This window comes from Python bivittatus, unplaced genomic scaffold (genome assembly GCF_059951505.1).
Source record: "Python bivittatus isolate LINGU-HERP-01145 unplaced genomic scaffold, Pbiv_v1 ctg000070_np1212, whole genome shotgun sequence".
NCBI lineage: Eukaryota > Metazoa > Chordata > Lepidosauria > Squamata > Pythonidae > Python > Python bivittatus.
Window position 1 is genome coordinate 31,914,718 of NW_028277034.1, and position 233,835 is coordinate 32,148,552.

General features: G+C 36.5%; 3 protein-coding genes across 7 annotated transcripts in view; 1 reads left to right on the plus strand and 2 right to left on the minus strand.

Annotated features, from left to right (window-relative positions):
• IL21 (interleukin 21) overlaps nucleotides 1-4,312 on the plus strand; it is a 6,172-nt gene extending 1,860 nt beyond the window's left edge. Inside the window, exons 3-5 of the mRNA XM_088133262.1 lie at nucleotides 1,069-1,224; nucleotides 2,434-2,511; nucleotides 2,613-4,312. Of these exons, the coding sequence (XP_087989388.1) occupies nucleotides 1,069-1,224; nucleotides 2,434-2,511; nucleotides 2,613-2,639 (261 nt within the window). The 3' untranslated portion in view covers nucleotides 2,640-4,312. The remainder of the gene's footprint in view (nucleotides 1-1,068; nucleotides 1,225-2,433; nucleotides 2,512-2,612) is intronic.
• Nucleotides 4,313-42,356: 38,044 nt separating this feature from the next.
• On the minus strand, nucleotides 42,357-59,369 carry ADAD1 (adenosine deaminase domain containing 1). Of its 2 annotated transcripts, none has more exons than XM_088133263.1 (11): nucleotides 59,165-59,369; nucleotides 54,832-55,014; nucleotides 52,868-53,035; nucleotides 51,797-51,883; nucleotides 50,527-50,652; nucleotides 50,314-50,437; nucleotides 49,999-50,169; nucleotides 46,850-47,076; nucleotides 45,998-46,235; nucleotides 45,682-45,814; nucleotides 42,357-42,976 (listed from the first exon to the last, which is right to left on the minus strand). In XM_088133263.1, the coding sequence occupies exons 1-11, from the start codon at nucleotides 59,367-59,369 to the stop codon at nucleotides 42,863-42,865; spliced, it is 1,776 nt and encodes a 591-aa protein (XP_087989389.1). In that variant the 3' UTR covers nucleotides 42,357-42,862. The 2 variants fall into 2 exon arrangements, with proteins under 2 accessions (XP_087989389.1, XP_087989390.1); XM_088133264.1 differs by having other exon boundaries at nucleotides 50,314-50,433; nucleotides 50,523-50,652; nucleotides 59,159-59,369.
• A 1,108-nt stretch (nucleotides 59,370-60,477) lies between these two features.
• Nucleotides 60,478-201,277, minus strand: BLTP1 (bridge-like lipid transfer protein family member 1). 4 transcript variants are annotated; one of them, XM_088132884.1, is made up of 89 exons: nucleotides 201,182-201,277; nucleotides 196,318-196,390; nucleotides 194,352-194,436; nucleotides 192,848-192,974; nucleotides 191,732-191,848; nucleotides 189,239-189,317; nucleotides 187,913-187,977; nucleotides 185,119-185,305; nucleotides 182,051-182,132; nucleotides 181,567-181,760; nucleotides 178,487-178,566; nucleotides 176,599-176,749; nucleotides 173,773-173,929; nucleotides 172,870-172,948; nucleotides 171,278-171,369; nucleotides 170,416-170,533; nucleotides 167,378-167,533; nucleotides 165,185-165,282; nucleotides 163,289-163,467; nucleotides 163,046-163,152; nucleotides 160,542-160,744; nucleotides 159,832-160,059; nucleotides 158,582-158,719; nucleotides 157,817-157,993; nucleotides 155,919-156,047; nucleotides 153,964-154,083; nucleotides 152,840-153,120; nucleotides 151,696-151,946; nucleotides 151,056-151,311; nucleotides 149,554-150,397; nucleotides 139,837-139,907; nucleotides 138,183-138,356; nucleotides 136,782-136,902; nucleotides 136,059-136,202; nucleotides 135,141-135,268; nucleotides 134,602-134,804; nucleotides 130,444-130,641; nucleotides 130,142-130,353; nucleotides 129,669-129,820; nucleotides 127,037-127,187; nucleotides 125,902-126,054; nucleotides 122,855-123,095; nucleotides 119,741-119,889; nucleotides 119,177-119,396; nucleotides 118,008-118,166; nucleotides 116,980-117,155; nucleotides 115,760-115,935; nucleotides 114,407-115,113; nucleotides 112,224-112,469; nucleotides 111,472-111,565; nucleotides 109,842-109,892; nucleotides 107,553-107,759; nucleotides 107,180-107,418; nucleotides 105,871-106,115; nucleotides 105,227-105,332; nucleotides 104,080-104,177; nucleotides 103,677-103,862; nucleotides 102,744-102,912; nucleotides 101,164-101,375; nucleotides 99,758-99,956; nucleotides 99,353-99,412; nucleotides 98,182-98,408; nucleotides 97,166-97,366; nucleotides 96,844-96,974; nucleotides 95,179-95,302; nucleotides 94,532-94,641; nucleotides 93,411-93,501; nucleotides 92,180-92,242; nucleotides 88,516-88,760; nucleotides 87,226-87,441; nucleotides 84,748-84,928; nucleotides 82,099-82,273; nucleotides 81,662-81,823; nucleotides 81,437-81,576; nucleotides 79,676-79,856; nucleotides 78,638-78,832; nucleotides 78,026-78,205; nucleotides 76,335-76,472; nucleotides 75,704-75,958; nucleotides 74,519-74,669; nucleotides 73,875-74,032; nucleotides 73,308-73,500; nucleotides 69,576-69,793; nucleotides 68,340-68,591; nucleotides 67,762-67,965; nucleotides 65,710-65,904; nucleotides 64,840-64,974; nucleotides 62,741-62,906; nucleotides 60,478-61,158 (listed from the first exon to the last, which is right to left on the minus strand). In XM_088132884.1, exons 4-89 carry the CDS (start codon nucleotides 192,942-192,944, stop codon nucleotides 60,942-60,944), a joined length of 15,216 nt encoding a protein of 5,071 aa, XP_087989010.1. In that variant the 5' UTR covers nucleotides 192,945-192,974; nucleotides 194,352-194,436; nucleotides 196,318-196,390; nucleotides 201,182-201,277; the 3' UTR covers nucleotides 60,478-60,941. The 4 variants fall into 4 exon arrangements, with proteins under 4 accessions (XP_087989010.1, XP_087989011.1, XP_087989014.1 ...); XM_088132885.1 differs by lacking the exon at nucleotides 97,166-97,366; XM_088132888.1 differs by lacking the exons at nucleotides 92,180-92,242; nucleotides 97,166-97,366 and having other exon boundaries at nucleotides 75,704-75,955.
• Between the last annotated feature and the right edge of the window lie 32,558 nt (nucleotides 201,278-233,835).

Sequence of the window (233,835 nt, forward strand, 5' to 3'; positions counted from 1 at the left end):
GGACCACAACAATTATATAACTCAACTACATAAATTTACAAGTGCTGAGTCAGTTTTTAGCCCATATAAATCTAACTGGTGGATGATTATATAGGTGAAGATTTACATGATAAATACACAACTGTTCATATATCTCAGAAGTAACTAAAATGTTCTCAGTTTTATCTGGAAAACTGAATATCTTGACCTAATTTTTCTTACCCCAAATAAATTAAATTGATTATAATATAGCATGTGAGAGAAGAATTAATTTAAGTACTGATATACTGCCCCTAGAGTTTAAAAAATTTAAATTGGTAGAGTTTCTTAACTTCTTTATCCCAGCTGAAAATAGGAAACAGAAACTGATACTGGATGCTTTAAAGAGCAGCGGACAGATACTATATTTGTGGTCCTGTGCACTGTGAAGCACCTTTTCTGAATTTCTAAAGAACTGCACAACTGTACTAGATATTAAGCTTTATACTTTTACAATATTCAGTGATAATAAGGAAACTTTGGGATCTTGTGTTTTATGAACTGTCTATTTCTTGAAGACAGAGTTTTAATTTTTATTTGAATGCTAAATGCTTTGTCCTAGCGCACCAGAATATTATTTATTAAATATAAACACTACGTATTAAGTGACATGAGTATGCCAACTAAAACATCAGGAGAGGAAGAAGTCCGGGGGCACTGCAAAGCAGATTGCAAGTTTTAAAGAGTGATAGTAGTGAGAAAGACTTTTGGACTTCTTAGATGCTGGATTATAGAGACATGTGTCCAATTCAGCAGAACTCTCATTTATTTTGAATGATTTCTTTCAATTATAGTTGATCAGAGACAAATCTGGAAATGTTAAATCTTAACCATATCTTTCAAACATCAGAAGAAGAAAAATAATATCTCTGAGTGTTGAATAATCACTTCTTACTATGAATAGCAATAGTCACATTTCCTCAAAGGATTTGAAAGCTGCCTCAATGGCAGCACAGAACGTACACAAAGTTGCTTGTGCTGGTTATTCAAAATTATATTGTTCAAAAAGATCATGCGTTACAACACTGATCTATGTGGTTTTTGTTCCAGGATCATTGTGTGTTGTCTGCCTTCAAGTGCTTTGTAAATGAATCCTTACTTTTAAAGCCAGCACATGGTAAAAATGAAAAACTTTTCAGTACCACTCTTTCTCGCATCCATTCTTCTCAGCGTAATGTTGAGCGTATCCTCGAACCCTCTGTCCAGGTATGGTTTATATTTACAATATATTTTGTAATTAATTGGTTAACATTTGCACAGGCAACAAATATACCAATAGAAGAGAATATATATAACTCAGGGTTGAATTGCAGAGTCCTTGAGGTTCTGAGCTTGGTTGTTTTTTTGTCACCCTCACCTTGGGGGTAGTGATGTTCCACAGGGTGGGAGCTATCGCAGAAAAGGCTTTCTTCCTAGGTCCCACCCAGCGACACTCCCTAGCTGGCAGGACCTGCAACATGCCTCTCCTGATGGGATGGTAGATGTAACTGGGGAGAAGCAGTCCTTCAAATATCAGTTCAGTATTGTTTGGTGTGGCACAAGAGGTTATAGTTGAAAGCCTCTAAAACGCCTCTAAGACTTTTTCTGGATACCACCCTTCAGAGAGCCTGGCCGAAGGCAATTAGTATTGCTGAAGCAAAAGGAAAATATCTAGAGTATTTTCATGCAATAGAATAATCTTATGAAGCTGCTGAGAACTATGTTATAATTTTATAAGCATCTCTGGTATTAAGCATATTTTCAGCATCCTGTACAAGTCCTATTAACTGAAGTGATTTTCATAAACATCTTTCAAATGCTAAAACACAGTAATAATGCTGGTATTATGAGAAATTTACTTTCTAAAAATATTCCAGGGCCAATTGTTTATTGCTGAGTACTGTATCTAAGATTGTGAATTAAGATTATAAATGTTTTCATTCTCACAACTTGACAGCAGAATCTACTCCAACTATTCCCATGAATATTTTAGTTTATTGAAGCATCGATTTCATGTAAAAGAAAAGGCGATTTGCTGTAGGTCTTTGACATATCTAGTCATGCTTTCATTTGTCCTAGAAATTTGCCATTGTTTCTGTTTTTAATGTCAGATTTTGATTCTGGAACTTCTAATAGCCATTTGACTCTCTGACTGAGAAGGGCTTCTACATCACAGGCTGATAGCTACAGAAAGATATATAATATTTTATAAAGATTAACACTAAGACAAGGATGTCACATAGTTGAGGTTACAAAACAATGAATAAATTACATTTAAATGCAACTATTTATTTATGGTTGCATTTGCCAATTGTAATATAACAACTATGATGTATTATTTTCGTAAATCTGTAAAAATGTTGTGTTCCATCAGTTATATTGATTTATGTTCCCCAAAACTGTGAATAACATTATGACATTTTCTTTGATTTCTAGAACTGTTATTCTTGTGTGGATTACCCAAAGCAATCAGAAAAAGTTTTTTTGCGTGACTTTAAATCATTGCTACAAAGGGTAATAATGATTTATTTTTATTCTTACTGGCATTTTCTCTCACAGTTTCTATGTGACTATTTTGTCATGGTGTTTTAACATTTTAAACCTTTTTTTTACAGCTCTATCAAACTGCTTATGAAACATGAAGGCAAAAGAACATCTATTACTTAAAACTTCATTATAATACAACAATTGTTCTTCCAGGTGGGGGTAGGGTTTTTTTTGTTTTTAATTATATGAGTAGAATATATCGGGATTTTCCACATCAGTGTGAAAACATTGCAGCTGCTTAATAAGAAGAGAGATACTTCATGCATACTCTCAATGAAGCACCTTTTTTTTTAAGGACCTAACAAGTAAATGAAAATGATCATAAAAACTGAAACTATTTGGATCCATTGAAAAGAAATTCAGTTTCCATGTATATTTTAAAACTTGGATTAATTTGTCATTCTACAAAGTAAGATGCGCTATTTCATTTTTAAAAGGTATTAAATGTATTCATTCAATACCTTGAACAATAAGCTACACAGGTATTGTCTAATGTTGTAGAGGAAAGTCTAATATTGTGTCTTGTATTGGAACTCACCTATAAAATTGATCAGTTTTTTGTACAAAGAGTTGCTTAAGTTTCTATTAATAATATTAATAGATAAGGTATGTGAAGAATAATTCAAATTTATTTTTGTCTTTCCCTTGCAGTAGCTTTCCACCTTAAGTGGGTATACTGGGCACATATGTGCATGTTCACACTGCAGTTTCCTATGTATCCCTTTAGATCAAAAGCTACTATATTTCTACACACGGCTAGCACTAATTAAATAACCATAGAGACATATATTTCATATGTTTTTTTCTCAGTTTAAAAGTAACATAAACCAAATCCCCTCCAGATGAAAATCCTTTCCTTCATAGTTATCCCGTGTTGCTCTTCCTGAGGCTAACATGCTTTCCCACTAAAATATTAAAATAAAACCATAGACTATATCAGTTTTTAACACAACAGATTTTGATTCTTAAAGAATATTAATCTTTTTCCATTTTATAGACCACATTAATAGTAAAGCTTGTCATACAGAAATTACTGGAGCAAGCAACCTTCCCAGCTGCATCTCACCATTTATTTATTTACTACAGAGCAAGACCCTGTAGGAAGTCTGAATAAACAAGGTTATGCTCTAAGTCAAGGTTTATACTCAGCTTTCTCCCCAAGTGTTTGCCATTACCATCATACATTCGGCTTAATGCTATGATTTTTTTTTTTAATGAGACCGTTTTGTGAAAACTGTGTATATGTCAAGAGTATGCCTAAATGAAATTGTTGAAAGAATCTACCAAAATGTATAGTTTCAATCTACCAAGTACAGTAATATAAACTCAGACTTACCGCCTTTTTCAGCCATAGAGAAAGGCTTTCTTCTTTCAGCCTTTAGCAGTGCTACGTTCATCAGGCACAAATGGAAGCTAACAAGACAGCAAGACTGGATCAAGTCCAATTCATCTTAGACCAGTTTTGTTCAAACTTGGCCAGTTTAAGATGGGTGGACTTCAACTCCCAGAATTCCCCAGCCAGCCATGTTTGAACAACACTGTCTTAGACTGTCCTTTAATATCTATTTGCTGAGAACAGGTTGCAGAAGACAGGAAAGCTATGAAGATTTGCACTGTGGCAAATAATGGAAAAATAATTTACTCCTAGGGAGGATTAAGTATTTGTTTGTGATAACAATAATAAATTATCAGCAGATATTTCAATATAGGTTAGCGTGAGTTGAATGCTGCCTGCACACTTATGTCCTTCTAACTATTTAATTTAATATTTATTACCCTTGTGAAATCCTGGAATATTGTTTATTTATATGCCAGTTGATCAAATGTATTTAAAATTTGAAAATATTAAATAATATTCAAAGATATGACTTATTTCTTGTAGTATGTACTCTTTTACAAAACTATCACTTCAAAGCAACTTGTTTATCATAAAACCTTGGAACTCCTATTCTGTATATTATATTACATCCAGAAACTGCTATTTTGTGATGTTTCACTTAAAGAAGTCAGTTTCCCTTGAACTGATATTGAATCCTGGTATTTCCATGGATATGTCCATGTTTTCTCCCTTGGCAATGATGGTTTGCCATTTCCTTCTTCCAAGATGCTTTTTTGCTAACTTCTGAGATCAGCCCAAGGACTTAAGATTTCCTGGCAGTCTTTCATGCTAATTTACTGGCTTTGACTCAGTTTAGCTGTTTCAAGATCAGCCACAGTTGACTAGGTGCTGCCATCTGCTGTGATATTAAAAAACAAAACACCTAAGCTATAAATACAGTGTGGGTGGGGTACTGATTTATACAAATTCCTTAAAGTGCAATACTCAAAACATCTAATTCTGTAATATTAGTCCAATTTACTAGACAACCCGTGAGCCATTGGGTCATTGTTTCAGAGATATTTCCTTACCTAAATAGAGAAACAGAATGACCAAGGGCAAAAAATCAGTGGGAGTGTGAGGACGTATGACTTGTGGCCAGCTTCCCCATTGACTTTGCTTGTGGAAAACTGGCAGGGAGCATAAAAAATCCCTCCCTCCCTCCCTCCCTCCTATAATATAGGCTTGGGCCATTTGCCCTCCCCTCACGACCCTCAGGAGAGACCTGGTGAAGCCACCGCCACCTCCGCCACCTCCTCCTCCTCCTCAACTGACCCGTGGAACTGCCTGCCACTTTGCTGGAGGGAGGTAGAACAAAAGGAACCTCAGACAGTGAGGAATACTGCAACCCCACTCCCCATTCCAGTGTCCCCAAGGGCCCCTCTCTCAAGGGAGGAAGAGGGTTCACCCAACAACTGCCAGAGCCCCCCAGCCAGCCCTACCTTGCCAGCAGGCATCCAAGTTGCTCCCTCACCCTTCCCTCAATGCCCACCACCATTAAGAGATTTCAAATTTCTGCTTCATTTCCAAAGCAGCCAATCACCACTCGCCCGTTGGGCCTTGCCACCAGCTGATTGGGCACAGAGGACAGAGGGAGGTGGGAAAGAGGTTGGGGATATGCCCATGATGATCACGTGACCTGGGCTGACCACAGTGGCATAGCAGCACAACAGTGCTGAAGTGGCCACAAATTTGTGGCCTCCTTTCTGGGGTGCCCCAGGGTTCAGTACTCCCTCTACTCCTTTTTAACATCTACATGAAACCACTGGGTGAGATCATCCACCACCATGGGATGAGATATCATCAATATGCAGATGATACTCAGTTATACATCTCCATCCCAGGTGAGGTGAGTGATGCCATGAACACCCTTTCACGGTGCCTGGAGGCTGTGGGGTCTGGATGGGGTGCAACAGGTTTCAGCTGAACCCTGGTAAGATGGAGTGGCTATGGATTGGAGGCCCCTTCGTACCCAAGGTTTTACCATCTTTGATTCTGGATAGGGTTGCACTGCCCCGGGCAGATCCGGTGCATAATCTGGGAGTCATCCTGGACTCATGACTCCTGCTTGAGGAGCAGGTGGCAGTCATGGCCAAGAGGGTCTTTGCCCACCTTCATGTGGTATGCCAGTTGCACCCTTTCCTGGATCAGGAGGCTCTCCGATCAGTCATTCACACCTTGGTCATCTCTCAGCTAAATTATTGCAATGCACTCTACATGGGGCTACCTTTGAAGAGCATCTGGAAGCTACAGCTGGTTCAAAATGCAGCTGCGCAGACAATCTTGGGTGCCCCAAGAACGGCACATATAACACCTTTACTGCACGAGATGCATTGGGTCCCAGTCTGCTTCTGGGTCCAATTCGAAGTGTTGGTTATTACCTTTAAAGTCCTACATGGCATGGGTCCAGGTAACCTGAGGGACCGTCTCATCCCCATTACATCAACCTGTCTCACCCGGTCAGGCAGAGAGGGCATGTTGCAGACCCCGTCAGCAAGAGAATGTGAGCTGGCGGGGCCCAGGAGGAGAGCCTTCTCTGCTGTTGCCCCCACCCTTTGGAATATTCTCCCCCCCCCCCAAGACAGCAGGCCCCTACCCTCCCAGCTTTCTGGAAAGGATTAAAGACCTGGCTCTGCCAGCTTGCATGGGGTAATAACAATCTTACCCAATCCTTGGGGTGGTGGGCACCTTGATGATTCTCCCTGAGCGACTGCCAACTTTATATCTATTCCTGGATCTATTTATTTTCTATTTATTGAGAGTATTGTATATTGTAATTTTAATCGATTTTAACTGTTTTGTAAACCACCCAGAGTTGTTTCAATGAGATGGGCAGTTACAAATTCAATAAATAAATTAATTTTCCAGATTTCAATCCCACATGAGTAATGAGTCCTGGATTTTTGACACATTCTTTAAGTTAGCCCATTTGAGGTACCCTGGTTCAAAAATTGTTGCCCTATGACGCATGGTTTTGCTCAACTGAAGGTTACAGACAAACACTGAGAGTTTTAGTAGTACATAGATAGTACTTGACTGATCTCAAATTTGGCTAAGAAATCAGAAGTATAACACCTTTAAAACCCTTCAATCATTTTATTTATGTTTCTTAGTCTGGAAACACTATTTACCCATCATCAAGAATTGAAAGAGTAAGAACAATTCTCTCTTCCACTATTCTAGTTATACATCAGAACCTGAATGGATATTGGAAGTCACCTTCTACTGGATTACCAGATCTTAGCTGCAAAACTTCAGATGACCAATAGACAGCAGAAAGAGAACAGAAAATACTCTTTGCTAACATCTAGTATTATCTGGATTTTGCAGATGGGACCTGGTAGCCCTATTTAACATAGTCCTGAACCTGACACTGAATGAGAACAGTTAATAATGTGTTAGCCTAAAATATGGTTGGTTCATTCATGGATTGGTATGCTGTATGAACACAGCCAATATAGGGCTGTGTGGTGGTGTTTACACATAACACACTAACCTATGATTAATGTTACCATGGTTTACTAATTTATTCCTTGCTTGGGTTTGTACAACACACTGAACCATCATTTAATTCAACTGGCTGAGTTCATATACCAGCAAACCATATTTTAACCCACCACGCTGTACAAACCCAACTAGTGTAAACAAAAGTGAACCAATATAGTGGTCAAGTGTTGGATGATGACCAAGGAGATCTATCCTCAGCCAATCCAACCTACTTTACAAAATATTGTTGTGAAGAAAAATAGAAGAGGGAAGCACTGATGTATGGCCCCTAAACAAAGATAGCATACAAGTTAAATTCATATATACACAAGAGTTTTCCATGAAGGCTGCATTAGTTTCCTGAAGAAAAAGTGAACATAAAACTTAAATAGTAAAACAACAAATGAGTTCTTGAGTTATACAGAAAAAGAGGAAGATAGTTTCAAAACTGTAGGAAACATCTTTGGAGAATTACTTTTCAGGAGATTTGATCAGGGGAATGGAATTGGTACTGGCATGTCTGAGCTGTCTGTTCAATTTGCATATAAGTGAATTCAGGTTTCTTTTTTAGAACTGGATCTAGATTTTGAGGATGGACAGCGATAACAGTATTTTAAACCTTGATATGAGGAAAGATTTATGATAAATTGTATATTATTGATTCATAGAAGGAGTTACTATCCTGCTGCTGGCTAAAAATGTCATCAATAACATATTGCGTGTGTTATTTTAAAGATTAAACAATCATACTGGAAGATGTAGAATTAAATCCCTATCTTTTAATGAGTGATTTTTAGGCTATTATGCATAGGGAAAAGTTTCAATCTTACCCCATCACTCCATTTTTAGAAGTTAAATAGTTCATTTGAAACTGATATTTTTTTCTTTTCAGGCTGAGGAATGTGAATACAAATCAGTCAGTCCATGTGTTAAAATTGGGGAAGTGATACTGGGGCAGAGCTAAACCCACTTTTCTCAGTTCCATAGCTCCAATATTTGGGCTGGCCCCACCCCTTTCAAAATTCATAGGAAATCTGATCTCCCAACATATGATCCTAAATCAAGCAGTAAATTCTCTTAGAATCTGTCCATATTCATGAATTTTTTAATACAGTATGCCAAGTGATTCATACAATGAAAGGTTTTCTAAGCATTTACATACAGAATAAGGCCTCCTTCCTCCCTTCCAAGGCTGTCAAATGTATTCCAAACGTCCTGCTGATCTGGAGAAATTTGAAAACAACCCTTCCTTTCAAATACTTTACAAATCCTATGTGAGCAAAGACATTCCTGCTTGCATGGAGCGTAGGCAATAAAACCAAGGCAAAGCAGATCTAAATCCCAACACACTTCATATGGGCTTTATTGCTTGGTGCTCCCCTGGAGCATCATCTAATATGAGAATGAATGAATCTATAAAGAAAGGAAAAACAAATCATACCTCACTAATAACCCTCTTTCATGGGAGTGAATATGCTTGTGTATATGATGTTAGACAGGTTCACTGGATTACTGTGGGGCTAATATAAAGGAATTTCCATTGTTACCTACAATTAATTACTGAGCCAGTGTTTTGCTCTGCCAAGTACTAATATCACATGTATTATTTGGGGTTTGATAACTTTTTCTTATTTTTGAAAATGTAAGTGGAAATCAAATATTCTTTGGTTTTATGCCCCATATCAACATCAGTAGCTTTGGCTGTACTGGGATAACTCCAAATGCCTTAGCTGAGGAGAGTCAGAAAAAGAAGTACTGTAGTCCAGCCTATGCAAAGATTTATAGTCTTCATCAACTAAAAATCCACCTCATGTGTGAGGCCTGTGATTTTTTGTGCAAAGAAAGTAAAAAAGAAAAAAGAAAAAAACTTCTAGTCTAAAGCTCAGCAATGTCTGCATACCAAGCTCAAAATCAACTCAAGCAAATTCAGTGATGATGTCCATGAATTAAAGTTTTTTTTTTTCCAGAATTCAGCAAATACTCTTCTAAAATTAAAATCCAATATATTTTATTTACACCACAGTTTCACAATTAGCAGGGCAGGGTTGCACCCCAATCATAGCATAACTTTGTTCTCAGTCTGACTAGGCACTTTTTTAATAAGGCCTGAAACACAGTCATTTTCAAAGGCAGTAACATCTCATTCACTGAACAATTCTGTATGCCGCCTAGCAGTCTTCGTCAATTCCAAGTTGCTTCCATCAAAATCATTCCATTGCTGACTCAGGTAGAATACACTAAAAGCACGTGAATTGTCTTCCAGTTCATAGTTTTTCCCTACTATATTCACTATATAGTTCAATAAATAGATACGCTCTGATATCATAAGAGGCGCAAACATTATTAAAAATATCAATAAACATAGCACTCATTTAGTATTTATACAAATTATAAATGTTGATTGATGCATAAAAAAGTATGGTTGTTCTATCACTTCATGTCTCCAGAAAGCTGAACATGTACTTCACAACCTTATTTGATAATTCTTGCAAGACCAAGACATCACTTGATAAAACAAAACAAATGAACATACAAAAATAGCTTTTAAATCAGTTGACTATCTCCAATGTCAGTTCAAGATTTAAATGCTGGATTCCTAATTTTAAGTAAGTAACTATGAATATAGAGTAAACTGTTCATTGGTGAATAATGATTATAAAATATTTACTTCAGTGTTGGCAGAAAGGTTAAAAAAATCTTACAGGAATTTATTCATCATGACCAATGTGGATTTTTGCCTAAAAGACAATTAAAAGATAATGTCAGAATTGTGCTGGATATTATAGAATACCTAAAATATCATAATGAATGCCAGACAGCTCTTATTTTTTTGGATGCAAAGAAAGCTTTTGACAATTTGAACTGGATGTTTATGTTTAAAGTTTTGGAAAGCATGGACTTTGGAGAACATTTTATACAGGGAATTAAGTCAATTTATATGCCTCAAAAGGCTAGTATTATTGTGAATGAAGAATTAACTGAACCATGTCAGATACAAAAAGGAACAAGACAAGGTTGCCCTTTGTCGCTTTTGGTCTTTATTTTGGTTCTCGAAGTTTTTAATAGAGATATTAGAAGGGATGAACAAATAAAGGGCTTAAAGATCAAACAAGAGGTTTTTAAACTGAGGGCTTTTGCTGATGACTTAGTTTTGATACTACAGGATCCTCTGGAATCTGCCAAGTATCTGATGAAGAAACTGAAGGAATTTGGCTCATTGGTGAGTCTTAAAGTAAATAAACAAAAAACAAAAATGTTAATTAAAAATATGACCCTGCCTAATCAGGATCTGCTGATGAGTAAGACAGGCTTCAGGAGTGAAAAAAAGGTGAGATATCTGGGGGTGATTTTGTCAACCAAAAATAGTATGTTGTTCCAGAATAACTATGGTAAAATTTGGAATGAAATGAAAAAAGATTTGGTATGATGGAAACAATTACAATTGTCTCTCACGGGGAGAATTTCTGTGATTAAAATGAATGTTTTGCCTAGGATGTTGTTTCTTTTTCAGACTATACTGATTTTGACTACAGATTCACTGTTTAAACAGTGGCAGAGAGATATTTCCAAGTTTATTTGGCAAGGCAAAAAACCAAGAATTAAATATAAATTGTTACAAGATTTTGTATTTTATATATACAATATATTTTATATATACAAGATTTGTATTATATAAGATGTTACAAGGAACGAGGAGGTTTGGGACTGCCTAATTTAAAATTGTATTTTGATGCTTGTTGTTTGCTTTGGATGAAGGACTGGATAACCTTGGAGAATAAAAAATTATTACAACTTGAAGGTCATGAATTAAGATTTGGGTGGCATGTCTATTTGTGGTATGATAAAGTTAATAAGGATTTTAAAAATCACTATATTAGGAATGCTTTACTGCAGATCTGGAATAAATATAAGGCAAAATTGTCTCCTAATGTATCTTTGTGGTTATCATCTCAGGAAGCATTTGCCAGAAGAGAAAATGTGGGAGAAATGAAGTGGTTAAAATATAAAGACTTGTCAAATTTTGCAGAGGGTGAACCAAGTTTTGAACAAAGAACAGTTAAAGTTAGAAGGTTTTATATGTCATTGGTTTACTCATATGCAATTGTTTGAATGTTTCAAGCTGAATTGAAAAGAATAATAGATTTGTTAATGAAACAATTTATTTTGAGATTCAACTTTGTACAAATGATGAACATGTTATTGCTAAGATGTATGAGATGTTGTTATAGATGAATCTAGAAGAGGAACAAGTCAAGGAATGCATGATCAAATGGGCTAAAAACTTCGGATACAATATTATGTTGGAACAATGGGAAAATATGTGGAATAAAGGTTTGAAATTTATGTTGAACTATAATTTAAAAGAAAAATTTTATAAAATGATGTATCTTTCGTATTTAACTCCTGATAAGTTATCAAAAATGTACATATACTGGGGAGTATTGGGTCAGGGACTGGGGTTGTAACAAATGTTTGTTGGAAATGTTTGCAGAGTGAAGGAACCTTTTATCATCTTTGGTGGACCTGTGAAAAGGCTAAAAAAAATTGGGATCAGATATGTATTGCTATTCAAAAGATTATTAAAGTGAGCATTCAAAAAAACCCAGAACTGTTTTTATTGGGTTTGATGGAGAAAGGACTGGAAAAACAACATGGAACTTTGCTTTTGTATATGATCACAGCTGCAAGACTGTTATACGTGCAAAGATGGAAGGATCCACAAATACCTACAGTGGAAGAATTGATCATTAAATTAATGGATTTGGCTCAAATGGCAAAATTAACAGTGTTAATAAGAGATAATGCTGTTTCTAAATTTGCCTCCTTATGGCAACCCTTCTTAGATTATGTGCTTGTGTGGGGAAAAAATGAGGCTTTGATTGTGGGTTTTAATGATTAAAATCCAATTTTAGCAGCATCATTGAGTTGCTTGTGTTGATAGAAATAATGTGAATTTGGATTAATTAGTGGTAAGAGGTTAGTTTTTTAAAATTTGTATTTATATCTGTATTGGAGATAGTCGGAAGTCACTTTTTGTTTCAATTTTCTATCTATCCTCACTATTTTAGTTCTTTTAGCTCTATCTTCTCTCTTTGCTGTACTTTCTGTTTTGTATTTTAATTGTACTTTCTAATATAATAAAGTTCTTATTAAAAAATATATATAGAGTAAATTGTTGATCACTGTACTTTGGTGCAAAGATGAGAAAGAAATAGCAAATTAATACAAAGCATTACAGTATTAAGACTCAGTGATGCTGCTAACAATTGGATTAACATTCTCTTCCTCCCCCCAGAAATGTTTGTAAGTGCCTCCCCATCCGTATGTCTTTAAAAATCTGAAGTCTGCAGTTGCTGAGTAATTCCTTGATTATTGTGATGCAGAAACAGCCAAAGTGTAGTCATTGCTACAGTGCTTAGTCTGTTAAAAATTGTCACCCCTTTGGAAGTGCAAATTATATATTAACTTTTACTAGGAAGTTCTTGGCCTAAATTTGCTTCTTCACAACTGAGAACAAAATTTGCCCAGCCAGTAAATGTTAAAGCAGCAGCACATAAGTAATAACAAATATAGAAAATACACACTGCTGCACACTGCCCAATTCTTCCTGGAATCCCTCAGCCAATGGAAATGTTTCACCAAATCAGAGAAATGTCACTTATTGTTTGTTCTATATGGCCCAGATGACGCCCACAATGTATAGCTCTAATGAGCTATTATCAGAATTCAACAACAATCCTTGACATCAAATAAGGCTTATTAGGAAGATGTCATGAATCTCACTGATTCAAGTTACTGAAAGTTGATAGCCTCCTTGCCTCAAACAGAAGATTGTATACCCAGATGTGAAATCAGCTGCAGCAAAAACTGTGTTAATACCTTTTCTCTCATAACAGATTATTAATTTACTACAAATCAGATTCATCAAGGTTATATTTTTGCATTTTCAGTAATAATAATAATAGCTGCATAAAGGTTCTTTTTGAGGAAGCTATCCTTATTTTTTATAATAAAAAGAGGGAAAAATGAAAGAATGGATCCATGTTTATAAATTATTGGGATTATTTTTTTTAAAGGTTTCCTCTTGGGGAAACCTTTGCCACACACTAGAAGACTAAATCTTAAATTTCTAAAAGACAGACTTTCTTCAGAAGTTCTGTATCTCTGACATTAGCAACAAGCCAGGGATCTTAGCTTGGCCATAACATGAAATAAACCATAGATTGCATTTCTCTACGGTGTTTCAGCTGACTAGAGAAGCCAAATGGGTGTATATTGGAAAGCGTATAACAACACATATGAACATTCAAAATACACTAGAAGTTTTTTCAAACACAGTTTATCATATACAAACTGGCTTGCTATATTTTATCAGTAAGTATGGTTCAGTATGCCAACTTTCTCCATGACATCCCATTTTATTTATGAATGCAATGCCTGAATTGGATCATCCTAAATAGAAGCACAAGCTGATACACATGTTTAAGCATATCATCATCAGTTCAAGAGAAGAACTGGTCTAAAGTTACTGTAGCATTTCCACGTGTATTTAAAAGTAGAGACGTATATAATTGAAAGATTGTAACATCAACTGTACAGCATGATAAAGACACAGAAACCTTGGGAAAAATTCAACTCATTTACAAATAAGCATTCTTCCTGGTTTGGGTGACTGCAAATCCTCCTCATGCTTCATGAAGCTATGCTAATCCGGGACAAGCGATCACAGAATCTTCGGCATATATATTGTAGTGGTAGCAATTATACAGACATTAACAGTTCTCTAAAAGCAAATACGTTAAAAATTTACACTGGCCAAGATCCTCTGCATCAACAAGATAAAGAATTACTTTGTCTGTATGAAAAATAAGGGTGGGATACTTTCTTTGTACAATTCTCCAACTCAAGTAGCCTACATGTTGGGTACCAGAAAAGATGTCTTCTATAAGAAAAGGTATGTTGGGGCACTAGCCATGAGTGTAAAGGGAAGGATTCAGGATGCTAGAGAATAAAGATGGGCCATATTTTTCATGAAATATGTTACGAGCAAGTTAGAAAAAAGAAAAGGATTACCTGATAAAGGAACAGAGGAAGAGATGTTTGCAAAGTGTATTGTTATTAAAGAAGAACAAAATTTTACTTCTCTTGAATCCAAAAAGTCAAACTGTGATGGACTTGATATTCTGTGAATTAAGATGCTATTCTTGGAAGATGTTCTGAAAGCATTTCCATTCAGCTACTTAGGAAGCCCTTGTGGAAGACTTCTGAGAAGCCAACTGTCTCATCCTGAAAGGGGTTGTAGAATCAAATTCTGAAAGTTGTAAAGCAGAGGGAATTGAGATTTGAATGGCAGACTTATGCTTGATGGGTGTAAAGAAGTTTGGGTCAGTTTAGAAGGTAGTGATATTCCCACCGGAGAGATGGAGCAACAGGATGAACTCGTTGTGATGAGAATGCAGATAGTAAAGAAAGAAATAAGAAGGAAAAAAAACGTTAAGCAGGAAGATGATCAAATCTATGACAAATATACTTCTCCTGTGGTGGTTGAAAACAAACTGAAGGGGTTTAATGAGAGTTAAGCTTAGTCATGTGTATATGTAGGAGTAGGGGTGTCACCATATAAATCTGTAAGCATTCAAAGATTCCAAAATGGCCACTGCATAGGCACATAACCCAACTGCATAAGTCACAGAGCTATGGGTCTGGAGAAATGTTACTAGCATTATCCATACCTTATTAAGTCTTAGGAAATTATAAAAACAGAATTGTCCAAGAGGGATTTTGATGTGTGAATACAAATATCTAGATTTTTATTTCTTGTCATATTTGTCTTCTTATTGGAACATTTATTTTTATGTGATTTTTGTGATTTTAACTTTGAACTGTTTATTGTGATTATTCCATGGTCATTTTACTACAAATTATTGATTGTAAGCTAGTGAGAATCAATTGATTAAACAAACAAACAAACAAACTACATTGGTAATTACTTGAAACACTGAGATTAAGCCAACAGAAATGGGTTGATTTTGAAAACAGAGATTGTTATAAACACCATCTTTCATTATCCATCCTGATAAACACATAGAGCTACATACTGATTAAAAAGTAGAAACAACAACAACATTGTTCTGACAGACACCCTGGATTTACTGGGCTCTAAAAAGGAGCTCCAGTCAGACCCAACCATTCAACTGCCTAGAAGGGGTAAGTTTATTTATGGGCCCTGCCTATTAGCTCCAAGAAACGATGCCCTGCTGAGATGGAGAATGCCTTCTATACCACTTAGAAGAATATGAAATGTTCACATTTATTAGGAATTTTAAAAATCAGGTCAAATGAGCAGGAACAGCACAAGGTTTGAGATTGTAATATCAAAGTGCTCTTCCATATCCAGAAAAGCACTGCCATTTCTGGACATAATTTTTGGAGAAAAGACATCTAGAACTACAGTAGGAAAAAAGAAATTAAGGTAAGCATTACATCAGAAATAGGAAATATCCAGTCTGCGGAAGAATGACCATTACAAATGTGGGTGGACACTCTACCCTAATCTTTAATACTAATTTCAACTCTATGTTGCATCTGAAACAAGTAATGGACTATGCATGATTCTAATCTATCTCATAAATGATACTGTTCTGGAATTTCATGGCCATTAAAGCTATTGGGGGAACAATTGCAGTATGTTTTGCCCAATTTATACCATCTTATACATAACAGGATACAAATGAATTTCACAATAGTTCCTCCTGGAGCATACTTTTGCATATTTCACTGCCAGAGTTTCCATAGCTGAACATAGCATTTAACCTAGAATTAAAAAAAAAAACAATCTGCAATGGATCAGAGGGAAGTTGTATCCACTTTCCAAAATTATGAAGTGGCTGAGGAGTCTAGATCTAAGTTTTAAAAAATGCCTGGTCAATTAGAGAAGAAGCCTCTAATCTTCCAAAAGAGATTTACAGCTTTGTTTTTAGATTAGTGTAATTGCTTTTTCCAGCATGTATTGCAGTCATTTACAAGTTTGCATGTGTTAATTAATACATATTCACTGAACTAGTATTTCTTGTGAACTAGTGTTTCTCATTCATTTTTTATCCTCAGCAAAAACCTGCTCCCATCTTATTTATTAAAGGCTTCAAAACGAAAGGACTGAAACATAACTGGCCTAAGTATCTATCTTTAATTTCCAATCTGGCTAGGTTCCTGGGGGATAAGTAGTCTGAGAAAAAAGATCTCTGCAGCAGAAGCAGTGAGCTAGTAAGATAAAAGGAAAACCCCATACCTGCCACAATCAAGGAAATACTGTTTTCTGGGGAATCCCCTGTGTTCCATCCAATTTATGCATCATCGGTGGCACTAATGATAAGATACTGCTAAACCACGAAGAGATGTCTTGATTATTTATAGACATTATTAAGAATAGGAAAAAAGGTAGGTATGTTTCAGATTTCACCTGCATCTATTTATGTGGCCAGTTGTAACAGAGCAAATCTGGGAGGGGAAATACCTTATTATTTTATCTGATTATTCTCTTAAATTATGAAAACTGCACATTTTAATGCTAGGGTCTTCTCAAGGCACTTACAGACTTCAGTGTGTCTTTGGTGCTCCTAGACTCCCTGCCCTTAAACTTACTAATATTTTTTAATTTATGATTTTTGATAAAAATCAAAAATCATAAACTGGAAGCTGGCATGATGCAAGAAGGTAATGATTTCTTTTACAGACCACAAGATCTGATTTGAATCTAGGCTATTTACTAAGAAGGCTGGAATCTGTCCTATTTCCCCATGTCATTATTCTAAGCCAAAATCCCTGCTCCACCCCCTTCAGCTGCTGTAATGAAAATATGAGTGCCTTGGTCCCTGGGTTCAAGAACAATTTCAATTTGCAGAAATAGAAAAGGAGTAAGGTCTTTTCCATTAAATTACTTGGGTGAAAAGCTGGGTTTCAATCCTCTGGATTAATCCCCAGGGTCAGGTTCAACACTGAGCAGTGAATTTGCTTCTTTAATATTGCGCTCTCTGTTTATCTCCCACAGAGGACAACTTGGAATCCCAATGTAGAAGACTGAAGAGTAGTCTTTCTCATCTAAAGATGGTGAAAAACAGTAGTAATTCAGGCTAAGCAAGGGGAAGGCACTAAAAAAATGGTAAAACAGGCAAAGTTTATCAAGCTCACTCTAGGGAACTTCACAGACATAAAGCATGGCTGGGGAGTTCTGGAAGTTGAAATCCACACACCTTGAAGTTGCTGAGATCAAGAAACACTGACCAAAGTGTTGCTGCCTACAATCAAAACCCAGCACAATGCCCGTCTTCCTCATCTTGTTAAATTGAGGTTGCCAACTCTATCTAAAACCAATTCTGGAAATTTCCTGTTCACTGCCCAGTGTGCCTTTGGAAGATGGGTGGCCATATAAATATGTCAGGTTAAATAAATTATTATTATTACTGCTACTACTACTACTACTACTACTACTACTACTACACTGGATTTATCTCCGCCCATCTCCCCTAATGAGGGGACTGGGCGGCTTACATAGTACAATAGCTAACAATTACAGTTACAATCCTACTCTATTACAATTACAGCCCCACTCTATTGTGGCCAGCGGTCGCAAGGGAGTTAGCTCATCTTTCTCCACCAACAATCTTTTTCCGCCCATCGTGTCAGTCACGTCCAGTGTCCAGCATTTTTCTGCCGATTGGGTCCAGCACCAGTTCCAGCTTCCCCGGGCAAAACGCTGCCAGCGTTTCCTCCCACCGAAATGGGAGTACCTATTTATCTACTCGCAGATAGTATGCTTTTGAACTGCTAGGTTGGCAGAAGCTAGGGACGAGTGATGGGAGCTCACCCCGTCATGCAGAGCTGGGCTTGAACCGCTGGAGTGTCGACCATTTCTGGCCAGCAATCTCCAGCATCATTAAACCCATACACCACCACGTCCCCTGAGCTCCTACGCCACCGTGTCCCCTAAATACAGGTAGTTCTCACTTAGCAACCACATTTGCGACCAGGAACTCAGTAGTTAAGTGAAACAGTCACTAAGTGAAACCGCTATTGTGCTTATGATCTTAGTTCAGCTTTCCTTTGCTTTACAGACCTGAGAAGGTTGTAAATGTGAGGAGTGGTCATAAAGTTACTTTTCATCACTGTCATAACTGCAAATGGTCACTAAATGAAGCAGTCGCTAAATGTGGACCAACTGTAAATGAATTTCCCTGACTCAATAAATAGGGGATGTAGCACACCTGTGTATAATGACCTACTTATATAGACCCACCAAAAGCCACACTCAGAAAAAAGGCAGAGGTCTTCCAAAAGAAACAGTAAAGAAAAGAAAGGGGAGATGATGAAGGATGGAGGAGAGAAGGAGAATCCCTACATGGAGAAGGGAAGAAAAGAGAAAGGGAGAGTGAACAAACCTGGATGGAAATGAGGGGAAGAGACAGGGTAGGAAATAAAAGCAAGAAAAGCCCTCTCTAGACAAGAGTTTACTGAGACTTTGAGCAGCAATGTCTACAGTCATTGCTACATTTTGCTCATTACTTTGATTACAACCCCTTCTTTATTCTTAGGCGGCATTGTAATGACTCCCCTTCCAATTCACAAGGAATTATTATCTTCCTATTTTCTACATCTTCAATAATTAAAAGAGGAAAAACTGGTTCAGCTTGTTTTCTGGCTGGACTTGCACTCTTCATCTCCAAATGCCATTTGTACTGTGGGCAACTTAACCAACTGAATGGGCTGGTGAAATGGCCCACGACTTCCATGAATCTATTTGTTCCACAGCACATTCCAACAGTGACAGTAAAATGTAAGTTGCAGCTCCAATTAACTTGCAAAGAAATTTCTTCACAATTATGTACTTAGATTTCTTTGTTTTGTATGTGTTGCCAGTGTTGACTCCTGGCAACTGCCTGGACAAGTCCACGAAGTTTTCTTGGCAAGATTTTGGAAGTGGTTTGCCATTGCCTCCTTCCTAGGGCTGAGAGAGAGTGATTGGTCCAAGGTCACCCAGTTGGCTTTGTGCCTCAGGCAGGACTAGAACTCATGGTTTCCAGGTTTCTAGCCTGGTGCCTTAAACCACTACACTATGCTGGCTCTCTGAATTTCCTTACAAGAAAAGAAATCTGAAATTACCACTATCTGGTTATTGTAAGTTGTTCCCCTTAGCTTTGGGTGTTAAATTTCGGCACAGCCAGCTAAATGCCTAAAGAGGATGGGGGGGGGGGGAATCAGGCTGTTTCCACTGCTCAAATTCATCTAAACAGATGTGGAGAAGAGAGGGAGGGAGAAAAGCAGGACAAAACACAAGGAAAAGAACAGGCAAATGAGAATGCTGGGCAGCTAGGAATATGGCAGATCCAGCAATATAGTAGTGTGTATAGAGGCCAAGATGTTGGATGGGGAGCAGTGAGATCAGGAATCAAGTCCCCACTTGAATATGGAGCTGATTGGAATACTTTGGGTCAGGTATCTCTAACCCAACCTACTTGTATGAAGGACATGAAGCTCCTAGAAGCAGCATAGGTTATAGATTTTCCAGTACAGTAGTACTATTAGAACTATACCAAGATTCTGGTATCCATCTCAGTGTAACTCCAGCCAAATGAGATAACATACGTAGTATACACAATACATGTTGGCTGTTAACAACAAAATGGAAGGCAAATGAAATGGTGACTTAGGAGGAAAATAAACATCCTGAAGCAATCAGACAACCCAAAGAAATGGAGTAGCGAGGCAGCCCTGAGTGCAATGATGTCTCCTTTCACTAGATAATAATCATGGAGACAATAATTTGGGTCTGAGATATGTTAAAAATAATGAAATCCTGTCTTCTTCTGTCCTCTAAATTTAGAACATAGATTTGCGAACTGTACTTGCATGAAAAATATTTAGAGATACTAAACTGCCTCCTTCCCTTTTTCAGTGAATTTCGCCAACAAAAATCTTAGGCATACAAGCAAGGCCTGAAGTTCCTACCACTCCTCTATTGACTAGAAAACTGACAGCAATGGAAATATGGCAGAATTTGGTTATGCAAATCCATTGTGTAGTCCTCCTTTTTACAACATCTTGTAAAACTGGGTAACTGTAGTACAAAACAGCACTTTTGTACTGAGTGATTCACTGTCCAATATAAATTCAGAAGAAATATAAGACATGTCAAATATAAATCCCATTAAGTTTAATAAGATTTAGTCCATATATCGTCCTTAATCAGATCTACTATCTGCTTTTTAAAAGTAAAATGAAAAAATCCCAATTCCCAGGCTGCCCATCTGAATTAATCACAGTTTACACATTTTCACTCACTGGAGTCTGGTTAGAAGTACATGGAAATATATTTAGTAATACAAAGGAAAATTTTATTCAAATCAATTATTAAAATGAGTTTTTTTCTGTCTGATTCAAGTTAGAATTAAATGTATTCCTTTAAATTGACTGGGTTTACATTCAAATAGTGATGACAAATGATGAAGTAAACAAGTGACTACATTCAGATGGTATCTATCCACCTGAAAATTCCTTAAATGTCACAAATATACAATGACTCTGAAACCAGCCTCTGAATCAGGATTAGAAAGCACCCTATATAACACTGAATATTAAAAAGACAATGTTAAAATGTTGGAAAGCAAATATCTTGCTCAAAAATCTGTGGCCTTGGACAGGGAGAAAAAAAATGGAGCTATACAGTTGAAATGAAGTAAAGAAGAACACATCCAAGATGAGGGGGGAAGATTCATAATACTACATTTTCACATTGAATCTGTAAAAAATAACAATTGCCTCAATTTAAGCTCCAAATAACAATAAAACATAGCTGATTCAGAAACTGAACAAGTCAAATATTGTATGAGCAAATGGCTGCAGAACTTACATATAGTAATAGATATGCAGCAATGGGAATTTCAGTGGAAGAAGGATGCTAAATTTACCCTGAATACTAGAAGAAAATTGGTATAAGATGTGAGGCAATCTGGCTGAGGTTGGGCTCAAGGGAACAGTTGGGATTACTGCTGGTGTACCACTTCTGTGCTACCCAGCAGCTTCTCTGCCTGAGCTGCTGGATTCCATTCCTGGATTGGCAATAGAGTTCCCATGTCTGCTGGTCCTTGGGGATTTCAATCTGCCACCCAGTGATGTTGAGTCTGAGGTGGCTTAGAAGTTTGTGGCCTTCATGGCAATCATGGATCTATCCCAAGTCATTGATTGCCTAATGCATACTGGAGGCTACACGTTAAATCTGGTTTTTGTCTTGGGACAGTTGAGAGATGATCTGGCAGTGGAGGATATTAACATCAGTCCGTTGCCATGGACAGATCACTCCCTGGTTGCCTTTTGGCTCACTAGTGTCACCCCTTCCTGCAGGGAAACAGGGCCTCTTTGATTAGCCTGCCTCAGGCAATTAATGGACCCAGTGGAGTTCCAGAGGAAGCTTGGGGTTTTCCCTGAGGATCTGATGGGCAGTTTGGCTGAGGCTCTAGTCACTGCTTGGTGTGGGTGGGCAGTTGGGTCTTTGGACAGTATCACTCCTATGCGGTCTCTCCCTGTGCACTGATCCCAGGGTGCTCCTTGGTTTAACAAGCAGCTTTGGGAGATGAAGTGCCAGAATAGACACCTGGAGCACCATTGGAGGAAGACTTGCTTTGAAAGTCTGACTGGGCATGGGTAAGAGTCCATATTAGGGATTGACTTGTGGTGATAAGGGATGTGTGTGAAACATCAATATTTCTCCACCCTCATTGTGTCTGCTGATAGCCATCCAGTGGCCCTGTTTAGGGTGATCCAGTTCCTATTGGGTAGGAGACCCCCCGGAACATCTGCTGGGGCATTGTGAATATTATTCAGTCTATCTGGTGGATAAAGTCACTCAGATTCACTCCACCTTGGACACTGACTGCGCAGAGCAGGGTGAGGTCATCTGCCAGTTTGGAGTTTGGTATACTATCAGTATATTGATGATACCCAATTACATCTTTCAACTCTGGACGGGCCAAGCGAAGCTGTCGAGGTTCTGTCCCAGTACCTGCAGGTTGTGCAGGTTTGGTTGGGGAGGAACTATCTCCAGCTCAATCCTACCAAGACTGAGTGGCTGTGGGTGTTTGGACTACCCAGATCTGGGGATACTGTATTCCAACTTTGACCTTGGATGGGGTTGCCCTTGAAGACCACCTGGAAGCTTCAACTGGTCCAGAATGCAGTGGTGCTGGCAGTGATGGGCATGCCTCATATGCCCAAGTAACACCTCTGCTTCACAAGCTGCACTGGTTGCTAACTGCTACAAGGATACTATGTGATTTTTTTTTTTAATACTGGGAAAGATGTTTGATCCCTTCAATGGAAGAATTGCTAACCAAGTTGTGCAAGTATGTTTCCATGTCAAGAATAACTTTGTATCTTAAAAGGAAATCTGACACAGAAATGAACTCAAATTGGAAATTCCTAAACTGCAATTTAATACATGGATTTGTACTACATCCAAAATTTGGGCTTTTCTGTGCATAGAGTCTATATTTCAATTTTATAGGATTTCCAAACCAGAACAGACTTTTAGCAATATGAACAGAATTTATTGTAGCTTATAATCTTACTTGAAGATTTATACTGCCTTCACCATTGCTACTTATATTCATGATTTGCTTAGAGCTTAATAGTGATTTTCAGTCTTTTTAAATGTTATTATTCACAATTAACTAATGATATATTGGAAGAGTATAACCTCCATTACCTTTATTTATTACTTATTTATTCATTTGTATTTTATTTATTCATCTCTTTTTCCTGTTTCTTTTTGTTTGTTGTTGATATACAGTATCTTTAAAATGTTAAATTAAAAAAAGATATTTGGGGAAAATTCAAAAAAGTGTAGGCTGTTAAAATTAAAATCTAAGTGTATTGTTGAAAACCACTATTAAAGTTAAAATTCATCAGCATATAAAAGAACAAGTCTTATTCAGAATTGAAAGGCTGAATAATCATGAAGCATGGGGTAAGCATGGCAGTAGATGTTATATGTATGGAGTTTCCAAATGTTTTAATTAAATAATTCTCAAACTCCTAAGTACATTTATTAGTTGTTGGATAAAAAAATGAGTCCTCTTGTGATCCTCTTATTAATCATTGGATAAGAAGATGAGTCCTCTTGTAAGCAAACAGAAGGAATAGGAGGCTAACTTCTTCATGATATTATGAACAATAAGATAGAAGGACAATTGTCTTTCCCCCTCCCCCACTGAATTCAATAGGATGTAAAGTTCTGTGGAAATGGGTACATGACTGTGGTCTTAGAGTCAAAAAAGAAGGCTTTAAGAAGCTGTTTTCTTTACATATTCTTTCACATTAAAATGTTTCTACAAGCTAAATGCATGCCAACATAAATGTAGAGTGATACATATTTGGAGAAAACACTCTGCTCCTTAACTTTGGGTATACACAGGTGAAGTCGGAGGTCTAAGCAATGGACAGGAATTGATCTTGGAGTCATGGTTCAATGAATAGGGTAATCTAATATGTGGCAGTTGCAATATAGAAAAATCCATGCCAGAAATCATTAGGAAAAGAACTGAACTGTCAGTATGTTACTTTTAGACAAATCAGCTACTATGTACTGTTCTCATTCTTACAGCTGGAAAAGCTACAAGCAAAATTATCAGAGGTTGAAGCAGTCCCCCATAAGGAAACATTACATCAGTAGGAGCTTTTCAGTTTAGAAAGTAGAAATGACAGAAGTGCATAATATTCTGTGTGGTTGGAGAAAGCAGAGAAGGAAGTGGTTTTCTCTTTCTCATAATTTTAGGACCTGTGTCACCAATTGAAAGTGCATGGTGAGAGATGCAGGACAAAGCAAAAAAATGGTGAACTAATGGTAGAATGTGCTACCATTAGTTATAGTCAATAGTTGTAATAAATTCATGGAAGAGAAGGCTGTCAGGGATTACATGATACTCATTATTTTATGTTCAAAATAAAAGGCTGCCTATACACTAGGGTCACCAATCTAAAAACCTCTGAACTCAGTGAATTTTTGCTTTACTGTATTCTGAGAAGAAGGAATCTTAAATATGAACATCTCTGTTTGTTCTCTGGTCAACAATTTTTGGGGGCAGAAAGACATTTTGACAGAATAACTTATTTGGCAAGAAGTGAAGCAGTAGACAATGTCCAGATTTATATGCTAAGCTTTTAAATGCAGTTCACTGGAAATAGCGGTTAAAAAAAACCCAAACAAACTACCTTTATATAGGAAGCAATCTTTCTTCCTGTTATATTAAAAGGTTATGATTTTTAGAAGAACTTGTGTTTGCTTTTTCAACTTATTACAAATATTACATTAAAATTCTTGTGTATGGGAAAATAATGTACCCAGGGGATTCTTAAATAAATATGACATAATCCATTAAAAAATGAGACTGCTTTACAACTGAACAATGGCCTCCACCTACATGACTTATAGGGCTTATGAAGTGCATACCTCACTGCTAGAGTGCTTGTCCTGGTCTAGGCAGAGTGAGAAGGTGGGGGAAAAGCTTGAAGGGAAAAAGTATAGATAGTCAATCTGCAGGTTTCTGTTGCAAATTGCCTTTTTGTCTGCATTCCTTCAGAATAGAAATTCCAAAGTGTCATCAATGGAAGGAAAAAATTATTTCCCAGTCACAATTTGTAAAGGTGTAAAAACTTTTAAGTGTCACCTGGCCTTTCTTTCTTTCCAAAATTCACACTGTGCGTGTGTCTATATATATAGACACTTACATACATACACACATATCAACGAGCTCACTCAAACAATTGCCACAATGTATAACAAATTAAGTTTATGTTTTATTGTACTAATCTTAGCTTCTGTACATGGAATACCTTTAATCAATCAAGATGAACTAGATGCAATATTGGCTGATATCGACATACTTCTAACTATTTTGCCAGTAAGTGTATAAATTTATTACTTGTTACACTGTTTGTTTTGGTTATATGTTAAATCTATTTTACTTCTTTCACAGACTGATGGAGATAAATTATACACACCAAAGAATATAGAGGTAAGTGGAATATATGTATGTATGTTCTGCCTTTTGTGAATCAAATAATGGAGCTTTGTATTATGTGCATCTAAATCAAAATGATAGAGGCACAATGCCTCCAATTATTTAGGTACCTTAAAATCCCACTGATTTCAGTTGAAAAGTTAAATTTTACTGGATTAGGTTTCCCCATCCTACATATACTGAGTTTCCTATACAGTATTATTTTTAAGATATAAAAATATGTTGAGTGATGTGTCTTTTGTTAAGACAGTATTCCTTTTGTGTGATTTCATAACTTTTGCTCTCTTCTTTTGAAAACTGCCCTTTCTCTCCCATCCCAGCCTTTCTAGTAGTCTAGTATATGAAAGATAACATAAAAATAAAAATATATGACCATGTTCTGCTTTGCAAGTTAGTGTAGATATGTATAAACAAAATACCAAAAATGGTGTGACTTGAATTTCATGTACACAATTCTGTTTGAAAATCCTAGTTTTGTTTTGATGCATGATGTTAGCTAACACATGAAATATGCAGGTGGGACTGTCTAAAAGTAACTAATATTTTGAATGATAAATTTGAATACATATTGTATATCTCTTCTAATAGTGTGGCAATTTTAAGTTTCTGCCTTTACATGACATTTTCAACCAAGCTGTCAAGAGGGTTATTTCATGCCACTTTAATTACAAGGGAATGGCAATACTGAAGAGAATTGCTGGGGGAGGATGTGGTTTTATTTAGTCTCCTCACAGCCCTGTTGTTTTGTTATGCTGAGGAAGAGAGTATACAAGGAGAATTGGACTTGTGAACCCTTGCACAATCTCACTACCATCTGGAATAGTTTTTGGAAGAGGATGGTGGAAGGGAATGAGTGCCCCACTTGATTGCCTTATTTTTCCATCTGCTTTTTTTCAAGCTAAGAAGTGAAAGGAGGTGGAATGTGTTCTTGAGCCTCTCACTATTTTGTGTCATATCTATTAACTCATAAAAGCTACATTAAATTACAGACTGAATGACCTGGACAAGTAGGGTATAAAGGGATATGTCAAGCATTATGTTTCATTCAAGTCAAGAGATGTCTTTCATCCTGAGATATATCATGATCCTGAAATCAAAAGTATTTTATACTGGCAAATTTAAGCATGCAAGTCTCTTGAACTTTTAGCAGTAGTTACATATTCATCTATTTAATTGTTTATGTGCCATCAAGTTGTTTTCGTCTCTTAGCAACCACATAGATTTTCTCCATACTGATCTATCCTTAACCTATTCTTTCAAGTCTCCCAATGGTGCACTCATCGCCACTATAACTGAATCCATCCACCTTGCTGTTGGTTATCCTCATCTGCTCTTTCCTTCCACCTTTCCCAGCATTATAGCCTTTTCTAGAGAGCTGAGTCTTCATATAATGTGATGAAGTAGGTTAATTTCAGCCTGGCCATTTGGACCTTGAGTGAAAACTATGGGTTGATTTGTTTGATAACCCATCAGCTGTCCACAGTATTCTCAGGAGTCTTCTCCAACACCAAAGTTCAGAAGAGTATTGACACAAAGGTGTTAATACTCTTCTGCTTCTTTAAGGTCCAACTTTCACTTCCATAGAGTGTCACAGAGTATTCATCTTTTACTGTGGCCAAATAAGTTTGAAATGTGAATATGTACCTAAGATCAAATGATAAATTATACAATAATCGGATGTTTTAAATTGCTCTTTTGAGAGATGTTTTAAAGGTCCCCTTTTACTATTTATATTGCAGTCCCCTTTATTTGACCCCATTCATTTTACTCAGCAAGGAATTTATTCAGACTACCATCAATTTTGTTTCTTCAGATCAAATACCAAATTGACAAAGGCAAGCAATCTTTATGGTCCCTTTATAATTAACAAAATTTGTTGGTCACAAGGAATGAAAGCAATCCAAACAGCCAAAGTTCCACCGGTCACATGGCTGGGTTCGCATACACACTTCTTTAGACAGTCACTTAAACTTGTGAGGGCTTGAAAACAAAATGGGCTGTGGATTGGGATGAATTGCATGGTTTCTTATGTGGACTCTTAGGTTTTATTTTTTATATTGTTTGAAAAGAAGATAGGGTCTCAGATAAAGTAAGCTGAAGGTTTTACAAATAATAAAATGATATATCTGTACTTTCACACCAAAAAAGTGCAGATATATTTTCTGTTTCTTTCTGTCTTTTGGCTTTTTCGGAATTATTTTTCTTTGTGTTCCTTTTTACCTTCCTTTCCTGTTAAGTATTTCAAATGACAACCCACAGAAAGAAGCCCTTTGCAGATTTAATCAAGCTTCTCTCCAACTTTAGTTTAGAAGCAAACTCATTGATTTTTTTCTTAAATATTGCCACAATCTCTACCATGTGACTCTTCTTGAGACTTCACAGCTTAAGGCATGAAGGCTGGAAAAAGTAGGGGGCTCATTAACCCTATTTTTTCCTCAAAATTTAAGTCACTGTATGTTCAGGCAAACCTGAAGAAGGCTGGGTTACCAAGAGCTTCCTTGTATGAACCTAAACTTCACTTTAGGTCCCACTTTTTATAGTACTTTTGGGGGAAACTCATTGCTTTTTGTATGGCTCCTTTTCTCTTTGATCATTGCAGCCTATATATTTCCATGTATTCCTGCTGATCTTTAACAGCAGAAAGACATAAAGACCAAGGTAACTTTTACAAAAATCACCTATTACTTATGAAGCATGTCTTTTCCACCACTACTACCACTACCGCCAGCATAACCAAGTCAGCCATCTCGTGAGTAAAGTAACAGTTTGGGAAATGCAAACAGCTAGTATTGAAGTGTGTCCTTCCCAAAACTAAACTGAAATTTGGGAATGACATAGAATTTCTCCTTCATATATTACACAAGTTCCAATTCTATTGCATGATATTCAGAAAGGACACAGATTCAATAGGACTTATTCCCAAGTAAGTATGGACTAGAGGTAAAATCTCTGTAATGGCACATAAATAAATAAATACATCCATTCAACTTGAACAGGAATGAAAGGAAAGAAAAATCAGTAGGAAATATTTGATAAGAAATTATTTCTTAGATTGTTTGCAGTTAATGAATTTATATTGTTCATGCAAATCACGTTTTATTTTCTTTTGTAATATATGACACACTGCTTATTTAAGATGACCTGTGCAAGAATGGCCATAGAATGCTTTATGAACGAAATTAAAGTTTTAGAAGATGAAAATAAAGATAACACAAACATCACTGATATTATTCAACGTATCCAAAGAAATATCCATGCTGCTTGGGTAAGCATTTTTAAGCATTAAATATTTAAAAGCTAAAATTCATAAGTATTACCTACATCTTGAAAAATGACCCAACACAGGAACCCAAATGACTAGATTCTAATTCACATTATTCTTGTAAACTACTCATGAGATCTTAAGAGAATCACTTTTATGCAGTCCACAAAATAAAATTATATATTTTAATAAAATGTCATTTAAGACCACATAGGAAGCTACATTTTGATTGCTGCTCTCAGGAAGAATTTATACACTGAGCTCACCAATGAGATATTAACGGTTTATGCCAAAGAAATAATACATTTTGTTCTACAATTAAAACTGTCACTGGTAGCATAATCCTGCTGCATTTTGTATTAAGAACTGGTACTAAGATGAAAATTGACAAAGAAAAATGAGAGGGAATATGTCAAACTTGATACTGTTCTATAAAATCAAACTTGGGCTGCTGAATTCTTTCTCTTCTCAATACGTTAGGAACGATGTGTAGGAAAATACAAATAAGCTTCTCCATTTTCAGTCTGAACTCAATTATATTTATTTATGCAAATCTTGATTACAGATCAAACACACATCCTGTTGGGCAGATTGGCTTCAGAAACAAATTGTTCAGATTGACATACTTGCTATAGCTATTTTTTCTTACTTAATTTTATTGTTAACAATATAAAACATGTTTGTAACATGGCATGGAAACTCTTTTTCCCTCTCATTTTTCTTTGAGATGAAATGATTAATTACAACTTCATATATCTTTAATTGCAGAGAGAAGATCTACACAATGTTATCCAAGAGAATGAATGTCCTCGGTGTGAAACGTATGAAGCCCAGCATTCTGAAGTTTTCTTGAAACACCTGATTGAATTTCTGCAGTTTGCACTTTACCCTGGACTTTGAAGAACACTATACATTTCAATCAAAAATTCTACTTAATTATTTAAAATATACTTTGAATTATTTAAAATCTAATTTGTTGTTTTTGCTTTGCTTAATACAGCATAAAAGAGTATAGCAGAATTTAGCAGTTCAAATATTAGTTTAAGATTAGAGCTGACCTCTGTCCATAAAGATATATTTAATATATACGTATGTGGGAAAATGAGTAACATTTTTATCAACAATTCATAACTAGTTAAATTATCCTCGTCCAAGCTGCTGCCTTTCAAATATGGTGGACAACTCTCAGTCCTCATCTTAATTTCCAGACAGTGTCTGAAATTCACACAACAGTACTTCAGAAATTTTTATTCTTAGCAGATTTTTCTTACTATAACAATAGTAATATAAAGTGTAAAACTGAAAGGAAACAAAAATAAGAGCCCAAATCCCACAAATAATTTGCAAAACTCTTTTTCCCCATAATATATTTATCTTTCATTATTTCTATCCACAACTCTAACAAGTTAAATCCACAAATTAAAATTATTAGGTAGATATGAAATACAATAAATAATTCAGAAATAAAGAATCATTGCCATTGGGCTGAAATGAACAATAGCTGGAAGAGCTTTAGTTGAGCAAAGACTCTGTGACTGTTGTGGGCAGCTTGTAGGGCCTCCAGCAGCAGCGTTCAAGGACTAATATTTTTATCCCATTTATTAGACAATAAAATTCCTCAAACATTCTGAAACCTAAAAGTATAACTATTTTTTAAAAATAGTTTACAGAGGAAAGCTATGGAAAAGAATAACTGTTTCTTTTCAGTTAATTGTTCTGTATGAACAATCAGTTAATACATGTTGGTATTTCAAGTGTTGTTTCCATTTTCTTTGCAAGCCAGGTATCTAAGAAGTCCACTGAGAGTTCTAGAGACAGGGAACTTGATTAGGTCAGGAATAATACATTGACAGGCCATGGGCAGCATGGGGGTTCCTAAAAGCTTCATTGAAGGTAGCAGTGTTGTGGTTTCCATTTTAGCACTCTGGAAGATGAAGGTGAGCTCTTCTACTTTCATGTTACCTAAGCTTTACACTGATATGATAGCTGGGTCTTCAATGGTATTGTACATGCTGTTGAACCCTATGGTATTATATTCAATTATCTGCACCAATGGTTCCCTAATAATACAATCTGACCATTCACTGGCCAAACACATCTGATTCATATTATTGTCCTATTTCAGCCATTGGGCCATCAAAATGGAGGCAAATGAATTTGTCTTTCTCTCTTAGGCAATCAACATGTACTCAGAGAATGGGGCAAAAAGCAGTCTCATATTCCTGCTCACTATAGGAATCCAACTTATAGCAGCCCTGACAGATGGCTATCTAGCTTCCTCCTGGACATATCCAGTGAAGGAAAACCCACCAACTCTTTGGGTAATTGAGCTAGTGCCAAAATGTTCTATTAGTTAGAAATTTTCTTCTAACCTTCATTTGAAATCTGTCTTCATGTAATCCATTATTCTGTACCCTATATTTGGGAGGGAGGGAGGGAGGAGATCTTGACCTATGACTTCATTTTAGATATCTGAGAAATGTTTTCATATCCCCTCTCAATACTCTTCTTAAAGCTAAACATGCCCAGGATGCAAAAGATGAACAGATTGATTAGTTTTACAGTCATGTTCAGTCTGAAATCAACAGAATACACAAGCAACATGTGCTGCTTGTGGGTGAAATGGATGAGGTGGGAAACAGAAATGAAGCGGGAGAATGACTTATCAATTTCTGATTCCCATTCAAACAACCGAAGCAATGCCTATTTATATACACTATGTGCGTGTGTGTATATGTGTGTGTGTGTGTGCATGCACATATAAATCAAATTGGCATATTGTTGGTATAAGAAGGTGGAAGAGCTCTGTTATAACAGCAAAGTCATGGCCAGGAGCTGACTGTGGAACAGATTACAAACTGCTCATGTGCAAGATTAATGTCAAAGTGGAAGAACAAAGGCAACCAGTTTCTCTGATATGATCTTGAGCATATATCCACCATTTTAAAGGAAAACATCAGGCATTTCTTTGAAGCTCTGAACCTCATTGATAGAGAATCAGAGAAACTGTGGAATGAAATCAAAGCTGTTAAGGATGACCAAAGATCAATAGAATATCAAAGACCAAGAAACAGAAGAAAGCAATTTCAGAATAAATGGTGGGAAATGCAAAGAAGAGAAACCAAAGCCAAGAAATACAAAGAATTCAGGAAGGAACTTAACAAAGAATTTCAAAAAGTTACTAAAAGAGATAAGAAGCAATATTACAACAACAAAACCATAAAGACATCAAAGATGGAAATAGCCATTAAAAAACATGGAAAGTCTTCCAAAAGATTTCTGCATTCAGAAAGAGGTTCTAACCTCAAATTGTTATGCTAAATGGACATATAGTAACTGATTCAAGAAGAAAGATGGACGGAGTGTACTGAACTTCCATGCAGTAGATATGTCAACATCCAAAATGCCTTATTTACAAGAACCTCTAGTATCAGAAAATGAAGTTAGATCAGCATTCAGACCATTAACAAGTCAGAAGGCTACAGGAATTGATGTAATATCTACAGAAATACTGCAAGAGAAGAAGCAACAGTAAAGGTTCTAACCAAGCTATGCCAGCACATCTGGACAATATGGCCAACAGTTAATTTCTAGTCTTTGGATAATTCTTATTGTACAAATCTGAGTTGGTTCTAGTCTGTCTGAATCCTTCTTGCTGTCCAGAATAGTATTCAGGATAAGGAGTCTGAACAGAGCAGAATGAAAAGAAATAATTCATGTGATTTGGAAACTGTACTTGTACTGATGCAATATAAAATTGTGAGGGGGAGGGGGTGTTGCAGCAACATCACACTGGTGAGTACTGTTTGCAGTTAATTAGTATTCCATTTTTTTTACAAGTACTCTTACTAAGCAAGGTATTCCTTATATCCATTGTCCCAATGCCAATGGGTTATGAATCTTTCTCATCTTCATAGTATCTGAAGGTCCCTTATCTGAACTATCTGTGGGAGAATATCTAATAGGAGCTATCCCCTTGGTTTTTCATACAGTTTTATGAAGTGTTTGTACTTGTTTTATTATGTTGTTTGCTATTTTCTGAACAGCTTCCTCAAATACATTTTCTACCAATGGCTCTAAAGTTTCCCCACATACTGCTTTTGCTATTTTCTTTTTCTGCATTGCACAGAATAAAGACAAATAGGCTGTAGTTGAAACAGGAGCCATTAGAGGCAGTCGTAAAGTTGATGAAGTCGTCCCAAGCACTTTCGGAATGATACATGAAACTGCCAGGTGCTGTGGTGACGAGGATCTATGGTGAGGCTGATGACACTAAGATCAGCATTGGTTCAGTTGTTGAGGTACTTGCAGATGCATGATGGTAGGATGTACCAACTGCCTTGCATAATGCTGTACTGGGAGTCAAGGAAGCTGGTGGCTCCTACAGCCATTCCAAAGAGTATGCTGGTTTGATGTCAAGCAGGGTTGCGATGGAGGCTGTTACAGCTGTGAGTGCTGGTATGACAGTGGTGGATATGGAAGCTGAGGTGGAGACAATAGGTAAAGTGGAGCCAATGTGGATGTAGGGTTAATTGTTTAACAATTGTTTGTACCAGTGTTTCTCTGTGGGTGCAGAGACAAGTAATAGAAAGCAGCAAAGCACATAATTCCAAAACAACTTCAGGTTAAAAGGGGTGCCTGTTTGGGGATATTCTGCAAAGACTGAAAAAAAAAAGATAGGCTAATTTACATCAAGATAAATTTATGAGTGGATTGCCTACAGACGTAGACTTTGTATGGACAAGTATAATGAAATATGGGACTCATTTATACAAAATACAGTAGGTTTAAAAGAAACAAACACGATAGTCATATAGATTTATTAGAAATATATATGTACTTGAATAATATTTGTATTAGATAAGTATATATAGAATTGTAATTGTTTATTGTTATGACATATTAACATTTTTTCACTTTGTTGTATTTTTTTTCACTTTTTTGTTAAAGTACTTTTTATGTGTTTTGTTCTTCTTTTTGTAATCAAATTTTTGTTTAAAGTCTTTCATCTTGTGAAAACCATTGTATGCCCCCTCTTTCTTCATACTTATCTAGGGGGTCCTTGCAAGCTATGAATTTGAAATTCTTGCTTTTTTATCATTCCACTGCTTCCCACTTTTCAAATTGGGTAAATGTAAGTGGAGAGTCAGGGAGATGACCCTGAGAGAAATAGGCAAGAACTTTTACATAAGAAAACGGGCTGAAACATTCTCTAAGTCCTGGGAAGCATGATAGTATTCGGAAGAATGGCAATATCCACTGGGGTATAAGAGGGAAGGGAGGCAAAGCACAATCGGGCTTTCAAAATTCTATCTCAATAAAGTAAGGTTCTAATCTTCCTGTGGAGATGTTTTCTTGATCTGATCTACCTTGTAGGGCTGACAACATATCAGCTCCAACCCACCAACATTTTGAACAAATAACTTAAGTGCTTTAAATTGAATGTGCCAGTATATGAAAGTTGGAGATATCGACTGTCACCTGTTGATGCATGCCATGCCATTTCTGTAAATAAAGCACCAAGCTTGCCCCCCCCCCCACGTTTCTCCATAATATCTAAAGCTGGGGGCCCTTTTTGATAAGGGGATAAATCTGACAGAGGATTCCTGTCCCTTATTTTGAGTTAATACACTACGATCCACTGAGGGAAAGCGCAGTCTGCAATAAATGGTTAAAGGCACTTCAGAATGCTTACATTGCTTTTTAAACCCTGAAGTGTCTAGGTGTGCCTGGAGCAACTGAGAATCCACATAAAACAGCTTTTTATGAACAATCACTTAATTGTTGCAGCCTGTTGAGGAGCACCAACCAGTGTCTTCCCCTTGTTCTCTAAATACTGAAGAGTCTAAATGTTACTGAGAGGTTCAGAATAGGTAGCCATGGTCACCAGCAGAGTAACATACAAACATTCAGTCCTCCAGTGGAAACACAACACATATAATACACAAACTTCAACATACAAAAATACTTGCTAATAAATAAACCCTCCCCAAGAGACCGTCTTAATTTCTACATCATACTTCCCTTCCAGGTGCAGGGGATAATGAAGTAGAGAAGAGCTTGTAATGCACAATTGGTAATCTTCCTGAAGAATGGTGTCACAACATACCACACTTCCCAGTAAAAATGAATAAGCATCTTCCTCAACATGGGAAAAGAAAACTCAGTACAGCAAAATGACCAAAAGAAATAAAACCAAAAACCAATTCATCCCAATGGGGTTGCTTAAACAGAAACATGTAACTTACAACAAAAAAGACCCGCCCACACACAAAATCTAAATTAGTCAGGCCCTCCCTCTCTGCCTAATCTCTCCACTCTAAGAACTTTCATCTTGTTCACAATACCAATAAATTTGGCAGAAACAATGAACTTACCAATACAACTGGAGAGGATCCACTCATTTTGCTATACTTATCAGGAAGTCACTGAACCCTACGCCTCAAGGGGGGCAGGAGCCCAGAATATTTGGAGTGTATACAAGTTACAAACTTTGAAACTGAATCCATATGCAATACAATTTAGAAGTTAATGACATAGGCAGCGAAGGTAAAGAAATCAGGTGAGACCTCCATATTTTTAATGACTGGACATTGCAACGAAGTTTGTTCATCTAACTTCCTTGATATGGCAGGAACTGTTCTGATAAGAGTGTGCTAGGAGTCTTATTTTTCATCAAGCTGTCAGGTCTCCTTAGTAACCTGATATTTCCTCTTAGATCAAAAGGGGCCCTCTTTTGCCCTGTTTACCACTACTTACAGTACTCTAAACATTTATGGTTGCTTTGAAGCTACAACATGTTACAAAAGCAATTTTTCACTTGTATTCAGGGGTTTTCTCTCTGGTTGCTTTTTATTGCAGGTGGATCTATTTTAAACACTAGAAATTTCTTCCACAATTCCTCTCTGTATCTTGCCTTTTCCTTCTGTGATAGATTTTGTTTTTCTTTGTGCTTATAAACACCTCCAAATACAACCTACCAGTCTGAACAAAATCAGTGAGCTCTTGCTCATTTAACAATGAACCCATGGTTCAGTAGTCCACCTATCACCTCTTATCAAGAGATTCATGAACCATCACCTTAAGACTCCAAGGGCTGTTATGAGTTCCAAGAGCAATGCTCTGAACTAAAATTGTGCATACTGAATGTCAGTTCTTGAACTTCATGCTTCCTAAAATACTAAAATGAATTTGTGTGACCCATGGACAAAATGAATGATTTCATTGAGTTTAGGACTGGGTAAGAAATATATTACTTTAAAATTAATTTTTAATCTATATATCAAATAAAACAACGATAGACCTTACAACTTTATAAAGTTATTTCACCAAAAATAAGCAATAAATAAATAAAACACCCAGTGGAAATTAAAACCATATTTTAACAGGAAAGATAAGCTTGCTTATTTTTCCATAAATCCAGATTTCCATGGTTTTAATTTTGAAGATTGCCACTCTCATATATCAAAATTGGGGGGGGGGGAGAGGGAGTGGCTGGGAGAGTTTCTTTCCTTTAAAAACTTCTCTTAAACTCTTCCTAAGATACTGCAGCTTGCAAAACATGATCAGATTGTAAATTGCTTTTGGTGGTCTCTCTCCCACAGCAGCCACTGAAATAACATCCACTTTTCATTTCAGCAGTTATCCCTTCTCCCACTCCTGCAATTTTCTGCTCTCTGCTTCCACACAGACACTCTACCTTTCCTCTGTTTTGGTCCACAACAATTCCTTCTACAGAGTCAGGGTCACTTGACCCTGAACATGATCACTTCTCACCTGAAAGCGAATATGACATCAGAAAAACCACTCAGGTTTCATACAGGGTGCTGAAACTGTTACTTATGGGACCATCTCTCCCCATGCTGTTTACCCCATCCTATTAGATCTGGCAGAAGAGGCAGGCTCTGGGTTTCATCCATGAGGGGTGTCACCTATCGGGACCCAGGAGGAAAGCCTTTTCACTGACCCTGTGGAACATCATCCCCTCAAAAATCAGACTTGCGCCACCCCTACTGGCCTTTTTTGCAAGGCACTAAAAACTGGCTTTGCCGTTGAGCCTGGGGCCAATAGTATGGCTGAGCCCGTTTCATGGTTAATTTGAGTGTTTGTTAGTATTCTCAGCTGCTATTTTTAAATGTTATTTCTATTGTTTTTAATTGTTTTTATTCTATTTTAATTGTTAGCCATCCAGAATTATATGTATGAGATGGGCAGCCTATACATTTATAAAATAAATAAATACTGTTGTGATGCTTTGCATTCACACATTCTTGCATCAAAATAGGAACTCTCTAAAATCCTCATTTTCTGACCCCACCCAGCCACCCCACCCACCCATCCTGGGTAATAATTCACATTTTGAGAAACATTGTAGCCTGAATCAAGGAATCCCCAGTGTTCAGTTCTGATTAGGATGTGCAGGTAGGTCTCAGAGGGAGCCATGGATGCCAGCAGATTATCTTGCAGGATGACTTCAGAAACTCCATCCTGAGCATCAAACCCTGATGAACTTGTTTAGTGATCTAAGGTTCAAAATCTCTCTCCACTCTCTCCACTAATTATATAATGAAACGGGAGTTTCAAGAAAGTCAAATTGAAATACTTCACGTAATACATTTTGAAGCCAACTATCCTAGGATACAACTACAGTGACCACACATCTTTTATTATAAAGGACAGTCCTTCTTTTCAGAAAGCTGTCCTTTAGATTTAATTATTTTCTTGGTTTTGCTCTTGACTTTTCCTTTGTAAAGCAAACATATATATGTTATAATTGCTTTTTTAATCTTTATGAACCTCTTTCAGATTTGTCTCTTTTTCAGGTTTGTCCTTTATTTTTTTCAAGAAAATAGGATCACTGTAGATATAATGAACACCAACTGGGACATATTTAAATGGGATTAGAAAAAATAATAGATCATTTCTTATCAATTCATACATAGGTAGTCATAATAGTTATCTATATATGACTCCCTGGGAATCAGAGGCATTAGCAATAACAGTTCCAGAGCAGTAAGAGTGGAAAACAGTTTTTGCTGAGTTTTCCTTTTGAACTGCCCATAAACATCACATTTTTTTTCCTGCCACAAAACGTGCATAGCTGTTCCAGGTTGCTTCATTTAGAATGTCATAGGTGGGGAATATGGAGCTTAAGGAGACTGAATATATGGGGCATATATTCAGTGGTAGACAATGGAAGAGATAATGGGAAGTGTTGAGCTGGCCATTACAGGAGGGCAGCTTTAATTTCGTGCCAGTCCCCACTTCTGCCCCCTCACCTCCATCTTGAGTCTGGGTGTCAAGTTTATTGGTAGTTTTGGTCTCCAGCTGCTATTAGGTCAGTTCACATAAGCCACTTCTATTCACAATCTAGTAATAATTAAGCACACAAATCTGTCTTACATCACATAAACCAAGTTGGGTGAAGATGAAAACGTGGCCCTGTCCAAGATTTGCTCATCAGGTTACCAAATCCTGCAAAGCTGCAACTCTGTGGTCAGGATTTGTGTTGGAGTTGCCTAGGCTTTAATTTCTATCCTTCAAGTATGGGTTCTGGCTGGGCTTCAGATTTCATGGTTTCCATGGTCTTGTCCTATGTTAGATCTTGCCTGACACACACAAATGATCATGTACTAATTTTTGTGTTTACTTCAGGAATGGCAACATGATCTGAACTCAAAGGACATTGTCATCAGTCCACTGCTATAGTCATATCATATTATTTCATGCCCCTAGCTATTATTAGCTTGCTTGACCCCTGCAAAGGTCATATGCCAACTAAGCTGATTTGACCCAGGTGCCTAAGAGACAAAGAGTTTCCTAAGAGCATTTGGGGATTTTCCCAGTGATCAGATAGGCAGTCCTGTAGCACACCTGGCTGCTCTCTGGAGTTCAAACCTGATTAGAGCACAAGGCAAGCTTACCTCCAAGAAACATCTGCAGTCTCAGATCCCAGGGTCTCCTTAGTTGGTGGCCGGTTTGCTTCTGGGTCCAATTCAAGGTGTTGGTTATTACTTTTAAACCCTTCATGGCACAGGACCGCCCGCCCCGCTTGGTCTGGCAGAAGGGGCATGTTGTGGACTCCACCAGTCCAGGAATTCCAGCTGGCAGGGTCTAGGAAGAGGGCCTTTTCTGCCATGGCCCCCGTCCTGTGGAACAGCTTACCACCAGAGATGCGGGCTGCCTCCACTCTCCTGGCCCTCCAAAAAAGTGTGAAAACATGGCTATGCCCGATGGCCTGGAGGTCTGATGAAGGCTTGCATTGTTGGAATTGGCTGGTGGGATGATCGATACTGCTCCCCCCATCATCTTGAATTGTACAGAGTCTTTTTATATAGGATTGTTATTAATTTTAATATAGACATTTTTATTTATTTTACTGTTTTGGATTTTAATTGTGAGCTGCCCAGAGTTGCCCTTTGGGGGAGATGGGTGGCATATAAATTTAATAAATAAATAGTTCTCTAAAGAATACCAGAAAATGATTTTTTTTTAATCAGGTGATAAGAGTGACCAGAAGAAATGAAAGAGTGAATGCAACTATTATTGCACACCTATGTTGGGGAAGATTCTTGGGCAATGAGTGTGTAGGTACCCCTAGCTCTTTACTTCTATTATGTCCATAGACTTGTATACTGTGGGCCTTGCTTAGCGTTACTTGTATCCATTTGCCTGAAGATGGAAGATATCCCTGTTGACTGCTGTTGATAATTTTCTGATGCTATTTGCAGATAAAATTACTTGCATCCATTCAGACTTAGATGCCACTGGGGTAGTCTTATAACTTTGTTGCCAGCTTGCTGAGCAACTGGGATTCTTTTGAACCTGTAGAAACTGTGGCAGTGGATAGTATTCCCTGTGGCATGAGCTCTACCTGCTAGGGGTTGAGTTAATGCCCTGCCTGGCTTTTTTGAGTGGCTAGATCATGTGTGGGGTGTGGTTTTATCTGGAAGATGATGTTTCTTTGAGAGAGGGGGCGATATCATCAGCTTTGAAGAACATGTAGTATATCTCTGCCTAAACAAAGCATCTCTCAGTCCATTTGTACTGGACATTTTCTACCCAATTACCCATCTTCCTTTTTTGGGAAGGTGGTGGGGTTTCAACTGCAGAAAACGTTAGAAGAGATTATCTTTATCCTTTTCAGGCCTAGGATAGGACACAAAATTTTGGACAAGCTAGCTTATTGCCTTTGTCAGAACCTGAATAGATTGGAGTGCATCTCTTGGCAGTGTTCAATACCACTGATCATGGTATCCTTTTGGACAATCTGTGAAGATTGGGGATGGAAGGCATTGTTTTGCAGTGGTATAATTCCTATCTAAATGAAAACTACCAGTTGGCATGTAGGTAGGAAGAATAGTTGAGCTCTTCAGTTTTCAGTAAGGGGTCCCACAAGGCTTGGCTCTTTCCTCCATACTTTTAAGCATCTATATAAAATGATGGAAAAGATCATCTGCTGATTTGGAGTACCCTGATACACAATTTTATATTCCTATCCCTGAGCCAAGAATGCAGTGGAAGTCCTCATCCAATGATTGGAAGCTAGAAGGGACAGAATGTGTCCAATCAAACTCCAACTGACACCTTGTAAAAGAGTTACTGTCTGTAGCTGACTGATCTGGATCAACTTAGACCCTAAGTTGGCTCTGGATGAGTTTGTCCCTTGAAAAAGCAAGTCCCTAACTTGGGGTTCTCTGAACCTGCAGCTTCTGCTTGAGAAGATGGAAATCATAAATGGGCCTTTATTTTTCTTTGGCTGGTACACTACTTGAGGATCTTTTCAGATCAAAACATTCTTGCAACAGTGACTCATGCCCTTGTATGTAGAGAATACTTTACATGGAGCTTCCTCTGAAGCTATCGTAAACTGCAGTTGGTTCCAACTGCCAATAGGAGGTGATAGTTTCAGCAGTGTCACACCTATCTTGAGGTTGCTGCATTAGTTACTAGTAAGTTTCCTGGATCAATTCAAGGTGCTTGCTTTAAACCTTTTTAAGCCTACAAGGCTTGGCACTCTGTGTTCCAGGATTGTCTAATCAGAACCAACCCATCTGCATATCCATCTCAAGAAAAACTGTCTGGGTCTCCAACCCACATAATGTAAAAGGAGTGGAAACCCAAAGGTATGACCATTCCGTAATAGCCCTAAGTTATGAACTGTCTTTCCCCTGTGGCCCAGGGAGGCCCCACCTTGGTTTGATTACAATGGTTTCATACTAGGTTACCATTATAAATTAATGAAATACTTATTTCTTTTTATGATATTGTTATCTTTGTTTCCTTCTACTTTTGCATTTCAATAAATTACAGACTATTTATATTCTGTCTGGGTAAACTTAGTCCTAAACAAGTTTATACAAATGAACACCTTCTGTTAGGAATAAGTGCTTTTCTGTTAATATTTTTAATTAGGTTTATAGACATTAGATTTGGAGAAAGGAAATGCCAATTGCTTCTTTGGAATTCCTAGCAAATCTTGGGACTGAGTAATTTTTCAGCAAGATACATACAGAATACTTGCTTATGGAGATACAAGTTGAAATGCTTAATTTTATGATATGGAAGAATAATCCCTCCAAAGATCTGTTGCAATGCTACTCAAATGATTTGTTCCAGGGAGGGGAGAAATGACTCATTTTCTTATAAAAGGAAAAGCTAGACAATTCTTGATTCATAGCAGAAACCAGTTTTACTGGAAAATACTAATTCAGCAAAGAAATAAGCATTGAATATTGCTGATTTTATCATACATTTATTCCAATACACACAATGAAAGATAGTAAAAATACTTATACTCAAATCCCTGTGCTAAATTTAAACATAGGATGTCTAATCACCAAAAAATTAAAAAAAGTTTAAGACTGACTTTCAATGGTTTGGTTGCTTCATAAATGAAGGAAGAAATTTATGAGTGGTAATGGCTCTACAAGGTACATAAATTCTTTGCTTTATATTTATGTACAATTGCATGAACAATCTTTATGCATTCTCAGTAACCATCATGAAGATTCTTTATGAACTAAAGACAAATCCATGAGGTGAGTTATCCATGAGACCTGTTAGAAGATTTACTCCTTCAAATGCTTTTAACTGTTCCATAGCGCCTTTCTATAAAAAACACTTCAATGAAAATGTTTGGCTTGAAGGGCCAAACCAGACCCACCAAAATAGCTTAACTTCTAAGGGACTTAAGTATCTTTTGCTTGTAGCTTTGCACATTTTCTTCCTTGGCGCTATTTTCAAGCAAAAATACTTTATGTGTTTGGAGTTTCAAATGAGTGTTTCAGTGTATTAATGAACCACACAATTTTTTCTCCAGAATTAGACAAATCATACTTATTTTACTAGAAACACTTGTATCAGTATTCAAAACAGTATTAACGCCCATTTTCATCTAAAAGCTTTAAAAATAGCACTAGGAGTCAAATTACAAATTAAATATTTTCAGATACCCAATACAGTTTTTAAGTTGTTTCCATTAATAAGCCAAAGTATGCACAGTGTACCAGGTTTGAAAGATCTGCAACTTTACAGAATTACTTCCATAATACACAACAAACAGATCATGCACTTAGTTCAAAATGTATTTGTAGGCGTTTACTCCTGTAATGCAAGCATAATTTGTGTAATTTCCTGCAGACAAATTCAAGTCCCACAACTGAAAAGGGATATAAACCCACAAAGTTTCAAAATGATTAACAAGGTGAACTGTGGCTTTTAAAGCCAGAATTGCACATAACTTTTCAGAAAGCAAGCCAATAATACGTAGCTTGTTCTGCTATTACACAACATGGTACATATCAAAACAATAGTCAGCATGCTATATTCTCCCAAAGGAACTCCTCAAATTCAAAGTATTTGAGATAGCAATTAACTTTACATTTCAGCAAATATGTAGCACAAACTACTTCTCAGTTTTGATTCTTACACTGACAAAGAAATAAAAAGACCTGCATAAATTAACTAAATTGGTATATTTATTTTGCTTATGCTTAAGCACAATTCTTTTAGCTATCAGCTGACATTACTGGATAGCACTGATCTACAATTATTCACCAATTAAAAAAGTCTTCTCAGAGAAAAAGCTTATTTGAACAGGTTATAGAGCTGATATATTAACCTTTACATACTGAAATATTCAATGCGTGGAGACTTCACAATCCATGATCCGTAACCATGCTGCTCCAAGTAGGATTTCAGCAAGTACTTTGCTCCTTGGTAAGATTCTGCCATAATCTAAGTGAAAAAATAATAAATTAATACTAAGGGTTGGTAAGAAATTTCAACCAGAAGCCTTTTCAAGAAACACTCTCTACTTCTGATATTCTGATTTTAATCGGGGTAGTAGAGGACTGCAACTATTCCCTAGGTCTTATATTGTGGTTTTTATAGTTTTGAATTTTTTGTGTTGCATTTTGCTTTAAATGGAGTTAGAGAAGAAGACCTGTATGCTACTTGTCAGTTGTGACTAGAGCAGCCCATACGCCCTGCGTAAGGAAATGAATGAACAATCTCAATAGGGAACAGAAAGTAGTAGTAAGCAGGACTGGGACTGATTACTACTTGGATGGGAGATATCAGGAAATCCTAGGGTTGTAGACTGGCCTATAGTTGCTAAGAATGAAGCTGAACTTGAATTTTACTTTTTACTTTGCACAATTTTTTGATGTAGTGGTTTGGGTGAATAGGAGAGAGCCTGTGAAGACCGTACAAGCAATACTAATTGGTTTCTTTTTCTATCTTAGCTTGAATAAATAACTGGAATTAAACACCTAAAGTATGGGCTATCACAAAGTTTACCTTTAGATGTCAAAAGAGGTATATACAGTGGGTCAAAAAAGTATTTAGTCAGCCACCAATTGTGCAAGTTCTCCCCACTTAAAAAGATGAGAGGCCTGTAATTTTCATCATAGGTATACCTCAACTATGAGAGACAAAGTGGGACAAAAAATCCAGAAAATCACATTGTCTGATTTTTAAAGAATTTATTTGCAAATCATGGTGGAAAATAAGTATTTGGTCAATATCAAAAGTTCATCTCAATACTTTGTTAAATATCCTTTGTTGGCAATGACAGAGGTCAAACGTTTTCTGTAAGTCTTCACAAGGTTTTCACACACTGTTGCTGGTATTTTGGCCCATTCCTCCATGCAGATCTCCTCTAGAGCAGTGATGTTTTGGGGCTGTCACTGGGCAACACGGACTTTCAACTCCCTCCAAAGGTTTTCCATGGGGTTGAGATCTGGAGACTGGCTAGGCCACTCCAGGACCTTGAAATGCTTCTTACGAACCCACTCCTTCGTTGCCCGGGCGGTGTGTTTGGGATCATTGTCATGCTGAAGACCCAGCCACGTTTCCTCTTCAATGCCCTTGCTGATGGAAGGAGGTGTTCACTCAAAATCTCACGATACATGGGCCCATTCATTCTTTCCTTTACACGGATCAGTCGTCCTGGTCCCTTTGCCGGAAAACAGCCCCAAAGCATGATGTTTCCACCCCCACGCTTCACAGTAGGTATGGTGTTCTTTGGATGCAACTCAGCATTCTCTCTCCTCCAAACATGACAAGTTGAGTTTAGACCAAAACGTTCTACTTTGGTTTCATCTGACCATATGACATTCTCCCAATCCTCTTCTGGATCATCCAAATGCTCTCTAGCAAACTTCAGACAGGCCCAGACATGTACTGGCTTAAGCAGGGGGACACATCTGACACTGCAGGATTTGAGTCCCTGGCAGCATAGTGTGTTACTGATGGTAGCCTTTGTTACTTTGGTCCCAGCTCTCTGCAGGTCATTCACTAGGTCCCCCCGTGTGGTTCTGGGATTTTTGCTCACCGTTCTTGTGATCATTTTGACCCCACAGGGTGAGATCTTGCATGGAGCCCCAGATCGAGGGAGATTATCAATGGTCTTGTATGTCTTCCACTTTCTAATTATTGCTCCCACAGTTGATTTCTTCACACCAAGCTGCTTGCCTATTGCAGATCCAGTGTTCCCAGCCTGGTGCAGGTCTACAATTTTGTTTCTGGTGTCCTTCAACAGCTCTTTGGTCTTGGCCATAGTGGAGTTTGGAGTGTGACTGTTTGAGGTTGTGGACAGGTGTCTTTTATACTGATAACAAGGTCAAACAGGTGCCATTACTACAGGTAACGAGTGGAGGACAGAGAAGCCTCTTAAATAAGTAGTTACAGGTCTGTGAGAGCCAGACATCTTGCTTGTTTGTAGGTGACCAAATACTTATTTTCCACCATGATTTGCAAATAAATTCTTTAAAAATCAGACAATGTGATTTTCTGGATTTTTTTCCCCATTTTGTCTCTCATAGTTGAGGTATACCTATGATGAAAATTACAGGCCTCTCTCATCTTTTTAAGTGGGAGAACTTGCACAATTGCTGGCTGACTAAATACTTTTTTGCCCCACTGTATAATATTCATTTTCTTCTCCATTTTGTGACAGACCCAATTATATGTCCTATTATACAAAAACCACATACAATATGGAATGGCTTCTCTTTACATATCCTAAATTATTTCTCAAAGTCACAATGAAACAGAGAGAATGTTTTCCACACCCTCAACAGCCTTTCTTCTTTTGTAACAAGTGGAAAAAGAAACAAGGGATAGAAAAGATGGAGCAGAAATTCTGAAAACAGTTATTAATTTCAAGAAGAGTGGCTTGTTTTTGACAATATGATTCCTACTTACAGACTAGACAGTATCAGAAAGTCACCCTGTGAAGCTAGACAAGAAACTGAAGATCTGGTTTCCAAAACTAAGAACATCAATGCACATCTATTTGTCCAACTGATCTAGAATAATGGCTGTTTTCCTTGCTATACTTAATTACACCAACTTAGCTCTGAAGTCACCATGAATACAATTCTAAATTAGAAATCATGACACCTATACTAGAGCAGAGTTATATTACCAAATGTTACCTTTGCTTCATGGTAAGTTGTTGCTTTAAGTAAATCCTCTCTCTTTGATTCTTTAACTACTAAGTTAAAGCGACTTAACATTGCAGCTTTGCAAAGACGACTTGCCATTGAAATACCACTTTTGAAGGGTGAACTAATTTTGAAAAAAATAGCAACAATCAGCTTACTCCAAGAAAAATTACCACTGGTTATCTAAGTAAAAATTTAAACTATCATTAGATAATAAAGTTGAAAGTTATTTTGAAAGAAGTTCCTATCCAAAGAACAAGTATACTTGTTCATATTTTATTTCAATGTACTTTTTTGTAACACTGACCTTTCAATGATTTTTCCATTTAATCCATCTATCACCTCCAGTGATAAGTCTCCTTGTGACCAATTCACACTAAGAGATCTATGGTCCAAGTCAACCTGTACAGGGTATGCAGCAGTTACCAAACTAATATGAGGTCTGTTCACAAGGTAGAACATGGGAAGTTTTTTAGTAAGTGCATCATCTATGCGCTGTTTGATAGCTATTTCTAATCCTCTTGTATCATGGCAGTTCGCATCCCCTAAAAAACATTGAGATTCATCCACAAATATTAAGAAGAGGATCAAGAAATTCATCTGAAAATTTGTTCTACTGATACGTACAACTGTCACTGTAATCAAGCTGAACTCCTATCAAATAGTCCAATAAGTAGACATTTATATTTATGTAGAACACTAAAATTTAAAGACACAGAAAACCACATACTGGCAATTAAATATATGTTTATTATTTCAGTCCTGATTAAAGTGATCTAAATAGTAGATCGTGTTGGAGATGCACTATAGTTTGACTACAACTTTGTGCCCTATAGCTGTCTCTTTATAAACATGGATCTCTTATCCCATTCATTATCAAGCAAGAATCAATTAGGCCAAGGACCATATATGAGTACATGTTGAAACTTGTATACTTAAGTTTTAAAATGATGATTTCATAGGATTCCAGCACTGCATTTTTGTATACCTTGTTTAGAAAGTCAAACAATTTATTAAGAGTTTATTAACTGAAAATAAACGTTGTGACAATGTAGCTTTTAAACACAGAACAATTCAATGTATTTGTCCTACAATAAACTTCTCTCTCATAATACATCTTTACAATATTGCACTGCTGAATTAGAAGTAATTTACTTACCAAGAATTATCATGCTAACATAAACTGGCTGAATAAAGTGACTTAGTAAGGCTCCTTGAACACCCAACACTTCCCACCTTGTCAGTTTATCACTGGTAGACATGCTGCTTATTGTGGCAATTTCCGCAGGACAAAAAACTGTGAGATAAACCTTGCCTTCAACAACCACGTGAAGACAAAGTTCTTCATCAGCTTCAAATGCAGACACAGAGTTTGGATTGAGGCGTCTACAACAAAGGATATCGTTCAGTTCTTACACATCCCAAACAGATACATAATAGAGAAATAAAAATGATAGTTTTAACAGGATGATTAAGAATCAACCTGCAAAATACTGAAATAGAAGCTAGACTGAAAACAGCAAAATGCTAAAAGGCAACGAAAAGACAAGAGAAGACAAGATAAAGTAGAGCACTACTCCTCCTCTTTGGAGAAGAGGACATGTGAGCTGCGAAGAGCAGAGCATAAGCTCGAGCCAGTTACACAAAAGACACAAGAAATGTGTCTTAACTCTAAATGCATTTAACATCTCTTGCATAAGAGGAACTTCATCCCTAGGGTAATGTTGGAACTGGCTAAACTTCTGAGAAATCCTGGTAAACTAATGAAGTGCCAGTCTAATCTTTTTTTTTCATTTTTTAATTATGTAGCTCCCATAGTGGATTATAGGAATGCTGTACAAATACTTTACTACAGTCATAGACCAGCTAAAAATGCTTTTACTGTATATTGTTTTTTCTTGTTTTTAAATTTTTGCCTTTTTAAAATATTTGTTTAAATTGTTTGTAAGCTGCCCAGAATCATACGAGATGGGTAGCTATATAAATTTGAATTATTAAACAAACAGAATGCAAACTGTGGAACAACCAAGCAAAAACCACAGTAAAACCTAATAATTACCAAACTGATGTGGTCCAAGTATGATGTATTTCACAAATAGTGAAACAAAACTTAGCCATCTTAACATAAATTGTACTGATGAGATAGTGAAAACTGGAAATAAAATAGATCTGGGTAGCCTGGGAAACTGGCTAGATGTGGTGTTATTAGCTGCAATTGGGTATCTTTGTAATGGGAGCAATACAGAAGAATAGGAGTTAATGTTTTAGTAACTCCTTTCACTACAGGGGCAAAGCCTTTGTTCAAATGGGATACCCTATAATTTCCCCTCAAAATTGGCTATTGGGCATTACATCTTGCCAGAATTAGGGCTCTTCTGAATTTGGGAGCTGCTATTTAGCTTAGATATCTAGCTGGCTTGAAAGAAATTAAATGACTGCCCTAAAACATATATTTGGGTATGACAGCCAAGTCTGAGTTTCCAAATCCTTGGCACACTGTTGAAAGGCTGCCTCTGCACAATTGTATCCCATAATCAGGACTGCATTAAGCACAAAACTATAGGATTTCAGTTTCTCATACAAAGCCCTACCCTAAGATTCTATATGGATAATAAACCTTGATTTCAACAAAGCATTTGACAAGAATTCTACAACATTCTACCTGGCAGACTAGTTGAGTATGGACTGAATGCATAGTTAGCTTGAAAACTGTAATCAAAGTTCCTAATCAGACAGGAATAGGGTGCCAGGATTCAGACATGGATCTTCTATTCTTCATATTTTTTATGAATTGGATAAAAAACTGAGAAAAGGCTTATCAAACTTGTAGAAAATCCCAGTTATTCTCCCTCCCTTCCCCACGTACTCTCAAGGAAATAAAATTCAAAATTTCAGAGGCAGCTTTATAATTCAATGCAAGGTTACACTTCTCCACAGACATGGATGTAAAGGAAAAGCCCCCTTAACCTGTGATCAGGTATACTCTTATCCTTTTTTGCAGTCATGGTGCAATGGCAATATCACTAGCGAAGATGGAAACATGATTATTACTATAGGAAAGAACTCTTTTGCCACCTTGAAGACAAACTTCCCTGGATGGGGATGGAGAAGTGGAAACAGTAATTTCTGCTCCTTTTTTAATCTATGAGAGTAAAAATCACTGCTTGTCACACACACAAAAAAATAAGAATGATTTTTGGGTCCAAAATTTCCAGAAGTTTCCCTACTTTATTTGTAAAGAGGGAAGTATGGGAAAAGAAAGTAGGTGAGAAACATAGAGGAATCATGTCACCAGAATTTCCCCCCCAATTCCCATTTCCTGATTACTAGGAAGAAACTAAAAATGGTACTTTATTAAAAAAAAAAAATTCTGAAAGAACAGAATGTGGGATTTTTAGAGACCTCTGCCCAAACCATGGCTCCAATCAAAGACAAGTGGATAGTGTTTAGAAATAGTGGCAATTCCCCATCTTCCAAGCAAAGAAGCAGCTTCTGGAAGTAGCCTCCATCTTGTCTTTGAAAACTATCAATAATATGCACCAGTTCAGCTGCCACTACACACAAGCAAGGGCTAAAAATGTATAGGTATTTGGCCAACTGTTTAGCTATCTGACCTTTACATAATCATGTTAGTCAAGTTAAACTAGATAAATTGTTGGCTTTGATAGTTTTAAATATATATTTTACTGAAATAGGGATGTATCCTTTTGACAAAGAACAAAGCTGTTAATATACATTAATATATAAAAAATAAGTTGTAAAAAGGTACTTTTATTTTTCAGATTTGCAATATTTCTGCCAAAAGATGGTGCTCAATGTAATAAAATAATGAAAAGAACCGTTAAAATATCTACTTATTCCCCTCTTAAAAAATGGTCTTTCAATAATTCAGGAATGGCCTATGTAATATCCAGCACCACCCATATAATTTTGTTGTTCAATGCTGTAGATTAATTTGATGCAAAACAGATATTTTATTGTACAGCAAGAATACCAGCCAGCGTGGTGTAACAAGGTGTCGGACAAGGAGCAGAGAGACACAGATTCTAATCCACTCTCAGCCATGAGAAGCCACTGGATAGCTTTTGAACAGTCACCTCTCTCAGCCCAACCTACCTCACAGGGTGGTTTGGGGGGGCCAAAATAGGAGGAGAGAGCACTATCTATGTCACTTTGGGCTCATAAACATAACAAGAGATTTAAATTTTATAAAAGTCTCAGAAATACATAAATAGTAAAAAAAATATAAGGGAAATCATGTACTATATTTTTATAAATTCTGCTTTACCTTTAGAAAAAAATACTTACAGCTTGGACTTTATCTGAGCAGATCCTTTTGGCAATTGATTCATGTAGAGAAGTATTTTTACATTTGGTTTTAATGCAAGCAGGTTTGATGTTGGTTCAGTACAAAATATGGATTTATCCATCATAGCAGGATTTTTACTGTAGTAAAGTAAAAGCTGTCTATAAAAATACCTTTAAAGAAACAATAATTCAGATATTAGATATAAAGTCTTTAAAAAATTCATATTAAATGCAATTGAATTTCTATGCACATCAACACTACAAAACAATTACACAAATGTAATTAGGGGGGAAAATGCATCATTATACACTTACCTAAGTAGAGAGCGCCTTGCAGTAACAACTGCATGACTATCATGCAACACTCTTCCATCAGGATGACTGCATTGGCTATAGTTAAATTCACCTGTTCCAATAGCTACCACCTCATACTGTCTAGCTATGGGGGGAAAAAAAGTAATTTTTTGTGTTCAGGCTGAAAAGACTGCCAACCTCTCAACAGCTATTATTTGTGAGGACCATGCCTACCTCTTTCAATTATGAAAGCAGCTAATGAACTGCTACAACTCTGGTACTCTGGATACTTAGCCATCAAATTATCGAATGTTTCTCTGACAACTTGAGAAATTTTTCCATGTGCAAGATGCTGCCCCTCTAGTAAAATATTAAAAAAAAGAAAGCAAGATAGATATTTTAGCTATACTGATGTAACTGCTCAAGAAAAAAGAGAACATGAAAGTTTGCATTCTTCAGTGCATAAATAGGATAACTTGAGAGTGAAAATCATTTTCTTGAAATCTGTAGGACTCCAGCTACTTATCTTGATAATAGCAAAGTAAAATTGTACTTAGAACACACAACTAGTTACAGAAAATTTTACATATTATGAAGCCAGTGATCTTTATCTCTCTATCAAAGAATAATGGCCATTTTAGACATTTGAACTACAGGTGGTCCTCACTTAACAACCACTCCTTCAGTGACCAAATTTACAATGGTGCTGAAAAAGTGAGTTATAACTGCTCCTAGTACTTAAGTTGGTCACAGCATCCCCACAGTTATGTGATTGTAATTGGGTGCCTGGCTCACAATTATGACGTTGCAGGTTCCCACAGTCCATGATCGCTATTTGTGACCTTCTTGGATATATTATTGCTCCTTCTAGCTCCTAATGCAAATTTCCCTGCCAGAGTCACCAAAGCTGTCTGAGTCTCAAACCAGGAACCCATTTTATCCTTGAACCATATAATCATAGGGTTAGAAAGGACCCTGAAGGTCTAGACTAGCACCCTGCCCAGGACAGAAATCCTCAGACCATTCCTGACAAATGGCTGTCCAACTTTTGTTTGAAAACCTCCAGTGACGGGGTACCCATGATTCCAGGAGGCAGGCTGAAAAAAAAGTGGCAAATTGCAAACCAGACTTATTTCAACAAGAGGGGATCTAGAGAGGGTTTCTTAACTAGGTTTCATATAACCAATCTTAAGGCTAAATAATACAGTTCCTTCCTCTAGTGAAACATAACCTCTCTCTGTGCCCAATCAACCAGATCTTCCATGGCTATCTTAATTAACTATGAAGGGCAAGGGTCAAGTGAGCATTAAGTTGGTCTCACACTACCACACAGTCCTGGTCAGGTCCCTCAGATGCAGAAACTGAAATTTATCTACAACACAGACAAGCAGACATTTATCAGACTGGTAATTCAATGCTGTAACAGTTACATAACTTTATCAATAAAACTGATACACACCCAAATTAATTCATATAGTTTAAGAGAAAGACAGAACATTCCTACCATAATGAATCTTTGAAATATAGCCAGATTCAGTTGTTATTTGAGGTTCAGCTGCAAGTATGGTTTCAGCAAAGTTTCTGATAGGACCTGCAAACATAGTAGCAATTCTGAAGATAAAACCCTTTCCCACTAATAAGTTGAAATGCTATCCACTCATCCTTGAGTCACCCCACCCAAAAATCTATGCGGGTATGAAATTTTCTATCCTCATTGCTACTCCCTATCCTGACTATACTGACCCTGTTCCCAGTTAATTCAATCAAATGACTTCCTTCCAAGGTAACGGATAACAAAACCTAGGAGATTTTGGGGTTTTCTTGGATGGCAGCAGAATAAAGTGGAAATCAGCATTTTAACCTCATGTACTTAAGAGCAATTTAAGACAGCTTCACTCCTGGGCTATGGATGAGACAATGATAACATCATGTTGACAGAAGAAAAAATTGTTGCCAAGGTATGTTTGTGCCATGATTAGATGCCAGTGGAAAAAGACCCTTATAAATGAATGTCACATGTTGCTTAAGACAGCTGCTTCTGCATAGGGTTAGATCTAGGACTCCTTACAATTTGATATATATTTCTCTTCATCTAAACCTATATGCTAGGGAAATTGAGTGGGTTCTCCCGCATATTATGTTGTTTAAATAGTTTTTGTTTTTAATGTTTTCTTCTTTATTTTTGTTGGGGGGCTTTTTTTGGTTTGTTTTGTGTTTTTTAACTTAGTACACCACTCAGAGTCACATATGTGAGATAGGTAGCTATACAAATTTACCAAACAAACAAACAAACAATCTAAAGAAAATGCTACACACAATATTAAATCTATTAAAACTTCCTTATTTTACATTTGATAATGTAAAATAAAGTAAATATTGTGTCCAATAATGTAGAACCTGGCCCTCCAAAGATAGAAAAAAATATTACATCTACCTTTTTCTCCAGAACCCCTAGCACTAAGTTCCAAATATAAGGAATAACGCTTACTAGACAGTTTGGGTGATATTACTTCCATCATTCAAATTCCAATAGCGCAGAGACAATATTCACTTATGTATCACTGTAAAACTTTACCTGGGTTTTCCAGAGCTTTTGGTTCTGCCTCTTCCAACTGCAGAAGTTCATCAAGAGCAAGTTTTGCTGCATTTGACTTTGATTCCTTTTTGTTTTGGCCCAATCCAGTCTTATACTGAATGCCATCAACTACAGCACAAAAAGCAAAGTAAGGTCCCAAGAGATTTCCTTCAAAATGCAAAAAGGAAAGCAAACGTTTATATTTAGTTTTATAAAAATAAAGACATTTTACTAATCTCAAACTCCAGTATATCTAGATTTATGAAAAACTAAAACTAAAAATTATGATTCTGAAACACAACAGTGCTTCCATAATTTTCTGTCCTCATCCAAAATGCAACTATCCTGTCAATTGAAGTACATTTTGTTTAAATATTCCAAAGTAGACTGTTCAATTATTTGACACCACCAAGTAAAATCCTCTTCCTGATAAATGGGTGAAGTTAGCATCCTTTCACCAGTTCTTAGCATCATGTGTTACATCAGATTTCTAAATAAGGGAATAGAATATTAGATTTCAGCTAGACAAAGATAAGAGGCACCTCAACAATCATATTCAAGTGTGGTTTGGAAGCAATATCTTAGTAAAATACCAGAATAGCAGCAAAATCTGACTTATTTTCCAACAACTAAAATAAGCCTGTAGAACAAAGCTAAACTTGACAGATGGCATTTAGAACAGCCATTACAGTTCTCAGATATAGTATACCAGGATTTCTGAGTTTTGGAAAAGATTTGCTTTCAGAGTGACTTTCTTCAGCCTGACTCAGAAAATACATTAACAAGGGTTGGTTAACTCAAGAGTGCCTCAGTAGTAATTGGGGTCAATGGTTATTTTCTTTTGTTGGAAATTTAAGAAATGCAATACGTATTAAAACCTTGCAGAAGCTTAAGGCACCTCTCGTCTTCCCCTTACAAGTGGGCAGATTTTTCTCCATTTGGAGTGGTTAAGGCACTAGACTAGAAAGAAACTGGAAGACCATAATAATGAACATGTTATTACTAAAATATATAAACTTTTACTGAAGTTGGAAGCTGAAGATGAACAAGTTAAAGAACATATGATAAAATGGGTTAAGATCTTTGGGTATAATATACAAATGGAACAATGGGAGAATATGAGGATGAAAGGATTGAAATTTACATTGTGTTATAATCTTAAAGAGAATGTTTATAAAATGATGTATCATTGGTATTTGTCAGCAGAAAAATTATCTAAAATGTATAAAGGCACTTCAAATGTATGTTGGAAATGTGGTCCGCGGCCATTTTTCCGCCCTGCCGCATGGTCAGCGGCCGTTTTTCCGCCCCTGACGCATGGTCTACAGACACCGGAACGGATTAACGGTAATTACATTGAACCTTATGGGAAAATTTACTTCGACTTGCGACCAACTCGACTCGCGATCAGAGTCACGGAACGGATTAAGTTCATAAGTAGAGGTACCACTGTATTTTTTAAAAAAACAGAAACTGGAAGACCATGAGCTCTAGTCCTCCCTTATGTATGGCAGCTAACTGGATGACTTTGGGCCAGCCTTTAGCCCAGCCCACCTCGGAGTAGTAGTTGTGTGTATGGGGGGGAAAGAAACAGGAGCATACTGTACAACATTCTGAGTTGTACAAATAAAGATTGGATATAACTTTAATATAAATTTCTACCCTTGGAAAAGGGCCAAAAAGGGCCACAAATTGGAGCCATCATGACATCACTGGCTAACCTCCTTTTATGCTAATGCATAAGTTGCCCACCAGTGCGCCAAACAAGCTTTTTTTGGTTTGCTAGTTTCTTGTGCTACTGAGGAAAAACCATGAGACCTAACAAGCTGTATATTCTGATATGAAGTTTATTTACAATAAACTAGGGTTCCCTAGAACTATGGCTTATTTTTGTGATGTACATAATATATATTTCAACATCTGCCTATTAGAACAGTACAGATAACTTACAATTAAAAAAATACCTGTTGCCACAGTTTCCTTTAATTCAAGCTGTACACGCTGCATTTGTGCAAACTGATGCAAAGCTGAGACTGGGTTGATCTCCCCTCGTTTATATTTTGTAATAAATTCCTTTGGAATTTTCTTGGGAGGAAGTGAAGTAATTGGAACTATAGGCACTGTTTTAGAATACTGATAGTCATGACCTAAAGTGCATTGGTAAACAGCAGGAAAAAAAAACATGAATCACAGCATTTACTTGATCTGAAACATAGTAACTCCCTTCATTGTTGTTATTTACATTTCCTCTCTTCCAAAAATCCCTCTTTAGAATCAATTTATGTATGAGAATTTTTTCTGCTTTTATCTTATTTTATTCTCAATTCATCCTTTTAAAAGAGCCTATAGAAGGGAGGATGGAAGTTTTAAGTTATTAAAAATAGTATAAGGTTATCAAGACAAATACTATATGAGAAAATCAGTAACTAGTAAAGAAGTAGTTCAGATTATATAATTGTCTGTACAGCATAATGAAATCCTTGAGATATTCTGAAATATAAATGTATTAACCTGTATAATTGGAGCAACATCCAAAAACAATCAGGTAAGATGTCATCTAATTATACCAACCTAAACTAAGTCTCTGAAAGATCTGGCTTCACCATCTTCTGAAAGACAATCACTGTTGGAACAAGTCTCATCTCAAAAGGTAACAACACTGGATACTGGGTTCAAATATCACATTGATCCATTTGATTTAGTTTAGGTTAGCATGCTGTAAAACCCAGTCATTATACAATTTTATTTATTTATTAGGCTTATAGGTTGGTCCAGTCATTGCAGACTTTAAATGTACATACCAACTTCAATCAGATTAAAATATACGTATAGTAAAGACCAAAATACCTCAGGCAGTACAACAATTCATATAAGGCATACCCCTTCCAGAGGAGGAAGCTATCTTATCAATCTCAAAAGTTACGCTGGAAGAGGCAAGTCTTTATACAGTATATAAAGAAATTCAGAAGTGGGACATAGAAGCAATGCTGTTCAAAGATGTAGATGACAATTTAGACATACGTATTTGATAGTTTATAGCATAATTGGTTAACTGATCTATTGCCTAAGTGTGTTATACAATTTCAACCTATTATGGTTTATTCAATAAATCATGTTGAAACAAACCACAGCTTAGAGTGGTATATGAAATTATTGAACAGCGAAGACTTATTTTTGTTTACTGGAATTATTTAGAACATATGAATAAGCTGGTCAATGATAGGTTATAGAACAAGAAATTTCTTTTATTCCCCTGCAGTGACTTGTCAAAATAAAATATTTGTATCAAAATTTCAAAGATAATGGATTAAAGTTCAGGGAACAATTTATGGCTCTATATTAATCAATCTTTTAGTTTTAAAAAGTGAAGTGAAATATGCACAATACTGAAAGATGTAGCAAAATGTTTTTTAAAAGCAGTTGATAAATTAGCTAGACGATTAAATTAATTCTCATGTCTTGCTCAGCATTTAGTCATCTGACTGACAACAGCACTATTGTCTTTGTCAAATTTTGCATCCATAACTTAGAGGTTCATGGTAGACAAAGATCATAAAAAGCCTATTACTCCAGATAACCTGTCTGGTGATGATCCAGATGTACATAGTGTCCTCCTGGCAAAATACACTAAAAGAAATCTCTCCACTCAAATTTCTTAAAAACTGAGGATGTACCAACAACCTGAACTGGTCTGGCTGATAAGGCATGATAATGTTGCCACAAGGAGGAATTCTTGCTTCCCTCTGCTTCCATTACAGTCTGCAACCTAGTCTACAAGCAACTAGTAACTGATTAATAGAGTGTCCGGCAGAGGGAAGCAGCAGAAAAACACAAATATTAATCCTCTTCACTTTATTGCAGGAGCTTGGTAACTCAAGGAATAGTTTGGGAAATCCTGAATGCTGAGTCTAGGAAAAAGACTGGCAGAACATTTAAAGGTACAGTCATCAGCTGTGCTATCCACTTGAGCTCATCTTCACTTTCAAGACAGTCAAGCCTCATAAACATGTATTGATAAAATGCCAAAAGACCAAGAAAAATTAAATGGAACCTGGGGGACACTGTATTTTTAAGTACTTTCTGTGACCAAAACTACTACCAGAAAGAACACTACAATCTAATTCATCCATCTTATTGTTTTATCGCAGTCTGTTAGAAAAAAAGTTTGATAGTTCAAACAGTTACGCAAAACATTTGCCAAGCTGTATCACTGATTGATGTCAGATGGATAGGTCAATATTTGTAGAAATCTGTTAATAAATACTATGTTTGCAACATATGACATGAAAGCAACTGCTACCAAATCTAATAACCATACTGGTAAATATATATCCAAATTACCAACTGTACAGACTGAAAATGTAGATCTCACAACAGTACAAGCCCTTGTAACTAATGTGTAACATGAAAGTTGCATTGAAAATACTAAATGTAATTGCATAGGGCTGTCTATCTCATCATTTTCTAAAAGATCTTCTAAATGTGAATACAATAATAATAGCAAACTACTAGGTCATTGTGAAGCTATTCAGCAACCATTATACTGCTAATCAAACTTTGAAGAAATTCTGGGAAGAGAAGCATGGAAAAGAAAATATACTTTTACTGTCAGGAAAAAACAGGTGGAACAGAGTTACGTCTTTTCAGATCTTTCTGTGCTAAAATAACGACCAGCAGTGTGCTAAAACAGATGATTCTGTGTCCTACCAGCATTCAAAGTCATATTTTTCGCAGTACGTTTTGCATCCAAAGACAAGTAACATTCAATCCGCTTCTACCAATTTCAGTGGCCATCAAGAAAATTGGGGATATGATCTGTCTCTCAAATACTCTTGACATACCCAATTTCATTAAAAAACTAAGGTTTTGTCTTATCATCTGTACACTAAACCAAAGGAAATATAGTAAAGTAACTGTTTTCTGACAGATCTGAAATTTGTTCTCATCCAGTTCATCTGCCAGCACACCTTTTACATCCTAATCCGAGAGGACATCATTTATCAGGAGGAAATATCTACTGCTCTCAATAAAATTCTGGCTATATGTCCTGCACATCTGGAAACAGCTGTGATGAGACACTGCTGAGTACCACGCCAAAGAAAACATTTGTAGCACAGACTTAAAACTGGTCAGCGGCAGAGAACATATTGTCTTTTACATGGTAGAAGGGATACTGCAACACTTGACAGTTGCCACCACGATCCAAAGCATTCCATCAAGAACAATATCTTATGAAGAAAGCTATAAGGCTTTCAGCCCAATTAAGGTTTTTTAAAAAGCCAAAAACCATGAAATATACACATTGCCAAGTAAAAAAATCTCTTGCTTCAGGAGAACTGACCTAAAACAGAACAATTAGGAAATAGGCCCATGCAGTGTGAGAAATGATTCTTGCCCATAAATTCACCCTTAAGTAAAAAAGAGTGGCTGGAACAAGTCTGAAGACTCAAAGTGACTGTACAGATTTGATCTGACAATGAAATTGGAAGTATCCCAATACTGATCTCAGTAGAAATGAGAAAAATAGTGGATAGTTTTCCACTACTGTAGTTGTATACTGCAACTACATCTTGCTTTGCTCTCTACTACTGAACATTATTTCCAACATTCTAGTATTTTTCTCTTAATACCATGTTTTTGCTTTCCTTTAATGTTCTGTTCAAAGCTCATAAAATAGGATAGATTTAATTTTTTCACATTAAACATAGCTCCAATACTTGTTCAGTCTATAGACGCTAAGCTGAACATACCAATTAAAGCTATATTTATTTCCATTAAAAATGCAGGAAAGTCATTTCTACTGTAGGTTAACAGCTCTACAGCATTAATGTAAATCAAGTAATGCTAACAAAGAATGTCAATATACTATTTTTGCTATGGTTGCATAATTAAAGGTTGGAAAGGGATCACTTTTGCAAATTATTACTTTTCAAATCAGATGCTTCTGTAGAGCAAAGCTATCCAGTTTTGCAAAAATGTTATTAAAGGGATAAAAAATCAAGAATACTTTTAGTCATAACCAAGTTAGTCCATTACAGCAAAAGCAACCAGGTCCCATTGCATTTAAATACCAACACCTGTATTATGGTATTACCTTTCAGGGATGAGAATCCACCATCCAAAGACAGGATCAAGCACATATCCATTGTTTAATCATAGTCCTAGCTCAGATAAAAGACATTTCCTAGATTGTTGTCTATAGAAACTCATGCCTTAAATAGTACCAAACTCCTGATTCTTCAATGTTGCTAAACAACAACAACAACAACAGGGAAAGCCATCATTCAAAACAAATACCTGTAACAGGGGTCACCTTAGATGCCATGCTTGAGACACTGGACGTTTCTGGGATTAAAAACATTGGTTTAGCATTCTCCGCTTGCGGAAACAAACTACTGTGAGCGGAAGACTGGACTGGTTGGGGTGGCTGAGCAGGCAAGTTCTTCTTCAACATCTGAGCAAAACTTGGCACTCTTGAAACCTGAGGCCAGTCATTTGCCATTTTTTCCCACCTAAAACAAAGTCGAAACAAAGAGCATTACTGATCAGCACCGTATTCTGGAGTCAGTAAGGAGGCCTGCCGTGCGCCCTACACGCAGATGAGAGGGGAAGAGGGGCTGGCGGAGGAAACGTGCTGCCCTTCGGAAACGAAGGAGGCCGCTATCCCTCAGCCCACCCAACGAACTCCAACGGAGCCTCCGCCTTCAGGAGAAACCACACCAAGCCGAAAAGAAAGCGCGCGTCGCGCGTGACCGAACCTCGCGGGGGTTCTAGAATCCCACGCGGGAAAGGCCGACTCCGCCCGCCTCCAAGGGTGCCGGTCACGTGATTAACACTTCGCCTCCTCCGCCCGACTTTTTAACGGTTCCTGGGCGGCGGCTTGCTGGTTCGGGTGCCTTTTGGCGGCGAGGGTTGGGGGAAGAGAGGCAGGGGCACGTGCGCTCCTCTTGATTTGTTCGAAAGGAAAAAGTACGATCTAAACAGACCGTCGACTGCAGGAGTAAAGGTTGCCGTCAGCTTTATGAAGACAAAGGATTTCGGGGAGGTGGGGAACTGTGAAACGTCTTTATTCCGCGGCTGAATTGGTGGGAAAAAGCTACACCTGTTAGATCTAGCACGGCTTCGCTCAGCTGTGTCGCATTACCGAATCTGGCTGGCCTGATCGTAACTTTCCAGCCTCCTCCATACCGAAGGAGGAAGCCTTGCATTTTTAATTGTATCTCCATTTTTTTTTCTGAACATCACAGCTTTTGACTCAGCAGTTGTAAATATGTTATTAATTTATACTGAATTTAGAGGGGGGGACTGCAGTTCAGTTTAAACCTTTCCATTGAAGTCTTAAATGTGCGTGTCTAATCAAGGTACTCCAAAATAAATGAACGCTGTATAGTGATTTATATGGATAGTGATCTATTAAAAGAATTTCGTATTCTGGTGAGAGTAACGCAGTGAGTACAATACGAGGTCCTAAACGTCACCTGAAAGTAAATAATGCCATCAGTGATTGATCACATTGACAGTATCCAGTACTTTTCCCATCTATCCATGTAATAGTCAATACTAGTTACAAATGTCCCTTGTATAAAAAATATCAGATAAGCTCAGTTACATTTGATATTAATTTTTATTTCAAGTAGAACACACTTAAACTGATACAGCTCTATAGCAATCACAGTCCCATAAATTATATACATAAAGAATTTATACAATCTACACAGACAAGAAAAAGCTATTCATGGAATCACATAATCCAAAAGGGGTTTTCTGTGTTACAGCAAGATAAATTTACGAAAATTCACAGTTACTTTGTTGCTCAGAGATGCAGAATATTGCACATAATACAGTTGTAAATATAAAACAGTTGTTTTACAGTTTTCTTCACAACATTGGTCATGCAGTGCTAGACTGAACACAAAATGGCATCCTGTTCCACAATAAGTTATTCATAATATTGATCAAGTTTTAAATATAGCAGCAAAAATGCTGTTAGGTTCTTTCAGTGTAAATTGTTTTAAAGTTATGCAGTTGTAAAACAAAATTTTAAAAAGTCTCTGCCGTCCTAATTTTAGGATTTTTAGTGATCTTCCTTGTCTTTGCCTTTCTTTTCTTTTTCATCCTGTAATGCAGTGCCAAGTTTTTTTATGAGAACTGACAAGACTTTGTCCAGGGGGTCCATGACTCCACGCTGAAGCCACTTAGGAATAGTAGTTCTTGCATGATGGAAACCAAGCTTCTGAAGAATATAATCAACACCTACTGGATCAATCTTTCTTCCAGTCCAAGAGATTAATCTGTAAATTAAAATATTCTATCACTTTCGATATTTTTACCTTAATTAATTTTCTTCTACAGTTTAATGCTTTACTGTATCTTAATAGCCATAGGTTATAAAGGAGTTTTATAGGTCCAAAAGAAAGATCTTGCAACTCTCACTGTATCATTCCAGCCTTTCCCTTCCTCCCCTAGGCCATCCCTAATTATGTCCTAGCCCAGCATGTCCCCCCAGCCTGTTCGCCCCAGTAATCTTCATGCCATTGCCTTTGGCTCCCCTCCTCCCTCCCACATCCCTTTGCTCAGAAGTTGGTTTTGTACTGTGCATGAACCAAAACATCAAAACATCTTTCAGTTCTGGTGCAGGCCACCCAAAACCAGCTGTTTCATGCATGGAATGGTTGGCAATCCCTAATTTCAAAGTGTGCTGTGCCATCTTTTCTGGGTTTTATTGGTATATTCCAAGGAGTACTCTTCCTTTTCTTTTTTTTGGCTGACTGTGGAGATTACAGTCTGATCACATTTGCCAGTATCTAAGGTCAGAAGTAGGAACACAGTATCTGAGGAGACTATTATTTAAAAATTTAATTTGCTCTCAGTTCTGATTGAAAAGTATTTTTGTACTTCCTTAATAAATACTACTGTTGCTTTTAGGGAAAAGGAGTATTTTTCTTAAATACTCTGAACTATTGCATTGTTCCTCTTAGGTTGGGTTGCTAAAGACACTAGACTGCAATCTTATATAGTCCAAGGAAATAAACTTTGGTAGTAATACTGAATTGTATAAAATGGGGCGGGGGGGATGAATCAAATGAACAAATAGTGTAAAGGATTTTCCACTGTGACTGTCTTTTTCTGTATTTTAAGGGGAGGAGTACATTGATGGCTGCACTTATGGCTTTATGTCTTTGGGTTTGAAAATTTAAATACTAGAAGACAACCAGTCATAAGCAATTGTCACTGTAGCCTGTTTATCTTTCCAGAAAAATATGTTATAGCAGGAAGAATTTGATGGGTGTAGAAAGATAATTTTTGCTGTTCTTCTGCTAAAGAAGTTGGATTTGGTTGGAGGACACCCAGGTTATTCCCACAGAATCATGAGTGGGACTTTGGGTCAATCACTATTTCTCAGCCCAATTTATTTCATAAGGTAGATATTAGGAGATAAAACATTGCCTCGAACTTCTAAAAATTAAGTTAGAAGTTAACCTTTAAAATAATAAATCCAAAACAAAGTAAATAAAAATGTGAGTGCAGAATGCCATCACAGTGATTAGGGTTAAAGCTAGTTAATATATAAAATATACAATATATAAATAACATATTAACTAATAATAAATTAAATACTAAGTAAATTTAATGTTAATATATATTATAAAATAATATATATAAATCTATAAAGCAATATATTATTCATAGTATGAATTTTCTTTTCCTATTACACTTTTGTAAATGGTTCCTAGCTGTCTGTAAAACTGCAGTCATTAGCTGGAAATTTGTGACATAATTAATCATTTCTATATGTCAATTCACTATATAGTAATAATTAGTGGAATAGTTGTCTGAAAATAAGATTGATTAATGAAAACTATTGCTTATTACCTCAGTGTGGGCTCCAAATGCCAGGTATTACAGATAAATTCTCTCCAATCCACAGTAGTGTAAGTAACACTTTCTTCCAATTCTTTTTCAGTAGCACTCTCATCAAGTACACTGATGGGGCTTTTCTGTCCTGGCCGACTAAACAAAATGCGAGGTGGAAAGATTGCTACAAAAAGCACAGAACAGAAACATTTCTATTTTAGGCTATCACTTTTTATTTCAGTCATAGACCAGTATAAAATATACAAGATTACAACCATTCCAGAAATTAATTTAAGATACAGAATCACAGAATTGTAACAAATTTATATCTAACAAAATTATAGAGGTTATTAACATAAAACTATAGACTAAGTACACTTGCAACACTGAGATCTAACTATTAGAATTCTACATATTGATATTAAAGTATCAAGACAAAGATATGGTGATAAACAATAAATACCATAAAATAAGTGAAATAAAGCAAACTGAAAAAAAATCAGCAAATCAAGCAATCTAGTTTAATCTAGTTTGTACTGTCACCTTCTCATAAATGTCATGGCATAAGATATTTATTGGTGCCATAAGCAGGCTGCATGAAATTACTGTACATACTAAAATTCAAATAGAATTATTAACATAATGTACTAGTTGGAAAGATTTAAAAATAAAAAAATAAAATTGAGTTATCTCCAAGTAAATAGTCCTATTTCAAAAAATTAATATACAGGTAGTCCTCAAGTTACGACCACTGGTTCAGCGACCATTCAATGATATGATGATACTGAATGAGGGGGACTTACAACTGGTCCATGAGGTTGCGGCCTTTGCAGCGTTCCCACAGTCATGTGATCCCGAACTGGGTGCCTGGCTTGCAATTATAATGCTGCAGTGAGCCACAGTCACATGATCACAATTTCCGATATTTCCTGCCGGCTTCCCACAAGCAAAGTCAATGGGGAAGCCAGCAGGAAGTGGGAAGTCACTCCCGCTTTTTCACCTGCCTGCACTCTGGAGTGCCTACCCATGGCATCCCCACAGCACCTGCCCATGCTCCAGACTGTCTAACTGCAGCACCCACACACCTGCCGGTCTGCTTGCCTGGGACTCCCACCTCTTCTTGCTTAATGACCTGCACAGTTGTGGAGTTACGACGGCAAGCTGCAGGATTGCTGTTGCTAAGCAGTGACATCATGCTTTACAATTATATTGCTTAGCAATGGAAATTCTTGGTCCCAATTCTAATCCAAGGACTACTTATATTAAGAATATATATCAAAAGCTATAAGCAGCAGAACTAATAAATACTAGATCTGTGCGAATAACAAGCCTTTGCCAATCGTAAGATGCTGTAAAGTAGCCAAAAGTAGTTGTAGTTTCAGTCAGTTGCTTTAAAGCCCTCCACAAGTGTTCTAGGCATATATGTCCACATGGAGAAGACACTTCCATTGGACAGAAAGTGAAGTGATGTATTTGCATAACTGAATTTCTGAAATATACCTTTATCATGTATTTTAATATATCTGTGACATAAATGATGTTTTTTCAGAAAACTTCAATTATTTTTTGAACAGATATACTATATACTATAATATAAAACATTTTGGGTCCATGTAGCTTAAAACAATTTGATTTTAGCCCATGATATTTCACAGTATCTCCATGCTTGTAAAGGAAAACATTCAGTTTTACAATATATGACAAGGTAATGTAAAAACTTTAAGAACTGGACATGAAACAGAATGTTACCACAATTAGTCTCTGGTATTCAATCAAAATAAAAATACTCCTACAAATTCACAACAGTTTTCAATGTCATTTGTCCTGGAACATAAACTGAAAAAGTGTTTTGTAATGGTAGCACAGATGTTTTGAAGTTCATGAACATTGACCATATATCCTGAAAAATAGTTTTAGTAAACTATTTTAAAAAAAGGTTCATTGGCTACATTCCTCTTCAGAAGATCGGTATTCAGTATGGCAGAGAGAAAAAATTAGAAATAAAATCAAAATATTTTACTACTAAATATATAAAAATCCTCAGATGAATTATTACACAAGTCATAGGAGTTCATAAGAAGATGGCCCACTGGATTAACAGTAATTGATCTACATACCCTTTTCCTTTTCTTTAAGATAAGCAGAAACTAAGTCATGCAGGAACATTATTAATTCTGCATCCATGGTTACACATATGTGATCTGTGAATTCTGTTACGACACTGCATTCCACCTTTGGCTTAGCACTGGCATCTGTAATGAAATTCTATCAATCATTTAGAGAAACTGGTAATTACATGAATAAATATTCTGAACAAAACATTTAAATGAGAAACTTTTTAAATGCAAGATAAATAGTGAAAAGTGCTAATCATATGTACTGATTTCTTTTCAGCATAATTTTGAAATGAAATTTCTGACAATGCTTTTGAGATTAAGGTCTTATGATATCTCTGACTGATGGACAGTTACTCTGTACATGCAACATGCTTGCATTCAAGCAATTCTAAAATGAAATCCGGTGCCTTGCTAGTGCTCCTGAAGTGTGCACAATCGAAAGGATCTTATGGGATCTTATGCTATACTATCCTTGATCTGAAGTGCTTACTATCAGATAATTTCTTTCAGATTTTTTGGTACATCAACAGCAATAAAAATGACCATTTTATAGCAACAGCTGGAAGATCAGATTTCAAATATGTAAATTTGTTTCTACTTTGTTTTAATATTTTATAATTTGACCACTGTGCAGTACTGGTCATCTTACATGCAACTGAACCTAGTGGGACATTCTTCAAGAATACAATACAGAATTGCAGTGTTAATAATTTTACCTGATTCATTTCAATTCTCATTTAATAATGATATTAGACATGGAGTCACAATTGTCATGACTTAAATTGATTTTTTTCTTTTCTATATAATTATAATTCCCTTTACACAAAATATACATTAAGCTCATTGCATAAAAAAATTAACACAGGCTACCATGTATTAAAGGTTCCTGAGGTTGTTGAACATGAATGGATTTGAAATCCAGCTGCATTCTTGGTAATGCAAATATTGTTTCAGTCTCATGATTGTAACTGGAACCACCTCTGAAACCACTTAACAAGCTGGAGCTTTTCACTGTTGTAGTACTCTCTGGATTGTTTGCGTCAACATTTCTGAGAAGATTTAACTCTGGAGAGAGAATAGCAAACAATGTTTCTAAAATACCTTCTTTAAACAATTAAACAAGTTACTCTCATGAGGCAGTATTAGAAATATTTCAATTTATGGAAGCTTCATGTTACCATGATCTATATTTCTACAAAGAATTTTAAGTCTAAATTTCTACTTGATTATAGTCACACCTTACCAAATTAAAAAAAAAAAAGCTTCAGACATTTTCACAAATTTCTTATTCTAAATTTCTTACTCTTATTTTCAAGAATATAAATAATACTGTAACAAAAAAATTTTTTTTTCTTCATACATTTTTCTTTTTATTAAAGATAAGTATAGATTTAATAACACCTTCATGCAAAATTATAGTTCCAGAATTTAAATTGTCTGCAGTCAGGTATAGGTTTTCAACTACTTAAATTAATTTTATTAACCCCCCCCCCACACACACACACATGGAAAGAAACACACATACACACACACATACAAATATCTAAGAGAGACCTCAGGTTGATTACTATGTAACTTAAATCAAATAGGACAATTTACTACACACAAAATGACTGAATATCCCTCTCTACAAAACTATGATAGAAAGGTAGAAGCAATGTGAAAAAGCCACTACAGTAACTGCAATTACTTCTACCAAGTAAGAAAAGTTATGATACCCCCTAAGAGTTGTTACTTTGTACAGTATAAGAAAATCTCCTAGTAAAAATGGAAGAAAAAGACATATATTCCTGTCTGTGGTCTGTAGCACTCCTCCAAAAGAACCTAGCACAAGAAGCTGCCTCTTCTGCCACAGACACTTATTATATTTACATACAACGCAACTTATTTCCTGATGAAATTCCCACTAAAAACAATCCTTCTGTTGCTTTTCATTAAGGTCACATGATAGGTTCAGTGACCCAATATATTTGTTACAGTTTAGCATAGTATCTCTAGCTTCAGAGGTTATTGGGTCTGTTCTTTCAGCAGTTTCCATTAATCAGTATATTTTGCAAGGAAGAGGTACAGATTAGCAACATAAATAACAGCTCCTTTGATTAACGGAAGTCTGGTTTATCAGAAACAAGGAGAGGGGACAATTTTCAGTGCTTTTTCCTTCCCTGAACCCACCTCATACATTATTCCAGAAAGCTCTTCATCCATTCAGAGCAGGTTTTTAAGGGACCTCATTAAGAAGACAAATTGGTGAAAGCTACTTTACCTGTGGGGTTCCACTCACAGGAAGTTATTTATATTTATTTATATTTCAAATTTAGATACCGCCCATCTCACAAAGAAGTGACTTAGAATCCTACTTACAGTATATTCTAGCTCTGTTCTTATTAGCAATATTAACAGTGGCTTATAATTTTTACCATACAGATGTTGCACATTTTAGGTATAGTTGTATGTAAAAAAGTTAAGTCAAATAGTGAATCTTTAAGTGAATGGAAATTGACAACCTCTATATGATACAAGGTTAAAAGAGTGAGACCCGTTTCATTGCGCTTGCCATCTTTTATCTTTATCTTTTTATGTTTTATTGATTTTATTGTAATTTCTTTTGTTTCATTCTCAGCTGCCCAAAGTCGTTGAGAGTCAGGTGGCATACAAATTTAATACATCATCATCATCATCATCATTATTATTATTATTACACATACCTTTCTGTAAAGTTGAATGCAACTTTTAATATACAATTGTTTCAAGATTTAAAATAAGAAAACTGAATATTTGGACATCATTCCGTTGCCTGCAACTATTAACTGGAACTGCTGTAAATTTATGCTGGGGGAGATGGGCAGCATATAAATTGAATGAATGCATGCATGAATGCCATTTTCCCAATTGGCCAATAAAGAGAAATTTGATTGCTCCTACCTTCATTTCGTGTAGCTGTAACATAATTGAACCATTCCTTTACGCTTGCAACTCCATGTGGTGGATTTTCATGACGTCTCCTTGTTATCTTAGTAATTGTTGCCATAGGACTTTGTAGGGCACCACATGGTTTTGTTACCATAGTATTGTGACCCAAATGGAAGTCTAGCGTTTGCACAACATATGTAGAATGTTCGCTGGATCCTAAGAAAGGTTGGACAGAGCAATTTCTTAAATCTTTTTGTATTTTCTGAAGTCTAATCACTTCAATGGTCTACCATCACAGCTATCAGATATTGCCCATAACTGAACATCCATACAGTGAAATTCATCTAACAGTAAACTATCCCCTCCAGGCACAATCTTTTTAGTCGTCATTGTATATAAACTCAGTAATCTCTTGATACCATGGCAAACTCTCACTTAAATATACATGTAGAATTTTATTCGGTTTAGTAATTAGGATACAAAAAAAATTAAAACAACATTCAGCCAATGTTCAATCTTTGTTAATTAAATATCAGTTACAACTTAATATGGGAAAAGATTAAACAAAAGGCATAAAAGAGGCTGGATACCTTCTTGCCATATTTTTTGTGCTTCAGTCCAAAACGCAATATTAGGTTCTTCAAGATGAAACAGAGCCCATGATTTTGAACGAAAATTAGGTCCATGGAAACATGCCAAAGTCATGTGATTTCCATGCAAGCTCATAGAACCTCCAAACTGCATTCCATCTTCTGGTAAGGGAAACTGAAATAAGGATATGTGGCACCCTGACACCACCTTTAAAACTCCTGGCCAGTGGCGATGATGTGCTGCATCCAGTACTGGAAAACAGCACACAGACATACACAAAGACAAGACAGTGACATTATGATTAACATTATGGATGCAACAAATATTTCTAAAAACAATGTGCCTTAGCTAGAAATATGGACAGGAATTTCATTAATGTATTTTCATTTTTTCTAGACTTTGATGGTTGTTTTGGGGAGAAGAATGAGCAAATAATGGTTTTTCCTATTTTCCTATACTGCATGTATAGCAATCAGGTTTTAAAACTGTCATAAAATATAAACACTGTCTTTCAATTTAAGAAAAACATCACAGCATTTGAATAGACTAATGTATGAGAAGATGAACTGATGTGCAGTGTGTTGAGTACTTATTTTTTTTATAACTTACAATGTTGATGCAAATGTAGATTAAATATTTAGAAGTATTGTGTGCTTCAAATAGCTTCTGTTTTGTTAGACAAAATGAGCGTAAGAAAAATGGTGCACACTTGTTTTGTGGCTTTCCATATTAGGATACACATATTTTTCAAAACTTAACTTTAAAAATAAAAATGTTGCTGAAATGCAGATTTCTGGGCTTAGTGATAATATATCAGCTCATCTTTTCAGATAACGTTTTTAGCTGTCTATCTACCAATCTAAAGATAAATCAGAGAATAGTTCTTACTTTTATTACTCCTTTCTAGCCAGTTTCCAGAGTTATTCAGTAGCTTCTGGAAAACACAGTTTTTTCGAGAAACTATTTATGAGATTCTGCTAAACAAGAAGATGCTAAAAATACTATTTTATCAATGGATACTAACATCTTAAAGAAAAAAAAATCCTGTTCTCTTGCTGTCACTGTATCAGTAGCAGGTAAATGAACTGGAGTCTAGGGAACTGAGCAAATATGCATCCTTGGAGTTTCTTGACCAATGGGTTCAGAAATTAGCAAAGCCTGATATATAATATTTTTGATTATGATCCTGAAAGGTAAAAGCTTCATGATATTAAGGAAATTGTTTTCATACATACATTGCTGTTGTGAATTTTTCTCTACAGTATTGACAACAGTTTTGGGAGGAAGGTATGGTACAGGTCCCCACGTGGACAGAGCCCTTTTGCTTGTATCAAACTGCTGAGTAAAGAATTCCTGGAGCTTCATTCCTATTTTGATGAGGTCTGGTGTAGTTGATCTGGAAATCATGACTTGAAAAATATCCCATTTCAAATCACCATGGACAAATATCTCACTAGAATATAAAAAGGATAATATTTTCCATGAATTTATAATGCTTTACTAAGCTTTGAAGAGAGGGTAATTAATACAAAAACATTTAGTGACATTTTGATTAAAAAATGGTTTGAAATAATAAAAGCAGAATTATATAAATTATATATAATATTAATATATAATATTAATATTATATTAATTATAATTTTATAATTTTATAATTTTATTTTATTATAAAATTATATTATAACTTTATAATATAATTATAATAATTATATCAATTATTACTATAATTACATTATATTAATTAATAATATATACTGTATATAATATATTATTTTAAAAAATTCCCTCTCACCCCTATGGGTGTATATGTCTTCCTCAATCTTGGGTCTTCTACCAGAGGTCTGGGAGTTTGAGAGTTCTGCACCGTATGTTAGCTGTTCCTAGCACTGTACTCTTCTGGACAGAGAGCTCTGATGTTGTTCCTGGGATCTGTTGGAGCCACTCTCCCAGCTTAGGCGTCACAGCCCCGAGTGTTCCTATCACCACAGGGACCACTTTGGCCTTTACTTTCCACATCCTCTCTAGTTCCTCTTTCAGGCCCTGCTACTTCTCCAGCTTCTCATACCCCTTCTTCCTGATGTCACTGTCAGTTGGCACTGCCACGTACAGTCAGGTCCAGAAATATTGGGACATCGACACAATTCTAACATCTTTGGCTCTATACACCACCACAATGGATTTGGAATGAAACAAACACAATGTGCCTTAACTGCAGACTGTCAGCTTTAATTTGAGGGTATGTACATCCAACTCAGGTGAATGGTGTAGGAATTACAACAGTTTGCATATGTGCCTCCCACTTGTTAAGGGACCAAAAGTAATGGGACAATTGGCTTCTCAGCTGTTCCATGGCCAGGTGTGTGATATTCCCTCAGTACCCCAATTACAATGTGCAGATAAAAGGCCCAGAGTTCATTTCAAGTGTGCTATTTGCATTTGGAATCTGTTGCTGTCAACTCTCAAGATGAGATCCAAAGAGCTGTCACTATCAGTGAAGCAAGCCATCATTAGGCTGAAGAAACAAACCCATCAGAGAGATAGCAAGAACATTAGGCATGGCCAAAACAACTGTTTGGAACATTCTCAAAAAGAAGGAACGCACCGGTGAGCTCAGCAACACCAAAAGACCTGGGAGACAACGGAAAACAACTGTGGTGGATAACCAAAGAATCCTTTCCCTGGTGAAGAAAACACCCTTCACAACAGTTGGCCAGATCAAGAACACTCTCCAGGAGGTAGGTGTATGTGTGTCAAAGTCAACAATCAAAAGAAGACTTCACCAGAGTGAATACAGAGGGTTCACCACAAGATGTAAACCATTGGTGAGCCTCAAAAACAGGAAGGCCAGATTAGAGTTTGCCAAACGACATCTAAAAAAGCCTTCACAGTTCTGGAACAACATCCTATGGACAGATGAGACCAAGATCAACTTGTACCAGAGTGATGGGAAGAAAAGAGTACGGAGAAGGAAAGGAACTGCTCATGATCCTAAGCATACCACCTCATCAGTGAAGCATGGTGGTGGTAGTGTCATGGCGTGGGCATGTAAGGCTGCCAATGGAACTGGTCCTCTTGTATTTATTGATGATGTGACTGCTGACAAAAGCAGCAGGATGAATTCTGCAGTGTTTCGGGCAATATTATCTGCTCACATTCAGCCAAATGCTGCAGAACTCATTGGACAGCGCTTCACAGTACAGATGGACAATGACCCAAAGCATACTGCAAAAGCAACCAAAGAGTTTTTGAAGGGACAGAAGTGGAATGTTATGCAATGGCCAAGTCAGTCACCTGACCTGAATCCCATTGAGCATGCATTTCACTTGCTGAAGACAAAACTGAAGGGAAAATGCCCCAAGAACAAGCAGGAACTGAAGACAGTTGCAGTAGAGGCCTGGCAGAGCATCACCATGGATGAAACCCAGTGTCTGGTGATGTCTATGCGTTCCAGGCTTCAGGCTGTGATTGACTGCAACGGATTTGCAACCAAGTATTAAAAAGGGAAAGTTTGATTTATGATTATTATTCTGTCCCATTACTTTTGGTCCCTTAACAAGTGGGAGGCACATATGCAAACTGTTGTAATTCCTACACCATTCACCTGAGTTGGATGTACATACCCTCAAATTAAAGCTGACAGTCTGCAGTTAAGGCACATTGTGTTTGTTTCATTCCAAATCCATTGTGGTGGTGTATAGAGCCAAAGATGTTAGAATTGTGTCGATGTCCCAATATTTCTGGACCTGACTGTACGTGGCAGTGCCAACTGACAGTGACATCAGGAAGAAGGGGTATGAGAAGCTGGAGAAGTAGCAGGGCCTGAAAGTTGAACTAGAGAGGATGTGGAAAGTAAAGGCCAAAGTGGTCCCTGTGGTGATAGGAACACTCGGGGCTGTGACGCCTAAGCTGGGAGAGTGGCTCCAACAGATCCCAGGAACAACATCAGAGCTCTCTGTCCAGAAGAGTACAGTGCTAGGAACAGCTAACATACGGTGCAGAACTCTCAAACTCCCAGACCTCTGGTAGAAGACCCAAGATTGAGGAAGACATATACACCCATAGGGGTGAGAGGGAATTTTTTAAAATAATATATTATATACAGTATATATTATTAATTAATATAATGTAATTATAGTATTAATTGATATAATTATTATAATTATATTATAAAGTTATAATATGCAAACTGTTGTAATTCCTACACCATTCACCTGAGTTGGATGTACATACCCTCAAATTAAAGCTGACAGTCTGCAGTTAAAGCACATTGTGTTTGTTTCATTCCAAATCCATTGTGGTGGTGTATAGAGCCAAAGATGTTAGAATTGTGTCAATATCCCAATATTTCTGGACCTGACTGTAGATCTATCACCACTGCTGTCTTCTGGTCCTTGTCTACTACCACGATGTCTGGTTGATTATCTAGTACCTGCCTGTCTATCTGGATCTAGAAGTCTTACAGGATCTTAGCCCTGTTATTCTCCACAACCTTCTGTGGAATCTCCCATCTGGTCTAGCCCATACACTGTGCAGATGTTCCTGTACACAATGCCAGCTACTTGGTTGTGCCGTTCAGTGTTTGCTGTTCCTGCCTACATCTTACACGCTGCCACCATGTGTCAGACTGTCTCTCTCTGGACAGTCTGCACCTTGGGTCCTGTTTAGCGTGGTAGGCCCCTGCTGCTATGGATCTGGTGCTTAGTGCCATTCTTATGCTGCTATGATCAGTGCCTCAGTGCTGTCTTTCAGTCCAGCCCTTTCCAGCCACTGGTAGGATTTCCCAATGTCAGCTACCTCAGCTATCTGTCGATGGTACAATATACATGTATGTATATTATACATTAGAACTAGAGTACAGGGTCCACTTTAATGGTGTTTGTTGATCTGAAAAGTGGACCCTGTACTCGTGGGAATATGCTAGGAAGGAGATAGAGGAGGGGGGGGGATGATGTAGCAAGAAACGTTACCTCTTGTCAGTAATGCTGGCATCCAAAGTATTATAGAGATTAACTTTCCATTCATCCTGCAGCTTAAGGTCTGCATTACTGAAAATGCCCATTAGAATACTAGACCCCATGTAATCAACACGAGCTTCAGTAGAGCCCATGGTAATCTGAATTTTGTGACTTGGCTGCTGGTTGGGATGTTCTGAAATATGAGCTGAAAAACATTTATACATCAGTTTAGTAGCAAAGGGAAACAATGAAATATACCACTTTGGCCTTCTGATATTAGCCTGCAATTAATATCAAAAGGTCTTCAATCACACACACACACACTCGCGCTCTCGCTCTCTCTGTATATAAGTGCACACACAGATGGACAAATACTGTTGAGACTGGCCAGAAAACACTGATTTTAACAATTTGTGTATACTCAATTTAAATGGGTCAAAGTTTGAACTGATGTGATGGGAGATACCTGAGTAAATGCTGGTTTTTCAATTAAAAAAAACACAATTAGCTGACGTCTATATTCACTATATAAAAACAACTAATCATTGTAAAAAAAAACTTGCTAAATTTTCAACTTACCCACCATCTCCAAGGCATTAACATCTATGGTACCGCCAACCACTCCTCCTCTAGAATCCAAATGTGATCTTCCCAGACCTACTGACATGCTAATTTCCCGATCCCTGTTACTGCCCACAGATAAACGACCCTGGCTTTTCAGACCACTAGTAGTCCACCTAAAACATGCACAAAAAATATGGAGAAAATATTGTTTATCTTATTTGTCCATTCACATGCAAAAATGCAAGTTGTGAAATGCATTTAAAGTAGTAATAAATGTACAGTATATCGTAGTAGAGACACAATTCACTCATTTAGACAAAACAAGATGGAGACAAATTTTCAATTTTTGATAATAAAAATATTAATGGACCCATCACTAACTGAGACTTCTATGACTATAGTAAGATAAGAACAAAGATAAAGCATTTGGCAAGTTCTGCAGCTAATCAATGTCTTCCACAGCTGATTTTCAAGGAAGTCTCTGTTCAAAGTCCTCCATTTCTACACAGCATAACCTGAAATAAAAGTAGATGCTTCCTGGATCAAAAGGGATTCTTCAAATACACCTGCATGTGCATGCACACACACTTTTACATGTTTAAAATAATTATCTGGGACATAAAGAAAAAATCAGAGGGTTTATTAAAGGGTTTCCTTACGTAGTGTTTCCCATCACGTTGCTCATATTCATTTGGACATTTAATTGTTTCAAGTTCATAGCAAATACAACCAGTGTTTCCCATGGTGTCACCTGCTGACTTCCAGCTTTATTTGATTTATTAAATGGAGTTGATGTTTTTGACAGTAGATCTGGAGTTAAACACAAAGCAAATACTGTAAATGTAATATTGCAAAGTATTAATTTGAAAACAAATCAAGTATTAATGCTACTCTGCAGATTTTGTTGGAAAATACTTCAGAATAACTGAGTCCAAATAGGAATTCTCATACTGTTATGATGATTCTTTATATCACCTCCCTCTATTGGCACACAATAGTGTCATGGACATGTTCTACATGATCAATTTAATCTATGGAGGAAATTTATATGCTTCCAACACAACCTTTTCTTGGTGACTGAAAATTGTAACATGGTAGTTCTCACAACTGAATCAGTTTTTAAACATCACAGAGTACTGTAAATCTAAATGTTATCAACTGTGATGCTCAGAAAATACATGGGACTACAAACATGAACTTTGTGTACTGCCAAAGTTTTCTTGAAGTTTTGTCTTTCAGCTCTAATAATTAAAAAAGCAAAGGATTTTTTTTTACAGCTAAATAGTTATACTTTTGTTTAACTGACAGAGAACTGAATAGAACCTCACAATATTTGATCAACTGAACTGGGAGAAGAAATTATTTAGGATTTTCTTTTCCAAATCTTCCAAGATAGGTTTGATCAAATATAATCAGTACTTTTAGTATTTTTTTCTTTCCAGAAAAAGATTGAAATTTTAAGCTCAGATCCATCCAGTGTTGCCTGACTGAATTTCCAGTCCTGCAGTGAACTTCCTCTACCTCAGTTCTCAGTACTGTTCAAAGGTGTTTCTCAACCCTTAGAGATGAAAAGTTTTATGGAAAAGAAATTAATGATTCTGTTTTGTTTGAATAAAAATAATAAATCAGAGCAATTTTTAGGATAATACCATAAGCTATTCTCCTTTTTTCTTTTAGGTTAAGTGACAAGATTCTAGTTATCATAATAATGTATGTCAATACATTTCAGTGCTTTACATGACAAATGATTAACTGTTGATGACTATTTTTATCGAAGTATGATCAGTTGGCTATATTAAACACTGGCGTATGATTCAAAATAGTAAAATTAAGCTTTCTCTCACCTTTCTGAGGGACTGAAGAATCTGACACACTTCTGGATCTTGCAACAGCAGGGGATTTTAGGTTATGAGATGCTGTTCCAGGGGACATATTGGAACTGTGCTCATTGAAAACACTTGGTGACTGAGCCATATGGGTAAATGAAGCAGACTGACTTGGTTGCTCCCAGGTTCTACAGTATGCTTTTCTTGATGATTCAGGAGACATGTGCTGGTTCATTCCTTCGATAGAATCTGGTGTCCCAGGACCTGATGCTACTAGGAATAAATATAGCAAAATAAATAGTTTGCATCACAAATCGGCTTTTTATTAATTCAACAGAAATCTAACAAGATTACTACAATATGCCATTCTCCAATGTGACCCATTTATTTACTGAGAGTCCAGAGGATTCTTTCTTAAATTCTTTACAAAGAATTTAAACCCAACTAGATTAAGGCAACCAAGGGAAAAACATTCATACAGATTTCAAGCATGAACATTCTTTAATTCTTTTCCTATCCCACTACTTATTTCACCACAGCATTTCTAACCCCAAATTCAAAAATAACATGTTTCTAATGTCAATCAATCAATCACAGTAAGACTAATTATTATGAAAAAAAGATCTTCCGTATTCTTTTGGCAATTTACCTGGCAAATTTATTGTCTGGTCACCTAGAAAGAGGCGTCTTGCAATACTCCTTCTGTACCAGGCCCTTGGAAATGCTAGAATCTCACTCAGTCTCCTCATGTCATATTTAAAAGAAGCAGATCCTATGTCACAAACAGCTATAAAAATATTATTAAAAAGTGTTTATATTTTATGTTTCACATTATTTGATTCATTCCTGTAACATCTGTCATTCATAAACAGAAAGAGTCAGTACTTAATAGATTATAATGAAAATACTTAAAAATGGAGACAGTTCATTTAATTTAGATTGCAACAGCATCCTTCGCCACAAGTCAGATTGACTGGGGCTGCTATGAGTTTTAATTCAGCACAACACATAGGGCTACAGATTTTTCCACCTGGATCACGTTCATCCATGTCTGTTTGATTATTTATTTATTTAATTTGTATCCTGCTGCAATCAGTCTGACTTTTGGTGGCTATTGTAGATTTCGGGTCTAGAATATTTTTTACTTATCAGAAGAAACTTGCCTGTGTTATATTACCACTTTTTAAATCCTCTTTTTTAGGATTGTAGCCCCAAACTGTAAGTTCACTGCAGTAATAGCTACCTGAATAATGTTTGTATTCCTCTAATTTATTCAATGTTGAAATTTCTTGCTACAAGAAGAGTTGTCCCCATTTCCCTCAGCAGTTACTGGCACAATTTTATCATCTCATCTCAAAAAAGGACCAAAGAAAATTTAAATAGATGTTGAAAAATGACACCATTATATCAAAAGCTCGGTTTAGTGTTATGGTGAACCAGTTCAATACATGGTGATGATCAAAGGCTTAAATGGCTTTTAAACAGAACTACACAAATGTACAGGTCACGGTGGCATTAGTTTTGATTGCAGGTTCAAAAGCTGATATTCTTCTACATGCTAGAGGCAAGGAAGGGCAAGATCAAATAAGGAGCTGTTGTATTCATGTCCTATCAAATGTTTCCCAGACAGATCTGCCTGTTATTTTGATAATACAGGTATTCTCGCTTACCAATGGTAACTGGGCCTGGGAACTCCATTGCTAGGTGATGCAGTCGTAAGGTGCAATGTCACGTGACCATGCTGACATACAACGGCAGTTCCGGCAATCCAAGTTGCCATTGTTAGGTGAATCTCATGAAGTCACAGCATCTTGCAGTCATGTGATTGTCATTTGTGACCTCCTTCTGGCTTTCCTGTTGACTTTCCTCATTGGAAGCCAGCAGTGAAGGTCACAAATGGTGATCACGTGACTGAGGGATGCTGTGATGTCGTAATTGCGAGCCTGTTGCAAAACACCCAAATTGCGATCACACGACCACAGGGATGCTGCACCAGCCACAACTATGCTTACCATTGTAAGTCCTCTCATTCAGCGCTGCTGTAACTTTGAACAGCCACTGAACAAGGGAACATGGGGCAAGGACTAACTGAATATTGGTCTGTAAAGAGCTATGCCATGGTCAAGAAGGATCTTCTTATGTTCTTACATTTTGGTTAGTCAAACATTGCAGAGGAGAAAATACATAACTGCTTAAAAGGCAATTACTCAACATCCATTCAAAAGACCTACAATACCTACAGTATTACAAGAGAAAAATGTACAAGTCTGATACTGTAACATGTAATGCAATACTATTTTCTATGATGCACTGAGTTCATTAAATAGGATTGATAAATACCAGATATATTTATCAGTGTAGTATCCATCTTGTTGGCAGATTTGCTTGCAGACAGACCCTCAAAAAAGGTAGCACCTCCTGAACGCCTTATTCTTGATAGGCTAACTTTTACAAACTCAAGGTTGATGCTCAGTGAATCCTTACGACCAGTAACTGACGAGGGCTCTTCATCTATACTCCCTGAAACCATGAAGAACATCATTACTTTTTGGGCTTAATCTAAACAGGCCAAACTTGTTCTCACCTAATGCCTGCAGATGTTCAGCTTTGCACAAAATAATATGTGAACTTTGGCTGGTATAAAATACGGTTAATAAATGATTACTTGCTATATCATGTAACAATTATACCATTGTTTCTAAACATTTGAACAAAAAAAGCATTTTACTGCATTTACTGTATGAATGAGGCCTTACTACATAGATGTACTCTGAGATATGAATGCAAAAACCTATTTTTAATATACATTCATACACATGTAAAATATTTGCTTTTGGCTAAATCAGGACAAAATCATTTTTAAAGCAATCTTGCATTTCCTTTTTAAAGGCTTATTTAAAAAGTTTAGAAAACACCAATACATTCCTGTGAAACACAATATTCTCTCATTACCTGATCCAGAAGACAGGCCAGCCACAGTGGTTTTTTGCTTTCCTGCTCCATATGGATGAAATACATAAAGGGAGAAATCAGACATGCAGGCTGTGAAACTCAAACCTGAAGAGCTGCTGCTAGAACCTGTCAAATCTGACTGGCTGCTACTATGCCGTGTTCTGCCAAAAGGGCTACCTAATCCAAGAGATGAACCTAAAGCAGAAAAAGAAAAAGGGAAAGAAATGTAGAAAAATCACAAAGATCAGCCAAGTTTACTATCTTTGGAACAAAAGAGATAGAAACATATTTTGATGGCACTCCTACAATCATGCATTATTGGAGATGGCAACTCCAACAAAAAGTGTAAGCCTGGATCTTCTGGAAACATTCTTACAAATTATCTTGGACAGGCTTTCATTATTATTCCATAAATGACTTAGATCCTAAAGGACTGCCTTCTCCTCATATTCTCTCTCATATCCTAAAATCTGATGAAGAGATCTCTATCTGCATCCTGATGTGGATAAATGCTAGATTATTTGAAATGTGAGAGATTTTTTTTTTTTTTTGGTTTGTTTCTGTGCCACCTGTCCCCCTACCAGCACAATTTAGTCTAGTTCACTATTATAGTCACTGACCAGAATGTCATACTAGGCTAATTGGTAATTTGATAATGGAGCCCAGACATCACATTAAACCATTATATTTGTTTGGGTATAACATATGAGCACAACAATTCCATTCTGTTAATTTAGTGTCAGGTTTACAAAACAAGCTATTATGTCTGAAACTACAAAGTCCACAGTTTGTATTAATCGTTTAGGAAGCAAGCCAATTTCAAACTTTCATTTAGTCTGATCTAAATCAAAGTTAATACTAACCACAGGTTTCATTAAGGCACAATCATTGTTGGAAGTACAAACTTCTAATTTCTGTCTTTTAAGAGCACCAGGAGATCCACAATTTATTCTTGTAGGATTAAATTGTGATTCAATATTAGATCTGAATACAGCCTTCTTTTTAACTGTTTTTCAATATTTTAAAAATTAATTTTACCTGGTGAGATACTTTTAACTGACATCTTTGAGCCACTTTGTGAAGAATTTTCTGTAGGGCAGGTTGAACCTAAAGTTTCTAATTCCCCTCGATTGGAAGAAAACACAAGATCAAGGGATGGAAGTTTCAACATGCATTCTACGCGTGACACGGGTAAGCAGCTGAACTTGATTTGTGAAGGCTGAAGAAAAGAAAAATAGTGTTTAACATACATGGAAAATTGAAATGAGAAGAAGGCAACAAGCAAAAGAGCATTTTAAAAATGGAATACAGTGGTACCTCTAGTTATGAACTTAATCCGTTCCGTGACTCTGGTTGCAACTCGAGTTGGTCTCAAGTCGAGGTAAAGTTTCCCATAAGGTTCCATGTAAATACGGTTAATCCGTTCCGCCCTCCGAATTTGGTCGCACCACGAGGCAAATTTCCCCATAAGGTTCAATGTAAATACGGCTAATCCGCCCTCCAAATTTGGTCGCACCCCGAGGTAAATTTCTCCCATAAAGTTCAATGTAAATACGGCTAAACAGTTCTGAAACATATGCATTTTATTTTTAAACCTCAAAAACCTTCCAAACGCCACAAAAACCTTCCAAATGCCACAAAACACACCACAAGCCTCACCGAACGTCTCCTTGCTACCACAATCTCGCCCACAGGTAGCCACGACCATGTGGCAGCAGGGAAAATGGCCGCAGATCCGGTTCATAAGTAGAGGGGGAGTTCGCAAGTAGAGGTAAATTTTTGGGGCCAGAGCTGGTCATATCTTGAAAAATTCGTAAGGAGGGGCGTTCGTAACTAGAGGTACCACTGTACTGTTAATTTTTGTTATGCTAGGGATAAATAATGTGTGGACCCTCTAGATGTTATTGAATTCAGTTCTGAACATCCTTCATTCCTGATTCTATCAACTTCCATTATTAAACTATAAGCTGGAATTTAACAACATTGGAAGGGCCCGAAGGCATCCTGAGTTATGGAAGGTAATTGTCTTCGGATCATGATCTAGTATTGGAAATAGGGAAACATATTGTTCCTCTGCAGGATGTTTAAAACAAAACTTTTAGGGGTCCATAAAAGCTGTGTTAAGAAATTATGACCCTGACATTGAAGAAAGTCATGTAAGGAGCACAAACAAGAGTATGGAGAAGAACTATGTAATTAAATACATCAAATGGAATTTATTCAGCAGCACATCTTTGTTAATTAAAGCATAAGCCTGAGTTTCCCATTTCCTGGCTCTCTGCAGTTTGAGCCAATAAGCTGCAAAGGTTTTAGCATTGAATTTTAATTTGTCCCATCTGATTAGACCGCTGGGTCTGGAATACAACCAAGCAACATTCAATTCTACGTTTGGTTACAAGAGTCAGTCCCAAACTATGGGCAGATCAATACAGCTCAGCTTAACTTACTTTCATGAACTTGTGAAACTAAAAGCTGCTTTAGATTCCATGGAAGAACACAGAATACAACATCTAAATTCTTAATGTAGTCTTCATTATCAAACAATGCAAAATTTAAAGCAAGGTAAAGCAAGTGAACAGACATAGCAAGTACTTTTCTTTACAATGTATCAATAATATTTCTCATACAAAGATGAAATATAAACTATGGGATTAATGAAAAAAGTTCCAATTTAAAATAGAATTCATTATTTTAGCATCTGACAACCAAAATCTCTGTATATGTACGAACAACAACTATTAATTTTATTCTTAGTACAACAGCCTTCAAGGTATTACCTAAGTTGACATTCATGCTCACCTGAACTCTTACATATACTACTACATCAACAGGGAAAGAAGAGTATGCTGATGTTGATGAAGATACTAAGGAAGCTGTGGATTCTTCTAAGGGATCTTGCATATCAAATTGCCCAATATCTTCATCTTGTGAGCTGATGGCTTTAAAAGAACAAGAAAATGATTACATATAACTTTACAAAAGTAAAAATTAGGATATAAAAACTTTGGTAGAAAAGTATGATACCTGTATAATTCCTTTCTATTGGAGTTATAGGTATTGTTTCAAGAGCCTTTTCTAGAAAGTCTAACAGGCAAGGGCTAATCACCATTTCCTCAGGCAAAGACTGGAGTGCAACCCAAGCATAGAGCTTTGCTGTCTTTACACCACCACTTCCTTTACCTTTGGCTGAAAGGTTTGGAAAAAAAAAAAAAGACTTAGTGAAATATCAGATCACAAATGTCAAATAGACCCTAACCCTAATAAGAAAATAATCAGAAGTACTAGGCAGTTTTTATCCCGAAAAGTTATCTCGTAAAATTTATGACAATATCAAACAAAATGGTTTATTAAGCTGATACTGATACTGATCCAACATTGATACCAATCAAACATTGAACTCTATACAATGGCAAAAAGATAACTAAAGTTAAAAGACAGACACTGAAAAGAGAAATTTTTACCTGATGGAATAGGTGGGGGTTGAAGAGGAAGGAAGGTTTTAGCCTTGCTATGGGTAAGAGGAATAATATCTTTCATGCTATACAATTTGGATTCTTTGGAAAAGGTTCTTTGAAGAGATGAGCCTCGGGACGCATTTGGCGATTCCGTCTTTAACATCTTAGAGTTGTAATGTAGCTGAATCAAGACAAAATTTTATATACCATCACCACACAGAGAGATACTTGAATTATCAGCATGACAATAAGCAACCTGTTGTGGTATATAGTCATATGAAAAAGAAAGTACATCTTCTTTGAGTTCTATGGTTTTACGTATCAGGACATCATAAAAATTATCTGGTCCTTAGCAGTTCTCAAAAGTAGATAAATACAACCTCATATGAACAACAACACATGACATATTATACCATGTCATCATTTATTTTACAAAAAGAAAGCCAAAATGGAGAAGCCATGTGTGAAAAACTAAGTACACCTTATGATTCAATAGCTTGTAGAACCACCTTTACCAGCAATAACTTGAAGTAATCATTTTCTGTATGATTATGTCCTGATACATAACACCATAGAACTCAAAGAGGGTGTACTTTCTTTTTCACACGACTGTAGATTTTTCTAGTCCACTGCAGTAATTTCAAATTAGGAGAGTTGCCTATCCTAGTTCTGCCAGATCAATACCTTTAAGTTTGTGCCAGAACATAAATCCTGACTTAAACACCTGAGATAATACACTTCCTCTGGGGCCTTTTGGAGTTGCATTTCCACTATCTTCTCCACAACCTTCCCTAGAAAGATAATATTGGAAACAGGATGACAAATTTCCAGCACTGCTGGGTCCAAAGATGGCTTCTTGAGGAAGGAATATACCATTGCCTCCCTCAAGGCAGGTTGGATCATCCCCTTACTCCAAGTCAGTGGCAGGAATCTTTCCCTTTGCAAAGTTTATATGGCCCTTCATCTTCTCCACTGCACTTTCTTTATCTTCTGGGAGGCTTCTTAGTGCTGTGTCGCACATCAAGCACTTCCTAGGTCCAATTTCTTCCTTCTCTCTCTCTCATAATGGTCATCTCCTAGGTCCAATTTCTTCCTTCTCTCTCATAATGGTCATCTCATCTATGTGATGGTGGATGACCATTATGTCTAAATTATAAAGTTCTACAAACATCCACATAAATCAACTTGGTACTGGTCTCCCAAATAGAATAAACACATAGCATGATTGTCTACGAAGGCAGTTTTATTCCCATAGTTGGAAAATTTGAAAAAGAAGACTAAAACCATAGGCTTCTACATAGCCAAAAATGTGCTATTTTGGGGGCGGGGTAGGGTAAATAATAGAAAAATAAAAATTCAGCAACAGCATGAATCACAAATAACACTTTGCATGAAGTTATCAGAGTAACTGGAACTGGAGGAATTTTGATGGGCCAATGCTATGCAAGGCTCCCACTTAACTCAGATAAAGAATGTTCTGGAAAGTTACTCGGTGTAGACACAGCTTATCAGTATATGATGTACAGTTATACAATAACTGACCACTTTATTCCTTGTGATGCTGGAACTACCATATTAAATAAGTTATAAATTGTTCATAGATGTCTGAATGAGTTTAATTTATCTATGTTATTTGTAAATGTTGGATGATGCCTGAAATTATTTTTGGAAAGATTCCCAGAACTGCTCCATGAATTAGAATTGTTTTAGAATTGTTCCTCTAAAAAAAGAGTTGCTATTTTTAGAAGACAGTTAGTATAGCAGAAAAACAAATGTTTTCAATGTGAAATGCGTATTAAGGACTAAGAAACAAGATACCTTTTCAAACAACATGTATTTAGATGCAATATCTTTCTCTGAAAATAAGTGTTTACCTTCTTCATCAGCAAATTGATAATATGAATCACTTTTAAAATTTAGATCTCTTTGGCACGGTACGTCATACTTGCCCCATGCTCATTTCTTTATCCTAGCCTTTAATCCTTTAGGAGGAAATCTTAAGGTTTTCTATAACATATACAATGTCTGTCAACCCTTTTTGCTCCTGGACCAGGTAGCTAAATTTTCTTTCTCTTTTCTTCAAAACTCTACTGCCACAAAATTACTGTTGCCTCACTATCTAAAATCCTATTCATTATATACCCAAATACTTTGGATATGCAGTGCACATGTATGCATATGTGGTACAAGAACACTACTATCTCCAATATAGGGGCAAACAAGAAGAGAGAGAGAGAAGGATAAAAATTAAAACTGGCAATAGGAGAGCAACTCTTGTAGTGAGTGACAGTGCCACTGATCTGTGGGCTTTGCAGTGTGGCACACTGATTTAACTCAAACTTATTCTTCAGATAATTACTCATCTAATCTTACTAGTATTCCCAAGGGTAAAAGTATCATGAGTTCCCTTGCTTCCAGACTTGTGCCCAGCTTGATATTAAAAATACTTTATTAAATTATGAATCATACTGTGTGGAATAGAAGCACTCTAAATTAGTCTTAACGCTTATCAGAATTAACATCAGCATTTCCTAGCACATTTACATGTTTCAAAGCAGTAACTACACGACATAACAGACTCAGGAAAGTGATGTGAAACTACAATTCTATTTTATCACATGTATGAAGGAAATGTCAAGCTTTTTATTTTTTTACCTTAACATCTACACCAGGAATGTAAAATACTGTTGTTTCCAGGTCACTAGACTTTGTTTGGAGAGATGCTGGTACTTTCTTTCCAGCCAGTAAATGGGTAGTTGATGCATAGTTAGTTTGAAATTTCTTTTTTTTAGAGGGAGATTCTTGATCTAAACTTCGGGAACTGCGATCATAGGTCCTAAAAGGTAAATATCAATACACAGCAGTTATTTAATTAATATAAACATAAATGTAACATTATGTTATTTCTAAAGCTCGGAATGGTAATTGTTAATATAGTTAAGCTCCAGAAATACTTGGCATGATTTGATTAGGTTCTAGTTTACATTTGGCTCAAGGTTCTCAGACACACAGCACAGCAGGCAATAATCTTTATTTTAACTAGGAAGAAGCCACTAAAACATTAGATAGTCCTCTATCAACAGTGCAATTCATTTTTAATATACACTTTTCTTTAATACCAACACTCCTTTCTCCCACACTTCCCACTGTCTAATGGACTTTTTGGTCTGCATTTTTCAGCCTTGAAGCTGGGCAGCTGTTGTTGATATAACTGACATCCTTGCCCTGAGAAACTCACTCAACTTTCACAAAATAATGGAAGTCTGAGCTGTCTGTATGATTCAATGTTTTTAGCTGTATGTTTGCCCTAGTTTTATACGCCACCCAGAGTCCACTGGAATTGGGCGGCCAATACAAGAAAGAAAGAAAGAAAGAAAGAAAGAAAGAAAGAAAGAAAGAAAGAAAGAAAGAAAGAAAGAAAGAAAGAAAGAAAGAAAGAAAGAAAGAAAGAAAGATAGATCTGCTATGGTTTGGTTCCAGATTTCCATGAGTAAACTTTTAGAAGAGCAAAATATTTTGCCTTCTGCTGTCTACCAGAATCCTCTGAAAATCATCACTGCATCATTGGGGAACCTTTCAAAATAAGTGTAAGAAGTTATGTGGAGGTTGGAGAAGAGAACCCCTTCCATGATTAGAATCTATTCTGTAAGTCTATTTGTTTAATGGAACAACTTCTTCCACTTCTATAAGTGCACAGTCCACTAAGTATATTTTAATGTTTTTAATTTCATTTAATAGTTTGTCTCCTCTAGCATCTTATTCAGTCTTCCATTCATAATCATATGCAAAACCAATAACACTGGATGTTTATTTAATTAACAGTAATAACCTATTAGATCTGTGCTGTAAGACTTCAGACAATTCAATGGGATTCAATGGGATTCAAAGTAGGCCAGCATTTCCCAAAGTATGTCCCAGTACTGGTTCTTTACATACACACAATCCAACAGAAGAGAATATGTATAGCTCAGGGTTAAACTGTGGCGTCCTTGGGGTTCTCTGAGCTTGGTTGTTTTCTTGCAAACATTTTGTTATCCGGCTAGGTAACATCTTCAGTGCTAGAGTGGAATGGGGTTTGCTCTCTGTTTATATACAGTGGCATGCCCTGCCAGTGTTGGTGGGGTTGTGGGTTTTGTTTTAAAACAAAAGAGCAAAACATTTCCTCACCAGCAATCATCACCCAGATAAACAGAGATTAACACCAAGATTATCACCAGACATACAATCAAGCAGTAAACAATACCCTAATCAAAGAACTATCAGAGGAAAAAACAAGAAAACAAAACCCCCACCCACACCAACACCAACACCAACACTGGCAGGGCATGCCACTGTATATAAACAGAGAGCAAACCCCATTCCACTCTAGCACTGAAGATGTTACCTAGCCGGGTAACAAAATGTTTGCAAGAAAACAACCAAGCTCAGAAAACCCCAAGGACTCCATACACACAATCATACACAATGGAAAAGATAGCCATAATTGCTTTCTTTCTGCTCTGACCAAGTGCTATAGTCACAAAATTACTGGTATTCTGGTTAGAGGGGAAAGAGAATAGCTTTACTCACAAGCTTTAACCAGAGTACAGTGATTGAATGAACTAAGACTTAAAATATAATTTATAGAGGGGCAAAAGCCCAATCTCCAATTTATACACTTGTAAATTAATAACAAAAAATAGACAGCAAAAAGCTGTACTGAAAAACATCCAGCCCCCAGCTTCATAAACTTTGGGAAACCCTGAAGTAGGCTAACTATACAAAAGTACAACCTATGAATATTCTATGGAATACATGAAACTACTCTAGGTAAAAGATTTATTAGAAGATAGGGCTCATGTGCTAGCTTATATGTGGTTATGAATATTTTACATGCAAGTAAGATGGACAGATTTGATTACACAAATTCTACATCAGAGTTCTTGGCACAAAGGGACATTATTCAAGTTGTCAAATCTATAGTAATATATCTTGTTGTCTTAAGGTTGTCAAATGCTCTTTATATGGAATATGGGAATTGGATTGATGATCAGTATCACTTGAGATTTCATACAAGTTTCAACATATAAAGTATGTTTCTCCTTCTATAAACATAGTTTGGTAAACATGCTCAGCTTTTTGCAGGATTTTTACCTCCTTAAGCTTATATCATCATGTTCTTGTTGGAGTGTTGTTGGATGAAGCACACACTTCCCAGAGTCAATTTCAACTCTCACATCAAGTTCAAAGTCGATATTCCTCTCAGTAGTTGTTCCAGTTATATTTCTGTTGGCTGGAGATGTTGGCCAACGCTCAGTAAACAGTTGGTGAACAGCAGCAAAACCTGTAGCTTTCTTACGAGAAGCAGTCCTGCAAAAATTTTAAAATGTAGGGTTTTCACAAACTTACCTTACTGCATGCAATTTGTTAAAATATATTTACTTTGGTATCTCTCACACTACAGAAAAGGTCAACATTCAAACTATCTGAAATAGCCTGTATTTTATTTTCACTGAAAGTAGCTTTGGAGGTTCTGTGATTTGGTCAGGTCTGTTACACTGAGGAAAGAGGAGTTAGATATCTGTCCCATTTTCTCACTAAAATGTGTTTAGCCTTTGAGAACAAAATATACAAAGATGCAATATTAATCTTTGGTGTTTCTTTTTCCCCTTCACGGATGTTGAGAGGGAACTAAAAGCAGTCAAATTAGCTGCTTTAAAAGAAACTAAAAGATATTGCGAAATCTAATCACAGTGTTCTCCCACTATTTACAGTTTAAACCTACACTGACCAAAACTTTTGTGGAGCCACGAAGCAGCTCTAATTAAATGATACTATAGCAGCATATAAAGTTTTGAGAAATGTCCCAGACTGTCATCTCATTCAAAGTAACCAGCAAATTCCCAACAAATGCTATTTCTACAATTTAAAAGCAGAATGAGAAGTACAAATGAAAATGCTGAGTTCATACAACATACTGATCTTCATATTGTTGTTTAATAAGGTTTGGACCAAACTTCTATATGAAGTTTATGAACACAGGAAATTGCCATCTAATCAAAGCTGCCTGCCATCATGTTCAAACAGAAAGGAAACTATCTCAGGCTACTTTGGACTGGCAGAGTTTGAACTTGAGATCCTAAACATGCAAAGCTGCGTCAAATACAGAGCTACAGGATAGTCCTTTCCAAAGGTATTAATTATCTCCGCCATATGCTCTTTCATTAAATGTTTTTGTTAGCTCTGCTAGCTAAATTATTGGAGCAGGTTAAAGATCCTAACAGCCATTTTTTTAAATTATATTTCTCATAACATCAGCATAACATCAAGATTTCAGACTAAATATTATACAGAGAAAGTTGGAGTTCTTTTTATATTCATTCATCTGCACATTTATTAATGGTTATACTGAAATGAATATTCTCTTTTTACAAATATGCTCACTGTGTTTTCCGATAAAAGTATGGCCTCTCTCTCTCATGATCTTCCTCTTTTTCTGACTCCTCGCTTGTTGAAGACAAACTGTCATCTCGTCTTCCTTCTTCAGGCTGGAAGGGAATGCTTGGTGAGAAGACAGCTGGAGTTTTGGGTGAACTGAATACTGAGCATGATCCTTCACTAGTGGATGAGTAATGGGATGGACCATCAATAGTTACTGACAAAAGATCCAATTCTGTCTCCTCTGGAAACTGATTACAAAGAGACAAAAAAGACATTCAAGTTATAGCTACCAACTATCTCAAGGAGTGGGGAGGAAAAATCAGATTCTTAAAGGCAAAGCAGTAAATGTTTCATTTTGGGCAGGCCAAAGAACTGATTTAAGCCATGAAATATGTTTTAAAAATAGATGAGTGAGTAGTCTTGAAGAAAAAAGAAGTGAATGTATGTTATTTAGATACAGCAACAGCTTAGATTGCAATACATTCTACTATAATAACTGAAGTAAAGTTTTTAAAGCTTAGAAAAGCAAGAACCTTACAGACATCCTGTAAATGAGAGAAAGTAGCAGAAATTATTAGAAAATGGAAGCTCATGCAAAATGCTGGCACAGAATGCACCCTACTATCTTAACAGATACTCCTTTTAAAGTAGTACATATGATTAATTTTAAAAAACTAGTTTTTTTTAAGACAATAATGTTCTGAGGGGAATTCTGGAATGTTATTTTGATTTTGGATAAGCTAAGATAATAAATCTTCAGGTTTCAAGTCAAGCTGAGGTATCAGTAAGCTTGGGGAAACCATAAGGTTTGCAGAGGTACAAGTTTTAAAAAAATATTTTTAGAAAAATAGTCCAAAAGCAGTGGTGGAGTGAAATGCTCAGTAAGCATGGAATGGTAAGAAACTATGGGAAAAAATTAAAGCTGGAAAGGGGAATAGAATGGAGTTGAATATCTTGGCAAAAGGCATAGCTGCTGCTTGGCTTTTCCAATTGGTACACATTACCTGTGGCACTGAGTTGCTGATTGTGCTTGCCGTCATATTATACCTAAAGATTTTTGGCTTTCTGACTTTAATGATCTTTATATACCAGAAAGATTAGCACACCTGGATAGTCACTGGAATATCTGTGAGGCATGAGAACTCTTAACAGTCTCCGGTAAGAATTTGGGATTCCACTTCTTAAAGATAAATATTCCAGTTTGTTAATAAACTGTTGTTAATCATTTCCTTTAAAAGTATATATCTATGCTGGTCTATGAACATACTAAAGAATTGATTTGATTTGATTTGATTTGATTTGAAAGGATATGTCTGTGGTTCCCAAATTGTGTGCCGCAGCACCCTGGGATGCCATGGGATATTTTAAATTTTTGAGGGAAATGCAGTGATACTGGGCATCTGGTGGACACCGTGGAAACTACTAGCTTGATGCGGTTCACATTTTTGGCCTGGGGTGCCATGAAAAAATTAGTGAGACGTTAAGAATGCAGTGAAACTCTGGTATAAGTGCATGAGATATGTTTGTGGTGAATCAGTAGGAAATATGAACTAGAGCCATAAAACTATAATTTAATGGCTATAAGGAACAACTTGCTAAAAGAAGCCTGATTTAGATTAAAAGTCAGTTCACAAAGTATATTCAAAAGCATAAAGGGAATTTCTGTTATTGCAATTGTAACTAGGTTGAATCAAGATTTTGGTGCAAAAATATAGAATACATGAAATCTTATGATTAGCTGAGTACTGACTCATATATTCCAAGTAAATATAAAATCTACTTTCAGAAATGGTTAACTGGTCATTGTAATGAACTGATTGGATTAATGTTGACACAATTTTAATTGAAACCAGAAAAAAATTATATCTTTACGCTTGTCCAGATAGGAGACTTTGAGAACTGTGCTGCTTGTCCATGAAAGCCTGGGGACAGACAGCCTCTTTGGTTCTAAGGATCATGTATGATTTTGGGTGACTAGTCAGAAGCCTCTTTTTTGTGTATACATTCATATACATACATGCTAAAGCACTATGGCAAGCCTGTCTTGTACTGCAAAGCCATCTCCTGGACTCGGCAATATCGGTGCAGAGATTGATGGAGAAAGGCTATTAAAGCTCCATTCTCTCTCTGCTTCATAATTTACCAAATGTTGCAGTTAGTACCAACCTTCAGAAAGCACTGGTTCTGCAATACTATCACCATGTGACTAGAGAGGTCTCTCACAACATAAACTCAATTATCAGATAATCTTCACAATGATTTGAAAGATTTTCTACCCCTTCTATTTGCCAGGAATTGATGGATCCAGATGCCATGATCTTAGTTTTTTTAATGTTAAGTTTCAAGCCAGCTTTTGCACTCTCCTCTTTCATCCTCATCAAGAGGCTCTGTAGTTCTTCTTCACTTTCTGCTGAACTATACCCTTATGAAAACATTAAATTCCTTAGGCTAACAGGCACCTCCCAAGGAATATTAATCTTCAAAGATAACCATTATTTTCGTCACTCACATCTTCTGTGGTTTGCATTTTCACCCATTCACACATCTTCTATTCTTAACATATGTAGAAAGATCTATCTCTCCAAGTCATAGGGAATGATTTGGGGGAAGGAACTCCTTCTTTCTCTTGGGTAAATAAGGTATTTTTAGATTTAAAAAAATAATATGTGATTCAGGTTCAAAGCAAGTAATCTAACACATGTTCTGATTTCTCCTCTTTCTAACAATATAGGGAAAGAATATTTGATAAAAATATTGGGATAACACAGACTAAATTAGATGGACTTTATTCCAACTATAATAGGGAAGGCAATATAAGCCATGTATAACTTATTAAGCCATTGTATAACCATTGATTTCAACAAGATTTAAGTGCAACGATTTGTTCACTAAGGTACATTATGAAAAGAACTGTAAAAAATATCATTTATATTTCACCTTCTAATATACATTTCCAATGAAAGGCCACCTTGAATGTAGCTTTGAAAACACATATTAACAGAAAATGACATTTTTCAGCTGACTGCTACCAGCTGTATAAACTCTTTAACTATTTTATTGATTAGTTTCTTAAATATAGTAATGATTTTGCCTTTGTAAATCCAGAGTTATGTTTGTTGCAATAAACCTTAATTAAATCAGTGTAAATTTAATAATGAATAATTAACAGTGCCTTAATCTGGTGTCAGCCTATAACACTTAGATTCAACCTAATTTTTTAAAATGAATTTCATAATTAGAAGGAACTGATTTCAGTCGTGACCTTTTTATTGTATTTATATTCCTGGACAATTCAGTTAGACAGTATAAAATGAGAAATACCTATTGTTGAACTATCAGTGGTCATATCAACTAAAATAGCTTGCCAATAATATACCAAGTATTTTTTCACTATTTTTGCAAGATGTCCAATGAGCTTCTATTCTAGAGGACAGCTCTTTTTGATATAAAAATTTTATCATGCCAAAACGTGTTAAAAATAGCTTGTACTCCCCCTTGGTACAGTGATGAATGCTCTTACCCCAAAGTAGTAAATAATACTGGATTATATAATATTGCCAGTTGTGACCTACATGTATTATAATGTGGCCTGCTTAGCTGACAGATATGATCAATGAAGCAGATTTTCCATGCAGTTAATTAGTATACTTGTTGATTTTACAAATACCTGAAAATACCCTTCCCCTGGACAGCTGCATTGTTGCGCAATCCCCAAAACTGTTTCATTCAACTTAATTAAAAGTGAAAAAGAGACATTAATAAAACAATACATGTATAGTCCTGGGCTCTGCTGATTCAATTTTTTTTTTATTAATGACCTAGATTAAGAAGCTGAGTATTCATATCAATTCCTTAATCCAGGAATATCAAATTTGCAGATGAGCCCAATGTTAGGAGCGGCTAACATTTAAAAAGTGAATAGAAGATTCAGAAAGATCTAGACAGGCTTGAACAGTGGGCCACAACAAACAGGATGAATTTTAACAAGGCAAAATGTAAAGTCTAACATCTGGGGAGAAGAAAAGAAAGGCACAAGTACCAGGTGGGTGAGTCCTGGCTTGGCAGTAGTAAATGTGACAAGGATCCAAGGGTTCTGGTAAATCACACTGACATCTAAAAAGGACTGACAAACTCGAGTGAGATCTGAGCGAGGGCTACAACACAGTGAAGGGATGGAAAACCAAGTCCTATGAGGGTATACTTAGCCTGCAAGCAGAAGACTGACAGAAAATAGGATAGTAGTCTTCATATAGCTAAAGGGTTGTCATATAGAGGAGGAGTGGGTTAGCTCTCTGTTACCATGAAGGATGGACCAGAATTAATGGGCTGAAACTAGAGGGAAGGAGATATCCAATATCCTTCCAATATCTACTCTGAATGTCCTGATAGTAAGAATGGTCAACCAGTGGAATAGGCTGCTCCTTACTTAAATAGCATGTTGGCCTTCACTAGAAATCTTCAAATAGATGATGGATAATCATCTGTCAAAAATGTTTCAGCAGACTGTGCACCAAGCAGGGTTTAGAGTAGATAACCTCAGAGGCACCTTCCAATTCTATGATTCTGAGATATATGTGTGAGTGTGTGTGTGTGTAAATATATGACACTGGCACAAATAAAAGGAAATCACATACAGGACTGAATGAATCATGGATAAGATGCAAACATATGTAACAATATAAATGCATATACTAATACATATTTAACATATGTATATTTGAACATATCAGTTCTTAGACTGAAGGTAGTTTAAGATATCCAATATTAAAATTTTATTTTTTTAAAGCTCTCTGACACACTTAATTGATATTCTCTTTTAAATTCCCATGCATCTACTTCTTATTTCATAATGTATATTTACCCAAAGGATTAAATTAACTACTTAGGGACTGCCTTACCGTATCCTGTATGCTGAAAGTTACTCTGGGCCCAGGAGATGCCCCATCAACACGAATTTCTGGAAGTTCTTCACTTTCCCCAAGCCTTGTACTAATAAAATTACAGAAACAGGGAATTAAGATATTTATAAATACTCGCATTTTGTTACTATTACTAATTTCTTCCAAATTTAAGAATCACCATTTAAAATATTATTTTGGAACACTTTCCCAATTTAAAAATGATAGCTTGAAATAAGAAGCACTAAACAAATGGTGACAAATTTGAGTACGTTTTAATTACATGCAAACTGCATTAAATCTTAAGCCACTGAATATGAAAAATTACAAATGTATGAAAATCAAAGAACTACAAGATCTATTGCAATATGTTATTTGAGCAGTTACAAACTATACAACTTAGGTGAGCAAAGCAGTCACATTTTATGCTTGATAGAACCAAACCATCAAATATTGTTAGGATTGCAAAGTACAACTTTAGGAAGAAGCTGTGCAGCTGAAGAAATGGTATTATGCAGATAGGAATTAGTTTAGTTTTCAGTAATTTCCACTGAAGGAAGAAGGCAAAATATGATTCTCCCCCCAAAAGATTCCACATTCATCTGTGGTGCATATAGTTGTTGTTACACTAAAGGAAAAATTAAATACATGTAAACCTGAAGACACTTTAAGGAACTATTCAAATATTTAAAAAAATTAAAAAGAAAACATGTAGTTTAAAGTATGTGGCTCTTTACAAATATTAACATTTATTTCAAATCATTGTCTCTCTAGAGTTGGCAAGGTGATACTCAAGGGAAGTGCCTCTCATGGTGCCCAACAGAATCCATATCCATTTGACTTTTTAACCATTTTTTTACATAAAAATATTAAACATGAATAATTAAACAGGACATGCTGGAAAGCACAGATTCATTATTATTTCTAGGAAGGCCTTTGGGCTCACAAGGGCCCAATGGGATAGCAGAAAACATCTAGGGCATGTAGCTTACTTTCTAGCAAGACATGACTTACGATTGGCCATAGTCTTTATGACAGCCATTTTCTAAGTCTGCCCATTGCATACACTCAAAAATCAAAACATATTCTTGGTCTAAAAAAGCCTTCTATTCCCACCTTACCTTGTTCTGTCCATTCTCTTCAGAGGTGGTCTTCCTGAAGCTGAAATACTTTTGGATCGATTATAACTAGGTTTGTAACCTAGGCCCCATTTATCTTTCAGAGATGCTGCCTGAAATACACAGAGTATATTATTCCCACATTTCATTCTGACAGTATTCTTGCATAGTTCAGAAATTTGGCAAATGAAATATTAAGGATCATACATGTAGACTGTAAATAGTTGAAATCCAGAAAAGTTAAGCACACTTAAGTACCACTAGGGTCTTTATGAAATTAACATAAAGCACATGAGTAGATACAAAAAATAGTATATACTGTAAACTACTCAGAGACTATATTGTGCAGGCAGAGAGCAACAGATACAATTAATCTCTTTCTTCTCCCCTTTGAAATATTTTGCTAGAATGTCATGAAGAGCTGATGGAGAAAGAGAGAAATTACTTCAGGTTGGATGGATACTGAAGTGGATTTAAATGTAATTCCATTAAAAAAAAATCCCTGTACTGAATGATGGCCTACCAACATCTCAAAAAATGTAATGTGTCTTTAAATCTTGTTTTTTTAGCATGTGTGACTATGTTCTACCTAGTTCTAATAACATGAAAAAGAACTGATATGCCTGAAAAGGAGCTAAAAAATTGCTCACCCTCATACTTGACCTGCGTAGCTTTTTACGAACATCTCGGCGAATGTCATTGACAGCTACTGACTCCAACTGTTGGTATCGCTGAATTTCCTGGTTTATAGTTCCTTCACTTGCACCCAGTTTCCTGAAGAGAAGATTAATAAATAAAAGCTCACAATCAATCATTATAGGTAGCAATATAGTATTTGCTCAGAATGATTACTTATTTGGAGAGACCCAGTTTAAGGGTCCTTGTAAGGTAACCATAAGGATAAAGAGAAATAGTTATGCAAACCACTTGTGGGTGACTTTATAGCCATGAAATATATTGGCAAAGTAGTTTTGCCAAAGTTGATTAAGGGACTTATAATTTTTTAACAGGGGGACGCGGTGGCGCAGCGGCTTAATGACGCTGAAAGTTGCTGGCCAGAAATGGTCGATGCTTCAGCGGTTCGAGTCCAGCCTTCGCGTTAGCAGGGTGAGCTCCTGTTTCCTCCCCAGTTCCTGTAAACCCAACAGTTCGAAAACTCACATGAGTAGATAAATGGGTACTCTCACTTCGGTGGGAGGAAAAATGCTGGTGGCACCTTGCAAAAAAGGAGTCGGGAGCAGTTGCCAGTAAGCGCGAAAAACCGCGCGCGCCCAAAAAGGGCGTGAAGCAACAGAAACCCCGCCTCCTGCGCTCGCCGGCTGGGCTCTGCTCTAGGAAGGAGGCTCTGGCAAACCACTTCCGAAACACCTTGCCTTGAAAACTGCAAGGACTCGTCCAAGCAGTCACTGCAGAGTCGGTAACGACTGAGCGCAGATTAAAAAAAAAAAAATTTTAACAGAGGGTGTAAACTGAAAAAGAATCCTCTCAGGCAGCACTAGTTATATTAAAGCACGGGTTCTTAAATTGAGCAACACCACAATCTCTGAAAAAAATAAGTTTGTGCAGCACCTCAAGAATAAATCTAATGATTTCACTAGGATTAGTATTGGGTAAGAAACAAATATACCACTTCCTAAAATACACAGAATTTTTATCTTACTCTCTTGACTTAGGCTTACTTTTATCAGTGCTACCCACAGACTGATCTTTAGATTTTTTTTCTTATACCCAACAAAACCTTTTGCATTTTTAAAACCAGAAATGTAAAATAATGAATAAAAATGTATACTCATGTATGCTTCCATAGGCACTCTAAAAAAAATGGGTATACTACTACATACCACACTGAAAGTCACTAGCCACTAGTGGGAAACTGTCATTCATAACACACTGTGCTTCCCATAGGTTTAGCTACTCACAAACATGATTGGGCTTGTGCAGGCAAAATGGGGAACAAAGACTGCAGCACGTTTTGACAGTGTTCCCACTTTGCTAGGGTCAACCCACTGTGGGCTTATGTGGGCTAAGCAGGAGCAGGTTTTGACACTACTCCCACTTCTTACCCAGGCAAAATTGGCACACTGTTAAGATTTGCCCAGAGCTTGTGCAGGCAAAATGGGAGTAAGTTTTCACAGCACTCCTACTTTGCCCATTGAACTCTGATTAGCTTTACAAAAAAAATAACAACTCCTCAATTTAAAGTTGCTTGAGGGTTGACCTACAGATTGAGAACCCCTGAATTAAATCTTAGTAGAAGAAAGACAAAGAATAATTTATTCTGATCATAAAAAGTTGTTTGCAAACAACATACTTACTTTAAATCATCAATTACTTTAGCCTGTTCATTCAGCTCTCTGATATCAACTAAGCGCTTCACATACTTTCTTCCTCTTTGCTCTCCAGTCTGATTATTAGATGGCCCCTGCCTCCGATAGTCAGCATTCTCCTATTTAAAAATAAGGACAGCATTTATTTCATTCCCAAGCAGCTTTAATGACTAAGATGTAGACAGAACGATTTTGGCATCACCAATCAAAATAGCATGCAAAATCAGTTTAAGAAGTCAGCTGATTCTTGATTTGCTAATGACCCATATATTCACCATTTGTTTAAAGAGATACTATACATGTTACATACATGTCCCCATGAGCAAGACCTGCCCACTTTTAAGTGTGAGCTGTTAGAATAAGCCGTATCACTTGATGCTGATCCCACCAGATATTCTACTGGAACAGAGTAACGATGGCTTTTGGGACTCAAACCCAAGAGATGATTTACAATCCGCTGCCCAAAAGTGAGCTTGTATGTATCTCCACATAAAGGACCACCATCTGATCTCTAGATGATAATAAATAGCAACATTAATACTTCAGGAAATGAAACTTCCATTTTTCTTATTGTCTGGCCCTTCTCTGTCTATACTATCCTTTCAAACACCTTCATTAGACTTGATTCAGGCATCGCCTAAATAGGCTACTATCTATTCCCTAACTACAGGCTGTCAGTGTGACCTGTTTTCGATCTTCTCTTTGGTGATCATAGCTATTATTTGTTATAACTGAAATGGTCAATCAACTTGAATTTATACTAGCCTGGATAAGCATACTGAACTGATTTCAATTAAGTTTGGTTCACAATGCTTATTTTTCACCAGATAATTACCGTAAATCTAGTTCTAGAGATCCAGGGACATTAGATTGTTTTTCCTTAAATATCAGTTCACATTTTGAAGCTAATAAGAATTTCCGCAGCTTTGTGAGATGGTGTATGGGAAGCTACTACACATAAAGAATTCTCTTTGGATAATGCAAGTTACCAGCAAGAAAGCAAGTCCTTTGTTTTTTGGCTCACAAATAAAACTTCAGCACTGTTAAATATAACTAGCACTTTAGTGATTAACACTATTCTGTAATAATACATATATAGAAGAAAAAGTTACAATGATACCCTAAAGTCTGCATATTTATGCATTATTGCTGAGTTGCATAATATATTACTTACTTGTTTTTATTTTTAATTTAAATTATGATTTTTTATATATTTTGATTATTATCATGTATGCCACCCAGAGTCACTATGTGAGATGGGAGGCTATAAAAATGTGAAGGAAGGAAGGAAGGAAGGGAGGGAGGAAGGGAGGGTAGTTCACTGACCATGCTAACAGTGGGAGACATTGTATCAATTTCATCCTCATCAGATAGGTCAGCTATATTAACAGAATTCAAATCAGCAATGTCATCTAAATCTTCTTCTCCTGTCAATGTTGTAAGAGTATTTCCTAAAGCATTTAATCTTTTCCCAATGTTAGGATCCATGTGTACATCAATGCCACACATCTTCCACAGCACATTAAGAGTCCATGTTCCAGCACTGTTACTTTCTGTTACAATAGAAAAAGGGGAAATGTATTAGGATTATACGTTTCAAAAATTAAAGATTGGAGCATGCATAACTAAGATCAGTATTGAACAAGTGTTTTTAGACTATTATATGCACTAGACATGCTAAGAAATATCAGAACAATTTTTCAACCTGTAACAATTATGTGCTAAAGACTGCATTCAAACCACACAGAATGGTTTGAAATATTTCTTGTTGATACATGGAAAAGAAATACCATGAAAAAAAAGATGGACCTACAACATTCTTTAAATAGGGAATTAAAACAAAAGTATTACTCTATTCTTAAAGTCGACATCGTATCTCTATAAGACATCATTCTCATTCATATGTTCCACAGAAATTATTCTAAAATGTGCTGAGATATTCTATACTGTCCTGATCCATTTGTTAAAAAAAAATATACTACTATTAAGAATAAAAAAAGATAAGAGCTAAGACTGACAAGGTAGAAACTGGGGATTCCAGACTACAGGGAAGTATTATGTACTTCTTGTCTCCAGGCCATCAAGAGGCCAGTTGAATAACTTGGAAAGGCATGAGCAAAAGCCTACAGTTTAAATTCTGGAGCATAGGCATATATAAAGGCTCTGATTTCTTTGCACTGCACTGGGCAAACAAGTCTTTCAAGCTTCATTCTTGTCTACAATAAAACTTCAGATCTGAGAGTCTTCTGCCAAGTCAAAAGGATTAAATGTCTGGAGAGCTAAGATTTACTACGAAGCCCTGGTGTGAAATCTGGCAATAGTAATCAGTTTGTTGTTGCTGCATGTAACTCTCTTAATTTAAAGAACAAAATAGGATGGTGAATGAATACTGGGGGAAAAAAACTTGTTCATAGTTATTAAAGTTGCTTTGAAAAAGAATATTGTTAAGACAACATTTGTAACACTCTGCCAATATCTTATTTAGAATAAATCTTACCTGCAGCTGCCTGCCCGGTTGTCCTTGAACACACTTCATAGGTGCCATCTGGTACTACGCCTAAAGAATGAAGAATATAGTGGACATACCAGTATATCAAAGATTTATTTTAGATGATATGTGTACAAGCATTTAAATAAAGTTTGAATTAAATTTACTTGCTTCTCAAACTTTATAAAAATACGTAAGGCATTAATTTGGACAAATATAGTATTTGGACAAATTCTAACTCTTACTATTAATTCCTAGTTTTGTAGTTGTTTATAAAGTCAGCTATTTTCCTCTGATGCAACATATTAAGAAGGTCATGGGAAATCTAATACCTCTCTAAACTTGAAACTGAAGCCCAACATATAATCTTTTTAAGTTCTAAAAAGTAGTCAAGTTAATAAGAAAAATGCTTACAAGCATTCATCACTAGATCTCCTCGTATTTCTGGCTTCCAATCATCCCAGGTTGTTTCAAAGCCATCAGCAAAGCGGATACAGAAGTTTTTAAAATGACCTTTGCTGACCAGGGATTCTGAAGAGCAGGCGGTAATTAAAGTGCTTTCAATAGTCAAGACTAATGCAGAGCCAGTGTCCAGATCAGCTGTATGGTTAGTCTACAATAAGACAAAAATAATTACAGCAGTAAAACGTGTTTATTTCAACATCAAGATTCAATATTGTTTTCACAGTTAAGAGCACTCCTCCCCACCCCCATTATCTCTTTTTCATTATACATAGCCATACACATACACATTCAGAGTTACTCTAAAATAAATGGTTTTCAATTAACAAAACTGTTCATTTTTGAAATGGTTTATTAAGACTTGTCCTTAGAACAAAAGTACTACTTCTTTACGGATGAGCATGGATTTGGAAATAAGCCTAATTTATCTTTAATCTGCTTTACCTTTATGGTATTTTGACTGACATAGGATCATTTCTTCATGCTATCCATTCACTACACAGTATGTAGTGTAGTCTATTGTTATAAAACAAACATTGGTCAAAGGTGCTCCAAGAACCATTTTAAAAATAACTAGGATTTAAATAGTAGTTGAATAATATCACAAATATACAGTTTTAGTTCCAAAATGAACTCAGAGATGTACTGTATGTAAGTATCTAACTATTAAGATTTAGTTACATTCCATTAAACATGAGGGAAAAGAACTCATGAAGCATATTTATATTAAAGTTGTCATTAACAGTGCAACTTAAGAAGAAAAACAGTTTGAAAAAATGAAACTGTAACGTAAATATAAATAGGTATATTAAGTTTCTGGGATTCAAGCATTTTTCTTTAATTAAATGACAGAATCAAATATTTTTAGTTTTAATGTTATAAACTACTGATTAAACTGGCTTGATTTTATAATCTATTAAGATAGTCACATATACACACACACGTGTGTGTAAGTAATGCATGTTACGTAGAAAAGCTTCAAGTAATTTGCAAAGTTCAATAGATTAATAAGTAATATCTTCAAAACTATAAACATTTTATTATAAAATCTAAATATGATTTTTATTTTTTTTTAAACTTTAAATAAAGCATTTATTTTAAATAATAGTTCCATTGGCTTTCAAATAACAGTTTCATTCTGGTAACTAGCAAAGAAGTTAAAAGGATCTCCAACAGGAAATTCATTTTACTATTTCAAGTTGTTAGCTACAAGGCAATTTATTTGCTTTTATTTTTTAAAATCAGACAATCATTTCCAATATTGCTGCAACAGTAAAATATCAAGAATTTCAGGAATTCTTAACCTGAAAAGAAGTAACAACTCTAGTAAGTGCTCTTATTCTTGTTATCTTTATTACCTGTGGTGTGTTTGTAATTGGCAGGCAAATTCCCAAATCGTTAACTGTTAGTTGGAGGAAGAGCGTTCCAAAAGCTTGAGCAGATGTCTGCTGTATTCCAGGTAACATATCAACAATTTCCTTTGTAGCCATATGAACATCTTTATTCAAGGCCATTCTCTGTTCATTCCAGTTATCATAAGCAGCTTTGTAATTCAGCCAGAATAGCACAGCTTTACAAACAAATAAAAATAAATATATTTTTCACTATTTTAGAAGGAAACACCAAAGAATATGTTTTTGTACTTATTCTCAAGTATTAAAACAATAGGAATGTACTAGGGTTGTGCAGTTGTTCGGATGAAGCTCAGAACAGGTACTCTCAAAAGGTGTACTTGATTGGTTCCATGAAAGACTAAAGACAAAAAAAAGCCAATTTTCTATCGCTAGACATCACTTCTTGATCAGGGATTCTGGGATTTTTAAAAAACAAACAAACAAATTCTGCACCCTGAAAAAATATGAAAACCCCTGCTCTGGAAAAGGTAGTGGCACGAATGTGCCATCTGTCTACGACCCATTAAGCAGTTCTCTTTTTTTCCAAAAATCCACAGGTGCCACACAGAGGCTTTTACTGCAGTCATGCAATAATGGAAACAGATCCTGTGAGTTCTAAAGCACCTTTTTGGAGTTGAATCCAAAGCACTGCATAACTCTAGAATTTCAATCTTTCTAAATCCTGTTCTACATCAAAGTAAATAAACATGACAGCAAATCAAAGTAGCAAAATTCTTACAACTGGCCTTTTAATGTAAATTAATAGAATCCTCTCCATAAATATAGTAACTTCAATGTATACAGATACATCTAATGAGAGGTACATTCTAGCATGCAATCAGAGAGAACAACAAACACTGTGGTTAACAAGATTTTATGCCTATGGATATTGGGGGGTTCAGTTCTGGAGTCTTGGAAAATGATTGAAAAATCATCCAAAATACAAGGAAGGGGATAATGATATAAGGTGATCAGACTTTCCTCTTCATGGTCCCTGCAGCAAACAATCGATGAAACAAACCTCAAGGATATGATTATTTATATTTATTAGAAAATACAGCACAAGACTTCCAGAAAGTACTTAACTTTCAATGAAGCCTCTTTATAAACTGTATTCTGGTGGCAAAGTCTTTTTCTGTTTTCTAGTGCTCTTATGATGCAGAGGGATAGAAAGAGTGGGTGAAACCTTGATGATTCTCTGAAGGCAGGTTAAACTGCATCTGCTCCTAGTCTTGCTATCTGCCAATCACCTTATTTCAACCATAAGAAATGGCTCTTATCAGAATCCTATAGATTGCTAGGAAATGGGTTGGGATGGTGGTGGTGGAGGAACCAGATGTGTGCTTCCATGTCTGGGCAAAATGACAGACAGATGAGAACCACATGGTAAAAGCTGAGAATATGCAAAACCATTTACCATAGACAAATTCTGGTCTATATTTATGAACTGGGGATACTCAAAACCATGGATAATGTGGTCTACCTCTACTTTTATTTCTGTAAAAAAAAAAAAAAAAAGGAGAGAGATCCAATCCCATTAGTACCTCTGTCAAAGGCCACAGGCTGAGCAAAAACTATTGGTCTGTTCAGAGTAATAAGCACGGCTTCTCGATCTGATGAACCACTGATTTCTTCTCTAAGGGCATTTCTTAATCCAATTCTAGTTTTAAAGTAAGCAACTTGATGGAAGTCTGAGCCAGCTTCTTCATAAACCTTTACATATTTGAAACATACTTAATGTTAGAATATAGAACAGCAAAAACTAAACCTGCTACTATTTATTTATATTTATAATTTATATTAATTATAATTGAATGTATAAATCTAAATTAAGAATAATTTAATTTGTAAAGGTCACCCCACACCAGGCAGTGTACAGTTAGAAACCATACTATACCCCCAAAACAGAAAAATAACATGAAATTGAACATAACAGGAGAGCAATATGCCATAGCCGAGCCAAAATATACACTAATGGGCATCATACCAGCCTATCCCAGAACCTGGGGAAAGGGCTATGCTTTTAAGATCAACTTCAGATCTACAGGGTCAGAGTGGCCCAAACCTGCAAGGGAATGTTATTCCAAAGGGTAGGAATGCTTGGGAACATCAGATGACATTACTTAAGAGAGAGGACAAAAAGTGCTTCTGCTTTGTCAGATCTTACAGAGAAACATGTAACAGTAAAGAGAGAGGGTAGGGCAGTCTGTTGCACACTTATTTGGATCTTGAGTTCCCCTCACAAACATAGCACATATAGCTCCACTGAGAGACCTCATATTTCTTGCTTTAAAGAACTGGGGAATCATTCAATATTATGTGGAAATCAGTTTGAAGGTTTAAGGAAACAAACTAACCTCTCAAATGGATTCTTCAGACTGAGCCTTTAATGTTTTGTTTTTTAATCCTTTGGGGGGAACAGCATAACATAACTGGTTGTGAAACAGTAATTGCAGAAATGAATAACAAACACTAACCTGATGTTTAACAATCTGTCCTAAAGCCAAATTTAAATCCACCTGGCATTTACCAAAAAGTTTCAGATAACTGGTGCCACCAGGCATGGCTTTGGCTTGTATTCTATTAGAAAGCTCCAGTTCTATCAGTCCTGTTTCAAAGCGTACAGCCCGCATTGATGGTGTTGTGGCTGTTACCTGGATTCCCTAATAAAGAAAGGTAAAAGCATTTAAAATGAGCTCAGTTATTGAGTTACAGACATGTTGGGACCACTTCAGATCCTGAATGTAATTTATAAAATAACACCCCTGCAGGCACATACATGCATAATTCGTGTTATAGTTAATTTGTTTTTAAAAATTACCTTTGGTCCAGTTCAAAGAAGCCTAAACAAACCTCCAGATTCAAATAAAATAAAAATACCTTAAATTGAAGACTCAAAGAATAAAGGAGAATTTTTGGTTTTTCTCCATCATTTGTTCCATCATGTTCATTCCAAAGAGGAATAGGTTGTTCCCCTCCTACAAATATAATTACACAGTTGCAGAAATGATTTTTGTATCTTGTTATTAAAATCAGTATTTGATATCATCTATCAGACACAATTTAAGAGCCAAACCACACACGATGCAAAGTACACATGACTATATCCAATATTTTTTAAAAGGCTTCAATAAGCTGTAAGGGTTGCGTGTGTGTGTGTGTGTGTGTGTGTGTATATGTGCGTTAAGTATCTTGATTTCTGGTCATAAGAATAAAATTTGACATCCTACTCCACTCCAGCTATAAACTCTGATTTCTTTTGTTTAGAAAAATAGAATAAAAGGTCAGATTAGTCTGTCCCTAATTTATTTTCTGAAATGAAGAAATTCCATAATCTTCAAAAGAACATAAAGTTGTAATGAAAAAGAGTCCCAAAAGTGGTTATCTAGCACCAAAAATGAGGAAAAATTATTTGATAGTTGAAGCCAAGAGTATGCAATGTTAGTGTCTGACAACTTACCCTAGAATATGGTCTGGCTTCTGAATACAATTGGTTTGTTTGGCTCATAAAATAAACGTAATAATTTATATATGTATAGTCTTTGCAGTGATTATTGAGATTTCTTGAGTAGCTGAAACAATGTTTTACAAAATGACACACAATGTAAATAAACTGAATTGGTCTATTATAGCTGCACTCCTATGTACATTTATTTAGGAATAAGCAGCATTAAATTCAACAGGACGCATTTCTAAATGGAAAAAGAAAAATGCACAGTTCAGCTTCAGTACAATAAACACCTTCCTGGGACTTAAAAATTAATGAATTCAGTGAGTCATAACTCTTAATTCTTTCATGTATGGGATTGTACTGTATTCCAGAACAATTTTAATCTCACTGGTCTCATCAAATAATGCATGATCTTTAAAAATATTTCCACCACATAATATATATCAAGTACTTGCTTTTATCTGTGGAATTTTAAAAAGTACTAAAACAATAGATTATCTATGCTTAATATGGCCTAAGAAGCATTCCTGTTAGTCTGTCAGGTTGCTTAATAAAAGTTTAAAGCCATTAGGCTACCTGAGACTTTCTGTATTACTTCATTGACTTCTTTCATAAATACTTTCTGCACAAAAACCAAATGGTTCAAAAGGTCTGTTGTAAGGTTATGTTCAAAGGACCCAACCTAGGAGAAAGAAAATAATTTTTTAAAATGTTAATTCATGATATGTGGTTTTTACATTGTTAAATAATTCAAATTGATAATTATGTAGGACGGTGAAAAAGGAAAGTTTCTTTACAATGATCTTGACTTCTATGTCTATTTAATTTTATTGGCAACAATAGAACAATTTGACACTGTCATCTACCAGGATATTTTTTTTTACTTCCCTATCTAACTTACAGGCGTAGTATTTCCTCAAAGTCTCCCACTGAAGTACTAATCAGACCTGACTATATTTAGCTTCTCAGCCTAGATATGATCAACCAAGTTGTACTGTGTGCTGAGACTAAGAAGGGCTCAAAAAAGACAATTTGTGGTGTATCAAATATCTGTCTACAACAACTGGGTGCTACAAAACACCAGGAGAAAACTACAAATCAGCCACTTTGAGGATACAATCATAAACTAATAATTTTGTTAAGTAGAGAAGTTACAAATATGCATAAAAAGCAAATCCAAAAACGTTTTGGAGATAGTAAAGACAGACTTAAATACAAACCTCAGCAACACAACGCAAATAGTTTCCCTGGAGATAGTAGCCCTGCTTAGCTGGCAGCTCATCTATACTCCATATTTGATCTGAGTAAGTATCATGTTCCTCCATAATGTATTTGCCTGACATTGTCACAGGAGGAAGGTTAAGACTAGCTGAAGGAGGTATGGTAGACATATCAGTGGCAGAGACTTTGGAAGTGAATCGTAATTTGTGATTTGGGAGCTCAAATGTAAATCTTGTTTGTGCACCTGCGAAAAGAAAAAATATATATGCTCAGTATGATAATATCTTATTAGTTCTGTGATTATAGAAATAATTAATTACCCACCTCCTGGTTGACTTTCCAATTAAGTACAAAGAATTACTTCCAAATGCACATGGATTCATATTTTTTAATTATTCTCCCATAAAAACAAAGAAACTCCCGGTATATTGTAAATTAACATATCAGTGAGAAGGCTATGTAATTTTTGTACATTTTGGGGGAGAGGTACATGTGCCCAACATTCAGAAGAGCTCCAAAAGTCTGTAGAGTAACAACCCCAAGTTTACTGTGACTAACATCTTTGGTAGTGATAGTCACTTCAAATTTTTCAAGTTTCAAACAGACTATCTAGGAAGCAAGCGAGGCTGCTTTAAATAAAACCAATATTGGATTTGTGAGCATATTTTTACAGACAACACACTGAAGTAATAAATGATATATACTGAGTAGGCAAGTATTTTTAATAAGTCTGTGCAACCCTTGGATTCAAATGAAAAAGTTGCATTACAACACACAGGGATATAAACATGACATCTGCCTGCCAGCTCTTGCAACAAGCATGTCTAGTCTGGGGATTACAGAGCGTAGCTCTTGATCCTGGAAAAAACCAACACTACTTCAAGGAGTTGCTGACAGATGTTATGTTCTCACCCTCTGAAGCATCTTCTCCCTTCAAATCAAAAATGCTGTGCAGTCCAAATTTTTAATGCTTTAACTGATTTTTTTCCATTCCCATTCCAATTTCTGCATTTGCAGTTAATCTAATAAGAGAAACAGAACTAGCTGAGTAATTTTAAACACTTGAAGCTGCTTACCATTCTGTATTAGAACAGTGAACTGAGGAGCCTCAGAACCAGCTTACAATCAGGCGTGAAACAGGGAGACAGAATTCCATTGTTAAACAGAGAAAAAAATAATGGGAATACCCAACTTTTAAGTGCCCCTGACGGAACTCCTTGAATCTCAGTGACATCTATTAGAATTTTAGTTGAATGGGAACATGGCTATTACTTTAAGATATCTCATATAATGATGGAAATGCATTACCTGTCATTCCGTGACTTCGCATTCTTCCCATTTTGTATTCAGCTTTCAGTGAAGGCAAGAGTGCTGCTCCAATAGCAATTCCATCAATCATGGCACTGAATTTAAGAACTATAGGCTTCTTTTCCAAACCTTCTGGTAATTGTGGAAATTCATTTGTTTCAACAGGGGTCTGATTTACACTTGTAGGTGTTTTTTCTGCAGGCAGTGGGGTTGCAATATCTTCTTTTGGAGGCTGTGGACTATTTATACAAAAGGCACATACAAATTATCAGATACTCTAAACACTGTAACACTGCTTTGTCATAGAACTGTAGTTAAGGTTATATAGTCAGTTAGGCTTCCACATGATGATTATACCAATTGCAATACTTACACTGCAGATGGCTGTCTGATGAGATCCGATATTTGCTTTGAAAGCTGATGAGAGCTGCGAACCATCATGCTGTGAAGAGTAGCTGGATGCTGTGGAATGTTGATGCTGATAGCACCTACTTTGAAGATGGCAGCATTGTTCGTTTTCAGCCCTCTTTGGGCGCTATAAAGAGCTTGTGATTTGGCAATACTACATTTCACCACAGTTCTAAAAAAAAAAAAAGGAATGCTTAGCTCCTTTAAAAATATTTACAACAAGGACATAGTATGTTTAGCAGCTTTAGTGAGTCATCTTGTATTACCAAATAATATTATCATCAGCCTAAAGGGCCAATGTTCAACTGAGCCTAATTAGTAAAATTATCCTTCATTGATTATAGAAAGGCCTTTGATTGCGTTGATCACATCAAGCTGTGGAATATGCTCAGAAAAATCAGAATCCCAGAACATCTCATTCTCCTCATAAGAAACTTATATACAGGTCAGGAAGCTACAGTATGGATAGTACATGGTGAAACCAACTGGCTCCAAGTTGGCAAAGGAATGAGACAAGGCTGTATAATCTCCTTTTACTTATTCAACCTATATGCTGAATATATATTAAGGGAAGCTAGAATGAAAGATGAGTGTGGTTTTAAAACTGGAGAAAAAAACATTAATAACCTGTGCTATGCTGATGACACTGTTCTAATAGCCACAAATGCAAAGGATCTGCAAGGTCTAGTAATAAAAGTCAAGGAGCAGTGTGAAAAAATGGGATTGAAATTAAATATAAAGGACACTAATCTAATGACAAGAGGTAGAACAACCAGCCTTAAAACTGATAATGAAGATATCGAAGTGGTAGATACCTTCTGCCTTTTAGGATCAACCATCAACAGTAAAGGAACAAGTCAAGAAATATGCCACAGACTAGCACTTGGTACAGCAGCAATGAAGGCCTTGGAAAAGATATTCAGATACTGTGATGTGCCTGTACCTACAAAGATCAAAATAGTGCAAGCAATGGTATTCCCTGTAACACTCTATGGATGCGAAAGTTGGACTTTGAAGAACCAGGATGGGAAGAGTATTGATGTGGACAGCCAAGAAAACAAATGGATCATCAAACAAATCAATCCAGAGTGCTCACTCAAGGCACAAATGACCAGGCTCAAATTATCCTACTTTGGACACATTATGTGAAGACCTAGTTCTCTGGAAAAGGTTCTAGTGCTGGGAAAGGTGAAAGGAAAAAGAAAAAGAGGATGATCAGCAGCAAGGTGGATGGACTCAATTACAGTGCACCATTGGAAGAACCTGAAAGACCAGGTTAGGGACAGATTATCACGAAAGAAATCAATCCATATGGTTGCTGTGACTCAATGAGCTGATGGCACATAATCAATCAAATCCTCTATTTTAATAGTCAAAGCTTCTCAGTAACATATGCAGCTTATTCAGGTGTGGCGGAAAAGTCCTGACCTTGTCATACAGTTAGGATTAGACCTCCCTTTCCCCCCACCTCATCCCAATAGGAGAGATATCTGTCTATGCAATGAAAACATCTATTTAGAACCTGTGCTGTCAGGAACACAGCTCTGTGCAAGAGAATATTTTAAATGCTCTCACTGAATACAGAAAAGCTCCTTTAGATGAGACATCCTATACACACTTTTGGGACTTATACCAAATATTTCTGTGATGTGTAACAGTTTTTGTTGCAATGTCTTGATAGAGCTTAATACAGAAATAGGAGGGCTTTTGTTAATCAACACAAAGTCATAACTACTTTATCCTTTATCATCCTCATAGAATAAAGCCTATATTCTCTTATTATTAGCCAATATGAATGACTTTAGAAAAGTTACAAATTTAGAAGATTATTTTTAAAACCCTAACTATTCTGTAAAGAGTCAATTTGGTGTAGTGGTTAAGGTACCAGGCTAGAAAAGGGAGACCATGAGTTCTAGTCCTGCCTTAAGCACAAAGCCAGCTGGGTGACCTTGGGCCAGTCACTCTCTCTCAGCCCTAGAAAGCAGGCAATGGCGAACCACTTCTGAAATCTTGCTAAGAAAACTGCAGGGACTTGTCCACTGACACCAAAAAAACCCTTCTAAAACCCTGTTCTGTAAATAAATAAAAAGTACAAACATTTGGTTCAAAACTTCTAATATACGCTGATTCAAATTTTATGGCAACTATATTTCATAATGAAACTAGTTAACTCTACATTTAAAACAATAAAATGCATCCTAGCTATACTACATACAGGGCTATCTGAAAGTCATTTAAAGATAATGTGACATACAGAAATTCCTGTTTGGCTGTGCTTGTTGGTGACGTAGGAAAATCCTCCAGTCTACACGTGAAGAGTGGATGAAAGCAAAAACAAAACAAAGCAAATTAAGGAATAAACAGTCATGCAGAAGAGTTAGTCAGATATTGTTAATTCAAAATATGATCAAATACCTGAAAAAAATATTGTTTAAGCAGTGGTAAGTTGTGAATCTTGATACTGCAAAGAATAATAAGCAAGCCATTCATTTCAGTATAAATAATATATAGATAATGTTTCTGGCTGCTCCAAGGGGATGTGTGCAGAATTTCTTTCAGATCAATGTCTGGAGAAATTTAATCAGTTAAGAACTTCTTTCACCTACTGGATCACCCACTGAACTCTCAGGACAGATGCAAATTTTGTTGTAGCATTATTAATAAGTCATTTATATAAACATTAAAAAGTCTGGCTACCTTTTGAGATAGTATGTAATTGACAAATTTTAGTTAAGTTTGTTAAATGCAAGTTTACTGTATTTAGAAAAGGTTTTCATTAGAATTAACAGAGTCTCGACATCTTTGATACTGACAATGTGTTTGGGAAAAACTGATCCAAAAATTAGCTGTTTCCATATTCTCTCAGCATTAAATAATACTTTTTACAGCTAGAAAAACATACTGATGATTTTCTAGGTATTTCTGATAAACTATGTGAAGGTTAATCCAGCATACTTATAGTGTCCTGCTATTGCTATTCTATTTAAAGAGTTTAAATGTAAAATTATAATAACCATATACTTTCAAGAGTGCAAGACAGAGAAAATGAAATATATTAGCAAAATAGAGGAGTTAAATGCACATAAGTGGGAACAACTGTTTTAACATCAGATCAACCACATCAAAGTTAAATGATTAGTTATCATGCAACGAAGTATTTTAAAACTTTCTAAAAATATAGCTACATCTATTAATAACACTGCATAAACAAGTAGTTCTTTTAGGAATTCCTACACATAGTTCAGTGAATTTGTCAAAAAAGAATACAGTGAGAGTGTATTTATAGTAAGGAAATAACTTTGTGTTTTTGAAGAAATTTTGCCAAGCCACAGAATTCCATAACTGTAGTTACAGTTACAGTTACAGGAGCATGAAACACAAAATAGGGTACAAGAAATAGCAATAGGTTGAAACTGAATTGTTATATTTAGGTTAAATGCATCTAATTGCTAGAGAGAGAAAAAAGGCCAAAGGACAATATATTAGAGACATCATATTAAAATTATACGTGTGGCAGGGTTAACACATTTTAATGATTTAGTTAAAACCCTGTCATACCAAAATGGTCCATTGGTCTTTACCCATTTCCTGGTATGAACCAGCTATTCAGGAAAACCTTAGACCGTAGCTAATTAACTCATTAATATTAATGAATATTTGACTCATAATAATGATTATTTTTAACTCTTACAGTTAACCCTAAAAGTAAAATGGAAGGTATTATTTTTGCAACATCTTTGCCATTGTTTGCTCCATCTACACACAGCAGTCCTTAACACATTTCAGTTAAATTACTAGGACTGGACTGAACCTAAACTTTATACTGGGCATAACTTCTGCCTTTATAAATGACAATTCAAATATCACTTTTATTTCACACTCACTGGATATTTGGTGTGATCCCTTCCAGGAGAACAATATTAACACCACCTATATGAGCAGTAGCACATGTCTCGGTCATCTTTTGATGCAGTACATCTTTAATAGGAAAAAAAGATATTTAAAATAAAGTGAAAAATTATTTATTATTGGCATTCATGCACAATTCTTATTAGAAATACATCAGGCAAAATTTAAGACACTTATAACAATAAACTTGTAAAGACATTTCTAACATTTTTGGAGAAAATAAACCATATGGAAATATTTTTAATATCAAATTTTGAACTTAAAATATTTTAATATATTTTGGGCCAACTAATGTAGTTTTTCAGTTTCTCATGGTTTTAAAAAATATTGTTACATTTATATCCTCCATTTTCTCAAAATACAGTAACGTAAAGTGACCTATAATACCATCCTCATTTTATTCCCATGAATAAGCTAATGAGGGAAGGTAGCTGAGATTTGGTATTAGTCAAGGTCACCGAGTGAGCTTCATGGTTAAATAAGGCTACGAACCCAGGTCTAATCTGAGATTCCAAGCAATATCCTAACTACCTTTGCATTAGAATAAATTGAACAAATCATATTTTCATTATTTCAATAAGAGAAACAATTTTTCTCCAAAAATAGTCTGGCTCATATTGTTGTATTATAAATCATATTCTTTATCCCACTCCTCACTTTTATAATTAGCCAAAACAAATTTATTTCAATTAAAACACACACAGACACACAGACATACAACTTTTACCTTTCATTTTTTCTTTGAGTGTAAAGCTACCATGGATTCTCTTCAGTTCTGATTCCATTGTTAACCCACCAATATCTGCTTCAAGATGTGTCCGATTTACCATGCCTATTCCAAAGACTATCAGGGTCACATGCTGAGGTTCAGATGTGACCAAACTACGTTTCCTCTGTGGTCTGCTCAAACTGCTGTTATCCTGTTCATTCTCAAATGCAACCCTACATGCGGGTTCTGTAGGGCTCCGAATTCCTACAGAAAATGCAAACCAAACCAAGAAATATTGATAGAATTTATTCAAATACAATTACTTCATAAAAAAATTTTTTACTCTATCAAGCATGAATTTAACAAGACAGTACTTAACACAGTTTTCTGCTGAATTCAATATGCCTTTAACTCTAACCAATCTGAGCTACCTACACCATATAGGACTGCCTTTGTTTTGAAGACAGTAGAGATTTTTTTTTTCACTTCCACAATTAGACTGGCAAAGTATAAAGCAGAAGGTTTATCATTAATAACTACACCCCTGGAGAAAATTCCATTAGGAATTCTTTGATGAAACGTCTTCAATGAAGTGTGAAAATTCACTTATTTAGCATTTTCTTAATGTTTGGGTTCCTACTCTTACATATTACTAATTACTATTTTCACATAATTGTATTATCTGTACTACTTCTTATTTTGCAGGCTACTTTGTTTAGCCTTAATAGCAGTAAAACATAATAAATATCTTGAACACAGTAAACACATTAGATAATAAGCATCTTCATTTTAGGCTTTTGGCTTTGTAAATTGATGATACTTGCTTCACATGGATAAATGAATTTAATGAAAGCTGGTGGTGCATTACATCCTTCAAAATGTTTAAAATGTCAACATTTGAATTAAAATTTAGAATAACCATTACTTTAAGTGTTGCCATTAAATTCAGTTTAACAATTAAAGTTCCCACCATCAGAAATTAAAATAGTTATAATATGGGGTCTGTAACTAGTTACATACAGAGAGAGCCACTTCGGTGCAGTGGTTAAAGACATTGGACTAGAAGCCAGGGAAATGTAAGTTCTAGTCCTGCTCGAGGCACAGAATCTAACAGGGTGACTTCAAGCCAATCACCCTATCTCAGCCTTAGGAAGAGGCAATGGCAAGGTATTTCTGAAAAGGTTGCCAAGAAAGCTGCATAGACTTGACCATGTAGTCACCAGGAGTCAAGAGTGACTCAAAGCCACCAAAACAACAGCTGTTTACATATAGACCTCACATTTCTGAACATCCAAATAATGCATATAAATAATGGGATTGAGAACTTTCTCATTGTCTTAATTCTTTTTATTCCTGGGTAAACAAAAGACTTCCCGTTTTCATAAAGTCAGGTACAAAATTATTGTATTAGCCCTTCCACCAAGGACTGGATTTTGATACAGATTTGTATGTATATTCTTATGATGCCCAAAAGCAGGCACTATCAAAAGCTGCCATTCTTACAGATAAAATTTTGAGTCTAATGATTTCTCTAAGTGCTATAAATGCTAACTTTCTAAATATGGCAATGATGCACATTATATCCAATCATCATTCCATACATGAAATGTATGGAAAATAATAAAACCATTAAATCCAGAGTTGCTTTTAATAAAGGGTTTTGATCCTGAGCCAGAAAAGTACTTATGTCTCATTCATCTACAAAGCAAGGCCTCTTCTGGATAGTAGCTTTTCAGTTTTGATGTCTTTTTTCATTTATATTTCTCTATCATTATCAGGATTATTTTCCTCCTCTTGCCCATTACATCTACATTATTTAAGTTACAAATTCTCTGCATTATTGGAAAAAACCAAATATTTACCATCTAACTGAACCATTTTAATTGCCAATTTAGCCATTTTAATTGCCAGCTAAATTGTCTATTTAGCTAAAAAAAACCCAATACATCAGCACAGGCATCTGTTCCTAACAGTGAAAGTACTGAAATTATGAATCATGCATCACAATAATAGTTGTTTTAAGATGGGCAGCTATATAAATGTAATAAATAAAGATGCAAGCTCTGCTCTTCTGTATTTGTGCTGTAGTATTGCATGCAAGGACATAATGGGCCAAATTTGCACAACAAACATTAGAACTGCAATTCATTTGCCCTTTCCCACAGATGTAATGTATGGCAATTCACCAAAGATTTTCTTACCTCCTGGATAAAATGTTTCAGAAGATTTTTCTAAAATCCCTGTAGGATCTGAGATAAGTGAATAAAAGTTCAATAGCTTATACATATTTTGCCAGCACTCTGCAGAAGGTTCACTTTGTTCTGACACTGTAATTGAATCAGAGTCATCCATATGAATGGTCACATGGTCAACAACATCTTTGGAACCTTTCCTGGATACTTTAGAAGTTCTTCTTTCTGCCCTTCCCAGTGAATTTTTATTTCGACATTCTTTTTTATTATTCTCACTGTTTGATCGTTTATTTTTTGCATTGTTCACTCTGTTGACACCATTAAGGCTGCCTCGAGAACTGCGACTGAAGTCAGAAGAACGGAAGTCTCTGTGTTTCCGAGTTTTAAAGGTTGGTGTTGGAGAAGCTGAACCAGCAGTATATCTACTAAGTTTGATGTCCGTTTGTGTAGCTTTAATATCATCTATCATGGTGCTGAATTGGTGAATAAGCCGAACTAGTGCCATATCCACATGCTGGCTTATAGATTGACAAGAGATTGTAAAATTGCAATGAAACGTGCTATAATGACGTTTGTTAAAGTCATGAAAAGCAAGAGCATTGGTAGAGTTTTGAGGTGCATTCACTGACTTCTCCATTATAACAGCACTAATACTAAAAGTTTCCAACATTAATGCTGGTTTGAATTCAAGTGGAGGAAGATTTACTGCTCCTTGCCTAAGAAATAAAAACAAAGCTTTAAAAATAAACATTTATCTCAGTGTTATTATCAATTTGTTCTTGAAGGCTATCAGCTTTTTATAATATTAGACATTTACTCTGATGTTTTTTCTAGAATAGTCTTGCAATGTCTAATTGTCAAGAAAGAACTGACATGAAAGTAGAAATTGCTTCTTAGAATAAGTTTACTTTGAGAGATATATCATTGTTTCCTCACTCATACAAATATAATATACAACAAAAAAGAGTACTGACAGCAAAATGGCAAAGTGTAGATGCAATATATATATAAAAAATCATTATCAACAATAATCACTGTACCACTTATCCTCAAGCCAAAATTTAAATCCAATCTACCTAATCTTGCACATATTTGGTCACAAGAATTACTCTTACATTCAGAACCATAAAAGCAACTGAAATTACATTCTATAGGTAACATTTCAAAGACTGATATCTCAACTCCATGACTATCTAATTTGCCTGCTATGCCAATTCATAATTTTCTTCAAGGCTGCATTATTTCTGACTTCCCAAAGAGGAAAAAAATCAGCAATAAACATTTCCAAATATTTTGGAGTAATTAAGTAACATGTTAACATTCTTTAATGTGAAATATATTTTTGGAGCTTGAGCGCCATACCTTCGTGCTCTTTTGCTTCTTCTCTCCTTTGCTGTATCTGAATCAACAATGTCTGCCCTAAGGCAATCCAGAGTCCCTGAGAATGAGAGATGCTCACCAAAGTACATCCTATAGCAGAATGGTACTACATCCTGAGACTGAATTCCTGTGTGACTCAGAAGAGGTTTGAAAACAACCTATCAAAAATAAAGCCAAGTGTTTCCTTAATTCATAACTATTAAAATTGCTTCTCATTCATGTAAATATTACAACACTTTTGAAGTGCTTCCAATGTTTTAAAGCACTGAAAGATTACAGGTTGGAATAATTAATTTAATATCTATGTCTATGTTTCAATTTAATATGGAATCCAACAAAAAGAAGGAAAAACAGTGTATTTGTAATTCTGCTCATGCCAATACATGGCTGAAGCTAGAGAGATGAAAATCAAAGATTGTCAAAACTACAGAGACAGGAAATGCATGTCTCCAATTCTCAAGCTGGAAAAGAACAGCCAAAGTTCTATTGACTTGAAAAGTCAAGAGTAAAAAGCTTTGGATTTAAACCCTGGGGCTGATATATAAATATAGGACTTGAGTCTTCCATCCTGCAGTAGAAAATAATCTGCATATATCCAACTCTTTTTCCCCACAGTGAAACAACCTATTTAGCCTGCTGTAATTATGAAACTTCTGCTGTTAGCTAATTACTGAATTGACAAGTTTCTGGAGAGAAAGGATTCATAGTAGTGGCTGGTGTGAAGACTGACAGCCACAATGGCTTCATGCAAATCATAAGCCAGAACCAGGATGCAACCTCCTTTTCTCTTTGAAATGAATCCCCTCATAGGTGTTGTGTTGTTAGCATTATACATACACTGATACCTATTATGATTACTTTAAAATCTACTCTTATTTCTGCCTATCTAATTATAAACAAAATTTAATGTTGCAAGACAGAAGATGTGGGAAACTTAATGCCAAGAAAGAAGGCAAGGGAGGAAATGGGCATAACTTCCAAGTACCTACAGTTTTATGGGTAAGGTTTTTTGGAAGTGGTTTGCCATTGCCTGCTTCCTAGGGCTGAGGGAGAGTGACTGGCCCAACATCACCCAGCTGGCTTTGTGCCTAAGGTGGGACTAGAACTCACAGTCTCCAGGTTTCTAGACTGGTGCCTTAACCACTATACTAGACTGGCTCTCTTATCATACATATGCTCCAATTTTAAAGACAAACATATACCTGTGCATCAGCAAGTTGAACAGCAGGGAGTCCCTGGTTCGCCTCCTCAATACCAACAATGTCATCTTGACTAGTACTGTGTTGTGAATGAGTTCCATCCAATGTGTTCTGATCACTAGACATTACTGTATTGAAGTCAGATGCTGAAGGTATAGTTGGAAGATTTGGAGCCACACCTATAAAACAGTTCCTGTATTAATTTTCTGGTAGCAAACTTAGTTTTAATATATGCAGGACTCAGAAAGCTGATAAATTATTCAGAAAAAAGAAAACTTCCTCAGCACTGGGGAAAATATAATCTGCATGACATCAGTTTCAGCTGGTGTGTGTGTGTGTGTGTGTGTGTGTGTGTGTGTATGTATCATTACTGACCTACAAATTGAATCCTGGCAGGTGAAAAATAGCTGAAAAGTTTGTATCCATTACAGCCTAGAAAGTCTGCACAATTATCTTACTCTTTTCCATTACTGGAAATAGTAAAACTACTTGCTACTACTAGCAAAACTCTTGACATTAATTTCAAACAAGTACTGTATTTACCTGAAAGGAAGATATTTTTTCCAAAGTAAAGCCCTGCGGTTTCCTGAGAATATACTAATGGTGAAAGAGGATTTTTTTTTCACTCTAAAATTCCTTTAGGGAAAAATTACTGCCTTATATTCAGGATCATATTCGTTTGGGGTAATTATTCATTTTCAAACTTCTGTCTTTGAGAATAATATGTGGATTATATTTTTTCCAAAGGTCAAAGGAATAAATAGGCCATTGTATCTTTTCACCAGTGCCTTGCAAAATTGACTCTGATAGGGGACAGTCACTGAAGAAAGTCTTAAGGAATTTTTGACAAGTTCCTCATCAGAGTTCATCTTACATTCCTATTTTAAATACCTTAAGTTTGGTAATATTTCCTTTTGACTTTTTCATTTCAATTAACACAAAGTAGATTATTTTTAAAGATAATTTTTACTTTATTTTAGTTAAGTGTTTAGTTATTATATTAAAGGAAACTCTGAATTTCAAAATAATACCTGTTGGAAGACTGTTGTGGCCAGATTTGGTGACAGGAGACTCTTGAGCTGTATTTCCTCTATTGCCCACTGCATTTGACATCCAGTTATAAAAACTCACAGAAGATGGTTCTGATAATAATGGATGTTCAGACAGAATTTCAGATTGCATGGTGTTCGCTATATAGGAATAAAAACAATTACTCATTACTGGAAGTTCTTAAAAATAAATGTTGATAATATATTTTTCAATCCTTGAGAGACAAGAAACTAATTTTAAGGAAAAAGGGAATGCCAACACAAAATTTAACATAAATTAAAGACAAGGGGAGGGTATCTTCATAGCATCTACTGACTAATTAGTTCTATACTGCTGAGATTATCTCCTAAATGTCACTGTTCTCTTTAATAAATAAACATGCTCCTCATATGCTAAAACTAGCTGGACTTTTGATTATGCAAAAAATTTGTACAGTACATACATTTCTGCCTCTGATGATCATTAAGTGTCAACCACACAGTAAATATTGTCCAACTTCTTGTTAATAAAAAGAAAGCTAGTACAACTTTTTTTCCTCTATTACAATTAGAGGACCACAATTAGAGGACTTAAATTAGATTTTACGTATCTCTATAGAAACTAGATTTCTGTTGGAGTCCATTGGAGTTGGGCAGCTAATAAATTTTAATAATAATATACAGTATTTATTTTAAAAAACCCAAAGTAGAAATGAAGAAAAACTCTAGATAGATACCAGGCAGATACAAGGAGGCACAAGGAAAAAATTTTTTCATGCAGCTAATTTTTTTTTAATTACAGGGAAAATAGAATTCTCCAATAAGAGTTCTATAGAACTCAAATCTATAGAATAGTTTTATTAGAATTCTATATACTATATATAGAATAAAACATAATTCCATCTTTTACAGAATTATCTACAAATTCACCTTCTACTCCATTAGTGTCAGCTGATTTATTGCCACTTTAATCATAATTAGTTATAGATAAGTAGCTATACAGTCTATGGATGAATTGTTCTTTAGAGAACCTATACCTTGGCAAAAAGAAAACTGCCATAGTATCTTGAGAGCTGCAAGGAAATAATACTGAAAACATTGAATAGAGTGAAATTAAGCCATCATCCATTGCTTTCATCAATAAAATATAATTATAATGGAATGATTTCTACCTGTTCTTGTTAAAGAGCTATTCTTGGGGGCTGTGGTATTTCTTTGAGGAGTCCCCTCTAAAAGATTGTGTAGACTAGGAAAACTTCCAGTCAAATAGCTAAGTAAACTCTCTTTTCTTGGACTTTCTTTGACAAGTAGCCCAGAACGACCAATATGCACTGGTGAGTCTGTAGCCGTATCTCCACTGGTGTAGCTCAGAGAATGATATGGATGGATACCCTGAAAAGGGAACATATGTATCATGTTAAGATGACAAGAAACCAACTCTTACACATATTCATGACTAATTCTCACTAAATTCAGTAAGTTTTCCTGTCTTGATTCCTTCACAGTATAAGAAATAGCTGGAGATCACAAGAACTTAATCTGAATGAAACTCTAGTTTGAGATCAAGTGGTAGATGCTTAATTACTTTTTCATATTTTTTAATTATAAGGAGTACTAAGAACTAGATACAAGATTTTGCTTCCAATTATACACCTGTATGTTCTTCTTTAAAAAAAAAAAGTGTGTGTAGAGATGTATATAAAATTTCATACCGATTTTGAATAAAACAGATTTACCTTTATTTTAAGGCCAGAATCACTATGAGTATGAGTCTTTGATAATTTCCTCATAATCTCAGCACCAGTTACAGGCCCAGAAGAAACAGCAGCAGGTGGGGGGCGTGTACCACTTCCTTCCAGGAGCATCGTATGTTCGCTGACAGTAGCTAAAACATTCAACAACTGGACAAATTAATAAGAGGATAAATCTAGCCAAGGCAATTGGTTACTTAAATAGTTATTGCTAGGCTGCCTGTAAGCTCTCATTAATAATATTGGGTACATAAAATTTCAGAAAAATATGTGAAACTTGAATCAGTTCACACAATGTTTCTTAGGTACAATTATAATAAATATCTTTAAAAGTGTGAACTCTTTTTACAACTGCTCTTGTATAAAATTTATCCTGCCAATTTATATTAATCATACTGAAGGACTTTTATTAGCGTGCATATGTTATATTGTATATGTAAGTTCTTAGAAAGCTTCCAAGGATTTTTCATCAAGATGCTTTGACAGTTGTGGTGTCTCTTTATGGACCAGTCCAGGTTTGGGGGTTCTCACAGCTACTGTTTCATAGGTAGCTGGAGGCTACGGCTGGGAATTCAGCTACCCAGTTCCAGTTAGTGCACTAGTTGTGGCCTGACTTAGAACAAGAGGATTTTGCAATGATAACTCATGCTCTCAACACCACGCAGTAGACTTGCCAAGAAAACTTCATGGACTTGTGCAGGCAGTCACCGGAGTCAACGCTGACTTGAAACCACAGCCACTCAGTCTTGTTAGGGTTGAGCTTAAACCTGTTCCTCCCATCCAGGTCCCCACAGTTTCCAAACATTTCACAGCATTGCCTGGTCTGGTCTTGGAAATGTGTAATCAGGTATCATCCACATTTGATGATATCTGACTCCAAAGCAGCAAGTGGCCTCACCAAGCAGCTTCATGCAAATGATAAACAGAAGAAGTGAGAGTGTAGAGCCCAAGCTACCCCACACACCAAGGGACTTGGGGTAAATCTCTCTCCTCCTGTCAACACCGACTGAATCTGTCCACCAGGAGCAACAAGTTCAAACTCTTCCAGTTAATCACAAAAGAACCTGCTACCATCATTTCAATGGTACCTGCCCAGTCAGAGTCCAATCATGAGTGATTCCAAGCAACTTTTATTTGCTAGATGCCTAGAATATTCCTCACAGCAGCCCCATAGATGATCTTGCGACTTATCCCTACCCAGTAGAGAACCAGTCACTTTAAACAGTCTGCCAGTCTGTGGACACAATTCAAGCGGGCAAAGAACTACATTTTGCAGCTCTTACCACCACAGTGTAATCTCTAATATGGGTTCTTACTTGTATTCAGTTGGATTCACTCTTTGTCTTTCTCCAACAGCATTCTAGATGTCTCTTCTAGTGTTTCATCTCCTGGAATTCCTCAAAAAACCAAGGAACACCCCAGGATCAACACAGTGAGAGAATGTATAGAGAATGCATAGGAGCAATCCAGTCTAAGGCCCTCATCACCTGCCCATTCCATGTCACAACTAGGGCCTCAGCCAAACTCTGAAGCTCCCTCTGGAACCCTGCAGGATCCATTAGTTATCTGTGGCAGACCAATCTAATAGGGCCTACCTCCCTACAAAAGTAATCTGTTTTGTGGCAACCAACTTATGGTAATGTCCTCCATATACAGCCCTGAGATAAAAACCAAATCTAATATGTGACCTCCAATATGCGTCAGGCTCTAAATTACTTAGGTCAGATCCATGGTCACCATGATAGACCTGAGTTGTCTCAACTCAATGCCATCCAACGGGAAATGAAAATTCCCAGGGACTATAACCCTTGGCGATTCTACCACCAACCTGGCAATAGAATCTAGGAGCTCTGGCAGGGATGTTGCTACACAGCAGAGAGACCAGTACTTACTAACTGCCTGATATGTTCCAACCAGCTGTAAGTATACACCTACAGCTGACTGGAACATATTTATGTTCAGCTATTTATTGTGGAAGTTATAAATTCAGTTAACTGTTTGTAAAACAGGTCAAGTAACATATTGCCAGATACAATTATTGCTACTTATACAAGCCAGATAAATGATCCTGGAGGAATCCAGAGGCTGTTAAGGAAACAGCAGGGGCAGAAGAAACATGTTAAGTCCAGAGAGGCAGGAGAATATTACAAAAAGACTCATGCTAATTGCCCCCCAAGTCTCTGGGCTATAAGAGGGAGATAAAGGAAGATATGGACAGACTTGCAAGATTCTATTTATATAGCCTATCTCAATAAAATATAGTTCTAGACTTTCTGTGGAGTCTGCTTCCTGACCTGGTCTACCTTGAAAGGTGGTCACCAATTGTCTGAGCGAGGTCAAATCAAGTTGTTTTAAACAGATACATATGCAAAAAGAAATACAAATTCATAAACGCAAATATTCTTCCCTCACATGGAAACATAAATGGCTATTACAGACCTTCAATTTTTGAATATATAAGCTAAAATTCCCTTTAAAATGCTCACTCATTACAGGTCTTTGCTTAATACAGCTATCTTTAACTCAGTGCTCTCCTGATAGGTCAGGATTACAATTTTCAAATTTCCCAAACAGCATATCTATTAGCCATGCGTTGAGTTGAGGAAATCAATTTACCAGCTACCAGCTGCTATCCAAAGATAAGCAAGGAACAGCAGTATTTTAATAATTTAATTCAATAATCTCAACAAAACAGTAACTAAGAAAACTGGTATTTTTTTCAAGTTGTTCTATTTATAACATAATTTTCCAGAGCCTTCCTTCCCCCTTTTTATGATTATCATGATTATGCATTTTATATTGCTTATACTACTGTAGGTACCTATATTTTTCTCTGTGAATTAGTTTAGAATATTACAATTTTTAAAAAATGCATTCCATAATCAAAGAAGAAAGAGCACTTGGAAAAAGTGATGCACTGATGATTAACTCTTTACAGAACAAGATAAAATTACCCTTAAAATCATATTCTTCTGCAAGTATGTGTTAAAGAGAAAAGAATGCCATATCTGGATGGAATGCGAAATAAATTAATCTTAAGAATACACACACACATGTACACACAGAAATAAAACGGTGGGTGTAAATGAAATACAATACCTGCATCAAACTCAAACTCTGCTCCATCAGCACTTGTGTCACTTTGAAGTCCTCCCACATTGTCTAAGCCAAAGCCATCCTCTTGTTCCTGGTGTACAGTTGACTGGAGTTTCATTGGCTGAGCTGGCCTGTGTAAACTCACCCCTTTGAAGGCTGGGGTCACCACAATGAACTTCATCCACTGCCTGGCTAATGCAATGAGACCTTTCTTTAATGTCACCAGAGCAGGAAGGCCATCACTCTAGAATACAAACACACAGGGCATTCTAAAATCCAGCTCCTAAAGGGATATCCCCTTACATGTAATCTCATGCAAATTTGCTTGGAAATAAGGTCCTCTGAGTTTTCTTATTTATTCACCCAATTTAGATTCTGGCTTTCCAAAATGTTCAGGTTATTTACCAAAGGATAAACCCTTTCCCTTTTTTTCGTTTTGGTTGTTGTTCCCTCTTTTGCTTTGTCTATTTTCTTTTCTTTTTCCTCAATGTGTACAAACAATAATAAGTATAATACAGTGGAGATCTTAGCATTAAGTAATCAGCTTGAGACAGAAACCTTTATTATGCAACAAATATTTTGATATAATTTGCAGCTGTTTCTTAATGTTATATTCAGCTTTGGATGTAAAAGATGTAAAAGCTAAATAATCTTATGCTTATTAAGATCAACATTTTAAATCACAGTTAATACTGACATAATAACTTACACCATTAAATATAAAAAACTATCTAAACATTAGAGTGTAAATAACCTCTAATCAACACTATATAAATACCACTGTATGGAAATAATATATTACTTATGTCTTATAATGATATAATAAAACAAATTTTAAAAAGGTATGTTGATCAAAAACACAGTAAAATATTCATTTTCATGCTTATTCTATAAAAAAATACTATAGGTAAATTAGACCATAGAAATATTTGTTTATTAGTTCCACATTTCTACAGTAATAGTCTCCACAAAGTATCTTAAGACACAGTCAAATGCATTACAAAACACCATGAATAGTTATAAAAGCAATTTTAGAAACTTATATGAAATATATAAGATGGCAGGGTAACAACTTCCAAATGCAAATTTTCAGTAATGAAACACAGAGCAGTAGTAGTGCTTAAGCTTCAGCAATAAGATCAGGTGACTGACTTGGCCGTTGAAGAACATCCCACTTCTTTGCCTTGAGAAACTCTTGGGTAGCTTTTGCTATATGTTTTGGGTCATTATCCATCTGCAATGTGAAGCGGTGTCCTATCAGTTTGGCAGCATTTGGCTGAATCTGAGCAGAAGGTATAGCCCTATACACTTCAGAATTCATCCTGCTGCTTTTATCAGCAGTCAGGTCATCAATAAACACCAGTAACCCGGTTACATTGGCAGCCATACATGCCCATGCCATAACACTGCCTCCACCATGTTTGACAGATGATGTGGTATGCTCTGGATCATGAACTGTTCCTTTCCTTCTCCATACTTTTCTCTTCCCATCATTCTGGTGCAAGTTAATCTTGGTTTCATCAGTCCAAAGAATCTTATTCCAGAACTGGGCAGGCTTTTTTAGGTGTTTGCTGGCAAAGTCTAATCTGGTCTTTCTGTTCTTGAGCGTTACCACTGGTTTGCACCTTGTTGTGAAGCCCCTGTATTTACATTCATAAAGCCATCTCTTGACTGTAGATGTTGACAATGACATGCCTACCTCCTCAAGAGCATTCTTGACCTGGCTAGATGTTGTGAAAGGGTCCCTCTTCACCATGAGCAGAATTCTGCAGTCATCCACTTTAGTTGTCTTCCATGGTCTTCCAGGGCTTTTGGTGTTGCTGAGCTTGCCAGTTAATTCCTTCTTTTTCAGGATGTTCCAAACTGTTATATTGGCTGTTCCCAATGTTTTTGCTATCTCTCTGATGGGTTTATTTTGTTTTCTCAGCCTAATGATGACCTCCTTCACTCACATGGATACCTCTTTGGACCTCATGTTGAGAGTTCCAGTGAACAGCTACCAAATGCAAATGTAACACTCAGAACCACCTCCAGGCCTTTTATCTGCTTGATTGGTCATGGGGTACCCAGGAAACAGGCCACACCTGGCCATGCAGCTGCTTGTCAGCCATTCATTCCATTACTTATGAGCCACCAACGATGAGGGTGTGTGTATGCCACTGGCTGTACTTCCTGAATGGTTAGTGCCCCACTTTTGTCAAAACCCTTGAATTACAGCTGAAAGTCCTGATTTCACTCCCATCTGGGTGTGTTTCCTTTCAACTTCAATGTGGTGGTGGACAGAGGCCAAATGCCAAAACAGTTATCCTTGTTCCAATATTTCTGGTCCTGACTGTAGATTTAGGAGTACACTTGCGCAGGAACAAGGCGGAGAATGAGCATAAGTTTCATTCAGGGAGAAGAAGCCTGCTTCTGTGACATTAGATGTGTAGACCATAAAATGTGAACACATAAAATGTATAGTTCAGGATGCCATCTACATTAAATATGATTAAATAATACCATGAAGCAAATAATTATTTTATGAATTATATTTTATATAAGAGTGCAACAAATACACTCTTACTCCTAGGAAATGTGGTCATACTCTTAGGAAAACTTCCTGGTAAGGAATTCAGGGCCCTTCTCCAGCACATTTTGCTCCCCTTCTTCTATTTTTTTGCTACTGAGCATACTTAACTTCACTAAGCTAGGAAAAGAAGGAATTAGGGCAGAGAAGATTCTCTTGAAATTTGCTTTTAAAGTTTGGGGATATTTTTACATGTGTAGAGGTTTTCTGAACCTGCTCACCATGATTCTTTGTTACTCTATTCTGTTTTTGTTTCTTTGGCTTCTGCTTTCCTTTGAATGCTGCCAGAATTTGTTATTAGGAATAAGCAGTTATTATCATCAAACAGCCAGTATGTCACAAGAGATTTATAGAAATTTTAACAGAAATTGAAATTAGTAAAACATATTTTATAAATAGAGTACACAATACAGTGGAGCTCTCTGTTTGGTATTCTGTTTTTTTGTTTTTTTTTAGACCATGTTCTTAAGCAGTAACTTACCATAGTTGCATCCTCAATTATGGAAAAAGTTGCTTGGTGAAGATAGTGGTGAAGTATATTGCACAGCAAACAGGAAGGATTTTCTTGTAAATAACGAGCTAATTTTGTGAGCCTGTTGTACTTGCTTCTCAAAGGAAAGTGTACACTTTTATTCTGAATATATAAAAGCAATTAGCTACATTAGTTCTGTCATTCAATATGGTTTTTTCCTTCACAATCTAATATTCCAGCTAAAATATATGCACGCATACTATCATTCTATTTTTTACTGCAAAGCCTACATACAGAATTATTTAGAATGTTATTATTTAATTTTTACGATAATCCTTTAGCAGTATTATATTGTTGTTGTGTGAGGCTTTGAAAACTAAAGGCTAAGAAGGGGAACAACATTCAGTGTCATCTTATAAAGATAATTGAGAACATTTTACAGAGGTATGATATTCTTTTGCTTGCTAAATCACCTTTTTATCTTTTTCTACCTGGCTGCTGGTTATCTCTTTTCACCTTTCCCAGCATTATACACTTTTCAAGAGAACTAGGTCTTTGCATAATGTGTCCAAACTCTTTATATCAACACCGAAATGATTATTATTTATTGTACTTTATTTTTAAATCACTCTTCCAAAAAAAAGCCCTCAAGTCTTCCACCCCTCCCTCCCTCTATAATATATACATATGTATGTGTTTATTATATTCTAACACCGGATCTTGCCAAAATATTGCTGAATCCCATATATTGATTTATCACAATCGGAAATAAATATCTATATTTGGAACAAATGAAAAGACAGGTTGATTTATTCATACAAGTTTATCTGAGCATAGACATTTCTGTCTCTTTTCTCAAATTAATATTCAAGAAAGAAAATATCATCTCATAATATATCTGGCTTTTGCCCAATTCAGCACGATATATTTGTCATACATCCTAGGATTAGATGTTCTAATGCAAAAAGACAATCAGATGATACATGCAGGAAAAACTAAAATTTTTTAATATGAAACTAGAAAAAATTAATGTTCGATACACACTTTTGAAAACGTAATTTTTAGATGCAGATGCACAATACAAACAAATATATATTCAGGCTAGAGGAAGGTAAGACGAGTTTACCTATTCACCAGCACTTACCTCTAAGGCTTCTGTCATTATACATCCCATGACAGCGCAAACACGTAAGGTTCCCTCTGTTTCTAATTTATTTAAAGAAGACTTTACTTGATCAATAGGAAGAAGCCAAGCACCAACAGCTGGAGTTGCAGTGCTCAGAAGATTCAGTTGCCTATCAGAAAAAAGGTCAATTATAAAACAATTGAATATGCAAGGGAAAATACAACATCGGTTATGTAAGTTATACGTATTCTTTAATATCCACAGTAATCGATAACTGTACAAGGAATTAATTGAGTACCTTTGTATAAGCATCAACCACCTTAAGAGTTTTCAGTTTTCATTTGTACATACAGGATAGCAAATGTAATGCTAGGTAACTATGTATAAATACCAATTCTTCTATTATGACCATTGCAATGCAAAGACAAAACAAGAGTGAAAGAGTAGAAGACTTTAGAGTAAAAATACTTAAAATAGTAAAAGAGTAAAAATATCACAATTTACATGGTTATACACAAGGGTAATTGCAATTACAGAGGCATATTTAATAATGGGGTCTTAGTGAAAGATACTATAGTCCACACTTTGGAATAAAAAGTCATCAGCCTAATACATTCTAGTATTCAAAAGCAATGTAACAATGATACCTGAACTTCACAAAGAACACAAAGAAGATTGTATTATTAAAGTGTATAAAGAATTTTAAAAGTTTAAAACTATAATTATTTACTGACATTAATATTTACATTTGAAATTTGTTTAGCCTATTATTATTCTCATTCAACAACAAAATTATAAATCTAAAAATGTGCCTGATTACTTACAGTTGTGTGAAAAAGAAACTACACCCTCTTTGAGTTCTATGATTTTACGTATCAGGACATAATAAAAATTATCTGGTCCTTAGCAGCTCTCAAAGTAGGTAAATAGAATCTCAGATGAACAACAACATATGAAATATTACACCATGTCATCATTTATTTTACAAAAAGAAAGCCAAAATGGAGAAGCCATGTGTGAAAAACTAGGTACACCTTATGATTCAATAGCTTGTAGAACCACCTTTAGCAGCAATAACGTGAAGTAATTGTTTTCTGTATGACTTTATCAGTCTCTCACATCGTTGTGGAGGAATTTTGGCCCACTCTTCTTTACAACATTGCTTCAGTTCATGGAGGTTTGTGGGCATTTGTTTATGCACAGGTCTCTTGAGGTCCCACCACAGCATTTCAATTGGATTGAGGTCTGGACTTTGACTGGACCATTGCAACACCTTGATTCTTTTCCTTTTCAGCCATTCTGTTGTAGATTTGCTGGTGTGCTTGGGATCATTGTCCTGTTGCATGACCCAATGTCGGCCAAGCTTTAGCTGTCAGACAGATGGCCTCATATTTGACTCTAGAATACTTTGGTATACAGAGGAGTTCATGGTCGACTCAATGATTGCAAGGTGCCCAGGTCCTGTGGCTGCAAAACAAGCCCAAAACATCACCCCTCCACCATCGTGCTTGATGGTTGGTATGAGATGTTTGTGCTGACATGCTGTGTTTGGTTTTTGCCAAACATGGCGCTGTGCATTATGGCCAAGCATATCCACTTTGGTCTCGTCTGTCCAATAGACAGTGTTCCAGAAGTCTTGTGATTTGTTCAGATGAAACTTTGCCAACCTAAGCCGTGCTGCCATGTTCTTTTTAGAGAGAAGAGGCTTTCTCCTGGCAACCCTTCCAAACAGACCATACTTGTTCAGTCTTGTTCTAATTTTACTGTTGTGAACTTTAACATTTCACATGCTAACTGAGGCCTGTAGAGTCTGAGATGTAACTCTTGGATTTTTTGCAATTTCTCTGAGCATTGCGCGGTCTGACCTTGGGGTGTATTTGCTGGGGCGTCCACTCCTGGGAAGATTGGCAACTGTCTTAAATGTTTTCCACTTGTGAATCATCTTCCTCACTGTAGAATGATGGACTGTAAATTGTTTGGAAATGGCCTTAGAACCCTTCCCAGATTGATGGGCAGCAACAATTGTTTCTCTAAGATCATCGCTGATGTCTTGACTCTTTGGCATTATGTTAACACACACCTCAATACTCAAGACCAGCAAACTCTTAAAACTTCAGCTTTTATAGAGGTAGTCACAACTTGCTGATAATCAATTGATCAAGGGCATTTGACTAGCAGCACCTGGCTGCTACTTAGCCCCTTCATACCAATGGAAGCAGTAAGGGTGTACTTAGTTTTTCACACATGGCTTCTCCATTTTGGCTTTCTTTTTGTAAAATAAATGATGACATGGTGTAATATGTCATGTGTTGTTGTTCATCTGAGGTTGTATTTATCTACTTTTGAGAACTGCTAAGGACCAGATGATTTTTATTATGTCCCGATATATAAAACCATAGAACTCAAAGAGGGTATACTTTCTTTTTCACACGACTGTACATAAAATATATTTTAGATAGAAATACCTAGTGCACATTCCGAATAATTAATTATTATAATTAATACTATAAACTAAAAACTCGATAGTATAACTGCAGTAGATTTAGGTATGCAGTCCATATAGATTTTAGATGAATTATATAGCAGGCAATACAATGTACTACAGTCTGTTGAACAAAGTTCAAATAACATGAAATGGAATCCAACACACCTTGAAAATATATGGGCAGGTGAACGAACATTTGTTGGAGCTGCAAAACTGAACCAGATTTCTTTGATTGTCAGTTTCATGCTACAAGAATCAGGTGGGGGAGGCCTTAAAGGATGCTCCTTTTTCAGATCATCAGATTCAACCCCTTCATCCTAAACAGAAGCGGTAAGATAAAAATCAAAAGGTGCAAGATTAGTCCATAGCGGAGAATGCAAAGGATGATCTGAGGTTTTTTAAATTTCTTTTTAATATGCAATCTTATTGTGTCACCTGCAAAAATAAAAAGGCACAAGACTTTTTATCAAAACATGAACATGCACACAGATTACATATTTTCCCAGAGAAGTGAATCAGATTGCAAGCAAGACTGACAGGAAAAGCAGCTTAATTTAGCAAATAGGAAAATATTTTTATTGTCACCAAAAGTAACAGCTAGCAACAGTCCAATAGACTATTTTAAAAATGTGTCTTACTTGTTCATCTGAAACTGAATTTGGACGAGTATCAGAACCAGCACTAATGCGATCACAGGGGAGATTTTCTTCAGACACATCAGTATTGTAACCACTGCCAGTTGGAGAATCTGAAGAATTATTGGATGCAAGTAATCCACCTCTGTCGGTAGCTACAGATTTACCTATATTCCCAAATGTGTTATATAAAATAGCACCACATTGCCTACCACCTGTCAATATACAAACATAAAAAAGATCAGTTTCTTTAGTTTACTGTGTTATCACATATTCAAAAAAATGTTGAAAGAGCTGACATTTACCTTTTATTGTCAGATTTTCAATTCCACATTCAAACATTATCCAGCCCCATTTTTCTTGGCTAGGCCCTATCCGTGTTACATCTTGAACTACTTGATGATCAGTTTCATCTACAAAAGAAAAATCATCCAACTCTTCCAAAGTGAAAAGAACTTTTGATTTTTCAAATGGAATGGCTGTTATGGCACAGATTCCAATATCTGCAATGTAAAAATAAGATAATTTTATTGGAGAGGTTTTTAAAAAAGAAAAAGAAAAGACCACAGTACATTGGACTTACCAGAAACATCCTTTTTCTACAGCAGAGTAAGGCATTCTGAAATGGGTATCTCTATTCCATTTGCTCTGGAGGTAGAGCAAGAAAGGATTCTAACATTGCTTCCCATAAGACAAAATAGCTCCTTTCTGAGTTTTGGGAAGACAAGCCAAAAAGGTCGCTCAAAGAAATAAAACTTGAGAAAAATAGATAAAGGATAGATATGATAAACTTGTACAATTTATCTGATATATATAGTACTTCCTTTTTATGGCAACACCTAGGCAGGCTGGAAGCCCTATTTCCACTGCAGAAAAAGAGCCTTCAAGGTAAGTCCAAGGCAATATTTTCCTAAAGTGAAACAGGGCATTCTTAAATAGGACATACAAGAGCTGCCCTACCAGATGGGACTCTACTTCTGGAGAGCCCCTAAATCCTTAATAGGAACTATCTTCTATAGTACCCTCCTGCTGAAGGATAAGGCATAAGAATTAAGTTTAAAGGACCACATGACAAACTTCCAGATATCCTCCAGAAGGTTAGTGTTACTTCTAGTGAAGTGACCTGGAATTCCCCTTAGGGCAGGCTTATTCATAGACTAGTTTGAGCAAGCTCTGATCTATCTGAAGGACACGATTGAGAGTCCTTGTGGCACAGAAATGGCCACTGAAATGAAAATGAGGCTGCTTGAGACTGAATTCCTCTTTCTCTTCAGGTAGATCCTGATGGCTCATCTAACATCTAGTCTTCACCAATCTTTCTCTAATTGGTACTTGGCCAAAAGGGAAAATTACTTCCTTATTCATGAAAGCTGGCTCCAGGTGCAAAGTGATGGTGTCCAGCTGAATAATATGGAACTGTTTGCAGAAAGTCCATCTATTTATGATATCTAGCTCACAGCAGTTATGACTATTAGCATCAGTTCCACTCTCCAATCTCATACAAATCTCAGGATTTATAAAACGGGTTGAAGACATAAAGTAAGTCTTATAGGACCAAGTGGCAATGAAATGTTTATTGCCTTTTCTCCATGGGTTGGGAAGCATGAGATGAACCCCACTATCCTGCAATTGTTAAGAGCTACTACTGGCTTCCCAACAATCACAACTATTTGTTCAAAGTCTTTGCAGGTTTTCCAGTCTCCTACCACATAGAAGATTGCCTGGACATGTTCTGCCATGAAAGAAAAAAAGTTTTCATCAGCTCAGCATAGGAGTTTGGCTGTTGTCCTGTTGATTAGTTGCCCTGAATTGCCACTTCCCTCTCCCCTGATGTGGGCTTCGATAGTCATATTGTTTGTTAGGAAGAGAAGAGTCTGAACTTGCTCAGAGTTGACATACTATGCATTGTTCCAGGAAAATTAAGCTGCCTTGGGCTTCCTCTTCCCGTCTGCTAAGGCTAGCATCTGTGGTGTGTTCGCTTGATTAGCCATGCTCTGCCACCATGCTCTGCCACTTGGTCAGGGCTTCTGAGAACCACCATTTGAGGTAGCTTATATTTGCTAGGATTGCTAAGCATCTCCAGGGTTTTTGGCTATTAGTTTCTAAAAGGAGACAAACATCCACTGAAGGGGCCAGAGGTGGAATCTCACCCATGGTACTGAATCTGTGCAAGTGATCAGAGAATCATAGGGTTGGAAGGGACCTTGGAGGACTTCTAGTCTAAGCCCTTGCTCAGTGCAGCAATCCTCATACCAAGACAAATGGCTGTCCAATCTTTTCTTGAAAATTTCCACCTTTGACTTCAAGAAACAGGCTGTTTCACTGCTTAATCCTTCAATGACTGGAAATTCCTCTTTATTTCAAATTTGGATCTCTCACTGTAATCTTATGCTTGGATGTTCTGGAGAATAAATCAACACTCTTTTCCCTATAACATTCCTTTATGTATTGGAAGACTGCTATGATGTCTCCTCTTAGCCTTCTCTTCTTATAAAAGAAATGGTTGTTCCCTCCTTGATCAAACAAGTCAATTTAGCCATTTCTGCAAGCTCTGCCATCTTCACGATCCATTCTTCTATTATGAGTGCTTCTGTAACCTTCAATCTTTGTGCATATAATAACCTTGCTGCAGTTACCTTATATAAAACCAATCATCCATGAGCCTTTTCTAGTTGACTGTAAGTCCTAATAAGATAATATTCTTAGCCTTCTCTTCTTTAGGCTAAATGTACCAAGTTCCTTTAACTGCTTTTCGTAGGATTTTGCTTCCAAGTCCCTTACCATCTTTGCCACTTTTCTTTATACTCTTTCCAATTCATCAGCATCCTTTTTGTACTGTGGTGACTAGAAATGACACAGTATTCCAGTGTAGTCTGACCAGTGCAGCATAGAGAAGTATCACTTCCGTGATCTTGACACTGAACCTCTTGATGAAGCCCAAAATGTATTGGCTCTATTAGAAGCGGCAGCACATTGCTGGTTCATGGTTAAGGTATCCAGATCCTTTTCACAAATACTACTGCCAAGCAGGTTCCATCTATCTTGTACCTGTGCATCTGGGTTTTCCTGCCTAAGTACAGTACCTTATATTTGTCACTACTGAACAACATTTTATTGGACAGAACCCAAGTTCAACTCTGTCAAGATCCTTTTGAATCCTGAGCCTGTCTTCAATCCCTCCCAGCTCTGTGTCATCCACAAATGTTATGAGCATTCCTTCTATTCCCTCATCTAAGTCATTTATGAAGATGTTGAAGTGTACTGGGCCCAGAACAGAACCACGAGGTACCCCATTTTACACCTCCGTCCATGTGGAGAAAGACCCATTAAGGACCATGTGCAAGCTACAGTTGTTCAGCCAACTATGAATCCATCTGATGGTGGGACCATTCATCCCACATTGTTCCAGTTTATCAAGGTGGCTAGGGTCTACTTGATCAAATGCCTTGGTGAAGTCTAATAACCTGGCTCTGGAGAATGGCAGGAAAGAAGTGGTCCTGGCCAGGAGGATGGCAAGGAGAATTTGTGGGCATGTGTGTTGTCCACAGTAAGGCATGTCACTGGAATTAGGAAAGGAGCTGTCTCTTTCCACAAGAAATGTCACAACACTAGCTATGCTTCTGGAATGAGCAGTAGAGACACGTCCATTCTAGAATGTTCTGGCTCTGCTGTAGAAAAATGAGATGTATTAGCAATAAATTTCCTCCTAATGTTAAGATGACTTGCAATATCAATATTAGAGAAGAAAATAATGTAAACAAGCAGACAATATTTTAAAGTATAGGTGACACTTGTAACTTAAGATACAGATAAATGCATGGCTACCATTACTGGGGTTTTTTTTAATCAATTTTGTGTAGCATAGCTCTGATTTCTCACATATGAATATTCAAGTCATGCAACTTCATCCATAGCTGTTTTGGTCCAATCCTTCTTTTTTTCCTATCCTAAAACCCTTCTACAAAAGGGCATTCAGTTCTCTAGAAGACAACATGTCTTGCAGCAGGATAGAAATACGTATGTATCTACGTATGATGCTGAAAGCAACACTTCTGCATTATTTATTTATTTATTTTTATTTATTGAATTTCTCCCCGCCCATCTCCCCCCAATGGGGGACTCTGGGCAGTACACACAAAACATTAAGACCACAAATACATATAAATACATAAAACATAAAAATTTAAAAACATTACTAAAAAAGAGGAAGAGAGTCCAAGAAGATGAAGGATCTGGGGCTGAAGACAGCAGACCTCTATGGTGCTATCCATCCCCACGCTTGAAGTATTCCTTCCCCACCCCAGGCCAAGTGGCAGAACCAGGTCTTCAAAGCCCTCCCGAAGGCCAGGAGTGAGGGGACCAATCTCACCTCCAGTCATTAGGAAACTTTGCATTAGGAAACTTTGCAATATATTCTATCCCTAATAAGATTTTTTTAGTGAAACACTGCCAAAAAGGCTTACCTGAAGTATCTAGGCCTCTGAGTTGCCCATGAATACGATGAATATTAAGTTTAGCTGCAATTTCTTTTCCTTTTTCTGCTCCAGCATTTGATCGTAGAGAGCCAGAGGACTGTGGCTGCATTTTATTGGAATGGACATACTTGTCAAAAGTTACAGAACCTCTCCTAGTTTCTGCACTGTTTGTATTCTCTTCAACCACGCCTCTTTTAATAAAAAAAAGAAATATTTGAGACATCTCAGAAAATGCAGTTTCTTCTATCAATAATTTAAATTAAATACATTTTGTTCAATAATAAAAATATTTTTACTAATACATATGCATAACTGAAAGGAAATTGTTACTCGTTTACATTAGATCTGTCCCATATCATTTAACAAAGGGGTTGAAAAACTCTGTTACATGGACCAAATCTGGGCTATGAGGACCCCATGGGGATAAAGAATAGTCCTGAAGCTATCAAGCAATGGCTCTGTCAGAATGTTAAATCTCCTATTAAAAATGTAACCATGGTATGACTTATTAAAAAACACTGCCTTACCTGTTCATACGGACCTGTGTAGCAATCCTGTCAAAGCACAAAGCCACTAAAGAAACATTAGTTACATTTTTGGCTGTGCCTGTGCCTGATGATTCTTCTATTGATGCTTGCAGTAAGCATAAATTTACCTAGAAAAATTATCCCACAGATTATTTAAGAAGAGGCATGTACATCAGTATTTTTAGTCTACTCAAGAAATGTTTTTTAAAAAGTCATGATAATGTGAACACCATTTTATCTAAACAGACATTACCAACATTAATGTTTTACGTTTTGCCAGTGAATTATGATAAGCACGATTGGTATATTGTGGGAGATTGGTATATTATTGGGAGATAAGCACAAATGGTATTTGGACAAAAGTCTTCCCCCTAAAAATATTTTAAATAAAATCTGGGTAAATGCTCACAGCCCTGGGAAGAAATTTTACCCATATTTGCAACTAGCAAAGTCCTTAGTTGTTGTTCCAACTAATTATGCTGTATTTCACCATGAATGTTTGGTAGACAGTGAAGGAATCTGTACCAAGGTTGACTTCCATCTTCCCACTAGATGACTTATAAGGATCTTCTTGGGTGTTTGGCCAGTTTTGAGATTGGCATAGATACTACAATTACAGCGGCCATGATCCATGGCTTCAGTCAATTTCATGCCTATGCTTTTCTTCTATATATTAGTGTTCTTTTCTTAGCATCTAGACTAAAAAGTGGCCATCTTTTTAAATAGTGAGGATGTCAGAAACCTGGATCCTTCACCCACCCAAAATCTACAGAAAATGATATTTTGGTCCTTCCAACCTGTTTATATTCAAGACATTTCTTGCTAAGCTCTACTTAGTGCTATAGGCACAACAAAAGCATAACACCAAGAGACTGAGTAATAAATCTTTCAAGAATAGTCAGTCAAACTGTTAATTACCTTAGGTACTGTAACATTGGCTTGTAGGCCTTTAATAGTCACATTATCTTGTTTGAGAGAAACACTGGCCTGTGTCTTTACTTGAGTTGTTCCAGTAGCCGGGGTTTCTATTTTTGTTCCTCTCACATCCTGTTTAGAAGATAGCTTTAAAACAAAAGAACAGTAGACCAGTTGCAATTAAGATTTAAAGGAGAGATGTTCAGCTTTTGGGGGGATCAAGGGCTTTTAGACAGTATACTATTTTAAATGTAATTCCATACATCTTCTGTTTCTTTTCATATTGTTCCATCCCTTCTTCTTTCTGGAATGTGCATGTTATTTTTGCTCTTTCTCTCTCTCCATTTTGTCAGTTATATTTTACTGTTTTGATTAGTAGAAGTGAGAATGATGAGAACTGAATTTTCAATCAAAGAATTCAAAGACAGGAACTAAAGTCCAAAAATATAACTGAAAAATATTTTTCTTTACCTATGTGCTATAGCAAATAGATATTTTGTAAAAATGAATGGACCAAGTATAATCTTTTTTTTCCACCCATCTTCTGAAGCAAAGCTTTACTATCCTCCTCATCTATAACCTTTGAGGACTAGATATACAATATAATTATTCTGTTGTTTAACTTGCCAAATAAAAAAAAAATGCTGAAGCACATTTGGAGGGGGGCTGTACACAGGTAATAAAACTTTGTCATAAGAAGAATATTAATTATATAAATATACATACATTTTCTGAAAAAGTTGTTTTTCTATTCTGGACAGCTTCTCTGAGAACCTTACAATGCAAATCATCCACAATGGCTGCTGCATGACGTGTGCTAGCACAGTGTACCATTGCTTCTATATACCTACAGGAAAAGTTAGTCCAAAGTATATGGTGAAAGTAGGCTTCAAGCACAATTTATCTACTTATCTTTTCATAAAATAAAAGTCATGAGAAAAAAAAAATCCAAATAAACTGTGTCTAAATTTTTCTCTAAAGATATTTACAATAAATACATCCAGAAATTTTATTTTGTTCAATGATTACATTTGCACAAGTATTAAGCTTTCCTCACAAGCACTTAGCAGAAGTCTCATGATCTGTCAATATAGGGAAAGCCCAATGATTTTATTTATTTTATTTATTATTTATTATTAAATATCTGTGATGCCTGACTCCCAATGATCTGGGTGGCTCATATGAAAAACATTTTTAAAAAATTAAAAAGTTAATTTGTAAAAACAGAATTATATCAACCAATGAGCTGGTATGACCCAAAATGCCAACTCTTTTGTTAATCAAATTTTACTCTTTGTGTTCTTTCATTTCTCCTACCTTAGCCAATCCTAGGGTATTAAAAAAGATTGTATGGAGGTCCTGTGTCAAGACCAAATCAAATGAATCTGGCATTTATTGGTGTGTACCACAACTTGGCTACCATACAACTGATATTTTCTAAGCAGAACTGGTTTTTAGATTTTGAATGCCTACCTGGCCAGAAAACAGCATGTTTATATTTGACTAAGGAGCTAACTAGATGTTTTTGGGCTAGTCACTTTCTCTTAGCTCAACTTATCTTACATTGTTATTGCTTTCAGGGAAGAAAATGATGGGAATTTTAGACGTTATAAATGGAAAAATAAATAAATGATTTTTTCACAGCAGCTTGTTTTTCCTAGTAACCATCTAGAATAACCTCTTTGTAGAAAGTCGAAGTATAACCTTAATAATGGTATTGTCTGGCCTATAAATACTAGTATTTTTAAGACAGGAGCTCAAGAAAGTTTAGATTGGGATCACACTTCATTTTACCCTTATAATAGCAAATTGGTGAGGTAGGTTGGGCCAAGAAAGGCTGGCTGACCCCAAAGTCACCTAGTAAATTTCCATGGCTTACTGGAACCTATGCCTCCCCAGTACCAGACTGGCTTATATTTTATGGCAAGGAGAAGAACTGAATCTAGTCTTGATAAAACAGATAAGAAGATGTAATATGTAAGGCTGTACAAAAAAATACTGAAAAGACTCTTCTTTATCCTCATCTATTTCAGACAATGTCATGCATGGTACATTTGTACCTTGTCAGGCCAAGAAGAAATGTGACAGCCATATTTTATGCATATAGCTCTTCAAACTAAGAAATACCTGTCTAAAGCTTCTGCTACAAGAGGACTAAGAACTACATCCACAGTTCCTTTTACTTCAACAATAGCTGTTGTTCTGGTCTGAGAAATGGGATGATCAAGAGTCCATTCTTCTGTTATTGTTTCATCGTCTGTGTGATCAAGGATTTTCTTTTCCAATGGAGTATATGGAGTACTAAGCAAACAAATGGAGAACAAAATGTTAATTTTTAGAGAGGAGCTACATTTATTTTTTTGCTGATTACTTGCCACAATAGAATTCATTGGAAAATGTTACTTACCTAAGCATCTTTTCAGGATAAAATTACCTATTTATGATAAGTGCAGTAAACGAGGGAAGAGTAAGCTTACTAATTTAAAAAGTAATAAGCGTTCACACATAGACAAAGTAATGACACAAGTAAGAATCCCTTAGACAACAGAACTCAGCCCTGGATCTTTTAAGTGCTTTCTCATGTTATTGGTTTGAACTAACTTTAAATGCATTTTTCTATCTGTATTTTAATTTTTTTAAAAAACATAAAATGTATCCTACCAATTTAGAGCATTAAAATGAGATATAGTTATCAGATGATAAATAATTATCAGATGATAAATAATCTAATACTATATTCACAGGGCACATCCTCTAGTGGTATTCTTATGCCAACTTTCATAATTCTAGAGGGAAATTCTAATCCATGCTGGACCCCTAAAGAGAATATGCAAATATTAAGTTTTAAAGGAAACTAAGGAAAAATTTCAACATCATCAGCAGGTTTGGTGTAAGCAGATGATAAGCTATATTATTTCATGTATTATGAAAATTAAGGTTCAAGTATTACAATGTTTTAAATGATAAAAATCTCTGGCATCAAATAAATTTCACTCTTTCTAAAAATACATCTTGGTTCATCATCATAGACAAACTGTACATAAGGAAGAACTCTAAGTCAACAAATATAAATATTTCCAAATGACATATGGATCACATTTACATGATTAGACAGCAATTCATCAGTTTTATACATGCAATATATATATATATATATATAAAAATAAAGAGCAAGGAGTTTTTCTTAAACACAGAACAAAAACTATTTGAGAGACACAGGAAATGCAAGACAGAGTTCATAATTACTTCCTCATCATGTCTGTGCAATCTCTGGCAAGCTATGGCTTGTTATACATTGCTTCATATCAAATATGTACTACATCATAAGCCTCTTTTAGACAGACATTCTATAAATTCATTAAACTTTCTTTTAAAAACTTAAGAAGCTTACTTTTCAAACTTTTCAAAAAAGCTAGTCTAATAAATATCAAGTGAGTCTGAAATTTGTACAGGGTAGCTGGAAAAGTCTAAAAAACAAAACAAAATCAGCTTACTTTTGGATTCCTTTCCACATAGACACTCAGCAACTTACAAGCTCCTTCTGCAGTGTGAAAACTCACAATGCAAATAAATATGAACAGCATCTCAACTGTCTTCTGACAGGAATGATGGTAGTCATATGAGAAGGATGCAAATATTCAGCCCTGCTGAAGGGGAGTGTTACTTATACATATTCTTATAACACTTTAGACACCACCACCTTTATAATCCTACATACTGTATATGAAAACAAGAATCTAACTTTCAACAAATCACAAATGAACCATAACTTGTTACTCACTTAGAAGTTGATCCTGTAAGCTGCATGCCTCGGTCCAGTAGAGCATTAGCTTTAAGACCCTGTTTAACAATCTGGAAAAAACAATATGCTATTATTCATTGAAAACTTTCATCAGTTTTTGTCCTGTAATGTAAAAATATTTAACATTCCTTCCTACCTTTATATTTCTACAAGGTCAATCATGGCAATTTTTGCATTGATATGCCATAATACACTTTTTTCCTAATGAAAAAACAGCCAAAGCAATGGACCTAAACAACTCAGTTCAGTTGCCTGTAGCAAGTTCAATTTAAAAGATTTCAGAATGAATTTCTAATTCAAGCAGATTTTACTATATTAAATTCCAAACGAGTAAGTTCACTAACAATTATTTTCTGTAATTTTAGCATGTTATTTCAAAATTCACCATTAAAAAGAATTCAGTGAAATTATATATTCTTTTGAATGCATGTTTACAACTTGTTTATGGTGGGAAATCAACTCCCATGGATCCTAGACAAAATTAATTATCTAGGTTCTTTTCAACTGCATTCAGGCCTAGTTATGGAAAAGACATAGCACCATACACTCTGGTGTATATTGTTTCTCAAGACACAGATAGAAGGGAAAACACCCTTTTGATCCTATTAGATCTCTTGTTAGAGCACAGTACAGTTGATCAGGATATCCTTTAGGACTGTCTGAAAGAACTGGGGGTCAGGACACTGTTTTAGAATGGTTCTACTCCTATGTTGCATTATAACACCCCATCACATGCTAGGCATTTCTGTTAGTGCAGACTAGTAAAATCAGTTGTACGCTAACAAGGAAGCTAGCATGGAAAAGTACCAGCAACAACATGGGGTAAAGCCTCAAATTTCAGGAGGCAAGCCCCTGTAGCTTGTCACGTGCTCAATCGAAGCACATGATCCCTTGCGCTTCATGTATTACCATATATAGTCATGAGCTTGTATTAGGTAGTGTGACGTATATATGCTTAACCCAGCCCTCTGATGTACTAACCCAGCCCTCTGATGTACTCAATAAAAGAGGTTTCCAGACTCCGGTCTGGGCGCTCTCATCCCCCTCGAAGGAGAATCAGTTTGGTGTCTTCTTTCCCCTCACTCGTGAGAGGCCCGCGGTAACTGCGTGAATGTTACAACTGGTGACCCCGACGTGATCCCCAATAACTGGGTAATCGTCCGTCGCCCTCCGCCTGAGACCTCCGATACTCACGCCCGGGAAAGGGCTCGATGCGTCCCAGCCGCCTTCCGGCTCCCTCGTAGGTATCGGAGGCGGGTTGTCCAAGCCCCAGGTTGCATACCTCCATGAACTTGGAAACCTTCTCAAGGCCCCTTCTCCCTCCGCCTGAGACCTCCGGTACTTACGCCTGAGAAAGGCTCAACGCATCCCAGCCGCCTGCCGGCTCCCTCGTAAGTATGGGAGGTGGGTTGTCCAAGTCTCAGGTTGCGCACCTCCACAAACTTGGAAACCTTCTCAAGGCTTCTAACATTATTCTTTCTAATCGAGGCACCCCATTGCCTCCAATTAAGCAAAAAAGGCTAGCCGGACTGCTAAAATATGTCTGGCTCAAATGTCCGGTCTATCCTGAGACCGGGTCAACAAAAGCCACATTGTGGAGAAAGATTTTGAAGTATTTAAATGAGCCACCAAAAGCTCCACAGCAAATTATTGTCTCCTGCCGTATTCTTTTAGAAGCTCTGGAAGTTTACGATGAGGAGCCAAGGATGGCTGCTACTGCAATTATGGCGCCGCCTCTTTACGAGAGCCATTTGCCATCGGCCCCCCCCTCCCTCTAACAACAAAGGGAAGGGATGAGGGAATTTTCCCTCCTCCGGTAACTTCAACTGCCGGACCCCTGGTACACGTCATGATAGAGGCTCGTGCTAGAGGGGAATTAGATTTGGAGGATATGCAATCTTGTGCTGCCTTCCCTGTCTCATATATTCCCGATCCCAACAACCCCAATAACCCTCCTACCCAAGTGTTTGCTCCTTTGTCTTATAAAGTTGTAAAGGATATTAAAACTGCTGTAACTACTTATGGCTTACAATCTCGCTATTCTATGGGCTTGTTTCTAACACTTGCAAATTCTTCTGACATGATGATTTCTGATTGGCAAATGCTGTGTAATATGATTTTAACTCCTGCTCAGTATGTTGTGTGGTGCTCAGAATATCAAAAACAAATTGCCCTTATTGTGCAGGGTGGTCTCCCTGCAAATGTAACCATTGATCACTTGCTGGGACAAGGAATTTTTACAACTGCTGCCGCTCAAATCAACTCTCCAAGGGCTTCATTTCCCTTGGTTTCACAAGCAGCTATATCTGCATTGCGGAAAGTTGATTCCTCAGCCACCCCCACACAATCCTTTTCAAAAATCATGCAGGGATCTACTGAAAATTATTCCGAATTCCTTAGCCGTCTCCAATTAGCCATTGAGCGTCAGATTGACAATGAGGATGCTCGTAATGAATTGTTATTAAAACTAGCCTATGAAAATGCAAATGCTGATTGTCAGAAGGTTTTGCAGCCCATTTTTGCTCGCCCTGGAGCTACTCTTGCTGACTTTTTGCGTGCTTGTCGTATCGTTGGCACAACAAGCCACAAAATGGAGGCTCTTGCTGCTGCGATGCACCAAAATCAGCCACTTCCTGCTTCTTCTTCACGTCCCACTGGAAATTGCTTCAATTGTGGAAAGCCCGGCCATTTTAGAAATCAGTGCCGCGCCCCGGGAGGGGAAGGAGCCCTAAGGGGGCGTAAACCCTCTGGGTCCTCCCGCCCCAACACCGTTTGCCCACGCTGCAAAAAGGGTTTTCATTGGGCAAGCCAGTGTCGCACTAACCCATCCTCTGCTAATCAGCCAGAAAACTAATTGCGGGGCGACCAGCCAGCCCCGCCCCAAAGGCTGAACCTAGCAACGCTGTATCTTCTCAATCGTTTGAAATGGTAGCAAATGACACAGTCACATACACATTGCCTGGTCATGTCTATCTTCTTTTTATTTCTCCAAAGCTCACGCTTACCTTGCCTCCTACTTTGCCTGTTTTAATTTTCCCAAACTTAGATCTTACCTCTTGAGGCGTTCTTGCTGCTCCCTTCATGCGAAGCTCTGATAGTTTTTCAGACCTTGCCCTTGCCATGACAATTAACTCCCCACTTACAATTAACGCTAGGGAAATAGTTGCCACTATGATCTTGCTCCCAGAAAACACACCGGATGATTTATTGGCTTTAGAACATCCGCTATGCAACTCACACCCCACGGCCGATTTTTATATCAGTGGTCGCCTTTTTTCTGGTATTCTAGATACCGGCGCTGACGTGTCCGTCATACGATCAGCAGAATGGCCTCCCAATTGGAGAACTGACGAGGCCCCATCCGTGAGAGGTGTGGGTGGCGTACAAGCAGCAAGGGTCAGTTCTGATTGGCTTCCAGTAACCTCTGCCGCAACAACGCACGTTGCCCACATAAAACCTGTGGTGTTGCCTTTACATATTAATCTCTGGGGACGTGATCTCATGTCCCAATTTCAAGCTAAACTTACTCTGCAGTAATGTCCTCTCCTTTTGTTCTTCGCTTAACTTTAAAATCTCAAACCCCTGTGTGGGTTGATCAATGGCCATTAACTTTGGAAAAATTAAATGCATTAAAACAATTGGTATTAGAACAATTAGAAAAAGGGCATATTGAAGATTCTCTAAGCCCTTATAATACACCAGTATTTGTAATAAAAAAGAAATCTGGCAACTGGCGTTTTCTTCATGATCTGCGCGTAATTAATGCCATTTTGCAACCAATGGGGGCGCTACAATGCGGACTCCCCAATCCCAATTTGATTCCTCAAAATTATGACATGATGATCATTGATCTTAAAGACTGTTTTTTCTCTATCCCCTTGCACCCAAAGGATAGGCATTTGTTTGCTTTTACTGTTCCTGAACTCAACAACTCTCAACCCACTTCTCGCTATCGATGGAAAGTTTTACCGCAAGGAATGCTCAATAGCCCCACCATGTGTCAATTTTTTGTAGCACATGTTTTACACCCATATCGTGTGAAATACCCATCTTTTTTGGTATACCACTATATGGATGATATTTTAGTTGCAGCCCCTGGCCCAAGGGGCACAGTTTTGAAAACTTTACCTCACCTCCAAAAAATTTTACAACAAGGAGGTCTTTATATTGCTTCTGACAAAGTCCAGACCTCTCCTCCTTTTCAATACCTAGGGCACAAATTGCTTTCCTCTCACGCTGCTCCACTGTGCCCGCAGGTACAATTACCCCAAAAGCCGACCTTGCTTCAATTACAACAATATTTGGGATCAATTAATTGGATACGCCCTTATTTAGGCCTCACTACTGTCCAACTTTCACCTCTTTTTTCTGCCTTGACCAAAGGAAAACAACCAGCAGACATAATCCCATTGCAAAAGGAACAATTGGAAACAATTCAATTAGTGAACCAAGCCTTAAAAACAAAATGGGTGGATCGGTTGCTGGATGATTTTCCTCTTGCACTCTTGTTAATCAATACTTTGAACCTACCCACAGGTGCGATTGTACAAGTCACACCCTCGCTGTTAGTCCTTGAATGGGTCCACCTTTCCCATACACCTCGTTCTACCTTAACCACAAAACCAGCTCAAATGGCACTCCTCATTACTAAGGGTCGCCATCGTGCAAAAGCACTTGCTGGACAAGAACCAACGACACTTTATGTTCCCTGCTCTCTTGCAACTTGGGAAACCCTTCTGGCCTCCAGTGAGCAACTGCAATTTGCCCTTGCTGACTGGCCTGGTTCTGTCTCCTGTCACCCTCCTGACCCCAGACTACAACTTTTGAAAACCACACCCTTTGCATGGAACTCTCCTTTTGCTTCATTCCCTATCCCAGACGCCATCACAGTTTTTGCAGATGGAAGCAAAAAATATGGTGCCTGTCCCTGGCAATCTAAAGGCCAATGGCACACAAAAATCACTCCACCACAATCCTCTGCCCAACGGGCAGAACTGTATGCTTCAATTCTGGCTTTTCAACAGTTTCCTGACCAACCCTTTAACTTAATATTGGACAGTCTGTATGTCTCACAGATTATTTCTTCTATCTATCAGGCCTATCTTTCGCCTTCTATTGAACCTTCGCTCTTGTCTCTCTTCCTCACTCTTCAACACCTCATCTCTCAAAGAACGAACCCTTTTCACATTTCTCACATAAGAAGCCACCAACCATTTCCAGGCATCATCCAAGAAGGGAATGATGTTGCCGATGCTGCAGCCACTGCTGCACTCTCACCTGATGCTTTCTCTCTTTCTTCACTTACCCCGTGGGAGAGTCACTCCTATTTTCATCAAAACAAGAAGGCACTGATTAAACAATTTGGCATAACAACAGCAGAAGCAACAGCTATTTTACAACAGTGCCCTACTTGCAGTAAACAAGCACACTCCATCCCTATGGGAGTAAATCCCCGAGGGACTGAAAGTTGTCAAATTTGGCAAATGGATGTTACCCAGTATCCTTCTTTCGCTCCATGGAAGTACATCCATGTGTCCATTGACACATATTCGGGTTTCATCATGGCTACCCCACAAAGAGGAGAAGCCACAAAACATGTAATTAATCATTGCATTCGCACATTTGCATCGTTGGGACGCCCAAAGGAACTCAAAACTGACAATGGGCCTTCTTACACAAGCACAGCATTTGCTGCCTTTTGTCAAAAATGGAGCATAACTCATAAATTTGGCATTCCATATAATAGTCAAGGACAAGCCATGGTTGAAAGAGCTCATCAAACCTTAAAACATGCTCTTGACCGCTACATCGGCTCAAGGGGGAAAAATGCCCCTGGTCTCCCAGCAGTGCAAGACACTCTTAACCTGTGCCTTTACACCCTTAACTTCCTTAACCTGACTGGCCAACCTGCAATGTCAGCTGCTTGTCGTCATTTTTCTTCTTCTTCCTCTGCTGAACATCATCGACCGCTCGTCTATTATCGTTGCCTACCAGACCTGACGTGGCGAGGACCTGCAGAGCTCATCACCTGGGGTCGGGGATACGCCGCAGTCGCCCTCCCTGAAAAAACCTTGTGGATTCCTGGTCGGCACATCCGTCCCTGTCATCTTCCACAAAAGCTAAAAGATGAAGATACCCCTTCTTCTGATCCTGTCATTCCTCCAGCTCCACCTATTCTTTGTGACGACCGCCACGATCAGTAAAGGATCTCAGACCGCACTGTCTTCTGAAAGGTCAAAAATGAAGCCTTTTTGGCTTATGCTGCTTCCGCTTGTGCTGATATGCAAGGCCTCCGATAACCCCCACGTTCCCCTCAACCAGATGTGGGTAATCCTTGACTCACATTCTGAGGTGGTGAACTCCTCCTCAGCCAACCGATCTGGACCTTGGTTTCCTGACCTCTACTTTGACATAGCAAAAATGCTCCGACTCACTGAAGGCGATGACTTCATTAAAAAACACCATTTTTATGTATGTCCAGGATATAGAAAGGAGTCTTCATACAAGAAACTTTGTGGAGGGGCTGATACGTACTTTTGTGCAAATTGGGACTGTGTTTCCACTGGACATATTTGGTGGGATGCCCCAATAAAAACTGATTATGTCTCCATTAAAAGAACCACCCAAAGCTTAAAATGTCAACAAAAAGAAGAAGATGGGACTATACAAGGCTATTGTAACCCGGTTCGCATTACCTTCACTGAGCAGGGGAAGAAATATGAGGGTTGGCAAGCGGGACTCACTTGGGGGGTTCGCCTCTATGATAAGGTTCGGACAGGCCATCGTGATAAGGGAAACATCTTTACCATCAGATTGATATCTACCCCTATTACTCCCCCTGTGCCGGTTGGCCCTAACCAGGCAATCATCCCTCTCCTTCCAACTACTCACTCCCCGGGTAACTCTACCATCATAGAAGGAGTTATTTCCTCTCCACGCATTAGTAACCCATTGTGGGACATTGCCCAGGCCACTTATCAGCTTTTGAATGCTAGCCACCCCAATCTTACTTTTTCTTGTTGGCTTTGTTATAATGTTTTGCCTCCGTATTATGAGGCTGTAGCTTTTGAGGCAGCCTTTAACACGTCTATTTCTGACAAGGGTTGCCGATGGAGACATGGCTCTCAGACCATCCAGGCCATAACGGGTAAGGGCACCTGTATAGGCAAGATACCTTCCCCATACAAATCATACTGCAATGTTACTGTCAGCAACATTGACACCACCCTTTTCTACATTCCTCCGGAAAATGGGTGGTGGGTGTGCTCCACAGGACTTACAGCCTGTGCACATGGTAATGTGCTAAACACCACGGGCTTTTGTATCCTTGTACACATCATCCCACGCATGTACATCCACGCTGAGGATGAAATCCTTAATGCCTATTCTACCACAGAGTTGTCTCGAAGCAAACGAGAACCGGTTTCCACCCTCACCATTTCCTTGCTGGTAGGTTTAGGTCTCACAGGTGCTGGCACTGGGATCGCGTCCTTTGCCCACCAATATACACAATATCAAAATTTGAGAGCTGCAATTGATCTTGACTTAGAACGCATTGAAACGTCTATTTCCCACTTGCAGACATCACTAACCTCCCTTTCGGAGGTAGTATTACAAAATAGACGAGGCTTAGACCTCCTCTTTCTACAAGAAGGTGGCCTGTGTGTGGCCTTGAAGGAAGAGTGCTGCTTCTATGCTGACCATTCTGGAATTGTTCGAGAATCCATGACCAAACTGAGAGAGGGCCTGAATGCCTGCAGGCGAGAGCGTGAAGACCGACAAGGATGGTTTGAGGGATGGTTTAATCTCTCCCCGTGGCTCACAACCTTGGTTAGCGCTCTCGCTGGACCGTTATTATTGTTGATTATAGCATGTACAGTTGGTCCTTGTGTCCTTAATAGGCTTATAAGGTTTTTTCAGGATAGACTGGGTATCATAGAAGCACAGGTCAACATGGTCTGCACTCATAAATACCTGCCTCTCCCAACCACGGAACCAGTGGCACCTGAACAGCTTTTTTGCAAACCTCAACTCACCTTTATCAGTGATGAGGAGGAAGCTGCCCTTTAAAACAATAAAAACAGAGGAGATGTTGCATTATAACACCCCATCACATGCTAGGCATTTCTGTTAGTGCAGACTAGTAAAATCAGTTGTACGCTAACAAGGAAGCTAGCATGGAAAAGTACCAGCAACAACATGGGGTAAAGCCTCAAATTTCAGGAGGCAAGCCCCCGCAGCTTGTCACATGCTCAATCGAAGCACATGATCCCTTGCGCTTCATGTATTACCATATATAGTCATGAGCTTGTATTAGGTAGTGTGACGTATATATGCTTAACCCAGCCCTCTGATGTACTAACCCAGCCCTCTGATGTACTCAATAAAAGAGGTTTCCAGACTCCGGTCTGGGCGCTCTCATCCCCCTCGAAGGAGAATCAGTTTGGTGTCTTCTTTCCCCTCACTTGTGAGAGGCCCGCGGTAACTGCGTGAATGTTACACTCCTATATCTGTGGGTGGTCCCAGTCAGTGATCATAAAGTAAAACCACTTGAATACATGGAAATGCCAGTGTGAAGTCCTCTGGGGAACAGGGTTCTCTCCTATGCGGTTCAAGATTTACATGATACTGCTGGGAGTAGTCAACTGTTGGTTTGGGGTGAGACATGCTAATGACATTCAATTATACATTGACACCCCTGCCATTGAGACCCCCACCCCAGTGCTTAAGAATTCCTACCCCACAAGCCTGAGCTGCAGATAATATGGAAATCTTGTGCTGTTGTATGGAAACTGTGAGGATCTATATGGGGTAAAAGAAGCTTGAGATTAAATCCTACCAAGATAGCATTAATAGTTATCAATGAACATCTGAACAACCCAGTAAAATAGTCCCAGGTAGTAACTCTGAACAGGACTGATTATTTATTTATTTTATTATTATTTTTTTATTGATATTTCAAATTTAGATACCGCCCATCTCACAAAAAGTGACTCTGGGTGGTATCTTATACTCCTCCCAAAGAAGGTGGTCCATGACTTGGGGGTTCTCATGGACTTTTGGCTCCTATTCAGTAAGCAGGCTGGGAGGCTTTTGCCCAGCTCTGGCTGGCATGCCAATTGCAACTCTACCTGGATCATATTACACTGATATCAATAACTCATGCCTTGATCACCATCCAACTGAACTGCAGTAACATGAGGCTGCTTTTGGAAACCTTACAAGCTGCAGCTGGTATAAAGTGATTAATGGTGGCATAAAAAATAACACCAATGTTAAAGCAACTGCATTAGTTGCTACTAGGCTTCCAGGCCCAATTCAAAGTGCTGGTCATTATCTTTGAAGCCATTGATGATACAGGAGAGACAGAGATCAGGCAAAGCCTTGCCAGAATTGACTTTGCCCATCTGGTCTGCTCATCTAGAGAGGGTATGTTAAGAATTCCTTCCCCACAAGCAGTGTATGTAGGATGGAAAAGATGACAGGCTTCCCTGTGGTAGCTCCCACACTTTGAAACACCTTCCCCCCAAAGATATGTAACATCCACCCTGTTAATGTTTCAAAAACAAGTAAACATTTATGTTATTTTAGTAAGCCTTTGCCCCGAGTTAGTCTGAATTAGGAGATCTACCATAAATAAATACATACATAAACATACATACATACATACATACATACATACATTGTGCTTTTTACCTTAAACGTTGGAACAGAAAGCTGTTCAAAAGATGAAGAACTTTCTTCACTAGTTGGAGTGTCGAGATCTAATGGCCTATGTAAGGATGATTTGGAGGTTCTTTTATTTGTTGGATGTTTTACTGACCAGTTAATCACTTGGTACTGGGTGAGGTAGCTTTGGTAGCAGTTCATTACAGGCTGCTGGGAAGTGATTTGTTCATTCTCAGGAGCCTTCTCAGTTTCTATGATATATAAATGTTCAACAAGGTCATCCTCTCCTCCCAAAGCAGAAACAAATGAAGCTTGGGAGGGATGCATTTTTATTGGTACAGTTTTTGTATCTTGACTAGTTTCTCCATGACAGGTAGTAGTAAGTGGTCCTTCTACACTGTGATAGATTGAGCCCCTCCCATAATCAATTTGTTTGGCTTGCTTTCTCTTCTTTTTCCTCCCAGGATAGGTTCCTGGGCCTTCATCACTGCTGATGGGATCAAAGTCCTCAGCAGCTGAGAAGTAGGCTTCACTATCAGCCATTGACATGCTAGAATCCATAGAACGATACTGATGAAATGAATTTGAGTCTGCAGAAGGAGTATAAGGGAAAGAACCAAAACTTCTTCTTTGCTTTGGAGAATCTAAGACATTTTCATCACTACGGGAAACATCACTGCTGAACTGCACACCAACTGGAACAGGCTGCTTATCACCATAGAAGGCTGCAGTAAGACTTTTGGTGCTTCCAAGTCGACCAGAACATACTGATGCTTGCCGTTTCAAAGGAGATCTAAGAGGAGACTGTCCAACAGGCCTCTCTTGTGGAATAGGAGATACTGGGCTATTTCCTGATCCTTCTGCTGCACTACTAGAGAAGATAAGAACATTTGTACACAGTGATGCAACTGCACAGAATTCAGCATCAAAAGCATTTATTCAGGATTGACATAGTAACTGTGATTGTGGATTTCTTTGAAACACAGTGAAAAAGCAAAGGCCATCACAGCTACTTCAATCCCAGTTATTTCAAGGAGCCTGCAACTTGTAACTATACTGGATAACAGCTGGTATTGTACACTGAGAAACTTGAAAGGAAGCATAGATGAGACAAACATTAATATATTTGAATCAGAGGTGAGAAATATGTAACTTTCCAAATGATGGCAGATACCACTTCTACCAGCCTTGCCAGCACAGTCAGTTCTGGCACGAGAATAAGCTGCAGTTAAATAACACCTGAAAAGTCATTAGGTCCCCATACTTGCTCTAGGAAATAACATGGTGCCCTCAGATGCTTTGTTCTTCAACTCCCCTAAATCCCAAGCAGCATGATTAACAGTAAAGGGTTTATTCAAAACAGCTGGACAGTATCAAGTATCTACCCTTGTAGATATACTAATGTTTCTTCCACACACTGCACCCCAACTTGAGCACATAAAGCAGGCAAACTCTAAGTATTTGAAAAGAACTTGTAAGCTAGATAATTCTACAATGAAATAAGTTATTATTGAGAAATAAATGCTCACCTTCCATGGGCATCTTTTTTTGAACCTGTCAAGAGCTCCTTTTGTCCTAAATGGTCTTCCATGGCAGAAGAAGGACTTTCCCTATCACCTGCAAGCAAGGGGAGTGCAGCGCTAGAACTACTATTCTCCTCTGAAGATGATGAAGAACTATGAGACCGCAAAGGTACTTGTAAATTTAGTTGCTGGGATTTTCTTCCAGATTCCGTTCCAACAGATCGGCATTCCCATTCTTTTCTCTTTATACCATTTGCCTTACCTAAAAACAAATTATGTATTTTATGCTAAATTAATAAATATTAAAGATACCAATATTTTTTCTTCTTCTTTATTTTCAAATAGATACATAAGTACATTATTTTAAGAGAGACTAGAAATTGCGACAACCATCAAGAAACCAGCCTGGTTTTTAATGTGGAATATTTTTAATCATGGGTCTCCCCATAACTTTAATTGCACATTACCAAATTTTATACCTGTGTGTCTTGCCAAACGTTTGCATTCAGTATCACTTTTGTGCAATACTTCTGGTTAAGTGCATAATTTCTTTAACCTCTTAATAAGTATACTAAGATATGCTGATGTTTAATTAACAACAAATGATATTTACAAACATATAAATTGACAGATGCAAATCCTTTACCATCTGTAATTTTGGGAAGCTCTTTGGTAATAATCCATTCTCCAGGTTGTAGTAAGGATTGCCCATAAAACATATCTGATTCTGCACTTGCATTTGAAAAAGCTGAGCTACTTGATGGTGTCAATTCTTCGAGCTTGAAGAAGTCTAATCCTGATCCTGGGCCACCAAAAAACCGACAGCCACCAAGACAGCCACATTTGTTCTTGCTTCTTTTATTCTTTGTATTGTCATCTGGCCATAAAAACCATAATCTAGAAAAAGAAGGAGCTCGTTGAAATAAACAAACTGAAAGTATTGGTCAGATATTTCTACAATAACCATTATGGATGACTACGTTATCTTCAATGCGCATCCACCCAGATGCCTCACAAATGCATTAACCTATACAAAGTAGTAGCTGATTTGTTTTAGAAATAGCTTATTTAAAAAAATTAATTTTCACTAAAAATAATTGGATCAAACTAACAAGGCTCTTCTATCCTATTCTTCTGATCATAACTCTAACATCTGGGACATGGCTCAGATACTGAAGTGGAAGTTGGCTATTTCCAAAAATCAAACACAGTTCATTGTGGAAGCACCAGGTTTTTCATATGCTTCCACAATAGTGTAGGATTTGGAATGATTTTCTACTCTTTTTGCTGCACAACTCTTTGCAGTGGTGAGACAAAGATGAGGAGAGTTTGCTACAACAGTGATTTCTATTCATTCAACATTAGGAACAACCCAAATCCTCCAAAACAAATGTATTGAGTTCTTGGAAATAAATGTTGGAGATGTAACACTCTAAGCAGATACTATTTCCCAGAAATGGATTTAAAAGATCTGATCATATTATAAAATAAATACAAAATTCTTCCATTGCTATCATGGTTTTCAACTTGAAAAACTGTCAGCTCCTAGTGCTTAGATTATAATGAAACTTTGTTAAAAACATTGTGAATAACATGTTTTTAAAAATCCATACACACAGATGCATACCCACACCCACATAAAAATAAAAGAATTCTAGAATCAATTTTCTGCATCAAAAATCTATAAAAGTTTTACATTTTTGAAGAATCTATTAAGAATGTTCATGTTTTCCCTTTTTTCACTGACAGGCCTTTTTACTAACCTATTTTTCATTTGTCATTTTTCTTACCTCTTTGTTCTGCTATCATGAGTTTCCAAAAAATGTCTCTGTGCTTCATGCTTTGAATAGTGATCTGCTGCTAAAGCAACATCAGCAGTGATAAGGCCCAAATTGATTGATCCTGCTTCTAGCCAATATGCCCTCCGTAGTACTGCAAGTTGAAGACTAGCTCGGCAATTATTTGCTTGTTCAATATACTGTTGTAATTGGAAGTCTTGAATGGCAGCACTTATACCTTCACCAACTGACTGATTGTGGAGGTTACAACTGGCAATGCGCACAGCACCCATCTAAATGTCAAATTCAAGAAAAAGATCAGTAGAAATCCTAGAAGAGTATCAACTGAAATTACTGTAGGATATTTACTCCTAGTAATAAAAATGAGACAATTCTAAATTTCTTATTTACAGGTATAAGTTTTAATGAAATTATTAATATCATGATGGTAATTCAAATTATAAATAGGTTTGATATTTATGAAGTCATACTTAGCTGAGAAATCAAACTACATGCATAGCAACATGTTTCTTCATCATATATATAAATTTTTTAAGTCTATGTCAAAGGTATCCAAGAATTAGTTCTATAAAAATGTTGATACACAAGAATAACAATCAATATAAAGAATAAATATGCTAGAAATATTTAAATCTCATTAAAGTCATGCTGAAAATAAATTGTTCTATTTTAAAAAATTGACATTTTTAAAAAAAATGTACAGGTAGTCCTTAGCTTATGATGGCAATTGGGACCAGAACTGCTACCTCTAAGCAACATGTCATGAAGTGAGAAATCACATTTCTGTGTTGCTTAGCAATGGCAATTCCGGCAGTCTGGCTGCCACCATTAAGCAAGGACTGTGCGGGTTGTTAAGTGAAGACCTCACATGACCGTGACTCCGACTTTCTGCCAGCTTCCTCACTGACTTTGCCTGTAGGAAGCTGGCAGGGAACATCAGAAATCGTGATCATGTGACCGCAGGGACACCACAACAGCTGGAACTATGAGGACCCATTGTAAGTACCATTCGTTCAGTCCCACTGTAATGCTGAATGGTTGCTGAATGAATGGTCATAACCTGAGGACTACCTGTATACAAAAATGAAGATGTGAAATAAGATAAGTACTTCTACCTTTATATTTGTAGCACAACCATGCTCAACAATGTATATATCTGCACCATCTACTGACAGGCGCGTCATAGTATATTTTAATTCATCAGATGTTAGACAAGGCCCAGAGACGCCATTTATCTAAAGATTTGGGGGGAAAAAGATAGTAGTAAATGTTACCTTGGCATATATTCATCTTACTTCAAACAAAGACAAAGTGACACATCACCTCAACTGAAAACAGACAAAACTGAAAACAGTATAGTTCTTCTATGGTCATGGAATTATGATACATGAGGATTCTTTAAGTAAAATATTCTACCGGCCTGATTAAGTATTAAGCCTGTAGAAGGTACCAACTGTCCCTCAGCTTCACTGACTGAAGCTTCTGCTAATATGCACCAGTCTGACAGTAGAACTCTTTATTTAATCAGGGACAAAAATTACTACCTTTTCTTTAAAAGAGATGCTATTAATCAGTATTCTTGCTTTTAAAAGTAAAAACTACATCTCCTTTCCCCACCATTCTAGCCATGTAACAAATCCTTAGAAACCGTCCTTATGTTAAAAAAAAAAGGTATAATTCCCTCAGCTCCATTTGATAACTAGATAACTTCTTTTTTTTTTCCAATCTCAGTTAATCTTCCAAAACAATCAGCACTGCAACCAAGAATTAAGAACACTGGTGAGGATCCAAAAAGATAAAATTGTTACATAAAATTGAGTTAGGAGACACTGAAATTGTATAAATCCCATAAAGATTTGACAAATGATACAAGAAAAAGTTGTTTTCTCACCTATGTTTTTTAAAAAGGAGAAAGGGAAAGTAAATATTGCAGCACTGAAAAAATAGGGAGCATATTAAATATTTCCTTAAAAGAAAAAAGGAGAGATGTATTGCCCAAGAAGACAGCAAACTTGTTGCTGTCCACTATCACTATTTAAGCTTTAAAATCATGTAGTAACAACAATTAAAAACTTTTTTATAAAAAAAACAACAATTTTAAATGGCATGTAAGTGCAATGTACTACATGTATTTGCCACAATTTATTATTTATTAAAATATTTTAATCACTAATCATCGTAAGATATTAACAATATTTAAAGTACAATTAAAATTTCTATTGTGATATACTATTAAACCAGGAGAAGAGACAAGAGAAAATAAAATAAAATAAAATAAAATAAAATAGGCAATTCCAGATCAATTCATTTAGACTAACAAGCCAGTTTTTAAATTTCATTGGGATTTGTTTCTCATCAAGAGTTTTACATACACATAGTTGCAAATAAGCCCACTAAATTTGAAGAGGCTTACTTTAAGTAAGTTTTTACAAGATCAGACTACAAGCCTATATATATACTTTAAGATGGTCTCCTTTGCCCCATTTTAGAATTCCACAATTTAGTGACATGTATTTGGGGCAAACCCTTAAACAGGGAGAAGGAAAGGCAATATAAAATAGTGGAAATATTGTAGCAACTATAGGAATTACTGTTTCTGTGAAGTGGGCCCCTAATGACATTATGATTTATATTATCATTTCTCCAATCTCAGTTAATCTTCCAAAACAATCAGCATTGCAACAACAGAGAATTATTTATGTTTTTATTTATTCAACATATTTCTATGCTGCCACAGTCAAAATGAGTCTCAGTGGCTCACATAGTATAAAGATATAAAAATACAAAAATAAAAACACAACAGGACTATAATACAATGTGACTAAAATACAGCCTTCTAAACCTACTCAGATAAAAACTTTTCTACACTGATAACAGAAGTCAAGGTCAAAAACATTTGGCCCTTCAGCACAACTTAAAGACTAAAAACTTTTAATAATTTTTATGCCTCTACTGCTAATGGAACTGAAAAAGCAGAATCCCTCACTAATTGCATAATATTTGTAATGCAATGTTCTCACTGAACCAGAGTTCATAAAGCCAGATTATACAGTTTAGAAGAAGCTGTTACCTTAGCTTCACAAAAACGACGATCAATTCCATGTTGACATACGATGACAGATTTTGGTCTTTCCAGTTGAAACTCACGACATGCCACATGAAACACAAATGTTTGTCCCCATTCAAATAGACATGCAAGCTGTAAATACATAAGGACTACTCACTACACAGAAATCAAATAAACTAAGAGGAGTTTGGATATTTGAAAAGATTATGGTTCCTGGTTTTTGCAATAAATTCCACTAAACTAAATCCTGTATTTCATAACAATTGCAGGTTTACACTTGGACTGCAAAAGGAGGCAGTTTAGAAGTTAGAAAGGAGAGGGCAACTTCTATCTGATTTGGAAAATGTAAAGGAAACTTATGAACAGAACATACTACATGAAGCTAAAATTTCACAACATGAAAATCTAGTTAAGTGCAATCAATACTTTAATGCTATTGTTTTGTTTTTAGAACTCTAAAAATAGAATAGAAGACTGGCATTTCCAGTCTTCACATTATGCACAAGAAAAAGAATAGAAAAGATGAACAGTGGAAAATAAACGTTTCTAAAGTGGAGAACACATAATTTGTTCAATGTTATTCATGTAATATTTAACTATGACTATATACACATGCATATAAATGTGCACAACACATTATTTTTAAATGTTTAATGGACTGTACATTTGTATATCTGTGTTTATACACAGATACATACACAATACATACAATTGCATGCAAAAGTTTAGGTACCCCAGGTCAAGCTATATGCTCCAATGAATTTAAGAAAACAGAAGCTGACACAATCTCTGCATGATACAAAGTTAAAAATGTTTTTTTCTGCAAATAAATGGCAAATAGTATAAATTAACAAAGGAAATGAAAGAAAAATAGATATGAAAATAAAGAAAGGGGAAGGATGAAGATTATTTGATCCTACAGAGTTGATGGAAGTGAAAATATCATGTAATTAAAAATAAAAGGGCTAAAAACGTATGCCAAAGAGTATGAATTGGTGTCATCTAGAGGGGCCTGAGGAAGATAACCTCCCAACAGAATTAATCAACATGAACGTGAGGAAAGAAGATCTGGAATCAGCTTGAAAACAGAATTAAAAGCATCACAGGATGGAATGCTAATGAGAACTTTAAAAAAGGATGCATGATGGAATGATGAAATGAAAGAGACTATGGATGAGAAGAAAAAACACATAGAAGAGAATGAATGCTCCAAAAAATGGGGATGGGAAGAATAACTTTCATACTGTATATACAAACAAAAAGACAGAAAATGGGGGGGGGGGAGGAACAGTTCATTAAAGGAAACAGAGATAATGCAGGGATTTGATGGAAATAAAATATTGTTATGGAAATGAGTGAAAAGGCTAAGCAAGGAGCATACAGAAGGATAAATACAATAAAGACTAAAAAGATGCTGTCTCTTTCCAAAATTGTGTAGCTATTCTCCTTTGGTTTAAGTTGCTAAAAGGTGCTTCATGTATTCCCATGCCCACTCTGAAGCATCTTGTTTCCTCTGAATCCAAACACTACATGGCCCTTACAATAATAATAAAATAAAAAGTCCGAATGTACTGAATATGTTTCTGTTCCCTTCAAAAGTATCCAAAATGTGCAAATCTCTAATGGATGTTATTTGAAATAGTTGATTCTGAATTCTGAAAACATGGCTAAATATTGTGAGGTTTTAACAGATATTCACAAATGCATAATTCTCATATCTGTCAAAAATTCCTATCTAGATTATTGAGCTCCTACTACTTACACAGAAATATGAGATTTCCAAAGATAACAAAAACAAATTTGTTCTAATTCACTTTTTGTTTAGTTCTGTGCTTTAATACATAAAACATATATGTTAAAATAGCAATGTACACATTTTAATCTGAGACCGAGTTACAAACCTGTGGAACTGTAACCTTGGCTGTCAGGCTCCCACTCTGAATATCAATTAGCCATGCATATTCCAAAGTGTCACTACCCAGAGGCAAACCTTCTGCTGAAAACATAGCATGAGCACGTAGCTGTAGACCTGAAAGGCTCACATGACCTTCTCGAAGAACTTCATCCACAGTAGGTCTCTGTTAAGGAAGCAAGCTAGGCAGGGATTAGGGCTATATAGCTATTCAATGCTATTGCTTTTGTTGGCTTTTGTCAATTTTTTTTCAAGTTTTACCATAATTTTGCCATTCAATTTGCAAAGCAAAATACAAACTGTTTACAATTCCTGTTTTGCTTATCTATGAATCAAGCTGGCAAAATCATAGAGTCCTATAATTCATATGACACTATGATTATATATCATAAAAAATGTAAACTCAGGGAACTACCTTTGGGTATAAATGTATAAGATGAACAATAAATGTAACAAGTGAAGCAGGAAGTTAAGAAGGGTTCAACCGTGTCATTCCACTGGAAAATCAAAATACTCATGCCACCTCAACATACAAACTAATCTGCCCCTGATGGTTGGGGGACTGTCTAGAACATAGCTGCTTTGAATGCAGGGAAACATGGGAGAAAAATAATTGGAACTAGAATAACTGTAATTGGCTCACAATTGTGACTGTAGCACTACAGAGTATGATTAAAAAAAGATAATTACTTAAGTTCACTTTTCTTGGTTATTTAATTTCATGCAGCTTGGAAAGTATTTAAAATAATTTTACCTGATAATTGTCACTCAAGAATATATTCAATGGTGATAATACAAGCTGCAACATAGTTTCCTTATATCCTTTTTTCATCTCAAAACATAATCTTTCCAGAAAACCTGTAGGACATTCCGGGCCATCACTGCTGCAGTGCTAACATACAGAACATTAAAAATGGAAATAAACATTTAATTAAATGTCAACAATTGTCAAATGGTTAAATTATGAAAATATGCAAAACATTCTTAAATAGGCAAAAGCCACACTGGAAAATAATGAATTTGCCTAAACCAACACCACTTAACAGTGGATAATTCTTCTGAAATAGAGTTTTCAGGTCTTCAAGTCAAGAATTTTGTACTGTATTGTTAAGTTGCTCATAAAGAATGTTCTTGTACTGTTCTTACCCAAGGAAGCAAGAGTTCTAAAAATGGCCATGGTCTCACACCAATCCAAGTCATTATTGGCTTGGTCTCTCCTAGCTCCAAGCCTTAGTAAGGTAAGGAATTGCCTCCTCTTCAACTCCTCCCAGTCGCCTATCCCCCCCACCTCTGCCCTTTTGGCTGCCCTTCACTCTGCCACCTCTGCCGGTCCTGCCGCCCTGGTCTCTGCTGGTCCTGCTGCCCAGCTGACTTTCACCATCCTCTTCTACCCGCTACTGAGGCATGCCCAGCCTGGCTCTTTGTGAGGCAGCTGCTAGCCGTGCCAGGCCTTCTTCCCTTCCAAAATCTCTACGAGAAATCCGCAAGTGATTTGGACAAGGCCGTATGCAGCCTTGGGAAGAAGGCCTACTGCAGTCAGCAGCTGCCTCACGAAGGGCCAGGCCGGGCACACCTCATCAGCAGCAGGAGGAAGAAGATGGCGAAGGTCAGCTGGGTGGCAGGGCCAGCAGAACCCAGGGCAGTAGAGCCAGCAGAGGTGGCAGAGTGCAGGGCGGCCAAGAGAGCAGAGATGGGGAAAGATAGGCAGATGGGGGGATTTGAAGTTCCCCTGCAGTCGTAAATGCAGATGGGCTGCCAAGCACCTAAATTTTGATCACGTTACTGTGGGGGCGCTGCAACAGCCATAACTTTGGGGACCGGACGTAACTATCATTCATTCAGCGCTACTATTAAGCGAGGACATTAACTGAAGACTATCTGTAATGTGTTTGTTTTTTTTAGGATAATATGTAGCATCATTCACAGGCCAAACCCAGGATATCTGTATTTCTGGTTATGTGCACAATTTCCTAAAACCAGGGATAAAGTATTCATAGTACTTACTACTGGCAAGCGTCCATGAACTTTGTACACATTAACAAGCACAGTAATATCCCATGGGCGTAATGTTAGGGGATTAACTTGTTTCAGTGATGTATCATGCTCTTTTTTGTCAGCATCCACTCCAACTGCTGTCCACCCAGAGCTTGAAGATGTTGACATAGATAGTACAGGGCTTGAAATGACTTCCTCAAAATCGGTATACATATCATCTTCACCAAAATAATTTTCCTAATGAGATGAATTAACAATATTTATTGAAACAATATAACATAAACCTTCACATCATAATAAAGCTTTCATATAGCAAGTCATTTAAAAATATTAATTTCTAATTATACAGAAATAATCTGATTATCACATATTCTTATAATGTTTTAGAGATTAAGATTTGTTCAAACATTGGAGTAATTGGAAAGCTGGGTGTGATAAGTAGAACAGATCAAATATTTGTGTTGTTGGTAAACTAGACGCTCTCTTTAATATTGTCCATCCTGTAAAATACCAGCCTTGGAAACATTTGATTCTGTTCTCATACTGGTTGGAAATGTGTAAATTATGATTTAACATATTTGAGGGACCCCCAGAATGGAAAGCTGGTTGGACATTTTCTTTGTGTAGCAGAATAAGTTATAATTAGAAAATATTGTTCTACACTTTTTAAGAACAATACAAGATCCATCTATATTTCACAATCCAGGGAGAGCTCGTACCTTTATAGACAGGAATGCTTTTAAAAGCGGTCCATATAAAGTTATCTGGGAATCTGGGGAAAGTTCTAGTTCTACACGAAGCTTATCAGGTGGAAGTTCAGAGGGGTCAATAGGGAGCCAAGAAGCTGAAGGAGATGTCCCTCCATGTGCCATTTTCTTTGATGGTCGCAGTGCAGATAAGATGGTTTCTTCCATTTCTGACACTTTGTAAATGAAAAAGAAAAACAATTGAATGAATACTGATAATATTTCACCAATGTATTGATAAAAGCAAATTCTGTTTTTTTTTAAAGATCAGAATAATATTATTGAACAAATCCAAAGGCAATAAATAGCAACAATGTTTTATTGTTGGTATTTTCTATATAATTTTAAATTATATTTGTAAACTAACCCAAAGATCTAAATGCAAGATATTCTTTTAAATATTAAATAATTCAAAACTGACATGTGTCCAGTAAGAACAGCGTAACAGTATTTTAGGCTCCCCTAAAGGGCAGTAAGTTCAGGAAAGCTTTGATATGATTTGTTTTGTATGCTTCTTCTTTTCAGAATTTTAAATGGGCACAAAATAATTTTATTCTGTAATACATGTGGGAATGATAAAGAAAGAACAGTTGATCTTATCTGTTTGATATTGAAGTTACAACTATAATGATTTTGAATTTGCTCCTTATATGGAGCATGGTTATATGATTTTTATATTTATTTATTAATTTGGTATATTTTTACAATACTTCTCATACAATTGCATTTCAAAGTACTTTACGATGAAACAGACTTAATACCATATTTATCTTTTGTTTATATTTCTAATTGTCCTGAAGCCTTGTACAAGATAGAAAAGAGAAAAACTATTTTTAATAATTCAAATAAGTCTTATCTCAAGATAAGAATATGGTCAGGTAGTCCTCATTTAGAGACCACAATTGGGACCGGCAACTCCATCACTAAGCAAAGTGGTTGCTAAGTGGGAAATCACATGATTGTGACTGTACTTTCTGGCTCAAAACTGACTAATCAGTTTCACACCTTCAGCTTTTGTTTGCCTCCTAACCACTCCCCTGCCCTTAGGAATGTTCACCCTGGTGCTGGGATAATCAACAAGAAAGGAATTGGTGTTTGTATTTATATTCATTGTAGAGGAAGGGATTACAAGAGAGTAAGCAGGAACACAATGGGGAATACACACTGAAAGGAATGCATTGGCACCGGCAGCCATGAGCATGCTATGCAAACAGCCTGGTATATTTTTCATTGTGTGCCTGTTTACTCTCTTGTAATCCCTTCCTTTCCAATCTCTCCGCACTGCAAAGCGGGGAGGAAACAGTCAGGCATAGGAGAGATTCCCCACAGAAATCACTTGGTAGGGCCCTTCTTTTCTGGGTGGTCAAGGGGAGAAGAAGGGCTATGGTTGGCATGTGGGAGGGGGAGGAGGGCAGGAAAGCACCAGAATGATTTGGACATTGGTGGGGGCAGGGGAGACAGAAGCAAATGGGTGCTTCTACTCTCTTACTTTGCAGACCCAGGTGGGGGAAGTGCATTTGGATGGGGGGGGGGATTAGCAAGGGGAGGAGGGGCTTCCAGTCATGCATATTGCAGGGGCGGCATCTGTAGTCCAATATGGGCACTGAAAGTTGGGGAGGGGAAAGTGGTAGAGGACTTTGCTTAGGGCCCTGTTGTGCACAGCCCCCAAGTAGAGTGGTGAGGCAGCTACCCTCATCCACTGCTCCTGTCTGGGACAATTCTTCCTGTTTGGCCATGGGGAGACCAGGCATCTGCCTCAGAAAGATGCCTGTCAGATCCTGCATATCTCATTCTGGCTAGCCCTGGATCTGAAACAACCCAAAGGGGTGCCTTCCTGGCCCTGGTTGACATTCCAAGTTGCATGCAGCTGGAGTCTCTGCCCTGGCATGCTTGCAAATAGAAGGAGCCTGTGGGCAGGTTGGCTGCCCAGCTTCAGACATAACAGCTCAGGACCCCGGCTGGCATTTTCTGTTTTGTCAGGGTGGGAGCTGTGGGGGAAAGTTAACTGGCCTTGCGAAATGAAGGCACCCTCATGGTGGCAGCTGCAAGGAAAAGTTTGACCAAAAGGGGGGGACTGTAAGGGGCCGGGACTTGGCAAGTAGCTGCGAAGCTGCTTCTTGCTCTGCCCGGTGCTGCCCAGTTTTGGCAGGGCACAGGAGGTGTTCTGTCGGATGGCGAGTTGGTAAACAAGGACCACCTGGATTCATCTATAATGTACACGCAGCTGAAAGAACTAAAAGGTCTGTAGTTTTAAATTCAAGCAAATGGTTTAAATTCAAGCAAATGATTTACCTTCATGCTAATACAGTTAACCAGGACAGCTGTTTATCATATGGAAAGCTATATAACTAAAAGCATGGCCCACATCCCAAGTTTCCATTGACTTTCCATTTATTCTGCTTAGATTATTTTCTCTTTCAAAATGACTAAATAATTCTGTATTTTTCAAAAATTTAAATAAAAAGAAACAAACTTACATGATTGGTTCAACTGCTCATTAGCCTTCTGAGGATAAATTGGATGCCACACATAGTCAATTGTGAGCATAATACTTGGTACTGTCCAGCATTCAACCCAGCCAGCCCTATTCAAAAAGAATGGTCTCTGTAGTAATTGATTATCTTATTAACTTTTTCTTAACATAAAAAGACCCACAGCAACAAACATTACACATTAGTTTCTTGTATATTTTGACATGTAACAAAAGAAACCAAACTTACTCTTCTTGAGTCATGTTCCTCCACCTGGGCTTGCTTTGTTTCTGACCACTCTGACTATCAGCAGGTGCACAAGACTCAGGATTTAATTTATTAGGATGACAATCTTTCACCAACATAAACAGAGAGTATTTACTAGGGTGGCAATCGGGTAGAAGTAAGTGAAGATCAAGACTATCTCCCTGAAAATACAATATAATAATATTTCAATATATTATATTTAAAACACACAGAAGCAGCCAAAAGTATTGGTGCTCCTCAATATTTTTTCCAAAATAAACCCAATTTCCCATAAAATAAGTTGAAACTGACACAAGTAAATGGCATCCACCATTCTTTATTCCACAGTCCATAGAGCAGACACTTTGCTTTCAGTATTCTTGCGAATATTGAAACCAACAGAACATCTATGGAAAGAGATGAAACTCACAGTTGGGAGAAGGAACCCATCAAACCTAAGACAACTAGAATAGTTTGCTCAAGAAGAGTGAGACGAATTACCAGTTGAAAGGTGTATAAGTCTTATTCAGAGCTACACAAAGTTATTGCCTCCAAAGGGTGTGCTACGAAATATTAGTTTATGGGTACCAATAATTATATCCATGCCATTTTCATTTGTTTCATTATTTACAAGTATATGTTAAGCCATACATCAAACCAAAGTGTCTGTTCTATGGACTATGGAAGAAAGAAAGGTGGATGCCATTTACTTGTGTCAGTTTTAACTTATTTCATAGCAAATTGGAATTCTTTGGGGAAAAGTGGACGGGTACTAATACTTTTGGCCATATCTGTATATTAAATATACTATAATATATATATTTACACATAATTTAAATTGCACCTTGATAGATTATGGAAAATACTTATACTTAAAAGTACATTTTTTGTATACATATTTATTTATTTATTTAGTCAGTCAGTTACTCATTCTTTCAATTTAGAGGCCACCCAACTCCATAAGACTCTGGGCGGCTTACAACCTTAAAAACAGAAAAACAATAAAACAATGAGAACAAAGACCATGCACATCCAAAAGTAGAAAAATATTTAAATAAAATTATAATCCCCAAGGCCTGGGGAAACAGCCAAGTTTTCAACAACTTTTTGAATGTTATCAAGTTGGGAGCCATAAGGATTTTTTGGTTAACATGTGCAAAGATATCCTCTATATTTATTACCTACAGCATTTGGCACTTCAATGTGGACATGTAAGAAAATGACAACAACCGTTATAAATTTATATGAGAAATATAGTTATTCATAACAGGAAAAAAAATATTTTCAAAGTGTTTTAAATAGAAGGAAGGAGCCATGTGGAAAGAGTTATCAAACATTTTCCACAATTACATAATATATAATAAAATTAAGTAGCCTAAACCCTATTGAAATAATTCCACTATTATAAGGCAAATAATATTTTTCAAACCTATCTATCATTTTCAATAAAGACTATGCTAGTACTCTGTCTGTATGGTCCCAAATGTCAATCACATATATTTGAGTTGAATCTCAAGATTACAACTGTTACCATATCTATATATTTAAGAGTAAAATTAATGGCACAATTAATTACTGAACTGCAGATACAAGTGCCACTACAAACTTATTTATCATGGTTTATAAAAAGCACTTTTAAGAAGAAAATAGAAATTACCAGAATCAGTTTTTGATTTGGGCAGCCGTATAAACCCAGTAATAAATAAAAATAAATACATAAACTGGGAAAAAAAGAAAAAATTGACAGCAAGTATTCAAGCAGGATCTGAACAATATGAACCATGATGTCTGAGCTAGGCCTTTTCTTTGCTCCTGGCTAGATGCAAATCTACATTGTTGCATGTCAGCTTTATTACAGAAACAAATGCAATTTAGTTTGAAGGCAATCATGCCACTTACCCTTAAAGAGAATCTAGTACTGCATGTGCTTGGGACAAAGTCAATAAAAGGCAAAGAGAAAACTATATTTAATGTTTCCCCGCAGGCAGCCACATAAACTAGAAGAGGGGAAAAAATCAAATATAAATTAATCATAAAAATATTTCATTTATCAAACTGACATTATAAAGACAATTTGTAATACTATAATCACCATTAAAAAGTGTCTTGGTATGGCTTTTAATATACTACTTAAGTAGTTATTAAAAATGAGAGCATTAGAATTGCTCTGCAATCATTCTCAAAAGTAAAGGTTTGTCAAGTGCAGGAATGCACATTTGCAAAATTAAGAAGTGAAAAATGTAGCAGAAGCCTTGCTCTGTCAGCAGCACTGGAACTGAGAAGCAATGGAACAACAAAGTAGCTCAGGAGGTTTAGTAAAAAATGGAGATCAATTTTCCTACTGTATTTAGGAACTGCAATCATCATCATCATCATCATCATCATCATCATCATCATCATCATCATCATCATCATCTTTAATGGGGACCTACTATGGGAAGGCAGAGAATACCTGTGTGCTAGTACATATTGGATGAAGAATTATGCCTCCTCAACAGAAATATATTGTAGTACAAGTACTGAACTAAAGAATGAGAAAGAGGCATCTTAGAAATCTGTTTCTGTTTCTGTTCATTTGTAGATAAACAAGAGAGAGGGGCAATGAGGTGCTGGACTAGGAGCAGGGAGACCCAGTCACTTTCTCTCAATTCAACTGACCTCATTGCGTAGAAAAATAGAGACCACAACTGTTCTGAACCTCATTCAGTTTTACATAGCAAGCCAGCTGACTATTTCTGACATTCCAAAAAGTACATTTGTGTCTGACTTTGTCTTGGGGGAGTCTTTTCACTTCTATTTTCATTTACATTAGAAGCAAATGTATACAACATATTTTAAGAATGTTGTATTCCTTGTATTCCATTATTGTTTTTGTAGTTATTACAGAAACCTTCTTGTCAGTGATAAAAAGTTTTTTTTTATAAATATATGTTTGATAGCTTGCATTCATAGCTTGAGGCTATCCTGATTTAAAAACTTACTAAATTAGAAAATACACAAGGAGAATTGCCCATTTTAGAAATATTGTTATATTGTATATTGTTAAATCATTATAGTGCTTTCTTATGTACAGTTTTGTTTTCTTACAGTCCCTTTGAGAAAGGAACATCTTTCCAAAATGTGTTGAGATTAATCAAAACTTTTTTTTTTTACTGGTACTTGGGATTTGTTAATTTAATAAATAAAAACAAAATGAACCTTCTTAATAATAATATCAGTAACTGAAAAGAGGAGAGAGATCTGAAATCATCAACATGCCTGAAATAAAACTTGTATTGAAGAGATGAGAAACAAACAGCCTAATTCTGTATTTACCTGAATGGAAGACGACCTAAATTTAAAATGCCTTACTCTCCCCCCACAAAAAAAAAAAAAGGCTAGACAGAAAAAAGCATAGACAATACAATGGCCAGTGTCATCATCTTGCCAAGCTTAGGCTACCAGTTCCAGCTCAAATCAAGACAGCAGGTTTCCTTCCCTTCTCCTGTTCCCTAGGTGCATGTGGCAAAATGACTAGGGGAAAAAGGCATTAACTGAACAATTACTTTTCAAATGAATTGCTTATAAACTAAGTTATACCACCTGCAAAAGCAAATGATCCCCCATTTGCATACACCAACCATTCTCACTCACACAAAAGACTACCACAGAACATGCTTCTTTCCTTCCAGTGGAAAGAGCAAAAGCAGGTAGAAAAAAAAAAGATGGTTATCTATGGGGTAGACACAGCATGTGGGAAGTTTCAATCATCCCACTTAGCTGCAAAAGATTTTTTCCCCTTATGGAATATTCTTCAAATTACACACTGATAATTAATACAAACATAGTAATTGTTGAACATGGAACCTGTTCATATGCTAGTAACAGTTCTTTCACTGTACATTTCCAGGCCTATTGCAGTTACAAAGAAGAAAGAGGAAAAAAAAAAAAGGACCTGGAATCATCTTCAGGTGACATGGTGTTTGTTTAAATATATTTGGATCTTTTGGATGATGATGATGATGATGATAGTAATAATTTAAGCATGCATTGCTGCTCAAATAGCTATAAGAAGAAATTTAGTATGCATACTTTAAAATATACAGTTCTCACCATTTTCCTGTTGCTTTGTGGAACAATCAATCCAATTGTGCTGATTTGCAGACCAAATCATTTCAAACTGATGAAACATCACTTTAAAATTCCATGTATAGGGAACAAATGAGAAGATATCAGGAGCGCCATCACTAGACCAATCCTGAATCAAATCTAAAAATTAAGAGAATATGTTACTTCAGTGGGGGTGCTTATTCGTACAATAAACCCTCACCTTATCAGACCTCTCCTTATTTATTGTAAAAATATTTCAAATAAATAGAAGTAGGTCTCACTGTTCATAGCCAAGTTAATCTAATTAAGTCTTGGATGAGAGACCATCAGAAAATATCAGGTCTGAAGAATAGACTAGGTAGTCAAAAAACATTCCTGAAAATAAACCATTTCCATCTTGTCACCAAAAAACCTACACAGATATGCCAATAGAAACACCAAAGTTGAGCATGTCTTGAAGGAGACATCTCACAGTATTTAACAGAGTTTGCTCCAGTTAATTAAACACAGAATTGAGCTGTAAATACATTCAACTCAATGTCTGATACCGTATAACATATATGCTACGTTTTTAAAAATGCCAATTCACACAACATACTTACTATTCTACTACCACCTGATTCAGATAATAATGTCATACTAACAGGGTATAATTTTGCTGCCATTTCCAAACATCTTAGTGTTACAAATGGACATCAGAATAAATTTGACTAAGCTTTAAATCAACATACCTTTACAGAGAATATTCGAATGAACACCATTAAAAATTAAAAGAATCAAAAAAAGTACTTGGACTATTCTGAAGTACAATCCTTTCCAAAATCTAGCAATATTTATTTTATTTATTTATTAGATTTATATCCCACTGCAATCATAAACAAATTCTTAGCACCTCACAATAAAAACATAAAAGTACCAAAAATATATAAGAAAACCCAACAATATAATACCTGGCATATTTCAGTTTCAGAACTTGCATCTCTTATTTTTCACTTAAGCACATGCCCGGTTGTATTTGTGTATACTGTGTTTACAAAGATAGATTTTAATCTCTCTCTCTCTCTGCATGCACATGTGTGTGTGTGTGTGTGTAGACAAAGATATAGATACAGGTAGAAATAGATATTGTGCCTTCAAGTCAGTCTTGACTCCTGGCAACTGCCTGGACAAGTCCCTGCAGTTTTCTTGGCAAGATTTCAGAAGTGGTTTACCATTGCCTGCTTCCTAAAGTTCATAGAATTGTAGGGTCTAGTCCAACCCCCTGCCCAAGGCAGGAGTCTTGGTTGTCCAGTCTTTTCTTGAAAACCTTCAGCAAAGGAGCACCCACAACTCTGGGAGGCAAGCTGTTCCACTGCTTAATAGTTCTCACTGTCAGGAAATTCCTCTTTATTTCCAAGTTGGATCTCCCTCCGACGAGCTTCCACCTATTGCCTCTTGTCCTACCCTCAGGTTCTATGGAGAATAAATCAACGCCCTCTTCCCTGTGGCAGCCCTTCAGGTGTTGGAAGACTGCTATCATGTCTCCTCTCAGTCTTTTCCCTGTTAAGCTAAACATATTTAGTTCCTTTAGCCTTCATAGGATTTAGCCTCCAGAACCCTTATCATCTTTGTTGGTCTTCTCTGCACTCTTTCTAGGGCAGGTTACTCAACCAAGGTTCCATGGAACCCTAGGGTTCCATGAGAGATCACTAGGGGTTCTCTGGGAGATCATGATTTTAAAAATTACTTCAAATTTGGGCAACGTGCTCTTGCAGTGATGAGCAGAGACTGAACAAAAATTTAGTTACAACTCTTTCTGAGCTCTCTGGTAGTGCTCTGTAGGACTGCGTTTATTTGGCTGAATCCATTCTTAATTTTTGACGCAAGATAGGGGACACTTGATAACAGGTGAGCGCTATATTACAGGAAGGGAGGAATATATTGCAGGAAGGGAAGAATATACTGAAGGAAGGAAGGAATATATAGTAGAAAGGGAGGAATATACTGAAGGAAGGGTAGGGAGAAATGCATTTTTCAAGAAATTAATGGACTCGTCCAACGTAGTCCGTGATGTCAATCTCTCCCTTCTGCATCTCTTCCCTGCAGCTTTCATATACAGCTATTAATAGGCTCCATGCTGGGAAGAAGGGTAGAGAAATAATAGTCTCCAATTCCTCCTTGTCCCAGAATCATTTCTTAAAGTGGCCTCTCTGTTGGGGGTCTCCAGGTGTGTGGACTTCAATGCCCCTAAAATGGCTATACTAACCACAGATCTCAGAAAGGAAGTAATACGTTGGAATAGTAACCAATTGGGGAAAGATTACTTAGGTTGTTATGAAAAGTTCCCTCTGGTGCTCCACTGGAAGCTAAATGTGGAACAAGGAATCACAAAGATTGCTTCTTTCCCTTTTCTTCCATCACAAATAGAAATCTACCTAGTGCTAATCTGGATCCAACCCAGGATCATTACATATAACATCTGACCATTTAAAAAATATACTATCAATCCATCACAACTCACTAATGATTGTTGTAAGACCACAAAGCAAATAATCAGTTCACAAGAAAACAACTGTTTTTACAAATTTCATTTTGCCTATGGTTTAGTTTATTTTACCTATGCTTTAGTTTAGAATCTTTAGGTAGACGCTGCTGGCTAAACATACACACACACAAAACACAAATAAAACAATAAAAATAATGTTATTTTATGATACTCGGCTTTGTGTTTTTATTTCATAATATGTATGTTATTTGTTTTATCTATTTTATTCTAAGCTGCCCAGAGTCACATGTGTGAGATGGGCAGCTATATTAATCAAATAAATAAATCATATAAATAAATAAACACATTTTCCTAATGAAACTGAAATGCAAGCATATCTTTTGTGCTTGCTTTTATGAATAAGAACACTCCTATGGATAGGATTTATGGCTAAGCCAATTTGGCACAACCTGGAACAATAATTCATTTTAATAATGCTTCTTAATAGTCACTTCCATATTAGTATGCTGATAATGGCATAATTTGAAAGTGGCAAATAATATATGACACAAAATACCTGTAAAGAAGTTTTTTTGAGCAAATATGAAATGGTAGGTAGCTTTATATACTTCAACTTCACTCTGCCAGAGTTGTGGCATGTTCCATATTCGGGGATAAAAGGCATTAATGTGAAACTAAAGAAAATATAAAAGAAATAGATACTGTTAACAACGTATGATTCATGGCCAAAAATGTAACAGCAAAGATAGAGAGCCATATAACTCCTGTTTATTAACTTCTAAATCTTTCTGTTTATTGCTGATATACAAAATCATCTATCTGAAAACTGCCAAAAGATCTCCTTCTGTAACTAACCCACCGAACAATGGATTTATTTTGTAAAGATGGAAACTATTTTGAGGTGACCACAATAAAGCTTTTTACATCCATCCATGAAAGATATGTGACTGTTCAGGAAGCACTAAATGATAGTAACAGGCTTGTTTAGTCTCCAAAGATGTGGCTAAATAAAAGTCCCACTGAAGCATTACACCTGAATAAAAAGTAGAAAAGCCAAAAACTTAAATGCTAGCCCTACTTATAGCATCCCTAGTCCCCCTGTTGAGATTGCAGGGAAATCTGCCACAGGCTTCTACTCAGGTTTGAATTATTGAGTAAAAAAATAACCTTAATTCATTTGGGAACCATAATGTATATCAGAGTTCCACACAATCAAAGAACACTAACTGTATTCAAGCACCAAATTCAGGAAAATTTCTAATCTTTGATGTGTTTTTTTTTCTTTGTGATTTTTATTCAAGAAAATATATAGCTAGCATACTGTATACACTCTGGTGTATACAGGTTGGACCTGCTCTTAAAGTAACTTGGAAAGCAAATACAACAGAAATTATTCTGAGAGTATGCACGTTACTTACAGCTAACATTTCTGCTTCTAAGAGAGTCCGGAACTGCATACTACTGGTAGCATCTATGTGTAAAAGTTGTCCTTTAATAGTGGGAGAGTAGCCTAGTAAGCAAAACAAAGCATTGCTTTAGGATTATGTCTCTTTTCAAATGCATCAAAGAAGTTGGAACAAGTTGCCTTATAAAGTGGTATGTTTCTCATCAGCTGAGATCTTGATAGATAGCCAACAGTCCAAAACGTTTTAGCAGATCTGCACTAAGCAGGAAATTGGATGAGATGACATTTGAGGTCTCTTTCAACTTTATGATTCTATGAAGTATCCATCTCTAAAACTATTTCGTGCATACTATCAGTAGAAAATATATAATATGAACTGATACAATTTAAAAATAAAGGTTTTAGTTGAAACATCTATTTTTAAGGAAGAGAAGGGATGTAAATATTGCAGCTACATTGTCAACACAACTGTCTGTAAAAATAAATAATAAGGAATATTCATAGACTATAACAGGGCAAATCTAGTTGCCAATAGAAGCAAATATGCATAGCTCAGGGTTGAACTGTGGAGTCCTTGGGGTTCTCTGAGCTTGGTTGTTTTCTTGCAAATGTTTCATTACCTGGCTAGGTAACATCTTTAGTGCTAGAGTGGGATGGGGTTTGCTCTCTGTTTATATATTGCATAAGGTCTAATTGAGTAAGGTGTAAAGGTGTTTATATATTGTGTAAGTGTAAGGACTGTAACAACCACTATGTAGGACCGACAGGCAGAAGGCTTGCAGAGCACATCCATGAACACCAACTAGCAGTCAGAAGACATGATGAAAACTCCTTAATCTCATAACACATGAACAGACTTAACCATAGTTTCAACTGCAAAACTGTCAACATCTTAGACAAAGCTAAATCCAAAAATGCAAGGGAATTCTTGGAAGCTTGGTATTCAGACAAGGCAGCCATCAACAGGCACATAGAGATAAACAACATCTACACACTAGTCAAAAGAGACAATAGAAGGGAAACAAAAGATCAGAACATCTCCTCACCAGCAATCATCACCCAGATAAGCAGAGATTAACACCAAGATTACCACCAGACATAGTGTACAAGCAGTAAACAATACCTTAATCAAGGAACTACCAGAGGAAAAAATAGAATAAAACAAAATCCACCCCCCCACCAACACTGGCAGGGTATGCCACAATATATAAACAGAGAGCAAACCCCACTCCACTCTAGGTAATGAAGATGTTACCTAGCCGGGTAATGACATGTTTGCAAGAAAACAATCAAGGACTCCACAAATCTAGTTGTACCTTGAGCCTTTAAAATTTTTAGAATTACATTCTGAATATTCACTGTGTTAGCTTACTTTATGCACTAGAAAACATGTATCCAATAAGCCTAACTATATGGTATTGGTTGCCTAATATTTAATCAAATTCCATAAAAAAGAAAATAATATACAGCAAGCTTCTTACATTAATATGTGCAGAGATATATTAAAAAACACTGAATATTTAGAAATGCTAATCAATTTTTAAGGACCACTACCTCAATATAGTTTACCTTAAAGAATATAAAATTATTTTTGTTTCAACTTGCCATTTTCAGTGACAGTCATGGGAATGTTGATTTCCAAGTAAGAACCTGCTCCAACGTTTACATGTACTGCATTAGTTTCCTGTCAACAAAATTCAGAATTGCTTCAATTACTTTTATTAACACGATATCTTGGTTCAAGCTACTGTATCACCATCATATTTAAATTGCTAAAATTAAGGAAAGCCACATAGCACAAATGATTAAAAATAAGATAAAAATTAGAAACAGGAAAAAAAGGAGAAAAAATATTGTGTCTATTGGGTACATATCAGACTTGAAGGCTAGAACGACTAGGCAAAAACCATCCTGGAAAAAAGCAACAGTAAACCATTCCATACTCTTCCAACAAAATTAAATGCATATATCCATGAAGTCACCAAGAATCAAACTCAGTTTGAAGGCTTTACCGTTCTCCTTAACAAGCAAAATTCTTCAGTGTACTGACTCATGAGTTCTTCCTATAGTGTGACAGATTTCCTCCATTTCAAGAAAAATCTTGTTTTCTTAGAATATGGATGAAATATATAGGAAAATAGAGACTAGATGTTTGTGTGTGTGTGCGCGTGTGTGTGTGTTACTTTCATATAAATTTACCATATAAATTTGATAAATAAATGAATACATAAATATCCTGGGTAGAGAAAAATTGATCAAGAAAATATGCACATGAATACAGGCACACAAACTTAAAAATACATACTTGTTGGAGAACGTGTAAAAATATAATACTCAAATATGACGGAATGCTTAACTACACCTTTAATTTAAGGCTTTTTGTATTATACTATTTTCAACATTTCCAAAAATGAATTAGAACAATTTATAAAAACCTTAACAGACAAATAATGCATGCCTTAAAAGAACTAGTGTTAATTGCTCAAGCTTCTAGTTATATTTATTTACCCTATTTTTTGTAAAGAGCAAATCAATAGTAGCATCTGCAATAATATTCATACGTAGCTCAAAAGCAAGGATCTGTCTTGGCTTCCCCGGAACTGAAACTTCTGTAACTTTCATTACTTGATAATCTGGTGGGAAAAAAAATTTCCACAAACAATCCCTAAAAGAAAAATCCAAAGAGTAACAGTTATACCAAAATAAATGTTTTATTATTTCTTAGTATTCAGTTATTTATGAATATGTTTTTTACTATATTTACAAAAGAGTAACACTGATGATTTACGTTCTCTATATGCATTTGAATTTACCTCCGTAAAGATAGGATCAGACTAAACCCAGGAACTTTCCCACGAATGAATGAGCAAGGGTTTTTGCATCCTCATCCACCACTGGATCCTTCATAAAGCTCACCTTACATTGCTAAATAAGATCCTGCAATCAAAATCTTTTGGAGAGGCAGCCTTGAGATGTATTTGCCTCATCTCTGGATTAACTAGATCAGTGTTTTTCAACTATGTTTCTATGGAACCCTAGGTTTCTGCAAGAGATTGTGATGTTTTTTAAAAAATCATTTTTTTAAACTTTGCAAACAGTGGTGGGAATTTTTATGCATTGCGACTCAGCTGCTGGCCTGCCACTTTGCTATTGTTGTAAACATAACAAGTGGATTGTGTATATTAGAACTGAATTGTGTTGTGAAGTTTTCACATTTTTTTGCTATTTTTATACAGGAGTTCCCTGAAACCTGAACATTATTTCAAGGAGTCTTCCAGAATAAAAAGGTTGAGAAAGGCTAATGTAGACCACAGGGCTACTTCCAACATTACATGAATGGATTTCCATTTTCATAATAGGATTTTAGTTCATTCTCCTCTCCCTTCCCTTCCATTTATCCTAAATGCTTCCCATATACAGTGGGGCAAAAAAGTATTTAGTCAGCCACCAATTGTGCAAGTTCTCCCACTTAAAAAGATGAGAGAGGCCTGTAATTTTCATCATAGGTATGCCTCAACTATGAGAGACAAAATGGGGGAAAAAATCCAGAAAATCACATTGTCTGATTTTTAAAGAATTTATTTGCAAATCATGGTGGAAAATAAGTATTTGGTCACCTACAAACAAGCAAGATGTCTGGCTCTCACAAACCTGTAACTACTTCTTTAAGAGGCTCCTCTGTCCTCCACTCGTTACCTGTAATAATGGCCCGTTTGACCTTGTTATCAGTATAAAAGACACCTGTCCACAACCTCAAACAGTCACACTCCAAACTCTACTATGGCCAAGACCAAAGAGCTGTCGAAGGACACCAGAAACAAAATTGTAGACCTGTACCAGGCTGGGAAGACTGAATCTGCAATAGGCAAGCAGCTTGGTGTGAAGAAATCAATTGTGGGAGCAATAATTAGAAAATGGAAGACATACAAGACCACTGATAATCTCCCTCGATCTGGGGCTCCATGCAAGATCTCACCCCGTGGGGTCAAAATGATCACAAGAACGGTGAGCAAAAATCCCAGAACCACACGGGGGGACCTAGTGAATGACCTGCAGAGAGCTGGGACCAAAGTAACAAAGGCTACCATCAGTAACACACTACGCCACCAGGGACTCAAATCCTGCAGTGCCAGATGTGTCCCCCTGCTTAAGCCAGTACATGTCCGGGCCCGTCTGAAGTTTGCTAGAGAGCATTTGGATGATCCAGAAGAGGATTGGGAGAATGTCATATGGTCAGATGAAACCAAAGTAGAATGTTTTGGTCTAAACTCAACTCGTCGTGTTTGGAGGAGAGAGAATGCTGAGTTGCATCCAAAGAACATCATACCTACTGTGAAGCATGGGGGTGGAAACATCATGCTTTGGGGCTGTTTTTCTGCAAAGGGACCAGGACGACTGATCCGTGTAAAGGAAAGAATGAATGGGGCCATGTATCGTGAGATTTTGAGTGAACACCTCCTTCCATCAGCAAGGGCATTGAAGATGAAACGTGGCTGGGTCTTTCAGCATGACAATGATCCCAAACACACCACCTGGGCAACGAAGGAGTGGTTTCGTAAGAAGCATTTCAAGGTCCTGGAGTGGCCTAGCCAGTCTCCAGATCTCAACCCCATGGAAAACCTTTGGAGGGAGTTGAAAGTCCGTGTTGCCCAGCGACAGCCCCAAAACATCACTGCTCTAGAGGAGATCTGCATGGAGGAATGGGCCAAAATACCAGCAACAGTGTGTGAAAACCTTGTGAAGACTTACAGAAAACGTTTGACCTCTGGCATTGCCAACAAAGGATATATAACAAAGTATTGAGATGAACTTTTGATATTGACCAAATACTTATTTTCCACCATGATTTGCAAATAAATTCTTTAACAATCAGACAATGTGATTTTCTGGATTTTTTCCCCCATTTTGTCTCTCATAGTTGAGATATACCTATGATGAAAATTACAGGCCTCTCTCATCTTTTTAAGTGGGAGAACTTGCACAATTGGTGGCTGACTAAATACTTTTTTGCCCCACTGTATATCATAAGAATTCCCCAAGACTTTGAGACAGATCTGGGGATAGAGGGGAAGAATCCATTCTACTGTCAGGTGTTCTGGCAGTGGAATGATACTGCAGGCCATAGGCCAATAAATATGTGGATGTTTTTTAGAAAGCCATTATTTGTTTTTGAAAGTCTTGCAATGAAATACAATAGGAGCAAACATTTTTTAAAGAAACATAATTGTTCTTCTGTTGTAGATATACAATAGTGAATAGGACATCTCTAAATGAACTTTTTTCCACATTTCTCACCTTCTATATCATAGTCATTTTAAAAAAAGACAACAGTACCTTTGCCGGTCAGCCCATGGTCCATAATTAAAATCTGTTCCTTTGCCACAAACTATATCTAACCCCCAACAGGGTGGAAGGTCTTGCAATTTGCTATCTTCATTACTTGTCTCTCCCTCATTGTTTTCTTCTGTTTCTTCTGGTACAAGACCTATATTTTAGGAAACAGCCCCACCCCCATAATATATATTCAAATAACTTGTAACTTGAAGGCTTAATTACTGTATCACAAAACCATGTACAGTGGTACCTCGGGCCACAAACGCTTCTGTTCACGAACAATTTGGTTCACGAACAGCACTGTTCCCAAAATTTTGCTTCCGTTCGCGAACTCCGCATCGGGTGACGAACAGGATCCGCGGCCATTTTCCCTGCTGTGACACGTGGTCGTGGCTTCCTGTAGGGAGGGGGACTCTCCCATCAAACAATAACCACCTCCCCACCTGCCTTCCTGTCCTCCACGCCAGAAGTTGCCTCAAGCAAGGTTAGCATTCTCTCTCTTCATACTGTACTGTACTGTACTTTGTTTCATACTTTTGTGATTTAAAAAAAAAATACATATGGTTCAGAATGGATTAATCATATTTACACTGAATCTTATGGGAAAATTTGATTCGGTTGGCAACCAAAATCGGTTGGCGACCAAATTCGTAGGGGTCAGAACTGATTAACCGTATTTACATTGAACCTTATGGGAAAATTTGATTCGGGTTGCGACCAATTCGGGTTGCGACCAGAGTCGTGGAACAAATTAAGTTCGTGACCCGAGGTACCACTGTATATAAAGGATTAACGCATTTCACAAGCCATCACAGCTAAAAATCAGAAATATACAGATACTAGCAAAAATTCTGAGAAACAGTGCTGAAATATTTTGCACTGACCTTGAATGGTAAGAAACTCTTTTAAGAATTTAGTCAACAAAACTAAGAAAGATCAATTTATTTACATAAATGCAGTACTTTGCTGCATTGGTTAGTATTTTCCAAATGTAAAAAAGCTGAGGCAAGAAACACAGAAGAAAAAATCTGGAGGCCTCATACCTACATCAGATCTCACTCTGCTTGAATCCTAGATCTGTTGCACAAAGGAATCCCTACAATTAAACAATCTTGAAATATGAATATGCAATCCAATTTCAGATGTGTACTTTTAAAAACTTTATTAAATGCTTGGTGTATAACACATGTCAATCCTATTTCAACAGCCATTAGCATGTTGGGTTGGTAGGTTCTGACAAAGCAATGATATAACAGTAAATTTAGAGCCAGTATCAAGGTCAATAACATTTGCTACTTAATGAAAAGCTCATGCATTCTACCATCTGGCCATGCAAACAAGATTCCCTGGTGAATACAGGAGATTTGCAGGAACAAAGTTATCTTAGATCTTAGATTAAGCACAATGGAATACTTAATCTGACACTGACATAATTATAACCATTTTCAGAGGGCTGATTGAAAAAAAAACAGTGATCTATTTAAGGTCAGCTAGCAAACTTATAGCTAAGCAAGATTTGAAATGTGCAGCTCACACCTAGTCATTGTATAACATCAACTCAAATAAACTGATGGCTTAAAGTCGCTTGTTCAATAGTTATAGGCCATTATTAACTGTTCTATAGCTATTTAGGAAAGGGTCAAATCGGATACCGCAGTAATAAAGGCAGATTTAAGGATGACACAGGAATCTATGATGAGGAACTGAGCCATTTTTTTAAAGTTAAAAAGCAGTTGCAACACTAGATGGAATCAGATTGGACAGATACTCTATGTGAAGGGGAAAAATTAATACCCTATTCTAGGGTACTGTTCCAGTTCAAAATGTTGACAAAAAAGCTAAGATCTTGCAAATTGTTATCACCTTAAATGAAAAGATTCACACTCACCTGGTTCATCCATATAGTAATAGATGTCAACATCATTTGACTGCATCACAACAAAACCTTCTCCCATTAATCTTGGAGGTCTGTTGCAAAAGAGAAACAAACAAACAAACAAACAAAAAAACCAGAAAGGAAAAATGTGAATACTGCATTTATTCATTAGATTCTAGTATACGGAAGTTTATAATAACATGTCAGTCTTTAAGAGGCACAAAACTTCTTGTGAAAATTTCTGACTGTTAAATATTTAATTATAGCCTTTGTTTTTCTAGTTAATTCACTAAGAACTTTAAAAGGGTTTCCAGGCAATATAAAAAATCTACACTTTCCTCATGCTTGCAGTGATCAAAGCATTGTTGCCTGATTCATCAATATTAGCATATTGGTAATTAACATATTAACATTCTCAAGCATTAACAATATTAAAAATGTTTATTTTTCATTGACTCTTTTGAAAACACATTATTTTTAAACTTTAATGTCGTAAACCAACTGAAATTATTGGATTGTTGTTGAGAAATTTTGCTGTAGCCAAACTAAATTTTTCAACTGAAAAACTTTCACAGTATAATTTAAACATGTTGTTGATAACTTGATAACCTTTTTCCTAAAAAGTTATTCTATCCTGTCCTATATTTCAGTCATTTGTCAATAGTTTCCTGTTAAAATAGAACCTACATGCACACTAAGAGTGCATAGCACTCTTAATTTAAACAATATGCTCTGGCCATGATAATAAACATTGCACTTTGATTGTAATTAGTACTTACCTACTTTCCCTGAAGCAATCTATTCTGCTCAGGTAATGATGGTCTACCTTACTACCTTTTACCTTATTATTTTCTTTCATTTTTTCCAAAATGCAAATATAATGGTTGCAGGTGATTTCAGTGCCAAGCTAGGTTTCTCTCTCGACCTAGCTTGGCTTTGAAATCACCTGCAACCATTGTATCTGCATTTTGGAAAAATGAAAAAAAGATGAAGCAGTTATATTATTTAGAATAATAGGTCTCGGAAAAACACTGTGGGATCTTATACCATTCTGCAAGGAGGATATTCTGGAAATTAACCATCAAAACATTAAAATAAAAGTTTTACTAGGAGACTAAGAGTCGTGCCTAGAATATACACAGGCATTCAATCAGGCAGGTAACATTATTTAAATATTTGGGAATGGTTTTTCAAAGTCCTAGTAGTAGTTTCATGTCTCATATACCGACTAAGATGCTCACAAGACTGAGGGTGCCATCTTTCAATTTCTGTGAACAAAAGCATAGTTATATTCCTGATGGCTTAAGTTATTCAAAGCAAAACACTGGGACAGATGCTCTATATTATCTAGCTGTGTACATACAATAACTCTGGCCTACTAGAACAAGTTCAACTTTTTTTTTTTTAAGGCAGGCATTCCGGGTTCCTTGCTATGTCACAAATGCTGACCTCTGTCTAAAGACTGGTGGGTAAAAGTGGAGGCCAGGCATATGTATGCATATACTGTATATGTGTATGTCTGTGCATGTTTAATTTAAACATTAAATTACTGTTTAAAGCTATCATTTCTTCCAAGCCCCTCTGTTTTTGGTGGATAAATTCCTGCTGGCTTGAAATAACCCCAGTAGTGAAATTAAGTCTAGAGGTCCCTGGAATTTTACCAGGCCAATTCTGTGCTGAAGGAGCAAATACTAGACACTGAATACTAGAAGATTTAAGTGGGCTCCAAATTTATTACTGACAGCCACAAGTATAAAATAGCACCAAAATTAACGAAACATAAAAGGACCTTTCTTCTTGCATAGTGTGATGTCTGGCTGTTTTGGAGAGAAGATATGATGAGGAGGTCCTATATATTTATGCCCCTAGAACCTTTACACAGCTGGCAAGTCTAGAGAAATTGACAAGTTCTTCAGAGATCATTTTAGCATTTTTTTTCCATTTCTAAAACATTTCCTCTGAGATTTAAATTTTTAACAAATTTTAGGAAGTTAATTGGTTTTAAGGTTTTAGGTTCATATTTTGAACAGCTTAGACTGGAATTTTAGATGGTTACCACTGAATTTCAGAAGATTTATTTTAACAGGACATGCGTTTAGCAGTGCAGTGTTATAAACCTTTGTACAAGAATTTTAGCCAGGTACACAATTCAGCATCAATGAGAGACTAAGTGAGGTTTCTCTGCTAACTTAACGCTAAATGAACTTGGAATCACCAGGCATTCAAACTTCTAAAGCAGCACTTTGCATTAAACATTGGGAATCAATCTTGAGCACATGTCAAAGTAGGCAAGAAATACAGATGGATCCCTCTGCACCAACAGAGCACTCTGCTCATTCATATGATTTATTTACTTACTTTTAGGCAGCCTGAAGGCTGGAGAAATGGGACAAGTAAATCTTATCTGTTAAACAGGAATTTTTGAAGGGTCAAGGGCTGCAATCTGTTCTCCTAATCAGCTAGAAGGCTGCAAAAAGATTTCTGATTATGTGGAACTGCTAGAATACGCAGGACTAAACTCTTTTGGCCCTTTTTTGCACTTTTTTATGGTGTTAATTAAAGCATCAGGCAAGCAAATCACTCCAATTTCAATTCTCAAAATTCACCCCAAGCTCTTAAAAAGTCCATGACCATGCCATTGAAATTCAGTGGCAGACAGGATTGAACTTCGTAGTGTAATTAGGGGAGCTATTTGGGGAAGATGCTACAAAGTGGGGCTTAAAAGTTTGTTAATGCTTTTGAATTGTCAATATTTCTGCATAAATATGATCTAAAATGTGATCTTTTCGCCACAGATCCTTTTCTTTACTGAAAACTAGATAAAGAAAACCCAATTAAACAAATGAGTCAAAAACATTATACCTTTTCATTTATTTATTATAAATGATACCTAATATCTTATCATTTTACTTTATCAGGTGACATTCTGTGAAATGTGTGTCTGGTTAACATCAACAATAGCAGTCATTTTATAATGGCACCCATGACACTTCCTTAGAATTCTAAATTATTTAGAATTCCCTCATTCCAAAAAGCTTGGATGCCCTAATACTATATTATATATTCTATAGCTTTAACTTATAATTACTTACTCATCATTTTGAAGACCAACGTATCTTGGACTTGGAACAAGCATAACCCTCACGTTTTCCAGTTTTCCTTTTACAATGTGCATGAACTGATCCAGATGGCTTGAAGGTGGTTTTGTGGTATAAGTTAAGAAAGCATCATCAAAGTTAATACACAGAGTCTGAGGCTGATAATGATTTCCAAAGGCTAAGCGGCCCTAATTTAAGAGAAATACAACTGTGTATTAACTTTTAATTCTTTGGTAACAAGACATTCTTTTTAAGTAGTTTTACTTAGCATTTTCAGGAATCCATATGTATCACCTATAGAAATATATATACACCCACACGCATACATACATACATACATACATATATATACAAGCATACATACTGACTAAATAATGTTTCTAAGATCAAAATGAAATATTATAATGACTACTGAAGAAAGATCTTCAAAATCCATAGAAAATCTAAAATGCAGATGATCAGGATCTTTTTTTCTTACCGTGCTAACATTGACTTTGATTACAGGAATAAGAGATCTCCATGAAGATGAAGGATCGTGAGAATCACTTTTTGCTTTGACACTGAAGGAAGAAAGCAAAGTAAGTTTACATACTGAACAATATAAATTAGAAGCCCAAATCTTACATAGGAATTAACCCACACCAAAATGGAACTGAACCAAAGGACTGCAGTCCTATCTCAGGAAAACAAAGGACTTGTATTACATATATTTAAAAAGCTAAGTGAATATAACACAGTATTGTAGTACAATTTATGATTATTACCTTAAAATATTCCCACCCTGCATCCTTGGTGCTACCTTATGTCAATAATCATGTGCATTCATATGAGTGTGGTTGGTATGGATCAACTTTCCACTATTCAGGCAAGTGGCATAGCCTGTGTGATCCTAAAAGAGCTGCTCATTTTTAAATTGTTGCTTTTAAACTCCTCCTAAGCGAGGAATATGATTGGAGGTAACCACAGCATGATAACTATTATGCTAAGTATCTCTGAACCTGCACTGGCCATTTAACACATTAATATCTATAACTTAAATGTTATATATTTAGTTTCCAGAGATGAAGTATTTAGTCTTGTGAATTCTGATAGACACTATTCTTGCCTCCAAAAATGGTATATGGGTACTTAGTTACCCAATAAAGGTTGTCTTCCAAACGTTCTAATATATTTTTTTATTCAAAAAGATATCAAACTATGTTATAAAACCTAAACTTTCTGAGAAAGTACTGTATATTGAAAAATATGTACCTTTAGAGAAATCACACTTCATAAACAATTTGCAAACATTTTTGTGTGATTTTTTTTTTAAAGGACAGTTTAATTAATACTGAGCATATTTATAAACAAACTGAAAATATCAAATGGATCAGAAACACCAGTAAATATCTACAAAAGATGGTGGAAGTCATTATTAGAAAATTTCATACTTCAGCACAGTGCCATGTGGGAAGAAAGCTTGTATCAATAGTATCTATTACTGAACTAATTATATTTTTAAATATTGTAATACATTTTCCAACAGGTTTTCCATTTAAGAAAACAATGATTCAAAAGCAGTAATGTCAGTAAAGCTAAGTAAACAGATAATTTTCCGTAAGAACTCTTAGGCCATTACTCCCCTGGAAATGCTCTCTGCTGCAATTAGTCTAAAATAACAGATAAAACAAAACACTTGCAGGTACTTCCAGTAACATTTTTAAAAAGATTTTCAATTGCATCATGCAAAACCTTTCAAACTCATGCCCTGCCTTATTCTGAAATGCTGCGATTGCTACGTTTTATTAATTTTGGCTTCAATCCATACAAGTAGGAAGAGAGAATAGACAGAAGATTATATCCATTCCCCTTGGGAATATTCTTCAAATGATCTTCCAAGAGTTAGAGAATTATCCTGAGTACATCTATGGTATGGCAGCTGAACAAAAACTAGGTATCACCAATCCCAACACATTCAGAAGATATCTTCAGTCTGCAGGAGAGGTTTTTCAACAGCCTCAGGAGGACTGATTAGGTAACTTCATCTTCCACCAAGCCCTCATTTCAGCATTTTCTAGATTCAAGTTAATTTTCTAAATTAACTCATTTCTTAATTTAAAAGGGTTTTTTTATCCTACATCTTCCATTTCAATATCACCTAACAAAGAAATAAACATATCCTAGCATCCTCTTTTTCAGCCATGTCCTCATGAGGTTATTTTCAACTTATCCCTAACTCATAACTAAGGCAGTTTAAGGTCGGCCTTGGAAGTTCCAATGTAAAACAGTATTTTACCCTTTGTACAGAGATAAGCCACAGCAGATCTGCATGAATGCAAATAATATGCTTTACAATTCACAGTCAGGTGACCTGCAGGTAATAGGATCAAGAATGGTGCAGACATGGCCTCTCAATCCCTGGGCACTGTTTTCTAGTTTCCAATTCAGCTTGACCGGAAGCTAATCAATAGAAATAGCTGGGGACTACATAGTGAAATAGGAAAGAGACAGAGATGGCTCTTTTTCTGCTGCTTCACAGCTCACTCTGTCTATGTGTGTCAGCTCTTGCCTGGGTTGCTTTTAAACACAGGATTAATGATTTGCTGGATCCCATGTCTTAAAAAAGTCTGACAGTCAGTACAAATGAGTTGCACAAATGTGTTCAAAGGAAATTCACCTATGGGCTTACTGTCAGGCTACTTTTAGAGATGAGAGTTGAGCAATATTCCAGAACAGCACTATTTTGGAATATTGTTCTTTCATAATAACATCTCTATCAAAAAAGGAAGCCAAACTAGAGTGAATTTTGACTGGTGGCTAAACCTGCTCATTTAGCCATCTGTCAAACCTCTTAATCTCTCCTAGATGTAACCTCACCTCATGTTAAGAGACTGATTAGTGCAAGTTTTCCAACCAGCTGATGATATTTGCTGGAGAAGAGGAAGCATAGTAAGGGCAATCAACCAACTGCTGTTTTGATGGGCCCTATTTATATAATATAAATTAGGACAATGCCATTTGCCAGCACCATACCTGTGTCAGGACAGAGACTGCCAGCATGAGCAACAAATTTTATGGTGATATAGTTTTCTACCAACTCAGGGAATAGTGAATACACTTCAACTTGTTTGGGAGGAAGAGGTGATAAAACAGCATGCTCCCAACAACTAAACCTACTTTAGCGAAAAAAGTGTGTCTGTTTACTATATTCAGTTACAGATACCATCTTAATGTAGAAATGCCTTTTCTGTAGAGCATATTAACCAACAGGCCAATTCTTGCTAAAAAGAAGAAAAAACACCACACACTGCATTTCAGTTCCAATCAGCAGATGCAAGCCAAATAATCATATGCTCAAACTAAGTATAAACAACATTCTGTACTATATTTAAATGTCTGGAATATTAGATGTTCCAAAAGTGGCCAGTAGCCTAATAAGGAGAGATCTAATTCTTAGAACCAAAAGAAGGAATCATTTGTTAAGTGTTTTTTTAATCAAAATTGAATGGTAAAACAGTAAATTTAGCACCACATTCAAAGACTTATGTGAATAAAAATAATCTCTACCTTTCAAGATTTGTATGTGTTTGCTCTTGCCCATTTTCTCGTGCTTTTTCATCCTCTTTTTTTGGAGGAATTATGGTTGGATCTAAACCAAATAATTCCTGAAGTTGCCCATAAAGATCAGAACGGTTGTAGACATGAAATTCAAAATCATTCACCATGATATACAATCTTGTTTCTGCCTTAGGATCTATGGAGTTCAATAAAAAAGATATTTCATTTAGTAAACTGATTTTTAAGGGTCAACCTCACAAACAAATGTAAAAACATATAAATATACACATATATCATACATAAAATCATTTAATTAAATGGAGTATTCACAAGTATGACCTTTTAAAATAACTATTAACCAATCAACATGCATGAATAACATATCTAATTCAAGTTTGTAAACAATCACCTGCATAATTAGTATTATCATTCAACAATCAAAGTGAAGACTTACAACAATTGTTTCATTTGGACACCAGTAAGTAGCTTCTGTCTAGTGGGCAGCCAGTAAGATCGACAGAAAGTATTATTTATTTAAATCCAAAATAGGTTTTAGCTATGGCTCAAATTCTCTCTAAAGACAAATAAAATGATTGGAAAGAAATGCAAACACTCATAGAAGCAAAAAAAGCACTCACTGTTACTGTGAAGTCTAACTGACTTATTTTGGAATATGTGCTTACTAACTAAAACACACTTAATCAGGAAAAATTTGGAGTTGTTGCATAGAAAAACAAGATGCCTATCTTTGTCCCTTGTTTTTGTGTCTTTTTTCTCCATTAATATACAATAGTCCAAAAGGTTAGGAGGGAGGAGTGTAGCAATTACAGATAGTCCTCAACTTATGACCATTTGTTCAGAGACCACTCGAAGTTATGTTGGTGCTGAACGAATGGTAGTTATGGCTGGTTCTCAGAGTTACAGCCGTCCCAGCACCTCCATGGTCACATGATCGTGATCTGGGTGCTTGGCAACTTGTTCGCACTTACAACCAGTTGCCAAGTACCCCACAATCATGTGATCGCCATTTACAACCCAGAAAGTCAATGAGGAAGCTGGCAGGGAAGGTCGCAAGTCACTGGGATAAGTCTCCCACACCCACGGACCCTCCCCAGCCACTAGCGCTCATGCCTGCCTGCCACTTGCACACCCTGTGCACTCTTCCTGATCCACGCCACACTCTTGTGCACCCGACCCATGCGGTGCTTCTCACACAGCCCTGTGCAACTTCGCCAACCCACCCGGCAGCCCTTGCACAGATTTTGGCTATTTACTAAAACCAATGTAATTAATTTTATTTAATGAGAGATCCCACAAATATGGACACATATGTGCTAGTTAATCCATATCTTATGTGTTGGTCCTTAAAAGTTTTCAAGAAAATCTAATTATTAGCTTAAATGAAAAGGTCAAGAACCACTGATACATGGCATAATGTTTAAATGATATAAATTAAATGTTATAAAATCAGAGGAGAAAATTAAAAACTATAAATGATTACAAATAATCATGTAGCATATTTGTGATTCACACACTTTTAGCTTCAGATAGTATGACCCAATTAAAAATAATTTTGTTATAATTAACTCATTATTTTTCTTTAAAGACAACCTTATTACTTGTTTACTCAAGAGACATGAACTCCTTTGATATTTCAATAAACTGGGTCTTTTAAACTACATTATATAAGTAACAGTTCTCTATGTGCTCTATATTTATCCCCAAAGTAGTAGAAAATCTACTTTTCCCCTAAAAAAAACACAAGAACACTACACAAACCATTTTGAACATCTTTTTACTTGAATACTTGTAGCAAGATTATTCATTAACCTTCTAACTATACATAATGAAGGAAAATGTCTTCAGAATGTAACATGTTTTCAACTTTTCAAGAGATACAGCAAGATAAATAAGTTCATCTTCTCTAAAAAAAAGCATGGGGAAGTAACCAACTTTGTAGGGGATTTATAACTTCAACAAATTAAGCCATGACACCCAAATAACTAAGAATTATAACAGTGAAAATTTATCCTTGTTCTTGGCCTGATGTCTAATGGGCGACAACATAAGTAATTCAGGTAACACAACTTTTCTTGCCTTTTCTCAAAGAACCAGTTGAAGCATAATTCTTTTCTTTCTTGATTATCACATCTGCAGCTTTTCCCAGCCAGATATCCTTCAGATGTGTTAGGACTGTTAATTTTCCTAATGGGAATTCTGACAATTATAGCTCCATATTTAGGATATTTTAGCTTCAAAACATCTAGAGGGGTGATTTTTAGTACAATAATCATATGTTCCATTATTAATATAGAACTACACTAACTAAAATTTTGCCCTGATCAATAGGCATTTTCTTTTTTTCCCTCTCCCCCACCATATCTTCATAATGAAGTACTTAATCTGCCTACTTAAAACCACGCTACCCTTCTGAAATCAGTGCAAGTTAGGACAATCCAAGTGAACAAAGAAGTAACTTCACAAAAGCACAGACCACAAGTGACACTTTATTAACTCCCAGGCACATTAGCTAGTGGGAAATAATGCAACCACAAATTCAGAGAAGCATTAAATGAAAAAAATTCAATCACCTTTCACCAATAGGCCTTAAGTAACTAAACTAAGCAGATTCAAAATATTTGACTTTAAAATAAATGCATACAAGTATAACTTCTTTTTTTCATTTTTGCACACTTACAAAGAATAACTTGCTTTTACAACTACAAATAATAATTATTTAGCCCATGCAATCATTTATTTTCTAGAATGTCTAGCAATTTCTCTCTAAATGATAGAAACTTACCATGTTGCTTTTGCTTTGGATTGTACATCTTCCACCAACGAAATATAATAAATCCATCTTGGATTCTAAAAAGTAGGTACACAAGTAAAATATTTAAAACAGGTATTAAAGCATACCCATATACTATATACAATTAATAAGAAATTGTCCCACAATAACACAAAGATGAATTTATCATCCTGTTTTCAGAATGTTAAAAGAGCTGAAATACCGAAACAGTTCCTGGGAGTACACATGCTTCCAAAGCTTTCTTTGCAGTCTGTTCAAGGACCTGATCTTATCAACTCATCTTATCAACTTATCTGGCCACAGAAGGATTTATCTTTATGACTTTCACTGGGGCAGGAGGAAGGGAATTTTCTATGCTGATTCTGCAGCTATCATAATCCCCTGGATTTATCTTCTTTTGGTTTCTGTGAACCATTGTCCAAGGCTACATGCATGGAAGAAATTAAACACAATATCCCATTTTCCTTTCCTAAAGCAATATGAAATGTTCTGCCTATTATTAGTAACCACTCCAAAATACAGATTCTCCCAACTCTAACAGATCACAGACCTATGGAAAGTCTGGCCATTCATGCCTAAATTTCAATCACTTTTAAATTAAGTTTTAGCTCATTCAGACTATTTTGTGGGCCTCATTTTCTAATCTTTTCTATGTAGAAACTAAAATACTTCTTCAGGATTCCATATAGACCCAAACATTCAAACAGGTTAGACATCCCTGCTATAGCTCTTGCAGCTCACTGCCATTCATAATACCAATACCAATACCAATACCAATACCAATACTTTAATGGCCAAGTATAAAACATACACAAGGAATTTATCTTCGGTGATAACAGCAAAATCAACGGTGCGTTTGGATAAGAGCAAAAAAAAGATCACATGGTATTCAGCAAAGCAATGGCACGAGGGAAAAAACTATTCTGATGTCTGGATGTTTTAACATAAGGAGCTCTATGGCGCCATCCTGAAGGAAGAAGTTGGAACAGATTGTACCCAGGATGAGAAGATCTGTACCCAGGATTTGTACCAGATCTGCTAGATTATCGTGATCCAAGTCTAGTAGGATAACTAATTCTATTACATAAGGGAAATCTCATTACCTTAAATTTACAGAGACAGACCCTGTTAGAAATTTTTGAATGCTCACAAAATAAGTACCTAAATCTGATTTCTTTTTCTTTTTCTTATTCTACAAATGAAGATGTTATATTCTAAACCATTTTAGAGCCTATCATTATCTATATGCAATAGTATAATGGGAATAAAACTTAATAAAACCATGGCTATGAAATAAACAGTAAGAAAGTTAAGTACCTGATGGACAAATCTTCTGTAATGTAATAGATTTCACGAACCATGATTTTTCCAGACAGAACAGAGAAGGAGAAGGAGCCTGTATTAAAAAGAAGGTTTCTATTAAACCACAGAATACCAAAGAGCCGTTTAGATCCTCAACTCCCACCTCCCTGCTTTCTGCAAGAATCCAAATGAAAGCATCTCAGAAAATGGGTATCTAGCTTCTGCTCAAATGTATTCAATGAAGGGTAGCCTACCACCTCCCTGAGTAATTGGTGCCACTGCTGACCTACTCTTAATCAGATGCCACTACCAATCTTAGTAAATATCAATATTAGTAAATATTTTTGCTTTTCCCAGTCCCTCCCCTTAGTAGCTTAATAAGACATTTTTCTTCTTCTCTTCCATTAGTTTTTAACCTCTGACATACAAATGCTGAGCTTATTGCCCAAAGAGCCATGTAGGTACTGCTTTCTCTGTGTCTCCCTACTGTTTGTTGTGAGCAATAGAGAATTTGCTCTTTACTGGAACACTGATACCGAATAGACTATAGAAGATCTAACTGGAAGGGTATAATGGAAAAATCCCATCTCAAGGACAAAAATTAAAGGTAAAGTTCAACTTGATCTGTCAATCAAATTTAATCATAATCTAGATAGTGGGCAGATAACATCAAAGCCCAAGGAACTCAAACTCTGAGTTCAAGCTCAAACTCTAATCAGGAGTAGGAAGTTTATCCTCTTTTTCAACTGAGCTTCCAGAAGGGAAGGGGCAGCAATTCCATTTTGCATCTGTTGTATCTTATTTCTTAAGGAAGGAAGAGAGAGCCTCTTTCTCTTCTGGCTCACAAATGGGTAAACAAAGCCAAAATTTTCAGGGTTCTGGAATAAGAAATCTAGGAAATACCAGCAATCTAAGAACTAGCAGAAACTACGTGAGAAGTAGAATCTTAATTTACAGAAAATGATGTTGTAGTGCCTTTATTTTCCCCTTTTGGTCCTATTTGAGAACCATTCAAACTTTAAAAATGATTACTTGGTGGAAAGAAACTTCTCAAGCAAGGAAAAAAAAAACTTTCCCCAAACAAAATTAATACTTGGTTCCAAGGACTCCCCCAAGAAAGAGTCCCCCCCTCACATTCACTCATTCAGGGTTAGTGAATATTTATTGTTCAAATTACTGTTCCCCAGAACAATCAATTCCATCCCCATCCCACAACTACCATGATGTATTAGAGTGTGCATGGACATATGCAACTGGTTGGATTCATCCCTCCATCAAACAGAGGCTCCTAGGTTTTTCCTTCCTACTGCATTCTCCAAAACTCTTGGAGAGGTCTTATTCAGTACATTGCAACCACCTACTTTATTCCAGGGAAAAATCCCTTTCTACACATGTGTGTTCATGAGGAAGAAAGTAGCAACATTTCCAGTGCCTGCTCTTCCTAGTTTAAATAAGTGGGGAGAGTGTACTAGAGGTAAAATCCTTTCAGCATGAATGTGCTAATTTAGTTAAGAAATTCAAGCTTTTTATTATGTATACTGAAGTTACAAAAATGGTTAGGAGCTGAAAGACAAGGAGAGAGAGGAAAAAAAGGGTGACTTCAGCAGAGTAGTGGCCTCATTTTTAGCCAATAATGCACATACACAAAGAACCAAGACAGAATAAGATCAAACAATGGTTAACACAAACATCACAACTTGGATCATTTTTCATAAAACAAAAGTAAGATTCTAATTCTCATTTAGTTTATACTAGTTTTTAGATTGCTATACATTTCCTAGATCTCCAGGAATTGAGCATCATTCACCTGGCTCTGAGGCAATCAGGAAAGACCTACTCTGCTCCTCCCATGAAAGTACAATAAAAAAAATATATAAAAGCTCACAGGGGAAACAGGGAACACTTCCCACTACTGTTTGATTGCTCAAGAGTTTAAGTTTCCTGGGCTCTGATGGTCTATGACTTTTACAAGTTAAATTTGATTGCTAGATCAAGTTGAAGTTTAATTCTTTTATGTCTGAACCACCTGGAATGAGATTTTTCTCCCCATCCAGTACACAGTGCTGTGGCATCTTCTTATATGTTGTGTGATGGTAACCCAGAGAATTTGTTAGTGCAAAAGCCTTTCTGAGAGTCCGTGCATGAGTACAGACACAGTCCCATTTAGTCATAGGATGCCATGGATGAATCTGTTATTCTGGTTCATGTTTGAATTATATGTTTTTCCTCTTTACTTCCAAGTTCACAAAATATAAGATACAGAAGACATTCCATCTATGTAGCAGCAGCATATTTTAACCACATCACTGCAATGTAATCTCAGCACAGGATTAGTCTTTTCATCACACTGATGTCAACAGAATAATTGGACATGCTTAATTTTTTTCTCTTATTGAAAGAAATGCAGTACAGAATATTGAACACTGACTAGACTTTTTTTCAGCATAATATTCTGAATATAATTTCAGAATATATTATATGTTTCATATTAAAATCAAGATGACTTACCAATATGGATATAGCCATTTTTATGTAATCTGTTAAGAACCAATGTTAAAATAAGACCGATGTTTCGGGAATTGTAATAAGTTAGGTAAATAATCCAGCCACAGGATAAAATTGTAGCTGCAAAACAAATATTCACACATTTAGAGCAATGGAAAGTTGTCCTTAAGAAACACAGAAGAATTGTTATATTCGTAACACAGAAACTCTTTGGAAGTATCTAGAGAGAGAGAGAGAGAGAGAGAGACATTCTTAAAATTCCAAATGTGCTCACTGGCATACAGTGGCTGGGTACACACATCACTACCTCCCTTCCTTGCCCCAATCTCATGTGTCAAATAGCTTTATAAAATAATTTCACATAAAGCTGCAAGGCATTATTTTGGAAGCACAATCCCAGTCTGGTAATTATACTTTTTAAATAGCTTGACTGTCCTAATGAAAACTTTATTTCAGCCTGATTACTGCAGATAAAGTAAAGCAAAGAAAAATCTACAGGACAAATGAGAAGGCCTTCTGGCCACATCTAGCCTAAGATTCAGGGTTTCATAGTTATTGATGTAATTACTGCAAATTAAAAATGTTGTACAATGATAATGGTATCAGTAAAAAAAAAAAAAAAAGCCATATAATGATAATGGTAGCAATTCCAACACTACATTTCAAATGCTATATTTTTCTGCCTAGGTATTGACTATGCTCTATATTGTGCACTATCCATGACCCAATAAATGCATATTATATACATACAGATGCAATTATTCAAGCCATTACAACACAATAAAAAGGTAGTATATAAAGAGGAAATATGAAGCAAAATGTGTATTATTGTTTAAATTGCAAGCTGATATAGAAATGGAACAAAACAAAGTTAAAGATGGAAAATTAAGATGCTGTATAAAACTGTATTTAACATTCCACCTAACTCCAGTTTTGAGATTAATAATTAAGTTCTGTTTAAAATCACCCACAATAACATCAACGTTTTATATAACAAGCAAGCAACTTACAGCTGCTGCCAAGCATTTCATGTCAGATATAGATAGATAGACAGACAGACAGACATGAGATACAATCTGGGAAAACATACAAAATATTTAACAACCACATATTACATACCAACAAGGAGCCAAACCACATTTGAGTTATGTTCAGTAAGGAAATTTTCCAGCTGAGTGATACTGGGAACAATACTAACATTAGTATTTCTGTCCATTCTTAGAATATTGCAGCAGGGTCTAGATGACTGAAAGGATGAAAACAAATGGAGTATCATTAAAAAGTGCTGTTGAGATTATTTGTTTGATACATATAAGGAAGATCAACTACTCTGAAATTAACACACAAATTGCACATAATGGCATTTAAGTAGAATGTGTAGGATGGCAGAAGTGCTATTTAACTCAGTAGGAGTTAATAGGGAGAGCTTTCATGACAGAGCAATAAACACCACACAGCAGGAAATGGAGTGGTGAATTACTTACTAAAATAAAGAGTTAATAATGAGATGAAAATAATTATCTTGCCTAACTCAAACTACATGTTATATTAAATATGTGATCACCTTTAACATTTAAGTTTATTTTCCTTTTTAAAATAACAGCTGCTAGGGGCCCTGATCAAGACTGGGGTCAAAACATTCTCTTGGCCTGTGATATATCCAAACAAAAATAACTTCCTAAAAACCATCTGTTCTTCAAATAAAAGCTACAATGAAAAAGTTTCAAGTACACATATTTGCAAAGCTTGCTGCAGCAAAGAATCCAATAGTAACTGAAACATTAACACAATTTTTTATGGCACATGCTTTTGTGAACTGGAGACAATACTATTGTTCCAAACAAGGTGAAGTATGATTATGCAATTTCTAGTGCAAAAGAAAACTCTAATAGACTAGTGTATTAGTCAATGACAGTCCATTGTAACTGATTTACTAGGACTACTCTATAGCATACATATTCTAATGTTTGACAACTGGAAAGGTGACCAAGAAATGATTTAGGCAGTTGCCACACACATAGTAGAGCCATCCCCTCCCCCAAGGAAGGAGGATAAATGTAGTCCCTCACCCTACTGGTGTTTATCCATGCACCTAAAGATGTCTGTGATTTCAGTTTGAATACTGATAACTACATGGGCACAACCATATAGTTTTCTTATGTTATGTCATGTTCCTCTGTGCACATCAAAGATTTGTACAGAGATGTTTCCTCTATCCTGGCCTTTATGCCGATGAACATTTTGGGCAAGTTTAGAGGATATATATGGCACTATCTGATTATGCAATGAGCACAAAGTTATCTGAAAGCAAGCAGGCTAAGGGATAGTGTGATAGATGTATTTCCCAGAATAAACTATAGAGCAAACATAATTGATGTTAATATGTACCAGCAAAAGGTGAGGAGCTCTCCATAAGCTATTTCTATTCAGCCACATCTTGTTAAAAAAAAAAAAGTGATTTTTGACAAATAGCAATCAAACTTTATTACAGCCATAAGACCAGAAGTCAAATGTAAAAAAAAAGAGACAGATAGAGCATAAAAAGATAAAATTAAAAATTAAAACAGTTCTTCAATCACAATGAAAGATGAATGGAACGTATATAAGCACAAAACTTTGCAACCTGGAAGGATATATCTGGATCCTGGTTGGACAAAAGAAGCAACAAATGTTCTCTTCAGCTTAGGATAAAATTATTCCGGGATTCCCTGTGGAGACAGCAGAAAAGGAGCAAATACACTGTGAAGCAGATATACTATTTAAGAATATTTCTTGTATTTTCAAAGCCTAATGGGCAGATATCCTCCAAAGAGAATCCTAAAGAATGGAACTTGCTAATAGCTTTTTAGCCAGATTGATTAAAGTAGTCTCTAAGAACCAGTAGGGCCAAACCCATTAGAAAGAAAATTAACTTTAGTCACAGGTTAAAGACATAGCACCAAGCTCTGGTGATGTCAGCCTTACCAGGTAGACCAGACAGGAAACACAACCAGATAAACTAATTCTGCTTTATTGTAAAGCTACATTAACCGAATCTTGCAAGTCTGAAAGTACAATTCTCGGTCTTCACCTTTACAGCCTGAGAATTTAGGGAGGGTCCCTTCTGAGCCTCTTGCTCCACCCACTATATAGCTGCAGACTATGCTGTATCTTAGATAAGAGAAAGACCGTTCTCTAGGCACCATCTCTTCCCTCCATCTCCCAAGGTCTTTCCCACATACTATTACAGGTATTCATGGAAATTAAGCTCACCTGTAAATGGAAAGGATCTTGAAACTGCAAGCATAGCCCTAATAAACTTAGTTTTAACATTTTCAAGGATGTTAAACTTTGTAAAGGCAAAGACCTGAAGAGAAGCTGAAAAATCACCTTGGATACAAAGAACTTCTAAGTTCTGTGGACAAAGTGTGCTCCCTACAAGTAGAAGAATGTCACTACAGCTTAGTCCCCAACTTAACCATGCTTTCCATTTTATGCAAAAAGGCAAAGTATAATTACCAGCTTCAGGTAAGCCAGGTTCTTAAATCAACTTCCAACTACAATTTAAGAGCTTGGTTTGGTCCAAAATCTTTATCCACTTTGAATGAAACAGCAAACTAACTATAGTAAACACTAGTGTTGTAACTTTCTTTTATAGCAACTTTAAATAATCCCAATCCATTGATTTAGTGTAGTCCCTGAGACAAGTACAGACTATCAATGTGTTTCAGATTATTCAGTTGGAAGTATTAATATTTTATTAATTTCTAATAATATATTAGAATATTTCTCTTATTTAAAATAAAATATTCTGATGTATGAAAAATCTAAGTCAGCTTTAGATATGCTGATCAGCAGTAGTTCAGGTGGCATTTTAAAGAAAATAAGACAAATTCATGGGAAATACATCTGTCATGAGATATTACAGCTCAAATTAATTTAAGCAGGATATTCAAGAAGGATATTCTACGGTTCCTTCAATCTAGGATTTTATAATACAGGTTACTGGTGGCAAGGGAGAGCCAGAGATTGTGAGGCTCCTGCAAGCACTGTTATTGAAAACAGGATGCTAGACTAAATGAATACCTGATTCTAATATAATAGGATACTTTTTAATGTTAAGAAATCTATTAATTACACACTTATACAAGCTTCCTTGCACTATGTCACAGACCAAAAACAAAATTATTTTAGACAAGTTATTACAGTTGTAATGGAAAGAATTATGTTGTACACTATACAAAGTGAGAATCATAAAATTAAGATTCCCTAGTTGAAAAGAGTCTGAGAGATTAGATTCTGACATAACTGGAGTGTAGATAGAATTCAATAACAAGTCATTCATTGTCCACATTGACAATCACTGGAATGTATAATTCATTTTAGAGTTTTACATCTGCTTTAAATTGCTTTATATTTTTACATGATAGAATATTACCACAGCAGCCCAGATACATTAAAATTAAAAATGATATTTATAAAGATATTTTCAGCCTTCTTTATATTTAATAAATTCATGGTTTAATTTTTTAAGTTTACATTTATTAAAGCTATTTTTCACACAAGGCAGTGGTATTTAAGAGTCCTCAGGGTACATGACATATACATACTTCATTTACTTCCTTTTTCCATCAAGATTGTACAGGATCAACATAGCTCCACTGGGGAAAAAAATCTATTTAGCTGTGGAAGGGAAACAGAAAGAGAAAACAATTAGTTTTCTTGGCAAAGATGTATGATCAAAGGCCAAGATGCATGACATTTTAAAACATTCCATTTTTATGGAAAATGTGTTTTTATTTGTTTATTGGATTTCACTGCTGCCTGACTTCAAAATGACTCTGGATAGGTTACAAATTTTCTGGGGATTATATTCATTATCTTAGTCTAAAGGTGATTTTTAGAAAACTAGAATATTGGTAAAGAATTGCATCCTTTCCACCAGTGCAAATCAAAAGAAAAAAGTGAATCTCATTTATAATTGTAGTTATCCAAATATTGATCAATGTGAAAATATCCTCTGTGGAGATCTTTATTTATCTGAACTTTCACTATCCAAAGTTATTCAATCAACACAAAAGCATCAGCTACCTCTCTGCCTGCCTTTGATTCTTTATGAATCTTTAATGAGATTCATTCTTCTATGAATCTTTAATGAGTTGCACTGAGTTTATTTATTTTTTTATTGTTATACTCTGTAAGCCAGAATTGTGTCAGACTGAGGCAGCACATACATTTCATAAATCAATCAATCAATAGAAGATGCAACTGATTAAATGGAGTGACTCATTTTTACTTAAATAACTTAAGTATCCAGTTTTTCTCACTTTTTTCAACTCATTTGCAATGGTGCCTGTAGTAAGTGCACTATGGCAACCACATACCACAGTGTTACTTCCCATGATAATCTATCATACATGTGCATCAGATGAATTTTGGATCCCAAGGCATAGTGGGAAAGTTCTGACAAGACTTTCGTTCTCCCAATAGACTGAATGGCTCGGGTTCTGTTCTAATGTTGAACTTCAGTGAAGTTCTATTTCTGATCTATTTCTTCAGAGCACTGCAGAAAGTGGCATTGTGGCAGCCACAAAGTGAAAAAAAGCTTTAAACTTAGGGGGTGAGAACTGGATTTTAGTCAGCAACAGCTCTATTGGGATATTAACAGAATCTTGCAAGTCTGAACGTACAAATTTACCACTCTCCCTATATATCTCCTGAGTAGTTAGGGTGGGTCCTTCCTAAGTTGCTTTTTCTGGCAGTTATTCTGTTGCAGACTCCATTCTATTTTATCTGATCATTTCCTAGACAGCATCTCTCCCCCCACCCCATCTTCCAAGGTCACCCTCACATTCCATCACATCAGCTTACTATCATTGCAAATTTAATCACAATCGGTTATTTAATTATGAAATTTATACTCAACCCACTTTCAGAAGCTCTGGACACCTAATATAGTATAACATGTTCACAATAAATTGAAACATTAAGAATAACATCAACAAAAACTAAAATTAAATCAAAATTTAAGTTAAAAATGAATGTTAAAAATCATCCAGCAAAGTAAAGGTATCATGCCCCAAATGCTCTACCAAAAAGCCAACTTTCTAAGCTTTGCCAAAAAGTTAAATGTGTAGGAACCATCTATATTTTTGGAGGCACAATAATTTTCTTTTTAAAAAACCAGAACTTAGAACCATACCTCAAAAAGAAAAGGGAAGATGCCAAAACCCATACTTATTTCCTTGGATATTTCATCTCATTAAGCTATATCAGGATTATAAAGCTCAGTTTTTCCCCAATATCACTCTCAATCTCAGCATCAAATTGGATTAAATGATTTCCAGAGTAACCTAAGGGGACGTGGTGGCACAGCGGCTTGATGACGCTGAAAGGTGCCGGCCAGAAATGGTCGACACTTCAGCGGTTCGAGTCCAGCCTTCGCGTTAACAGGGTGAGCTCCTGTTTCCTCCCCAGTTCCTGTCAACCCAACAGTTTGAAAACTCACATGAGTAGATAAATGGGTACTCTCACTCCGGTGGGAGGAAAAATGCTGGCGGCGCCTTGCAAAAAGGAGTCAGGAGCAGTTGTCGGTAAGCGTGAAAAACCGTGCGCGCCCAAAAAGGGTGCAAAGCAACGGAAACCCCACCTCCTGCGCTCGCCAGCTGGGCTCTGCTCTAGGAAGGAGGCACTGGCAAACCACTTCCGAAACAATTGCCTTGAAAACTGCAAAGGACTTGTCCAAAGCAGTCACTGCAGAGTCGGTAACGACTGAGCGCAGATTTAAAAAAAAAAAGTAACCTATACCAGATCATGCTATTTCCAAAAGTCTAAAATCTAGTCCTTGACTGTTCACCCCTAAAATGTATTATGCCAAAATTATATACATATATTTCATAATATAATCCTTGAATAGTCAATGCTCTTTTCTACATTAAAAAAATCTGAAGCGGAATATGCCTTGTTCTTCATCAACAACTCAGATGCCACTTCAGATCCACTGAAGCCTAATTTTCTTTCAAGTAAAAAGAAGCCAGTTCTGATGAAGTGAGTATGTTTCATTATGACCCAGTACAATGCTTTTCAAGCAATATGCATTCTATCTCAAAAAGGACAGAAGAGCCAATTCTGTTCAAAACAACCCCAGTGAGTTAAACGAAGCTTATTCCAAAGTAAACCAAGTGTCCATGGTATATCAGCTCTAAACATATAGTGTTACAATCTTAAACACACTTATTACAAATATTTTTGTACAAATACAATTATTACTTATTACAAAGAATTTTCCAATAAATATATTAAGGAAACCTTGCTACCATACACCCAACTATTTTATACATTTTAGAATGGAAATACTAATTAATTCCTGCTAATATATGAGCAGTTGCAAGATCACAAATGAATTTATCTGATGAAGCCCATGGTATAATTGAAAGGCATACAAGAATCCCAGATATTACTGTCCTATGCTCTATCACTCTGAGAGAAAATCATGGAGCATGTTTTATGTGCATACTCATATATGTATATAGTCAAGTATAAATTCATTTGTAAACCAGAAAAACTTTTGTTTTTGCTCTTATCATTATATGTAACAAAATCTTCCATTATTTGTCAGAATTCATTTTTTTACTTATAGTATAGGTATTGATTTGCTAGAAAATCTTGTACGCTGGTCTATGTCCACAATAAGGCTGGTTTGATCTGACCATGAAGAAAGTAGAATTAGATTAAAATATTAATGTAATCTGTGTCACCTAAGAAGAAAATAACTTGTTTGAAATATATTACTATACAGTTATGTTGTTTCATTTTAGGCCTAGTGTTTAAACTTTTTTTGGCGTGCCAATTAGGTTTCAAATGATGTTTAGGTGTAACACCTTTGCCTCCTGTTTTTAAGATTCCTTTTCTTCTGCTTTCAATACTGTTTTTTTCTGTTGCTGTAAAATTTGTAAATTAAATTTTCCAGTGCAGACCATCTTAAGGACCTTTCTGGACAGAAACATAACTCAAAACAAATATATAAGAAAATATAAAGAAAGGCAATTAAACGCAATCATCCAACTGAAACCAAATGAGAAATAGAATTACTACCTGAATCTGAAAGCAACTTTGATTGGGTTAAATATTATCTTATGCGTATAGATACTGTTTCCGTGTGTGCCTTCGAGTCAGCATTGACTCCTGGCAATTGCCTGGACAAGTCCCTGTAGTTTTCTTGGCAAGATGTCAGAAGTGGTTTGCCATTGCCTCCTTCCCAGGGCTGAGAGAGAGGAAATGGCCCAAGGTCACCCAGCTGGCTTAATGCCTAAGCGGCACTAGAACTCATGGTCTCCCGGTTTCTAGCCTGATGCCTTAACCATGATGCCTTAAGCATTACTTCAAACTGGCTCTGTTGTACAGATACTAGGAATCCAAAAATTCTCAGACGTCGAACTTTCATTTCTCCACTAACTTCTGTTTCACTGAAAGCAAAACTTTGATTTTGAGAAGAAAACATTATATACACCCATTCCGTACATATATTTCTAATATACCCATGGTGCATAGCTAAGATCGCAATTCAGATTAATTATTTCTTAAAAATCATTTGAAATACTCCACTGCATGGGGTGTATTTTATCAATCACAATTCAGATCAATTATTTCTTAAAAATCATTTGAAATCCTCCACTGCACGGGGTGTATTTTATCCGCTGCTTTGAGAGCACTGAAAGAAGCCTCAATGTTTTGGACTACAATTTCCATCAACCCCAGCCAAAAGGGGAGCTGCAGTCCAAAAACAGCCAAAGGGCACTGAGGTCAATAACGGAACTTTAAAGCGTAATTCCAGCCTGCCTTATTCATTTAGGGCAAGAAACCACCGGCCACAGAGTTTAACGAGGCAACCAGAATACGCTCAACGGAGCAGATCGAAACTTCCCTCCTCGAAATAAGCCCCACCGAACCTTCTCCCTTCACAACCAGCGCTTTCTGAAGCACAGGTTATCTTCCAAGCGCAGTGGGAGGAGGACTGCCCATCGGACTACTCCAGAGGAGGAGGACATGGGCTAGGCTGGGCGGGCATGAGCGACTTCGTGAAATGATACTGCTGCTCAGTTTGACACAACCGCGCCGCGTACAAGCAGCGCTCGGCGCTCCGGTGGGAGTGTCAGGGAGCGATTCACGATCTTGAAAGGTAAAAGGCAGCCGAGCAAGCGCATCATGCCCGGGCGCTTAGCCGCTGTCGGCCTCTTCCACCTCGCCTCCTGAAGCGCCATTAATTCGCGGCGAGGATGGCGAGAGTCGTGGCCGGACTCCCGGCCGCAACGCCCCCTCCGCTCGGGCAAATGGAGACCAGGCATCCTCACCCGCGCTCCCAGCGAGAAAGGCCCGGAGCCAAAGCCTGCTCTCCTAGGAGGCGCTCTGCCGCCCCACCTGCCCCTCCGAGAAGCCCCCGCAAAACGCCCCCGCCCCACAGCTCCCCCCGCTTACCCCATGGCCCGGTCCAACCCCTCTGCACTTCTTTACTACGAACCCGGAACCCGGCGCCTCCTCGACCTGCGCCGCTGACTGCAAACACCGGCGAACTCCACCCGACCCTGCCCTCAAAGTCATCCTGCCAATCCGAGGGGCGCCCCCGACTCACCGGCCAATGGTAACAGGCCACAGTCGGAAGCAGGAGGCGGGCAAAGAAAACGGTCGCTAGCCAATAGCATAATACGTGAGCCTTGAAGCGACGCCTCCTTGAAATTTTGATGTGACGAACGTAGAAAAACGAGCAGAGTTTCACACACCGCCGAGCTTCCGAGTAAACTGAGTCTTTCCTTCTTTTGCGCGCAAGTCAGTTATGGAACATCAGTGAATATAAATGAACTTTGGATCTGGGCTGAAAGGAGGCCTAAACGGATAGATTAAGGAGTCATATTTTACTGGAGTATAAGGAAGAGTGGAGAGTTGATGGAAATTCAGCCAAGTCCGCGATAAATATAAGTCTGCTGTAACAACTTAGTTGTAGGTAATGTTCGCGGCAGAACTCGGCAATAGTTAAATCTGTGAAGTCCTTGGGGTTCTCTGAGCTAATGCCTGGTGTAGAAATGAAGCGAAACGGAGGAGGAGATCAGGCGTTTGTTTGAAGGCTGTTTTCACAATCACATACCCAAAGGGGATACATCTTTATCCCGCACTTTCTATAAATGGACTACTTTGGAAGTTCATCATAGATAGTATATGATATGCAGTACAACTCTCTCCGCTCGCGATTGCACGATATAGTTACCCACGTTCACTCAGATCAATTCCTAGTTTCACGTAGGGCTGCCAGATCTGAGCTGTAAAAATTCGGACGACCGCTGGATGGACCAGAAGAACGCTGCTGCCCTCTGAATTTTTGCGTGCAAACTCCGAGTGGCTCTTGAGTCCGGTGACATGCTGGGCCATATACTTCATCTGTGTTCAAAGCTATGCTTAAAGAGCTGTAAAAATATAACTGTGGGTAAGCTATCCCACTACAGGCATAGCCCCAAATATGTGATCTTTTCGTTGCTAATATTGAATCAACAAACCTGCGCTGTAGTGATGGATAATGGCCCACAAGTTTGATATATGCACACAAACCCATGAAATAAACATGAACTATCTTCTTGATCTATTCTAATACGCTTACTCAAATCAAATCTGCATTATGGTCATAGATTAGCATAAGGAAGGTGGGGTGCAGTCAATTAAAAAGAGAAGATAACGTCAGAGTCTAAAAATAAAAATTATGAAAAGCTAGAAGATATAAAAAATACATTGAAATGGAAAGTATATATAAAAAGTAAAAGTCTAAAAGAATCTAAAAGGAGGGGTAGGAGCATTAGATGGGTATAGGGGAGGACAAAGGTTAGTATGAGAAGACTATATCAAATTACAGAGCACTCTAGTACAGCGAACTAGATGCTCATTGAGTCCAGTTTACAGCACAGATCTCCATCCAACAATGCAGAACCTGGCAACATTGTATGTTGTAGCAGGGCTGGTATCTAAAAGCAGCAGGGAGGTATCCTGTGCGCCCTGGGTATTTATGCAGTAATGGTAAGATGAGGCTAGTACGAATGTCTCTGTAATACAGGCCCTGGAGAAGCACATGCTCTGTTGTTTCTGTGTGTCCAGAGTCACAGGGGCATTTTCTCTCTGAGTAAAGATCTTATTGTGCCAGAGTAAAGGCCTCCAATGTTTAGGACTTTGAGTTTAGTTATGTATGCCATAGAGGAGGCAGAATACTTGTTGGATTCACTGGCAATAAAGGCTGGGGTCCTGGCTAGATCCCATTGTTACTCTGTATCTGCTACATGTTGTTTAATGAGTCCTTTGGCCTAATCATATCTCATGCTGAGTAGAAGACCTAGAGAGAAGCCCAAGGATGAGATTTTGCCACTGCCTGTTTCCATGTGGATTGAAATCCATCACTCATAGTTAATGGAACAAGGCCAAGGGGAAAAAAGGATAGCCCAAGCCAATAGTTGAGTATGGCCATTCACACTTTAGTCTCCACATTCACTTACTCATCCCATACACACGTAGATGCGCAAGCACACAGAGGGACATCACTCTGATACTTCATTATCTTAGGGTACAGAAGTAGATGATTTAAATATCCCCTCCTTGCATCCTGAAATCTGGTAGGAGGAGAAAGTGTACAATTTATAGAGGGAAGATTGCAAGTAGGGATGTCGTTCTCCTGCGACTTCTTCCTCGTTTAAATTTCTTTCTAATCAGCTTTTCAAATTGTTCTGTGAGAGGCTACTGAGAGTATGCTTGTATGCCAATTACTCCCCTTGCTGGATGTCCTCCAGTAGCAACATCTGGAACAGAGAGGAATTTGGCAAACAGAGTGGTGGCAGACACCACCAACTTAGGTCCACAAAGAGACCAGTGGGGGCCACATATAGCCCAAGACTATATGGTTAGCTGAGACCAGGTTACAGATGTGAATTCCAATAAGCCCACAGTGATGTGGAGCCCATGAAATGGCTGTATTGTTCTTGAATGGCTGTGCTTTCTTGGTGATTGTATTGTATTGTATGCCTTGTATTTAATGTTTGTATTGTTTGTATGGCTGTTTTATTTTTTTATTTTTTTGGTAGTGTTCATGTTTTTATTGTAAGCCGCCCAGAGTCACAAATGTGAGATGGGCAGCTACATAAATTGAAAAATCAAATTAAATTAAAAAGCCCACTTCTGTTCTGCTGCTGTTCTGCAACCACAGCTTTTGATTTTGAATGCCATCTTCTCTCTTCATCCCCAATTCTCTCTCATCACTAGAGCAGTGTCTATATTTTATCCACTGATTTCCTGATACTTTTCAGTGGTTGCCTCTAATACTTCTTGTTGCTTCCGTTGCCTTTATCTTCAAAGGAGTCAATGCTCATGAGTTTCCTCTAAAGTTAGAAGTAGACCTGCCAAAATACATTTGTCAGGTCTATGTAATGTATTTATAGAAATGATCTTTGGCTTTGGCTAAGTAAACACATCTTCCGGATGTGACTCTGTCAATTTAAAATGGTTATAAGTGGGCAATAGGGAAACCGCTAAGAAACATTGCTCTGGAACGACAGAACTGAAGGGAAGCACATGCTGGCCTCTGCCCTGGCCAGGAAACAAAGGACCACTGAAACTCTGCATCTGCGGCCTTCCAGGAAAAAATAATGACAAAGGAATTGGCCCATCCATCACTTTGTGAAGAAGTTGCTGGAATCTTGCTTCTCCTGTCACTTTCTTGAAAGAAAACTTGACATCATCTGCTAAACGTTCTGGGATTACAAAACCACCACTGTGCATTAATCTTGCATGCAGATGGAAAGGATGGCTAGGTTTGTTATTAATTGTGCATTACAACCCATGGCTTATTCAGCTGCACTGAATGTTTTTTTGACTGAAAACAATTAGATATATCTTTCAAATAAATGCACATTCACTGTCGTTGGCATCCATCTGTTGGAAACACTTTATCTTTAAAAAATTATCAAACCTCAATAAACACAGCTAAGGATTATTATTAAATGCATTATTATTATTACTTTAGTAAAATTATCTATCCATCCATCCAGTTGGGATATGAATCGTTCATATGAGTTATGAATCGGTTTAAAAGTTTGCATTTTTTGCAAACGCACACACAGCTAGAGAAGCTTCCCGGTTCTCTTACAATCTTCCTGTACCTCCCACATTCCTGGGGAGAGCTTGTTCGAGATGCTGCCATCATTCACTTCAATCCAAAAAAAGTCCTCCTCTGCCATCCCTGTCTTGCCTTTCTTTCTTTCTCTGTAGCGATGGAGACACGTGATAGGCGAACACCTTGTCAGAATGAGAGTGCTGATTCAAGAAAAAAACAAAAGTCTTTTACAGTACTATGTATGTCTACATTAAGGAACTGTTTGGAGCTGAAAGACAATAGGAGAAAAGAAAACAAAATGGAAAACAGAACAATAAATGGAAGATACTTCTCTCAGCCACCCGCTTTCCAGCCAGACAGGCTCGCACAGAATAAGAACAGAAGGAAATAAAACTCAGGATAAGAAGCTAACACAAAAATTCCCCAAAATCCAGATGATCCAAAATCCTAATCTGCATGTAGCTGCACTGTTCATTAGATTGCTATCTACTGTAGTTCTTAGATCTCTGCTTTCCAAATCCCTGGGAATTGAGGCTTGGCTTACCTGGCTCTAAACCACTTAGGTGAGAGAGGAACAAAGGCAAAATGGAATTCTCTGTCCTCTTTTTAAGGCTCACCTGAAAGGGGAATTTTCCTGCTACGGACTAAGTCTTTCAGGGCTCTGATGGTCTCCTCCTCTGATGGTGTGGATAGGTTTAGATTTGATTGGCAGTTCAGATTTATATTTTCCTTTAATTCTCTCATATCGGAACGTTTTGGCATGGATTTTTTGCAATCCACTACAAGCTCAAATAAAGATAGAAATGTGTGTCAAATGTGATAGTTTCAGTTTATGTTTTCTGGACATTAGCTATACTATCTGTTAGCTAGCAGATTTGATTGAACAGTAATTTGACAATAATGCCAATTAGTAGATTTAGAAAGCTGTCCTTTCAGTAGTCAGTCCCTAATTAAATCTGTAAGTCATAACATTTGCATGACCAACCAGGCAAGCCTCAAATAGGTAGATATTACAAAAAGTGCAATGTTTTACCAAACCTTAATTGAATTCTGTGTGTCAGGATTTTCTTTCTCATGGGAAAGGATTCATCCCGTTATCTTTACAACAATAACAAATAATATTTTGGCTACAGAGATCATGTGAAAAACACCTGTTATTGTGTGTTGTGTATTGTGCTATTTACTGCCACCTATTGGCGTGTGTATGCTAGTTACCCAGTGGGGGTGGCATAGAGCTATAATACAAGGAGAGGAAAATGTGCAGCCTCTCTGAGTAGTTGTTAGTTGTTTTAGTGTTAGCCACTATGTAGGTTTTATGGGCTACGTAGTTGTAACAAAGTACCAAGTAGTGTACCTCTTCTCTAAGAGTTTGTAGCTAGAGATTTTGTTAAGCTTGTGTTGCTAATAAGTCTTGGATGCTACATTACATGAGAAGATGTGTTTTTCTTTATATTTTGTATGATATTTGCATTTTATGGAATTTTGCATTTTTATCAATAAACACCAGTTAGTATATATTTTCTGACTGGATTTCTTTGGGAAACAAGAAATGGACATTGCATTGTTTGCTTTCATGGCTAATATTTTCCTGGAGTTTTTGCTGCGCTCTGCACAAACAGGAGTGTTTGTGATTATTACTCTGCCCGACACTGTGGTTATCACTGATATGCATTGCCTGGCAGACAAGTCATTATTAAACATATTATTCTGAGCAAGATCAGAGCTAGCCCTGTAATATATGAAATATTTTGTATCTGTTGAAGGGAGTTTTGACAACTCCTTGCTCTTCTCCCCCCCACCACCTTTTTTAAAATTTTTACTTTCTAGTGATGCTCCAATCTTTGTGCATATCTGAAGGAAACACAGATATATACTGGTCCAAGGAATCCCAGAATATTTTAGCCCTCTGCTCTTTCTGCCTAAATAGTTGAACGGAATCCAGGAACTGATAGCTCATGGCACAAAAGCACTGTTTCTCAACCTTGACAACTTTAAAGTATATGGACTTCAACTCCCAGAATTCTCTAGCCAGCATGCTGGCTAGGGAATTCTGGAAGTTGAAGTCCACATATCTTAAAGTTGCCAAGGTTGAGGAACATTGCAATAAAGCCTGGTGTTACAATGCATTTTCCCCTCCCTTTTCTATAGCTGCAATTCGATTTCATTGGAATGTTCTGATTTGCAGAAAATTAGACTGCAATGGCCACCAGCCAGGGTTGTTCAATGAAAAGTTCGATGTATAAAAAGCATAAACTGAATGGAAAACAGTTGCATTCACTACAATGCACATATTGTAGCCTTATCATAGGACATTTTTCCAGTAGTGACTAATAGCATCTTCTAATGTCATCGAATTGTAGATGGTTGATACAACAGTAATGAGAACAGGTTTTACATCACCTCAATAGTGGTTGAGTGTCACTGGAAGTTGCTATAAGTTACCAGTGGGCAACTGGCTATAGTCTAGAAATCCAGCCAATGCTCTTTCTGCAAAGAGCTCTCTACTACATCTTGGGCAAGGTATTCTAAATCATAAGAGACTAATCAATCATAGATAAATCTTGTAGATATTCAAGCTTCCAGCTTGAATTGTAGTGTAATAACAGTACTCTAATAAAGTAACTAAAAAAGGAAATCTGTTTCTATATATATCTTTTTTTATCTCTTGAGAAGAAAGCTGGAAGGGGAAGGAATCAATACAAAATAATGGGTTTTGGATAATGTTCTTCAGTGTACACTGCACCCTAAAGACTGAGTGTAAACTGTTGTGGATATCCAGGGAATTTCCTGAACCTACTGGAATTGCCATCACTTGGACATAACTCAACAATATCTTAAATAAGAGCAGTGTGGAACTACAGACAAAACAAAGCCAGGCTCTGCTCCAGCACTAGAGCAAGCAGATATGGTTTAAAGTAACTGGACATCTGGTGGATGGATGCAGAGAGGTACGGTAGAGTATCTCCATCTAATGGGCATTTTAGTTTTGCAGCACAGATCTAGTAGCCCTATTCAGCACAAATTTTGAATAGGAAGAATGTTTGTAAAAACACTTCACAGTTTAAAGTAAGGGTTATTTATGGAATCTATTTCTTCTATCAGATATAACTTGCTCAGACAGACACATTTATTTCATATGTCCAGCTACAGAAAACATTTTCCTTCACACTGGAATTTTAATATTGGTACTAAATTTCTTTAATAAGGTTCTTTAGCACTGCTACTTTGGTTTTTGGAATTCTGGGAGCTGAAGTCCACACATCTAAAGTTCCCAAGATTGAGAAATGCTGAGCTAGATAGTCAGTCAATGTTCTGTTTATGAAATAGAATACAGAATTGTCCCCAAACAGATGCCAGTCAAGAAATACTGATGATGATAATGCTTAACATCATCATCATCACCACTGTCATCATCATCATTAAAAAAAGAAACAGCAAAGAAATTTGGGTGGAGGTTGCTGCTATTTACCATAACAAGCCTGTTGCAAAACTGAGATTGCAGATAGAAGTTCACATACAGAAGCACCACTTTAAGTCTGTGTTTTCATCTGGATCTGTTTCATATTCAGGTGGCATACTTCGATTCATTTGGATATTTTTAGACTCTTCTTTGGCTGATAATATATTATGTATCTCAGGAATCTTAATATCAGGCTCCAGTAACAGATTAGTGTCTGCAAAATGCTTTAGCCATACGTAATACAGTGGTTAACACAGTCAAAAGGTCAACAGGATTTTGTGATATTTAACATGTGAAGACTAGAGCAAAGTCTTGTTTGTTGGTTTACTGTGAATTTGATTCATGCCACATATGATTTTCAACTGATAAACACAACAACTTTTTTTGGTTCTATTTGCACAGCATCCTAGACCTTGCTATACTGAACCATGGTTTACTGAATTAACTGAGTTTCCACAACACAGTGAATCATAACCTAACCACATTGGGTGTGTTCACACAACATAATCAAAAATTGGCCAAGCATGTCATGTGAACCCCAAACATTTTGTTTCTACACACACAAAAAATAAAAATGTTCTAGTAAATTTTCTGAAAATTCTCTTTCCATTTCCACCATTGGAACATTGAATAAGTGTAATTCACTCTGGTGTCTGCAGGGGGCGGGGCCAGAAAAAAGCAAGATGATGACCTCATACACATAAAAAGGGGCAGTGCTTTGGTGGAACTGCTGCAACCACAATTTTGTCTTTTTGATCCCTGCAGACACCAGTAATATTTCATATAACAATTTTGTAAAGTTTGTAGAAGTGACTGAATAATATTACTTTATTAGTATCACATCTAATAGAAGCGCTTAAGAAAATCTCAAAGATTGCTCAAAGTTTGCCTACCAAATAAATCTTTCATCCCATCCAACAAACTGTCCATACCTATTATGTTATTCCCTGCTTTGTGATATAGTTTGAGTCCCAAGGATAACTTGTAAAGCTGAATATCCCAATGTGTAAGCATTATGTAGAAGCTGTGACCCCACAATTCTCCTATAAGTGGCTGCTGAATTGTAATTTTTAATGTGACAGATGGGAGAAATTATTAAATACTGGAAAAGTAATCATATTAACTGTTAATTTGATTTGAATTAAATATGAACTACAATTTCATTTTCTCCTGGCTCCACCTAATTTTTTTAGACTGCACTCACTGACGTTTCACTCAGTTGCTAAGTGTATTTTCAAGCTGAAAGTTGTTTTGTGTTCTAGGCAGGAGCTTCTGTGAGGAGTCAACAGTTTCAAAGTGGCAGGTGCAACGGGCTGATTAATGCCCTGCCCCCTTTTAATGTGTATCGTATGCATCATACCCACATAAAAAAAGAGGGGCTTTGATCACCCTGGTCACCCTGCCATTTTGACACTGTTGAGTTCCCCTGAAGGTGCCCCTGCTCCTAGGCTATGGAGGCTTCTGGACTTCTCCCAGGCTCATACTTATCTGCAAAATTGCCTGGTCTTATATTTTTCTTCCAAAATTGGACACATGCCTCCTGCTGTACTCTTCCTGATGTTGAAATTATTTAAATCTAATGGAATACGGGCCTTCCTGATTATACAGAAGTCAGATTCACATGTCAGTATAATCATCCGTGTATCTTATTCATTTTATTTACAATTTCTTACAAGTGCAAAACTTGGCAACATCTAATGCAAATTCTTGGAATGTAAACAAGATTATAAATAAATGTACAATGGAACAAATTCTATAAAGCTGCATTGTAGGTTGCTTTCTTTATCTGGCAACAGCTACTGTTATAGTACAATAGTTTGTGGGACCCTGTTCTGAAGCCAGATGTTTCCCATGACCTCTGACAAAAACAAAGCCTGTTGTATTATCAAAAAGCAAAGAGATCATGTGAAAAGCATGCAGCCTGGAATAAAGAGGTGGCTGGGGCCTTGGACAGGATCGCGCCTGTGCAGCTTCTCTTGGCCCATTGCTCCCAGCACTCCCCGTGGTTTACAGAGGAGTTAAGGGAACTGAAAAGGGCTAAGAGACATCTAGAGCGCCACTGGCAGAAAACTGAAGAGGAGTGTAATCTGTAATCAGGCAACTGTAATCAGGCAAGTTGTGGATAGATGGAAAAAAGACTGTACACTGAATAACAACATTGTGCAATGATATACATGTTCCTTGGTCACCTTACAACTAAGATAAGTGCAAGACTCCCCACTCCACCCATATTTCAGATTTTAATTGGAGTGTATTTCTCCTTTAAAAGAAAAAATTAAAGAAAATTAAATTTATTTCCCATCAAATTGAATGAGAAGAGATGAAAAGAATAGAAAAAATCTTTTGGTATAACACCTAGCTTTTATATACTGTATAATGATTGTTCAACTGGAGCAGGAAAGACTGGCCAGTACAGTACCTCACATGAAGTAGGACATATCCTGGAAGTTTTTAAGGTCTGTTTCCTGATAGACAAGTGGGACCTACAACAAAATGTTTAGAATAATCTATTTTGATTTGCTTCTACTCCCCTATTTTTATAGGGCTACTGGGCATTATTATGCATTCACTAAGCTTTTGTTTGTTTGTTTCCCTCCTCCTGCTTAGAGTTTTATTTTAATATGTATTTATTCAAATGTTGGTGTTTCTCTAGTTTGTGCTGATATATGCCTCTTTTGCATACATGATGCTCTTTTGACTATGATGATAAACACAGTAACGAAGAATGGCAGAAATGGAAAACGTCAGTGTTCCGATGTTAGAAGTTTCCATATGAGTGCTATAAACATTCTCCACTGAGAGTTTAAAGGAGATTATTTACAATTAATGAGTTTGTGACTAGTTTTCTCCCTTTAAAAAAATGCATAAAATTTAATTTTATCCTATGCTATTGATTTCTATCCAAAATAAAGTTTATGATTTTAAATACTAACCACACTAGTATCTGTAAGAAATATAGGATGCTGGAAAGTTTATCTTTGGTATTCATTCATCTTTGTTCTAGAACATAATGTGAAAGCTTTATTTGTTATGTCTTTATTTCTCTTCAACATTCCAAAATCTCCCAGGGCCAACAACATAAACTCATCCCCAGTGTTTATATATAAATTACATTCTTTGATCACTGGACATTCCCATAGACATTTACTAGGATTTGTAAATAATGCTGGCCCAACCTTATGGTTTTTCCATCTGCCCCAAAATAGCCTGCATTAGCTTTTTCCTTCATTAATAATGCATATATACTTCCCAACACAACTTTCTGCTATCTGCTTTTTAAAATTATTTATTAAATTAATGTTTTATAAACAAACTAAATAATTTCTTTAAAACTGGTTTTATTTGCTTATAACCAAAGAAATTATTTGCTTTGCACACCATCTTATTGAGGTTCAGTCTGAGCAATCTCATAGAAATTATTTTATTTCTATCCACCTTAAAGGGTTGTTGTAATGTAGGGCAAATGAATAAGATAAGAGTAATATAGCAATTAAAACTTGATGGCAGGACAGATTCTAACATATATATTAGGAGAGGACAGTGCTTTCAGGATGTAATGTTTTCTAATCTATCAGTGGAAATAGAATTTACTTCAATGACCATCAAGATCTTACAAGTATAATCTAGAATTGTCCTAATTTAGGCCCCTGTATAGTTGAACAAGTTTTCAGTAAATATCCAAAGTGACATTCTGTCATGAATGTCTCATGAATCTGCAGCATTTGTATAATGACTCTTGTGTTTTCCAGTATGATTGTAAGTATTGCAATTATCTATCAAAAGCCATGCCCTAGAAACTGCTTCAAAATACAAAATGTATTTTACTGTAAATAATACTATAAATATGCCTATGTGGTTTTGATCATACATCTCTGATTTAACATCCTTGAGATAATAATTTCCCTTCTACTTATATGTCAATACCTGTCATTGCTATATTCATATTACTTCCAACCTTCCCCAACCTGTTTCACTCTAGTTGTTCTGGACTTCCAAGATGTATTAGCTGGGAATTACATCTAGAGAAATGTAGATGGGTAAGGCTGCTACCATTCGTAATTTCAGATATTAAGAAACACATTTCATTATAAGAGAAAATGAAAAGGAAGAAAATTTCAGTAAGAATTGCAGGGTATATTATATGCATGTAGCAATGGAAAAAAATATTTTTATAGTAACCCTGAGGTGCAATAAATATGACAATAAACTAAAACCATCCTGTAGGTTAGGTACCCAAGGTATGCATATAATTTCCTGGAATATATTTGTGAAAATTGAAAAATACACTACAAGGATAGAGATCATGCTAATGAAGGTTTTTTACAAAAATTATCTGATCCTTCTGAGTTAGGTTGCTTTTTTAAAAAAATCTAATTCCTTTGAAAATCTTGCTTGCCTTCATTAAATATCTAATATATTTTTCATTTTGCTATTTTAAAAACGGGATAAAAACATTTTTGCAGGAAATCACATTTAAACCATTAGATTTCATTTCACCAAATATCCCATTGTTTATTTTCCACTGTATATAAACAAATACTACACACACAGCAAATTTCATTTTAAACCAGCATTATATCTGGCCCACCTTACAAATAACAAACTTCATAAGGCTTTTACACTATTGTGGTTTACCATCTTACTATCAGCAGCACTGGAGGATAAATAGCACAAAATTTCCTATGCTGAAAGGTTTTGTCCCTGCAAAGATGGGAGCATTGAATCACAGGACTGCCTCCTGCTGTACTGTAATTTTTACAGACACCTGCAGTGAGTTACTCACACTTCTTCTTAGCTCATTTCCAGGTTGGACAGAAGAATTCTATGTGCAATTACTGTTGGCAGATAAAGATCTCAAGATAACACTTCTTGTTGCACAATTTACATTTGTAGCCTATAGAATTTGCATGCTGTTGGCAGTAATATAGACTATGCACAACTATAGGCCTTTCCTCATGCATGTCACATTGTACTTTGTACTGTTGGTTTTTTTTAACTAAGTCTGGTCAGTGACCTGTAATAAAGTTTGACTTGACTTGATTAACTAGCTGAAATGAATAAGTCTTATGAAACAGCAATGATTAAATTGTAATTGTTTTTGAGAACTGAGCAGATATTTTCTCATCATTAGGATATTATCAGAAGAGTTTCTTTCTTGAGGAAATTAATAGATTTTAAAGGTTTTTTTAAAACTATCACTAATGTTTAATTGGCTATTTTTTTCCTTAACTATTAACTAACTATAATTGCTTGTGACTATTTTCTTTAACTGCAAAAGAAGGAGCTTTAGCGTAAAACTAATTGTTACATTAGCCTGAAGTGAAGACCCATAAGATCTGTCTAAGCATAGCTTGTTCCTGAATAACTGTGATTGCTGAAATCCTTTGATTATGTCTTCCTATTTCCTTCAATAAATCTTACTTATTTGTTTTTTCTTGATTTCTTGCAAGCTCGTCTAACTGATTAATTCTTGTCTGTAGGTAGAGCCAAGAAAATACAGACCAGGATTAGCATCAGATTATGTCTCTAGGTCAGTGTTTTGAACCTTGGCAACTTAAAGATGTGTGGATTTCAACTCCCAGAATTCCCCAGCCAGCATGTCAGCAAGGTTGAGAAACACTGTTCTAGGTGTATGGTTAGCAGCATATACCACACACACACAGACACACAGACACACACACACACACACAGGGTACAAAACCCAGCAACTCCCAGGATTCTCAATCAGCATGAAATTCATCTTCAACAATATCCACTAGCAATTTATAATTGATTCAAATGTGGTCAATCTTCAATAGCCTCTTTCTTATCTACATTCAAATAAAGTCCATCAAAAACATTAAAACTACTGAAAATTCTAATAATTAATTTTGTTTCCATTAATAGTTACCCAGACAGCTTTTTCTCTGAACTATCTCATAAAATCTTACTAAGAATTATGTAATCCAATTTAGCTTATTCCCAGACAAAACAAGTATCAAATCATTAACAAGGAAGGTACCGGTTCAAAAAGTACAGTACTGAATTTATCCAAGACAATTTAAATTATTAGTGTTAAATAATGATTTTATTGATAATTGCAAACTATTTAAAGGAGCTTTTATAACAAATGTGTGCAACCCTCTAAAAATGGGCAGAAGCCAGGTTAATAATTCAATTTAAATTAAATTACTGACAGGCAATTAATATAATTACTCCTATAGTTGATAGTTTTCATTTTTGTCATATTGAACATACCGTTTGGCAACATCTTCCAGAAAGTCTCTGGAGGCCAGACTGAAAGCTCCACAGAGTTTAATATTATGCGTCTATACTTTATTATGTTCCATTTTAAGTGGGAAGAACTGGGGTTCAGTATCATGGAAAATGTTGAATCTGTAGCATTCAGAGTCGATCTAGTTCTTAGATATATCCTAGTAATGTAGGAAAAGATGACAGTTTTATTAAAGGGAAAAAATCAAGGAAGAAGTATGTGTAGGGAGGTGGGGGCTGGGGGGATGAATTGCTCTTCTGATAGACATCTCATTTGAATAACAGCCTTCGGCTTCAGAGGTCTCTGCAGCAAGTAATAAGATTGCTCAGCTTGAAAATTTGCCGTGACAGTTCACCCTGTCTTGTTCAGGGAAAGACAGAGAAGTATCTCATTTTTCTCTTCTCTTAAAATACCAGATAGTTTCTACAATTGTTTCCTCAAGTGCAGTTTGCTTATTTGTTTATTTATGACATTTCTCTCCTGTTCTGCTCCAAATGGCTCCGAGCAGCATTCAGCAGAAACAGATATTAAAAACAATAGGACAAGCAGAAAACAATATAAACCATGAGGATGCAATCCAACAGGGGCAGACCCCAAATTTGCATCCCGCAAATGTTGTCTCCTAGACCCAGGTATACCAATACCAATACCAATACCAATACTTTAATGGCCAAGTATAAAACATACACAAGGAATTTATCTTCGGTGATAACAGCAAAATCAACGGTGCGTTTGGATAAGAGCAAAAAAAGATCACATGGTATTCAGCAAAGCAATGGCACGAGGGAAAAAACTATTCTGATGTCTGGATGTTTTAACATAAGGAGCTCTATGGCGCCGTCCTGAAGGAAGAAGTTGGAACAGATTGTACCCAGGATGAGACCTCTTTGAGGAAGCTCGTCAGGGAATTGGTGATCAAGTTATTCACAGGAGAGGCGCCATCTTTGAGAAAGCTTCACTACAAGGCTCCTGCAGATGGAACTCCTAAGGGGATAGGAAATTCATTTCAAGTACACATTTGTTTAAACCTGTTGCTGCGTTTTGCTGCTTTTCCCATATTTCAACAGATTCTTTGTCAGACTATTAACTCTGAAGCTTTTTTGTATACCTGTATTCCCATTTTACAGATATGAAAATGTGGTGAGGATTTGATGAATGACTAAAGCCATTTATTATAATGGATTTTATTCCAGTCTTAATCCAGTAGTAGTGGTAGCTTTTAAAGGCTTCAGGCAAAATATTTTCTAATAGGGACATTTCCTATGCAAATGCTTTTCCATAGCATGAAGCCCAAATCATCACATGAAAAAAACCACATTTTTAAATTTTCATTTATTTAAACTGCTGTGAGGAGTAACATGGTGCTAGTATTGTAAGTTATGATCTTCCAGAATTCACCATTTTGGTTTTTTGACAATGCCCTACTATTTCTTCCAAAAGAGGAGCGGGGACCAAGCACAGGAAACATCAGTGAGGCTGTGGCCAAGTGCTAAATTAGCATTATGTCCATTTAACTAAGTAAATTTCAATAAATCAATTTATACTTCCTTCTTCAATTTTTGTGTAGGTAGAACTAGCACCTATTCATCAGACAGAATAATTCCAGACGCTATCAGAACAGATTTATAGTCTGTCCATCACCTTAGAGCTTATGAACAAGAAATAATACTGTTACTTATGTATTCGTGGAACATGTATGTTTTATGACTCAAAGGTTGCGAAATCACAAAGCAATATGTGATCCTAAATAACAAATAGAGGAAAGATGAACCAATACCTTATATGACAAAGAACCCAGAAAGAACAAGCAAGAGTTAACTGGAGAGTTAGATTTTTATTAGGAAATGCAGACAAAAAACTATAAACAATTTGTATACTATAGTTATTGTAAATCAATTACATTAATGCTATTTGATGGAAAATATCAGGTTCAATCCACTGCATTTCCAGGCAAGGCCTAGAAAGTCCAGCCTAAAGTACTGAAGGGCTGTGGTCAGTACGTCTTAGCAACAGAGAAGCCAATGGCCTTGACTCACCCATTTATTTAAGTTATTAAAGCCCCGTTAAGCTATATGGAAGCCTTGCTGCTATCTTTATAGAGCTCCATCTATAGCTGTATTCCAGAAGTCCAGGCTTGAATTATAGGAGGTGAAATCCAAAGCTCTGAGGGCACTAGATTATGGAGTACTGAGTACTCATGTGTCCCATGATGCTGAAGGAGAAAATTGCAAGAAGAGCAACTAGTTATGCAACAGTCCTTTTATATGGCTGAATATGTCATGTGGCAGACCTGATTCGTAGCAAAGCTTTCAAATAGTGCTTTGTTTCAAGCAACCTTTGAATTTACCTTGTTTAATTATGTTAAGACCTGGAATGAAATTTTTTAAAAATATGTTAAAATGGGAGAAAACACAATTGTCATTCTTGGGGAGAATCTCTGTGATTAAGATTGATGTTTTGCCTAGAATGTTATTTTTATTCCAGGCAATACCCATTTTGACATCTCATGTACCAATTAAACAACAGCAGAAAGATGTATCTAAATTTGTGTGGCAAGTGGGAAAAAAGCCACAAGTTAAATATAAGGTGTTACAAGCTGTAAAAGAAAGAGAAGGATTGGGTTTACCAAATTTGAAATTATACTTTGCAGCTTGTTGTTTAGCTTGGATGAAAGAATGGATGTTGCTGAGAAACAGAGGGCTTCTGGAATTAGAAGAACATGATTTGAGATTTGGGTGGCATGGATATTTATGGCACAACAAAGCTAAGGTTAACATAGATTTTAAAAATCATTTTGTTAGACGTGCCATACTGAGAATGCGGAACAGATATAAACCTAGGTTGTGCCCAAAAATACCTTTGTGGCTCTCAGCACAGGAAGCATTTTATAAAAGAGAAATGATTACTAAACATAAATGGTTAACTTACTCTGACATTCTAGAATTTTGCCAAGGAGAATGTAAAATAAAATCAAGAGAAGAGCTGGCGATAGAAGGATATACATATCAATGGTTTTCTTATCTACAATTATTAGAAAGGTCTAAATAGATAAAAAAACTTTTGGTTTTGAACATTGTAAGACTGAATTTGAAACAGAATTGTTTACAAATGATGAACATGTTATTACTAAAATGTATAAGCTTTTATTGAAATTTGAAACAGAGAAGAAGAAGTGAAAGAATGTATGATAAAATGGGCTAAAAGCTTTGGTTACAATATACAAATGGAACAGTGGGAGAATATGTAGTTGAAAGAATATTATGTTATAGTCTTAAAGAGAATTTTTATAAAATGGTGTATTGGTACATGTCACCGGAAAAACTGTAGAATGTATAAAGGTATTTCAAATTTATGCTGGAAATGTAATCAACAAGAAGGGACATTTTGTCATGCTTGGCAGATGTGTAAAAAAACTAGAAAATTTTGGATTCAATTACATACAATAATACAGAAGATTTTAAAGATTAATATACAATTGAAACCAGAGACTTTTCTTTTGGGACTGATGAATAATCAGTTGGGGGGGGAAATGGAACTTGTTTTTGTATATGACAACTGCAGCGAGATTATTATATGCACAAAGGTGAAAAGATTCGACTTTACTCACAATGGAGGAATGGATAGTGAAGATGATGGAACTTGCTGAGATGGCCAGATTGACAGCTTTAATTAGAGATAAGATGCTTTCTTAGTTTAATGCTGATTGGAAACCCCTTATTGACTTTTTGTGTGAAACAGAAAAAAATGAAATTATGATGTATGGTTTTGATGATTAGGGGGAAAATAGATTATAGAAAAATTTAAGCAAGGCTGTAATCATAGATTAAGAGGTTAATTTACATTTATACTTACAACTGTTGTAAAAGAAAATTGGAAGTCATCACTTTATAATTTTTTTCTTTTTTTTCTTGTCTGCACTATTAGCTTTGTTCTTTTTTTATTTCCTTCTTTTTCTTCTCTCTTCATTCTAAATATTCTTGTTAGTTTTTATCTTTTATATATAAATATATATATATGTATGTATGTGTATACACACACACGCATGTGTATGTGTGTATGTATGTATGCATGTGTGTGTCTGTATGTTTGTGTATGTGTGTGTGTGTGTGTGTGTATGTATATATATAAAAAGGAATTTACTTTGTTGTGGTCTCTTGGCACACCTTCATATTAGTGACACTTTTTTCTCATATCATAGACCCCACTTCCAATTATATAGCAGGAGAATCAGAGCTGCCATATTATGAACCTCTTTCTAAAATGTCTTCTGGAATTGCCTCATATAGACTACATCATAATAATTAGCTTCAAAGGTTTTTCAGAAGTGCATGACTAAGAAAACAGTATGGCATTTCACTGGCGCTTGAATGGACCTTAGCTTTTAGAAGCTAGTTTTCATTTCCTGTCATTTTATGCATTTAGCAAACCGTGTCTACTTAGCAAGCTATTTTCATCAAGCCTTCTTTGTAATAACAATAAAAAAGGTGCATGTTTGTGGGTGTCTTTGTTCCCCCTGCAAGTGTTGTAATTATATGGGAGCTGAGAAAGAGGAAGAAAGAAAAGGGAAACCGAGGTGAGCTTTCCTGCCATTAAAAACATGACAGAGATAGCACTCTTATTTGACAAGAGTCCCCTGGAGACATCGTTATTTGCAATTAATACATTCAATCTCTATGCACCGGAACCAATGACACAACACCGTTTCTCTTGCAAAAAGGCTTGATGTAAAAGAAGTATATTTGGTACCACTGGAGGCTGAAAATAGATTTGGTAAAAAACTTATATAATGGCTTTTGTGAAGTGAAAGTTTCTCAAGAGAAAAAAGAAAAAGAAATCCCCCGTCTGACTCTATAGGAGTCCAGCCTTTCAAAAAGAACACAGATATGATTTTTCTTTTTCCTGAATAATTTTAACTCTGCAGTTGGTTACTGTGAATTTGCAGATGCAGCCAGGATTTTTCTCAGTTCTTACATGATTGCAAACCTGCTCGGTTTTCAGATAGCACAGTGAAAGGAGATGAGAATTGAGTCACAATGGACTACTATACTTTTGATACACATTTTCATCAGTTCTGAAGAATACTCTCCTTTGAGTCTTGGAAGTTAGGTGATTCTTCCTCACTTCCAAGGCTGCTGCTGCTTCTCTGTTCAACATGCCAACACACAGCCAGTTCTGTTTACATGCATCTTTCATAACATCAGCTTGCTTGCTTGCTATTAGATTCCCCTTATTGGCTTGACATAATTTCTTCCCAGCATGGTCTCCATCACAAAAGTAATGAAGAAGGATGAAGCTAAATAGGATTGTTTAACAAGAGAAATAGCATCCTGTTTTCTTTCTTTTGTAGAATTGCTTTCTTTTGCTAGAAAGCATTTGAAACTGACTGGATTAGCTGCATCCCCACTGCCTTTTTTTCAGATGTTTGCACAGTTGAAGAGTATATAGTATAGGCCAGCGTTTCTCAACCTTGGCAACTTGAAGATGTGTGGACTTCAACTCCCAGAATTCCCCAGCCAGCATGGCTGGCTGGAGAATTCTAGAAGTTGAAGTCCACACATCTTCAAGCTGCCAATATCGAGAAACACTGGTATAGCCACCTCAGTGATCCCTCCTCACATACATCTTTCCATGTGCATAAAGTTTCATGCATCCTAAAGAAAAGGATTTTGTTCTAATTTCAGTACTTGTTTCTGACTATGGTATAACCTTTTTTCCCTGTTCTTTTTAACAGTGGAATTGTGACATAGTTATATAATATTTCTAGTCTGCCCCACAGGCTGCACACATTTTATAAACAGAACAATTAACTCTAAAGCTTTGGGGAAGCATTTTTCATTACAAAATCATGAGTTAACTCCTCAAAGTTAATTTATCTTGCAACTACCCAATCTGTAGATAAAATAGCAATATGAGTTGATTGTTCTTGACCATATTAGACTGTCTAAAAATTTGATAAATGTCAATTTGCTGAAACTTATTTCAATTTCTACTATAATCTTTGGCAATGTGCAAAAGATCTGTAAGGATATGCATGATTCATTAAGCATTAGTTGCAATTGTTTTTTATGGAGCTCATTTCACTGAATTAATGGAACCAGTCTTATGTCTTCTCAGACTGATATTTTTCAGATGCAACATTTCATAAGAAAAGTTCCCAGAAAGTTAGTGAACTATTGAATTATGACCCACAGATCTCTAAGGTGTTTCACTTCTTCAATAATATCTGCAATGAGAGCTACCTCTGATTCAAGATGATTCCTCTGGCAGGTAAAATCTTATTTCTGTGGTCAGTACTTGAAAAAAGTTTAGAAAGTATATTTTCTGTTGTTATCCTCCATTTCACAGGTTTAGCACTGAAAAACACAAAAAGTTGCTCCATACAATGAAAAATATTAACGTTTCAGTACATATTACTGCAGCATTAACACCTACAAGATTTAGTAAATAGGAAGCATAAGAAAAAATCACAGCAAATTCATTTTTGGACAGGATACAGGCCTGAACAACATTTCCTTTCCCTGATATATAAGACCATTATTAAAACCTTGAACTCTGCAGCTATTATTATTATCCTTCCAATTGGTAATTAAAATTTCAGCTCTCTGTTGTCCTGTTTTTATATCAAAGTTGATAATACACCCTTTTTAAATGTTAAATATACTGTTGCATTTTTTTCTAAAACAGAAATGGGAATATCAACTCATTCTTGATGGGAGACCTCAAGAGTAACATTGCATATAATGATAATAACTGGCCTTCTTGTTCTTTGCTAGAATAGCCTTCTACACATGCTTATCACAGAGCTCAGTAAACTTATTCTCTCTCCTATGAAAGATAATAAGCTTGTTTCTGCATCATTTGGCTCTATGTCTGTTTCTGTTTGGCCAAATGAACATTATTTATTTATTTACTAGATTTATATGGTCACCTAACACAAAAAACAAAACAAAACAAACCAAGAAAGAACCACGTAACATTAAAACGTAGGCAAACGTAAATGTGAATGAATTGACTATTAACTCAAGATTTCCAAGGAAGTTGTGTTTGTCTGGATCATTTGTCATATTGTTACCTTCTTGAAAATTAAACCTTTTGAAACAAGGTCTAAGGCAACATTGAACAATCTACTGAATATTTCCTTCCATGTTGTTTCTTCTATTAATATTTGTTTTTGAACTTCATTTATTTAGTCCATGTCTACTGACAGAAATTCGTTCCACTGCAAAGTAGCAGCTTTCATGTTTTAATCTCATTTCAGGTTCAGGAAGTTTGTTAAACAGTTCATGCTGCTACTTTACACTTGTTCCAAGCTGTGCAATTTTTGCCAATATACTGCATTGTTGGTCTCCTCACCTTCAGAAAATAACCAGCATAGAAAACAATACAGAGCTTATTTGGTAGGACTCCAAACAAGCCAGTCTCTTTGAACTGTTGCTCATTGGAAGCCTTATGTCTGAGAAGAAATTCAAATATATGCCTACTACCATCTTTTCAGATGTATGTTCACACATCAGGACACCAGACAGAACAATCAGAATCAGACTTGATCGGTTATTAGTTTAAACCACAAACCTGGGTCCTCACAAAAAATATGTCCCAGATATATAGGACTCTAGTTTAATTTCTGCAAATTATTGAATGTGTTGATGGTGATAACTTTTGAAAACATTGGACTAGAGTCACATGATGTATCCAGCAGCATTTTTCCATTTCCAGTGCCTTTTGTCAGAAACACAGTCTGTAAATTAAAATCATTTCCATGTTGCTTTTGTTCGTCTACTGCTTACGCGTGGCCAAAGCCACATTGCAGAAAGGCCTTGTCTGACTGAAAAAAACCTGCAGCATGGATAACTATCCTTCACCTTCTTTGAGTACCTTTTGTTTTGCTTGCTTATGTTTCAGTCTGCCTGATTTATATTTATAGTCAGACATTGTGAGCAAGAGAGAAGAAAAGGGCTGCTTACCGTACTTCCACTGTCCCTGAGGTCAGTGCCCATTGTACTGTGTTTCTTGTCTCTCCCTGATCACCATATGTACAAGAAGGGACCATGGCACTTAGTTCAGGAGAGAACATGGCACACTGGGAAGCCTAAATCTGTCTCTCGAACTACAAATCCCAGAATTAACTGCAGATGCATATTTTCTTTAGAGAAAGAAGCTGGCCTGGTCATTAATTTGCACATTGTGACGAACCCTACTTAACCATATGGATGTCCCTGGGTCAGTATCATATTCCAAAATGTTTAGCAGAATTTTATTGCTGCTCTATTTTTGTCTGGATTTTTGTTCAATTATTGAAATGGGGTAACCATTTCATTAACTCTTGGCATGAGTATATAAATGACCAGCTGACCAAGTGAATATTTGCAGCTGCAATATAATACTTATTGGTCAATGGTCATTTGTATGCACCTACTATCTTTGGCCCTTCAGCATTTATCTATTTGTACTCAATAATTCTATACTAGGATATATTTAAAATTGAATGTTCGGCCTGTGAAGTGAAGCTTATCTTTGTATTTAATGCCTGATTTGTAGCTACTTGCAATTCACCCAATATATCACAATAAATGATATACATTATTTATCTTAATTATGGCCAGATCATGCTTGATTTATTAATTTGCTTTATGGCAGTCAGTATTCTGGTAACTGTTTGTAGGTAGATGATATTAAATATTATTTACCCTGAAAAGAAAACTTGTGCATTGAAATCGACTGCATAATAATCATTTGTAATTACTGTTGTTAATTTATCATCACCATTGTATCCCTGCTATTCCGAATCTCTCGTTAACTTGATTTCTGACTTTCCAATTACACTGTGATTAAGCTTTCTACAAGTTTATTTGGGCTTAGCTGTTTGCAGTGGAGAAAAATCGTTACTAATTATGTATTGTGCGGTTCCATATTTACCCATCATGACTTTGAATTTCATTTGTCACTTTAAATCTGGTTTTTAGAAGGATCTATGTCATAAGTAAAATTAATATTCCAGATGAAAAGACTGTGCAGCTATTTCTGTTAACAAATCCCTTGCTGACATTAAAAAGGGGAAAGCTCTGTACAGGTTTTACTGGGGGATTTGAGAAAAATTGCTACTGTACTTTCTCACACCCATTTGGTCTGTTTGAGGTCAGTCATTTGCTTGGTAAGTCACTTCAGCAGAAAATACTGGCAATGGGTATGACTGCAGCTAGCTTAGTTTGGAAGGGGAGAAGAGACTCCATCAGAAATGCTTTGTTTTCCATAGAATCTGTTTTTCAAATCCAGTTTTATCCAGCTATCACATGTCTTGATTCAGTTCCTTAGCTGATTAAGGAAATGGGGTTCCCACTGAGACATAAATCTCTCATGGTACTAACTCCACCCAAAGTAAGCACGCATGTGAAAAATTGCTGCAGTTGAATCTGCCAGGCTCCATTATTTACTCCAACTCCAACTCCTACTTGTCCGATTCAGGAAATTCTTTGTAGCAGTCTCTCTTTTTCTTATCTAAACAATAAGCAAATCAGTTCAGCTGAAAACAAAGCTCAGTGGATATTTTCCAAATTTTCTTTGTGTATAATGTTTGTCAACACGATAACACAGGATGGAATCTAAACAGCCTAGATATTTACTATTTTATTTCATGGCATGGAATATTTAGTAATACATGAAAAAGTTTATGGCTGGTTCTTATTGTGATAAAATTGACACTTTCACAACCCGGATACCCACTATGTAAATTAACTTCACAGAAGTCCATAACTGCAACATTGGGAAAGAAAAAGAGATGCTCTTCCATTGTTTATTGAGCGTGCTAATCCTTCAAGTTGCCCATTCTTCTAAATGATTGCAATAATAATAATAGTGGTTGATTGATTATGTTCTGTCAAGTTGGTGATGACTCTTAGTGATCACAGAGAGATTTTCTCCAGGACACTCTATCCCAACATGACCCTTCAGAACTTCTGCTGGTGCAATCACTGCAGCTATAATTGAGTCCATCCAGCTTGCTGCTAGTTGTCTTCTTTTTCTTTTTCATTCCACCTTTCCCACCATATAGGTTTCTCCAGAGAGCAAAGTGTTTATGTAATGTGTCCAAATTAGAGTTATAATGGTGCCTTAAGTGAGAATTCTGGATTAATTTGTTCTGTGTTCCATTTGTTTGTTTTATTGGCTATCCATGTATTCTCAAGAGGCTTCGCCAACACCACAGTTCAAAAGCGTCAATACTTTTTCTATCCTGCTTCTTCTAAGTCCAACTTTTACTTCCTAGAATTCCACTGCCTGCACAATTCTGGTCTTTGTTGGTATAGACATATCATGGCCTTTTCCAAGGCATTTGTTGCTATTCTACCAAGTGCTGATCTGGGGCATATTTCTTGACTGATGGTTTCTTTACTGTTGATAGTAAAAGACAGAAGCTATCTACCACTTCAGTGTCTGCATTGTCACTTCTAAGGCTGGTTGCTGTACCTGCTGTCATTAGTTTGGTTTTCTTTATAGTTAATCTTAGTTCCATTTTCCAATGTGCTCTTATTGTTATTACTAGAGTTTCCAGATCATTTGCATTTTCAGCTATCAGAGTATGTCATCAGCATAGCACAACTTATTGATACAGTATTTCTTCCTCCAATTTTAAAATCATGTTCATCTTCTTCTATTCCAATCTCGCTCAATATATGTTCAGCATATAGGTTGAATAAATAAGGGGAAAGTATACAGCCTTGCCATATTCCATGATGAACCTACAGCCAGTATGTTTCACCATATTTTGTCCCTACTGTGGCTTCCTTACTGTGGTTTTAGTTTTGCATGAGGAGAAAGAGATGTTCTGGGATTCCCATTTTTCTAATGACATTTCACAGCTTGATGTGTTCAACACAACTGAAGTCCTTTCTTGAAACAATAAAGCACATATTTCTTATTTCTATTCTCTGGTTTTCTCAATTATCCAGCATGGATCAGCAATAATGTCTCTTGTTCCTTGGCCTTTTCTAAACCAGCATGAATATCTGACATTTCCCTTTCCATGTAGGGCTCAAATCTGTTGGATGATCCTAAGCATTATTTTGCTACCATGGGAAGTTAAGAATGTTGTAGATAGTTTGCACAGTTTGTGTCCTTTCTTTGGTATTAGTATGTACACTGACCTCTTCCAATCTGTTGGTCACTGTGTTGTTCTCCAGATTTGCTGGAATAGTTTGGTTACAACTTTTAGAGATTCTTCTATTTCTTACCAGATTTCCACAGATATTCTACCAATTCTTCTAGCCTTTCAACTTGGTAATTTTTGGAGTGCTGATGTAATTTCATTTTCTAATACTAGAGGTTCTTGTAAATAGGAAATATCTTTTAAGGTATCTTGGATGTTGACATCTTCATTATTCAGAATTTCAGCATACTCCTTCCACCGTTGATCTTTTTTATATCAGTTATTTAGTGACATCCTTTAGTATACCAAATTGAGATAGGTACCTGCTGAGTTCAGAAACATTTTGGAGGTATTTCCTTGTAATTGTTTGTTTCTTTCTTACTTTTGCTTCTTTTCTAATAGTTGTCTAAAATCAAGTTTAGTTCTCAAATTGTTTCTTAAGATCTTTTCTTGGCTTTGGTTTTCTTTGGTTCCACAATTTGTTTTGACATCTAGTTTGCTTTCTTCTGTTTTTTGAGCTTTGGTAGTTTTTTCACATTCATCTTTAACAACTTCTTTAGTTTCATTCTACAGTTCCTCTGGTTCCCTATCAGTGAGGTTCAGGACTTCAAAGTGATTCTTGATGTTCTGCTTGAGGCTACATGCTGAAGATCATATTGAGAAAACTAGTTGGTTTTCTTCTTCCACTTTAACTTGGAACTTGCACATGAGCAGTTCATGATCCATTCCATAGTTAACCCCTGGCCACATCTTTGCTGTTATATCTAAGCCTTTTCACCTTCTTGTTCTAATAAAGTCAAATTGATTTCTGGGTACTCCATCTGATGGTGTCCATGTATATTGCCATCATTTTGGTTGTTTGAAGACTGAGTTAGCAATGAAGAAATCAGTGAATTGGCAGAAATTGATAAGCCTGTCTCCTGCTTCATTTTGCTTTCCTAAGCCATATTACCCAACTACATTTTCGTCTTTAATGTTTCCAACTTTGGCATTCTAGTCTCCAATCACAAGCAGCACATCTTGCTTGCATGTTCTGTCCATTTTCAACTGAACTTGACCATAAGACTCATCAACCTCATCTTCTTCTGCAGCAGTAGTTAGAACCTAAACTTGGATAATCTTCATATTAAAGAATATAATTGAAATATAATTGATATTATTTGGTCACTGACTGCATCGTACCCAAATATTGTCCAAACTATATCCTTTCTGACTACGAAAGCCATGCCATTCCTTCTTTGTTTTTCATGTTCTGAGTAGTATGATCTTCCAACTGAAAGTGTCCAATTCCAGTCCATTTCAATTAGCTGATACCTAAGATGTCAATGTGTAGTCAATTCATTTCATCTTTCATGGTGTTGAGCTTTTCCAAGTTTATGCTTATTATATAACAAGTTCTCACTATAATTCTGTCTTTGAGGTTTCAGATTTTTTTCTTCTGCATGGCAACAAAAGCAACTAGAGGTCCTGAAGATTATAATCTAGGTACATCATAAACACCATTAATACAATGAAAGATCCTCAGCATCCTGCTCATGATGACTCATCATCCTGCACTATATAATCAATCACTTTATTTTGTCTACCCATGTGATTTTCTTGGTAAAATACAGGAGTGGTTAACCATTGCCTTCTCCCATGCAGCCTAAAATGATGCCTTTCCTGTTATCACTAAAGTGATCATCTGCCTCCAGCATCTTCTTACATTGCTGCTGCCCAATATAGGTGCCTGCTTGCTTTAGCTGGGATGACCTTTATATCTTGGATGATATATCCTTGGCATATATGCTCCCAGCGTTCTTTGCTCAGTCCTCCCAGGAGCACTTCCTGCCACAATGATTTAGCACAGCAGGACTTGGGGGAAAGAATAGTCATATCACATATTAAAGACTATTGTTAAGCCAGGAAACTGGAAGTTAAGGTTCATACCCAGCAGCAGTACTGGATGATGCTCTGCAATGAAGTTGGGCAATGTCACAAATTGTGCTTACTTAAGACTTTGTTCTCTGTGCATCCAGGCTTTAACTTGGCCTTTTAGAAACAAATCCATACAAATGCTAAAATGCCTGGAACTAATAAAGATTCCACATATTATCTTGGTCTTGTATTGCCTTATGAATATTGCACCTTATTGTACCACTGCACTGAAGCCCTTTTTTTACATCAGAAGGCTCAGGGTAGATTTATAAACATGATAATTTCATACCAGATTTGTGGAATATTCTCAAGGGGTTCAAATTACTTTCATAAGTCAGAAGACACATCTTTTAAAAGCTGCATGAGAAGAATACAAATGGTCGAAACAGGAGGGAGGCATATTTGTTAGCTAATCATGCATCTTTCCAGTACTTGAGTCAAACAAAACATAGGTTGGGAGTGTACCTACTTATTCTACTGTTTCCTTCTTTTTTCCATATAATTGTTAGGCCACTTCAACTCCATTGAAGAGTTTTACATGTGAAGAACTGCTGCTTAGATTCTGTGTTATCAAGCTGCATTTCTTGTGCAGAGAGTAAAATCATATTGATTGGCCAGAACTGTGTCCATTCATGTAACAACTTGTTAAGGAGACAAATATTGTCAGACAATATTAAATGGGCAGTGGATGGCTGTGTGCGTTCCTAGTGCCTATGGAGTAATCAGCCTTATATTTTTTAAAAACATTACACAATAAGGTATTGTTTATTAATACATTATCCATGTACTGTAATCCTGTACATATATCTGCTTAGACATGAGAACCACTGAATTATTACTTGGACTTACTTATATTTTTTCCATGTAAAAATGTAGAAATGAACACATTTCAGTGCATATTATAAACTAAACTTCAATTAATATGAAACTCTACCCATTCTGCTGAAGGAAACAGCTGTCACTGCTAATGTCATCAGAAAGAGAACAAAAAGAAGGCCTGCTGTTCTTTTAAAACTAACTTCATGCTTAGTCAGTTAATATCTGCTGGGTTTCATAGGTAATCTGATACCAGGGTTGCTTTTTCCCATTATATTTATTTATTTCATTTATAGAGCTACCCAAGTGATTCTGGGCAGCAAACAGAGATAAAAACATCAATATAATCATGAATAACAATACTCAGCAAAAATAAAAATAAATAAAACTTCTTCTTCCCCATTCCTTAATCTTTCATGTTAGATTTTTGTTTTTTGATTGCAATTCTATAGGCAGTACATCGGTAGTGCTGAGCACATGACATGCATGCTTCAAAGATTTTGGTTCTGTATTTCCATCTACATGGACATGAAATGCTTACATTTCACTAAATACTCAAATGATTTATGTGGCTATCACTTGTTCTACTCTAGAGCTGCAAAACACCTTCCAGCAGCTCTAAAACTGAAGTCAAGGCACTGACATAACTCCTTTAGCTAAACCAATGTTTCAGTTTTGCTAAATGTAACATGGTTCAATCCAAATTCTAAGGACACTGATTCAGTTGTGTAAGATAAACCTCTCTCACAAATTTCTCCAAGAGTTTCTTTAAATTGAAGATTAGCACACGATTCCATGGAAGCACAAATTGTTTATTACAGTTACTGGAGACAGCAGAATCAAATCTAAAAATTGGTGGGAATGCAACCCCTCTATTTAAAGTTGTACACATTAGAATGATTTGATATAGCAGCAGGTATTTGATTGGATATTGCAACACAGTATAGTTTAGTGAGGCAATAACAATGAAGGGTGGGAAGGAAATCAAGTCCTCCCACCATAGTCTTCTCACCATAATCAGGGCAGAAGTTTAAAAATTACAATTAGAATGGGCTCCACACAGAGTTTAAAATGCAGCAGGAAACACCAATCTAATCGGGTGGATATTCCTTCCAGGCTGAGCTTAGCCGAGGTCTCCTTGCTTAAATAAGAAAAGATCCTTTCCCTGAAAGAGATTACCGTTTCAATCAGCAATGCGAAACAAGCAGAAAGCCTGACTCGGCAGGGTGTTTGACTGCAGACTGCACCCTCTCAGAACGCCAACTACGTGCACTTTCTCGGAATTCCTAAAGGGCACACTTCCGTGCACTTCCGAGGAACAAAAGCAAGGTTTCTCTGTATAAAGGGTTTCTGGGGAAGACTCAGCGTGGCCGCCTATGAGGGCTGACTCTGGACGTTGCGCTCTCAGAAATAAACCTCATCTCTGGTTCGAGCAACTGCTTGCGTATTTTATTCCCGGCCCAGAAATGACCCTGGTAAGATTTCCTTCTAACCGAAGTAATGAGAGTGGTACTGCAAAGACAATAAACAAAGGCTGAATACTTTGAATTTATTACTTTTTAAACGTGTTATTTAAATGTTATCTCCTAGCAGCCTTGCTTCCCCAAGCTGTTTTCATTTCCGAGTATCCTTTTATAGTTTTATCAATATTCTTGCATCTAAATGTTTTATGGCTGAGCCAACAGTTTTATTTTCTCTGGGTAGGTAATTAAGAGGGGGATATTTGCTTTCCCTAACCATCAACATATTTTTTCCTGCAGTTGCATAGTGCATTCCTAATGCAGTATTCCACATAGAAGTAGTGCTGAATGAAGTACAGACCAGAAGTTGGGCAAACACTTTTCATTCATTGGCCTAAAGCCAATTTTGTACCATGAGGCTCAAGCCGTAACTCTGGCCACCAGCTATTGATCTTCCTTGGAACAAGGCAACATTATGGCTATTATTTTCAAGAATTACTCCTCAAGTATTAAGTTAAGAGCAGGCCATGGCAAATCTTAAACAAAGGATTCTTAAAATCAAGGTGGAATTAAAGAATTTTTGTAAGGGTTGAGCTGCTAAAGCTAAGAATAATTTTAAACCTGAAAGGTACCTTTAGCAACTTATGGATCACAAATACCACTGCACTTTCTAATGCAATTTGACATCTCACTATCTTTTTTTTAAATATAATTTTATTGAATATTTTAAAAACAAGAGTAAAAAATTAATACAACTAAAATAGAGTAAGAAGGAAAAAAAAGAGAAAGGAAGAAATAAAAGAGAAAGCTAAAGGGAAAAAGGGAAAAAAAGGTAGAAGAAAAAAGATATAAAGAAGTGGCTTCCGATCTTTACAGAAGTTATAAGTAGATTGTAGATTTACCTCTTTCTCTGAAATTATACTGTGACTCTCTTCTTTCTATAATCTATTTTATCTAATCATCAGAACCATAGATCATAAGTTCATTTTTTTCTGTTTTAAGCAAGAAGTCCATAAGAGTTTCTAGTCACCAATAAGCATAGATATTATCTTTTGTCTAATCAGACAGGTCAATCTGACCATCTCAGCAAGTTCTATCATCTTCACCAACCATTCGTTCATTATAGGTATTGTCAATTCTTTCCATCTTTGTGCATACAATAATCTCGCTGTGGTTATCATATAACAACAAAGTTCCATGACTTTTTTCCAACTGTTTATCCATCAGTCCCAAGAGGAAAAATTCTGGTTTCAGTTGTACATATATTAATCTTTAAAATCCTCTGAATCAGCATATGCATTTGAATCCAAAATCTTCTAGCTTTTTTGCACGTCCACCAAGCATTTTACCCATTGTTTCTTTTCTATAAAATGCTTCTTATGCTGAAACCAATAAAGGTATTTTCGGACACAGCCTTAATTTAATTTATATCTATTCCATATTCTTAATATGGCACTTCTAACATAATGGTTTTTAAAATCTACATTAACTTTAACTTTATCGTACCATAAAAATCCATGCCATCCAAACCTCAGGATATGCTCTTCTAATTCTAACATTCTCTCATTTCTCAACAGCACCCACTCTTTCATCCAAACTAAACAGCAGGCTACAAAATACAATTTGAAATCAAGCAATCCTAATCCTCCTCTTCCTTTTGCATCCTGGAGAATTTTATATTTAATCCTTGGTTTTTTACCCTGCCATATAAGTCTGGATATATCTTTTTGCCATTGCTTAGAAGGTGCATCATTTTTCAAAACAGGCATTGTTTGAAATAAAAAAACATCATTCTAGGTAGTATATTCATCTTTATGAAATTCTTCCAAACAATGGTAATTGTAACTTTTCCCATCTTAACAAATCTTTTTTAATTTCACTCTATACTTTGACATAACTTTTTTGAAATAACATACAATTCATATTTGTCATAATAATGTCAAGATATTTTACTTTTCTCAATCTGAAAACCAGTTGTTACCATCAGTTCTTTTTGCTCTTCCATCTCCATATTTTTTGTTAACATCTTTGTTTTCTCATTATTAATTTTAAATCCAGCTAACACACCAAATTCCTTTAATTTCTCTGCAGTATGTCTATTCCTTCCATAGGATTTTCCAAAATTAAAACCAAGTTGTCCTCAAATGCCCTTAGTCTGTATACTTCTTTTTTAACCTTCATCCCGGCTATTCTGTCATCTTGTCTTATATCTCTATCCAAAACTTCAAGAGCCAGAATGAATAACAGAAGTGAAAGTGGACTCCTTGCCTTGTTCCTTTCTGTATTTCACAGGGTTTTGTCAATTCACCATTAACTATACAGTGGTACCTCTACTTACGAACGCCCCTACTTACGAAATTTTCGAAATACAATCAGCTCCAGCCCCCAAAATTTACCTCTACTTACGAACTCGCCCCGACTTACGAGCCGTTTTCTGCCCATTCCACGTGGTCCACGGCCATTTTCCGCCCATTCCACATGGTCTGTGGCCATTTCTCTGCCCGTTCCACATGGTCTGCGGCCATTTTCCTCCTGTTCCACGTGGTCCGCGGCCATTTTTCCGCCCATTCCACGTGGTCCGCGGCCATTTTTCAGCCCGTTCCATGTGGTCCGCGGCCATTTTTCAGCCCGTTCCATGTGGTCCGCGGCCATTTTTCCGCCCTGCCGCGTGGTCAGCGGCCATTTTTCCGCCCGACGCGTGGTCCGCGGACGCCGGAACGGATTAACGGTAATTACATTGAACCTTATGGGAAAATTTACTTCGACTTGCAACCAACTCGACTTGCGATCAGAGTCACGGAACGGATTAAGTTCGTAAGTAGAGGTACCACTGTAATTTGTGCCATTTGTGAAGTATATAACAATTTTACCCATTTAATAAAAATTTCACCAAATTCCATATCTTCCAAAATTTTAAACAGAGAAGTCCAGTTCAAATTATCAAATGCTTTCTCCACATCGAGAAATATCAGTGTGGCTTGTTTTTCATTATGATGTTCTACATATTCTAATATATTAAGAATATTTCTAATATTATCTCTTCATTGTCTGTTAGGTAAAAAGCCACACTGATCTTTATGTATAAAGTCTTGCAGGACACTTTTCATCCTTTCAGCTAGAATCATCTTAAAAATTTTATAATCATTATTCAGTAAAGATATTGGTTGATAATTTTTTGGTAAAGTTGGATCTTGCCCTTCTTTAGGAATTAATGCTAGGCCAATACTACTTTTATTGTAAGGTTATAATAGCAAGTCTGAATGCATGCTCTCCCTCTGTCCCTTTATTTATTTATTCAATTTATATAGCTACCCATTTCACACATCTTACAATTAAACATAAACAATACCAAAAAATCAAACAATAAAACAGCCATTCAGACAATACAAATGTTAAAATAATTAAACAATTAAAAGCCATACAGTACCATTCCCAGGAGCACACAGCCAAGCCAGAACAGCATAACTATTTTATGGGCTTCACACCACTCTCTGATCCCCAGGCCAGATGGCAAAGCCAGGTCTTCAGGCCCTTCCAGAAGGCTATCAAGGTCAGGGCCAGCCTGACCTCAGGAGGAATGATTTTCCATAGGGTGGGTGTAGCAGCAAAAAAGGTCTTCCTCCCGGGCCCTTTCAGATGGCACTATCTAGTGGACAGAACCTGCAATAAGCCTTTTCTGCTAGACCTGATGGGACAGGTAGATGTCACTGGGGAGAGATGGTCCCTCAAATAACCTGGGCCCATGCCATGTAGGGCTTTATAAGTTATCACCAGCATCTTTAACTGGACCTGGAAGCAAATTGGTAACTAATGCAGTTCACAGAGCATAGGTGTAGCATGTGCAGATCTAGGTGCGCACATAACTGCCCGCACCGCTGCATTTTGTACCAACTAAAGCTTCTGAATACTCTTTAAAGGCAGCCTCATGTAGAGTGCATTACAGTAAT

Coding starts and splice junctions, on each gene's coding strand:
- ADAD1 (XM_088133264.1), bottom strand. CDS start 59,369: ATGGCAAATGACTGGCCTCAGGTTTCAAGAGTGCCAAGTTTTGCTCAG. Junction 53,036..54,831: donor AAAGGAAACTGTGGCAACAG/GTATTTTTTTAA, acceptor TGCATTTTGAAG/GAAATCTCTTGGGACCTTAC. Junction 46,236..46,849: donor TGTTAGCATGATAATTCTTG/GTAAGTAAATTA, acceptor AATGTTTTTTAG/GGGATGCGAACTGCCATGAT.
- BLTP1 (XM_088132884.1), bottom strand. CDS start 192,944: ATGGACAGAAATACTAATGTTAGTATTGTTCCCAGTATCACTCAGCTG. Junction 134,805..135,140: donor ACACAGGTCCGTATGAACAG/GTAAGGCAGTGT, acceptor TTTTATTAAAAG/AGGCGTGGTTGAAGAGAATA. Junction 106,116..107,179: donor GCGAAGTCACGGAATGACAG/GTAATGCATTTC, acceptor TTCTTTTCGCAG/GTGCACAAACAAGATTTACA.